The 288,358-nt window shown below is 38.5% G+C and overlaps 2 protein-coding genes across 2 annotated transcripts in view; both read left to right on the top strand.

The window, feature by feature from the left end:
* Positions 1 to 20,979: 20,979 nt before the first annotated feature.
* PDSS2 (decaprenyl diphosphate synthase subunit 2) lies at positions 20,980 to 236,616 on the top strand (the record flags this gene model as incomplete). Its single annotated transcript, XM_084228118.1, has 8 exons — positions 20,980 to 21,272; positions 104,993 to 105,127; positions 152,558 to 152,756; positions 174,155 to 174,229; positions 193,105 to 193,278; positions 194,205 to 194,336; positions 214,159 to 214,191; positions 236,458 to 236,616. The coding sequence occupies 8 exons, from the start codon at positions 20,980 to 20,982 to the stop codon at positions 236,614 to 236,616; spliced, it is 1,200 nt and encodes a 399-aa protein (XP_084084244.1).
* Positions 236,617 to 287,078: 50,462 nt separating this feature from the next.
* The window catches only part of BEND3 (BEN domain containing 3), a gene marked incomplete at both ends in the record, with an annotated part of 16,987 nt that continues 15,707 nt past the window's right edge, over positions 287,079 to 288,358 (top strand). Inside the window, 2 exons of the mRNA XM_084228043.1 lie at positions 287,079 to 287,115; positions 287,581 to 287,783. Coding sequence (XP_084084169.1) covers positions 287,079 to 287,115; positions 287,581 to 287,783 — 240 coding nt within the window. The remainder of the gene's footprint in view (positions 287,116 to 287,580; positions 287,784 to 288,358) is intronic.

Here is a 288,358-nt window from a genome sequence, read left to right on the forward strand (position 1 = left end):
CCAGGATGTGTTTTCACCTATGTTTCACTAACCAAACTTCTGATATGAGTTTGCCTTTTGTTTTTTCCGCTGCATAAAAATTGGCTCATGAGGAGGAAATTCATTCTGTCCACATAAACACGACTAAGGCAATGTGAATATAAACACAAATAATAAAGGTGGTCTTTTTACTCAGACCAGGAAAGATAGCATCATTTTTAATTTAGCTAAAACCACCAATTAGAATAGAGTTAAGGTAAGGGTGAATGAATGATTCAGTGTTCCTCAAGTACGAATAGAGTTAAGGTAAGGGTAAATGATTTTTGGTGTACCTGCAGTAAGTGTGTTAAAAGGGACTAGAAGTCACCACCTAGGAAGAATAGTACCAGCTGTCAATGGCCTCAAAAACCTAAAAGTGTGTGGACATTTTTCTGGGCATCCTAGGAAATCATTGAGTATTTTCAAATATGGATGTGATGAGACCATAAATGTAGTCTAGAAAGATTACCCTGACAACTGTTGAAAGTCAGAAGGAGAGACCAGAGGTAGAAAATGATACAGAAGTATTTGCAGTACTCCAAGAGCTAATAAATGATTGATTGGACTAGTGACTAGTGCAGTATTTGTTGGAGAAATTATTTCTCTCTGAAAAGTTACCTCTCTTTAAAGACAGGAAATGGTATCTAATTGAATGTAGTTGTGGATGTGTGTGAAGAAATGAGTATTTAGGTAATAGAGTTCATTGCATAGTAACTATCACCTTTTGCAAAGTCAACAACAATGATAATTATTGTTAGCTCATTGAATAGATAGAGCAGTGGTTTCAGTTTTGATTATCCTCTCCTCCTAGACCTATTGAAGTAGATTATCTGGAAATGAAGACCAGCAAATCACATGTATTTTTAAGTTCTACAAAGATAATTATCAGTCAGTTTGAGAAAACACTGCAGTTGAAGATGCGAAAAGAAAGTAACACCCATAACATTAGATTCAGCAAAGTCTAAAAGCCCTTTCTGCTCTTGAAAAATGTTATGAATCTCACAACTCTTCTGTATCTACTGCACCCATTCTAATCTTAGAAACATTTATTAATTGCCCAAACTAAGTAATTGCCACCTATCTGGGCCCTCTGCTCCCATGTTTGCCTCTATGCAATCTATTTTTCACAAAGCAATCAAACCAATTCTGTGAAAATGTAAAGAACCCTCTTGCTAGTACAAGAGTCCATGGTGAGGGTTCACAGATGTCTTGGTGGTGATAATTTTATGGGGACAACACCTGAGAGGAGAAATCAAACATTGTACAAAAATTAACAATTGTGTAAAAATATATAAATAAAATAAAATAAAATAAACTCTTGCTTAAAAAGTTCCAATGGCCTCCTATCATATTGTGATAGTTTTAAAATACACCCATAAAATCTTTGATCCCTCCCTCATGAAAAAATAAAGCCTGGTTCCCTTTCCCTTGATTATGGGCTACACTTAGTGATTCACTTCTAAGAAATAGCTTGTGGTAAAAGTGATGGTGTGTGATGTCCAAGATTAGAACATAAAAGACATTTTGGTTTCCTTCTTCTCTCTTTTCTTGGATAACTTTCTTGAGGAAGCCAGCTACCATGTCATGATGATATTTAAGCAGCTCTATGGAGAGGTCCATGTGGCAAAGAACTGAAGCCCCCAACCACCAGGTAGCAAAGAACGGAGGTCCTTTGCCAATATCTCTATGAATGAGCCATCTTTGAAGTAATCAGTGTAAACTTCAGATGACTATAACCCTAGTTAACATCTTAACTCCAGTATATGAGAAACTGAACCAGAACTCCCTCACTATTTGGCCCCAAATTCCTGACCCACAGAAGCTGAGATAATAAATGTTGGTTTTAAACATCTACCTTTGGGAAGATATCTGTAAAGCAACAATAGGTAACAAATATACACATTTACAACACAATCCAAATTCCTTACCATGGCTGGCCAGGTCCTATATACTTAAGATTCTGTCTGTATTTCTAACTTTATCTACCATTCACATTGTGGAGTACAAGTAGTTGTTTCCTAACAACTAATTGCCTCTTTTTTGTTTAGAAATAGTCACTGAAGTTTATTCAATTACCTGCATTCAAACAATTGCCAAAATTTCCTAGCTTCCCTCATAACTGGATATGGTCATATGGCAATTTTCTGGCAATTAGGATGTGTGTAGCTTCCCAGTTGTATCTTTAAATGGAAAGGATATGCTTTTGTTTTCTTTCCCATCATTCCTGCTGACTGGAGTATCAGTATGAAGGTGAAAGGGTGGAAACTGGACTAACCATTTGAAACCACAAAGATAGAAGTCACACAGTAAGCATGACAAGCAAGAAAGAGAAAGGGCCTGGATCTCCAATACCATTAAGCCAGGGCTATCTGTTTAGGTTTTCATGGAACAAGACTCTATCTTGTATTTGAATCACTGTATTTTTTGGTTTCCTTATTATAAGAAGACACCTATGTTTAACTAATACCCAGCCCTTGTTCACCATATTTGAGCCACATTGGTCTTCTTTCTCCTCTTTTGCTACCCTGAGATCTTTGTACCTATTATGCCTACTGCTTGGAATGATTTCTCTTGGGTCTTTCATGGTGGAATACTTGCTATTGGGTTTCACTGTTTTATGTAAAATACCTATTCCCCACCCCCACCCAGTTCTCTATAATATAATCAAGAGCTCTATTTTTTTATTACTTTCATGAACACCTGAAATGTTCTCATTTTTCTCCTTATTCTCTGTCACTCTGCACTGGAATATAATCTCCATAAGGTCAAGAATGTTGTCTGGCTTATTTTTGGTGTGTCCAGTACCAAGAAAGTGCCTGTATAGTATGTGGTCTATAAGTATCTGTTGTCTGAATGAATAGACAAATGGATTAACAATACATTATGCCAAGAACCTAGCTCTTGGGTCACTTATCCATAGTTCAGCCTCCTTTACCTGCTGAAATGAATATAAGTCAGATAGTAATCATGACAACTCAGGATTGACAAAAGAATGTCATCAGTCTCTTGTACCTCCACTATTAGTGTTCTCATTTAATGAAGAAAAAGAAACATGGAAACATTAAGTGAATTCTGCTTTTCACCTTTAAATACTTTGACCCACTAGAAAAAATAAACCCATAGAAGTGTTATGCTTAAAGAACAGTATTACGCCTAAAGATATACTACAGATTATTGTACTACACTGACTCTAAGATGCCAAACATTATGAGATACACTATTGTTTTATGTACCATAAGTAAAGGAAAAATGTCATTGTGATAGATTCTTTTATTATTCCTGATTTCTGTCCCCATCACCTCTTCCCAGCCTCATGGAAGATAGGAAATACTTCCCCAGGCCATTATCAGGGCTGGCCGTGCAACTTGCTTTGGCCATTTGAGTGTGAATGGACATGACAAAGAGCAGCTTTAAATATGCTTGTGAAGTTAAATTCAGCTTCTGCTCTTCCCTCAACATATATAGTGGTATAATACTTGTAGAGAGTAGTTACGCTTTCTACCTGAGTTCTAGAACATGTGTAGCTGTGCACAGGTAAGCGAAACCCAACAAAACCAAGCCCAGCAAGCATTGGTGGAGTCACAGCCAACCCACAGATCCACATAATGTGAACAAGAAATACATGTCATTGTCAGCCACTGAGATGTCGATGGTCACAACAAAGCCATGACAAACTTCCAATTGTGAGCTGCATCTTGATTTCAGAGATGTTACCACGTGAACAAGTGTGTGTCTTAGAATCAATAAAATGTGGTATTATTTTTTTTTATTTCAGCACAAGATAGATCGCAGGTACTCAATCAATACTTGTTGATTTGATTTTACAAACATGATGATGTGGAATTCGTACTTTTAGGGATAGACTTCTGGATAAATGCATTTTCTCTGTAACATATTGCATGTAACAGTATAACCTCAGGTATTTACTCTAATAAAAATTAAAATTTACACAGCAAGCAAAGTTCAAACTTAAAAAGAAAAGCATACTCAGATCTTTCATTATTTCTCATCTATCCACACTCCCTATACTTCATATACTTTCTTGACTTATATCCCGAAGAACTTCCCCCTTTACCTAGTCCCCTCTGTGGCCCATACAACTATTACATAATACTAAGCTTCTATTATTTGGGGGGTAACCAAAGAACAAAGGTAGCAAAAGTGGAATTCAGAAGTCACTGGCATAAACATAAGACAAAATATTTGGATGTATGCTTAATAAAAATGTTTTTCACACTCCAGGACCTAGATAAGAGGCTGAATAGGCTGAGGGAGGGAAGTGGTGAAAGTGCCTGAGCCACAAGAAGTTAGAGATGTCAGCATCTGCCAGATCAGACTCTCTTACCAGGAACTATAATACCAGTTTTGAGCATGGGTCAAGTATTATGTCCTAATACAATGTTACAAATTAATCACAATGTATAACTTGGATATTTTCATCCAGAAAATTTATAGTAACAATGCTGATGATGATAACAATAGTAACATTTATTGAGTAGAGCACTACTATGCCAGCACCAGGATAAGTGTTTTACCTAAATTAAAATTATCTCATTTGTTTCTCACGTTTGCTTGGGCAGCACATATAATATCTCATTTATTTCTCACAATAGTCATATATTAGCTGGCCATTGATGCAATAATATTTTGTCACAAACCACCCTAGAATTCAGCAACTTTCAGCAGCAGACATTTATTAACTTTCTCATCAGTCTGCAGATCAGCTGTGGTTTGGGTAATCTAGACTGAGCTCTGCCACAGTTTTGCTTCAGTCTGTGGGCAGGGAAGGCTTGGCTCCAGGGTGTGTCTTGGGTTTAGAGCTGCTCTTCTTGTGCTAAGAAGAGTTACCTGGGGCATGTTCTTCCCCTGGTGATAGCAGAAGTATAAGCAATCACATGAAACATGTGATGCCAGGCTTAGAACTGGCACAATGTCATTCCTATCCACATTCTATGACCACGACCAACATAGATATGGAGAAAAAAAGTATTCTACCCCAAAGGAAATGGGAATGAGGTTTGCTGACCTATAGATAAATATACTATATAATAAGTATGTAGGTATTTTACACCTTACATTTGGAGAAACCAAGGTACAGAAAAGTTAAGGACTTATCCAAAGACATACAGGTAAAAAGTAATGAAACAAGGATTTTATTCCAGCCTGTCTATTTCCAGAGCCTAGGATCTTTGCCGTAATTCTACAGGTTTTAACAAGCCAGTCTCTAGATAGCATTACAAAAAGAAATATAGAAGCAGTGCTCATTTTCCAGTAATAAATGGGACCCAAGGAAAAGAAGTAGGCAAGATAAAAGACTGACTATTTTGAGATCCTAATCAATAAAGATGATTTTTCTCATTAGCTTTCATAGCTGCAGGAGATTATATTGTAGGAATTCACAGGATGTGGGTTCATTTATTTTTAGAACTGTCCCTATACAAATATGTTAACATTTTAACTATTTAATACTACCTTTGATACTTATTTCCTACCTACCTGCTTTGAAAGGGAAATCTCATTTATTCTGATAATCATGACTAACCCTTTAAAAAAATAAAATAGTCTCTCCTTGTAAAAACATTTGGGGAGTCACTGGCAGTCATATTCAATTAACATCAAAATCAATAAAATTCAAGAAAAAAACATTAAGAGGCATGTAAATAGTCCTGCATAGAAGAAAAAAAAAACAACAACAGAAACATGACTGTAAAATATGAGCACCAGAGTACAAATGTCACAAGCAAATCCTTTGAATTACTTTTAAGGAAGAGAAGAGAGTCTGAGATGAATGAGAAGCAGGAAGGAGTTCTAAAGCCAGGGACTTCAGAGATTGAGATGCTGACCTGTTCAAACTGCTTCAGTCTTGGAATGCCCACAGACAATCTGTTTTGAACTCCATATGCTTCCTATGTAACAAGTACTTTAGAAGGATTATTTTTGTTCTGCTATAGAAGCAAAAGAATCTAATGTCGTGAAATAGAACCCTAGGTCAGTGTTCTGAATAAAATCCAAAGCAACCTACCCAGAGACTACCATTTCTCTCCCTAGCTTTCTCCATTATGATTTCAACTTCAAACCCATTCTTGGCTGGTCATCCATTTCCCTTTAAGAATAAACATAAAGCTCACACACCTTTCAAAGTATAAAGCCAAATAATTAGATCTTTAAACTACCCTTTCACCTTGTTTGGATCAAAACTTAAACAGATCAGCTACACAAAGAAAGTTTTGAGACAATCTGAACATTAAGAATTTTGGTCTAGGGCCTCCCCGGTGGCGCAGCGGTTGAGCGCTGGGTTGCAAAGCTGCCCGCCGCCTCTGCAGTTCCGGTTCGATCCCCGGCTGCTCCCCGGCCACCAGAGGAGGGTCCCACATGGCGCGCAGACCTCTCCTGCCGCCCGCTGCTCCCCTCAGCAGTGTACTTCGGTCCTTCTGCCTGCTCTGCTCCCCGCTCTGGCTCTGGTGAATTCTCTCACCCTCCCGCGCTTCTGACTATACCCAGTGCTTGTATAAATAAATAAATAAATAAATAAATAAAATCTTTAAAAAAAAAAAAAAGTAATATAATCTGTAAAAAAAATTTAAAAAAAAAAAAAAAGAATTTTGGTCTAAATGCCCAAAAATAGATGACTGGATCAAGAAGATGTGGTACATATATGCCATGGAATATTACTCAGCATTCAAAAAAAGATAAACTCATGCAATTTGCAGCAACATGGATGGCGCTGGAAGGGATCATGCTCAGCGAAATAAGCCAAAAAGAAAAAGAAAAATACCGGATGGTCTCACTCATAGCAGGAATCTATAAAACTTAAATAAGGGACCAGGAAAATGAATAACTATAAGAAAGTGAAAATCAAAATCAACAAAAATCTATGAACCAGAGACACTTTTTGGGGGGTGGGGGGCGGGAGGGGAGGGATTGGGGTCAGAATGGGGGGGTTGCAATTGTATGGGGAATATAAAAATAAAATTTATTATTTTAAAATAAAAGAATTTTGGTCTTTTGGTTAAGTGCAATTATATTAAGAATTACTTTTTTAGGGCCTCCCCGGTGGCACAGTGGGTTGAGCGTAGCGTTGTAAAGCTGTCCACAGCCTCTGCAGCGCAGGTTCAATTCCCGGCCAGTGAGATGCCCACATGGCGCTGCAGACCTCTCCTATCTCGCCCGCTGCTCCCCTTAGCAGTGTATTTCAGTCAGTCTGCCCGTTCTGTTCCCTGCTCTGTCTCTGGTGAATCCTCTCACCCTCCTGCACCTCTGGCCTATAACCCCAGCTCTTGTATAAATAAATAAAATCTTTAAAAAAAAGTTACTTTTTTTAATAGAAATATTTCTAATGAATAAACTCTGAAACTATTACAGACAAAATATTATCATATCTGGGGAAGGTAAGTTCTAAACCATATTATACCTTGCAACACGTTAAGGCTACATTACCATAACATTCACAAAACTATACCGCATTTCAATTGTCTTTTGTATGTATGTGCATGCTTATGCTATGTAGGAAAATTGTATGATTTGTTTTGGAATTTAAAATAGCTGCTCTTCTAGAAGTATTATAAGAAAACAAAAATACTTTGCATCCATAGCTTTCACTGATTTGAAGTTAGGAGGGTCTAAGTTTAAGTTAGGAGAGGGATCTATTGTTTAACAATGAAAGATGATGGGGATTTTGTGTCAGGTACTGATATAAGTATTTTATGTTTATGATCTTATGCCAATCCTCAAAATTACCCATTGTTAAATGTTGTCGTTTTTGGAGTCTGTGGGTTTGGAGTGTAGGGTCCTTGGGTTCTCTCTGGGAAAGGATTCACCAAGCTCCCTTTTCAGCGACACGTGGCAAGTTTCCCCCACGAGTTTCTCCACAGAGACAGACGGTAGTTATGTTTAAAGGGTAGGTTTATTAGGAAAAGGGACAGAAAAGTAAAGTACACTTGCATAGACACAAGCGGGCAGGAAGAGCTGCCCCAGAAGGGATAGATTTGCTAAGAGAGTCCTGCATGGTTGCAGGTAGGAGGCCTTGACAGGTCATGGGCAGGCAGGAAGCTGCTGCCCTGCATGCCCTGCATGGGGAGAGAGTTGGTGAAAGGAACCTGCACAGTCACAGGTGGGCAGAGGGATTGCTGCCCTGAGCCTGTGCAGAGACTGCACTGATATAGGCTTCTTCTGTTTGGGAGGAGTAATTCCTTGTGAGCTGGTCAGTTGGTTGCTAATTTTGGATAACTATGTAGAATTTGAAAGGGACCACAGATTCTACCATAGGCTCAATCTCCGTATCTTTAACTTTGGATGCGCCCTGGGATACCTGCTTGGATGTTATGCTTTGCAATGTAAGCGTCCGCGCCTAAGAATACTGCTCTGCGCCTAAGGATACTTATTTCTGCAACTGTTTTGTTGGTGCCTAAAGATCTTGGTTTCCAAAGCTGTGTCGTCTGTGCCTAATGATACTACTTTCCTCATCTGTGTGGTCTGTGCTTAAGGATTTTGATTTCCATAGCTGTGTCAATGGCTATGTTAATCTCTTCTACCCAAACCTCCCTATGAGCCAAGTTTCTGGTCTTGTAGTGCACCTCTGTTTCAATTTTTTTTTCTATTCTTGTCCTCCATCAGTTATAGGTATTGTTGTTCTTCCCACTCTATAAATAAGGAAACCACAGTACCAACAGTAAATCACAAAATTTACCCAATGCTTTGCTATTGGTTAGTTGCAAACCTGGTACTCAAATGCAGGTCATCTGGCTCCCACGTCTGATTCCTTAATCAGCAAGCTCTGTCAGTCGTCATGGAAAGAGTGTCTTTCCAAAGAGTTGCTTTTTGTTTAGACTTTGGGGATCCAGTCTCTTTTATTCTTCAAAAAAGAAAGCAACTCTTATTCCCTTTGACATCAGCATATTCTTTTTATTTTGTCATGCACTTCAAACCCATTATTCCCAACATAGTTCTACCAGCCCTATAATGTTCAAATATATTTATTACAGATGTTTGTTTATGGCATGATTTCAAAGGACAGAAAACATCAGAGCAAGCTCTTTCAATTGATTTAAACCAGGATAATTTTTGAGAAATAGTTCTGCCACTGTACTAGTTAACAATGACATCTTTCTTATGTGGGTGTCAGCTTCTGGGATTTTTCTTCCTAGTCACCTGATCTTCTCAGCTGGTCATTCACAAATTCTTTAGACCCCAGCAAGTTCATATCACTGCTTCCATATGACCAAGGTTAATAATGAAACTCTCTTTAGATATATAATCTTTAGTGGGAAAAACAGTTTTTTAAAAGTTCATTTATTTATGGGTTATATCATAGTAGTTTTTGAATACAGTGATGTGGGTGTGCTAAACTTAAGCAGCCTGTTTGATTGCCATTATGATTACCTGCAGTTCTGCATTTCTATACAAGGTCAGAACTGCCCTTCAGAACTGGTCATTCAGCCATAGGAGTCAAACCTTACAAGGTGCCTTTCATATCAATCAAGAGAAGAAATCTTGATCACTCTGGGAAGGATATGCCTCATGAGGTATGATTGGGAACCCCCTGGGGGCCGAGGACAGATGTATGACTAGGGACCCCAGAAGCCGATCAGTGGAATGCCTCGTTGATAAGATTAAGACCATGGCCGGGGGTCTGAGGTCCAGCTTCGATTACAATACTTGGTCATCAAGCTGATAACATGGTCAGCAGCCTCATGTCCCCCCAAGCCCTAGATGACATTCCTTAGTTTCACCCATCCTTTTCTCCTTGTCCTCCTAACACATGTAGCTGATGCTGTATGATTATTCTATCAACAAAAATGGCCAGGATCTTGCTCTCAATCAGCATCCTGCATTATGTAGCCTGCTCCACGACCCCCGTGTCTTTGTCAGTGTGGTGTTGCTCGATGCAACACAGTGACTATAATTTAGGAAACTTTAAAATCCATTTCTAGGGAAAGATCAATGTGTGTCTACATGGAATTTCTTTTTTTTTTTTTAAGATTTATTCATTTTTATACAAGAACCGGGGTATAGGCAAGATGTGCGGGAGGGTAAGAGGATTCACTGGAGACAGAGCGGAGAACAGGACAGGCAGACTGATGAAATACACTGCTAAGGGGAGCAGCGGGCGGGACAGGAGAGGTCTGTTTCTCCATGTGGGATTCTCGCCAGCCGGCAGGGATCAAACCAGTGCTGCAGAGGCTGCAGACAGAGTCACAGTGCAGTGCTCAACTGCCTGCGCCACCAGGGAGGCCCTACATGGAATTTCAAGTTGACTTATTTAATTGTTCATGAATTTATGAAAAGAATGGCTTGACTGAGATTTTTCAGTAAATTGGTGAAAAAATATTTCTTATAATTAACTGATCATCCTGCTTTGATTGTTCACCTATAAATATCTGTTCCCAAATGAAACATTTTCCAATTTTAGAAGAAAATTACATTTTAAGAAGAAACATTTTCAGGTATTTTAGGGTTCATATTTATGAGTATAAGGCATCAGTTTCTGGTAAGTTGGCTTGAGAACTCCTTAAAGTTGCCTATCTTTATACATTTAATAAATCCAGCGTGTCCTGACTCTCATTTGCCTAATACAGGCAAATGTATGAATTCTGTGTAGTATTATTTAAGTAGAAGCCTTCTCTGTATATAAAATTCAATCAGAATTTCTCTAGGATCCTAGGGGAATGGAGTCCGACTTATATATTTCTTTTTTAAAAGGAAAGAAATACACGAATTAAAAAATGAAAGAAGAAAGGAAGGGGGTGAGGAGAGAAAGAGTGAACCAACAAGAAAGAGCAATAAAAGACCTAGAATAGTTGTACTCAAACCATGGCTTCATATTAGAATCTCCTTGGGAATATTTGAAAACTACTGATACCTGGTCCTCAAACCAAGAGATTTGGTCTAGTTCATTGTGGGGACTCTTTGGTCTTCATGAGAAATGTTCATTTATTAATAATTTGTTTTCTTAAATCTTTGTCAATTTTTGGAGAGTATTTGATTTCTTCCCCCAGTATAGTCCCTTTGTTCTCCTACCACCATGAGCCCTAAAGTACTGTCCCTTATCCTCTTTTCTTCTCTGTTTTGACCCTTCTCCCTCTCTTTTCCCTACTGCTTAGCAGTAGCTAGCTAGCTGAACTCATAGTGATGGAAATATTCTTTACTGTGTGCTTCCTAATGTTATCATTAAAAAAAGAACAACAACAGGGCCTTCCTGGTGGTGCAAGGGGTTAAGTCAGTACTATGAAGCTATCCACAGTCTCTGCAGCATGAGTTAGATCCCCGGCGAGCCAGGGAGCTACCCACATGGCGCAGCAAACCTCTCTTGTCTCACCAGCTGCTCCCCTCAGAAATGTATTTCAGTCAATCTGCCTATTGTTCTGCTCCCCACTCTGTCTCTGGTGAATCCTCTCACCTCCCGCATCTCTGTCCTGTACCCCAGTTCTTGTATGCATAAATAAAGAAATCTTAAAAAACAAACAAACAGAGCTTTTGAATTTGAGTATAACAGTGAAGATGGGGATGGAGAATAAAGACTAGATTAGTCATTCGTTATCATTCAGCTGACCAACACATATCTATGTGCCGTCTGTTCTTCAGCAGAGACTATATCAAGTGTGGGAATACAGTGGCAAACAAAAGGAGTTAAAAAGAATGGCGTAGCCCACTCTGCAATCCTCCTTGTGGTCCTCAAGTTTCAACCTACATTAATGGCAAGATTAATAGGATTGATTAGATGAGGGGGAGACAGGGACAGAAAGAGAATGGCACGACTATGAGAACCAGATCAATCTGCTAGTTAATTTTTTCATGGAATAAGAATATGTTGGCATCCATTTTAATTTTATAGAGGAATTATTTTAAACTCAGAAGGGTTAGTGACTAGCTTATTATCATAGAGTTCTTTAGGATAGAACTATAGAACCCAGAATGGCTGGGCATTGAATAATAATGTCTATGTTCATGTACACACATCAGCAGATTTTTTTTTCATTCCAAGTTCCTAAAAGAAAATAGTCTCCTGGAAAGTATCCCTTAAAAAGAAAAGGACCAAATCCTTCCCCTGTTGAGCTAATTAATCCTAGTGTGAAATTAACTACCAGCACCACTAGTCAATTCCAAATTGCTGCCCTGTAAAGAGAGAACCTGTGTGAAAAGGAGAATTGGCCTTCATCCATTTCCTCTCTAACAATAGTTGTTCTAAGGTCAAACACTGGGAACATTAGAGAGAGATGGCAAGAATGGAAATGCAGGTGAGAATCTGAAAAAGAAGATCTGAAAATTAAGCCAAAAAGAAAAATCACAAATAAATCATATATACTTTCCCACATCACCTTTGAGGGCTAATCTGCAAGACATTCAGCACTCTATCCAGTGATGAGGGAAATGTAAAAAGATTCCACTTTATACTCATTTGTTGGAAATTTTTTCATGTCTGACATTATTCTGTAGAGTGAGTGTGATCATCAGGGCCTCTCATAAATGACTAATGAAAGTGTAAATTTATAAAGCCATTTTGGACAACTGTTTGGCATTATATATTAAATTTCAATATTTACATGTCCTTCAACCCAGTAATACCAATGCTAGCTATAAATTGTTAATATGTGAACCTGGAGGCATTTGTAAACCCATTCTTGGCAATGTTGTTGTAATAGGAGACAATCTGGAAACGACCCAAATGTCCAGTGATAGGAAAATGGATGAGGTATAGTATATTCACCCACTGGATATTGTAGAGCAGTCAAAATAAATGAATTGTTATCATGCACATCAATATGAGTGAAGCTTAGCAAAATAATGTTAAGTTTTTTAGAAAATGACAGAAAATTACATCTAGCATAGATGCTCCATTTTTAAGTTAAAAATAATTAAATAGTATAATTTTTAGGTCTCCCTAAAATACATTATTAAATTATATTTTTGAAAAATCATGGGAATGATAAAGCAAGAGAAATAACCAGGATAACCTTGAGTTGAGGAAGTAAGGAGAATAGGATGAAGGAAGGTCACACAGATAGAAGTAAGCTATCATCAATATTCTAGACCTCATGTGAGTGTATGTGTTACATTATTATAAAGATTAATAGATAGTTGTACTAGACATTAAGTGAAGCAAAACGTATTATCCCATAATTTTAAGTGATTAAATATTTATTTCACGGTGTTTCTAAGGTCAGGAATCTGGATGTATCTTTTTTTTTCTTGTGGGACCCTCTCCGGTCGCCGGGGATCGAGCTGGCACTGCAGAGGCTGCGGGCAGCCTCGCAACCCCCGCGCTCAACCCAGTGCTCAACCGCTGCGCCACCAGGGGACGCCCAAATGTGGGTGTATCTTAACCGGGAAGTTTTTGCTCAGGGTCTCCCGTGAAGTTATAGTAAAGCTGCAAGTCAGAACTGCAGTCTCTGAAGGAGCTGAATCTACTCTCAAGATGGATCATTTACATTGTTGTTGGCATGAAACTCAGTTCCTTTTCCTACGGCCTCTCCATAGGATCAGCCATGACATGGCTTCTCTTGATGCAAGTAATCAGATAGACAGACAGACAGACAGACAGACAGACAGAACCTAAGATGGAACCTGCAATGTCTTTTACAAAACTAATACTGGAAGTGGCCCACTATCACTTCTGCCAGATGTCATTGATCACACAGACCAACCCTAGAACAAGGTGAAAGGTAAATTACTTAGGGTGTGATTACTGGCAGGCAGGGCACTGTCATGAAGGCTGCCTACCTTCATTACAATACAAACAAAAAATTGCCTAAGCCAATGATAAAATGTGTCAGGAAAATATCTATGCACCTGAGGTTAGAAAATAAATGAATAAATAAATTCGTGCATTCACTTCTGAAGACAACAGGATGGGGGAGCTAGAGGGATTTGAGCTTTGACTCCACTACTTTTGAGATTTATGACTTTGGGTAAGTCCTTTGACTTCCTTCCATTTGTTTAAAAAAAAAAAAAAAAGAATGAGAACATCTACTTACTTCTTAAAAATTTTTTATTATGAAACTACTCAAGGGCCTCCCCTGGTGGCGCAGGTGGTTGAGCGCTGGGCTGTGAAGCTGTCCACAGCTTCCGCAGCACTGGTTTGATCCCCGGCCACCGGGCGAGGGTCCCACATGGCGCGCAGACCTCTCCTGCCACCCGCTGCTCCCCTCAGCAGTGTACTTCGGTCCTTCTGCCTGTTCTGCTTCCTGCTCTGGCTCTGGTGAATTCTCTCACCCTCCCGCGCTTCTGACTGTACCCAGTGCTTGTATAAATAAATAAATCTTAAAAAAAAAATACTCAAGTATTTACATAATTTGTATATATAATATATAAAATAGAATAATATAGAATGCCCTTTTCCCTTCCGTTCCTCCCCATAGCTCTGACTCATAATAGTGTGATATCTGCCCAGCACTCACCTGACAGCCTAGAAGTGTGAGGTTCTTAGGCCCCAAAGGGGAGGTTTAGACCCATGGGAGCTGGCAATGTCCATTTTATTCTCTTTTCTTGTTGAAGAAACCCAGTCAGTTGGTTTGTAGACTATCTGAAATACTAGATTGTTCTGTTTCCTTGTAAAGCTATTGCACTTTTTCAGTTCTCTCCTGTGGTTCTAGAATATTGAAAGTTAGTTCTAAAGTCTTGGTGAGATTTAGGTTCAGCTATTTCAGCAAATATATTTCATAGGTGGTACTGTGCACTTCATAGTATTCCACATCAGGGGACACGTGAATGGACTCCCTACTCCTAATGATGCTCGGATTGATTAGTGGCTGCAGGTGGTTTAGGCCAAAGGTCTCCATTAAAAGAAGCTCATTAGCCTCTCCATTGTTGCCTGAATCAATTATTTCATAAAGAATCACAAAATGCTGATGTCTTAATTCTCCTATTTTATAAAGAAGAACTTCCCTCATTGGTCCATGTTCTTTGGTTACTTCATTTAAAGTGTCCTGTTTCCTGTTTCACATCTTCTCAGCCTCTAACTAGAGCCATTGCTCAGGTGACATGCTTCCTAAAGGTGTAACCTAGCAGCACCTCTCCTCAGGTGCACTGCACACATCTCTCTGGCATATACTGCTTCCCTTACACCAAGCTGACAATTGTGAAATTGATTGTACCTATGGCTATATTATAGCCCAACACAAGAACTACCTGTTGATGGCTAAGTTAAGAATACCCTTGTTGACTTTGCCTGTTTCACTCTTCCTAGTTATCCACTGCTGTTTTCTGAGATTGTTGTCTAAAATATCCTAAAAGTAAACCCTTGTTTCAGTAAGGCAGGCTAAAACACCATTAAATCTAATTCATAAAGAAAAGGCAGGATAAATGTTCAAATCTTTCATGATATTGAAAATATTCATTGTATTGATTGAGTTATATCCAATAATGAACTCCGGGATTTATAGATAATCAAAGAATTTCAATCTGTTATTTTCTTACTCTTTACTGATGCTCAGATTCACTTCTTTTCAACCAGTGGGAGATCCTTTATGCTGATTCCTTTGTCCCTTTGACCTATTCCATTAGATTTTAGGTTTTAATATCTTCCTTGATTTACAGAGTGTCCCAGTTTCATCTTGACATTTCTTGTCCCAGACCTGATATCTACCATCCCTCCAAAGAACCTCATTCCTTTTTTTTTAAAAAAAATATATATATATGTATATATATATATAAATTTATGTATACAAGAACTAGGGTACAGGCCAGAGGTGTGGAGGGTGAGAGGATTCATCAGAGACAGAGTGGGGAACAGAACAGGTAGATTGACTGAAAACACTGCTGAAGGGAGAAGGGAGCAGAGGGCAAGTCAGGAGAGGTCTGCTGCACCATGTGCGTAGCTCCCTGGTCGGGGATCGAACTTGTGCTGCGGTGGCTGTGGATAGCTTCATAGGTTGTGTCTTAACCCCTTGAGCCACCAGGGAGGCCCCAAACCTCATTCCTTTTAATAAGAAATGATGTATTGAAAGTGTACTATGAATGCTAAAGGTGCTGAGAGTGTCATTATTGCTAGAACTTTTTAATGCACAAAGCAAGTAAATGCTTTTTTTCTTATTGTGATATAAGAAATACTTTTGAAAAGAAAAAAGCATGTTCATACTATTGCTATCCAACTTTAATATTACATGAATTAGACTTACCTTGAAAATCATTGTCCTAACAAATCTAATATTTGCTTTTACCTGTAAGAATAGTTACAAAATACTAATATCTATATTTCCATGAGCAGTACGACTATTGAATAAAATTTATAATTTATGTAGGTCTATTTACCCCGAGACTATATCCCATTGCGAATATAAAGTGAAAACATTATTTTCTAAAGTCATTTAATTGTTTACTGGATGTGCCATATAAAACTAAATTACTTGCCTCAATTTGCTTTAAATTTTGGGAATTACATTTTTCTTTGGGATTTAAAATAACTTTGAAAATTTAAAATATATACATGATTCTAAAATCAAAACTATACAGTCAAGGTCCATTCAGAGTAGTCTGCCTTCATGCCTGTCTCCTCTGCCTGTTTCCTCCCATTCCAAATATATGCATACTACTTTTGTAATTTGCCTCTCTTACAAAAATAGCATACTCTTCTGTTATGCACCTTGGTTAGTTTTTGGTTGTTTTTGAAGCTAACATACCCTGCAGATTGCTCCACATCAGTGCAGAGAGATGGCCCTCATTCTTTTTCACAGTCACGGTGTGTTTGACTGTATGTTTCTATCTTAGTTTGTTCAAGCAGTCACCTCTTTGTAGTTATTTGGGCTGTTTCCACTCTCACTATTATGAATAACACTGTGATGAATAACTTTGCACATAATTCATTTTTTATTTTGGGAAGGATTGAAATTTTTGGATCAAGGGATAAATACATTTGTAACTTTACTAGGGATTATCAAATCCTCTTCCATAGGTGGTCTGTACCGTTTTACATTCTTTTTTTTTTTAATATTTATTTATTTATTATTTATAAAAGCACTGGGTACAGTCAGAAGCGCAGGAGGGTGAGAGAATTCACCAGAGCCAGAGCGGGGAGCAGAGCAGGCAGAACGACCGAAGTACAATGCTGAGGGGAGCAGCGGGTGGCAGGAGAGGTCTGCGTGCCATGTGGGACCCTCCTCTGGTGGCCGGGGAGCAGCCGGGGATCGAGCTGTCGCTGCAGAGGCTGCCGGCAGCTTCGCAACCCAGCGCTAAACCGCTGCGCGCCACCGGGGAGGCCCCCGTTTTACATTCTTGCTGGCAAAATGTGCTGTCCCAGTCTTCACCTGCAAAACCAGTAGGTGGTCAAACTTCTGGATTTTTGCTAATCTTATTATGCCTCCTTTTCTCATTCTGCCCCAAGATATAGCATAATGCTTTCATCTACTTTTGGAAGAGCTCTCTTAGCATAAACAATAGGTGATTGTGTTCAGGGTGATAGAAGGAGGGTGACTACAGTGTCCCTATCTATTTCCACTCACCTAATCACAGAAAGGCTAAAGCCCAAAGCATCCATCATCCTTGTTAAGACTTTGTATTTCGAAAGACCAATTCAGGTTTCCAGCCAAAGAAAAAGACATCAAATATGATCTCACTTTTTTCTAAGGTCAGCAGAATACAGAAGTCAGTTAAGTCCACTGGTACTTTCATCATCTTCAGTGTATTGAAAAAGTCGGAGGAACTGTGACCCACTTTTGTCAGCTTGCTGTCTCTAGAACAACCCCAATGTGAAGGAGAAGCTCCTGTGTATGACTGGAGGTTCCCACAGATTGCGGAGTGGTCACTCTCCAGCCTGCAGGACTGCTTGTAACAAGGATCTTTTCTTTGCTGCTTTGTAGGAGTAAATGTTTTGGATGAACGTTGATTTTTTTTTTTTTCAGCATCTCCCATTTCTCACGGGAGATTCTGCTCCCAGGGGACGTTGGCAATGCCCTGAGACATAGCTGGTTGTCACAAATTGGAGAAGTACTGCTGGCATCTAGTGAGCAAAGGTCAAGGATATAGCTAAATATGCTACCATGCATAGGACAGTCCTCCCTCTCCCATAACAAATAATTATCTGGTCCAAAATGTTTAAAGCCAAGGTTGAGATATCGTGCTGTATTCTTTCTCTAGGCACACTTTCACAAACACACTTAAAATGACTATTATCAGTGGCAGAGGAAGGTCAGAATCACAGATAAGCCCCCATCTTTGCTCCTTCAAGAGTCGCTAGCAATTCAGAAATTTCCTTAGTCTGACAAACTCTAAGGAGTTTTGTATTTATCTGGAAGATTAAGAACAAATATAATTTTAACCTTCTAAAAACTGATGATCATTAGGTATAACGCAACCTTTTAACTGTAAATATAAAGGAAAGTGCTGATTATTTAAAGTAAATGGGAACCAAAGTCCCATGAATAATCAAAAACTTGGTTAATAGAGTATGACCAGAGAGAATAATGCACTGGCTTCTGTGAAGAAATTAAAGTACATGCTGTGAATTGGTATTAAGGAAACGGCATGAAAAGTTAGTCATAAGGTACCATGATTCTGAAGAAACAGACTGAAGTACATAATCTCTCTCTCTTTGTGTTTTCATGACTTCTTTCACCTTGGATGACCCGGAAGCTCAGGCTTTGGAACTTTTTCGGAATGGTAAAGTATCTCACTCTCCACATTTATTTTCATTTAGAGCAGATCTGAATTTTATTGCCAGGAGTTTATCTCTTTCAGAGGAATTGTTTTTGAACTTCAGTTTGCCTTTCTTACTTTGAGGACATACATTGTGTTTAATACTTATGAGCATAGTCATTCACTTTATCTAATATATAGCCCCTGAAAAGTTATGCCTAAATTGAATTTTTGGAAATAAAATCGAATTGTTAAATCACAAGGGAAACTTGCTGTTCAAAGGGAATCTAAGACTAAATATTTTGTAGGGAGAAACATCTTTTTTTGTAAATTGAGCAATTACTCTCTAATTTGCCCTTTTTAAATCTGATTTTTTAATTTATAGTCAGAGCCTAGTGCAGTATTATAAGTGATGCTAGTTTAAAAAATATCAACCATTATTTAAAAGGACTTTGAAAGTTGAGCTTTATAAGCTATTTTATTTTTTTAAAGATTTATTTATTTATGCATACAAATGGGGTACAGGCCAGAGATGTGGGGGTTGAGAGGATTCACCAGAGGCAGAGTGGGGAGCAGAACCCGCAGTTTGACTGAAATACACTGCTGAGGGGAGGGGCAGGGGAGTCAGGAGAGGTCTGCTGCGCCATATGGGTAGCTCCCTCGCCAGCCGGGGATCGAACTTGTGCTGCAGTGGCTGCAGATAGCTTCATAGGTTGAGTCTTAACCCTTGCGCCACCAGGGAGGCCCTTTATAAGCTATTTTAAAGAGTGTGAAACTAGAATACATCCTTTATCATTAACAAGGTTTTATTAACATTTGTTTTAGATCACGCAAAAGGGAGCAGCGTGCTAGACATACCTGATAATGGGTAGCATTATCAAAAACAGTAACTACACTGACAGCTTCTCCTGATAATGAGGAGAAAAGAGTGGATGGCAATGTATTACTTAGAGGGACAGTATAATGTGTTTTAAGAGCTTGAACTCAAGAAACAAGATTGCTTGGGTTCACATCTCTGCCTAGTGTCACCTCAGGGAAACTTACACTACCTAGCCGTGCCTTGGTTCCCGATAATAGCACATGGGATGTGAGGGCCATGTGGCTGTGCCGTCTGTCACCCCCTTGACTGGCAGGGTTCATTCGGCTGATCTGGCTGGCTAGGCAGGTGTCCCTCCCTCAATGCTCCCTGTGCGTCCATGGAATGACTTCCCTGAATGAAGACAGTTTTTCAGTTAAAGGTATATATATATATATCTGCTTTCCCATTAGAACCGCCAAAGAAGCTGTCAAGGTCCTAATATGACACATGGAAAATATCTATGTAGTGGGGTTGTTTTGAGGATTAAGTAAGTTAATAATACATGAGCTATAAGTGGAAAGCAATGGAGTTAGGGATAGTTTAAACCATGGAAGGTGAGTAGAAAGGCTGGTTGGGCCCAGGCAACGTTTCATTCCATGCTCTCTACATCCTTGTGGAGATACGCAGGTTCTGTCTGGGCTGTTCACAAGAGGAAATGGAAGCTCACCTAGAAGTGACTAAGGCAAGGACATGGATAAGGATCATGCATATTCTTGGGGAATAAAGGAACACTTTTGCTGGGCCACACCTCCTTTGGTCTGGTTGGGAGCTGAGGGCGTGAGAGTTCAGCACCAGGCCGGGACTTCGCCCCCACCTCTCCCATCCAGACTGCCGTACTGGGCTCAGAAACCTTGCAGCCCAGGAGCCGCCCCGCGCGGGTCCACGACCACTGCTGGGGACTGGGTGAGGGGGCCGCAGGATGGCTGCAGAGCGGGAGCCACGGCCTCACTCCTTTTCCTCCAGGGGGCCGCTAAGACTTGGTAGACACCGGCTTGGTAGACACCAGTGTTGGCGCCGGCAATGGTCAGAGCGGGTAGGGCTCCAGCACTCCTGCACACACTCTAGCGCCCACACCCTCTGCGCCGGGACCCAGGACCGTCGCAGGACCGCGGAGGGGGTAGGAGGAGCCGAAGGGCTTCCCTACCGCGAGCCTTCCGGGGTTCACCTCCGAGCCCCGCCCCTTGTGGGCGTCCCCGGCTGCGCCGTAAAGCGGCACACTTGCTTTGCTCCTGGACAGCCGGCCTCCGCCTTTACGGCAGGCCGCATTCCACGCCTCCAATATGGCGGCCCCCATTTAGGCAGCTCCGTGGTTTCTAACCCAGCAAGCCCCGGGCAATGCTGAGCAGGTTGTCATTCTAGCTTTAGCAGAAAGCTGCAGTTAAAGTTTGTTTCTGATCACGGCTCCAGGAAACCTCCCTCCTCTAAGGTTCAGGAGTCGTCGCTTCTTCTAGTTCCTGCAAGTTCCGCCTCTGTCGCTGGGTTGTTTCCCGGGCCACCTCCAGACATCCCGAGGTCCCAGAAACTCCCAGACCCAAACTATGAGCCTTCAGCAGTTGTTGCTGCGCTTGCCCCGTTATCTCGGAACCTCGGGTCCTCGACACCTCTGGTGGTCTGGGGCCCTCGACACAGTCTTTTCAGTGGGCTCCAGGCGTGGTCAGTCCTCCAGGTCCCCTACCCACTGGAACCAGGTGGTGTCAGAGGCGGAGAAGATCGTGGGTTATCCCACGTCCTTCATGAGCCTCCGCTGCCTGCTGAGCGACGAGCTCAGCAACATCGCTATGCAGGTGCGGAAGCTGGTGGGGACTCGGCATCCTCTGCTTACCACAGCCAGGTGAGCTACTTCCTCTCCCCCTGACACTCTTGCAGCCACTCCAATCTTTTTTCCTGACCGACACACCTTTCCTGGCTCCTGGCTGACCTCTTTCCACCGGTTCCTTTCCTTAGCCCCGTAGACAAACCCGATGTTGTCTCTTTTTTTTTTCTCACCTTAATATTCTTCTTCCATTTGTTCCACTGATCGGATAAGTGGTTTTCTTTAGAAAAAGTTAGGCACTTTTGCATAACTATTGATGCCTCAGTAATTTGTGGAGAAATCTGGTAGCAATCTGGGTTTATTGAGTCACTTTCTAAAAATGGCCTTTTAAAAGAGGAATGGATTCATTTTCAGTTCACACTATTCAAAAGGTCACCTCTAGAAAGAATGGGAAGGAGGAGATAGGCTGAAGGTAGACATTACTTTCCAATGAATATCCTAGTGGGTAATCATTATCCTTTTGGAATTTTTATCACTTATGCTGGACTACTGTGAAACCTGCGATTATAGTTTTAAGAACCACAGCTTTTGCTTCCACATAAAATAAACCTCCACCTTTTTATTTGCGATAAATTTCAAACATACTGAAAAGTTGGGAGAACAGAAATAATACAAGAACACACTTGTATACCCTTTAATCAGATTCACCTATATACACTGTTCACATGTATCAGATGTCTGTATTAAATAACACACACAAACACACACACACACATTTCTTTCCTGAATCAGTTGACAGTAGATTACATACATCGTGATTCTTTACTCCTAAGCTTAGGGATAGTTTTTACTTATCTACTTTGCAGTAGTCAACTTAGGCACATATAATAATGATACAATACTTTTATTTCACCTACCATTTATTCCAGTGTTGTTAATTGACACAAAATGTCCTTTATCTCATTCTTCCCTCTCTAATACAGGATCCAGCTTAGGTTCAGGTATTCCATTTGCATGTAAGTGGAAGAAATAAGGTACAGAGAGATCCTATGTACCCTTTATCCAGTTTCACCCAATGTTAACATCTTGCACAAGCAGCATATTGACAGCCAAAATGTGGAACATTTCCATCAAAAGGACCCATCAAGTTGCCCTTTTCTAGACACCCCACTTCCCTTGCCTCTCTCCTTGCTTTAATTATTTATGAGATACCTGTTATTTCTTTGTTATACAAAATTACCCAATAACAGTGGTAAGGTAATTTTATTTCTTGGCATCATTCTTGATTATCAGGAATATCATCTTATCAGTGAGCTAAACTTGACCTGTCATTGGAATGTTAGTTCTCTAGAAATTCTATAGAATACATACATACACATTTTAAAATTTAATAATGAAACCACTCAATTTAAAAACTGTACCAGTCCTTTTGAGCTAGCTGTGTACTCCTTGGTCCCTCTCCCTGACCCCCGGTATACTTGGTTTTGTGTTTACATTTTTCAAAAATTACACGAACGTTTCCCTAAATAGTAACATATTTAATTTTGCTTATTTTTGGAATTTATACATATGAATTTACTGCATATAATTTGCTATGACTTGCTTTTTATTCCTCATTTCTAAGGTTTATTCATGTTGAGTTTGACTATACCTTATTAGTTTTGCACTGATATATGAAGTTCTGTTGTATGAATATGCCAGTCTTCTTTCAGTCAGCATTTGGGTTGTTTGTAGTTTTGGGTGTTGTGAAAAATGCTGTTTTGAATATGCTTGCAATGACTCCTGGTTACTAATCTTGAGAGGATACAGGAATGTATGCACTTGTTCAGTGAATTGTTTTCCAAAGTGGTTGTACCAGTTTATCCTCTCATGGATAGTGTTTGAGTTCAGGTTATTCCATATTCTCACAGCACTGAACTATGAACTTTCTTAATTTTTGCTCACCAAATATTTGGTTTCTGCGTATGTGGTAGGAATGGTAGAATTAGTAGTGGGGGTTATAGTAGTATGTTGCATTTTGTAGTTTCTATAAAAAAAGCATTGAATTGAAAAGATCTTATTATCTGAGAATTGCAATTCATCTACTTAGTTACCAGAGCATCGATGTGGAGAACATCCCTTCTGAAGCTACTGAGATATATTAGATGAATGCTTTTATGACTAATGCTGTGCAACTTTCCTGATTGTAGCCTACCCTGTCTACCTAGTCCCATAGTATAGTGAAAGAATTGGAGAGGGACAAAATAATTAAGTTTTAAGAAAGTTGTGGTAACATATATGAATTGCTTTATTTGGTAAGAAAAGAAAGCTAGTCTGTGTGTAGTTTTATTATATTTACTTTGGTAGCATGTTGCAAATAGTTTAAATAATCTCAACTTTTGGATAGTCAATGAATAAAGAGAGTTTAGGGGAGGGGATCATGTATTTATCTGTTTTAGCAAAGTATCAGGTATTTGATGCCTAGAGTAGGCAGTTTGTGCTTATTGTAAACTATAGCAAAAAAAAAAATAGTTTAAGTAGCTATATGTGCTTTACAACCTACTTTGTTGACATTTTGCCAGCAAAACATTGATAATTAAGAGGAAGATGCTCTGAGTATGTTAGCCAAGGGAATTGTTAGGGCAATAGGAAATGGAACTTGGTAAATTCTTGTATAGTGCATTTCACATTTTAAGTTTCTATTATTGAATTGTTAGTATTCTAACCCCTTTGGTCATTTTGCTTTTTGTTTAAATCTTCACTGTATGTTAGGGAGAATCATATCTAGTAATCCTAACATTTAGATGATTTATAACATATTTCGCTAATAGGAGCAAAAACAAAAAGAGAAATCACCATAATTCATTATATTTTAATTTTCTCTTTCCTTACCTTAGCTGTCCCATTAAGTAAAGGGAAAAGAGCCCAGAAATATATTCTGTAACAGCTTAGCAAAAGTGAGATTAAATTTAAATTCTTGCGATTTGATGAGATAATGACTAGGAACCGTGTAGCAATTTAGCTTTTTTAAACCCTTGTTCTAGATTTTCTAGGATTTCTCTGTTATAAATTTCAATGAGATAAATTATCCTTGATTAATTAATTGCATGTTTATTGAAGCTTATGGAGGAATGTAAAGAAGTCTAAAATATGAATCTTGGTTTTGATGAATAGACATTCTGTTGGACACAAACGTATTTGCAAACATCTTAACAGAAGGAAAGAAATGATTTGTGGCTAATGAATAGTAGCGTTATAATAGCTCTTACATTTAGAGGTACTGAAGTGACCTGGTAGAGAAACTTTCATGAAGAAATAGGAATGTCATTAAAGGATGGATGTATGGAAATCACATGGATAATACTTTAGGTTGGTAATAGTATATTATTTTTTCCTTTCTGATTTTTTCCTACTTCCTTCCCCAGGCAGGCTTACCTTTACTAGTCATAGAGAGCACCTTAAAAGCAGGAATAAACAGTGCAGGAAAGTAAAGTGAGACACATAAATGGAGTCAGAATGGCTTTAACAGTGTTGGGGGGGAAATTGGGAGTAATCATTCTACTTAATGTTAAGTCTTATACATACTTCATTGATCAATACAGTGTAGTATTGGCAGAGTAAGACACAGATCGATGAAACAGAATAGAGAATCCAGAAATAGATTGACACAAATGTACCCAATTGATTTTTGGCAAAAACAATCCAATCAAAGGACAGTCTTTTTGACAGATGGTGCTGGAACAATTGAAAATCGTAGGGAGAAAGATAAAGCTTGACCTAAACCTCACACCATATTTTATTTTATTTTTAAAAGATTTATTTATTTATGCATATAAGAACTGGGGTACAGGCCATTTAAAAATGATTAAAATGGTAAATATAACATGCATTTTTACTACAATTAAAGAAAAAGCCAATCTCAAAAGTTTATATACTATATGATTTCACTGTTACATTCTCAAAATGACAGAAATAGATGGAGAACAGATTAGTGGTTGCTAGAATCAAGGACAGTGTAGGCAGCAGGGAGAAGTATAAATCAAAAAAGTGGTTTTTGGAAGTGGATTTTTGAACAGTTTGGTGTCTTTATTGTGATGGTGGTTACATGAACAAGGATAAAATTGCACAGAACTGTTTACACCCACACAAAATTAATGCAATCTTTAAAATTCTGAAAACAGTTGTCACTATTTTGTTATCACTAATGTTCAAATGTTAAATGTTTGATTTTGAGATGGTACTACCGCTGTATATATAGTGTCACCATTGAGGGGAAGCTTAGTCAGGTTACATAGAACTCTATATTATTTGTACCAATTTCCGTGAGTTTATAATTATTTTTGAAAGGTATAAAAAAATGAGAGAGAAAAAGAGAGGGGGGGAGGCGGGAAGAGACAGAGAGAGAGAAAACAAAAGAATAGTAGGCCTGGGAGACAGGAGCCCTGTGTGTTCTAGTTTCATCCTAAACAAATGATACCCTTTCTCTGGGCTTTACTTTCCTAAATAAGGGGTTTGATTAAATTATTTCAAAAAGTATTGCCAATTGTCGATTTGTCTAGAAATTAATCTTGTAACTGAATATGACAGGTAAGGAAACTAGGTAAGGAAAGGAAGTGAGTTGATTGAATGAAATGTGGTAATACAAATCTGTAGTCCTTTACCACTGTTTAAAAGTCGTAAAAGCTTAGAAAATAGTATTTTTTTCAGACACATAAATCTGACCTGAACTGATATTGAGATTTTTTTTTTTATGGTCTTTGTTGATCACACTAAGGTGAATATTCCTGCATTTTGCTGCAGAAGTATTAACATGTTTGATTACAGGGTGCTGCCCCACATCCTTCTGAAGTGCTGGGTAAAATGTATCTTCCTAATCAGAAAGATTTTGAATTCTGAAAGACATTTGATTTCAAGGTCTTTGGATGAGGAATTGTGGACCTCTCCAAACTGGAGTGATGTGTAGGATGGAGTGGAAGTCCAGGTATGTCCCATGGCTTGGTAGTATGGAAGAGGCTGAAGGTGGCAATAGTGTATTAAACCTTACTTCCTCCCAGTATAGTTTGTGCCCTGTGGTTCATTACCATCTTGCTAAGTGTAACTACCAGTTGTGCAAAATGTAATAAAAATTTGTAATCACTTAAATTTCTGTACAAATTAAATTTTTTTTAAAGTTTAGTACTTTTAGCTTTTACAAATTCACTTCATGTACTATACTGGCTAGAAGTTAAATGCTTTTAATCATGTGGAAGGCACATAATTGTTTCAAAGATGATGACTAATTTTTTCATACAGATTCAGTTACATTTTTGTTATTTAAACATAACTGATTTCATGAAGCAGTATGACTGCGCTTTCATGGATTACTCCTGACAGATTCGGCTTTCAAAGATTAAATTTTTGTCTAAATGTTCTATCTTTTTACTTTTGCCTTGAAAAATGCTGATCTCTATTTCAAATTTAGATAGATGGGATTAATTTACTATGCATTTATTAGAGACAAATTATGATATTTTGTCTCTCTCTTAGGAAATATTGATTTTCTAGTAGAGACTTTCTGTTTCTGACTAAATTCACGAGCATTACTTTGCCACCTAAAGAATCTTATTAGTCTTTTCTGCATGGTAAAAGTCTTCAGAGCTTTTAGATTTATTATTAGAAATTTAATTTTAGTCTCTTCCATGTTTATAAAAGAGCCTTTCTAGATTCAGTTCTGTAATTACCAACTGAAAACCTACATTACTTATGAAGGACTTTTTCTTGGATGACTAGGAGAAAATTATAAATTTTAATTCATTCCATAAATATTTGAGGTGCCTTGGGCATGGGGTGTACAAACAAGAATAAGACGTAGTTGCTGCCATTCAGGAATTCATGAAGACAGTGTAGTGAGCATGAGCTCTGTTTCAGTTCATATCCTGGCTCTGCCACCACTAAACTATGTGATCTCAGGCGACTTACTTAACTTCTCTGTGCTTCAGTTTCCTCATTGGAAAATGAGGATAATTATAGTACCTATCCCTTAGGATTTTATGAAATTAAATGAATAAATATAGGGTAAGTGCTTAGAATGTTACCTGATACATAGAAAGTATCCAAATGCCAACACTATTGTTAATGAAAAATTCATTTTAGTGGGGTGATGTATATAGTACATAGAGATAATGCTGTAGTGTCTGTGAACAATATGCTATCTTGCTAATTAAGCTGGGAAAGAGGGGAGAAATCTCTTTAGAGAAAGGTGGAAACTTTAAAAAGTGAGATGACTTAAGAGTTGAGTCATAGTGAATGAGAAAGAAACTAGGGGAAAGAAATTACGACACAAGGAATTGCTCAGCAGTGGAGGGAAATAATAGTTGAGTGCAGGATGAACATGGGATGGAATGAGGCAAATAGGATGAGTTAGAAACATCTATTTCTGCCACAATAGAGTAACTGATGCTAGTCTTGCCCTTCCACTATAAACAAGTTGAGCACTGGATGAAATATATGAAAAACAACATTGTCTGGCACTCAGGCAGCATGGGATTGGGAGCCCTATGGGAGGGCAATCATATGGGTAGAACTGTGCTCACTCTGGCTTTCTGTGGGTAGGTACTTTCCAAATAGCAGGCCAGAGAAGGGCACCTTAAGGAGAAGATTGTGGCTCTGCTGAGTTGAGAAGACAAACCAGATGTTTGGGAGACTGAGGCTGCTGGAAACTGTGGAACAGAATACAAGAGAGAAGAGAGTATGCAGACAGAGTCTCCAGAAGTCCAGGGAGCCCACTTGAGTCTGTCATTGAAAACTAAACAGTGCTGGAAACTGTGGAACAGAATACAAGAGAGAAGAGAGTATGCAGACAGAGTCTCCAGAAATTCAGGGAGCCCACTTGAGTCTGTCATTGAAAACTAAACAGTGTATGCATAGGATGGAGCTCCTATGACAAAACTACACAATTTTCAGGGTTCTCATAGAGCAAGGAGTGATTTGAATTCTTAAAAGACAGTGTGGAGAGATCTCAACAAATAGCTGGGCACTCAATAGAGATCCTAGAAATGCCTCAGTAATAGGGATAAACTAGCTTTAGAGTACAGCCTACTCTACAACCACAAAGGTAAACAACATGTCTCCAAAGGAGCAAGCTGACCCCCTAAAAATTCAACTGCCAGCCAAAGCATACCGAAACTTTAAAATCCAGATACTCAACAATAAAATATCACAAGATCCAACTCCTAATAAAATAAATAAAAAATTTCAGTGTATTTCAAGAAGAAAGAAAATATAACCCATACTCAGAAGAAAAATCAAATAGCAAGAATTTATAGAAAATTCCTCTACACTCCAGCACTATAGTCAGGAAATTTTCATTCTCGCTTGCCTTTCATTGCATTTTGATTCCTCGAGGCACAAATTCTTGTAAGAGAGGGTCTATTTGGCCTTTTTTTACATCTTATACTTAATGCAGATCAGTTCCATTACTGGCAAAACAGTGCTGTGATTGGCCCTGCCTTGGTCATCAGCTACTCCTTGGTCAGAGTGGGTGAGAGGTAAACTACTGTATTTCAGATCACTGAGATCTCACAGAATAAGGAAAAGAAATTTCCCTAAAGGAAAAGTGAAATGTTGTTATGACACAAAGGGGCAATTCTGGGAAGGGTATGCCTTGCTTGAATTTACTGCCCCCTACCCCATACTTTCTTATGGTATAGACATTTGAAAAGATACTCCTCTCCCCCAGTGAATAACTCATTCTAAAACATGCCACCTCTCCAAAAACAGCTCACTATCAAGCCTAGAGTTTGAATGATGTTGGGTTTTCTTCTGACTTTATTGTGATTAATTTTTTATTGGACTACATGGTAAATTTGCTCACTAACATAATTTTTCTATAGGCAGAGGAAACCTCCATTGCTATCAACACACCATGACAGAGACTGTTGGTTACCTTTCTCAATTTTCATGCTTTCTCTTTACTGTGGAAAATTGGTGTGGCTCTATGGCTAGTTTCTGGCCAAAAAGATATTGGTGGAAATAAATGAATTTCTGGGAAGTCTCCTAAATTCCTATTCTTCTTTGTTCTTTCTTTCAACCTGCTTCATTGAACACTGATATAATGCCTGGAGTCTACAAGCCAGTTTTGACCATGAGGGTGAGCACCACCCTCAGGATGAATGGTAGACTGGAGAGTCAGAAGGAACATATATCTTTGGAATTTCCACACAGTTTTGGATTACCCATCTGCAGATTTCTTTCACCTGAGAAAGAAAAGTACTTCTTATTGCTTATACTATTGTTTCATGTTATAATAACTAATACGTGATTCTAGCTAATCACAAGCCAATTAAGGAATTTAAGTTTTTCTGAAAATGGCTATAACCTTGACTGGTCAAGGTTACTTGTCTTCATGGATTGATTCATGCCTTCATCCTAAACAAGTAGTCACTGGCGACCCTGCCTATGTAGAAATGCAGTAGCTTTTCATTATATATTATTGTGAAAGCACTCCAGAACATTTTCTGCATGCCATCCTTACTCATTTTGGCTCCCACTGTATACCAGCTTCTATACGCCCTCTTAGTAGTGGATGTTTCACTCTATGTAAACTTATTTCTTGTCTTTGCTTGCATAATGAACCAGGTAGCAATCTTAGCTTTCAGACCAGAGGTACCATTAATGTGTCTGTTGGTGGGCACATTCTTTCCTTGGGCACAGTACCTGTTAGTAGCGCCCAGTCTTAGAGACAGGAAACAAAAATTTGAGAGGGTATTAATTGTATTTGTGGGAAGTGTCATATCTAATACTCAATTGGAAGATTCCACTCATAAGCTGCATTTTATAGCAACAGCCCAACCTCCCAACATGGATAACTCCCAGTTGGAGCCTTCTTGTCTGTGTTGTCATAGACTGTTTCACCAGGTGCTTCAGGAAGATGGAAAGGATACCTATGAAGCTTAGAGAAGCCCTTGGTCATAGTCACCTGACTTTCTTGGACTTGCTCTCATTCATTAGAGGTACTGTTAAGTAGGGTATGGTGCTAGCACACAAGGAAGTAGTGGTAGTGTTGGTAGCAGCATACAGGAAATCACATCCAAACATAGAATAAATGTCTCTTCTGAGTAGGACTAATTGCTGGCTTCTCCAGGATGAAAAGCATTGCTGGGGTCCCTCTCTTATGATGTATATGGTTCTTGCAAAGTAGTGTATCATGTGGGAACACAGAGGAGTGACAGCCTTCAGGTCAGTCTTGGCAGGAGGAAATCCCTGTTGTCATGTTCTTGTATATCCCCTATCAGCTGCCACCATTACTACTTTGTCAGGTGTTGAGTTGATTAGATAAAGGTGACTGTAAGTAACAGTCACCTTACTAAGAGCTTCTCGGTGGTGGTAGTTTTGTTGAGAAGTCACATGGAACACATAGTCTCAGCTGTTGGTCATTCCCTGATGTTTATCTAAATATTCCTTCCCAAACCACCTTATTGCTAATCATCTAAACATGTTCCTTCCTTGTCCTGATCATTTAACTAGTCTGTTAGATAGGCCAGAAATTGGCATGTGCAATCGAGAGACAGTAAGAGCAGTATGTTTAAAGAATACTGTTTTATATGAGTAAAAGTTTTATACAACTTGAATAGAGAAAAGTGATGAGAGAATAACATTTTCATAATAGCCTTCCCTATTCCAAAGAACTTACTGAAACAGAACCACTTTTATATTAAGAATCATAATTTAGGGCCTCCCCTGGTGGCGCAGCAGTTGAACGCTGGGCTGCGAAGCTGCCCACAGCCTCTGCAGCACCAGTGCGATCCCCGGCCACCGGGCGAGGGTCCCTCATGGTGCGACAGACCCCTCCTGCCACACCCGCTGCTCCCCTCAGCAGTGTATTTCATCAGTTTGTCTGTTCTGCTCCCCCTCTGGCTCTGGTGAATTCTCTCACCCTCCTGCGCTTCTGACTGTACCCAGTGATTGTATAAATAAATAAATAAATCTTAAAAAAAATCATAATTTAGTTTCAGTCAAGTACCATCACCTGTCATTGTAAATTAAAGCCACTTTGAATAAGTTTTGTATTCAATTTGTACTTTATTTATTTTAGTTGTAAAGAACTATAAGAGAGTACTAGATAACTGAATTTTTGCCCTTTAAAAATGTCCTATATGTTATTCAAGGGTTGAGGAATACAAATAGTCTGTGTTCTTAATTCTGCACCCAGTTAACAAGGATAAAGTGTAGATTTTTAAGTGTTCTTCTAAATTCTTTGTGCTTAGATTCAGAAGAATTAGGATTCAGATGCACACATCTCTTCTTATATTGCTCATTATTCCTGTGTTTTCTACTGCTTTCCATCAATACTGTTTTCTATAATTGCCCCTTCTTTATTCTGTCAGATTCTGTGTGTGTGTGCGCGCGCGCGCGCGTGTATGCATGTTTTAAAAATCTTGGAAGCCCTTTAGTTGCTTGCTTGTGGCTTGAATAGTTTAATGAATGTTTTTCCAAAAATAGCTACTAGAGTAGGTTTTAAAAATGGGTACTAGATGTTACCCATTCAGATGGCTGTTTCTGATTTAATACTTATTCAAAGTTCTAGATACAAATCTTCAGTTTATGGAGTGCAGCTGGATTTGCTTTTCTTCCTATGACTCACCAAAGTCTCCTCAGAGCCTTTCATTTTTTTTCTATTTTTGTGTACTGAAACTTTATTTTAACAAATTTTTAAAAATAGCTTTAAAAATTACTGTTCTCTTGGAATCTCCTTGGAAGGTTATTTCATTTGCTTCAAAGATTTTTTTTTTTTAGCAAACTGAATTGGTTTTACTTCTAGAATCGTGAGACTAGTGGTAGGTCTAGTGAACATTATATCATCCATACCTTAAAAACTTAGTAGTATTTTGAATTTCCTAAACATTAATAATTTACAACATCCTTTATGATGTTTAATAATTACAGGAAATTTTTGACAGGTGATTTCTTCTTTTCAATTGTTAAATACCATGTTGTTGTGATTTATAAGAAATATATATTCAACAATTCAGTCACTGGAATATATTTCTTGTATATATTTTCTATTCATCCACAGTTTCTGGCTCACAGCTCCCAAAACCCTTAGATTAAGTGTTTAGTGGTAAATGTCTTCTGTTATGTAAATGAGTTTTTAAAATTGAAGTAACATTGGTTTATAAAACTATGTATGATTTAGGGGAACAGGTTCACTCTCCTTAGATGTACGTTACCATACCACCCCAGCATCAGAGCACCATAGTCCTTTGTCCTAGGCGGTTGACTCCCATCCCCCTTTGTTCCCACTCCCATTTACCTCTCTCTAGCAGCCTTCATTCTGCAGTCATATTTCCAGAGTCCGCTTTGGTTTAGTTTTGCCAGTTCCTTTGTTTCTTCCCCCTCTGTATATGAAATTACAATATATGAAATTATCTGGTATTTGTCTTTCTCCTTCTGCCTTATTTCTCTTAGCATAATCCCCTCAGTTCTATCCATGTTGTTGCAAATGGCAAGACTTTATCCTTTTTTATAGCTGAGTAGTATCCCATTGTGTGTGTGTGTGTTTGTGTATACATATGTATATACCACAAATTCTTAATCCACTGCTCTGTCCATGGGTATTTAGGTTGTTTCCATAACTTGGCTATTATAAATGCTGCAATGAACATAGAAATGCATATATCCCTTCAAATTAGTGAATTTGTATTCTTTTTTTTTTTTTAAAGATTTGTTTATTTATTTATACATGCACTGGGTACAGTCAGAAGCGTGGGAGGGTGAGAGAATTCACCAGAGCCAGAGCGGGGAGCAGAGCAGGCAGAAGGACTGAAGTACACTGTTGAGGGGAGCAGCGGGCAGTAGTAGAGGTCTGCGTGCCATGCCATGCGGGACCCTCCTCCAGTGGCAGGAGAGCAGCCGGGGGGGGGGGGGGGTCGAGCTGTCGCTGCAGAGGCTGCGGGCAGCTTGGCAACTCAGCGCTCAACTGCTGCGCCACTGGGGAGGCCCAGTGATGTTGAACATTTTTTCATGTGCCTATTGGCCATCTGTATGTCTTCTTTGGAGAAGCCTATTTAGCTCTTTTGCACCCCCCCCTTTTTTTTTTTTGCACTGGGTTCTTCATTTTCTTTTTGTTGCTTTGTGTGAGTCTTTTGTAGATTTTTGGATATGAGCTTCTTATCAGATGTTTCATGTGCAAATATTTTTTTTCCCATTCAGTAGGGTTTCTGTACCCTACTGGGGTACAGGTCAGAGGCGTGGGAGGGTGAGAGAATTCACCAGAGACAGAGCGGGGAGCAGAACAGGCAGAATGACTGAAGTACACTGCTGAGGGGAGCAGCGGGCGAGGCAGGAGATGTCTGCTGCACCACGTGGATTGCTCACTGGCTGGCCGGGAATCGAACTCGTGCTGCAGTGGCTGTGGATAGCTTCATAGGTTGCATCTTAACCCTTGCACCACCAGGGCAGCCCGTTATTTTTTTTTTTTTTTAAAGATTTATATATGCATACAAGAGCTGGAGTATAGAGGTGCGGGAGGGTGAGAGGATTCATCAGAGACTGAGTGAAGAGCAGCACTGGTGGATAAACTGAAACACACTACTCAGGGGAGCAGTGGGTGGACAGGAGAGGTCTGCTGCTCCATGTGGGTCAGCACCATGGCTGGGTATTAAACTCGTGCTGCAGTGGCTGTGGATTGCTTCATAGTGCTGTGCCTTGTGCCACCAGGGAGGCCTGGGTTTCTTTGTTTTAATGAAAGTTTCTTTTGCTGTACAGAAACTTTTTAGCTTGTGTAGTTCCATTCATTTATTTTTGCTTTTGTTTTCCTTACTGTTGAGTCCCCAGAGACATCCCTAAAGCAAGTGATGTGTGGAGGTTTTTTTTGCCTGTTTTCATTTCTGTATTTTATGGTTTTTGGTCTTACCTCCAAGTCTTTAATTCATTTTGTGTTATTTTTGTGTTTGATGTGAAAGAACGGTCTGTTTTCATTAGACCTGTTTTCTTAGCACCATTTGTTGAAGAGACTTTCCTTTCTTTATTGTATATTCTTGGCTCCTGTGCCATAGATTAACTATCCATCTAAATGTAGGTTTATATTTCTGGGCTTTCATTTCTATTCCATTGGTCCATGTGTCTGTTTTTAGTCCATTACCATATTGTTTTGGTTACTATAACCTTGTAGTATAGTTTGAAGTCTGGGTGTCTGCCATGTCTTCTTTTTTGTTTGGATTGCTTAGCTATTCAGGATCTTTTGTGGTTCCATGAAAATTTCAATAATGTTTGCTCTATTTCTCTCACAAATTCCATCAAAATTTTGATAAGGATATCGTTGAATCTATATATTGCTTTGGGCAATTTCTCCAGTTCATGAGTATGAAATATCTTTCCATTTCCTTGCATCATCTTCTGTTGCTTTTAACAATGTCTTATAGTTTTCATTGAAGAGGACTTTAACGTCCTTTGTTAGATTTATTCCTAGGTATTTAATACTTTTGATGGTACTATAAATGGGACTGTTTTCTAGATTTTTTTCAATGAGATGACTTTGGGAAGCTCCTAAGCATGGGAGGTGGTTGAATGGAGAACCACTAACATGAGTAAAAGTTTGGAACTTTTATTTTTACCACCTGATCTCTGGGGAGGAGAGAGGGGGATGGCGATTAAATCCAATCCCTGAGGACCAATGATTTAATCAAGCTTGCATGAGTAATGAAGTCTCCATAAAAACCCAAGGGGAGGTGGTTTGGAGAGTTTCCAGGTTTGTGAACATGTGGAAATATGGGAGAGTGGCACACCTGGAGAGGGCACAGAAGCTCTGCACCCTTCCATATACCTTGCCCTGTGCATCTCTTCCAACTGGCTATTCCTGCGTAATATCTGTTATAATAATTTTTGTAATCTAATGAGTAAATAGGATTTCTGAGTTCTGTGGGCTTCTTTAATCAAACCTAAAGAGGGGATCCTGAAAACTTCTGATTTCCATAACCAGTAGATGATAAGCACAGGTAACAACCTGGGCTTGCAGCTGGCACCCAAAATTCTGAGGAGGTTGTGGGACCCTCTAGCCTGTGGCAGATTGGTCAGGAGTACAGGTTAACAGCCTGCAGTGGGGGTGAAGAGGAGTTATCTCGGGAGATGGAGCTCTTAACCTGATGCTGAATCTCATGCTGACTCTGGGTAGATAGTTTTTTTTAAAAAAGATTTATTTATTTATGCATACAAGAGCTGGGGTACAGGCGAGATGTGCGGGAGAGTGAGTGAGAAGACTCACTAGAGATAGAGCAGGGAAAAGAACAGGCAGACTGACTGAAATACACTGCTGAGGGGAGCAGCAGGTGAGACAGGAGAGGTCTGCTGCGCCATGTGGCTATCTCCCTGGCCGGCCGGGTTGGAACTCGCGCTGCAGAGGCTGCGGACAGCTTCACAGCACTGTGCTCAGTGTGCTGCGCCACTGGGGAGGCCCGGAGTAGATAGTTCTTAACTGATGTTTGAGAATTGCTTGCAAGTGTGGGAGAACCCCACATACATTCCCATTGGAATAGGGAATGTTTCCAGGAATTGTTTTCAGTAACCAAATAAATGAAATTTATTTGTTTTATCCTCAGGGTAAAAATGACTTTATATATCTTCTTCATCTGTATTTTTCCTTAACTTTAGATGGATTTCTTTTATATTGCTATGTATTTAAAGGGAATGTCATTTAGTTTCACAGGACTAATACTACAGGACATTGAAATCAGTTTTATGCAGTTTGATTATTTTTAATTATTAATTATTTTCTCATATACTTTTCATTCTGTAGTACCTATGATTAAAGACAAGTGTGACTGACCGTATGACAGTAAAGTATGCATATGCATTTCAATGAGTACATAGAAAGGACCTTCAGAAATGAACCTCTAGAAATTGGTAGTCCTTGTCCCAGCATCTAATTTTAAAAATACTTATGAATATACATGGCACTGGGATGGAGCTTTTCCACTCTAGATGGTTTTTACCTTTCATGGGATGATTTTAAAAAACAATGTCTTTGATTTTGAATGTATGTTAGAATAATGGGTTCATTTGTTAAATGGTCAGGATAATGTCTCTTGTCTCATAGAGGGCAATTTCTGGGAACTTGATGGTTTAATTTCCACTCCCAATTATACTGTGTTTCTGAGTATATGTATCAGTTATCCAGTGAGAACATCTTTTTTTTTTTTTTTTTTAATTCCTGCTACCTATTTGTTGCTATCACCACTTTCATTTAGTAGTGGGTTGGGAATGCAGACTGATGTTTATTTTAACTTGGAAACCTAGCTAATTTTAGTTTAATTACAGTGAAAGCTTTTTATTTTATAAAAAGCATTACAGTTTAGGGAGGCAGTACTATATGTGAAGTTGTAGCTAAGAGCCTGGGCTTACCAATATCTGCTTTTTTGAATTCCAAACCTGCCATTTCTTAAATTTCTGACCTAAAATTTTTTTCGAGGCTTATCTCCTCTGTAAGACACAAGATTGTTATTATTCCTTTCTCACAGGATTTTAATGAGGATTGCATGAGACAGCATAATGTAAAATGTTTAGTTTAAGTACCTAATAAACATAGCTACTGTTATTAGATATTATTTATGGCAATAATCATTTCTCCATGATCTTAGTATTTTTTCTCTTTGCCTAAGTTTGCTTGAGGAGTAGTTTTAAGAACCCACAGAAAATCATTTGAAAGATTACTGCACTTTATAAAGTGGAAATAGAGTATTTTGACTTGTAATGAGAAATAGTAACAGTTAAAGCTATGAGGTATAGTAGAAAGAACATAGTTCGGGAAGTAGACCAACTTGTGTTGAGACCTGGCTTTCATCATTTACTAGTGCTGTTTGGGCAATTTAACTATTGAGAGCTTCAGTTTTCTCATAAAACAAAAACCAAACAACAAATTTGACATCAGTAAAAATGGGAATAATAATACCTGTCTTTTTGAGTCATGAATGAAAGACTTAGGTAACAACATAGGTTTATTTCCCCTTCCTAATGGGGAACAGGAAATGTCTTTTTTGAATAATATAGATTAATTTTGATTCAGTTTAATATTTTTTCCTTAATGAATTGCAAGTAAAATAGGATTGACTAATGGATTAGGATTGTGAAGAAAGTAGGGGTAGCTAGTTAATATGTAGCCCTGAATGAGATTTTAGAGCTCTTGAAGTTAGTTTAGTATAAATACAGAGTTCAAAATATGAATATAATTGACTGTTGTAAATGTGTTGCAAACCCAAACAAAATAGAAAATAAAGAGCTGAGGGTCTCTGATGGCTCATTTTAACCATGAATAATGTGTCATTTTTTTCCCCAACCCTTACCAAGAGTAAAGGGGAAATATCTGGGGATAGTAGATGTCTCAAAGCTTTAATTCTGGATTTGATATATACTTTTCTGCATGGATAAATTGACTGCCTTCTGTCTTCTGCTGCTATTGGGACTAAATTCGATATTTAGGGGGGCAGACAAGTGTTTAGATATGGCAATGTCAATCTAGCTTTATGGATTATAGGCAAGGTGCCTGCCACATTTCAAATTTTGAAATCTCACTGAATGGCAGTTTCTTGCAGACAAATTCTACCCTTCTATGATGTGGTGTCATAGACTCTTCAGTAGCTTCCCATTTCTGTAAGGTATAGTTTGAGTTTATACAGGGCAAAACATCTCTTCCTTTCTTTCTAGGCATTTTTACTACTCCCTGTAGTGGCAGGAATGGGCACTGAGCAGGTTTTCTGATCCAGCAGACCAGGTAAAGGAGGAGTGAGTCCTGGAGCCCTCAGTGGCTTTTGCAGGCTTTTATTGGGATTTACTAGGCACACAGCAGGCAGGGGTGCTGGGGGTCCGGGAGGCTGGTAGACCTCCCAGCCCCCAGCAAGTCTTCACTCTGGGCTCTCCAGCGTTCTCTGGTGATCTCTGCTGCTCTGCTCTCTCGTGGTTCTGCTTCTGCTTCAGCGTGTCTCTCTGCTCTGCTTCTGCTGGCGTCCCCGTGACGCCGCCCTTAAAAGCCCAGTCTTAGCCCAGGTGAATCCCATCTACATATGCCCACACCCTGCTCTAGGTGCCCGCCATCAGGCATGCATTCGGGACCGCAGGGTTCCATCATCTATCCTAATGGCGGAAGGGCCGAAAAGCCTGATACTTTTTACCTTACCCTACACTCCTCCACTTTCCACCCTAAGTTTTCACCCTATAGTAAATTATCCATCTACAGTCATACCTGGTAAGCATTGCTTAACCTTCAGGATTCAGCTTAGGAGTTAGCACTTTTTTTAAAAAATAAGATTTATTTATTTATTTATACAAGCACTGGGTACAGTCAGAAGCGCGGGAGGGTGAGAGAATTCACCAGAGCCAGGGCGGGGAGCAGAACAGGCAGACTGACAAAGCACACTGCTGAGGGGAGCAGTGCGGCAGGAGAGGTCTGCGCACCATGTGGGACCCTTACCTGGCCAGGGATCAAACTGGCACTGCAGAGGCTGCGGGCAGCTTCGCTGCCCAGTGCTCCACCCCTGCACCACCAGGGAGGCCCATAGTTAGCACTTTTGCTAAGCATTTTCTGATGCTAAATTACTTGTTCTTAACAAATTTGTCTCTAAAAATATCAAAAACTGTGCACCCCTGAAATTGTATTTCCCTGTGGCTTTGATCTACCTGTGTGAAGTGGTGGCTGCTTCCTTTAGATTGGGCACATGTTGCACACTTTAAATAAATACAGTTATATTTGTTAATTATTCCTCAAAGCTGGGGGAAGAAAAGATCAAGCACATGATCTTCAGATCACCTTTTGAGATGCTTCAGTTACAGCTGGCCATTTCATGAGTTAATTTACCTTCCTGACCCTTTATGTTGGACCTGATTTAAGTATAAGTATTTTCAAGACTACACTCTTTGAAAGAAATGATTGTTTTCATATTCCTGCTGCCTAGTATATACCTGGAACATAGAAAGGACTTCAGTTAAGTACTCATAGAATTGAATTAAATGAAGTAAAACTTCCCAACCAGAGGATTTTACTTTAGTGCTGACCTTTGCCTTGTTGTTAATTAGATCATGGTACTTATCCTATGAATTATTTTTCATAACATAATATATCATGACTTAAGATTGTGATCAACTCTTCCTAAAGACAGAGTAAGACAAAAAATGCACTGAAGCTGTAGCAGGATTGATTAAAATTAGGAAGGGAAACTTTTTCCAGCTATAACATTTGTTAGAAATGGATTACTGTGAGATGCTGTTGCACCCTTTTATTTTAAACTTTATAGGATTGGCACACACCTTGAAAGCAGAGGGAAGAGTAGCACAAAATTCCTTATGATTCTGGACAGTGAGAGATGAGACTGTTTCAGAAAAATTAGACTATATCTAATATATAGTATGTAAATATGTTAGATTTAGCATTTGAGAGCAAATTCTAACCAGCAGGTGCACAACTTCTGCAAAAAATGTGGAATTTGTCATTCTATAATTTGCTTCTTTATGAAAAACAGCTGTCTCCAAATAGTGCTTCATACTGTTGGCAAATTCATTACAAATGCAGGAAGCAATTCCTGTTTCATATGATTGTGATTTGTAAAAATAATTTAGATGTAAGCTATCCACAAACCATTTTTTTTAGTAACAGTCTTATCTAAATCCTCATATTTTGGCATTACACATGAGTGTCATAAGTTTAAAATCTGGAATCTCCAAGCATAAATATAAGAAAGGACTCATTAAGGATGAAGGATGAAATGGCAAAAACATTTCTAATTGGAAGGGTCCCATTTTGATTTCTGCCCTCTTGCCATCCACCCCCCACCCCACAACCCTTACCCCTTAACCAAAAAAACAAAACATCTGGAGTTATTTAGACAGTATAATAATCTTAAAAGAATGGATCCCTAATCATAAAATTTTTCTGGCACTGAAAAATGAGCTTGGATAGATAGAATTCACATGATTGGTAAAAATATCTTTGAAGTCATGAAGATCCCCTTAAGTCATGAGTACAGAGTTTAGGAGTATTGGGAGCCAAGACTGAGGAAGTTGTACATATGCTTTTTTTACCTTTTTATTTAAAAATAATTATAAATTCACATGAAGTTTGAAGAATAGAACAGACATATGTTCCCTTTTTCCCTTTTTTTTTTTTTAAAGATTTATTTATGCATGCAAGAGCTGGGGTACAGGCCATAGATGAGTGGGGGATTCACCAGAGACGGAGTCGGGAACAGAACAGGCAGACTGACTGAAACACACTGCTGAGGGGAGCAGCGGGTGAGACAGGAGAGATCTGCTTTGCCATGTGGGTTTCTCTCTGGCAGGCCAGGGATCGAACTGGTGCTGCAGAGGCTGCAGATTGCTTCACAGTGTGGTGCTTAACCCCTTGCACCACCAGGGAGGCCCCCCTTTTTTCCTTTATCTAACTTTCCACAATGGTAACATCTTGCGTTCTAGAACAACCTAATATAGAACATTATTAAAACCAGCACACTGATATGGTACAGTGCTGTTAACTAAACCAAAGCTGTTACTTGGATTTCACCAGTTTTTACATGCATTCATTGTGTATGTTCTGTAAACTGGTCACATGTGTAGGTCTGTGTAACTGCCACCATCAAGATTTAGAACTGTTCTGTCACCATGAAGAAACTTCCCCTTTAACCTAATTGCTTTTCTAACCTTGTATATGCACTAATCTGTTCTCCATCTCTATATTTTGTCATTTTGTTATTTTATTTAAATAGAATCATATAATATTCAGTATTTTGAAATTATTTTTATCAGCATAATATCCTGTGATCCACCTAAGTGACTGTGTGTCAGTAGTTTGTTCCCTTTTATTGCTAATTGGTATGAATATACCATCTTATTCATCTGCTTACCATAAAGGCCATTTAGGTCCTCCCGCTCCCCACACTTTTGACTTTTACAAATAAACATGCCATGAATATTCATATATAGGTTTTTATGTGGACATAATTTTTTATTTCTCCAAGATAAATGCTCAGGAGTGGGTTGTTGGGTTATGTGGTAAATAGATGTCAAATTTTATAAGAAACTGCCAAATTGTTTTCCAGAATAGCTGTACTATTTTATATTCCCACCAGCAATGCATGAGAAATCAAGTTCTAGGTCCTTGTCAGTATTTGGTATATCAAGATTTTTTCCTTTTGGCTTTTGTATATAAAGTGTATAGTAATTTCTCATCCTGGTTTTAATTTTGTTTTTGTAATTATTAATGATATTGATTTTTTTCCTGTGCTAATGTGCCACCTTATATCTTAACTATTTAGTGAAGTATCTGTTGAAGTTTTTTTTTAAGATTTATTTATTTATGCATACAAGAGCTGGGGTACAGGCCAGAGGTGTGGGGGGTGAGAGGATTCACCAGAGACAGAGTGGGGAACAGAACAGGCAGACTGACCGAAGTACACTGCTGAGAGGAACAGTGGGCAAATCAGGTGAGGTCTGTTGAACCATGTGGATTGCTCCGTGGCTGGCCGGGGATCAAACTCATGCTGCAGAGGCTGTGGACAGCTTCACAGGATGTGTCTTATCCCCTTGAGCCACCAAGGAGGCCCTGTTGACGTTTTTTTCCCACTTTCAAATGAATTGTTTACTTCGTTACTATTGACTTTTAGAGAGTTCTTTATATATTCTGGATACAAGTCCTTTAGATTTGTGATTTGCATATATTTTCTCCCAGTTTGTGGCTCATTTCTTAATTTTGTTAATGGGGTCTTCCAAAAAGAAAAGGTTTATAATTTTAATTATGTCCAATTATTGATTTTCTTTGCTTTTATGGATTGTATTTTTTTAAGATTGATTTATTTATACAAGAACCGGGGTACAGGCCAGATGCGGGGGAGGGTAAGGGGATTTACCAGAGACAGAGCGGGGAACAGAACAGGCAGACTGACTGAAATACACTGCTGAGGGGAGCAGCGGGTGAGACAAGAGAGGTGTGCCGTGCCATGTGGGATTCTCACCAGCTGGCCGGAATCAAACCCATGCTGCAGAGGCTGTGGACAGCTTCACAGTGCGGCGCTCAACTGCCTGCGCCACCAGGGAGGCCCCAGATTGTATTTTTGATGTGATGTTTAGGAACTCTTCCTAGATCTTGGATCCAAAGATGTTTTTCTATGTTGTCACATCTAAAAATTTTAGAGTTTAATGTTTCACATTTAAATACATCATTATTTCACTTTGGTTTTGTATATAAATAAAGTTTTAAGTGAAGGTTCTTTTTTTTTGCCCATGGATGTCCAGTTGTTCCAGTTTATTGAAAAGTCCAGTCTATTGAAAAGACTATTCTCCCTCCATTGAACTGCTTTTACACCTTTGTCAAAAATCCATTAGTGTATTTATATTGATCCATTTCTAGGTTCTTTGTTCCATTGATCTGTGTTTATATTCTTCTGCCAGTATCACACTGTCTGGGATGTAATGGCTACATGGTAAGACTTAGCATCAGATAAAATGGTTCCTCCTACTTTATTCATCTTTTGCAAAATTGTTCTAGAATAAGCATATTTGTAACTGTCTTAGTTGTGGTGACAGCAAAACTTGGCATCTCTCCAGCTTGTCTGCCTGTGGGACTGGCTGTGACTGAGGATAGGAGAAAGTGATAGTACCCTGACAGGGCAAGTTTTTGAACATCCAGCTGAGCACAGGGTGGGAGGGAGAAAATTTTAGAGTATAGGAAGTGGTTCCTAATGTTAAACAGAAATATGACATCATTATATATTATTTTTCAGAAAATTTTCCTGTAGTAATATCAATGCAAGATTATTATACAATATGTAGAATTTCATTGTCCAGTTTGAAATCAAGGACTCTTCTGTTGTATTCCTCTTCTCCACTATTGTCAGGAATTTGAGTTTAGGTTTCTACATTAACCACAATTTGGACACAGTAATACCAACACTTTGTGTGCATGCAGTATTAACTGTGATGCTTCATACACTACATGTGGCAGAGTTACAGTTGCTATGGAGATCAATCTTTGCACATACTTGGTTGATAATGATGTCTCTCATATATGGATTTTGTTGGTGAAAGAATATGAATTGACCAAGAGATATATAAGACTTTGTCAGTAATTTCTCTCTAGCTGACAATGTCACATTTATAAACTTTAAGTTTTGTGTTTGCTCACAAACATACTGTAGTATGTGTGTGCGTTTTGCTTTGTTTTTTTTAATACATGAGCTTAATACCTGGAAAGCAGGGAAAATATGACTTTAAAGAACACATTGTCAGAAGAATTTGACAGGTCTTCTCTTGGCTAAGCTACATCATTTCTCAAACATACTATAAAAATTCAGACTAAATGAAATATCTTACATAATTTTAGTAGTCTTATAATAAAATCAATTGTCAAAAAAGTGAAAGAAACAGTGAATTGCTCTAACTTCATCATAGGGCCTGAGGGTAACAGCTAATAAGAACCTTATTTTTTTTTTGGAGCATTGTATCTCTGAAGAGTCCTTTGATCTCTACAAATGAGAATCATTGAGGAAGTAGAGTAAATGATTTTATTTCTTCTTTTCTCTCCTTTGATAGTGACAATTAGATTGCAGCACAGCTGGCCAGGGAGCAACCCACATGGCGCAGCAAACTTATCTGACTCGCCCACTGCTCCCCTCAGCGGTGTACTTCAGTCAATATGCCTGTTCTGTTCCCCACTTTGTTTCTGGTGATTCCTCTCACCCTCCACACCTCTGACCTGTACCCAGCACTTGTATGCATAAATAAATAAATATTTTAAAAAACAGAGTGTTTTATTTGCAGAATTCTTGAAAGAAATAGAGTTTTAGGTTGATATACATTCCTGCTTTGGATTAGGGAAACTTGTCAATTATGAGTTGATATACTAATCAAGGGGTTCTCAACCTTGGCTACACAATAGTGTGTGAGGCTTCAAAAAATTTTTTTTTGTTCTTTAGCCTAACAAATATTAAATGAGAATCTCTGGAATTAGGGAGAAAGCATAACATTGGTATTCTCTCTTTACTTAAAGCTAATTTCTTGATTTTAAATATAAACATTGCAGCAGGGAATGATTTCATCTAGAATCTAAGATTTTAGCTAAATTTGTATATTAGAACGCATCGATAGAAGTAATATATGAGCAATACAGGAAATTTAGAAAGGTTGATCTTTCCATCGATATTAATTTTCTATTGTAACAAATTACCATAAATTTAGAAGCATATAACAACATTAAGTTTATTATTTTACTTTTCTGGAGGTCAGAAATCCAAAATGGGTCTTATGGGAATGAAGTCAAGGTGTTGACAGAGCTGAGTTCCTTCTAGGGGCTCTAGGGAGAATCCATGCCTTGTCTTGTTCTTGACTTGTGGCCACAGCACTCTCACCTTGCTACTGATGTCACTTCTCCTTTTCTGACTCTGACCCTTCTGTCTTCCTCTTATAAGGACCCTTGTGATTGATTATATTGGTCCCATCTGGGTAACGTAGAATAATAATTTAATCACGTCTTCAAAGTCCCTTTTGTAGTTCATAGATTCCAGGGATTAAGTTACGTTATGTTCATAGATTCCAGGGATTAAGATGTGAAATCTTTAGGGAGACGGTAGTGGACAATTATTAAGCCTATCTTACCAGTTTACACAACGATCATCACCTTGTTTTTTTTCTCCCTTGTCTTCTTTAATTACATATTTTTATTTGAATGTAATCATCTTGCACATAGAGTTTTCTGTTCTTTTCTACTTAATCTTCATAACTTCATTTTAAATAGCTACATAATATTCCATCTATAGTTTTACCACATTTTATATTCCATGGCTATACCATGTTCTTTACGCTGTTGCTGGATATCTGTGTTGTTTCAGATTCTTACTATTGATTAATCATAATATATCTTTGGCAAATATTTTTGAATGTTAGGTATGTCTTGTGATGTGGGAATTCTTGCTAATAAACATTGTAAACATTTTTGTAGTATTTAATTCAAACTGCCAAATGGTATTTTGAAAAGTTCTAATAAATTTGCAACACTGTTGGCAATGTCTGAGAGCCTTGTGTCACTACATCTTTGCCTATGTTGGTTATTATAATTAAAGAACATACTTATTAATTAGGTAAAAAAAAAGTCATCCTGAGTTAAATTTAATTTACTTGAAATTCATATTCTATTTGTTAGTTCCTTTGTGTGTTTTATTCATTTTTTCCTCATAGTCTGTTTTGTTTCTTATTAATCCTTTTGAAATTTCTATGTAGTGATATTTTTGTCTTAAATTTTATAAATCACAAATTCCAAAATTTTAATACTTCATATGTTTTTTCCCTTTGTGTTTCTTTTATTTTTCCTACAGTTAAGTTTTTCCAGCTAACAAAGATTTATGGTAAATATTCAGTTCTTTTTTCTTTTCTTTCTTTGATGATTTAGCCACTGTTAGTAAATTATTAACAAGCTAAGTTTAGGGACTTATGAATCTGGACTTACTCTATGTCTTACTGTACCAAATTAATTTGGTTCTGTTTGCATAATTTATCAAAATTGGAAACAATTTTTTTAAAGGATAGAAAAGAAATCTAGCAATTTTGGTGTAATCCTAGGATGTTTATTGCCCTTTGCTGGAAGGTTTATTCACTATGCTATCTTGATGTGTGTTCATGCAGATAATTGAGAATTATAGTAAGCTATCTTAGTCCATGATAAACAGACAGAATGCACTTTAATTACATTCTAATTTATTATCTGGTGAAAGTACCTTGCTAACAAATCAACCCGGATATGACTTATTGGATAGCCTTTGCACTTAGAGGAATAATCAGTCTGTAATCATAAACAACATGAACCGTTCATCTTCTAGATTGCTATCATATTTATTGCCCTCAAATGCCTGTGCCGGGTTTCTTTCCTGTTTGTTTCCCTTTTCATGACTCATGTGTCCCCACCCTGCCTGTTGTAAATTGGTGGAATACTGTGCTCACCAAACACATGCCTGGGAAAAGAGTTCTATCATTTTACTATAAGAATAAAATGCATTTCCCCAAATAAACTTACCATAATATACTCATATTTGATTTATTCCCTGCTGCCCTGCTAAGAACCAGCGCAATTCTAATTCTACAAAGAAATAAAAACTTTGTCCCCTAGAATAGCTTCTGTATCTTTTAATGTCCTCTGTTACTTCCTTCTGGTTCCAAAAAGGAGGCATGGAAATTAAAGTGAAACAACAGCCAGTAAGGGTATGGAGGTGTGTGTGGGGGGGTGTTTCTTATGAGACAACCTTTCGCAGAGAATTGATACCAGGGAGTTGATAAAAATCAAATGAATGCAGCTCCAAAGCAGTACCTTCTTAAAATTCTACCACTTAAGACTGATGGCAGAATAAACAACCCATGGCACTGGTTCCACAGAATAATTTAGAAGTTTATAGCATTAGGTTTTCTCAGTTGAAACAACACCCAAATCTTTTTAGTGCTACTCTATTAGTAGGCATTGGATTGGGGCAAAAGTGTGTGTGTGTGTGTGTGTGTGTGTGTGTGTATACAGGTGAGGGTAGGGTGGAGGTACAAAATAGTATAGAATGTCTTAAAAAAATTTATAATCACCCTCTCCTCCATGGAGTTACAATAAATTGCCTTTTCTATTTCAGACACCCTTTTTCTCCCTTCTCTACTTCTATGTTAATAAGTTGAATCTTCTGATTCTACCTAGTATCTTTAGCAACCAAAGAGGATTATGTGTGTTCATGCAGATAATTGAGAATCCTGACCTGAGCTACCTTCTTTTTATGAATAAGGCTCTTCTTAGGCCTAGAAGAGACCTCACTAGTACATCTGGTATAAAGGTGTCACTAGAAATGTGGCTATAATTGTGCAGTTGGTTAAGTGGTAGAAGGGACCTAAAAATTCTGCATTTTAATGAGTGTGATGATTTTTTTATTTCCATTAAATTTGTATTAAAATGCAAGCGAAAGGATATTATCTATTTCACTACCTTGTTTTCCAAGGTGGACATTATTTTTTTTTTTTTTTAATGATATATTTTTTTTTTATTTTATTTATTTTTTTTTTTTAGATAATAAATTTTATTGTTATATTCCCCATACAATTGCAGCGCCCCCATTCTGACCCCAATCCCACCCCTCCCACCCCTGCCCCCCTAAAAGTGTCTCTGGTTCATAGTTTTTTGTTGATTTTGATTTTCACTTTCTTATAGTTATTCATTTTCCTGGTCCCTTATTTAAGTTTTCTAGATTCCTGCTATGAGTGAGACCATCCGGTATTTTTCTTTTTCTTTTTGGCTTATTTCGCTGAGCATGATCCCTTCCAGCGCCATCCATGTTGCTGCAAATTGCATGTGTTTATCTTTTTTGAATGCTGAGTAATATTCCATGGTATATATGTACCACATCTTCTTGATCCAGTCATCGACTTTTGGGCATTTGGGTTGTTTCCAAAGCTTAGCTATTGTAAACAGTGCTGCTATAAACATAGGGGTGCAGGTGTTCTTTGGAATTGATGTTTCTGTGTCCTTTGGGTAAATACCTAGGAGTGGAATTGCTGGATCATATGGAAGCTCTATGTTTAGTAGGTCCAGAAATCTCCACACAGCTTTCCACAGTGGTTGGACCAGTTTGCACTCGGTGGACATTATTTTTGACATACAAATCATCTTTGGTGGGCTTGGAAGTTCTTTCTGTTCTGAAGAATCTGCAGGAACTATCGTTTAATAATAATTCATTTGATTATTAGTTCATCAGTCCCATTTGAGAGTCTTAGTTTTATTTGACTCTAATATGAGTGATAAAATTGCAATGTGAAATCACCTTTCTTCTTTTTTTTTTCTTTTAGCATTCTCTAAGCCAGGCAACATGTAAGGTATCCTGTTAAGCTTCTCTGAGTATGTCTCTTGAATCCCTTTCCTCATTTTTCCATCCTCACAAAATCCAGGTTTCTGGAGTGTCCTGTGGGGTATCCTTAGGGCTTGTTCAGCCATTTGGATCTGACGAAGACATTTTATACTTAATTGAATCCTGTTTCCTGACCTCTCTTCCTGTCTCCTCAAAGCTAGATGCCTTATACTATCCTGTCTTAAATATTAGGAAAGAATTAGGAATTGTTTTTACCCACACTTTCCTGCCAGTACCCTACCTCCCTACCAGGAAGGTCCATATGCTTCTATTGGGACTAACCCAGAAGGGAGAAACCACAATTAGGATTTTGAGATCATGTTGAGGGAAGGAGAGAGTGGTATTTTAACAAAATGCAGAAAGAGATATTTCTGAGGAGCCAGGGGCTTCTTCTGGGCATCCTATTAAGCAGGCACCTATTTTCTGTGGCTCTCCGGCTGTGCTTGAGAATGTGTATATACTTGCAGGGGCTAATGCCAAGCCAAATCCTTTCTAAAACTATAGCCTAGTTTGCTTTGGAGAAAATTTACTTCGTGTTTGCCATCCCCTTCACTCTATAGCTGTTACTTCCTACTCTGGTTCCTGATATTTCCTTTTATTGGCAGTGTTTTCTGGATCTGTGCATTCTTTGCATGAATTATTCAAGAACCCTATCCTAGGACTATGTCTATGTTCCAGGAATAATAACTAAACAGTAATATTCTGAACTTAGTGGCATTTAACCTTCAGGAACATCCTTTTAGGATCAAATTAGAACAAAAGAGTTGTATTTGGTCATATCAAAATGTCAGTCCCACTTTGGCTTCCAGCCTTATAATTTTCTCAGAGACACATCTTATTAAAATCACTAATGACTTCCATATCACTAAATCTAATAAATTTATTTTAGCCTTTGTCTTAATTGTATTGTTTGTCATTTCTTTTTCTTGGAAAAACACTCTTTACTTGAATTTCTTCTAACTTTCTAGCCATTTCTTTTTCTCTGCAGTGGACTTAATATAGATGATTAAGTGGTATTCCCTCTTATTGCTCTGTTCTCTTTCCAGTTTATCCCATCCATATCCTTCAATTACCAGAAACAATCTGCACTAGTCCAACATTACCCACCTGGTCTCCTTCTCATCCACTCTCCATATTCCTGAAGAACACAAAAGTAGATATAAATGAATTGAAAAACATACCATGTTCTCAAACAGGAAATCTCAGGACCATGTCTTGCCAATTCTGCCATACTTAATTTATACATTAAAGTTGTCCCAATGATAATATAGAAAAACTTACTGTAAAGTGTATATTGAACCCTGCAAAACCTTGAAAAAGAAGAGCCCTGAGGGACAGGGGGTGGGGACTAGCCCATCTAGATATTAAAACATATTGTAATAATTATTTTTTTCTCCTTCAAAGGATATAAAGTTTCAATTAATGCAATGTAATACTGATGTATGAATTGACAGACTAATATAGCAGAATTAAAAATTCAAAAATAGACTAGAAAATTTAGCAACCAAGAATATGTATCTCATATCAGTGGGAGTAGAGAGAGACTGTAATAAATGGTATTAGTATAACTGTGTAGCCATCTGGAAATAGAATGTTAGAGTCATACTTGACATTGTGTACTTGGATAAACTCCATATGGATCAGGGATTTAAACAAAACGTGAAACTATTGGAGAATTTAATTATAACCTTAAGAGTTATAAAGGCTTTCTAAAGTTATGACTCATAGTCTCAAACTCAAGATTGGTAAATTTGCCTTAGGAAAAAAATCTATTCTACCATAACCCACTATAAGCAGAATCAAAAGAGAAATGAGTCAGTCAATCCCTATCAAAATTCTAGTGACATTTTTTACAGAAATAGAACAAACCGTCCTAAATTTTATATGGAATCACAAAAGACCTCAAAGAACCAAATCAATCTAGAGAAAGGAGAACTAAGCTGGAAGCATCACACTTCCCAATTTCAGACTATATTATAAAGCTATAGTAAGCAAAATAATATGGCATTAGCATTTAAAAATAGGCACACAGATCAATAGAAAATATTAGAGAACCTGGAAATAAACCCATACATATATGGTCAATTAATTTATGACAAGAATATACTTCAGTAAGTGGTATTGGGGAAACTGGACAGCCATAAGCAAAGGAATGAAACTTACCACTTATATGCTAGACACAGAATTAAACTAAAATGGGTTAAAGACTTTAATTTAAGACCTGAAACCATAACCCCCTAGAAGAAAACAATGGCAGTAAGTTCTTTGACATCAGTCTTGGATTTGATTCCAAATTGAAAAACTTCCATACAGCAAAGGAAATCATCAACAAAATAAAAAGGCAACTCATTGGGAGAAAATATCTTAACCAAGATATATAAAGAACGCATTAAACTCTAGCAAAAAATAAAATCTGATTTAAAAATGATCTGAATACACATTTTTCCAAAGAAGACATAACAGATGGCCAACAGGTACATGAAAAGGTCTCAACATCACTAATCATCAGGGAAATGTGAATCAAAACCACAGTGAGATATAACCTCACAACTGTTAGGATGACATTTATCAAAATGATAAGAAATAACAAGGGTTGATAAGGATGTAGAGAAAAGGGAACCTTTGTGCACTGTTGGTGGAAAGGTAAATTGTTGCAGTCACTGTGGGAAAATAGTATGGCACTTCCTCAAAAAAATTGTAAGCTGAATTACCATATGATCTAGCAATTCTACTTCTAAGAATCAAAGAAAACAAAAACAGTGACTGAAAATCAGATTTGCACTTCCATATTCATTGCAGTATTACTTACAATATCAGGCACATAGAAATAACCAAAGTGTCCATTATGGATGAATGGATAAAGAAATTGTGGTCTATATGTACAATGGACTGTTGCTCAGCCATTAAAGAATTAAATCTTACACTTTGTGACAATATGGATTAATCTTGAGGGCATTATGCTAAGTGAAATAAGTCATACAAAGAAAGATAAATACTATACATGTAGAATCTAAACAAATAACCAAAAAAACTCTGAGGTTAGAGAATAGATTGGTGGTTGCCAAAGGCAGGTGCTGGGGATGGATGAATCCCTTATCACATGAAGAGGGTCAGAAAGTATAGCTTCTATTTATGGAATAGTTAAGTTATGGGATGTAAGACATAGCATGGTGACTATAGTTACCTGAAAGTTGTTAATAGATCTTAGACGTCCTCATAATAAGAAAAAAAAAATTTCTAAGTATGGCGCATGTTAATGAGACTTATTATAGTGAGCATTTCATAATATCAATGTATATAAATGTCAAATCATTAAATTTTATACCTGATACTAATATAATGCTATAATCAATTATACCACAATAAAAAAAGTACCTATATAATAAGATAGTGAGAATTAAATGATAGCATACATGTTATGTACTTAGCACGATGCCTAGCACATAAGCACATAATGCTAGGTAGATGCTCCTATATATTCTTTTCTTTTTAGTAGAAGGAATTGATGCCATTTATGATTATTAACTGAGTAATGTTTAAAGAAGAATTCTGAATCTCCTTAGCCAGTGAAAAGATTACCTTTGGAGAGGAGTGCTCATATTTTAGTGAAGAGAGAGAGAGAAAATGGCTTTTATTCCTCCACTCTTCTTGCCTCTAAGTCAAACTACAAGAAAGTATCTTTTTGACAAACTATTTTTCCTCCTTTCCAGTTACATTTTTTTTCTTTTTTTGAAGTCAAATAGGCAGTTGAAAAAAAATACACAAAACAAATTTTTGATTAGAATCTGAGATTTAATATAAACACTTTTAGATCTATTATATGTCATATTAATCAAACTTGGAAAATCAAGACAGTGGCATCCAAGATGACAGAACAGACATTTCTTTTTGTGGCATAGGAAACATGCTTGTTGTGAGTCATTGAGGTCTAGTCCCTGTCATGTGATTCATGGGGTGTCTTTGAAGAGTTAAAAATTCTAACATTTTTTTCCAGTGTTTTCCATTTACCATGACCTCTTCTCAGTTCCTGACATTTTGAAAGTTGGTAGATTATTTTAACATAATACTTTTAGTGCCAAGTTTTTACTTCTCATATATTCAGTAGGTATTAAAGAAATTGCCTTTTCAGTTTACCTTTGGTTTCTTTATTTACATTTCTTGAATGTCACCTGCTGCCCTGCTCTTTGGGAATTGGAATCCTTAGATTCAAGGAGAGATAAGTACAGCTAGGAAGTATTGTTTTCCTGTCCCTTCCTTTCAGAACTTAAAGAAGCATGTGCATGGTGCAGGAAGCACAAACGGGGCGAGGAGTGGGGGGTGAAGGTGATTTACTCAGGGCTGTTTTGTAGAGTTTTGTAGAGTTCAGTTTATAGAGTAAGTTGAAAAATATGGATTTTTCAATTTCTTTTGAAAATTCCGAAGGCATGACAGTAGTTCCCATGTGGACAGCAATGATAAGTGCTTTGTAGATGTGGCAAAGTTACTTCAGGCTGCCATAGCTTCTATTCTCTGTCTCCCACTTCCCTCAGCTTTGTTCCACTTGCTTTGTGAATATACGTTCCTTGTCTGGCCTCTGACTTCTCTAGGCATTTGAGATTGTGACTTTCAGGAAAAAAGGGGTAGGACACTATTAGGTGTGGAATAAGGGAAGTTAAAATCAGTGGACTGCTGAGCAGATTCAGTTATACAGTTTCAGTTGTGTGGCATCCTGATCAAGGAAGACTCTTTCCTAATAAATGATTTTTTAAATGGCAGTAGATGCCTTGTAGAATGAATATAGGACGGTTAAATAACCATTGAACAAGAACTACAGTGCTACCCAATCAGGACTGTTTATACTGCCAGGACTATTTTCTGGAGTTTCCTGTAATTTCTCTAAGTTTGTCAAAATATGTTACTTTTGATTAAAAAAGTTTGAATTTATTATTTTTCAGGAAGAGTTTTCAGTTTTTAATGCCTAACAGGTTGACCAATTGGTAAACAGCATAGAAAACCAAAAATTCCTCTTACCTCCAAAACTAATTTAGAAAACATTTTGGTAAAATATACATAGTAGAGAATACACCATTTTAACATATTATGTAGATGGTAAGATCACATTGCTGTGCAGCCATTACCACCATCCATTTCTAGAATCCATTTCATTTTCCCAAACAGTAGCTCCTCATTCCCCCCTTTCCACAGGCCTGATAATTTCTATTCTGTTTTCTGTCTCTATGAATTTGCCTCTTCTAGGTATCTCATATAAATGGAACTATACAATATTTGACCTTTTGTGTCTGGTTTATTCATGTAGCATATTATTTAAAAGGTACGTTCATGATATGGCATGTACCAGAATTTCGTTCTTTTTTTTTTTTAAGATTTATTTATTCATGCATACAAGAACTGGGGTGCAGGCCAGATGTGTGGGAGGCACATCTGTTCTGCGGGGAGCAGAACAGGCAGACTGACGAAATACACTGCTGAGGGGAGCAGCGGGTGCGACAGGAGAGGTCTGCTGTGCCATGTGGGTTGCTCCATGGCCGGGGTGGGGGGGGTGGGGGGTTGGGGGGGGATTGAACCGGCGCTGCAGAGGCTGCGGACAGCTTCGCAGTGCTATATGCTCAACCGCCTATGCCTCCAGGGAGGCCCTGACTTTTTTTTTAAATAACACCTATTATTTATTTATTTTTATTACATTTATTACATTTTTTAGTACAGGTTACATTGGTTTACAACATTGTGTTCTAAAAGTATAGGATCTTCTCCCTTCAGGTGTTGTTATCACACCTAACCCACTACCAAAAACCCATAGTCCTCTATCACAGTCATTGTTCTCCCTCCCCACTGTTGCTGTCCCTCACCTTCCCCTCCTCCCTCTCAGGTACTAAGGGTCTATAGTCTGCTTTCTGGGGTTTGTTATTAGTTTATCTGACTTGTGGTTCTTCTCCTATGAATAAGACCTTCATATAGCTCCCTAGATATCAGAAAGACTTAGCTTTCTAGTCTCAACTGTGTCATTCACTAACTAATTATACTACATTGAGCTATACTAATCTTAATTATGATAAGAATTTGGAGCAGATATTTCAGATTTCTTTTGACTCATGTATTTTATCATTCAAAACATGCTAACTTGTTATCAGCTTGGTGGTAAAAGCAAAACTTGAATGAAATGCATCTAGGAGTTTTTAAATTAAATCTTCTCTATATATTTATATATAAATATATATACACACACGTATTTACACACACACATTTATATATATGAGAAAGGGCTTAGTAAAGGTGTTTTAAACATGAATAAAACTGTAAGATTTATGTATAAGCTGTTAGAAATAAATAACAATTTCTTACTGTATAGATAAATAGGGCTGTATAGTGAAGGGAATTAGTTTAGGAATAGCTTTTGGGTCTGAAAGCAGTGAAAAAGTATCTTTTTTGAGCACTTTGAAATTTCAGCTAATAAATTTGGAAACAGCTTCAATACATTTTATAACTCTTTGATATAGTTACAAACGTTACTAATGATCATTACTTTTGTTTGTGCATGTTTGGGCAGGGTACCTGACTTGATATGCCTGACTAGATCAGAAAAGAGGTGAGGAAGTCAAACACATATATTGATAAATTGATAAAGCTGGTATAGACTAGTAGTTTACTAGATTTTTGAATTACCTAATTCAGTAAAATTTCAAAACAAATTAGCCAAATAACGTTGAAAGTCATTACTGTGCTTTCAACTTTTAATTCACCTGCAAGACATAATTAACTTATTACTTATTATCACTATTTCATAAAAGGAAAAACAATCCAACAGTAAAATGTAGGACTTCTTTCAGAATTAAGGACAGATTTTTATTTTTTTATTTTAATTTTTATTATTTAAATATTTTATATAATTCTTACATCTTTTTTCATCTTTGCACAATGTATGCATTTTCATTTTGATTATATTTCCCATACAATTGTACCCCCCCCCCTTATTTTGACTATAATCCTTCCTTTCCCCACTCCTCCCTCCCCTACCCACCCCAGTGTGTCTCTGGTTTATAGTTAATTGTTGATTTTGATTTTTTTCTTTCTTATGGTTATTCTTTTTCCTGGTCCCTTATTTAGGTTTTCTAAATTCCTGCTATGAGTGAGACCATCCGGTATTTTTCTTTTTCTTTCTGACTTATTTCGCTGAGCATGATCCCTTCTAGCTCCATCCATTTGCTGCAAACTGCATGTGTTTATCTTTTTTGATTGCTGAGTAATATTCCATGGTGTATATGTACCACATCTTCTTGATCTAGTCATCTATTTTTGGGCATTTGGGTTGTTTCCAAAGCTTAGCTATTGTAAATAGTGCTGCTATAAACATAGGCATGCAGGTGCTCTTTGGAATTGATGTTTCTGTGTCCTTTGGGTAAATACCTAGGAGTGGAATTGCTGGATCATATGGAAGCTCTATGTTTAGTAGGTCAAGAAATCTCCACACAGCTCTCCATAGTGGTTGGACCAGTTTGCACTCCCACCAACAAGGCAGGAGAGTCCTTTTTCTCCACACCCTCGCCAGCATTTGTTGTTGCTAGTTTTTTTAATATGTGCCATTCTCACTGGTGTAAGATGGTATCTCATTGTAGTTTTGATTTGCATTTCCCTGATTACAAGTGATGTTGAACATTTTTTTCATATGCCTGTTGGCCATTTGCATTTCTTCAGAGAAGTTTCTTTTTAGTTCTTCTGCCCATTTTTATTTATTTATTTATTTATTTATTTATTTTTTATAATAAATTTTATTGTTATATTCCCCATACAATTGCAGCCCCCCCATTCTGACCCCAATCCCTCCCCTCCCGCCCCCGCCCCCCTAAAAGTGTCTCTGGTTCATAGTTTTTTGTTGATTTTGATTTTCACTTTCTTATAGTTATTCATTTTCCTGGTCCCTTATTTAAGTTTTCTAGATTCCTGCTATGAGTGAGACCATCGGTATTTTTCTTTTTCTTTTTGGCTTATTTCACTGAGCATGATCCCTTCCAGCGCCATCCATGTTGCTGCAAATTGCATGTGTTTATCTTTTTTGAATGCTGAGTAATATTCCATGGTGTATATGTACCACATCTTCTTGATCCAGTCATCTATTTTTGGGCATTTGGGTTGTTTCCAAAGCTTAGCTATTGTAAACAGTGCTGCTATAAACATAGGGGTGCAGGTGTTCTTTGGAATTGATGTTTCTGTGTCCTTTGGGTAAATACCTAGGAGTGGAATTGCTGGATCATATGGAAGCTCTATGTTTAGTAGGTCCAGAAATCTCCACACAGCTTTCCACAGTGGTTGGACCAGTTTGCACTCCCACCAACAGTGCAGAAGAGTTCCTTTTTCTCCACACCCTCGCCAGCATTTGTTGTTGCTAGTTTTTTTAATATGTGCCATTCTCACTGGTGTAAGATGGTATCTCATGGTAGTTTTGATTTGCATTTCCCTGATTACAAGTGATGTTGAACATTTTTTCATATGCCTGTTGGCCATTTGCATTTCCTCTTCAGAGAAGTTTCTTTTTAGCTCTTCTGCCCATTTTTTGGCTGGATTCTTTTCTTTGTTGTTGTTGAGTCTCATCAGCTCTTTGCAGATTTTTGTGATCAGTCCTTTATCATTAGTGTTGGGTGCAAAAATGTTCTCCCAGTTGGTGGGGTTTCTCTTTGTTTTTGTTATTGTCTCTTTTGCTGTGCAGAAGCTCTTTAATTTGATGTAGTCCCAGCTGTTTATCTTTGCCTTCACTATCACTGCTTTGGGTGATGTGTCTGTAAAGATGTCTTTGATGTGCAAATCACGTAGTGTTTCGCCTATATTTCCTTCTATATATTTTATGGTTTCAGGTCTTATGTCTAGTTCTTTAATCCATTTTGAGTTGATTTTTGTGTATGGTGTGAGGTAGTGGTCAAGCTTCATTCTTTTGCATGTAGCGACCCAGTTTTCCCAGCACCATTTATTGAACAAACTTTCTTTGCTCCAATGCATAGTCTTTGCTCCTTTGTCAAAGATTAGTTGACCATAAATCTGTGGGTTTATTTCTGGATTTTCTATTCGATTCCATTGGTCTGTATGTCTGTTCTTGTTCCAATACCATGCAGTTTTGATGATTATGGCTTTGTAGTATAGTTTGAAGTCTGGGAGTGTAATGCCTCCATTCCCTTCTTTTTTTTTCAGGAGAGCTTTGGCTATTCGGGGTTTTTTGTGATTCCATATGAATTTCATCAATAATTGTTCTATTTCTTTGAAGAATGACATTGAAATTTTGATTGGAATAGCATTGAATCTGTATATTGCTTTTGGAAGGATGGCCATTTTAATAATGTTTATTCTTCCAATCCACGAGCAGGGGGTGTCTCTCCATTTCTTTGTGTCTTCTTCTGTTTCTTTTAACAGTGTTTTATAGTTTTCTTTGTATAGGTCCTTTACCTCTTTTGTTAGATTTATTCCCAAATATTTGATTTTTTTTGTTTCAATAACAAAAGGGATGGTTTTTTTGATTTCTTCTTCTTCAGATTTATTGTTTGTGTATAGGAAGGCTACTGACTTTTGCGTGTTGATTTTGTATCCGGCCACTTTACTGAACTGATTGATGAGTTGAATTAGCTTTTCTGTGGAGTTTTTGGGGTTCTCTATGTATAATATCATATCGTCTGCAAATAGTGATAGTTTGACTTCTTCTTTTCCTATTTGGATTCCTTGGATGTCTTTCTCTTGTCTTATTGCCCTGGCTAGGACTTCCAGTATTATATTGAAAAGCAGTGGTGAGAGTGGACATCCTTGTCTTGTTCCAGATCTTAATGGAATTGCTTTCAGCTTTTCACCATTGAGAATGATACTGGCTGTTGGCTTGTCATAGATGGTCTTTATGATGTTGAGGTATGTTCCTTGTATTCCAAGAATTTCAAGGGCTTTTATCATGAATGGGTGTTGCACTTTGTCGAAAGCTTTCTCAGCATCTATTGATATTATCATATGGTTTTTATATTTCTTTTTGTTGATGTGTTGGATAACGTTGATTTTCAGATGTTAAACCATCCTTGTGCCCCTGGAATGAATCCTACTTGGTCGTGGTGAATTATCTTATGGATACATTGTTGGATTCTGATGGCTAAAATTTTATTGAGGATTTTTGCATCAGTGTTCATTAGGGAGATTGGCCTGTAGTTTTCCTTTTTTGTGTTGTCCTTGTTCGGTTTTGGTATTAGTGTAATGTTGGCTTCATAGAACGTGTTTGGTATTGTCCCTTCCTTCTCAATTTTTTGGAAGAGTTTGTGAAGGATAGGCACTAATTCGTCTCTGAATGTTTGGTAGAATTCATTTGTAAATCCATCAGGTCCTGGGCTTTTGTTTTTGGGGAGGTTTTTGATTACCATTTCAATTTCGCTGCTTGTAATTGGTCTGTTTAGGTGTTCTATTTCTTCTTTATCTAGCTTTGGGTGATTGTAGAGTTGAAGGAATTTGTCCATCTCCTCTAGATTGTTAAACTTGTTTCCATATAACTGTTCATAGTAGTTACTGATTATTCTTTTGATTTCTGCTGTGTCCGTTGTGATTTCTCCTCTTTCATTGATGATCCTGTTTATTTGTGCTTTCTCCCTTTTTTCCTTTGTGAGCCTGGCTAGGGGGTTGTCTATTTTATTGATTTTTTTCAAAGAACCAGCTCTTGGTTTCATTGATCTTTTGGATTGTTTTTTTAGTTTCAATTTCATTTATTTCTGCTTTGGTTTTTATTATTTCTTTTCTTCTACTGGTTTTGGGGTTTTTTTGTTGTTCTTTTTCTAGATCTTTGAGCTTCGAGATTAGGTTGTTTCTTTGAGTTCTTTCTTGTTTCTTGATGTGAGCTTCTATTGCTATATATTTTCCTCTTATTACTGCTTTTGCTGCATCCCATACATTTAGGATATTGGTGTCTTCCTTGTCGTTCAATTCAAAAAATTTTTTAATTTCTTCTTTGATCTCCTCATTAGTCCAGTGGTCTTCCAGTAGTGTGGTTTTTAATCTCCATGAGGTAGGAAAGTTCCTTGCCTTCTTTTTATGGTTTATTTCTAGTTTGATGCCTTCATGGTCAGAAAAGATGGTTGATATGATTTCAATCTTGGTGTATCTGTTGATGTTTGTCTTGTGCCCCAGTATGTGATCGATCCTGGAGAATGATCCGTGTGTGCTTGAGAAAAATGTGTACTCCGTTTTTTTGGGGTTTAGTGTTCTATAGATGTCTGTTAAGCCCAATTGCTCTAGGTCCTTATTTAGAGCTTTGGTTTCTTTACTTATTTTTTGTCTTGTTGATCTATCCATTGTTGATAGTGGTGTGTTGAAGTCTCCCACTACGTATGTGTTTTCTTTGATGTCTGTTTTCAGAGAGGACAACAGTTGTCTGATATATTTTGGTGCTCCTTCGTTTGGTGAGTATATGTTAATGAGTGTTATTTCTTCTTGAAGTATTGTCCCCTTGATCATAATGTAGTGACCATTGGGGTCTCTTTTTATCTTTTTGAGTTTGAAATCTGTTTTATCTGATATAAGTATAGCTGTTCCTGCTTTCTTTTTTGGTCCATTTGCTTGTAGGATTGTTTTCCATCCTTTAACTTTGAGCCTATTTTTATCTTTTGTAGCTAAATGTGTTTCCTGGAGACAGCAAAAGGTTGGGTTTTGTTTCTTAATCCAGGCTGCAACTCTGTGTCTTTTTATTGAAGAGTTTAGTCCATTTACATTTAGAGTTAATATTGATATGTTAACATCTGTATTTGCCATTGTGTTTGTCTTTCCTTTGATTTTATTTATTTATTCTTTTAATAACTTTTTTTTTTTTGGCCTTCTTTCATTGTTATTCGTCCCTCTGAGGTTCTGGCTTTAGGACTCCTTGTAGTATTTTTTGGAGTGGGGGTTTAGTTGCAATGAAATTCCGGAGTTTCTGTTTGTCTGGGAAGGTCCATATTCTTTCTTCAAAGAGGAAGGAGAGCTTTGCGGGATAGAGTATTCTTGGTTGGCATCTGTTTTCTTGGAGTCTGTTGACTATGACCCTCCACTCTCTCCTTGCCCGTAGTGTTTCTTCGGAGAAGTCTGATGTCAGCCTGATTGGCTTTCCTTTGAATGTTACCTGTTTCTTCCCTCTTGCCAGCTTCATTATTTTTTCCTTGTCCTGGATTCTAGGGAGCTTTACTATTATGTGTCTTGCTGTATTTTTTCTTTCGTCGTGGAAGTTTGGTGTTCTTCTTGCTTCTTGTATATCAATTTTCAGCTCCTTCACATTTGGGAAGTTCTCTTCAATTATCTCTTTGAATATTTTCTCTGTTCCTACTTCTCTCTCTTCTCCTTCTGGTATTCCTATAACTCTTATATTTCCTTTCCTCATGGAGTCAGATAGTTCCCGAAGTCTTTCTTCATTCTTTTTCCTTCGTACTTCTCTTTCCTTTTCTGTTTTGGTTCTTTTTATTTCTGTGTCTTCAAGAGCACTTATTCGTTCTTCCATTTCATCAATTCTGCTTTCATTGCTTTTCCCAGAATTCTTTAGTTCTTCCACTAATTCTTTGATCTCCTGCATTTCTTTTACTTCCTTCTTTAGGGACTCAATTTCATTCTTCTGATCGTTGATTATTTTTCCCTTATCATTGTTTTCCTTTATGACTTCTGTCAGTTTTTTAATCACGGTAATTTTAAATTCTCTTTCTGGAAGGCTCAGAAGTTCTTCCAAGTTACTGTCGTTGCAATCTGGGGGCTGGTTTTCTTTTTGTGGTGTGCTTTTTCTCTGGAGAGTTGCTAGGTTGCGTGTGGTTCTTCTCCTCCCTACAGTCTGTTTTCTAATTTGCCGTATGCGTTGGGACACTGTGTTGTTGGGACTGGCCGGCATCTTGGGTGAGCTTCTCTGCTCCCCTCTGGTTCCTCCAGGAGTCATCTGTCAGTTTCAAGCAGTCTTTATTGGAGAAAGGTCCCTGTCCTAAAATGTCGATGTGGGGACACACTCCCCTGTGCGCCTGGTCTGCCCCGGCGGTAGGTTCCTGCTCCCCCTCTGGGCTTGGACTGCAGGCCAGAGGGGGTCTGTCGTGGGTGAACTTCCCCCGCTCACCTCTGGCTCCTGAGGAAGCCTTCTGCAGGTAGTCTTTACTGAAGAAATGTCCCTGTTCTAAAATGGTGATGTGGGACACACTCCCTGCGCGTCTGGTCTCAGGCACACTCTTCTGCGCGCCTGGTCTGCCCCGGCTGTGAGTGCTCGCTCTCCCTGTGGGCTCAGACTACTTGTTCGGAAGGGGCCGGGTGTGGGCTAACTCCCCAGCTGGACACTAGCTCCTTCAGGAGCCTGTGCTGGCTTCAAGTCGCTAGGTGGCGCCAGAGATCTCTCCTAGAGCCCTTGGGAAGCTGATTTTCCACCCCGTGGGACAGGGAGCAGAGCGGGGATGGTAGGGTACACCTCAACGGCTTTGGGGTGCTGTGTCTGCCTTGTGCCCCACGGTCGTGGGGAAGCCACGCCCCTAATTTCGTGCCCCGGGTCTCAGTTCCAAAGCCCTCAGTTCCAGGATGCGGGCTGTAGCCTATTTCAGTGGCGCGGGAATGGCGCCTTTTGCACCGCTCCCGTGCCTGGGCGCCTGGTTCCTGCTTACTCAGGGAGGGACCTTCACCTCAGTGAGGACCTCAGCGCGTCTCCCCGCAAGCCTAGGTCGTCTCCCAAGCCTAGGTCGCAGGCGCGAGGACCTGGGCAGCCGCTATCCCGGTCTGCACTTGCTTTTCAAGCGCGCCGAGCGCGCCCTTTTCCGCGCAAGCTTACAGGCAGCCTGGGCTGTGTGCGCCTCTCCCGGGGTCTTTGTTCTTCTCTAATGGCGCCCGGAGCCGCCGCGGCGAATCCTGCAGGGTTCGCCTCAGCTCCCGTTCAAGGGGTGTGGTGGCTGCAATAGTTCCTTTCCACTCACAGTCCCGCTTGCTGCGTCGTTTGTTCTTGGTGGCCGTTTTTGGTTTGTTGTTTCCCTCCTCTCTGCCGGTCGGAGAGTGCCGCCTCTGTGGGCGGGGGAGGGGAGCAGGGTTCTGCGCTTCCCTCCCTTCTGGTCCTCTTTTATGGCAACTTTCTTCTTCGGGCAGTTTGCTGGCGTCGTCCGTTTATCTTCCGTGTCCCAGTTCTCACTGGGACCTGCCGCTTTTCCTCCCTATTAACTTTTTTTAATGGGAGATCTTACTCGCAGCGTCTCCTCGCCGCCATGTTGCTCCGCCCCCTCTGCCCATTTTTTGACTGGATCATTTTCTTTGTTTTTGTTGAGTCTCATTAGCTCTTTGTAGATTTTTGTCATCAGAAGGATAGATTTTTAAATAAAACAGCACATTATATTACTAGTTTTCTCATTACCATTGTAAATCTGGTTGTAAATCAATGTTTTGGAATTACTGATGTAAATATAACTGTTCTGAGATTTTGAGGAAGGGAAGATTATAATTGCCTGGATTGATCAAAAGTGGAAATGATAGAGGAAGAACTAGGACAAAAGAGCAGTGTTTGGGAAAGAAAGTGTTCAAGGGAGTAAAAAGTTGCATTGATTTTAGATATGCTGAATATCTGGGTTGAAGTTTAGCAAGCAGTTACATACACCTGGAAATAAAAATTCAGATATCTGTAACTTTGAGGTGGTAGCAGCAACCATCAAATTGAACTAAGTATCCTGAGGAGAAAAATACATGGTAGATCAAGCAAAAGTTAGCTTGTTGGAAGTTAAAGGCATGGGTTCTGAAACCATGCTGCCTTTATTTGAATCCTGGCCTCATGAATCACCAGGTATGTGACTTTAGTGAGGATACCTTACTATGTTGCCTTGAGAAGTAAATGAGTTAATATTACTGAAAACACCTAGAATATTGCTTGACAGGTAGCAAATGTTATAAAAAAGTAGTATTAACTATTGTTATTTGTTAGTGGATTATAAGGCCTTTGGGTAGTATGTTATAAGTAGTGACAGGGGGCCTCCCTGGTGGCGCAGGGCGTTGAACGCAGTGCTGTGAAGCTGTCCACAGCCTCTGGAGTGCAGGTTCAATCCCTGCCAGCCCTGGAGCAACCTACATGGCGCGGCAGACCTCTCCTGTCTCGCCCGTTGCTCCCGGAGCAGTGTATTTTGTCAGTCTGCCTGTTCTGTTCTCCTCTCTATCTCTGGTGAATCCCCTCACCCTCCCGCGCATACTGTACCCCGGCTCTTGTATAAATAAAAAAATAAAAAATAAGTAGTGACAGGCCATAGCTCCTGTGTAGAAAATGGAGAAATTCCAAATCTCTTATTTTTAAAGTTATAAAGAAAGCTGTGGAAGCAAAGAGGAGATAAACTCAAATTCTAGAGAGGGGAAAAAAATCTCTTCTCATATGAACTAATATGACTGTTGTTTTTTTTTTTTCCTGAGAGCAGTTGGCAAGTGTAGGCTTGTTCCTCGGATTGGATCCACAGGGTAAAAGAGACATCAAGAGCTTTTAACAAGTTGTGTGGACTAGTTTGACAGATGAAAATCTAGGTTAGGCCAGAATGCAAACCCCCTTCATACTGCTCCATCAGTAGACACTTGTCAAGTTCTGTGCCAGTGTGGGAAACTGGAGGCTAGCTTAGAAAAGCCAAGTAAAATTTCTTAGAGACTCTCATGGTTCTTATGAGACTCATTAGGTTCCCACTCTTCTTGATTTTAAAAATTCAATTTTAAAAATTGTTGAACACCTCAAGAAGATTTGCTTCAGTGGGTTACATTTGTATATATTACTATATCATAAATTCAGAAAATTAGTAGTAAGAAAAATATTGAATATTTATAAATTTTAAAATAATAGAAATAAACTCATTTCATTTTAACACTAATGAACAACCTTTTTGACAAAAAAATTTTATTTGAAAAATGGCTAAAGTATTTCTTGTAAAGTATTTATTGATATTCCTGGCAAAAAGAGGATTCTTTTTCACCAAACGATACATTTTGGGTAGTAGATTGTAGGGTGTTCTTTTCCTCCATTCATTTTTGTACTTGTTTGAATTGCTTGAATTTTAAAATAATGGGCATGTATCTTCTTTTTCAATACCTATGGAGTTACTAACAAAATGCTTAACATATTAAACAGAGTAAAAAATTTACTGAATAGGGCCTCCCTGGTGGCGCAGCGGTTGAGCACTGGGTTGCGAAGCTGCCCGCAGCCTCTGCAGTGCCAGTTCGATCCCCGTCCACCGGGTGAGGGTCCCACATGGCGTGCAGGCCTCTCCTGCTGCCCGCTGCTCCCCTCAGCAGTGTACCTCGGTCCCTCTGCCTGCTCTGCTCCCTGCTCTGGCTCTGGTGAATTCTCTCACCCTCCCGCGCTTCTGACTGTACCCAGTGCTTGTATAAATAAATAAATAAATAAATCTTTAAAAAAAAAAATTTACTGAATAAATGAATGAATAAAATGGAATTTATGAGAAAATTAGGGATAATATTTATTTACTATTATATTAGATTTAGATATTACATACATTTTGATGTATTGGACACACTGGAAAATCATTTTAGCAGAATTCTTAGCAGTAATTCAATACTTTGTTGTCTCCCACAAATAGAATATATGTGGATTTACACTCTTGTAGTTTTCTAGAAAATACTTCTAGCTTTCTAAAAGACCTACCCTCCTCATATAGCAATTGAAGGGGAAAAAACAAAGAAAAATATTTGTTTCTAAATTATTTCCTTACCCCTCTCTGTAGTTTTTTCCCCTGCTCTGAGTAGAATTTATTTCTGGTAGTAGTAGCTCTCTAAGGAAAGTGAAAGTCCTTTCCACAGCCCACAGAGTTGTTCAAAGAGTTAATTAAAAAATAAAGTCTGCTTGGTACCAGTTAGGATAGGAGGTGGATAGTCAGATTTCAATATCTTTCTTTACTCCTCCTTTATCTTAAATATGATTTTTTTTTTTACCTCTACCAATTTGTTTCTTTATTATCACTCTTTAACTATAGGTATAGTGTTGTGGGCTTCCCAGTTCACCACTGATCTTATAAGTAATGGGATTTCTTTTCCAGAAGCATGTTGCCATTATCTCATGCATAAGCCCTAAATATGAAACTTGAATGAAAAGGAAATTGTAAGTATTAAAAATTCTTTTCATCATAAGTCATTTTTTCTTCTGCATTCCTTTTCCTCCATCCCCTTGGCAATTCAAAGTGCCTTATTTGAAGTGTTGTTTTGTATTTTGTATAGCTAGGAATTACAAAAGAAAGTCAAAAAAAATTTTAGATGTGAAGAAATCCAATTAGATTTTCTATTGATTATTCAATAATAGCACAAGCTCATTTGTTATTCTTTAGATTTTCAACAAAGGATGTTAAGAGTGAAGGTAGAAAAGGACACAGAAACATCAATTCCAAAGAGTACCTGCACCCCTATGTTTATAGCAGCACTATTTATAATAGCTAAGCTTTGGAAACAACCCAAATGCCCAAAAATAGATGACTGGATCAAGAATATGTGGTATATATATATACAATGGAATATTACTCAGCATTCAAAAAAGATAAACACATGCAGTTTGCAGCAACATGGATGGAGCTGGAAGGGATCATGCTCAGCGAAATAAGCCAGAAAGAAAAAGAAAAATACCGGATGGTCTCACTCATAGCAGGAATCTAGAAAACTTAAATAAGGGACCAGGAAAAAGAATAACTATAAGAAAGAAAAAATCAAAATCACCAAACAACTATGAACCAGAGACACTCTATGGGGGGTGTGGGGCGGGGAAAGGAGGGTTTGGGGTCAAAATAAAGGGGTTGCAATTGTATGGGGAATATAAAAATAAAATTTAAAATAAATAAATAATAAAATTAAAGTAAAAAGAAAAGAGAAGAAGAAAAAAAAAAAGTGAAGGTAGAATTGGATCCTTCATCACATGAGCATAATATCATTTTTCCCAGGTCAGTTCTGGTTTTTATTTATTTTCTTGGTGTAATTTTTTTTACCCTGCAATGTTTAAGGAGTTTATTAACAGTAACAACAAAAATGACCAGAATTATTAGCAAGATTACTTTGGACAACTTAAAGAACTTCTCCTTATTGAATATACATTGCAGAGATGAGAACTCTCTCTGTAAAAGAATTCACCTCAAAACAATGCAGATATTAAAACAGTCCTTTTTAAAAAAAAGCTCATGTGTCCTCAGTATGAATTTTTAAAGCTTAATACAGTTGCAAGATGACACTATGTGAAGATTATGTGGACGAAACATTTGTTTTCTAAATACTGACCGTAATACTACAGTGACCCAGAGTAAAAATATCAAAGAAATGTTCAACCTTATATATATAAAAAACCAAATTCTCATTTACACATCTCCAGGTACTAAGATGGCAAAGTACCTTCTATCTTATAAAGAGTGTAACACTCATCCTTTCTGTGGTTGCAGTTTTTGATTATTTAAGAAACAAGTGTTTCTTAAAGCCACTTTCTGCACCCAAGGTAAATATACTGAAGAGAGGGAATACTTCATTTACACACATTTAAATCTCTGCCTACATATAAACCACCATTCTCGTATTAAGTTCTATAAAGATCTACTGGCTAGGAATCTTGGAGTAATGTATTTCACTCAAAAGTCTAATGAATGTGTATCATCTTGTGAGTGCAGAAAAAAGGAGAGAAAGTAGGGGTGAGCTCTACATCTCTACAGATAACTTAGTATCTGCCCCCCTATTCCCTATGAGCAAGACAATCTCAATTTTATTAAATGAAAATGAAAATTATAAGTTCTAAATGCCATCCTGCATAATTTTTAAAATATCCCTTTTATCTGGAATAATTTTAGATTTACAGGAAAGGTGCAAAGATATTATAAAAAGTTCCTGTGTACCTTTTACCCAAGTTCTCCTATTGTTAATGTCTTGGAAAACCCTGGTATGTTTGCGAAAACTAAAAATTTGATAGTGCATTACTATTAACTAAACTCTATACATCATTCAGTTTCACTAGTTTTTCCGCTAATGTCCTTCTGTTCCATGATCCAATTCAGGATACCATATTGCATGTAGATGTCATGTCTCCTTAGTCTCATCTGTTCTGTGAATCAGTCTTTTTTTTTTTTTATAAATTTTATTGTTATATTCCCCATACAATTGCAGCCCCCCCATTCTGACCCCAATCCCTCCCCTCCCGCCCCCGCCCCCCCGCCCCCCTAAAAGTGTCTCTGGTTCATAGTTTTTTGTTGATTTTGATTTTCACTTTCTTATATTCATTTTCCTGGTCCCTCATTTAAGTTTTCTAGATTCCTGCTATGAGTGAGACCATCCGGTATTTTTCTTTTTCTTTTTGAATCAGTCTTAATGAAACTTTAAAGGTATACTAAGAAAAAAAAATTTTTTTTAAAGATTTATTTATTTATTTATACAAGCACTGGGTACAGTCAGAAGCGCGGGAGGGTGAGAGAATTCACCAGGGCCAGAGCGGGGAGCAGAGCAGGCAGAAGGACCAAAGCACACTGCTGAGGGGACCTGCGGGTGGCAGGAGAGATCTGCACACCATGTGGGACCCTCCTCCGGTGGCCGGGGAGCAGCCGGGGATCGAACCAGCACCGCAGAGGCTGTGGGCAGCTTCGCAGCCCAGCGCCCAACCGCTGCGCCACCGGGGAGGCCCATACTAAGAAAATTTTTGAGGAGCTCATTCATATTATCTGCTCAGGGTCTCTAGAAACAATTTAAATGAAAACTGCTATCATATCTAGAATCTAGGCTACTACTTCATTTAGTCATGCAAGTGAGAATTCTCACACGTCAAAGACTGCAGGTGCATCTGCAGGCCTGTCATCTCATTTTCAGGGAATCAGTCAGGCTACCAATCAGATATCCAACCAATCCTTCTGGCCTTTTTCACATGTGGTGGGGAGAAATTAGGGAACAGTGCAATTTCCACATGTCAAGGTCTAACAGGGTCAAGTCAGATCCTCTCTGGGGATTTTTTAGTCCAATACCAAAGAATACCAAAGCTCAGGGTAGTGATTGACAGACACTTGACAGACCCATCAGACTTATTTGAGAGGGCAGTGACTTGTAGATTAACTTGTTTCACTAATGATCTTCCTTTCCTGAGATTAAATTTAAATGTAAGATTCTTGTGCATCTCTTGCTGTGGGTAAAAATAGCAAGGAGAGCCCAACCCTAACTTTGGACTTTCCTGGTTTATTTATTTATTTTTAAAGATTTATTTACTTATTTATGCAAGCATTGGGTACAGTCAGAAGTGCGGGAGGGTGAGAGAATTCACCAGAGCCAGGGCGGGGAGCAGAACTGGCAGACTGACAAAGCACACTGCTGAGGGGAACAGCAGGTGTGGCAGGAGAGGTCTGTCGGCCATGTGGGATCCCTGGGCTGGGGATCAAATTGGTGCTGCAGAGGCTGCAGGCAACTTCACAGCCCAGCGCTCAACCGCTGCACCACCAGGGGAGGCCCTTTCCTATTTGTTTAAAAGAAAAAAATTTTTGCACTCTGCTCTTGAGTTCCTTCCTTCTTCCCTCCCTTTCTTTTGCATTGGTTTATGATGTTGTTTGTGATTTGGAGGTGTAAGCTTTCCCCCTTTAGGTTTTGTCACTACACCCACAACCAGAACACCTATTATCCTCCACCATAGGCTATTGTGCTCCCTCCCCACCTTGTTTTTTTTCCTTCCATCCCTTCCCTTTACCAGTAGCCTTGGTTCTGCTGTCAGATTTCTAGAGTTTGTTTTTGGTTTAGCTTTGTCTGACCCTTTGTTTTGTTTCTCTGTATTTTATGGTTTCAGGTCTAAGAATCAAGTGTCTTACCCATTTTGAATTCATTTTTGTATATAGTATGAGATAGTATTCTAATTTAATTCTTTTGCATGTGGCTGTCCAGTTTTCTCAACACAATTTTTGGAAGAGACATCTTTTTCTCTAATATATATATTCTTGGCTTCTTTCTTTTAGATGAACTGTCCATATAGGTGCATGGGTTCTCAATTCTATTCCATTGGTCTGGTTGTCTTTGTTCTAGTATCATATTGGGGTTCCCCCCCCAAAGATTTATTTATTTATTTATTTATTTATTTATTTATTTATTTATTTATTTATTTATACAAGCACTGGGTACAGTCAGAAGCACGGGAGGGTGAGAGAATTCACCAGAGCCAGAGCGGGGAGCAGAGCAGGCAGAAGGACCGAAGTACACTGCTGAGGGGAGCAGCGGGTAGCAGGAGAGGTCTGTGCACCATGCGGGACCCTCCTCCAGTGGCTGGGGAGCAGCCGGGAATTGAACCAGCACCGCAGAGGCCACGGGCAGCCTCGCAACCCAGCTCTCAACCGCTGCGCCACCAGGGAGGCCCTCATATTGTTTTGATTGCTGTAGCTCTGTAATATAGTTTGATGTCTGGGCATGTGATGTGACCATTATTCTTCTTTGTTGTCTGAGTTGTGTTAGCTATTTATGTCCTTTGATGATTCCATTTGCGTTTTAGTGATGTTTCTCCTATTTCTCTGCAGAATGCCACTGAAACATTGATAAGGATTGCACTGAATATGTATCTTGCTTTGTAATTCACTCATTCTTTTTGGCCATGATTTTTTAAACAATCAATGTACAATAGCAAGAGAGAAACCAAGAGCCAGGGGAGAAAAGAAAACTGGTAGTTGCTGAAACTTTTGCCTGGACATCTTGCCTGCAACCCAGTTTGTTCACCACTTTCCTATAGAATATAGGAAGTCCATAACATCAAGAAATAATAGCTGGTTATTACTTTTTTCTTAATTGAGTCTTTTAAAAGAATAGAATTTCTAATGTTTTAAGTAGTTGTCGTAAGATACAAGAGATAAAATAAGAGTATAAGTTCTTGCTTTGAATTTTGCCTTGTTCCCACTGTAACAAAGTTATATAACTCTTCTGTAAGTCAGGAAAAATTGTCTGTCTGTCAGGGTTATTTTAATGATTATATCAAATGAAGTCAATTCCTGGCACATGCCTGCATCAGGATAAGAGTTCAACAGAGATTATGTCCTTCCCTTCTTGTTAGAGCCTTTGACAATTTAGTGGCTTTATAAATAGTTCCTTAAGGAACTAGCATCAAATATATCATAGACCCAAAGATGCTTTAAGACCCAGCTGACTATTTCGGTTTTGGAGTTGTCTGTCTTCCTTCATTCTTTTTAAGTCTTACTAATAATATGCTTACCAGTTTTCTGTTCCACAGGAATATTTTCACTCAAAAATAGCCTAAATCAACATTCTAGGGAACATTTAACATTTGCTTTGAGAAAGGAGCTATAATAATTATTTAGTAGATTATAAGGAAAACTGTCACTTGAAATAAATGAAAATATGGGAACATGTAATCTACAGATAATTTTTCTTTGCCACTTCAGATTGTCTGAATCTTACTATTTTCAATTTAACCTTAATATGGGAGTTAGAAAGAAAGTCTGAAATATTTTATTTCCTTTTCCATTGTACCTGAATTTAGAGTGCTCTAATCCTTTGTTAAAAATTGGTCCATTTATCCCAAGTTGAATAGCTGTGGTAACTTACAAATAGAGCTTTCTTGATGATTTTTCGTAGGGAAATATCATATTCACTATGGTTTTCTTTGACTTCTGGTAGTTGACATTTTCTTCAAGTATTAATTACATCTATATTTAAAGAGATAAAAAAGGAGAATTGTTCAGATTGTAAACTGGAGGTTTAGAGGTACCCAGATTTTCTTATCATCACACAGAACTGTCTTGTCTTCTGCCACTTGAGAGGAGGCAATCAGATACATTATTCTAGAGTTGTTATCTGTAGGTCTAGAATTGATGTTTGCTAAATGGGGAAAGAACAAAATTGATACTTGAATACCCTGCATTGTAACCGAAGAGGGAGAAATTAAAATTTTATTATTCTTTAATATGCACTTCCTTATCTTTGAAATACACTCCAGCTATACTTAGATGGCAGACTTAAAATTCAACGTTGTAAACTACACCATGCTATCTTTGGCGGTCTTTTAATTTTGCAGATGTTATTGAATGCAAAATTCCCAATGGAAACTGCAGATCAAGACTTTGTTTTCCTGATTAAATTCTTTGTGGAGATCAGTCTGCTGGTGTATTCATATCTTTGCCTGGTATTGTTTTTCTTCAAATTTTGAAGGTGATCTTCTGTAAATGATTCAGTGAAGAGTTGCTGATGCTTTTACTGAAACACATTCCACTAATCACTGGTGAGCAATCTCTGAATTGCTTAAGATCTTGCTAGTAATTTATACTAAAAGTATCTGGGCCTACCTCAGAATGATGATTCTGTAATGTTTTATAAACCTGCCATCACTCTTGAGCATAATTCAGAGCTAACTGTAATTACCAGATGTGAGGGGATGTTCTTAGAGGACTTTCTTGCTCCCTCATCACTCCACCTCTTTAATGGTTCTGCAAACCAGATGTTTAAAGCTGTGGTATATTTTTCAGAGTTGAGGAATGATTTTGCAATGTTGAAGGTTTTTTTGGGTTTCTTTCTGTACTTCATAATTGTTCATTAGCATTAATAAAGTGATTTTTTAAAAATCACCAAATAGTAATAAGTTTTGTAGGACTAGGTATGCTGTCTCTAACAATGGTTCCTTTTCTTCGTAGCTAAAAAAATCTACAAAAACAGTTGTTACTTTTCTCATAAATCAAAACAAATGTATGACATATTTATCTTATTAGCTTATCTTTTAGAAAATAAAATCCCCTACAATACCAAAATGATAATATAACATATCTATATTTTGGGGTAGCCTTCCAATATTTTTCCTTTCCAAATTTATTGATATTCAGGTTTTATATAGGTGTCATAAGGTCTATGTAGTTGTGTTCTACTTTTCATTTAGGCTAATGAACATTTTCCATGGTACTGAAATCATATTTTTTTAAATGGCTGCCTAAAATTCTGTCCAGTTGAATCTGACCATTTCCTTCATATTCAACTCTCCCCCCCCCAAGTTTTTTTTAATGATAAATATTCCCATCAATACCAGTCCCACTGCCATGCTTCTCTGTTAATGCTTTATGTGTGTATATATATACACTCTAAATATATCTTATGTGAAAATAAGAAATAAAGAAAAATCCTTAAGTATGCTGTGGTATATTAATGAAGAATCAGTACGATAACATTCAGTAAATCTATTATAGTTAAAGAAATAGCTAAGCTTGGCAACAAATTGAGTGCCCAAAGAAGAACATGTAGAAGCTGAATCAGAAAGTTAATTGATTAATTTTATAGTACCATGAGTAGTGTATGTTCTTTTTATTTCAAAGAAACACTAAATACTTGGTGAAATGTTTATTCTTTGTGTAAGAAGAATTGTGTAAGAGAACACTCTGAATGGGTTGGCAATGATTTACTCTGGCACTTTGAATTTAATGAAGCATAAAGAACATTAATGCAGACCTGAGTTCTTGGTTCAGTCAATTGACTCTGGTGCTCAGATTCAGTGAAAGCTGGTTGGGGGTGCTTACTTCTGGGTTGTTTCCTATAGTCTTAAAACCCTGTGACTAGATTTTATCTTGATTGTACTAATAAGCATATTGAAGCTCAGAGAACTTAAAATCTTGTGCTGAACCATCAGGTAGTAACTGGTCAAGCTGATGTCAAGCCCATATTGCTAGACTTAAAATCGCGTGCCCTATTTGTATTCTGCAACTACTGTTGGTATGTAAATGGTCATTTTTTGGTTTTATTGATTTTTCTCTATTGTCTTTCTATTTTTTATTTCATTGATAGTCACTCTAAACTTTATTATTTCCTTTTTTGTGTCTGTTGAACAAAATAACTTGTGGTGAGACTTGCTTGAGGTTAAGGCTGCTCTTTCTTATCTAACTTCTTTTTTTTTTTAAAGATTTATTTGTTTGTTTGTTTGTTTGTTTGTTTGTTTATTTATACAAGCCCTGGGTACAGTCAGAATCGCGGGAGGGTGAGAGAATTCACCAGAGCCAGAGCGGGGAGCAGAGCAGGCAGAAGGACCGAAGCATACTGCAGAGGGGAGCAGCGGGTGGCGGGAGAGGTCTGTGCACCATGTGGAACCCTCCTCCGGTGGCCGGGGAGCAGCTGGGGATCGAACTGGCGTTGCAGAGACTGCGGGCAGCTTCGCAACCCAGCTCTCAACCGCTGATCCACCAGGGAGGCCCTTATCTAACTTCTTAAGGTGGAAGCTTAGGTTATTATTTGAGACTTTTTCTGATTAGAAGGTATAAATTTCCTTCAAAGTACTTTTTTTGTTCCATCCTATAAAGTTTTATACATTGTGTTTTTGTTTTCATTCAGTTCAAAATATTTAAGTTTTTTTTTTTTCTTTGTGATTTCTTCTTCGACTACTAGGCTATTTAGAATTGTGCTGTTTAATTTGTAAATGTTGATTTTCCCAAATATATTTCCACTTGACATCTTTGATTTCATTCTTTTGTGATCAGAGAACATACCTTTAAAGATTTCTGTCTTCTTAAATTTATTGAGACTTATTTTGTGCCCAACATATGGAGAATGTGCCATGTGCGCTTGAGAAGAATGTGTGTTCTATGTGTGCAGTACTCTATTAAGGTCAGTCATACCATGTTGCTTGATAACATTATTAAAATCTTATATATACTTGTTGATTTTCTGTAAAATTGTTCTATCAATTATTGAAAGTGCAGTATTGAAATCAACTATTATTACTGATCCCTATTTCTTCTCTCAGTGCTTTTTTTTTAAATTTTGGATCTCTATTGTTAAGTGTATATACATTTATATTTGTTATATCTTCATGATGTGTTGCTTGCTACTTTTATGATTATGAAATGTCCTTTATTGTCTCCCAAAACATTTCTTGTCTAAAATTCTACTTTTTTCTGATAGTCTTCCAAATTTTCTGTGGTTACTCTTTGCATGTGTATTGTTTTCAATCCTATTACTTTTATAATCTCTTTATCTCTTTGGATACGGCATACAGTTTGGTCTTGGTTTTAAATCTAGTCTGACCATTCCTACCTTTTGAGTAGGTCAGTCCATTTTTATCTTATCTAATTATTGATATGTTTGGGTGTAAGTCTGTCATTTTGCTACTTCTATTTGTCTGTGTCATTTTTGCTCCTCTGTCCCTCTATTACTGCCTTCTTTTATGTTATATAAATAGATTTTCAGTTATTCTCTTAGTGGTTCTTCTAAGGACTGTAATATGCATTTTAATTTATCACAATCTGCTTCAGAATAATGCTAGCTTTAATTCCACCAAAATATAGAAACTTACTCTGCTATATGTCCTTTTCCCCGTTGTGTTGATGTTATATGTGTTATATCTGTATATGTTATAAACCTATCAATACAATATTACAATATTTTGCTTTATATAACCTATCTTTATGAGAGAAGAAATGAAGAAAAATGCATTTACAGAATCTTTGGCATTTACTTACATGTTTACCATTTCTTGTGCTCTTTAATATGAATTAATATTCATAGTAATATGAATACGAATTAATTTGATATGAATTAATTCTTTAATATGAATTAATTTGCTTAATATGAATTCAGATTACTGTATGATATAACTTCATTCAATCTGAAGGACTTCTTTTAGGTTTTTCTGTAAGTAAAGTGTGATAATTTTTTCCCATCTTTTATTTATCTCAGACTGTCTTTATTTTACTTATATTTTTAAGTGATAGTTACAGAATATAGACTTCTTAGTTGTGAAGTTTTTTACTCCCTGACTTTAATATCATTCCACTGTTTCTGGCCTCTGGCCTCTTGCCTCCTTCAGTTCTGGTGAGAAATCAGCTGTTGATTGTATTGTTATTCCTTGGCATTTGATGAGTCATTTTTCTCTTGCTATTTTCAGTATTTTCTCTTTGTCCTTCAACAGTTTGCCTATGATGTGTTTAGCGTTTCTTTTTTTAATTTTTTTTTTATAGAGGCATGTTTTATTTATTTGTTTGTTTGTTTGTTTGTTTGTTTTGTTTATACATGCACTGGGTACAGTCAGAAGCGCGGGAGGGTGAGAGAATTCACCAGAGCCAGAGCGGGGAGCAGAGCAGGCAGAAGGACCGAAGTACACTGCTGAGGGGAGCAGAGGGCGGCAGGAGAGGTCTGCGCGCCATGTGGGACCCTCCTCCGGTGGCCAGGGAGCAGCCGGGGATCGAACCGGCGCCGCAGAGGCCGCGGGCAGCTTCGCAACCCAGCGCTCAACCGCTGAGCCACCGGGGAGGCCCCTGTTTAGCGTTTTTGTGTTTGTTCGGTGTAGGATTTCATTTAGTTACTTGGCTCTATAATGTTTTTCATCAAATTTAGGAAGTTTTTGGCCAGTATTTCTTCAAATTTTTTTTCTGTGTGCCAGTATTTCTTCAAATTTTTTTTCTGTCCTTTGACAGAAAACATACATTAGTAAGCTTGAGGTCTCCTCAGTCTCTGAGATTCTGTTCATTTTTTTCTTTAGCCTTTTTTTAATCAGACTGAATAATTCCTATAATCTGCCTTAAATTCACCGATTCTTTTCTACTTTCTTAAATCTATAATTGAATCTCTCGTCAAATTTTTATTTCATTTCAATTATTTTACTTTTTAATCTCCATAATTTCCATTTGTCTCCTTTTAAAATAATCTTTAAACTATTACCAAGATTTCAGTCATTTAGTTTTATTAGATGTGGCTTTCTTGAGCATATTTACTTAGTTTGAAATCTTTGATAAATACAAAATCTAAAGATACACAAACATTTTCTATTGATTGCTTTTTTATGGATCTCATTTTCTTGTATCTTGCATGAGTCATAACTTTCTGTTAAACACTGAATATTTTAGGTTATATATATTATCGCAACTCTAATTTGTGACTTTCCCCTTTCATTGGTGATATTGATTGTTGCTGCTTGTTTTATAACTTGCCTGGTTTAAACCATTGAAACCTGTATCCCCCTGCAGTGTGCAGCTGTTGCTATCTCTGCTTACTATTTTTTCCCTTGTTTTTATTTGTAATCCTGGCTTCCTAGGGGTTGTTCCTGTATCTGTAAACTTAGTTAGCAGCCAAAGATTGGTCCAAAGTTAGGTGGAAATACTTTGAGCCAGGAAACCTTCTAATCTCCTGATAGATCTGTGCGTGAGCTGGGAAGCCTACTCAAACTTCAGGCTGCCCTGGTTTTTACTTTTTGTTGGGCCCTCATATGTCTCACCTGTGCATACTTCCATGCTCTGTCAGCCAAGAACTTAGGGATCATCTCTGATCAATCCCCAAATATGGGGTCAAATTCTCCTCTGGCTGTCTCACCTGCTGGAACTCCCCATTAAATCTCTGGCTAGTCTACTAGTCATCTACTTGCTCCAGTCAGGTTTGTCCTACTGAGATTTACAGAGCTACTGGCTATTTCTATTTGCTTGCCACAGAGATCACCACTGTAACTGACAGTACTCCAAGTAAGTGAGCTCCTTCTTACAGAGATAACAAAGCTGCTGATTTTTACAGCCTGTCTTGCCCTGACTGAACTACTGCACTGAAAAGCCAGAGTTGGAGTGGGAGTAGTGCCTGGCAAGGACTTTATATAGACTCACACTGTTCCTCCCTGATGTTTAGCAGTTTTCATGAGGTATATGCCTTTGGATTCCAGAGTGCTAGAAATATTGCTTTTGACTGTTGGTCCAGCTTTCTAGTTGCTTTTTGAGGGAAGATTTGTCAAGTGCCTTACTTCATCATGATGTAGTTGGAAGTCTAGTGATTTTAAAGCAGTAGTGATTTGTGTTGTATTACATGTGTGATCTTATATTTTATGTTGTATTACTTATAAATAATGTCTCATTGGCTAGTCTTTAGAAGTTGGGTTCATTTTTACTGTGCAGAAATAGAGATGATTTGTTACCCATATGAACTCATCTTTAGAGAAAAGAATTACATAGAGTCAAGCAGAAAATGTCAACCCTAAAAGTTTTCCTTGAAGCACAAATTGAAAAATGGAATGGGTCAGAGGGCATCAATTATTTCAGAGTCCTTTCCTCTTTAGTTGGTGGCAGCATGTTACCTATTATAACTAAAGACTCCTTTGTTAAATTAATCCTGTACTTGTGTGAAATGTCCACAATACTTAATATGCAGGATGCTAAATTTCTTTTATAAATTAAAAAGTGCAATAATGTAGATTTTTTTACCTTCAATGTTTAGAATTGTTTAAGGAATATCTAAGAAATCTGAAGTTATACTAATAGGTTTAATATCATTGTCAAATTGGTATATTTATTTTTTAATGAGAACATTCTTTAAAATGTGAGGCACCATTTTGTTAAAATTCTATTTTTTTCACAATGAAGGTTTTCCAAATAGGATTTGAGTATTTATCATGTGCCATGAATATTGTAATATATGTAAATTACAGCATTAAATGCAAAATACTTTGGCATTGCAGTCTTTTGCAACTAAAAATAAGTTGTCTTCTATCTAAATCAGATTTTTCTGTATCTCTAACATTTAAAATTACATTTTCATGCACCATAAAATGCTATTCCAATTAGATTTCATTAAATACTGCCCGGTATGTAAATTCCGGTATGTAGATTTAGCAGGATAAGTCCAGATTTCTGTTAGAGATATCAGCACACATAGAATCAAAACAAAACAGTATTAACAGAACTTTTCAGCCCTAGAAATACTTTTATGAAAACACAGGCCACTCTCTTTCACAGTGTTGAAGAAACAAGTTTGTTGAGTATGAGAAAAGGAGACTACTTGGTAACTTTTCAAGTGGAGGCAAAACCCAAAATGAGCAAATCTTGATGACTTTGATTCTCAAATTTGTCATTTGCCCATACTGTTTTTATTTGTTTTCAATGCGGAGCCTGTGGATTCCCAGAAGCAGAGGGGCCACTAAAGGCAAACCTGTCTAATGGACTGTGCCTGTGGTAGATCTAGTTCTTAAATTTGTGCTTTAGCCAACTCATGTTTGGCCATTGATTCTCAATTTTTTTAAAATAATATTTTAAAAGATTTATTTATTTATGCATATAAGAGCTGAGGTACAGGCCAGCGATGGGACTGGGGGTGGGGGCGGTGAGAGGATTCACCAGAGACAGAGTGGGGAGCAGAACAGGCAGACTGAAATACACTGCTAAGGGAAACAGCGGGTGAGACAGGAGAGGTCTGTTTCACCATGTGGGTTTCTCCTTGGCAGGGCAGGGATTGAACTCATGCTGCAAAGGCTTCGGGTTGCTTCATAGAGTGGTCCTTAACCCCTTGTGCCACCAGGGTGGCCCTCAAATTTTTTTTTAAATTCTCTTTTAGTGGTCTTCTTATACTTTCATATGTCCTATGTCCCAGATTTTTAATGAGTTGCTACCATTACCAAGCAGCTGTTCAGATCCTCATACTTCAGCAGGTATGAATGCTAGAGAAGAGAGAGCAAGGTGCATGAGTCAGAGAAGGTCAGTTTTTCCCCTTCATATATTACATAGACTTGACATTTACTTACCACCTCAATTATTTGGTTCTTGATCTAACATTTAAAAATCCCCAGTATAATAAGCTTTCACTGTTTTTGAGATCTTTGGAAGGTATGAAATTTGAAAATGGCTTTGCAATAATTTCTTGCTCCTGAACGCCAGCCTAGAATTGTACTTGATTGAAATTTGTGTTTTAATAAAAATGACAAGACCTATATCTAATTTGAGAAACTTAATATAATAAAAGATAGCCTATCTCATTAGGAACATGGTCCTATTCATATTTCTGTGGACTTATGGGCAGGTAGTGATAGAAAACCATAGACTTATGACTCAAGCTACACCTTAATACTGAATTTGTGGTTTTATTCCTCTACTCAGGCTTCATGCGTTAGAGCCAAAACTATCTTTAAAAGAAATCAAAAGCTCCAGATTTGCTTTGCCTCTAGGTGATATTTAGTATGTATCATTAACTTGAAAAGCAACATAAGGTATATTAGGCTGTCTTATCCAATGTTTTCTCAACCAGGATGATTTTGCTCCCCTGGGTACATTTGGCAGTGTCTGGAGATATTTTTGGTTGTTACAACTGGGGAGTGCTGGCATCCAGTGTTTAGAGGTTAGGGATGCCACTAAACAGCCTGTTGTGCACAAATCCTTACAGCAAAGAATCATCCAACTTAAAATGCCAGTAGTGTCGAGGTTGAAACACCCTCTGATCAAAGTATATCTATTTAAAATATCACTAGATTTTTTTATGACTCTGTATTTAACTTTCTAATCAGTCTCTCAGATTTTTCACCATTTCATTTCTACAGTGGCTTTTAGTAAATACTTGTGACTATAGATTAAGCTATACCGTCTTTGTTCTCCATAGAGAATGACACAAAAAGTATAATCACTTACTACTTCTTGAATAAGTGTACATAATATTACTACCAGAACATATGTAAATGATTATACCAAGTTATTTTTAAAAACCACATGCAGGTAAATCTAATAGCTTACATTAACTTAAAAAATAACAGCACATTGAATTTTCACATCTTTAGGCAATAGGTAGTATATTACTGCTTTTATGTATTATATATATTATGGCATTTTGGCAATTCCTATGGTACAAATATTGCTATTATGTTTACTTTAGGCAAATTACTTACCTTCACTATGGTATATTTTCTTGTTAAAAGTGTATTAAACTAGATTATCTCTGCAGCAATTCCAACTCTTAACATTTTAAATATTTTTTGTAAGATGTACAGATGATTCCTCAAAGGAATCAGTATTTATAAACAAGACAGTAAAAATTATCAAACAACAACCAACCATTGTCATTCATGTGTTTCAAAATAAGTAGTATAAAATGTGGTGAAATGTACTGAGTTTGGGGCCAGAAGTTGGTGCATTTGATTCCCATTTTTTAAAGATAGATATATGTTTATTTCAGTATTGCTTAAGTTTGAATAAAAATTTTGTCCCTAGTAAACAAAGCTTGTTTGATCTCGTCAGGTCAAGACAAAGGGCCTCTCATCAATTTTTTTACATTCAAATGAGCTTTAATGTGAAGGTCTTTGTTTTGGGACTTAGGAATTATCGAATATGAACTTCAGTATCCTCTGTAATTAGGACTATAGAAAAAAAAATACCTTTGTGTTAAACAAGACTCTGGAAAGCTAGGCATTGCTTTTACATGCTAATAGATGGAATTTAAATTTGTATTTATTTTTAATCAGTTGCTTAGTATTAAAATAAATTTGGATACCAGCAGCTCATAATAGTTAATAGCCTGTACAAATAGGTCCCAAGACACCTGTTCCTTTATTCTTAATGAAGCTCTATTTTATGTGCCGAAGACTAGAGTTCCTGTTGATTCTCTTTGCTAGCACATCTCCCTGTCTCCTGTGTGCATACTTAAATAACATTAAGAAATGTTGTTTCCTCTCATCTCTAGAATTCTGCCAGACACACTTCTTCTCTTTAATAGGTTGTTTCTTCCCAAATGCATTAGGGTGATATTTTTTCCTGTTTTGTGTGTTTTGAAATTTTTTTAGAATTAAACCTCAATCATATTATTTATGAGGACTTGATGTAAAATTATGAGTTAATTGTACCAGAAACACAAATAACCAAATAAAGCTTCTCAAGGAAAGAATAAGTGATTTGTGAATATTCTAGTAACCCATGTAAATGTAAAAAACAAACAAAAATGTAGAATTTCCAGACCCTAGTATCATTGTAGTTTAATCCTCTGAGATTATTTGACTGTATACTCTATTCTGTATTACTGAGAATTTACAGAATTTGTAATTATTTTATTTCTATTAGTTATTTCACGTCAAACAAATTGATTGCTCTTCTTGCAAATAACTTGAAAGCAAATAAAATTGTTACCACAGTTTTTCAGATGTTTGCATTCTTATTCAAAACAGAATTTGACTGAATATATGGCTCAAAATGACATTTTTGACCTACAGTATTCAGCTGTAATCTCTGTAGATTAGTAGGTTTTTAAAACAGTAGATTATTAGGTTTTTAAAAATTGTTATTATATATATGCTACAGAAGAAGATAGAAGATATTATCTCTGTAGCTTTTCCTTCTTCCAGTGTCTGAATTATGACTAATTTTGTGATAGTTTAAAGGTCATTCTCAAAAGAGGATATGATGTCTATGAAGTAATGAATGAAAATTATACTGTTGATTTTTTTTTAAAGATTTATTTGCATACAAGAACTGGGGTACAGCCCAGAGGTGCAGGGGGTGAGAGGATTCACCAGAGACAGAGTGGGTAACAGAACAGGCAGACTGACTGAAATACACTGCTGACGGCAGCAGCAGGTGAGACAGGTGAGGTCTGCTTAGCCATGTGGGTTTCTCCCTGGCCTGGCGGAATCAGAATCAAAAGAGGCTGTGGATTGCTTCAAAGTGCGGTGCTTAACCCTTGCACCACCAGGGAGGCCCACTGTTGATCATTTAATTCAGCTCTTTAGAATATCTGTTTAAGTGCACTGGAAACCCAGATAGCATTTATTTTTGTGAGACTTCAAGGTGAAGAATATGTTGTAACCAGCTCAAGCACTGAGTGTGTCACAAAAAGAGTGAAAATTAATTCACTATTCACAAGTCTTCCTGATAATGATAGTCTTTCTTAATAGGCAAACAAACATTACTATCTGGAATAGTTCACTGTGAAAGTTTTTTCACACATCAGTCTTGTTATTTTGTTGAGCTCCTTTACAATAAAATTTACTATACCAAGTAATTAAACACAACCACATCTTTTTCTTCAGTCTTATGCCTCTCTATAGTGAAAGGAAATCTAATGCTGACCTGTATATCCTGAAAAGATAAAAAGTAGTGATTTGAGATCTCTTCTTTATAAGGGGTAAAGAGAAACATGAATCACAGTATCTCAGTGTTTTTTAGCACTAACTGTACGTTAGACTCACACCCAAGGAGTATTTCTTTAAATTCTCAAACCTAGATCCCCTCCCTGGAGACTTGTGCAAATTGGCATTTGCTGGGATGTGCTTATTGTTATATTTTAAAATTTCAGATAATTTTTTTTTTTTTTTGGGTAGGACTGAGAACCACACTTAGAAGAAGTTAAGTTAAACTAGATATATCAGTTGATAGTTTCTTACACTACAAGTACTATGAAGAATACATACAGAAAATCCTCTGATTGTGTGATCCCTAGAAACAGGCAAGTTTTTAGAGGGTGGGTAAGGTTGACAACTTGATGGAGACTCTCCAGCCTCATCTGAAGAAGAAGGCACTTGTCTAGGTTCTCCGGGTTTAAATAATTTCTAAAAATCATATAATGGCAACAGTTTTTATTGGACTGTGGAGCTTGCCATAGTTTATCCAAGATGCATAATTTAGAAAAAATTTTCCCATTTTTTGAGTTATATAGATCTAGGACAGTATTTACCAGTCTTAAATATGTTCAATTGGAAAAATTTGTTTTTCATTTAAACCATAATAGACCTTCCTGTTACCCAGTTCACTCCTATCATAACCATGCTTACCCTTTTTTCATATTCCCATCATGGACTGGTCTGCAGTGAAATAGTTCGCTTCAACTGAAATTGCTTTGATGTGAGAAGCATAGAAAGAATTTATGGATGATTTAAACAATCAACAAATTTAGGGATTGATACATGAATGGGAAAATGCTGGACAGGTGGCCATTTACTGAATGGCTACCTGTATAATTGAAAATAATAATGTACCAAATGGTACAGTTTTTTTTTTTAAGCAGTCCTCAAGTAGCTTGGAAAATATGTCATGGCCTCTTAAGATGGGCCCATCAGGAAGGGTGCCAGTGTCTCTGTAGAGACATACTCAGGTACAGTCCCTTCTGACTGTTTGGCTTCCTTCTAGATTAAGGGTCACTGAATCTGGAACAGCAAGAATAGCTGGACAGCAAGAATCTGGAACAGCAAGAATAGCTATTCAAACTTTTACTGCCGGACTAATCACATCTGTAGGTTTTTGTCTTACTTTAGTTTTCTAATAAATAGTACCTAGCAAGTTATAAAGGTAAACCAGTGAAATTTAGAGCACAGGCCTTTCTGAAAATCTCTGTTATAAACATAGAATAAAATCTGATTTTAAACAAATTTTCCACTTGCTTTGAAACAATTTTTTTGTGATGAAATTCTTCATGCTTCTTAATTTCTCATTTTTCTTTAAGGAAAAAAAATGGCAAAAGAAGATATTTACAGGCATGGTCCCACTTTTATTATTTCAATCCATTATTTTCTCCTCATCAGATTCATATTTATAGTGATATGCCCTGCATGGCAAGTGCTGAGAAAACATTTGTACAAAGTCTTGCCAAGGAAGACTGTTGACTCTATGGAGTATAGTGACTTCACTGTTGAAGATCTTCATGTGTTTATTAAAAGAAAAAACAACCCAGATACTAGTTAATTATATTTGTCTAAATTACTAGATCTTGTGGTTAGTATATTAAATTTACTAAATAGTTCAAATGTATTCAATATAGTACTATAGCAGTTTTATTGATATACTGGCAAAGAAACAAACATGACCACTCTTTACCATCTGTTTATAATGCTATATAAAGAAGACCATGTTGGTTGCCATGGAAACTACATTTCCAAAACCACTGAGTGTTTGCTTAAATTCTCCAACCTTTTAAAGTCATAAGCTTTTTCCTCAGAAAAAAGAATAGAAAAAATACACTTAAAAATTTCCAGTGATTTTCGAAAAGACATTTCTCTGTAAAATTCATTTACTATTTCTAGATTGATATTTTGTCTCAGAATTTCATGAATTAAATTGAGGGACTCTTAATTTGAGAATCTTTGGCACTTTCAAGAACTGGGAAGAAATGTAACACAATTCTATTGAGGGGTGCTACCTATCTTTTTAAAAGTAAAGACTGCCTCAGAAAAACTTTTTTTTTATTGGTGTAAAAAAGTAGACTGAAGAGGTAACAAATATAATAATATGGTTTCTGGGGAGGAAAGGCAATTGTAATTACTGTGGCTAACCAGGTTTTAGTTAGTGCTGTCTTATTAGCTCATCTGAGAAAAATTACAGTAGGGGGGTACTCTGCTTTATACAGAATGATCTGACTCTCAAAGGTGTGTCTATTAAAGAACATTTTGTTATAATAAATTTGTAAATAAAATCAATTGATATTCCTGGGAATTCTGCCTAGAGAAGAACCAAGTAAAATGTATGTTTTGAACAATCTAGAACTAATTTTTCCTCATCCCAAATGATTGTATAAATCTACATTTTAGTTTATATAAACCTGGTATCTACATAGCTCAAAAAACTTTTTACCATATTCTCAAAAAGGATCTTTATTTTTCAATGTCTTAAAAATTATTCTCCATGTTTTTACGCTAGGACAAGTAAAATAGGATTGCATCTGTTCCAGTTTTTACTGAAGCCAAAAATCATTGACTATATGGATAAGAGTAGTAATACTGATAATAGTAACTAGTACATATTGAGCACATAATATGTGCCAGGGAGTATCTTAGCATTTTACGTGCTGTGTTTTTATTTAGTTTTCATAATAATCCTACGAGGTAAGTCCTATAAGTACAAGTACATTCTCCAAATCAGGGTTTTTCAACCATGGCACTATTCACATGTTGCTGGACTGCTGATTCTCTGTTTTGGGAGACTATCAGGCGTGTTGTAGTGTGTTTAGCAAAAACCTTGGCATCTAATAGCTAGATGCCAAAAGCACCCCCCCCCCCGAAGTTGTGACAATCAGAAATATATTTAGACATTGCCAAAGTCTCCTGGGATAGTAAAATCACCCCCCAGACTGCTCTAGATGAACCACAGTTTAATTTTTTTCTGGTCAAAATAGTTTGTAAATTACCGCCTGATGTTCATGTGCCTGCTACCACCCTTGTTTATAATATCAGCTACTCCAATTTTGTTCAGTCTTATAATTTAAGCAAAACCCGTGTCTTATGATAGCCCTTTTTAGCCGTGATTTTGAAAACTTGGCAGCAACACAAAGGAATTAATGTCGGTTGCACTAAAATGACATTTATGAAAAATAATTTTTGATAATAGAATTTTAGAATCTCTTACTGAGTTTAATATATTAAAAGTGACAGGACATCCTTATTATCCCCATATATTCCACTATAAATGCCAAACTTAGGTCATTTTCTTTGCTTCTTTTTCCTGTTAGTGATTTGTGTAGGAATGTTTAGTATGGTTAAGTTTGTGTGAGTCCTTCCTGTGATATTTAAAATTAGAGGATGGCCAGTTTTGACCCATCATCACAAAGCTAAAGAATCTTTTAAGATAAACTCATAATAGCAATACTAACTTAATGGTTATGGCTAATTTTCTGCTGTTTTTGAAAAGCATGACTTGGCTGCTTTTTCTTGTGAAGATTTACTTTAATACAAAACACATTTCTTTGTAATACTTTAAAATTGTGATATTATAAAATGAGACTTGGCAGGCCACTGAATTGATACAGTTAATCAGGTTTCTGTGATGCATTATTTCTTTACCAAAAAGTCTTAGTTTACTAGCTAATTTCCCTAATGTCATAAAATATGAGAGTATTTCTGTCATCTTAAACATTATTTCATAACTGTATGTCAATATATGCCTCTGAATAGCAGGTATATTAATAAATGATGGCTTGGTAGGAAATTACTGGATCTCACTATATTCAACTAAAAAACATTTTGGAAGAGAATAATAGCTTTTGGGAGGAGTATCGGAATATTAGACCTTTCAGATGTACTTAAATAATTGTGTAAGATAATTATACTGAGATTTTAACTGTAGTTTTTAATGTATGCAATAGCTTGTACAATATGGATTGTCAGTGATTATATATTATGAACTACTTTTCTGTTCTTGAATAATAGGCAACAGCTCAAGCCATTCACCAGGCATTTATATAAATGCAGAATATTTAAAAGCAAGGAAAATATGCCAGTCAAGTATTTTGAAAGGCCAAACTAATCTATTTATAAGTTGCTAGTTTCCACACATGAATGAATAACTGAGACAAAATAATATAAAATATATTGACCAAAGGATTTACCTGATCTTTAAATTTAGTATTTGTCTGCTTAATTTTGGAGAGAGATTTTTTATATCAGGTGATATAGATAATACAATTCTTGTTATCATAACTACACTGTGACTTTATCCCAAGGAAGATCATTACCTACATTTTGGGACCAAAATGTCTGTAATGTGTCAATGGAATTCACTAGGTTTTGATGGATGTGCTCAGAGAACAAAGGTTTCATAATTTATCATCACCAAATTTATAAGGTTTAGAACTACATTGATAGTGTGGAGAGAATACTTTTGTCCGATTTTATGAATTTTTTTTTACTTCTAATATGGTAGAAAAGATTTTTTTCCACTTAATTTTTGTCAGCCCTGCTTTTTTCCTCTCTTTGCTCAAGACCTTATTTAATTTGCATTGTCTTTCTTAAAGCTATCATGTAAAACAGAAACTGTATTTATGACCTTTTCCATTACCATTTTCATTAAATGTGGAATTTGTTTTCAGGGACAGCATGACTGTATCTCACTGTTTGTGTATCCCACTGATGGTATTTCACCGCTGAATCATTTGCATGTCAAATTAAACTTCATAATTTTAAATTTTTTATTCATTTAAGAAAACTTACTTGGTCTCTGCAGAAATACATTTTTATTTTACTAATTCAACTTTTTTTTTTAGTTTTTTGAGCTAATGAACATATTTGCTTAAGAGAGGCAGGGATTATAAAACCCACCAATGTTTAGCATGCTCTGGTATGTAAGGAATGTGATATTTTTATAATTTCATAGTACCTCTCTACAAAACATTTATTATTTACAAAGAGAAAAACTGTGTATTTACTGTGGAGGAGAAGCCTTAAATAGTCAAAGTGAAAAATCTGCTGTCAGGAAACAAACTGAAATTGAGGTGGGAAAGAACACAACTTCAGATCTGTGATATTCTTGCTAAAGATGCATAACCCAAATCTAATCACAGAAACATCTGACAAGCCCATTTTGAGGGAACTTCTGCAACATTACTGGCATGTGATCTTCAAAATTGTCTAGGCCATGAAAATCAAAGACAAAGAAACTGTTCCATCTTAAAGGAAACCAAAGAGACATGGTAACTAATTGCAATCTATAATTCTGAATTGGATCTTTTTAACCATAAAGAATATTATTAGGATAACTGGCAAAACTTGACTTGGTTTGAGAAATAGATGGTTAAGGAAGTGGTCAAGGAAAGTTTATTTTTGTTCTGAACTGGTACCTTTTAAGTTTAAGGTTGTTTAAAAAATGGGAGGAGGGAAGATGAAGAAAGATGTAGGTCCCAAAGGACCAATGCCAGGTATAGAATCCTAACCCATTATCCTGTATCTTACCTGTAATCCTAACCCAATATCATTATCCCCTCTGTAAAATTACAGTAAGAAATGGTATTTTACAACTTGATGTGATGTTTAAATGAGTAAACATATGTAAACTTTTAAGAGTAATGCCTGCAATAGATATGAGCTATCATTTGGGTTTTGACTTTCACCTTTCCAGGATAAAGTGACCAAGATTGCGTCCATAGTATATCAATCAGTAGTGTTTACAATCTTGGACTATTTTTTCTTTGTTGTGAGAATATGACCTTTGTACTGATAACAGCTTTTCAGTTTAAGAAATATGAAATAAGCACTGTGCTCAGGTCAGCACCTTGAAATGGTAGGAGGACAACAGGCAGCGCTTCCAGGGTGACCCACTGCCTCCTCCTCCCCAGGGCGGCTCTTCAGCCAAAGGCACAGCTCTGCGAGGCAGCTCGGACGCTGACCTGGTGCTATTCCTCAACTGCTTCAGCGCCTACACTGAGCAATCTTGTGTGAAGAAGCAAAGCCTAGTTTTAATTTTGTTTCTAAATTCCATCTGCCCTTTCACATTGGAGTCATATCCTTGCCTCAATATTATTGATCTCTAGGAACCAGAGAACTTCAATGAGTAACCAGTAACTAAAGTAGCAGCTTTGGACTCAAAACAGTTCCCATTTTGAATTCTGACTTTCCCACTTACTTTTGACCTTAGACAAGAAACTTAAGTTTTAACTTTCTTACCTATAAAATGGAGATAACTATAGTACCTACTTCATAGAGTTGTTGAATACAGGTAAAATGTATAGCCCATGGTATGGGCTGTAAAAATAGTACCTTGCTCCTTACCCTCCCATTCCAATTGCTTGTCTCCTAGCTACAAAAACATCAGCTAAAAGGATTTAAAAATAAAAAATAAAAGGTTAGATAGATGTCTATACATTCCATTGCGTTATTTGGGGTAAGAGAAGAATCTATGACATATCTCATTTATCTCATTTCCAGTGAAATACAGGCTTTCATTTTCAGCTCATGCCCTCTAATTTTTCAGGAAAGAAAACTGGGGGGAAGAAATAGCATCCCACTAAGGTGAAGTCTGCTGATGACCACAGTATTGTCAACATTTCTCAGTATTTTATATCTATTGTGCTGGGCTTTGCTCCTTTTTACTTTTTAAAAATGACCTATTTTAGTATGAATTACAAAAAAAACACATCTATTAAAATGGGAACAAAAAGTCTCCAAATATTAACTTTCTGTCATTTTGCTGTATTCCTAGAACTAAATACATAGAATGGATGTAAATTACGTATTTTAACTAAGAAGCCTGTCAATCAACTATGTCCATGGAGAAATTCACTTTCTGCCCAATTTCAAAGAAAGGATCCCAGGTGTTAAGGAAAGAATGATGCAAATAGGAGCTTCCGCTTCTTTCAAAGTTAGTTTGTGGATTATTTTAGAAAACCAACTGTCACAGACCATCTGAAGGCCATAGGATCATATGCCACAAGCTGGGCCTTTGCAGATCCTCATTTCAGTGTCAGAAACCTTGACTGTGGTGTAGACCCTGGCTACTCTTGCAGTCTGAAGTTTTGTTATTTTTTAGTTGTGGTTTTTAACCTGGACAGCACTTTTACTGCAGTGCAGACTTTTCTCTGCCTCTTGAGTGAATCAGGGCTATTCAGGGCTTCCCATGGCCCTGTGTTTAATGGACCACAAATCCTCTGGCTCTGTGCAAACTGGGAGTAATGTTGAACTTGCCTGCAAGGAGAAAGCTGCACTCAGCTGCTTGTCCAGCTCTCAGTACACCAGATCTATAATCAAGAGTAGTTTCAAGGAGGTGCTTAGGAGAAATGAACGTAAAAATTTTTTTTATACCTCTTATCTCCAAGGTATTTTTAAGTCTTGATTCTGAGCTCTTTCCTTTTTACTCCTTTTTTAAAATTTTTTTTAATTTATTTTTATTTATACAAGAACTGGGGTACAAGCCAGTGGCACAGCAGGCTGAGAGAATTCACCAGAGACAGAGCAGGGAGCAGAACAGGCAGATTGACTGAAATACACTGCTGAGGGGAGCAGCTGGAGCTACAGGAGAGGTCTGCCGCACCATGTGGCTATCTCCTTGGCTGGCTGGGAATCGAACCCGCGCTGCAGAGGCTGCGGACAGCTTCACAGCTCTGCACTCAACCTGCTGCACCACCGGGGAGGCCCTTTCCTTTTTACTCTGTATTTTAATGCCGCACTGATGATTCTTTCTTTAGGTTGGGTGAATATGGACTTTGGGGCTCCAGGTCTCTCACTTAATGGGTATATAATTTTGATCAAGTTACCTTATGAATTCATTCAACAAGCATTTATTGAATGTCTGTGTGAGCCACTATTTTAAAGCACTGGAGATAGAACTATATTGAAATACATATGCTGTAGCATAATTCATTCTAGTCAAAGAAGATAAATAATAACCAAAATAAATGATTGCCAATATGTGATAGATTAGTGATAATCATCGATATTAAGAATATTTACTATCCCCATGAGCCTCAGTTTTCTCATCAATAAAATGAGGAAAACAGGATGTTTATCCAGTTCCATGATCTGGCACCCGTGAAGTTGACATACCAGGGAGGATGAGACAGTCTGCCCCTAGGTATCTTGGTGACATTCTGGTAAATGAGAGATTTCTTTCCAGACCCCTTTGTATTCTGAGGCTTAAATTGACTAGAATAACCTATGTGAATTTATTCTAAACATTTCTTTATTCAGAAAATATCCTTCTTTTAAATAATGTATGTAAATAAACTTAAAAAATCCAGTCATGGGGCCTCCCCGGTGGCGCAGTGGTTGAGCGCTGCGTTGCGAAGCTGCCGGCACCCTCTGCAGCGCCGGTTCGATCCCCGGCTGCTCCCCAGCCACCGGAGGAGGGTCCCACATGGCGCGCAGACCTCTCCTGCCGCCCGCTGCTCCCCTCAGCAGTGTACTTCGGTCCCTCTGCCTGCTCTGCTCCCCGCTCTGGCTCTGGTGAATTCTCTCACCCTCCCGCGCTTCTGACTGTACCCAGTGCTTGTATAAATAAATAAATCTTTAAAAAAAAAAAAAATCCAGTCATGTTTTCCTGTTGACACAGAGTTGTCACTATCATACTATCTTTTCTTTTACTCTGTTGGTGACTGTTTAAATATGTATAAGGTCTTAGTGTTATTTGGGTGGTAATATTTGTGATTATGAGAGCTAACAAGTTTGAAACTAGATAGCCAATCAAGAGACACCTGTCTGTGTGCCACTACACCTCATATCCAATTCTCCCATGTCTTGGTCTCCTGTACATTGATTTCAATGATGATTTTGCAAAAATAAATGAGAAATTTTACAAGTTTTGCATTTGCGTTCTGGACCATCATGTTGCAATAATATAACTTCAGGTTTTGATTATTTTTTCATTCATTTTTTAAACATTCATTTCTCCTGCTAAAGCCCATTATGTATTGAGTTTGCTTTTGAAGTATTAGCTGTTTCTCTGTGTGAAGTATCTCATCTTTTTTCCCAGATTGCTTATTTTTGCTGATATCTCTCATCTGCTATTGTATCTTTTACTTTTGGCCTTAGCCTCTTAATAATAAATAAACGCTAATTGATAGATCTACTTTTTTGTCTTACCCACTTGTTCGAATGTAAATATTCTACATTTTGCACAATTGGACCACCTTTATTAACTAATAGAACTATTATGCCAGTGATAAATAAATAAATATTACTTACATTGGTACATACTTTTTTGAAGTTGATATAGTATAAGTTTTAAACAAAGACCATAAAAATTACAGATTAATCTGAGATCAGTTCTCTTGCTTTTGAGTGGCAGAGTCTATTGAAATCAGAACTGCAAGTTGAGAAAAGCACTCATTCACATTTGGTTGATTTATTCTCTGCACAGACGGATGTGGTAGTAGGATGTATAATTAACAGAGTGTTAGCTCTTAGCCAGTGTCGCTGCTTGAGTAGTGGTATGAGCCTCATGTCTGTGTAATATAATGATGTCTATTTCCCAACACTCAATTTTTCTACCCTAAATTGATTTTTTTTTAATGTGGACAAAAGTGGCCTGTATGTGAAAATTATTGTATGAGATCATTTTAAGATTTTGCAATGTGACCAAAATATCTTTAATTGGCCCTATTTTACTCCATTTGTATTTTTAAATCTTTATTATCATTTGAGTGGAAAATCTTTGGGGGGGAGTGTGTTTGTTTTCTAATGGTGTATTTAACTCCAAGATGGCCAGCCTGCATCTTGCTGTAAACTTAATTGATGATGACTTTTTTTTCAACTGTTTTATTTCAGTCATATTTCATTAAACTACTGGTTTTCAATAACCATTTCTAGGGGGGAAAACAACAACAACAAAACACCCCTGGCTTGATTTTCCCCATGCTTAACAACCCCTGGGGAATTGAATGGGGAGGCAGGGTGGGGTAGGGTGGCTGGGGATGTGGTGGGCATTGGAGGCTGGGAGGAATGTACTTATGGCCCTTGAACTATGTCGATGGCTGATACAGCTTCCAGATTCCAAAGGCTGGTCATCATAGGCCCTAAAGTTGTTTCAAGTGTAGGGCAATTTAGCCTCAGGATAGGTATGGTAGAAATAATACAAATTGGGTCATTTTGTCAATGGAAATTAATCTCCACTTCTGTTAATTTTACACAAAAATCTGTGATATGCAAACTATTTTTGGACTCCCTCAAATTATGGTTCTTTAAAACAATTTTCATAAGTGTTAATTTTTTCTTCTACAACAGAGTAATATAACTATCATTGAATTGCTAATTTTATATGCTTTTAACATTTCTTCTTTGAGACCATTTAAACTTTGGCCTTATGTCTAAAGCTTAGAGAAATTAAAGGTAAAAATATGATAACCCAGAGGCACTCAATGTTAGCACTCTGGGTTCATTGAATATAAATTCATTTTTTTAATGAAAAATACAACTATAATGTCGTAAGTCATCTGCCTTCTGAAAATTCTGTTTTTTAAATGTGAAACTTTTTCTTAAGACATAATAAGAGAGGTGTGTTCTCCCAAAAGTCAGTAGCCTTCCTATATACAAACAATAAATCTGAAGAAGAAGAAATAAAAAAAAAAATCCCTTTTATTATCGAAACAAAAAAAATCAAATGGGAATAAATCTAACAAAAGAGGTAAAGGACCTATACAAAGAAAACTGTTAAAAGCAGAAGACACAAAGAAATGGAAAGACATCCCCTGCCCATGGATTGGAAGAATAAACATTATTAAAATGGCCATCCTACCAAAAGCAATATACAGATTCAGTGCTATTCCAATCAAAATTTCTATGTCATTCTTCAAAGAAATAGAACAATTATTGATGAAATTCATATGGAATCACAAAAAACCCCGAATAGCCAAAGCTCTCCTGAAAAAAAAAAAAGAAGGGAATGTAGGCATCACACTCCCAGACTTCAAACTCTACTACAAAGCCATAATCATCAAAACTGCATGGTATTGGAACAAGAACAGACACACAGACCAATGGAATCGAATAGAAAATCCAGAAATAAACCCACAGATTTATGGTCAACTAATCTTTGACAAAGGAGCAAAGACTATGCATTGGAGCAAAGAAAGTTTGTTCAATAAATGGTGCTGGGAAAACTGGGTTGCTACATGCAAAAGAATGAAGCTTGACCACTACCTCACACCATACACAAAAATCAACTCAAAATGGATTAAAGAACTAGACATAAGACCTGAAACCATAAAATACATAGAAGGAAATATAGGCGAAACACTACGTGATATGCACATCAAAGACATCTTTACAGACACATCACCCAAAGCAGTGATAGTGAAGGCAAAGATAAACAGCTGGGACTACATCAAATTAAAGAGCTTCTGCACAGCAAAAGAGACTATAACAAAAACAAAGAGAAACCCCACCAACCGGGCGAACATTTTTGCACACAACACTAATGATAAAGGACTGATCACAAAAATCTGCAAAGAGCTGATGAGACTCAATAACAACAAAGAAAACAATCTAGTCAAAAAAATGGGCAGAAGAGCTAAAAAGAAACTTCTCTGAAGAGGAAATGCAAATGGCCAACAGGCATATGAAAAAATGTTCAACATCACTTGCAATCAGGGAAATGCAAATCAAAACTACCATGAGATACCATCTCACACCAGTGAGAATGGCACATATTAAAAAAACTAGCAACAACAAATGTTGGCGAGGGTGTGGAGAAACAGGAACTCTCCTGCACTGCTGGTGGGAGTGCAAACTGGTCCAACCACTATGGAGAGGGAGATACCCACATGGTGCAGCAGATCTCTCCTGTCACTCCCCCTGCTCCCTTTTACGCTCACATTTTCTGGATAGCTTTATTGGGATTGGATATATGAAAAGTGGGGTAATAAAATATTAAAACAAACTCTATCCCTATAGGTTTTAGCTTTGGAGGGAGTTCTTCCCATCATGGGGGGACTGGCAGTACTGATTTTTTCTGATTCAGTTTTACTTGAGGTGCTTGGAGTCATGGTCCCTTGTAGATGGTAAATTGTTTCCTTACTATTTGATTATAAATCCACCAAAAGATTGTTATTTGGATCACTGGCCAAAGTTAAAATCTGAAGTAGTCTTGAGCAAAAATCTCAAAAGTTTTCTCTCCAGTCTCAGTTCTGCCATCCTACCTCAACTGTCCATCTGGGACAACCCTTTCCTTCTGTTTAGAGTGAGGCCAGCCTTCTCTCATGGGCAGTGAATTTAGTTCTCCTAAATGAAGAAACAAGACAAATAAACAGGCTAATATATTAAGCTCTCTAAGCCTTAAGGATCTTAAGGAATTGATCCTTTGTTATGGCATAATTTTTATATATAGTTAACTTTTCAACATAGCATTTAAATAAATCTCAGCGTGTAGTTTTAGAGTATATTGGCGCTTTTCTCCTATGTGACTGTCATTTTTTAAGTATTCACTGTGATTTAGAAAAAGGAACTCCAGACTCGAGAGCTGAATGGTTGAATATAGCAAGTGGATAACAAAAGAGATGAGGAGAGTTGGAAAAAGTAATAGTTCTATTTGTGTGAGATACAAAAGATGGAGCGTCTGCTGCTCTACTTATTAAAGCTATTTATTCTCCTATCTTGCATTTTTTTGAGGCCTATTCTGTGTCAGGTACTCTGCTGATTGCAGGGCATCAAAGATGACAAGCCTGAGTGCCCTCAAGGGTCTCACAACCTTGTGAGAGAGTACCTGTCAACGAATAGTTGAGTAGCAAAACCATAAGGCATAAATGAACCTGAGCTTTGGAACCAATATATGTCTAAATGTTGGTACTTACATTATTTTTTTACTGGGATAACTAGTAATTATATTGTTTTTCAAAGCCTTCTCACTAATTTTTCTCATCTGTAAAGAGATATTATCAATTACTTTTCATGTTTTTTCTTTGTAAAAATTAGAATATGCATGTAAAACAGCTCATGCCTGGCATTATAATATATTATAGATACCGTTGTCTTTGTCATTGTTATCATTCTTATTATTCACCCATGAGAATGGCCCATATCAAAATGACCAAAAGCAAGTGCTGGTGAGAATTTGGAGAAAAAAGAACTCTCATGCATTATTGTGGGGATTTAGACTGGTCTAGCCCCTATGAAAAACAGTATGGAGGTTTCTGAAAGTATTAAAAAAAGATCTACTACATGATCTAGCAGTTCCATTCCTAGGTATCTCTTCAAAGAATATATAAAAACACTAATTTGAAGGGATAAATGTACTCCTATGTTCATTGCAACACTAGTCACAATTACTAAGCTGTGGAAACTACCTAAGTATCCAAGGATGAATGATTGGATAAAGAAAATGTGGTGTGTTTACACAGTGGAGTGCTACTCAACTATATATATATTTTTTAGAAAGATGAAAATTTGATATTGCTGCCACATGAGTGGAATTATGGGGTGGAGTTAGGCCAAGCAAAATAAATGAGATGGAGAAAGCTAAATCATGGATGATTTCACTCATTTGTGGAGTATGAAGAAACAAGGCAAAGGAACAGACAAAACTAAATTAAAACAAACCCTAGAAATCTGACTGCACAATTGAGACTACCAGAAGGGACAGTAATCCCTGCAAAGACAGGAGTGTTCCAAGGAGTATGGCAGACTATTTTGGTGCATTGGTGGTGGGTGTGGTGTGAAAGAATACATATGAAGAGTTGTGAACCTATATTCTTAAGACATATACATTGTTGTAAACAAACATAACCCAGTAAGCATAAAACAATTTAAAAAATAAGACTCCTTTAATCTGTATTCCTTTGTGTTATTTGTCATTCCTCAGTCTCCACAGTATAAGAGTTCTCTCAGATTCCTTTTCTATTCTCTTTCTCTTCCCTTCCCCACCCCCCAGGGGGAAAAAAAAAACCATCCATCAATTCCTACTGTTTCAGCCATCACCTCTATGATGATGCTTCCCAAGTCTATACCAACAGCATTTCCAGCTGCCTGCTGGGCACCTCCATCTGGAAATCCTTGCATTCAAAATTAACATGTCCAAAACTGAACCCATTAATTCCCCATTAACACTCTTTTTTTCTTTCTAGTCCCTGCTTATGTTAGCATCATCACCTCTAGCAAACAAATTTGAATCTTAAATTCAGTCTTCATCTTTCTTTTGCTTCCTGATCCCTTCCTGATATCTCCCTCATGCAGTCAGTTGGCCAGACTAGTTTGTTCCACCTCCATGATGCTGCCATCATTCAACTTTTCTTTTCCATCTCTGCTGCCACTTCCCTAATTTAGGCCCTCATTATCTTCCACCTGGGCTATTGGAAGAAGTTACTCCTAACTAATCTTCCCTCTCCTTTCCACTGCACCCAACATGTTACTGTCACAGTAACAATATTAAACCCAGAGTAATAGTTTTAGTATTTAGCTCTAATCTTATAACTCCCTTGCTGACAAATCATCCATGCCTTCAGATTGCCAGCAGAACAAAGTCCCAACTCCAAACCTCACTCAAGGCCCTTCATCCACCCCTTAAGCTGTTTATTTAATGGATTTGTTCATCTTTACACACTGAGCCCCTCAGCTCCTGAATCTACTCTCCATTCGTCCACCTTCTTATCACTACATATCCTGTTTATTTCCCCTCAATTCCTTTTTTTCCATTCCAATAGCACTATTCCTACTACCTCTATCATAGTTCTTTTATTACACCTCTTTTATCTTTTAAAATTTTTATTTATTTTTGTGTAGAACAACTGGAGTGTAGGCCAGAGGTATGGGGAGGAGGCTGAGAGGATTCACCAGACAGAGTGGGAAACAGAACAGGAGGATTTACTGAAATATGCTGCTAAGGGGAGCAGCGGGTGAGACAGGAGAGGTCTGCTGTGCTATATGTGGGTATTAGCTCCAAGACCGGGGATCGAACTCAGGCTGTAGCAGTGATAGTGCTGAGATTTAACCCCTAGGCCACCAGGGAGGCCCATACAACTATTTTTAGTTTGCTTACCTCTCATGCTTAGTTCATAGGCATTGAAGAAGTGGAATTTGAGACATTGTTTGGAGAGGTGCCAGAGCTGCGACTTGAGGATTTGAAATACTGGATTTGGGGCAGGAAATTAGTTAATAGTATGATGGTGCAGTGAGAACTAAAGTTAGCCATAGAAACCACAATGTGAGAAGAATATAGAGCTGGATTGTATGAAGTTTCACCTATTCAATCCTTATTTCCATGAAATTGAATAGCTACTAGAATATTACTGTTTACTGTTCATCTAATATTAGTATTTATTGTAGATCCAGGGCAGGTTTTTGGAGAAGTTGGGAGCTGAGTTTTTCCCATAAAATTCATCATATAGACTTTTCAGAATATTACTTAAAATTAATGATATTTTCATATCAGTTTTCCAGGACTGCATGGTGTCCAATCTGTTTAAATTGAATTGAAATATTATAATAGATTTTTTTTTAAAAAAAGGTTTATTTATTTATTTATACAAGAACCAGGGTACAGGCCAGATGTGCAGGAGGGTGAGAGGATTCACCAGAGACAGAGCAGGGAACAGAACAGGCAGACTACGAAATACACTGCTGACCCATCAGCATGGAAGACAGGAGAGGTCTGCTGTGCCATGTGGGTTTCTCCCCCAGCCGGGAGATCCCGCACTGCAGAGGCTGCAGAGCCCCCAGGGAGGCCCTGTAATAGACCTTAATAAATCTCTAGTTTATCCACCAAGCTGCTATTTCCATATTTCTCATCGACTACTGCAAAAACGCAATTGCTTGCCTCATACCCACTTTGTTTTCTTTCTCCCCTCCACCAAAGTTGTTTTCCATGCTATTGATAAAGGATTTTTTTGAAATGTGTGTGTTGCCTGCTCCTTTCGATTGCTTTATCCAAAGAGCAATCTTACCATGATCCTTTGACTTGTGTGGTCTGTTGCTGTCTGCCCCTGCCCCATTTCCTCCAGTGTTCTCAGCCTGGCATATGCTGCTCACAGACTCCTCCTATTTGTTCTTTCCCTGATCCCTTTGTATATACCTGTTTTCCTTTGGACAGCAACTGTCATCACTTCCTCAAGGAACACTCTGGTATTCCTGGCTACATTAATATGCCTATCAGACATGCTTACACACCATCTTTCTTTTCCTTTGTGGCATTTTTGACCATTATAATTTTACATTTTTGTGTGATTGTTACTAGTCTTCCACTAGATTGTAAGCTAGGCCCTGGTTTTGTTCACCATTGCATCTGTGCCTAGCACAGTGCATAATGAATGAAAGGTGTTGAGTTTGTTAGTTGAATGAACGAACAAATGATTTTATTTATTTTAACTAAAAGAAAAACAATTTTGTAAAACTTTAATGATAAAGATTATGGTATAATAAACCTTGCTCTCATATATAACATCATGATGACAAAGGATCTTCCAGTTTTTATAGCTGTTATAGTTTTGTAGGTATTAGATATTAAATGTAGTAAAAGTGAGATCATAAGGAGTCACAGAGTAAGAAACTCATATTTCAAGTAGCCCCAGCTTCTTTCTAATGTGTTGTATTAGAGGCTGTGCAGCCTCTTGTATGTCTCTGTTTATAAGGGGCTCAGCATCAACAGAAGCTGCTCTGTTTTTTAATTTCTTTATGCTGTGCCAAGATTGATCTGCTATATTTGCCATCCATTAGTGTCCATCTCTAAAGTAATACTAGGTCTGTCTCCTTCAAATGATAGACAGCTGTCATGTGCTTCTCTAACTTTACTTCTCCCAACTCTTCCTTCACACACTGTACTTCTGCCATGTTGGCTCTGGAGACAACTGTCTCCTCCAATCCTTTATACAGTGTGTCTACTTTGGAGCTCTTTTTCTTTTCATCTGCCCTCCCATTCCCCTATCCCCAACTTTAGCTCTCCTGGCTACTTCCTCCAAATATTAGGGTTTTAAGGAGGTCTCTTTCACTGTTGGACCCAGGCCCCTGGTTATGTTAGTTGCCCTTTCTCTTTGCTCTCACAGCCTTTGTTCATTCCCTGAATTATGTGCTTTCTAATCCAGGTTGTGTTATACTCAAGATAACACACGAGTGTTAGGAAAGGAGATAGACCTAGTGCTTACAAGTGCTCTTCATCACATCCTCTACCCTGTTAGCATTGGTGCCTGACATGCATTAAGCACTCACTATATTTTTGATTGAATAGATTTGAGAACACCAACTTTCCATTCTCCAAGCTAGCATAGTTTTGTTTTTAGCGATGTGACTGTATGTGATTTCATTATGTTCTGGTTGTGCTCCAGCTTGTCAGTGTGCCTCCTTAAAGGAGACACTGAGAATAAATCATAGTGTTTCAGGTAAAGTATGACCTGGACTCATGAACATATTATCTTTGTAAGTGTTACATGCTCAGGAGCAAAATTTCTTACTCTTTTTTGGTTATGAGTTCACTTTTGAGCTGTGGACATTATCAATTTATCTTAGTAGTTTTTGTTTTTAGGGTGTTAATGAAGTGAATTTAAAGAAGTGTTTTGAAAACAGTTATCTCATTTACTCAAGCTGTTAATCTGTTCTCTGGTTGTTAATTACTGTCTTACGTGAAAATTAATAGCCAGAAGGGGTGCTTTTCAGCCTACTCTTGATTTCTGTCAACTAGCTTGTTCTAGTTTATTTTCTAGACCTTTTTAATAATGTGTTTCAGTGATATATGATGCTTGGGGAGGTGGAGGGTGAGGAGAATAATTCCTTAACTTTATTTGTGGAGGTAGAAAAGGAAACAACATTTCTAGGATATTGTGTATGCTGATAGAGTGGAGAAGAAGACTTGGAAAGATAGAAGGAGAAAAGGAGTAGAAGAAAGAAAATATGAGTTGAGAGGAAAAGATGGCAAAATAATAAAGAAATCAAATATATTTAACTTTGACCTAATAGTGATTTATTGTATATTAATATTTCAAGACTATACTTTTGTGTTCAATAAACCACTGAAGAATTCAAAATAATGACCTATAAGCATGGCTTTGCTCCCTGCACCAGTCTATTAATGCATTACAGACCATGAATTCCATCACAGACTCTATGAGCCAGGGCTGTAGATCACACAGCACTCAGGACATTTTGGATATTTCAAGATAGTCTTTCCATATCTGGACAGCAGTAGTCTGAAACATTTAGAAAGTATCTTTAATATAGTGTATTTCAGGCAGTGGCTCTGCATGTCTGTCTTGAACTTAGACTTGTTGATTAAAAGACCTCTCAGAGACTTTTAGATAATCTTTTGGAAGGCTCATAACTATGGTCTCACATGGCTTGTGTTCTTTTTCAGTGTCTAGAGATGAAACTGAAAATGTAAAGAACATTTGCAAACCAGCTCTTTGCATTTTAACACGATGTCATTCAGACTTAAGAAAACTTCACATGAAAGGTCAAGAACGAGTTTCCTAGAAACCTGAGAAATTTCTTCTTAGTTGAAACATAGATACTGCTGGAGTGAGGTGCATAAAATTGATCTGTTGACTGGTGATAGTAATGAGGTTCATGGTGAGCATATACAATGTACTTTGAAGAATTTTAATAACTCCTTTCACAATAGGTTTGTTTTTTTTTTTTTAAAGATTTACTTTATTTATTTATTTATTTATTTATTTATACAAGCACTGGGTACAGTCAGAAGCACGAGAGGGTGAGAAATTCACCAGAGCCAGAGCGGGAGCAGAGCAGGCAGAAGGACCGAAGTACACTGCTGAGGGGAGCAGCGGGCGGCAGGAGAGGTCTGCGCGCCATGTGGGACTCTCCTCCGGTGGCCGGGGAGCAGCCGGGGATCGAACAGGCGCCGCAGAGGCCACGGGCAGCTTCGCAACCCAGCGCTCAACCGCTGCGCCACCGGGGAGGTCCACAATAGGTTTGTTCTTAAGGAAATGTGTAAATTCCATTCATACTCTCCTCAAAGTTCTGGGATATAAAACTTTATGATAGTTACTTGTGCAATGCTGTTTTCCATATGAGCATTATGCCTCGAGAACTCCCATTTCAATATCCTGGATGCAGCTAAAATACTTTTCTTCCCATGCTGTTGGAATGACAGGCCTCTCAGTTCTGAATTTCACAGTTGTTATGTTATACATAATACATGTGGACTCTTGTTGGAGCATAATATAAATATTCACTGGGAAATTTGGTGATTTTCACAAAATCTTGGGTCAAGTGAAAATCTCTTGGTGATAAAACCAAATATCCAGGGCCTCCCCCGTGGCGCAGTGGTTGAGCGCTGGGTTGCAAAGCTGCCGGCGACCTCTGCGGCACCGGTTCGATCCCCTGCCACCGGAGGAGGGTCCCACATGGCGCGCAGACCTCTCCTGCCGCCCGCTGCTCCCCTCAGCAGTGTACTTCGGTCCTTCTGCCTGCTCTGCTCCCTGCTCTGGCTCTGGTGAATTCTCTCACCCTCCCGCGCTTCTGACTGTACCCAGTGCATGTATAAACAAAAACAAACAAATAAATAAATAAAAACATGCCTCTATAAAAAACAAAAAACAAAAACCAAATATCCGGGCCTCCCCTGTGGCGCAGCGGTTGGGTGCTGGGTTGCGAAGCTGCCCGCGGCCTCTGCGGCACCGGTTCGATCCCCAGCTGCTCCCCGGCCACCAGAGGAGGGTCCCACATGGCGCGCAGACCTCTCCTGCCGCCCGCTGCTCCCCTCAGCAGTGTACTTCGGTCCTTCTGCCTGCTCTGCTCCCTGCTCTGGCTCTGGTGAATTCTCTCACCCTCCCGCGCTTCTGACTGTACCCAGTGCATGTATAAACAAACAAACAAACAAACAAATAAATAAATAAAACATGCCTCTATTAAAAATAAAAAAAAAAAAAAAAACCAAATATCCAACTGAGGTGGGGGGCACCCCTAATATGACAGCCAAAAGGAGAACAACCTGGCACGAGCCCCCCCCACTCTACCACTCAGGGGCCAAAATCTCCATTCACATACCCTCAAAATTTTAAAACATTTAGATTTGGTTTAATCCTTTAATTCTCTGAGCTTTCCCTATGAAGACAGAAATCATTTTTCATCGCTCTCTCTTAACTCAATCATCACCAAATAATATTACTTCATCGAAGGTAGACAATTTATATCTCAATAGCTATCAACTACCTCAAGTAAGCATTTTAAAACTATTGGTACCTCTTATTTTTAGAACAGACAGTTAAGACTGTGAGATAAGGCATAGACCGTGGGAAACCTAGAGAGAGGAGTAAGACTGATCATCAAGCTTCACAATTTAGGACTTCACTTTTTTTTAAATTTATTTATATTTATTTTACATCATTGTTCATTTTTATGTTTGCTTTCTCCTTTCTGGTGTAGTCCCTGTAAAATTCCCACCACCAATTCACCCATGTACCATCACCATAGTCCCTTGTGCTCTTCTCACCCCTGTTTTGATGGAACAAGGACAGTTTGTTCAAAAATGGTGCCAGGAAAACTGGACCATCACATGCAAAAGAATGCAATTAGTCTACTACCTCATACCATGTACAAAAACCAACTCCACATGAATAAAAATTGAACATAAGACCTGAAGCCATAAAATATATAGAAGAAAATATAGGTAAAACACTACATGACATACATCTTACTAATATCTCTTTTTTTGGTGGTTTTATACTTCTTTTTTTAATTTTTTTATTTATAATAAATTTTATTTTTATATTCCCCATACAATTGCAACCCCCCCATTCTGACCCCAATCCCTCCCTTCCCGCCCCCCACCCCCCAAAAAGTGTCTCTGGTTCATAGTTTTTTGTTGATTTTGATTTTCACTTCCTTATAGTTATTCATTTTCCTGGTCCCTTATTTAAGTTTTCTAGATTCCTGCTATGGGTGAGACCATCCGGTATTTTTCTTTTTCTTGTTGGCTTATTTCACTGAGGATGATCCCTTCCAGTGCCATCCATGTTGCTGCAAATTGCATGTGTTTATCTTTTTTGAATGCTGAGTAATATTCCATGGCATATATGTACCACATCTTCTTGATCCAGTCATCTATTTTTGGGCATTTGGGCTGTTTCTAAAGCTTAGCTATTGTAAACAGTGCTGCTATAAACATAGGTGTGCAGGTGCTCTTTGGAATTGATGTTTCTGTGTCCTTTGGGTAAATACCTAGGAGTGGAATTGCTGGATCAGGAGAGTTCCTTTTTCTCCACAACCTCGCCAACATTTGTTGTTGCTAGTTTTTTTAATATGTGCCATTCTCACTGGTGTAAGATGGTATCTCATGGTAGTTTTGATTTGCATTTCCCTGATTACAAGTGATGTTGAACATTTTTTCATATGCCTGTTGGCCATTTGCATTTCCTCTTCAGAGAAGTTTCTTTTTAGCTCTTCTGCCCATTTTTTGACTGGGTTATTTTCTTTGTTGTTGTTGAGTCTCATCAGCTCTTTGCAGATTTTTGTGATCAGTCCTTTATCATTAGTGTTGGGTGCAAAAATGTTCTCCCAGTCGGTGGGGTTTCTCTTTGTTTTTGTTATTGTCTGTTTTGCTGTGCAGAAGCTCTTTAATTTGATGTAGTCCCAGCTGTTTATCTTTGCCTTCACTATCACTGCTTTGGGTGATGTGTCTGTAAAGATGTCTTTGATGTGCAAATCACGTAGTGTTTCACCTATATTTCCTTCTATATATTTTATGGTTTCAGGTCTTATGTCTAGTTCTTTAATCCATTTTGAGTTGATTTTTGTGTATGGTGTGAGGTAGTGGTCAAGCTTCATTCTTTTGCATGTAGCAACCCAGTTTTCCCAGCACCATTTATTGAACAAACTTTCTTTGCTCCAATGCATAGTCTTTGCTCCTTTGTCAAAGATTAGTTGACCATAAATCTGTGGGTTTATTTCTGGATTTTCTATTCGATTCCATTGGTCTGTATGTCTGTTCTTGTTCCAATACCATGCAGTTTTGATGATTATGGCTTTGTAGTATAGCCTGAAATCTGGGAGTGTCATCTTACTAATATCTTTAAAGGCTCATGCCCCAAAGCAAAGCAAGTGAAGGGAAAGATAAACAACTGGAATTACATCAAGCTAAAAATCTTCTGTATAGCAAAAAAAAAAAAAAAAAACATTAACCAAAACACAGAGACACCCTACTGAGTGGGGGAAAATTTTTGCACTCCATGTAACTGATAAGGGACTGATCACAAAGATCTACAAAGAGCTGACATAACTCAACAAAAACAAAATAAACAATCCATCAAAAAATGGGCAGAAGAGCTAAAAAGACACTTCTCCAAAGAGGAAACGCAAGTGGCCAATAGGTATATGAGAAAATGTTCAACATCCCTCATAATCAGGAAAATGCAAATTAAAACCACAATGAGATACCACTTTACACCAGTGAGAATGGCACATATTAAAAAAACTAGCAACAACAAATGTTGGTAAGTATGTGGAAAAAAGGAATTCTCCTACATTGCTGGTGGGAATGCAAATTGGTCCAACCACTATGGAAAGATGTGTGGAGCTTCCTCAAATGACTAAAATGGAGCTACCATATGACCCAGCAATTCCACTCCTAGGAATCTACCCAAATGATACAAAAACATTAATTCAAAAGGATTCCAGCACCCCTATATTTATAGCAGCACTATTTACATTAGGTAAGATATAGAAACAACCCAAATGCCCAAAAATAGATGACTGGATCAAGAAGATGTGATAAATATACACCATGGAATACTATTCAGCAATCAATAAAGATAAACTCATACCATTCATAGCAACATGGATGGATCTGGAGAGATTATGCTCAGTGAAATAAGCCAGAAAGAAAAAGAAAAATATTTGATGGCTTCATTTATAGGAGGACTATAGGGGAACCAAATAAGGTATTAAGAAAAAAGATAATAATAAATAAAAAACCAAAATTAACAGGCAACTATAAATCAGAGGCATTCTGCAGGGGTGGGGGAGAGAGAGGAATAAAAATAGGATTTCACTTTTAAAACCAGCTGTTGGTTTCTCCAGTTGTTTCCTAAACTCATTGCTTCCTCCTATTAACCCTTTCTCTCCCCAATCCTGTTAAAAGAAATGGAATCTCATCTGGTTATGGAAGTATGGGTGTACTTGCAACAATTTTCTAACTTAATCTGACTCATCCTGTGATAGTATATTAATCCTCTTTTTTTCCTTTTTGACAGGGGACTTGTCTATGACAGCCGGAATAGCCTCCAGTTGAGAGGCTTGGTGGTGCTACTTATTTCTAAAGCAGCAGGGCCCAACAGTTTGAATGCTTCATGTCAGAACTATGACATGGTCAGTGGGATCTATTCATGGTAAGAGGAAATTAGTCCTTTGACTTTGCTCTCTAAATTGTGTTTTCTTTTACTGAATAGTAGTTAGTAGAAATAACTGTTTAGGGCCTCCCTGGTGGTGCAAGGGGTTAAGACGCAACCTATGAAGCTATCCGCAGCCACTGCAGCATGAGTTCAATCCCCAGCCAGGGAGCTACCCACATGGTGCAGCAGACCTCTCCTGTCTCACCTGCTGCTCCCCTCAGCAGTGTATTTCAGTAGATCTGCCTGTTCTGCTCCCCATTCTGTCTCCGGTGAATCCTTTCACCTCCCACACCTCTGGCCTGTATCCCAGTTCTTGTATGCATAAATAAATATATCTTTAAAAAAAAAAGAAAAAAATCACTCTTTAGTACTTTGTCATACTCTGGTTCAAAGGTAGATTAAAATATTTTGTTAGGTTAAAAAATGGATTTTTTATTATTCTCATCAAGTTTGATAATTTCAACTGCTCCATACTTAACTCTGATGGATTGCATATACATTAGTGTGGTACATTCATTTCTACCTTGGGCATTTGAAATTCTCATCACCATTCTTTTCCCTTCTCATAGTATCATTGTATCTCTTAGTATCACTTAGTCCAGGATTTATGATTTTTAAATCTACTCAAATAGTTTAAATAATGATGTATAAATACTTCATTGTATAAATAATGATGAGCTGCACTTTTGGAAGTAGTCTACTTCAGTGCTATATCATTTATTTAATTTTGCTTATTTTTATGGAAAAGAGGCTTTTACTCAAGTTATTGAAATAAGAAAATTTTACATCCCACACATTCTGATTAAGAAATAGATTTATGAGAAGGTATTAGTCATTTTTGCTGCATATAAAAAGCTTGCTGTAAAAAAAAAAAAATCACTGCATTTGTTAGTAACAGGATATCACCAGTAATTTTAATCTTAGCTTTGTGCTTGACACCTGTATTAAAGCCTATATAGAAGTAACAATCTTCAGGTGGACTCTGGCACATGAAACTAAAACCACCCTAAAAACATGAGTGATTAGAAAATTTCCTTCACAAAAAGCAGCATTTCTAGACACTTTGAATTATGGCTAATTGACTTTATTGATTTTAATTTAAAAATCAGTCCACATCTTAGATTTTTAAAAATTCCTAACAAGTAATCCATAAATGTTTTCTTCTGCTATAGTATTTAGGGATGACTGTTGCTTGCCAGCCATAAAGTCCAGTGATTCTTGCTCATTAACAAGTAAACAAAGATTATTACTTTGTAACTGCAAATGACTTTTCTTTCAGCCAGGATAATTTTGCAAAAATTTTTTTTTTTGCCTTGGAAGAAAATATATATTCAGTGGCATGTTAAATTCTTTCTATAAAATTCTGATAATGTGACTTATTGCCCCAATTTTTAAAATATTTTATTTTATATAATTCTTACATCTGTTTTCATCTTTGCACAATGAACTCAGCAATCAAAAAAGATAAACACATGCAGTTTGCAGCAACATGGATGGAGCTGGAAGGGATCATGCTCAGCGAAATAAGCCAGAAAGAGAAAGAAAAATACCGATGGTCTCACTCATAACAGGAATTTAGAAAACCTAAATGTAAGAGACCAGGAAAAAGACTAAACAATACAAAGTAAAAATCAAAATCAACCAAACTGAAAATAATTTTGCAAACTTTTAACCATTTATCCAAACCAGTATATTCAGTTGAAGGGATATCATAAATCAGACTTTAAAGGCAATATGGAATCAAGAAAAAAAAATCCTTGAAATTTGGGAGAAAGAGAACTACAGTTAGAGTCTCAACTCAAGTAAGTCTCTGTTACACTTGAAGATTAGACTATCCATCAAATTAGTGTAGCAAAAAAAGGTTATAATGTTGTATCTTGAAACACTGGAAAGCAACTTTGCAAGTCTTTGATACATCTATATCATTTTCAGTTCCTATTCACTCTGAAACAATTTATATTTATTTAATGCTTTCTAGGTTACTGATCATTTTATTGACAGTTATTCCACTTGATCCTTATAATAATACTGTAGGTAGAGATGTCATTATACTTACAGTTGACCCTTGACAACACAGGGGTTAGGGATGCTGACTCCCACACATTCAAAAATGGAAATTCATGTATAACTTTTTACTCCCCCCAAACTTAACTACTAATAGCCTACTGTTGACCAAAAGCTATACCAATAACAGTTGATGAACACATTCTTGTATGTTATAGGTATTATATGCAGTATTCTTACATATATGAGCTAAAAAAAAAAAAGGAAAATGGTATTAAGAAAATAATTAGGGGGCCTCCCCGGTGGTGCAGCGGTTGAGCGCTGGGTTGCGAAGCTGCCCGCAGCCTCTGCAGTGCTGGTTCGATTCCCGGCTGCTCCCCGGCCACCGGAGGAGGGTCCCACATGGCGCGCAGATCTCTCCTGCCGCCCGCTGCTCCCCTCAGCAGTGTCCTTCGGTCCTTCTGCCTGCTCTGTTCCCCGCTCTGGCTCTGGTGAATTCTCTCACCCTCCCGCGCTTCTGACTGTACCCAGTGCACGTATAAACAAAAACAAAACGAACAAACAAACAAATAAATAAATAAAACATGCCTCTATTAAAAAAAAAAGAAAATAATTAGGAAGAGAAAACACATTTGTACTACTATATTTATTGATACTATGGGTTTTGTCTGTTTACAAGAAAATATGGACCCATGCAGTTCAAACCCGTGTTACTCAAGGGTCAACTGTATTTTACTCGTAAGAAAACTAACATTGAAAAATCTTGACACTTTTTCAGGTGACATAACTAGCAAGCAAAGTTGAAGCTGTTATTCTCTTCCTTCCCTATCCCATGTGTTTTTTTTTTTTTGATTCCCTATTGCCTGTATTGTCTGATTCAAATAATTTATTTCCCTTGTATATTAGATTAGCCATTAAATTAGTATACCAAAAAGGGTCCTAGTATTCTAAGTATGTCTTGAAAAATAATATTAAGATGAAGACTTTTTTAAAAATTCTCTAGGAAGAAAGTAATAGAGTTAGTATTTAAGTCCTCGTTTTACTCCCGGTCATTTTCTGATTCAAAGCTGGATTAAAATATTTTGTATTATTTCCACTGTGCAGGTGCTATTACCTTGTATGTACACAGAGCGCTGTGTTACGACCTCATGTTTCAGATTTCTTATCAGTCTTCTAAGAAACAGCTGTATTCACTTCTAATCTTCATAGCATAATGAACTTGGTAGATGGTCTTTATAATACGAACAATTGTAAAAGAACCTTGCAAAAGTGTGTGTGGTACATTATGAATGTACAGACACTTTCTGACTTATGGTAGTTTCCCTTACTATTTTTTTTTTTGACTTTACAATGATGTGAAAGCAATATGCATTCAGTAGAAACCACAGTATAACACGCTCTCGTATTAACTGATTCTCAGCAGTTAGCCATAGCTCCCAGTCAGCATTTTCAGTTTAAAATATTTTAAATTTAGGATGGGTTTATCAGGATGTAACCCCATTGTAAGTCAAGGAATAGCTGTAAATTTTTTCCAAATAACATAATTGGGTTTCATACCCAAGTGTATAAAATCCACAATTATACTTAGGGAATACTCCTGGTGTGTGGTTCCAGGCTATTTTCTGTAATCAAACTTGATCTAGTAAATCATTGGTGATGCTTGAGTGTTTTACACACTTGTTAATGTGAAAATGTAATTTGGTATCGTACTCTAAGAAATCATTAATTTGTTTCTTTATCCCTGAAGTCATTTGTTTGGCTCCTGCTTCCTTAATTGTTCAAGTGTAGCTTTTGCTGGAGGCTTGTATCTATAATGCCACAGTGAATTATTTAACATTTGAGGGAAGTACTGATTTGGGAGCTTTTTAATTCACCTCCAAACTACTGGGATTTATATTGTTGGTTTATTTTCTCATTAACTTGACTTAGATGTCAGATAATGGGACCTGAGTAAATTACCTAAAGGACCAAAAGTGAGTTAGATGACCTCTTTTGTTTGGCCTAAGAATGTCACTGATGAGTATAAATTGTGGATGTATCTAGTGAACTTATCACTTAATGGCCAAGAGAGGCAGAATTTAGGCTAAAATGTGATAATTATATTTTGAAAAACAGGTAAGAGCCACATTTATAAAGATTCACCATAAACATCTACCATAACCTTTTTGCTAAAAGACCATGGACTTTAGGTTTATTCCACCAACCCTGACTTAGAATGTTGGGTACAAAGGTAATCATTCAAAAAGATTTTACTAAATTTACAAATATCCTTAGCTACAATGAGAAAATAAGTTTACAACTTCCCTTATTGATGAAAGGATATTTTAATTCTATGTAAAAAAGATCATCACGTTATGTAATACATGAAATTACAAAGTGTAGACTTCTTTAATGTGACTATTATATTAAAGAAACTCAGGTGAATTCTTTGACTAATGTTTCACCTTTCTCAGTTGCTGTAACAAGAATTAACTCAATTATTTCTCATCTAACTAGCAGTTATGAATAGAACACATATGCTCACTCTACTTTCATTCCCTAAAATTTTCCAACATCTCTTTAACTGTGGTAGAAGAGGTTGCCAAACACATTTTCTTCCTTCTATGCAGCCAGGCTACATTTCCCAGCCTCCCTGGCAGTTGGCTGGGCCATTAAACTGAGATCTAGCCAGTTGCGTCTGAGCAGAAGTGATATATTTGTTATTTCCTGACCATAAAAATCTCACATTTGTAATATTCCTAAGTAGGTGATCTTGGAAGTGACCTGTTCAAGATGAAAAATGACTATTTTCCTGAATCACTCTTGAAGGAGAGCCCCCTGCCCATCAGGAACATCATCTAGACTTGATGTATGAGGGGGAAAATCTTAATTGTTAAGCCACATACATTTTAGAATTTACTGTTACCAGCAGAATGTGCTTAACAAGCATTATTATTGTTCCAGACCCCTGTCATGCTGCTTTATGTCCTTATTAAATTTCCCAGTTCTTCAGGGCAGGGAATGAGGTTTGTGCACCTTTTTATCTCACCAGTGGATGCAGTATTTATTTAAATCGGTGTGGATGACTGAATCTTCAGTATAACATAAGTGTTCTACACCAAAGTAAATATTTGAATCACACATTTTATAGTATATGCCTTCTAACATAGTTTAACATGGACTTACACTGACTTCCTTATCATGTCCCTTGCAGCCTCTAATTCAGAGTGTAACTGTAATCAGAGTCTAGAACATTCTCCGTGGAACAGTCTTGATTTTTTAGTTTAGTTATATAAAGCAATAACTTTTTAAAAAGGACATTTTAAAAAGGAAAGTACTAGTGGAGTACCACCCAGAAACACAAAAAATAACCCACACAATGTTGCAGACTATCTAGTGAAATTTTTAATTTTCAATTTTAAGTACATCAAGTTGATTTTGTTCGTTTCCTTCATATTTTGACCTTTTTTTTCTTTTGGGCCTTTTGTTTACTCACCCTGTTATTTGCAGCTTCCATTCCAGTGTCTATAGACCTTGAAATTTTATTGGTAGGTTTTAGGCTCTTCAGAGTTTGTGTTGTTGCCCTTAACTCCAACTCTAAGCAGCTGGGAGAGAAGAATGGACTGCTACCGTGGGACAGGGGTGGTGTCCTCCGAATTGTAGCATAGTAGCCTGATTGGAGCTGCAAGGCACACCTGGCAGTGAGGCATAATCATGAAAATTAAATTGAAGGTCTGCTGTGTGCTGGGACATATTTTTTTTGTTTTTGTTTTTGTTTTAATTTTTTTTTAAAGATTTATTTGTTTGTTTGTTTGTTTGTTTGTTTATATAAGGGTGAGAGGATTCACCAGAGACAGAGTGGGGAACAGAACAGGCAGACTGACAAATATACTGCTGAGGGGAGCAGCAGTCGTGACAGGAGAGGCCTCTGCTCCATGTGGGACCCTCGCCTGCCGGCCGGGATCAAACCACCACCACTGCAGAGGCTGTGGACTGCTTCACAGGGCTGCTCTCAACCGCCTGCGCCACCAGGGGAGGCCCTGGGACATGTGTTTGTTAATAGACACGTTGTCATCTTCTTGCCTGTCTTGCTCTGTCTCCTATCTGCTAACCATAAATTTAGTGAAAAGTAGAACATGCAAGAATGAAAAAAACATTGAGTCAGAAGTAAAGTGATTGTTGATATTTCTGCCTTTTATATGTTCCTCCATTGGGCAGGACACATAATGGGTGCTGACAAATTTTAAAGCCTGCCAATTCTATTTGTAGAATAAGTACATCTGCTTTATTACTTATTAGACTTCTGGGTGGCAGGTGAGCTGATGAATAAGAATAAAATTATAGACTGATCATTTCTGTATTTATTTGTAAAGCTGATAAGAAAACACTGTGTGCTCTCAACCACATAGTTTAGATGATCAGTTTTTACCATTTCCCTAGCATTCAGCATGTTCATAACACATAGATGGCAGACAATGACTATTTGATCATGGCTGAATAATAATTTTTATTAATTTTTATATAAACTTGAAGCAAAGAAGATCTTCCTAAAAGGTCTCAAAGCTCTGAGTCTATATGCAAAAAAATTGACATGCTTGCCTACATCAATAAAATTCTTCAGTGAAAAAAAATTCCACTAAAATAAAAAATTAAATGCCAAAATTACAAAAATATTTGCAGCATACATTACCAAAGGTCAGGTTTTAATAAACAAATTAGAAGTTTTTAAAAATCTGGAAGGTAAGACAGAAACATGGACAAAGGACTTATTAAGTGAAGGCTTAAGTAACAGCCCTTAGCAAAGGTGTGAAGAAGAATCATAGGTAACTAGTAAACAAAAGGGGGAAAGACTTGACCTCAACATAAAGGGCAAATTACAACAAAGTTACTGTTTCCCCAATCAGACTGGCAAAGATTAAAAAGTTTGATACCCAGTGTATTTGAGTAAGTGAGTAAGTAGGTACTTCAATGCTTTGTTTGTTGGGATGTTATTTGGTATAGTTGCTTAGAGAGCAGTTTGTTAATAGCTGCAAATGTTATTTTAATCCCGCTAGCCTTTGAGTTAGCAAAGTTGTGTGCTGATGTATTAACATAAATGCTCAAAGATGTATTATAAAAATGCTCTTTGTATCATAGTTTACGGAAAAACAACAAAGAAGGAAATAACTGGTGTCCATCACTAGGATCCTTGTTACGTTATTGATGCAAGGAATAGCAAATCATTGTTTAAAAGAATTAAGGAGATGTGTGTGCTGCTTGGAAAGATTTCTAAGAATCATCTGAAAAAAATCAATGCAGAAACATGTAGTTTGACCCCATTAGAGTGGGTGGACAATAGACTTTTATATGCATAGAAAATGCTTCAAAGGAGACCCAAAGCTGTTAATAGGGGTCCTCTCTAGGAAGAGGAGACTGCTAGGGGGAAATGTGGTAAGACAGTATTCATTTTATGTCCTCTTCAGTGGTATCAGTTATTTTAAATTATGTACATGTTAACTCCTGCACTTCTTAAAACTGGCATAAACTTTTGCTGAATGAAAACAGTAAATTTAAAACTCCATTAAAATGAGGGCCTTAGGGGTCCCTGAGACCTGAACTTTTATCTTTTTCCCCTCTCTGACAGGATCAAATATCCTATGAAAATGCAAAATATCTTTATATTAGCTTTCCTAGGTTTACTCTCCATGTTAGAATGGGCACCATCCATTTCTTGACAAGTGGGCTAATTCTTCACTTAACTCAGTATATTATTCAGTTAATTAAGGTTAAATTAATGCTACACATGCTAAGGTAATTGTTTGGCTTCAAGACCTCAACACAAAAAAAGCCATTTTAAATGTAACTATAAGTGAAATCTAGAAAACATCTTAAAATCAAATTACTGATCTTAACATTACTTTTTCCTCTAAGTGAAAATCAGTGAAGTTTGTTGTGCTCTTAGAAGAAGTGGTGGTAGACTATTGGAGGCCTCAGTGAAATCATCTTTATTTAAGAGCAGTGGAAAATATAAAAAGCTTTGAAGGAAGCAAGCTTTTAAAATAAATCTTTAAATTTAGAGAATTCGTCTTGGTCTCAGCTGCAAATATTATGGTTCATAATTTATCATTTTAATGTGGTACTAATTAACTTCTGATGACTACTAATTATAGTAACAATAGACTGTGACTATCAATCCTCCCCTCCACACTACACATTAAAATTTGTCTAGCACTTAAAAATACCAAGTAAAATTATCAAGCCACATTTCCTTTGGGGATTGAACAAATCAAAAACACCCTAAGAAATGAGGCTTCACTAGAAACATGTTGATCCTATTATTTATTTAGGACTCTCTTCTAGTAACATGAAATAATTAATGTGGCATTTAAAATGTGTTTTTTTTTTTTTTTTAAAGATCATGTGTGTATATGCGTAGACAAGAATGTGGATGAAGCCTTACCCACCTGATGATAATAATAGTTGGAGGGAGTGGGAAGGGAAAGAGTTTGGGGACAGGCACAGGGGAATACTCAAAACATACTTCATTTGAAATATTTCAGTTTCTTAATAAAGAGAATCTATTCATATTTATGTAATTAAAATTCACTTGAAAATGAAATTTATATTCATACTTATAAAGTAATAAAAACCTATTTAAGAAATGTATCCTTTTTTGTACTACATGAACCTTGGAAGTGAGGAGTGCTTATTGACAGTGATTTAAAATGATTATGCCTAATAATTGAATTTAGAGTAGGCTTTTGAAGATAATTTCCTAAAGATATCTCAGCTCCTTTTCAGAGATCTTACGAGATGAAAGCATGTGCAGTTTGATTACATATTCCTATTGATTGTATTCCACTAACAACAATAAAAATAAACTCAAGATACAAATCTAGCAATATTACTAATTCATTACAACCAGTACTTATTTTCTTCATTAACTTTTTATTGTTATTTTCAACTTACACAGCATGCACAAATGCAGCAATTATATGTTGAGCAAGAAAGGGGAAGGCTCTTTATGTTCAACATACTGTACATCAGAAGTCATTACTTCACCAGAGCTGTTGGAAAAACACAAAATAAGAACAGCCTCTTAAAAAACAAGTATAATTAACCACAAAATGTAGGTGGGCTCAGCTACTAATCTGCTCAACTGAGAGTTAATTTGTCGTATATAAATATCTTGCTATAGATTACACCACCTGACTATATCACAGCAAAAAAGTAGTCATAATAAAACATAATGTGTTTTATTAATGGTGTAAAAGTTTAAATCTTTTCAGGAAAGGATTTTATGTTGACTAGTAAGAAACTATAGTCGAGCACAATGCCCTGTCTCCAATCCTGCGTTTTAAACAATGCTTAATTCTTGACATTCATCATAGTAAAATGTTAGTTCTGTGTGGTAGGAGACTGGCAGAGTTTGCTTAATAGCTTCATGACTTAATGTTGTACCATTGAACCCAAACTCAAGGACCCCACAGTAAATAGTGTGGTGTAATAGAAGCATGGGTATGGGCGGGAGATCTGGGTTCTTGTCTCAAATCTGTATCTAATTGTTTATTTGACCTTAAGCAAGTCACTTAATTACTCTGTAGTTACTTATCTATAAGATAGGGATAATAATGGATTTCAAGTGAGGTATCTTACCTAACAGGGTACATACCCTGGTAGGTTCAAGTAGCATGTAATGGTCCAGTGTAGTACCTTCTAACTACCTCTTCTTTGCAAGACAAAGGGGCAAGCATTGAAGAAAATGCTAATATCAATAGGAAATAGTCAACCTCAAGTGACAAAATAAGGAAGCAGTTTATGTACCTAATGCTTTTGATGCTTTGATGCAATTTCATATCTAGAACTTTGTTTCAGCAACTTAACTTTTAGAGCTGTCATAGATCTGTGTTTAACTAAATATGTATATGTGTATATATATTGTTTAACTAAAAATAGGTAGTCCTTATGTCCCTCACATAAGATACTAGATGAGAACCTGCAACTACAAGTGGCTCACTACACTTTTGGACTTTTCTTCAAGTCGTTGGGTCATATACCTGGGTAGCAGTAGTAATAGAGGTAAAAAGAGAAGATTCAAAAGTTGGTTATCTCTAACCCTGGCATCCTTCCTTCCTGTAGTTACTGGCATCTTGAGTCTCCATTTTCTAATTTTAAGATTCCCCTGTTTCAACGGCAGAAAAGTATCCTTAATCCTCCTTCCCTTCCTCTCTCCCCCACTTCCTCTGTCCCCTACAGGATTGAATCCAAATTCCTAGCATCCCTATCTCGAGTAGGAGTAAAGAAGATAGAAGTATGATTATAGTTTTTCTTTGCCCACCAAGAAAACCTTAATAGAATGGTTGACCTAATACAATTGTTTAAGCTTGATCAGGAAAGAACACCAAGGGAGAAAAATTAGGGAGAAAATAGTCATCAAGGACTGGAAGTCATGATTTTTGTTATAGTTGTAAAAAGTACTAATGCAGTGAGAGAACTTGAGAGATTGGGAGGTTGTAAATAAAAGTGGGATATTTGAATTGAAGCTTTTAGAGGTGGAACCATTTGCATGGTAAGTTCCAGTTATTCCTTTGAGTGGAGTCAAATATAGTAGATGTTGAACTGAGTAGATTGAGAAACAGCAGGGTGGGCAGTTGACATGATTTTAGTCAACTAGGAGACCAACAATACTGAGTGAGATGCCAAATACTAACAGTTGACAGAGGAGTGATGGAAGAAAACAGAGCTGACTTCAAAGAAACTGATTTTTCTCAAATTGGGGAGGAAATAATGGGAATGCTGGTCTCACCTCCTAATTCTAGTTTATAGATGTTGGAAGTTCAGTATGTCCAGCTATGTATGAAGTTAGAGGTATTTTGATACCTCAGGGAAAGCCATTACTCAATTAGAGCCAGAACCTAGAGTGAATGTTCTGTGAATTTTTAAAACACTTATCACAATGTTTTGTAATCACTGATTTATGTATACATTTTCCTTCTAGACAGTATCTTCTAGAGGTCAGAGCCTGTGTTTTAGTCATCTTCCAATCCAGAACCTCTCCTACTACCAAGCCTTCTATTACATTTAGTTCTTTTTTTTTTTTTTAAAGATTTACTTATTTTTATACAAGAACTGGGGTACAAGCTAGAGACACAGGAGAGTTAGAGGATTCCCCAGAGTGAGTAGGGAGCAGAACAGGCAGATTGACCGAAATAAACTGCTGAGGGGAGCAGTGGGCGAAACAGGAGAGGTCTGCTGTGCCATGTGGTGTCTCCCTGGCCGGCCTGGAATCCAACCTGTGCTGCAGAGCTGCGGATAGCTTTACCTCACTGCACTCAACCCCCCGCACCACCGGGGAGGCCCACATTTGGTTCTTTTGAAGCACTACTTGTTATCTTGTAGTGATTTGTATGCTTACATTATTTTTTGACCAAATTTATTCATTCATTTATTCAACAAACATTGGTTGAGTATCTGTTCTTTGCAAAACTGACTGTGATGAATGTAGAAAAATAATAGTTAATACTTATGCTAACATGCCAAGTTTCCTATGTATCTGGGTCTGTCTGTATGCTTTATATATAAATTCATCTAATCCTCACAACATTGATTAAGAAAATAATTGCTTTTCTTGGGAAACAGGCTTAGAGAAATTTAATAACTTGTTCAATTTTACAGTATAAGTAAATGGTAAAGTTGGGATTTTAACCCCAGTTGACCACAGAATCCATATTCCCTCCATTTCTGTAGATACTCTTTGAATTAGGTACCTTAAATATACTGTCTTACTCATCTTGACATCCTCAGCACTGAGTATGTATCTTTATGTTCTTTGTTTGGTGGTGTTGAATTGTGAATGGATAGAAACCAGTTTATAGGCCTTTTCTTTGGCCTCCAAAACCCTAGCACTGTGGTAGAGACTCACTGCATGGATTATTATGGATTTATTGAGATAAAATTTCCTTTTGTTTTGAGGTTGAAAGAGGATTATGGTATACTCAGTATGATATAAAATAAAAAAAATATATTTGTAAGCTCTCTTACTACACATTGCCTTTCACAGACTATTTTCTTTGTGTATTAGGAAATACAGACACATATTTTCTTTGAGGCAGGAGCCATTTATAAAAAAAAAAAAAGACTTGTATCCTAAGTAGATGTTCTAATAGGCTTCTCCTATAGACAAAGAACGAAGTATACTTTGTTGTTAGTCCTGAATTGCTCAATACTATGAATTTTGGTATTGAAAACCATTCGCATTCATACTCATTGGAAACATGGCTATCAGGAAATACTTGGATAATTATGTACCTATAAGATTTGCTGTTGTCCATGTGTAGTTTATATCCTGCAGTAATATGGCGCTTCCATTACTCTACCATGATTACTTACATATTCATTGCAAATAATGCAAATAATGATGTAACGGATTTTTAGAGACTGTGCATAAGAGAACCAACAAACTGAGACGCAAAACAAGTTTCCACCCCTGCTTTCCAAAGCTGTAGTTAATCACTTGAACACTATCCAATATAGTAGAAAGCTGGCAGACTTTCTTTGCAGCAGGCTATGTAAAAATGTTTGTAATTTACAGCTTATTATGCCATGCAAACGACTGTGTTCCCAGTGAAGGAGAGTGAGAAAATACGACTGTGAAATTATTTAACTCCCCTTTGTTAGTTGTTTTCTGGCAACAGTGGAAGGATACTTTTCACTTATAATGCATTTCGGTGTTACATTTTTGTATCATTCAATTTAGAATTTTAAAAAAACAGGAATTTACTTTTTATCTTTCTTTATAGATAGGCCAGAGCAATTTTAATTAGCAAAAACCCAATAAGCTGAAAAATCAGAATTGTCAAGGAATTTAAATGGAATTGCTAAATTATTAGGGTTTAATTCAATTTATGGCTTCAATTTTGCAAAACTTACTTCTTTCTGACACACCTGCAGTATTTGTTAGGCAGCTAGTTATTTCCAAATTTTGTTATGTACTGTTTATAGCCCATTGGGTGTTAATCTTTCTCAGAAACAATTAGAGGGGTAGTAGGCAAGGTAACTTGGACCTTTCTGTAATCCACTGACTAAATGCACCCATTTTGGTTCTGTCCTTAGCATTTTCTATTTTTATTGCTTTCCCTTTTAGGATTCATAAGGCTCATACAATCAGGCAACACATATTCTTTTGGTTTGCTATCCTTTCTGTGTCTAATACACTACTGTAAGTTTGTATTCAATAAATATCTTGACCACCATTTTGGTGAGAAAGTAGCTCCTGTCCATGACTAACTCTGTCTGCTTTTAGGTGCTGTATCTCATAGGTGGGCCTGCAGTGTAAGAACTTCCTAAGAGAAATTAGTAAAAACACAGGATGTGATATTTAAATGTCTGTAACCTTTTTCTTCCAATTCTTTAGCTCTAAATGGGGGAGCAAAATGAGGATTTAAATCCTAACTCTATTGCTTTCTTCCTAGAGAATTTTTAAAAAAAAGTCTTAATATAAAATGGATGGAGCTGGAAGGGATCATGCTCAGCAAAATAAACCAGAAAGAAAAAGAAAAATATTGGATGGGCTCACTCATAGCAGGAACTAGAAAACCTAAGTAAGGGACCAGGAAAAAGAATAACTATAAGAAAGAAAAAATCAAAATCAACAAACAACTATAAACCAGAGATACACTATAGGGGGCCTGGGAAAAGGAGGGATTGGGATCAAAATAAGGGGGGTGCAATTGTATGGGGAATATAAAAATAAAAAAAAGTCTTAATATTATTTACATTTAAATATTTAAAACCTTCAAATGCATGTTTAATTTTCCTATTTGTTTTGGAATTAATTTAGAAGCTAGGGACCTTGATCAGTTTTTATTAATCATAAATGATCAGATATTGAGTATTTTAAGCCAGAATTGTTGTGTACCTACAGCTTATGTTTTTGAAAAGTAATGGATGAGAAAATAGAACTGTTATGTCAATATCAAAGCATTCTCATTTTTATTGTCTTATTGAATTGTCTTATGATAAGTTATATTTTACAGCCAGACAGGAGAATTTCTGTGTTTTCTATTCTTTTTGTTTTTTTAAAGTGAAACATTGGAACAAACCGAAACCCATCTCTGATGTGTCAAAGTAAAAAAAAAAAAACTTGAATGTAATGATTTGTTCTGTTTCTTGGCTTCTTCCTTTTGGGTAAACAGTGACCTGAGACGTGCTGGAGCCCAGCTCTGTGGGTGGGAGCATGGGGTGCCTAACACTGCTCTCCACTGACCTCTTCTGGCCTCCTTTTAGATGCGTTGTTGAAGTGGCCTGCTGCTCCCTCTTAGAAAGTAAGGGGGTAGCTAAGAAAAGCAGAGGGAAATTATCTAGGTAGGCTTTTTGATCATAGCCTCCCAACCTCTTTAACACCTAAAACTCCTTTTGCTGATCTCCCAGCCTTCTGTGAAAAAGTCATTTACCTCATACTTTATTAGTAAAATAATAATTATTTGATTTTATTACATATATTTATAACTGACCACTTGTTAAGCATGAGATAACCACTACGATCACATGTTATTAATGAATACAAAACTAAAGAAAATTAAAACCTCTGGTAGATAAATGACTTTCCTTAGGTATTTTAAAGATTTATTTTATTTTTATGCATACAAGAACTGGGGTACAGGCCAGAGGTGTGAGGGTGTGAGAGGATTCACCAGAGACAGAATGGGGAGCAGAAGAAGTAGATTGACTGAAATACATTGCTGAGGGGAGCAGTGGGCGAGTCAGGAGAGGTCTGCTGCACCATATGGGTTGCTCCCTGGCGGGGGATCCAACTCGTGCTGCAGTGGCTGTGATTAGCCTCAGAGGTTGCATCTTAACCCCTTGTACCACCAGGGAAGCCCTCCTTAGACATTTTTAAAGGGAAAAATAACTCACTTCTGTGAAGAATCCTTTACCTACTTGAAGAATTCTTAAATACCTAGCAACTCCAGGCAGGGAACCACTGAGCTAGACTTAATATTGTACAATAAGTGCTCAAATATTTTTGCTGTAGAGTTGGTGGCTATTGCTAATTTAGTGCCATTTTCAAATGGTTATTGTTGCAGATGAGAAATACTGTATCAGGCGGAAGTTTTTCTCTTTACCCCTAGAATAAGGATTTGGAGAGGTAAGCCAAAGCCCTGATGGTTTCCAAGACGGAGTTCTCCCTCTGTCCTGAGATTGTAGAGGAGGTGGTCATGCAAAGTTTTAATATACATGCTCTCTCTGGAAATTGCATGCTCATAAAACCTAAAACTCAGACATTTGTACATACTAAAATTAGGTTTGTCACATGCAGTCTGCTCTTGTCCCCTTGGATTCTACAAAACCAATTCAGATCCTTTAGGGACGAGAAGAATCTATAAATGTCTGAAATACATGCCACCACTGGAGGCCTAGCCACATAGTCCTTAAACTTCACAGTATAACAACTATTTACATAGTTCTTACATTGTATTAGGTGGCATAAGTCATCTACACATGAATTGGACCCTGTGTGTGCCAGGTTATGTGCAAATACAATGCCGTCTTATACGAGAGACTTGAACATCTGCAGATTTTGGTATCCAAGAGAATGACTGTACATAGAAAAATAATTTATTTTGGAAAGTCTATAATTGAAAGTCTATAAATGAAAGTCTGTAATTCAGTCTATTAACTTAATGCTGTGAACTCCTCCACTCTTCCATTTTGTGCCTGTTCCTCCTATTCATCATACTTTATCTCTTACCACACTCTGGCCTCAGGTTTCCCCACATCTACTAGTTGTGCTTTTTGTCTGCTATTGAACATCATCTAGTAACACTTAAACTATCTTAAACTCTCTAGAATAAGGCAGAGTTAACAGCAGATGAATAAATTTTAGTCCATAGAGTGGTTGGAAGAAAAGACACATTGACAAAATGACCAGTTCTGAAAGGACTCTGGTTGCCCTTTGAGGGTGCTGCTCATCCTCTTCAGCAGTCTTGTTCTTGTTGTGTTTCTTAAAATCTTAATACACATAGTAATGAAATGAACTAAGAGCAATAAATTATTAGTTTGGGACCCTGTACCTTCTTTCTCTCCTGTAGTTCAACAATGTAACTTCCTATTGTTGTATTATGACTGCAATGTCATGATGCACTATATTTTGTGTGACTTATACTGATTTTTAGCAGGGCTTTCCCTGAGGAAATTTAGCCAAGAAAAATGTAAAGTCAAGCATGATGCTTTTTTTAAACAAAGCTGTATGTACACAGTTGTAGGTGTAGTTTTATGTATAGTTTTGAAAAATCTATGGGACCTATATTATTTGTTCAATAGATGAAAATTTTGGAAAATCAAATACTGCTGAAATAAAATACTGCTTAGGAAGGGAGGTTGGTAGTCATGTAAAAAGCAAAATCTGCACAGATTTGTAGGACCTAATTTTAGAAAGAACATATTCACAAAAAGAGGAAATCTGTATACTCTGGAAGAAATGAAGTGTTACTATCATGATCCTGAAACCCACTGTATCAAGTCCATAGTTATATGAAGTTATTCTACTAGAACATAAGGCCCTTTGCATTAGGGGAGAACAAGTTTTTGTAGATATCTGATTATCCCTGAACTGCACTGGATACCAGACTAAAGGAATTAAGTAAATCTATTCTTTGTCCTCCAAAAGTTTATTATCTCTTACATGTATTTTGAGAATAGACACACATATGAGATGTAAATTATCAGTGTAAGGGTAAAGAGACAAAAATACTTATCTCTTTTGAGAGGTAAATATCAATTAGAATAACTAATGAAATTCAAAATTTGGCTATGGCAGATTATTGACAATGAAGAGTTAACATTAAAAATGGACACTACATTTATCCACTCTACTAGTTTGATTGATAATACATGGGCCTGACGAGGGAATGGTTTCCTTAAAGATACTGTTTTTCAAATTTAAAATGTGATCATTTGATCTGTTCTAGAACTTCTATGCTGACTTTATTTCATTAAGTTAATTTTTCTAACTTCAAAATATTTTCTTCTAATTTAGACCAGCTTTCAAAAGAGATGCCTTAAAATTTTCTATTCTGATAATCTGAGACAAATGATTGACTTCCATCCCTTCGCTCTCCAATTTTCCACTATCTGGGGGTATTTCGCCCCCACAGTCTCGCATAGGTAAATCCTCCTTTACATCATTAGTTCCTTTGCGAATCCCTCTCTTAGTCTATCAAGATTTGAGTTAGCTCACCTTCCTCTGGCCTTCTATGTCACCCTGTGTTTATATCCATGATAACAATTATTGCCCAGGGTTGAAATTCTTTGATTTCCTGTCTAAATCTTTCCCTGATCTGGCATGAGCTTCTCAAGGATAAAACTGTTTTCTTCTTCGTTTTCAGGTGAATTCTCAGAGCTTATCCCAGGGTTTGACATTTAGTAGGCACTCAGTAAATGTTCATTAAATGAAAGCAAGAGATCCTTGAATGCTCACTACAATTGCAGTCTATTAATAACAAAGTATGGGAAAAGTATACTTGAAATATTATCCCTCTAATTATAATGATTTTCACATTTTATTAAATTGGATTTCAATAAAAATTTTTAAATAAAATCCTTTCTTAAGAAAACTTTGAAAATATCTTCAAAAGATTTGAAAATTGCTACATTTCTTTACCCTTGTCAGTAACTCAGATACTGTTATTTCATAATTTGACAAAGTCCATTATATAGCTATTATTTAGAAATGTGTTTTAATTTGGAAACTTACTCCAAGATAAGCTTTGTTGACCAGATCTTTCTAATTATAATTCTTATATCTGAAAATTCCAATTTATTAAATATCAGTAAATACAGGTTTGCCACAGAGATTTGAGAAATGAGATGATCTTTTTAAGAAAATAAGTATTTATAGCAGTAAGTGAATTTATAACCAAATTGTGCACAAAGACAGTGTAAAAAATGTTTTAAAATAAGATGATGTAAATGAGGCATTTGAAAGTATAGGTTGGTGCTTCATCATTAACTTTAATTTTGTGACTTTTGTCAGTTGATGTCACAACCTTAGTGTTATTTTTAAATAGTTTTTTTTTAGGGGTATTTAATTAAGTAATGTGATGTTTGCTTATTTCAAACAGTCTGTCTTTGTTCCTGTCAAAGCGGCGCTGGCAGGGCATTGCTTTCCCCTTCCCTCTTGTTAATATTCTGTGTTAGATAATGGTTTCGCAAATAATAGATTCCGAGAACCTTTGATCCACCATTACTGTAAAATAAAATGCAACTTAATTTTTTTCTGGGCATAATGGTTTTAACCTTGTATACTAATTTGACTGTGCTTGTGGGGGCAGATCTTTAAATGAGACGCAAATGAAGGAAAAATTGCTAATGCTGCCACTGTATATCTAATGAGCACTGTGTAATAAACCATAACCTCTTCGACATTTCTCTGGAAAGCAGCATGATTATTTTGGATGGCTGGCCCTTTGTGGATGGCTCATTACCGTCTGGCATAATATGTATTGATAGAGACTGTAATTGTCAACTCCTATTTGACATGCTGCATCTAATAAATATGGCTTGCATTGCTGGAACCCACTAATGGTTATATAGGAAACTGTAATTAAAGAAAAATTTATATATATTTAGTTAAAAAAAAACCAACAGATAGGTATGTGTATAAAACATCTCTATAGAGAATTGTCTGCTCCCCTTCCTTTTTGCAGTATCTTGTCTTGAAGTATTTGAAGTGTCCCCTGAGGATTGGTGCTCTTTTATCAGTTTAGGGCCAACATGTGACAAGACCTGTGTGTGTGTGTGTGTGTGTGTGTGTGTGTGTGTGTGTGACATGGGGGTGGAGAGAGAGACAGAGAGACACACACATAGACATTCTTGGATTTTCCTTCATGTTTAAAGAACATTTCCATTGGCAAAGAGGTAACAATATGAAATGCTCCCTCTGTGTGTGCAGGAGATCCATAAGGCTATAGTTTGTATTTCTAGATTCAGCTCATGAAATTAATGCTCTGCAGCCAAACAGTCTCATGTTATTCACTTTTCCCATGGTTTTCTTTACTTTTTTCCTAATTTTATTCTCATTTTATTATAAGAATTTTATCCTGTTTGGTAGGAAAAAGGATACCTAAGAAGTCACATTACTGTGAAATATGTATCACAAGGATATTGGAAACCCAGAAAATAACCTTACACATTATTTAGACTCCAAAAACTGTAAAATATAGAATTGGGCCTAACTCTTGTTACAAAGCAAATGAAGGCCTGGTCAGTTTATGTCTGAAAATGTAGAGTTAGAGTTCTAGAGGTAATATTTTTGTTATCCACTGTGTAATTGTAATATACTCTAAACTTCTGGACAATGAAATGCACTCTTTTTTTTTTTTTAAATAGTTTTTTTTTTTTATAGAGGCATGTTTTTTTATTTATTTATTTATTATATTTGTTTGTTTGTTTTGTTTATACATGCACTGGGTATAGTCAGAAGCGCGGGAGGGTGAGAGAATTCACCAGAGCCAGAGTGGGGAGCAGAGCAGGCAGAAGGACCGAAGTACACTGCTGAGGGGAGCAGCGGGCGGCAGGAGAGGTCTGCGCACCATGTGGGACCCTCCTCCGGTGGCCCGGGAGCAGCCGGGGATCGAACCGGCGCCGCAGAGGCCGCAGGCAGCTTCGCAACACAGCGCTCAACCGCTGCGCCACCGGGGAGGCCCTGAAATGCACTCTTGATTTACACATTATAGTTTCTGCTTTTTATGAAATGGAGTCCTCAGTATAGCACCTGAAATCAGAACATGAACAGATGCTTATTTATTGTCCTAGGCCTAGAAAAATCATGTGAAACTTAGATAGCTTATAGGTGTCCTCTTAATAATGTGAAGTTTGGTATCATAATTTTCAAGCCAAGAAAATGGAGTCCATTTTCACCAATCTGGTGAAGAGAAGTATCTTTTGGGAGCTCATAGGTCTGTATTCATCCATTCATGGTTTTGAATCATGGTTTTTAGTTTGTTGTTGGTTTTAATCATGACAAAAACAAAAACACCAGCCTTCATTAGACTCTCTTCACCCTACTCCATCCCCCACCTTGTTCCTCTCTGGTAACCAAAATCTTTTGTCTAGGCAGATTCCTTTACCTTTCTGAGGACCAGCATACTCAAGTCTAAAAACAGGGACATCACCACCTACCTTGCACAGCTGTTAGAGGGATCATTTGAAAAAACAGATGAAACACTTAGTGCAGTACTTTAGGCACCTAGTAGGTACTCAATAGAACTGTACTTCTTTTTGCTCATTTATTCGCCCACAGATGACCTCATTTCTACTCTTACTGCATTCTCTACTTGCTGGACATCCTTTCCATGAAACATGGAATTTTAATTTTGTTAGGTTATTAGAACTAATAAGAGCATTCAGATCTTAAATATATTTACTTAATATATATTCTTAAATATATTAACTCATTGAATCCTCATAGCAAACCTAAGAGCTTGTTATCCCCATTTAGCAGGTAGATAAAACTGAAGCAAACAGAGGTGAAGCAACTTGCCAAAGTGACAAAGTAATGGAAGGATTTGAACTCAGGTCATTTAACTTCAGAAACTAGACTCCTCACTACTCAGCAGTTTCCCTCTTGTCATGTGCTAAGACAGAGGGAAAGAGCAGGTTCTGGTAGGATTCTAGGGCTGAGTTATTCTTAGAGAACAAGACCAGCATGACTGTAAGGGAATGGATGGTAAACCATGAGGAGGGAGAGGCAGCTATGCAGCAGGATGCTGCATTTTTGCTAAATGTGCTTGAATTTTTAATGTGTTCTATAATGAGCAATTTCATGTAATTTCTTTTAACAATGTATTATCAGGCTGTAAAAACGATATACTGATATGGCTAGGTAAGTTATTTTAGATGTTTTTGCTTTAGGATTTAAATAAAATATTATATGAAGAAGAATTTGTAATTGATAATTTGTAACATGGTAACATATAACATGATAATTTGTAACATGTAGTGTCCTATCATAACTAGAGATATGCCATTAGTAACATAAGTAGAATAATTATGTAAGGTTTTAGTGGGAATGCCAAGAATTGAACTGCTAGTGATGTCAGGGATTCAGAATACAACTTTCTATCCACCAAGCTGCTCCCTCTTAGTAGTCCTGACTCAGTCCTTTTCTTTATATGGAAAAGCTTATGGTCAGACAAAATCTTACAGTGTTTGCAGCACTATTTACAATAGCTCAGCTATGGAAACAACCCAAATGCCCAAAAATAGATGACTGGATCAAGAAGATGTGGCATACATACACCATGGAATATTACTCAGCAATCAAAAAAGATAAGCTCATGCAATTTGCAGCAACATGGATGGAGGGGAGGTGATCATGCTCAGTGAAAGAAGCCAGAAATAAAAAGAAAAATACCAGATGGTCTCACTCATAGCAGGAATTTAGAAAACCTAAATAAGGGACCAGGAAAAAGACTAATTATAATAAAGTAAAAATCAAAATCAACAGGCAGCTATAAACCAGAGGCACACTACAGATGGGGGAGAAGGGAATAGGATCAAAACAAGGGGCGTGGGAATTTTACAGGGAGGATAACCAAAATGAAAATGCATACATTGTACAAAAATGAAAAGTGATGTAAAAACATATATATGTGTGTGTGTGTGTGTGTGTATATATATATATATATATATATATATAAAGGTCTTACAGTGAAAGGTAGTTTAATTAGGAATGGTTTAAATAGGTGCCGTAATTCAAGACCCAGGGAGAATTTGGTACATTTCTCTTCTAAAAGCGCTCGCTAAATGGGCCAGCCAGAGTCTTCTTCCTTGGTATTCTAAAAATTCAGCGAATTCATTTTCAGCAAATGAAGACAAGGAGCTAAGTTAGCTTCATTCGTTTTTCCACTTTCTTTAAACGGAGTTAACTCTATCAGGCCACTTTGATTGATATCAAGGCCTCTGTTTTAGGCCACAGTCAGGTAGTTATGTCCAGATAAAATTATGCTAGTGAATTAGGTAGTATAATGATTTGACATTTTGATAATTAACTGGTAGTGAATGTTTTTCTGTGGTATCTAAAGACCCATCTGTTAACTCACGTTTCTTTGGTGTAGGTAATTTCACTTAAGTATGATGTAAATAAGTAACACATTAATTTTCTTTTGTCTTTGTGTGAAAATGACTTTTTGGCAAATAGTAGCAATTCATTCACTTGTTCTTAATTTATCCAAATCACCTGGGGCTGTGGCCAGAAGATTCGGGTTATTCCTGGACTTTTATCCTCCTTTCTCGTGTTGTCCTCAGTTCCTTTTCTCTCCATCCCTGTCTGAGAGGAGACACCCAAGTCTTTGTCCGAAACCTGTGCTCCGCCCATACTCCTGTTTCTGTCTGCTGGCTACAGCCATTCTCAAACCAGTCCATGGCAGCTGTCGACTCTATTCATTGTCTGGCAGGGGCAGTGAGCCCTGTTGGGACCATCAGCAGCAACGACAGTAATCCGACTGGAGAGAGCCCACCCCTCACCCCACCCCCAGCACTGCTGTGGCAGCCATGCATGCCACCAGAGGGGAAGAGCAGCAGCAGCCTTGCTTTCGTTTATCTCTGTGCTCCCCTTCCAAGAGAAGACCAGGTCTCCAGTCACCTCTTTCATCGAGTCTGCCCATCCCTCCCCTCAAATCCTCTGTGATCATAATTGTGTATCCCAGCATAATTGTGGATAACAGCAATTACAGACCATGGCATTCATTTGCACTTATTATATACTGTCTGGTTTTCTTATTAAGTCTTTTTTGTATCATTGTACTGTGCCTCTAACTAAACTATGAGCCCTCAGGGCACAGGCTATGTCATCAACTAAGAGAAATAATACGTAAACACATACTTTGATTCATACTCATTACAGGAAAAAAAAATTTCATTTACATTTTATATTTCCAGAGTCTAATTTCTAGGGTATAATAACTACCTAGCTTTATTATATTAGTTTTATTGATGATAATGATAATTAGATAATCTGAATTAATAGTTTTTTCAATTTTCACATGTCCTGACTCTTTCAGGTTACAAATAATCAAAATATTTATTTTGTAAAAGACTTTTCCCCCATAAACTAGCTTAGGAGTGGGCTGTTTCATGTGATCATGAAATACAGATGCTATAGTGGACATATTTTAGTTTGTTACAGTGCCAACATACAAAATCTAAATTGAGCGAATGCTTATTAAATGATTCTCCTGTTTTATTATATTCTGCTCATCTTTGACTTCCAAATTGACTTGTGAGCCATTTGGCATTATAACCCATCCAGGAAGGCTTTTAAATATAAAAAGTTGGGACTTATATTCAGTTATGGCAGGTTTATCTTATTCCTTACAACCTTCCCATTTTAAAGCATACTTAACACATTCATTTTTAAATAGAGCAGTCATCAATGTTTGCAAAATAATTACTCTAAGCTTAGATTACTCTTTAAGTGATTGGACTTAGAGAAAGGCTAAGAATGCAGATTGATGAAAGGAAGATGATTGTCTTTAAAGAAGCCATACTGTGGACAGAACTAACTAGACTAGTACATAAGGAAAACAATAATGGTAGAAGTGTGTCAAGATAACTTAAATGTGGAAATGTATAAAGTCATGAAAGGCAATGTAAAACCCACAAGAAGTGGAAAATTGGGTCTCCCTTGGTAGTGCAGCGGTTGAGCGCTTGGCTGCAAAGCTGCCCACAGCCTCTGCAGCGCCAGTTCGATCCCTGGCCACCAGCAAGGGTCCCACATGGTGCGCAGACCTCTCCTGCCACGCCCGCTGCTCCCCTCAGCAGTGTATTTCATCAGTCTGCCTGTTCTGTTCCCCGTTCTGGCTCTGGTGAATTCTCTCACCCTCCCATGCTTCTGACTGTACCCAGTGCTTATATAAATAAATAAATAAATCTTTAAAAAAAGTGGAAAATTATCAGATTATTTGAAAAATTAGACATCATACAGTTTACTCAGAATATACATCATAACATAGGCAGTTGCACTTAAAAATGTCTGTTTGCAAAGCCTTAAGTAGTAAGATTAGTGTCTGCCTGTGAGTTAGGAGTATGTTAGATGAGCTTCAAGTTCTCTGGGAAATTCTTTAAGTCCAGACTTTTAGGATGTTGCCTGGTATTTCAGTTGAAAGAAGGGGTAAAATGTTTGCTATTTGGAATGTGTTTTGTTCCTTTGCAAAGTTAATGTATTTTCTGAGGTGAACAGTGGGCATTTTCATATGTCACTATTTCCATTCATTATCTTTGTCCCTGCCAGACTTTAAGCTCTTCTGATGTGTTTGTGGTGGAAAGCGGCACCAAGCACAGTGCCTCACACATCACAGGAGCTCACAAAATATAGATTGTGAGAAATATGTGCATATTGGCCTTCCTTTGAAAGCATATTTTATTAGCTATTTGTTTGTTAAAAATGTGTTCTTGAAATGTGCGTTTATTTTAATAAGCCATATTACCTTCCTTTTACAGAAGTAGGAAGGAGTACAGTGGACCTAGAACTTGAGGATGAGCAGTCACGGTTAGACCTAAGAAAAGAGAAAGATGACTGTGGGAGAAGGGCAACAAAACTACCGTGGTCTTAGTGGCCTTTATAAAAATCAGATCCTTATAACTCTTTGGGACTTGAAACTAAAATTTGCAAACTATTAACATTTTACAAAGTTCACATATTTTCTGAGATGAACAGAGACCATTTTCAGATATCTCTATTTTGGTTTATTATATAGAAAAAGATAAATCTCACAAATTGGATTATAAAAGTCATCTCTGTGATCATAGATTGTCAGATAATAGTTTAATTTTTTTAATATTTCTGTGTAATGAAGTATCTGCATACTATTTGCATATGTGAAGGACTAATAATAAGTTACCATTTCTGGAACATACACATTACAACATAATAAAAGAATGATTATTCTATGCTACCTGATTTTGTTTTCTCAGTAAACACATTTTTTTATATTTTATTTTATATATTTTTACATCATTTTTCATTTTTGCACAATGTATGCTTTTACATCTTGGTTACAGTCCCCGTACAATTCCCACCCCCCTTATTTTGACCATAATCCCTTCTCCCCCCCTCAACCCCCCCCCCTCAGTGTGTCTCTGGCCCATTAGTTGCTTGTTGATTTTGATTTTTACTTTATTATAATTAGTCTTTCTCCTGTTCCCTTAACAGGAGTAAACACATTTTTTGAGAAAAAGTAAAAAAAAAAAAGTAAACACATTTTTTGAGAAACTTCCATCTAGAAAATTTAACTCTTAAATTGTCTTATCTGCTTCTTGGGGCAGCGTTATATATAGAAAAAATCAGGCAATAAGGGTTGTACTTTTAGCTACTGTATGGAAAACTACCTGTGTGACCTTGAATGAAGTATTTAGAATCTCTGGTTCTTGATTTCTACATCTGCAACTAACTTAGAAGAATGGGATGGCGTACATCCAAGGTCCTTGTTTGTCTTTTGTTCTGAAGAGTTCCAGGTTTGGTGTTTAGCTTAGTAAGGTCTACATTAATGTCAAGCAACCCTTCCCCACTATGCTATAGGCTTCTGGAACCATGTCTTCTCTGTATTCTACTCTGTATTCCCAGTAACCTAGGTAGTACCTGCTATTTGACAGGTACTTAATAAAAGAGAACTAGACCCATGTTATAAAAAAAAAGAAAGAACGAAAAGAAAAAGGGTGGGGGAGGACAAAAAAGGCATTTGTTAATTATCTGCCCCTCTAAACAATCAGTATAATTAGGAAAAGACTTTGACTGCTAGTCAAAGTAGTTAGTATTCCGTAAGTCTTTGTTGCTTGCTCAATGAATTAGTTTTATTTCCTCTTTATAGGAGTCCATTGAAAATCTGTTTAGCCCAATTTCAAATGAGAGGAAACCAAGACTTGGGGTGGAAAGTAGGTGCATGAAATAACTTGTAAGGTTTTGCAGCTCAGAGGAAATGAAGCCAGAATTTATCTAAACTCACTGTTTAGATAAACTTAATTCACCCTGAAATTTAAATGACTCATGATTTTTCCCAAAGGTCTGATGTAGAGGTGAGATACTTGCTTTATAAGAGATAGAAGATGATCAAGAGCTGTAGGGAGATAGTGACTCAGAAATTAATCTTAGCCATCTTTCTAGAGTTAGTAATATGGAAATGTCCAGCAGTTTTACTTTCTTTGCTCGTAAAGTCTTTGTCTATAGACAAAACAAAACAAAACAAAAAAAAAAAAACACTGGATAGGAGTTTGGGCAACTGGGTTTTAGTTCTTATACCTACAACCCATGGAACCTTAAGTAATTCAGTAGACCTTTCCAATATACCAGTTCCTCACTTTAAAAATAGGTGTTAGTTTAGATAAGCAGTTTTTAAGATTCATGGAAGAATTTTAAGGACTGATAAAAGATATGGAGTAGAGATGGAAAGGATTCCTTGTCACCAGAATTCCAGGGGAATTTGTGGTCTACACCAAGCCCAGGACACCCACATAAGAATTCCTGTGGTAGTGTAGTGGATAGACGACCTGTCACCACAAGTTCAGATCTTGCTGCTCTTTTAGAAACTCACACTGTAGTAATCAGATAGTTGGGATATAAAGTTTTCCTCTAAAGATTTGTTTAAACGGAAAGTGAATTGACTTACAAGCAGTTAATAGTTAACATTTATTGAACACTTACTATGTGAAGTTATTTTAAGAACTATATTTAACCCCCACAATACTGACGTATGTACCATTGTTTCTTCTTTCTGATGAGAACAGTAAACGCTGAGGGTGGTTGAGCAAATTGTTCAAGATCACACAACTAATAGGTGACAAAGCCGTGATATGAACTAGGTAGTCTGGCTCCAGAATCTTAACTCCTTATGCTACTGGTGTCTCTAGATAAAACTCCTGAATGAGGACTTAAAGGTAAGATTTAAAGAAAAACTTAAGTATTTTGGAGTACATGTGGCACAAGCAGAAATGACAAAAGTGTTATGTGAATAGCTTTTGGATGTGAATAGCTGCCTTTAGTAACTTCCAGATAACCCTGAGCTTTAGATTAAAACCCTGGAGAAAGAATCTGATTGCCCTTGGTTAGGCCAGGTGTTCATCTCCGGCTCATTGAGTGAGCCAGGGTAGGGAGAACAGGGCCACGCAGAACAGATACTTCTACCCACCTTCTGATCTCAGTGGGAGATGGGGTAGTGCGTCTGTAAAGAAAAGAAATCATTGTGAGGGCAATCACCCCAAAGATGCCCACCATAGTAATCAACTGTCAAAGACTAGGCTGATTTAGAACATAGGTAAGAATTGTTTTTCTTCACTGAATCCCTGACATGAAACTAATGTCTTTGTCATTTAAAGAAGAAATTATAGACTGTCACAAACTAGGTCATTTATCTTTTTGTTTTGAAAATAGACTAAACTGTTTAATAGTATCTAACACAATTTAAAGTAATTTCACTTCTATGGGTATATCCTACAGAAATATCACCACAAATGCTCATAGGAGTGTGTGTATATGTATATATAGATATATATGTGGCATTATCTATAATAGTAGAAAATAAGAAATAACCTAAACATTTATTAGTGGGGGCTTGAAAACATTATGGTATATCCATATTGTAGATAAATAACCATCATTAAAATAATTAATAGCCTCATGTATATAAGAAGAAAATTCCTCAAACTATATATTAAGTGAATAAAGCAAGTTACAGTATAGCATGTGTAGTTTGAACTTATTTTATGGGAAGATGTATAGCATTTGCTATTTGTTTATAAACATATGTTAAAAACATATAGCAAAATTCTAAAAGAAAATATGCTAGACTATACCAGAGATAACTTCTGGGGATGGAAGAAGGATAGAAGGATGGAGAACCTGGTGGGACCCCATAGAAATATAATTTACAATTGCTAGTTGCCACATTAAAAATGTAAAAGGTAATGAGTGAATTAATGTCAATAATATATTTTATTTAAACCAAGATATCTAAAATACTATTTCATCATGTCATAGTGTAAAATACTCACTGAGATTTTTAAGAATTTTGTACTGTCACGTTTATAGCACATCTGAATTCAGACCAAAGACTTTCCTAGTGCTTAATAGCTACATGACATTAGTGTCTACATATTAAACAACTTAGCTCTATGTTCTTACGTAGTTTTGAATTTTTTACAGTAAGAATATGCTCTCATCTAACATGTATGATTTATCTTTATAAGTAGACCATTTAATAGTTGTGGTGTTTTTAAAAGGTGAGTTTTAATCTCACCTTTTAATCTTCCTATACTACTTTTCTATGAAAAGGAAATTTGAATGGCACATTTGTTTCTCTTGAAATCAGTAGTCATGGATTTTCATCCCAGTGAATGCATAAATAAAGTGATACAATTTGAAAGAATGAATGGGACAGCTTTTTATAGTGTCTAAATTGTGATTCACAGACTTTTTCATTTCTTTGTATTTATGTATTACCCCTTCCGTTATAAGGCTGTAGCAGCCTTTGAAATATTTCAGTCATTTCTATGGACATTAAGAAAAAAAATCACACTAAAGGAGAAATGTAAAACTTAAGGATTGCCTGGGATATGAGTTGTGATTATAAAATAATGAGCTTTTTGGTGAATAATAAGCTGTATACACCTGCCTTTCAATGTAATTTGCTTTGAAGTTAACTGTACACTCTTTGTTGCATCCATCCTTTGAAAAACTTTATAATCAGTTTTTGAAAAATAAGCTTTACTATCAGATATCTAACAGACCTGCCATATGTGGGAAATATACGTGGGGAACACATATTTTCTATAGGATACTTTATTATTTGTCACATGTAATATTTTTTCAGTAAAAGGAATTGACATTTCTATTTTATATTGTTGCTCTTTATAATAAATTTCGTTAAAAATTCCAAATACTTGAAAAATTAAAATGAAAGTGAGGACAAATAACCTAAATAGGGTATTAAATCATAAGGTTTCTTTTGAGGAGTAATGGGATGGTCAAAATTAGATTGTAGTGATGGTTGTATGACTGTAAATACTAAAATCCATTGAAGTGTACACTTAAAAACAAATTATTTTATATCAATGAAGCTTTTTTTAAAGATAAAATAGCTTTCAGTGACCCTATTAAGAATTTTTATAGCCCTGTCTGTAGTTTGGAAATAATTTTAATGCATGGTAATGAGTATTTTGCAGGATCTGATTATTTAAAGAAGTATTCGGAAATGTCATTTGATTTTAAATCTTCCTTTCATTTAATGTTCAGAGTGTATGTCATTCCCTCTCTTGGGTAATATTTCTTTTTTAAAAAAAAAAAAGATTTATTTATTTATGCATACAAGAGTTGGGGTCCAGGCCAGAGATTTGGGTGGTGAGAGGATTCATCAGAGACAGAATGGGGAACAGAACAGGCAGACTGACTGAAATACACTGCTGAGGGGAGCAGGTGGGCGAGTCTGGAGAGGTCTGTTGTGCCATGTGGGTTGCTCCCTGGCCAGCCAGGGATCGAACTCGTACTGCAGAGGCTGCGGATTGCTTCATAATGTGTTGCTTAATCCTTTGCGCCACCAGGGAGGCCCCTTGGGTAATATTTCTGTAAAGGCTTCCTGGCATTTCATTTCCTTGTTGTAATCCATTTTTCTCATCTATAAGATCAGGATAATACCTAAACTTGGTGAGGATTAAATGAGATGCTATATTAAGAAACATAACATCTGGGACATGTTAGGTTATGAACTATGCATTAACCTGCATAAGGAGTACCTGCCCATGATTTTATTGCCTATGGTTTAAGCATGATGGTGAACCACTCTGCTTTTATATATGAAAACACAGTAAAATATTTGGGAGAACATTTAGCATTTGTTCTTGTGACTCTAAATACCTAGATTGATTAGAAAGCAGGGTACATAGTCTTAATTTAAAACATACGGTCTAAGCCTATGCCCAGACATCTTTTTTCATACGAAACAAATCTTTGTCCCTTTATTCTCACCTCATGTTCACATTTCCCATCTCAGACACATTGCATGGTCTAAATGAAACCTGCCAAGGTTTCCCTTTTAGTCCATCACTGCCTCTTGTTATTTAGTTGGAGAGGTCTTTGCAGTATGACATTTCCCTCCTGCAGTGCTTCCTGTGCCCCATTTAACATGCAGCCCTCACATTGCTCCTGTCCCCTACTTGCTTTCCAAATGAGAGAAAATTCAAACCTCAGCTTCTCATGAAGCAATTCAGAGCCCACAGAGCCCTGGCAATAGGCAGTGGGCCCAGCACTAAACTTCAGTAATGATTCAGGTTCCCCTTATTTTTAGGCAGCCACCAAGATTCACAGGTAAAAATCTGCTTGTCTTCTTTATTTGCCATAATGCATCTTTGCTTTTATCCCTCCTAAAACCAGAATATGTATGCCAACTCCAATTCACCGAGTATTTTTAGCTTTCTCATATTCTAATTTAGCTCAGAAGCATTTTCTGGTGTACTATCTGGGTTGTCACTGGACTGTCATTTCTCCCAGTCTTGGTTGTGCCTGAAGCAGTTTTCATAGCTAAATTATGAGTCCTCGAAGAAAGAGGTTTGTAATGAAAATGGAAACACCAGCGTGATCTTTATAATCATTTCTTTAATCCTGCACCTGCCATATTGTGGAGACGACTCATAATTATCAGAGCAGGCAACTAAACTCCTGTACTGCATCAGGAAGAATGAACACTGTGGAATGGCGAGTGACAGGATCTACTTGCCATTGGGAGGGGAGAAGATATTTGGAAACTTTGACACAGAATCTGATGTATTTGTCTAACCTTCTCATGTAGAACTGTATTGCAGTCAGAGAGGGGGTTTTGGTTTTCTTCATTAAAAGCTTATTAAATGAAGAAATAGGACAGTCGTTTTGCTTCGGTAGATGGGGGTCAGAGAGGCGGGTCTGATCTCCTCAGGATATTAATGTCTGCCTTCAGCCGGGGGAAATGAGCCATCACTTGAGTTAGAGGCAGCTTTATGTGCTCATCACTAGGGATTCCCATATGTCCAGGGAGCTGCAACAGTAAAAAATGGCAGAGCTCAGTGGTAGAGTGCAGAGGGCTCTCATTGGAATTCATGTCAGGAAGCTCAGCTCTGTCTGCCCAGAGCAAGTCTGTTTAATGTTGATCAGCTGTCCATCTGATAAACCGAATTGATATGGGCATTCCCTCCAAGCGCTGCCCTGACAGTGACAGCCGCAGCACCCAGATGTCTTGTTAGGCTTTTTTGGTAGTCTCAAGTATTTTTAACCCTTTTTGTGATAGCCAAACCAGAAAGTCCGTTTACAGACCTAGATAAGGATGCCTTGCTAGGCTCTCCTTTACTTCTTTGGCAGAAATCAGCTCAGGTTAAACCATTTCCAGAAACAAAGTACTGTTAGTGCCACCTCCTCATGAGGAGCATCTAGTTGACCTACAGGGTAATTATGTGATAGTATTATATTTGTTTCTGAGTTACTCAAAATAATGTTTCTTAAATGCTCTTAAATGTTTCTTAAACACAGCCAGTTACTTGGCTTTGGGTATGCTTTATTAGTTTCATGGGTGTGTTAGTTGATCACAAAGCAAACTTCATGCTCCTGCATAAAGAGAAAATGTATTAGCAATGGTGACTCCTTGCTAAGTCCCAACATCTTCTGCTTTCTTGAATATGACTACCACCACTGAAGGCAGTCACCTCTATGTAGATATGTTGGCAGGTATGGAAGGAACTAATTGCAGAGCTTTCAACCCTGAGCTTTCTTGAAAGATAAAAGTGACTATGTCAGGAGGTGAGTCTATTAATCAGATTGACTCTACTAGTCATTTCACCATCCATGTTTATTAAAACAACATGTTGTATACTGTAAATATGTTTTGCTTTTATTACAAATGTTTAAAATACAGAGCTTTCTTTTCTGGAAATAATGAATAATAAGTCTTTGTGTCAAGGTGTGATTATTTTTAAATTGTGTTTCTATAAAACAATCACTACTTCTAAACTATAGGACTGAATATGGGAGACTTTCATTTGCTTCTTTTAACAGTTTTAATTGAAGTACTATTTCAGGGTTTTTGTCTTTTTTTATTTTTAACCTTACATCTAGATCTAGTGTTTTTGTGGTAAAATTCTAACATAACTCAGATATCTTAAGCTCTTTGAATGAGACAAGCTGCAAAGACATTTTATATTCTCCCTCTTTTCTATATACTCTAACTTAGAATATCAGGTGAGTTTTCCTAAAAGAGAAACAGAGCCCTCAGTACCTTCAGTGATTTCTTTATGTATATACTAAGAGCTAAAATTAAGGCCTCATCCTTCTCTCTAGCCCTTGAACATGTGATATCATCTCTATTTGAGGTCATCATTAACTTTGGCTTATAGCTGAAGCATTTTTCCTTTAATGGTTAAGATTTTTGGCTTTAAGGAAGTGCAAATGGCCAACAGGCATATGAAAAGATGTTCAACATCCCTTATAATCAGGGAAATGCAAATCAAAACTACAGTAAGATACCACCTTGCAACAGTAAGAATGGTACATATCAAAAAAACAAGAAACAACAAATTTTGGCGAGGATGTGGTGAAAAAGGAATTCTGCTACATTGCTGGTGGGAGTGCCAACTGTTCCAACCACTATGGAAAGCTGTGTGGCGGTTCCTCAGTCTACTAAAAATGGAGCTACCATATGACCCAGCAATTCCATTCCTAGGGATCTACCCAAAGGACACAAAAACATTGATTCAAAAGAACACCTGTACTCCTATGTTTATTGCAGCACTATTTACAATAAGTAAAATCTGGAAACAACCAAATGCCCAAAAATAGATGACTGGATCAAGAAGATGGGATATATATACACAATGGAATATTATTCAGCAATCAAAAAAGATAACTCATGCCATTCACAGCAATGCGGATGGAGCTAGAAGGAATTATGTTCAGTGAAATAAGCCAGAAGGAAAAAGAAAAATATCGGATGGTTTCACTTATAGCAGGAATATATGGAAACCAAATAAGACATCAGTGTAAAAAATTAATAACAGTACAAAGCACAACAAAACAAAAACAGACAATTATAAATCAGAGACATCCTGCAGGGGAGGGGGAGGAGAGAGAGGGATCGGAGGGAGGAGCATGGGACTGAGGTGATGGTACACGGGTGCCTTGGTGAAGGAAATTCTATGGGGACTACACCTGAGGAGGTGGGGGGAAGCAAATAGTGTTTATTTTTTTTATTTTTTTAAATAAATTTTATTTTTATATTCCCCATACAATTGCAACCCCCTTATTTTGACCCTAATCCTCCCCTCCCTGTCCCCCCCCCCCCCAGAGTGTCTCTGGTTCATAGTTGTTTGTTGATTTTGATTTTCACTTTCTTATAGTTATTCATTATTCTGGTCCCTTATTTAAGTTTTCTAGATTCCTGCTATGAGTGAGACCATCCGGTATTTTTCTTTTTCTTTCTGGCTTATTTCGCTGAGCATGAGCCCTTCCAGCGCCATCCATGTTGCTGCAAACTGCATGTGTTTATCTTTTTTGAATGCTGAGTAATATTCCATGGTGTATATGTACCACATCTTCTTGATCCAGTCATCTATTTTTGGGCGTTTGGGTTGTTTCCAAAGCTTAGCTATTGTAAACAGTGCTGCTATAAACATAGGGGTGCAGGTGCTCTTTGGAATTGGACAAAGGACGCAAATAGTGTTTAAAAATGAAAAATGGGGCCTCCCCGGTGGCGCAGTGGTTGAGCACTGAGTTGCGAAGCTGCCCGCAGCTTCTGCAGCGCCGGTTCAATCCCCAGCTGCTCCCCAGCCACCAGTGGAGGGTCCCACATGGCGCGCAGACCTCTCCTGCCGCCCGCTGCTCCCCTCAGCATGTACTTCCGTCCTTCTGCCTGCTCTGCTCCCCACTCTGGCTCTGGTGAATTCTCTCACCCTCCCACGCTTCTGACTGTACCCAGTACTTGTATGTATGTATGTATGTATGTATGTATGTATGTATGTACATATAAATAAATAAATAAATAAAGATGGAATTTCAAAATACTTTAAAAAATAATAAAAATGAACAATGATGTAAAAAATTAAAAAAATAATTAATTAAAAATATTTTTGGCTTTACTGCAGTTTTTTAAAATCAGAATTCTTACTTCATTTCCATATGTAGGAAGGAAACAAGATTAGTTTTGAATGCTGTGATTGTAACAAATCTAAAACTCAAAGTTCCAGCATCACTTAGATTATCAACATAAGTAAATGACAAATAGGAAAATCAGTGTGTTTCTGCAATTATTGCAATGAATTGAGAATGAATCCCTTGAGACTTTGGGGCTGGTGTACTTATTACACATTGATATTTGACACTTATAATTAAAGGTTATCACCATGAAAGATTCCTTTACCTTGCATAAAAAGCATGTGCAGTTGACCCTTGAACAAGATAGAGACACTGATCCCTATACCGGAGAAAAACTGCATATAACTTGACTCCCCCAAAATTTTACCAGCCTTCTGTTGACTGGAAGCCTTACCGATAAAATAAACAGATTAATACATAATAATACATATTCTGTATGGTATATGTATTACATTATCTATTCTTGAAGTAAGCTAGGGAAAATAAATTCATAAGAAAAAATGCATTTACAGTACCATGCTGTACTCATCAATACTGTAAGTTTACTCCCAACACTTGAACTCACAGCAATAGTGATTGGAGTCACTAAGAAATCATTGTAATACAGTATACATGACGGTGAATTGTATGTAGATATGATTTAATATGGCATCTTTACATTTGTTTACATTTCTCTAGACTGGGAATGGTGCCATGTCTGTGTTTGTGTTTGTATACATAAATTTTGATAACTTTAAACTTTCTGTATTAGATTTATGTATATTTTACAATAGTAAATAGTAAAATGGACTAGCATCTACATAAGTTTTATTCATTCATGACATACCTACCTTTTTCTTAATTGTTGTGATATTTTTAAGCTACACAGTTCATCTGCAAGTTTTTCAAATTGTCACAGATCTCCAAGATTTTTCCAATTTATTTATTGGGGAAAAAATCTTCATATAAAGGAACTCTTCCAGTTCAGACCCAATCATTCAAAGGTCAGTTGTACTTTTCCTTTTTTCTATAGTTCATATGCCTTGATATTTTGGTAGTTTTAGGAGTTCTTTTCCTCTTACCTGTTTCTCCCCCTCTCCACTCTATCTTTGCCCTTATGGAGTTTTCTTTCCATGGAATTGTGGGGAAAGAAAAAAAACAAACACAATAGTATCTCCAATGACAATAAGTCCTATGGAGAAAAAGATCAGGAAGTAAGAGTAAGGGAATGCTGATGGTATGAGGGTTGCTTTTGTAAAATGGAGTAATCGGGGAAGGTATTACTGATCAGGTGCCCTTTGCAGGGACCTGAAGGAAGCCAATGACTAAGCTTTGCAGATGCATAAGGGAAAATGGGTCCAGACCGAAGAAAGGGCAAGTACCCTAATTAATGCAAGAGTGGACTTGGCACTCTCAAGGAATACCAAGGAAGCTAATGTAGCTGGAGAAGAGTGTGCAACAGGAGAAGAAAATAGCAAATGAAGGTCAGAGTGTAGAGGAACTGAGACAGACTGTGTAAGACTTTGGAGTCCAAGGTAGGGACTTTGGTTTTTAGCCTGAGTGAGATGGAAGCCACTGGAATGTTCTGACCACATGGTTTCTTCGTCTTCCTGCTTGCCTCATCCTGCTACTATTTTACTCAACACTTCAACCCCACATCTATAAAATATCTTTTATTCATCCTTCCCATTCAGTCACACAGCAATACCGGCATTCTTCAATCAATTATATCATTCTCTGTCTATGTCTCTTGCCGCCTTAGAATTCACATTATAATTCTGTCACTATTAAATTACTAGAGAAGTAGAAACAACTTTGTCACAATTACAGGTTGGCAAATTGTGGTGTAAAAACCTGGAATAAACTTTTTACAAAGCTGTTTGAACACAATAGACTTCTTCATGCAGTCATTAGCAGCTTGTCACTGAAAGTATTCAGACAGAAGTTGGATTACTGTCCTGAGTGGAGCTTGTACTAATTGGTCCCTTGGGCCCTTTATCACAGGGCTCTCTCTGAAATCATCCTGTGGTAGCCTGGTCTTGACAATCATCTCTCCCCACTGCACATCCCAGATTATACTGGCATCACCCATGTCTTTAAATACTGTTTTCATTAGAGTATCTTCACATTGTCCATCATCTCCTTTGTGGCACCACACTATGAAAAATCTGCACTTTTCAAGATTTTCTCCAGCCCATGAGTCCAACTTTACCTGTGCTCATCTCTGTGTCAGATGGATATGCCTGTGCTATGAACATCCATTCTTACCTCCGGGTCTAAATCTTTGCTACCAACCTATCATAGACAACTTTCCAAGTTAGTAGATGTAGATTTTCCACATTCTTTTAGATCACTACTTAGTATTGTACTGCACCAGTGAACATTGTACTGTATCAGTGAACATTGTTTCCAAACTTTTTACTTTTGCTAAACTATATAAAGTATGTGTTTAAAATATGTAAAGTATGTGTTTAAAATCACTATTTCAGTAGCATATCATGGGCCAAAAGATGCATACATATTTTAATAGATACCCTACTTACCTAAAGGTCTATCAATATTCAATAGTGTATCAGGAAAAACTTTTCCTATAAGTAGCTGCCTCCAAGGGTCAGACTGTTCAAGTGAATGGGTATAGAGTACAGGAAGTAGTGGGATTCCTTCTCGGCCTTTTGGCTAAGATCAAGTGTGGGAAGTAGTGAAAACTTTGATAAGCTGTATAGCTCCCAAAGCCTTTCATATTTGATTTCTTTTTTAAAATACTGTGTTTGCTAAACAATATGCATTGATTCTTGGGATATCACCCTCACTGAAACTGGATCTTGATCTTTTTCATTTTTGCAAAACTAATTGACTGAAAATATTGTGTCATTATTATAATACTCCTTTTTCAAGTGTTTAGTGAAATTGAGCACATTTTACATGATTTTCAGCCATCTATGTTTCTTCTGGAGTTACCTCTTCATATCCTTTCCATTTTTCTTCTCAGTGTCCTTTTTCCTATTAATTTGTTAATTCAGTTTGGACAAACTCCATACATATTTTGAATTTTTGTTGCAAATGCTTTATTTGAAATCTGAATTTACCTCATATTGGGAGGTTGAGTTACTGTATAATCATTTTTGTATATTTTAACTACTCAAATTATGTGTTATTTTCCTTATGACTGCCTGATTTCCCATTTTATTTTGCAAGACTTTTTCACCACAAGCTCATAAGAATGTTTTCCTAAATTTACAGGTTTGTTTTTCTCATTTAGATGTTTATTCATCTAAATATATTTGTATCCATGGTGTAAGGTAGGGATGTAACTTTTTTACATTTTCCCTGGCTAGCCAGTGCCTGATCATTTTTTGTAAGAATAATCTATCTTTTCTCTAACAATATGGATTTTTATTATTACCATATATAATTAATGTTCCAGATTTATTTGAATCTCTTCCTAGATTCCATTCCACTAATCTAATAGTTGGTTCTCATGATATTACAATACTTTTAAAAAATTGCAGTAGTTTCATGTATAAGTTTTAAAATCTAGAATGACCAGCCTCTTATTTTCTTTTCCAGTTTTCTTTGTGATTTCTAAATTTGTTTTTCCCACATGAACATAAAAATGAGTATTCATTTCTTTAAAAACTATTTCAAGGGGCCTCCCCTGGTGGCACAGCTGTTGAGCGCTGGGCTGTGAAGCTGCCCGCAACCTCTGCAGCACCGGTTCGATCCCCAGCCACCGGCAAGGGTCCCTCATGGTGCGACAGACCTCTCCTGCTGTGCCCGCTGCGCCCCTCAGCAGTGTACTTTGTCAGTCTGCCTGTTCTGTTCCCCACTCTGGCTCTGGTGAATTCTCTTGCCCTCCCGCGCTTCTGACTGTACCCAGTGCTTGTATAAATAAATAAATCTTTTTAAAAAAAAAACTATTTCAAGATTCAAATAAAATGATTTTAACTAAACAGCTTTTTTCTACCATTTTAATGCTTTCAGAAACACGCTGAATTTTATATATTTTGTGTTTGGGATATTTATTATTCTTCTGTTGATATGCAAAGAGCCTGGACTTCAGGCAGAGCACTGGGCTTGAGTCCAGCTCTGCAGTCTACTCGCTCTGTGGGCACGGGCAAGTGTCTTAGCCTGCCAGCCCAGCTCCTCTCTGTATAGTAGAGATTTTGTGCGCTCAGAGAGCTGTTGCGAACTTTACATCGCTGTATTTATTAATCTGTTAATTGAGTTATTGTGCTTGCAAAATTATTTTATATAAAGTATTAGCATGCAATAATTAGCTGACTCAAAGTAATTAATGTAGTAAGTGGGAGCCACAGTCTTAAGAATTTTTAAAAATAAGATATTTGAAATATTTTCAGATGAAATGATATATCTTGACATTTACTTCAAAATAATCTAAAAAGAGAGTGAAGGGAATAGCTGAGATAAGAGTAGGGTACACAGAGGTTCTTTATCATGTATTTTCCACTCTTGTATATTTGAGCATTTATAAAACAAAAAGGGGCTTTAAAAATGCATCTTTAAAAACTGTTAAAATTGACAAAGTAGAAACATTTGTTATTTCTATTTGGAATATTATATATTTGTTATATTATTCTCTGTACTTTTCTCTATTTTTTTAAACCTCTCAAAAAGAAAGAAAGTGAAGGGTGTTTAGTTTTATCTTTAGTTAACCACCACCACACCGTGGTGTATTCATTTATGCCATCTAATATGACATGCTTCTGTAGTGTGTATAACTTTGTGATCTTTAGTTCCCTTTTAAGTATCTAAATAAATTGCTGTATTGTGCTTTAACAAAAAATGTAAAGCAAAGAGGGAAGTTGAAAGAAAAAGGACAAAATAGAATGGGAAAGATAAAAGATTCAATGCTTTGTCTCCCTTGCTTGTGTGATAGAACACAATTGACCCTTCTATTTTAACAACAAATTAAATGTGTAAAACATTTTAAGTATTTCTAGTTAATATAAGAAACACTTTCTAATAATTAAAACTATTCATCAGCAGACCTGACTCGTGAGGTAGTTATCACTCATCCCTGGAAGCAGCTAATTAAGGTTAATTAACCTCTGGGGTCACTTCTCACTCTGATTCTATAAACCTAACTTTTTGGTTTATGTCATTCGTTTCCTTTTGAAACCAATAATTATAACAATTCTCAAACCTTTATAAAGCTGATTACTAAGTAAAGAGTTAGTCATTTAACAAATATTTGTAGGCAAACTAGTGAAGTTAGGATTGTATATTTATAGTGTAGTGAGGGAGAATGGTGGCAGGAAGATAGATGGTGATAAAAATAACAGTATAGTATAATAAATGACTGAGCTATGTGCAAAGACTGTAAAGCACAGAGGAGTTAACTCTGGAAAAGTGAGAGAAAACTTCACATAAGTGGCACATGGATTGATCTTTCCAAATCCTTTAAAAAATATATATTTATCTCTCATCCTATAGTGAAAGTGGTATGGTGCATAACTACAATGAGCCTCTGTAGAGATGATAATAAGTAGAACAAAAAGATTCTCTATTTTTATGTGCCTCCCTGGTGGAGCAAGGGGTTAAACACTGTACTATGAAGCATGAAGCAATCTGCATCCCCGGCCAGCCAGGGAACCCACATGGAGAAGCAGACCTCTCCTGCCTCGCCTGCTGCTCCCCTCAGCAGTGTGTTTCAGTCAGTCTGGCTGTTCTGCTCCCCACTCTGTTTCTGGTGAATCCTCTCCCCCGCTCTGGCATCTCTGGCCTGTACCCCAGATCTTGTCTGCATAAATAAATCTTTAAAAAAAATTCTCTGTTTATAAATAATGCAGAACTCTCGCTAAGAGATAATGAATAAATCCAGAACACACAAATAATATAAATGTCTTTATCATTTTTATGGTATAATTTTTAGTGACCATATCTTTCAGGAATTTATTAGGCTACATGTCACAGGACTCTAACAAACAGCAGTTTTGAAGAATACAGTGTTTATTTATCTTTGATAATAAGTCTAGTGATGAGCATAGCAGAGGTGGTGCAGCCCTCAAAGAAGCAAGTCATCAGGGGCCCAGGCTTCTCCTTTCTAACTGCTCTACCATCCTTAGATTGGGGCCTTTTTAAGATCTTTAAGTCTATTTTTCCTCAAGTAGCTGAGCCATAGACAGGAAGAAGGGTAAGTCAAAATGCCAAAGTTGCATACCACTGAATATGTTACCTTATATCAGGAACTCAATATCCTGTTTCTCAGAAACTACATCTAGTAAATTCCATCTTTTATTTCATTGGTCAGACTGTGATCACCTCTAGCCTCAGGGGATATTGGAGAGGTAGAGTACTTTTAAGTGTGTACATTGTCACTCCAAATATAACCAAAGTCTTGTTTGTCATGAGGAAGGAAAGAATGAATAAGTAACTAGTAATGCCTGCCATCCTTGCTTCTGAAACTTAGGTTGCTAAAATATTTGGAGGGATGTTGGAAGAAAATGGGTCAAAGCAGATGAACTTGTTTAACATATAATGGAGAGGAAAGTGATTTGGTGAAAATTCTTATAAAAACATCCATTAATCCTCAGAGTTTTATTCTATGTGGTAATTAATTACCTCCTTACTCAGGCTACTTGAATGGTATTAATTTGTTGCTTTTTCAGTCAAGATTTAGTATGAAATATACCCAGATGTACTAAAATATATTCATAAAATGGCATGAAGACTTTTCTTTAAGATAATTTTTGAAATCCAGTAGATTGAAAATTTACAGATTGCTTTGTGTGGCTAAAATAGGAATAAAATAATGAGGAGGAAAATTCCCCACATTCTTTCATACTGTCACTGCTTCTCTGCCATGTACTAAATTAGACTCTTGCCTAATGTGATCTGGAATTGTTTATCTGGATCTTAGAAGTTGAGAGCACAGTAGATAATGGAATTGCAGGACAGATTTAAAGATGACTGTTCATTTTTTATTTCTTATAGAAAGGTATAAATAAGAGCAGTATTTTGTCTCTTCTTAACTAATAACTGCCAGTCTAGATAAGTACTATTTTTTAAAGTCCTGGATCTTAGAATTTGGGAACTGGAAAGGTCTTCTTTCAGCAATGAGAAGACGAAGGGCCTGAAAATTTAAGGGACTTGCCCACTGACTTTGTGGAACTGTTATAAGCAAAAGTAAAACTATTATTCAGATTCCTGATTGGGCTGAGTCATTTGATTTAGTTTTGATCAAATAATTTGGAGACAACTTGATTACTTTCCCAAGTTACCATGAATAAAAAGAGTTAACTCTGTTCATATATGTACTTTCTCTTAGAAAGTTCTCTTCTGTTGTGCATAGAACTAGGGATGAAAACTGGAGAAGACTGAGGTGGGCCTATGCCAGTGTTGGTAACTTTGCACTTGATCACTATGACGAGGTAACTCTGAATTCCAGTTTTGTCCTTTACAGAGTATTCTTGACCAAGTATTTAACCTCCCCATAACTGATTAATAAGAATCACAAGTAGATGATGTTAATGAAAGTTCTTTGTAAATGGTGGGTACTGTACAAATGATGGTTTTTCACTTGTATTATTAATACAAGTATTAATAATACTTGTATTATTTTCACTTGTATTATTAATATTCACAGCATTATTACTTTGATTTTGTTTTCCTGACCATGTGGAATTTAAAGATTGCTATTTATTTTTTTTATTTTTATTTTTTTTAAATAGAGGCATTTTTTATTTATTTATTTGTTTTGTTTATACATGCACTGGGTACAGTCAGAAGTGCGGGAGGGTGAGAGAATTCACCAGAGCCCGAGCTGGGAGCAGAGCAGGCAGAAGGACCGAAGTACACTGCTGAGGGGAGCAGCGGGCGGCAGGAGAGGTCTGCGTGCCATGTGGGCCCCTCCTCCGGTGGCCGGGGAGCAGCTGGGGATCGAACCGGCACTGCAGAGGCTGCGGGCAGCTTCGCAACCCAGCGCTCAACCGCTGAGCCACGGGGGAGGCCCAAGATTGCTATTTATTTAATGAATGCTGTTTTGTGATTACAGCTATCTTTATTAAAAGCTCATAACTCATTTTCATCTGTAGGGTAATTCAGAGCACCCAGAACTTCTGACTTGCCTGGTTATTGCTTTCTTCCTAAGCTGATTTGCATGAGAGATTTATCCAGTACTTAACCCTTCTCGAATTTTATAATTGCCCATAATCTCATATGTGATTTTTGTGAACTGTGACTACATGGATCTTTACGGTGAAATGTTTCATAAACTAGAAAACAGGATACTAATCAAATATATTTTTACTCCTTTCTTTTAGTCACTTTTTCAAAGGAAAATTTTAAATATTAGCTCCATTTCTTTTCTTGTTTTGTGTTTTCTATTAACTTCTCAATTAGTAGCCTTCATGCTTAGTGATTTTCTTTGAGATGTATTGAGGTTTTGATTTAGACAGTTTATTTACTCTCAGAAACTGTTCAACTCATTGGCTCATCTTTTTCTCCCATTTTCCCAATTAGCAATGAAGTACAATATGTCCACTGGATCATTTTTTTAATATTTTTTAACAAAAGAAATAAAAGTAGAAATGTGATTGTTGGCACCTTTATTTTGATGTATGTTTATGTAATTACTGTGTTAAAATTATTAAACTAGTTCTTTTTTTTTGACAGAAGAATCTCATATTATTTCATTATTTTATATTTATTTGTCTCCATGTATAGGATCTTATCCTAGGTCAAATACTTAAATTTGACTTTTGGTTCAAGCCCTGTGTTTCATTTTCCTTGGACTTTTGTAATAGCTTTCTCCACTAATCTCTCTACCTTCGCTACCTTCTTTTTCAGATATTTCTACATATCACCTTCAGTACATTCTTCCTAAATCATTTTAAAAAAATATATTATCCCCCTTCTTGCCTTCTCTAACCTTTGATTCCTGGTTTCCTTAATGTAGGATTCCTAATCCCAACTATTGTGTCTACCCTTTCTCTCCAGCTATGGAAATCCTTCTTATCTTTGAAGATTTTTTTTTCAAGATTGATTTATTTATGCATACAAAAACGGGGGTGCAGGCCAGAGGTGCGAGGGGTGAGAGGATTCACCAGAGACAGAGGGGAACAGAACAGGTAGATTGACTAAAATACACTGCTGAAGGTAGCAGCGGGTGAGCCAGGAGAGGTCTGCTCTGCCATGTGGGTTGCTCCCTGCCCGGGGATCGAATTCGTGCTACAGTGGCTGCAGTAAGCTTCATAGGTTGCGTCTCAACCCCTTGTGCCACCAGGGAGGCCCTTATCTTTGGATTTAACTTAAATTTTCCTTCTTCAGGGAAATTTTTAAAAAATCTGCAACTGGTATATCTAGGAGACAGCCTTGTATAGAAGAAAATAGATTGGGTTTTAAAGTCTCTTAGTTACATATTGTCGCATAACAAATCACCTCAAACTTGGTGTCCTGAAACAGCAACCCATTTATTTCTCTAGTTCTATGAGTAGGCGGGGCTGTTCTGCTGGTTCCTCTTGGAATTATTTGTGTGATTTCATTTACCTGATAAGTCAGCTGGGAACTGAGTTTTTCTTGGAGATCTGGGCTTCTCTCTATGCAGTCTTTAATTCTCTAGGAAGCTAGACTGGATTTCTTCACATTTACTTGCAGGAAAACAATCAAAGAGGATAAATCCCATTGTAAAAACACCAAGCTTATTTGATTAAACAAGACACATAGCTAAGCTAAGTTCGGGATATCAGGAGGTGTGATTCATTGGTGGACATTAGTATACAATCTGTCACATCCCAGTGATTCACACTCCTTCCTTATGCAGAATATACTTACCACCTCCCAAGACCCAAAGTTCCATCTGTTTCATGGTGTCATGATCCTGTAATTTATGTAGGTCTGTTTGTGGATATGACTCCAGGAGTATAACCACTCTTACTCCAGGAAACTGGGAATTAAATAGGCCAATTTATCTTTCTATCCATAACTCCTCCCCTACTATACATCTAGCATACAATTTGTCAGTTAAGAACAAGATACCCACAGTAGTCAATTCCATTAAAAAGAAGGAGGAATGGGAGGAACATTGCAGCCACTGGCCCATAGTAATTCAGAAATCCATAGTAATTCAGAAATCCAGAAATTTAAGGCCTACTTCTGTTTACTGGAAGTGGTTCCCTAGTCCACTGTTCTTCATGGCTTTTGCTGTGCCCTCTGAGTTATTTTCAATTTTCAATAAGAAATTATTCTTACTTGTAGTTGAGTAGCTGTCTCAACTTGATTTCTTATCCATAGAAAGGAATTTGGGTCATAATCCCAAAAGACAAAATCCTGAATGCCATAATCCTGAATGTTGAAATCCCCAAAGATCAAAATTCCTTAATTCTAAAATCCCCAAAATCACAATGCTTAAAGATCAAAACTCTAAAATATAAATCTGGGAAAATATAATTTAAAAGGAAACCTTTAAAAACTTTTTTATGTTTTAAACCTTTAAAAACATTTATTTGAATATTGAGAAACATTTATAAAAACATGGCAGAAAACTTCATAAGTCACTTTATACAATAAAACACCTACTGGGAGAAATTTTGTCTTGCACAAATGCAGGTGCCTAAGAAGGACATCTCTTCATTCATTGAGGAAGTTTCAAGGGTTTTATGTACACACGCAATGCTTACACAAAGTCATTGCTGTGATAATGTACTTTATCAAAGTCAAATTTGAAAAAAAAATACATAAAAAATCAGAACTCTAAAATACTTTACATAATTTATACCTTCAGTATTGGAAATGATGTTTAGATGAAATGCATAGCAATAACAAATTTTAAAAAAACTATAAAGAAAATTTGACACATGAATAGTATATTGCAGGGATAGATTATGGGTAGTGGAACAGAGGAACATGAGAGCTGAACTTACTTTGATGATCATTCTCTAGATTTTGAAATTTGGCATAGTGTAGAATAGCTGCTTTTTTTCTTTTAGGGTATAATTTCCTTCTGAGAATATGTTCACATTCTTTTTCTATGTGATGCTGCACATTTTCAAATCCTTCTAAAATTCAGGGGCCTCCCTGGTGGCACAAGGGGTTAAGCACAGCACTGTGAAGCTATCCACAGCCTCTGCAGCACAAGTTCTGTCCCCGGCCAGCCAGGGACATGGCACATGCACATGGTACCCACATGGCACAGCAGACCTCTCCTGTCTCGTCCACGGCTCCCCTCAGCAGTGTATTTCAGTCATTCTGCCTGTTCTGCTCCCCACTCTTTTTTTTGGTGAATCCTCTCACACCCCCACACCTCTGACCTGCACCCCAGCACTTGTATGCATAAATAAATAAATCTTTTTTAAAAATCCTATAATTCAATACATGCAAATGTAAGCCTTCCCTGTTAAATGTTCCCATCTTCTGTGCCATGCTTCTGTGTTGGTTTGGGTATGAAGAAATCCATTCTGCATGTGCTCATATATAGACCACAAGTTTGGCAGAAACGATACTGGGTGATGAAACAGCAACACCGTTGTGTGTCTTCTTATCCTATGGTGTAAGTAATTATTTTTGAACTAGTCAGTAAATTCCTGGCTTCTTGAGGCAAATGCAGCTTTAATTCATTAAAAGCTCCTGGAATTTCATCAACTGGAAGGAATACTAATGCAGACAAATGACGCATTTTAAAACTGAATTTTTTGTCATTGCCTTATCATGCGCAGCTAAAGAACCCAGTTGACAATTTTAGCATTCTGCCTGGAAATGTCCTTATGCAGATCTGTAAGTTTATTAGGTATATTTTCTATCTTTCAGGTTACCACAAGCAACAGTTCTGCCAGTTGTTTCATCGCCTTGTTGTGTATTTTGTCCTTTCTTAATTTTCCAATTACAATTTTCTCCTTTTCCAGCTTCCACTGGGTTAGTCCCCACCACTCTAACTTAAAGCCATTGGCACATATTTTAAGCTTTTCTTGCAGCACCAATCCACTCCTAAATATACAGTTTCTGTGTCATATAGCTATTGCCAAATAGCAAACTACCCTAAAATTTAATGACTTGAAACAGCCATTTTACTTCTTACCATTCTGTGGTTTGACTGGGTGGTTCTTCTGCCTGGCAGTCACTCATGTGATTGATTTACTGGACAGATCTCATTGCATAAGCACTTATCAAATTTTGTTTGTATTGTGTTTGCCAATATGTTATTGTCTAATGCAAGTCACATTGTCAAACCTAGTGTTAGTGTGGAGGAGACCATACAGGAACAAGGAACCAAGAGGCACGACTCCCATGGCACCACTGGTACAGATACCAGCAGATTTCCCACTCTTTGTTACTGTGCGCTTTTGGCAGGTTATTGAATGCACGGAACAATTTTCTCCCCTATATAGAAGAAGTTATTAATACCCACCATAGGGTGTTTATGAGGTTTGAATTCTTTAGTAAGGGCCTCCCTGGTGGCACAACGGATTAAGTCACAGCAATATGAAGCTATCGGCAGCCACTGCAGCACAAGTTCCATTCCTGGCCAGGGAGGTAACCCACATGGTGCATCAGACTCTCCTGTCTCCCCTGCTGCTCCCCTCAGCAGTATATTTCAGTAGATCAGCCTATTCTGCTCCCTACTCTCTGGTGAATCCTTTCACCCCCCGCATCTCTGGCCTGCACCCCCAGCTCTTGTATGCATAAATAAATAAATCTTTAAAAAAATAAATTCTTTAGTAAATGTTGATGATTTATGAATATAAAATTAATAATTTTGTCATTGTAGAAAATGTACAAACTATAGAAAAGGAAACATCTCATGAAATCCCACCTGATACAGTACTGTGTTATAATCTCTTCAAGAACCTTCTTTATCTTATTTAATATTGGTTCGTATTCTGAAAAGTAAGGTTCTTGAAGAAAGAGGCCACATTTTACTCATCTCTATAAATGCTATTGCTTTGCATTTAGGATCAAAAAGATAATGCATAAAATTACTGAGCAAAATGTTGTACACAGGTTATGTTCCACTTAATTTGTAGTTGTATTAGGGACTAGAAAAAATTCTTAGAAATCCTAAAGTTATAGAAGTGGGAAAGGTATACTGAGAGCAAAGTAACTAAGAAGATCTGTAGAGGGGGCTAGCTTCTTTCTGGGGAATCCTGGTGACTCATGGAGAAGAGAGTGAGAATGTTATAAAGAAGGGAAGTGTCAAGATCTGCTTACAGATCCTAAACTACTCAGTAGAGAGGCCTCTATTACAAACACCATTAATGGGAATAATTTAAAAATAGAGAGACCAATCTATAAAGTATCTTATTGTTGAAAGCTGAAGTCTCACCATAGTGATCTGGTGCTATTCTTCACACTCAGACTAGTCTTACTTTTTGTTTTAGTCAAAGAAGTTTGGCAGAAATCACAGAACTTATCCATACAGCTCTCCTCGTACATCGTGGGATAGTAAACTTAAGTGAATTGCAATCTTCTGATGGACCACTGAAAGACATGCAATTTGGAAATAAAATAGCTATCTTAAGTGGAGACTTTCTTCTAGCAAATGCCTGCAATGGACTAGCTCTGCTACAGAACACCAAGGTAAACCCGGGCATAGTTTGCTTATTTCTGGGTGACTTTTAGGTGCTGTCTGTGGATTGCTGGAGCCAGTACAGTAAATTGTGATGATGATGATGAAGACAGTGTCAACACCTGGTAAAACTGGTAAATCCCAGGAAAGTCTTTAAAATGACTTTTTTTTCTGATAATAGGATAAATTATTTGTTAATTATAGGGTAGAGTTACATATTGATATAAAGATATGAGTAAATATGTATTCTTACTATCCAGAAATAACTACTATTAGTTAATATTTTGATGTATTTGGGTTTAGTCTTTTTTGTTCTTTTTTTTAATACTTACACATATGTGGATTTTTTGGTAGCATCGATGAAAAATATAAGGTTTTTTTTAATCCTGCTAGTTTTTCCTACTTCATATTACGATATAGCCTTTTCCCCATGTTATTAACACTTTTCATAAGCTTTTCTGTGTTTATGTAATACTTGATCATTTAGATGTTAATATCATTTACTTAAATAAATGGCTCTTTTGGAATTTAGGTTGCCTCTAAATTTTTATAATCATAAATCTGTAGTAAATATCCATACACATCAATTTTCCTCTCTCTAGATTATTTCTTTAAGATAAATACCTAAAAATTCAAAGGCTCTAAACACTTTTAGTATTCTTCATACATACTGTCAAGCTGCTTTCTAGAAAGATTCTAGAGACATTCTTGATGTTTTGGTTAGAATTCAGTTTGACTATAAAATATTGGTGGCAGGAGTATCTTTTGTGTGTGTGTACAGGCATTCAGGACTAGGCAGTTCAAGGTTGGTATGATAATTTTACAATACCAGGAACCTAGTCTCCTGTCTACTGCTCTGACATTCCTATCTTAACACTTTGCAGCCCAAGATAGTTGCCATCATGTCCTCACCCCTTCAACAGAAAGGAAGGAGGCAGAAGGGCAGCAAAGAGCAGATTTCCTTCTCTTGAAGATCAGTGAGTGTATATCCTGGTTTGCTAATAACAATTTCAGTGTAAGTCTGCTATCCCAGAATCCCATCTGACTTATCATTTGTCCTGGAGTTTTCACTTTCTAATAGAGGATGTTTGGTAATAATTACATTAGAGTAAAACAGGATGGATTTTATAGATCTCCCATTTATACTTGCAATCTCTGCCTCATTTTTTGTGTACTGTAGGCTAATTGTACATGAGAAACATGTACAATGGGGATAGTTCTTATGTTATTAAATCTGAAAGACAAGCAATAAATCATCTCTTCTTCAACCTTTTGGGACACCCTCCAGTCAAGGACAGAATCCAGGGCAATTCCTGATACAACAAAGTGTGCTGAGTGTCTTGGGACAGTAAATTCCTGTTTCAGGTGGTGAGAGAAGTTTATACTCCTGCCCCAGCCAGCCACTTAGACTATCAACACATTGTTGTGTGGTCCCTGCCTGACCTTCAAAAGAATTACAAAGTCACCAGGTATTAATCGAAAAGTTCACTGGGAAACCAAGTAAATTGAAGGGTCAATGTCTTTGAAATATGGGAAATAAGTACATGCTTATATAATGAAACCTTTAACTATGTTATTGTTTGGCAACACTTTTTCTGGCAATAAAACTTTTGCAACAGTATGCTAAAAAAAAAAGTATATATAAAAACAGCATATATTTTGTTTTTTAAGTACTGAATTTTTGTTTCTTGAGAAAATGATAGGGATTATATAACTTTTATATAATACTGACATTTACTGACTTCACTGTGGAGACCACATTAGTATCATTGAGCACAGGAAAAAATTTAAATCTGCTGGAGAAGTGTCAGAATCTACTTCCAAAGTAAGTAGTTTCTTTTAAGAAACTGCCTGAATATGATGATTTAACATACAAAGCTTCTGAATTGTATATACGTAACCACCTTGAGTAGCTTAACTTTTATTTAGATAAATGACTGTTATTCTAAATTAATTTCACTCATTTTTTACTACAAATTTCTATGTGCACATAGGAAAAGAGAAGCAATAGCTTTATGGTTTTTTTTTTTTTTTTTTGGCTCCATTGGCAGAATAACTTTGCAAACAGTTAAATAATACCAGTTTTTAGTGAGTGCCATCAGCTACTTCAGGTAATTAAACCACTCTAGTTGAGTCTAAAAATGTTTTATTTTTCCCATCCATTCATAGAATCGAGTTAAAGCTTTGGATGTGTAGTCCATCAGAGAAAAGCCACAATGAGTGAGGTTGGAGGTTCAGTTTAAAAGTTCAACATTGAAGATAAAATTCTTAGAATAATAAAACAAGTACAGTTTTGATGATGTACACAAAGTTGTGATAAAAACAATATTCTAACTACATTAAGAAACCTATAGAATAGTTGGAATTAGTTGTGGCACATCCATAATACATAATTGCATCAAACAATCATCAACATTCTACTAATTGAAATAGAAGCTCTGCTTATAAAAATTTACAAGTATCTTTATAGTCAGAATCACTGAACTACAAGATTTGGGGGATACAGCTGATGTTGAGTATAAAAATATGTTTTAGTAGGACAGTGTGTTCATTTTCTTTTGGTTGCCTGTCTTCAATGAGATTTTAGAAATCTTTATATCCAAAAATGTTACTGAACTTTATTATACATGGGCCATCAGAATGTTGGTGACATTTTGTTCAAAGTCAACTGGAAATCTTAAATCAAGTTTTCATCAAATGAAACTTTTAGGGAATTACAACTGATGAAAACAAAGCTTCCATTGCAGTTTTTCCCTACAAAAACAAGGAAGGAAATGAATAAAATAAATAATAAAAACTCAAATGCTATACAAGATTAAAATTTGCGATTCTATATTTATGACTTGGAATAGCTCACCTTACAGGAAGACTCTTGTGGTGATGTTCCTGTGTTGAATAAATTATGTATGTATGCAAACCAAATGAAATTGAGAAGGCCTAGATTTTGTAACATCTGATTTTGGCTAAACATTCAAAAGAATCGTAGAATGATTTATTAGACAAATTTTGTGTTTCAAAAATATTGTCCAAAAAAAGGTCCTTTCTGAAGGAAGCAAAAAAGACAGTATCTTGAAAGTATTTGGGCTGGAATAGTTATACTTTTCACTATGAAAAAAATTAGAATTCAAAATCTGCTCCATGTAGCAAATTTGCTCTGAACTTAGGACCTTAGAACCTTTATAAGGAGCATTTTCTCAATTAAAACTATTATGGTCTCCCAGTAAAAATCAAATTGAAGGTTACAATAACATCAAATTAATCATGAAATACAACTGAAGAAAATTATGGGCAGTTTTTTTTAAATGCCATATTTTTAAAAATACATTCTTCATAAATATGCCAGTAACAGTATTAGAAACAAATATGGCTAAGAAACTAATTAAAGTCTGTGAATACATAGTAAGTGTAATTATTCTGCTGGTTATTTTTTTAATGCTCAAATAGTAAAGGTAAAGAAGTTCTTTTTTATTTCAGTGTACATAGACATTATCTTATTTTTCATTTTTGAATAGTTTTTGACTATAATTACTAGAATCCAACAACATATAAAATCAGTTGTTAATAAAATACGTGTTGCACAAAATATAAAATCTAAATTATTTTAGCACTTCCTTTTCTCTCAAGTGTTCCAGTTTGGATGATAAATTATATAATGTTATCATTTTAAAGACATTTCTCAGAAGTAATTTGAGATCCTTATGCTTATATCCTATTTGTCAGAATTTAGTGATATAACCAAACTTATCTATCTACCTGTAAGGGAAGCCATGGCCCAACCAAAAATCTGGAAGATGCAGAACATAGATAATGGGGAGACAAGTAGCATTGTGCTTCCCATCACACTTTTGACCAGCACATATTTTAATGGAACAGCCAAACTGATTTCTAGGGAGAAAATAGTATGGTACTTTTAATATGTAGCTTACACACATGTGAAAGGGAAGCTAAAATAAAAAATGACTTGGCTATATAAAATGGAATAATAGTCTCAAATCTCCCTCCAGTGATTTATTATCATCTAGGCATTCTTTTTATTTTTATTCGCCCTCAAATTGTTGTATTTTCTAAGTATAAATTTTACTCCGATGGGTTCCACTAAATTCTCTTCTTTATTGAAATTTGCGTGTTAGTGGATGAATGAGTAATTCATCACCACTCTCTGACTGTATTGTACACCTTCCCTCTTCACTATACCTGCTGTGGTCTGTGATGAAGTTTGGGCCTTAGAGAAGGGAGTCTCAGAAAGCTTAAGAAGTTTAAGTCTTGTCTGGTGCCTTGTGTTGCACATGACTAGTTCTAGCCAACAACTGGCCACTCAGGAATTATACCCACATATCTGAGTGGAGGATGTTATGGGCATTATTATTAAATGCACTCTTAAATAATTAGCCATCAGCATGACCCCTATGTTAAAAAAAAAAAAAAAAAACAAGGCTTACTGCCTTTAGACAAAGGCAATAATGATCAATTTTAACTTACTTTAAGGTAGTCTGTAAAATCTTACATAAGTTTAAGTGGTGGTATTAAGCACAAATATAATCATGCTATAATGACAGACAAGTATTCATTTGCTTTAACTACTTCACTTCATGTGAATATTTAATGTTCTTTTTTCTTAGTTGGTTTGTATCATTCACACATTCTTTCTTTTAGTATTGTTCAAGTTCAGTGAAAATTGAGGCTTTACTCCCATCAAAATCAAATAAGATTCACAGTCTGTGAAATCCACTCTTGGTGTTTTGCATTCAGAAGCTTCACTATAAATGTTCCAATGTCTAAGACCTTCACCATCTGCTCCATTAGGCATCGGATTTCAGTAGCACTACTTGATTTACAAAAGGGGGGGAAACAAACCACCTTAGCGTATCCAGGCAGCAGTTCAGCCTGAAACAACTTCTTGAAATAAGAATGATCAGGCATTTCCTTACCCTTCATTGAACCCTATAACTTTGTGGTCTCAGCACAGCTTTCCACCTTTAGATTTGCATTTTCTCAACATTTGTCTGATAAGGAATTGTTTTTCCTTTTAGGCTTTTGTATTTTTTCCCCCTAAATTTGAGAGTTATGTGCTGAGTTGAACCTCTTCCTCTGTGCAACCCTCTTGTTCATCCAAAACATAGATATTTTGCACCCTGTTCTTCAAAGGGTCTTGGATGACTCTACAAAGTCAATTTCAGAAGGTATTTCACTGACTTGCCTTTTATGGAGGGCCTTGAGCACCATGGGCAGTGGTCTGTAATTGATCTACAAATCTAGGCTTTTAAAAGCCCTTTTTTAAACATAATAGATGATTTCTAAATCATGTAGACACATATTTTAAACTGAGGAGACTGTCAGGGATAACTAAAGGACTTGAAAGTCAAATTCTCTGTGATGAAGCAGATCTCCCTTAGAATAAGCTCCTTCCATTTGAACACTTGGAAATAGTCCCATCAGGGTATTTTTTTGAGGAAATTCACTTTTATTTTAGAAGAGGACTAATTTTGTTAAATGACTTCCCAGAAATTTAAGTTGATTAAGTATAATACTAATCATGAATGGGTTTTTTTGGGAGAAGGAGGTGGATATAAGTATTTCTTTGCAACAGTATTAAGTTTTCTCAAGTCTATACATAAGGATAATGTCTTGGGAAAGTTAGATTTCTAGTTAATGATGTTTTAATTTTCTGTTATGAGAAAGAAAAATTGCTACCAATAGTAATAATGTAAGTAGAGATCACAGCAGTGAAGGAGCAAGCAGAACTTAATACAGAATTTCTGTATATAGTGTGTCACTGTGCTTTTACAATGACAGCCTGCTTTTTCTTTAAGGGTGTATATTTAACTTGGTAATTAAAGTTAGCATATTTGCAGCAACTTTAATTTTTTATGACTTATTCATTCTACCACTTTCCATTTTCTTGTGCTAGTATATCCTTGTCTGAATTTTTATATTGTGTGTTTATCTCTGTACTTCTCCTGGGACAGACCATTAGATGAAGGGCTCTACAGTCCTATGAAATTCAAAGCTGTTTTATAATTACCAAGGGTAAAATTAGCAAAGTCAATTATTCTCCCTTTGGCTTTTCCCTGAAGATATTAGGGGTCTTCATGGTAATTGCTTTAGGTAACACTTAGATTTTTAAATATCTATGAGTATAGAAATTGGTATATTAATCCTCTGGTAATTGTCTTCTTACTATTATAGCTATAGTCACATAAGTGTGAATTAACAAGATTTTGAATTCAAGAGTAAGTTTAAAAATTAATGCTTGGGTTTTCATTCATTTTCAATTATGGAACCTAGGGCAACTTTTAATTTTAGCACTTCATTGTGTTAAGATTCTGGACTAAGAATTTAGAATGCCTCTTTTTAAGTCATAAATTTTTAGACTCCTTTGAGATAAATTGTTCTTTGTTTTGTTCATGTATAACATCACTGAATGATGAAATGATGGTTATGCCAGAATTTAGAATTTTAGTATTTGACCATTAAGCTGTCAATGAGATGTGCTGAATAATTGGTGGGGGGAGGAGCATGAAATGGAAATTAGTAATTTAGAAATCTGGACCAGGTTTTCCCTTGTCCCTGTATTTATAGCAGGGATCTGTAGTCAGGATTAATCCACAGTACAAATAAGACTGTGGGTTACTACTTGTCATTTCACTTTAAAAAAACCAAACTTTCATTTTACATGTATTAGTGAGACCTGTAGTATTTAAAGAATTGAATGCAACCTGTTATTTTCTTTAATCTTTGTAGTCATTTTCATTAAATGGACCTATCACTAAACATCAGATGGGAGGCTGTGAGTTAGCCGTGGTCTTGTCTAACACCCCAGAACACTGTCATGATGTCACTCTTGGGGGCTGTCTATTAAGCATTAGTGATTTATATTTCTAAATAACCAGTAGCACAGATGTATTCCTTACATAACTGATGTATTTCCTTATGTTAACTTTGTTTTCCTACAGGCGTAAATATGTTGTTTGCAAGGAAGAATTTTGTTTATATAAATATGCTTAATTTATGCATATAAATCTCCTTTTATAGCATCTATATATTTTATAAAAAGGCTGCTGTTGGTTACTTGATGTTTGTCTATCTGCTGTATTAATTTTACTTTCAAATAATATTGAAAGTGAAACCTGAAAACATTCTACATCATTTGAAATTTAGGCTTTTCTCTATCATATTCATCTAAAATAGGCATTAATGTAATTTTATGTGTTTATAGTATTGTCAGCACTATTTTACTTGTGGAAATTATGGAACTAATGTCTATTAGCCTCTTTAGTTTGACACCCAGTTTCAATGTTCTTTTTTTTTTAAGGTTTTTTTTTTTTTTAAGATTTATTTATTTATTTGTTTGTTTGTTTGTTTGTTTTAAGATTTATTTATTCATGCATACAAGAACTGGGGCACAGGCCAGAAGTGCGGGGGGTGAGAGGATTCTCCGGGGGGTGAGAGGATTCACCAGCAACAGAGTGGGGCACAGAATAGGCAAATTGACCGAAATACACTGCTGAGGGGAGCAGTGGGTGAATCAGGAGAGGTCTGCTGTGCCATGTGGCCATCTCCCTGGCCGGGGATCGAACTCATGATGCAGTGGCTGCGGACAGCCTCATAGGTTGTGTCTCAACCCCTTGCGCCACCAGGGAGGCCAGATTTAGTTATTTATTCATACAAGCACTGGGTACAGTCAGAAGTGCAGGAGGGTGAGAGAATTCACCTGAGCCAGAGCAGGGAACAGAGCAGGCAGACAGACAAAGCACACTGCTGAGGGGAGCAGCAGGTGGCAGGAGACCACCACGTGGGACCCTCGCCGGCAGCTGGGGATCGAACCTGCGCTGCAGAGGCTGTGGGCAGCCTCACAGCCCAGCGCTCAATCGCTGCACCACCAGGGGAGGCCCTCAATGTTCTTTTTCACATCTAACTCACTCAAGTGTAGATTTTCATAACTAGAGTAAATCTGTGCAGTAGGTAAGTGGGGTGTCATATATTGTAGTAATAATAAAGAAAACTCCCTATCAGTTACAGTGATCATAAAATTAATATTTCAAAAATCCCTAAGTAAACTAAGTAAATCCCAAAGTAATCCCTTAGTAAATTTCCAGTTTCTTAACACTTGCCAATATAGTCACATATTAAACTGATACCATAGCCATTTTCTGAACTTGCATTTTTGATCTTTAAAATATATATGAGGGGCCTCCCTGGTGGCAAAGGGGTTAAAGTCAGTGCTATCAAGCTATTAGCAGCAACTGGGGCATGAGTTTGATCCCCAGCCAGGGAGCTACCTACATAGTGCATCAGACCTCTCCTCTCTCACCAGCTGCTCCTCTCAGCAGTGTATTTCAGTAGATCTGCCTGTTCTGCTCCCCACTTTGTCTCTGGTGAATCTTCTCCCCCCATCCCCGCACCTCTGGCCTATGCCCTATGTAAGGGCAGAACAGGACACAGTGCAGGTTTTCTGATCCCATGCAGACTGGGTAAAGGAAGAGTCAGAGTCCTCAGTAGTTTTGCAGGTTTTTTTATTGGGGTTCACCAGGCATATGGCAGGCAGGGGTGCTGGCTGGGGGGCTGGGAGGCTGGCGGGGCTGGGAGGCTGGCAGGCCTTCCAGCCCCCAGCAAGTCTTCACTCTATCTGGGCTCTCTAGCGTTCGTTCTGCTGCTTCTCGGCTTCTCTTTCGGCTTCTGCTTCGGCTTCTACTGCTGCTTTCTCTGCTTTGGCTTCTACTGCTGCTTTCTCTGCTTCGGCTTCTGCTGGTGTCCCCATGACGCCGCCCTTAAAAGCAGTCTTAGCGCAGGTGTATCCCATCTACCTATGCCCACACCCTATTCCAGGTGCCCGCCATCAGGCATGCATTCAGGACAAGGATCCATCATCTATCCTGATGGCGGAAGGGCAGAAAAGCCTGACATTTTCCTTACCCTACACCCTATTTCTTGTATGCATAAATAAAAATAAATCTTTAAAAAATATATATATAAGCATAAAGTTTATTATCTCATTTTAACTTTGTTGTTTAAGTGGAATGAAGTTTCTTTTTGGCATAGGCATGCAAAATAGATACTTCTCTAAGCATCTATGTCAAACCAGAAACCAAGAGAGAATTTTTCCCATATACCTGGTCTTCAAAGAAACCCATTAAAAACAAAGTTTATGTGGTCTGTGTTGCAAAAACTCTATCCTCTGAATGCAAGAATTGAAGCCCCACCCTATGGTTGGCCAGGAGGGAGAGAAATATATTGATTATGGCAGTCTTATAATGCACCTTACAAGCCTCAGTGTTCGTAAATCCCCTTTTCTGCTTTCCAGAAGTAAAATTAATTAAGCCAGCTTTTCTTCCTCCATGTTCATGACATAAATTACTATTTCTCAAAGCCTGAGGGAGAAGGAAAAAAAATGTTTTCCAACTTGCATTATTCAGTTTGTTGGGTTTTTTTTTTTTTGCCTTTCTTATGATTTTATTCACAAAGTTCCCTGAGTTAGGAATTTATGAAACTACTGGACAGATAAATAGCTGGCTCCTTCCTCTGTATCCTCAGCCACCTGACTTCATGTCTGCTCCACCTATATATTCTTCACTCCAGTAGACTCTCCACAGTGTCCCTTTCTTTGTCTCTTACAGTTCACAACTCAGTTCATTTCACCTCACACAACCCCCAAAGTGAATACACATACTCTCCATCCCTTTCCCCCAGCCCCCACCAATTTTTTCATTCTTTCTTGCCTTATCTGATATTTCAGGAAAATTGCCACCTACCCTTTGCTTTCAAGAGGAAAAATGACACAAGAAACTTTACCTGGAGTTAAAAATCCAGAATATCAGAATAAAGTTTGGTATACTCTTGTATAAAGAAAATGCAAATTTATATATGTAGAAATGAAATAAGCATAAGAAAGAACTAGTGTCTTTCCCCTTATCCTCTTATTCAAATTTTCCTGTAACTTTCAAAGATGATTTTTTTAAAGATTTATTTATTTATGCATACAAGAGCTGGGGTGTAGGCAAGAGGTGGGGGGAGGGTGAGAGGATTCACCAGAGAGAGAGTGGGGTGAACAGGCAGATCTACTGAAATACACTGCTGAGGGAGGGGAGCAGTGGGCAAGAGGGGAGGTCTGCTGCACCATGTGGATCAGCAGCCTGGCCTGGGATGGAACTCATGCTGCAGAGGCTATGGATTACTTCATAGTGCTGAGACTTAACCCCTTGTGCCACCCTCAAAGATGATTTGTAAGATAGTTCTTATTTAATTTTGTTTTTCAATTTTGTTTAATTGCAGTGCTATAAGATTATGGTTTTCTATTGTACTTTTAACTACAAGTGTATGGTATTTTAAACATGTGGGCTAACCAAGCTATCGAGGGTTGTCCTGAGACTTTAGCTTTCATTGGGAAAATGTGAGCTCTAAACGACGCAGTTATATAGTTGAAATTTCAGTTATGTAGTTGAAATTTCAAAATGCAGTGCATTTGTAATCTGCTGCCTGCTGTACTAAATTTGTTTTTTTTTTTAAAGATTTATTTTATTTGTTTATGCATACAAGAGCTGAGATGCAGGCCAGAGGTATGGGAGGTGAGAGAATTCACCAGAGACAGAGTAGGGAGTAGAACAGGAAGATATACTGAAATACACAGCTGAGGGGAGCAGCAGGTGAGACAGGAGAGGTCTTCACCCCCTTGAGCCACCAGGGAGGCCCTGCTATACTAAATTTGAATACCATAAGTAGAACTTTTAAGAGCATCCAAAAGGATCCATGTAAATATTTTTCATTTGTGCTGCATATAGCGCAGTTATATTGATATAATTTTGGATTTAGCATTTCTAATTTTTTTTAATCCTTAGAATTGTAAAAACTCAACAAAAAATGTACTCTAAGCCAAAATTGGCTTATGGGGGGGGCCTTAACCCAGGAGCAGATTTTATTTATTTAGCTATAGTGATTGGGGAAGAGCCCTTTCTGGCAGCTAATGACCTACTGGAGGACTTGTGTGCCCACGGCAAAGCTGAAGGCCATTAGCCCAACAGGTCATTAGCTGGCAAATGCCTGACCCTGAGGTCATTTCTGATATTGTAATTTGTGAAAACATTAAAGTGGCTTAGTTGGGAACTATGGCCATACTAAGAAAGTTTCTTTATAAGGATTTTGGAAAATGCATTAAGTTGTTGTTGTTAGTCATGTGTCTTAATTGTCTTTCTTCTGGAGCCATTTCCAATGTTTATAACAAGTCAGTCAGACACTGGTAAACACCTGAACTACATTGTATGTCCAGTTTTGGTTTTTAAATGTCAGTTTCCCTGTTTAGGTTATCAGATTAACTGTTTCTTGCTAAGATTATCAGTTTCTTACTAAGCAGCTTCAGCTGCAGTCCTCTTGTGGCTCACTTGTGGGTCATGTTTTCGTAATACATTGAGCTATATAACATTTACCTATTTTATACTCCTCAGAGATGAGATATAAAACTACAAAGTAAAAAGAACCCTGAAGTAGAAGTCTATGGATGTCATTCCTGGCTTTCTTTTTTAATTAGCCAGTTAACATTGGATAGATAGCTCATTTTGCCTGTCAGAATTCTAGGTTCAGATCTTTTTCTCCAGACATTTATCTAATGTCTTAATTACCCTATTTTACAAATGAAATTAGAAATTTTATAATTTAGATTAATATTTATTAAAACTACTACCAAACATTTCAAAATGGTATTAACTTATTTTTTGAGTGCTTACTGCATAGTGTAGGTATTGGTGTAAGGGCTTTTGTATATTAACCCACTTAAATCTCTCCTGAGGCACAGGAAAAGGTTAAATTATTTCCTTGCAGTAACACTGCTAATAAATGGTATAACTGCAGTTTAAATCCAGGTAATCTGGCTCCAAAATCCTCATATTTAACTAAAGTAGAAAACTAACAAACCAACAAGGAGTCTTGATACCCTTTTTGCCAGCAATTTTGCAGTTACTGAACCTGGAATTTATATCTTAAACAACTATAGTTTTAAAATATTGGAATAAGTATTTCAGTACAAACATCAATAGGAGCTTTATGAGACATTTTAGAGATATAACTAGTAAGCATGAGCAACTTGTTTTCTTAGTTTCCTCTCCTGTAAAATAAAGGCAGCAATATCTTCATCCTCTACGTCCTTGCTAACTTCCAAATTTTGTAATTCTGAGTATTTGTAGGAGTCTAAGCTGACAGTGTATAACCACATCCTGAAAACTCCACAAAATGTGAAGAAAAACAAAGGAACCAAGAAAAATTGTTAATAAAATCACAGATAAAGAATCCAAGATCTTTTATAAATGTCAGTGATCTGAACACTTCCATGCATATTTCAGCAGTCTGAAGCAATACCCAAAATTAGTGAACTCATCTTTATGGCACATTTATGATGATGAACCTTATATGGTCTCATTTGTACTTTAAAAAGTCAAATTTAAATTCTTAAAATAGAGGTTGAACAAAGTAATAACTGTGTAAATTTATTTTCAAGAAGTTATGATTTATGCAACTAATTCACATATTAGAAGAGTGTTGGTGATTTTTGTGTACATTGTGCTAAGCATTGGAAATGTCAGTTTAAAAGCCAATTGTTTATCTATAGTAGATTCAAAAAGTTCTAATCCAAGAGTATCCATTATTAGATTCAAGGATACAATAAAACAGTCTCAAGTTTCTACTACCTGATTTTTTTAAGGAGAAAAGTATTTTCCTAGTTTTCTAGAATGCAGTACAAGGAGGGCCATTTTTGTTTAGAATTTCATTGAATCACAGATTTTGAAGAGCTGTGAAGGTATTGGAAGAAGTACAATTATAGTTTTAGACAGGATGCATGGATTTTAATGCATATTGAGTCATTATTTCTGTGACTGCCTTTGATGTGCAAACCTTGGGATGTCTCTAAATTACAAACATCTGCCTTTTAGTGTGGCCCAATTTGAAGAGGAACTGATTGAAGAGTGAACTGTGTTACCCAAAAGACATGGTATCCCAGGAATTTGTAAGATGCATGTCTGACTTCCAGAAAAATACTGAAAATTTTAACTCTTTGGCCAAGTGTGCTCTACGCTAAGTTGTTTTCATGAAACGAATAGGATCAAGCTAAGACTTAACATAAGGGATATCAACCAACAAAATTAAAATACATCCTGACAATATACCCCACAATACCCAAGAATAGATTTATTTATTTTATATTCAGTTAACTCACACGTTTTGGGCATAATGTAACAAATAAATTAACACCATTAAGAATATATTCCAGGGCCTCCCCGGTGGCACAGCAGTTGAGCGCTGGGTTGCGAAGCTGCCCGCGGCCTCTGCGGCGCCGGTTCGATCCCCGGCTGCTCCCCGGCCACCGGAGGAGGGTTCCACATGGCGCGCAGACCTCTCCTGCCGTCCGCTGCTCCCCTCAGCAGTGTACTTCAGTCCTTCTGCCTGCTCTGCTCCCCGCTCTGGCTCTGGTGAATTCTCTCACCCTCCCACACTTCTGACTGTACCCAGTGCATGTATAAACAAAACAAACAAACAAATAAAATAAATAAATAAATAAATAAAAACATGCCTCTATTAAAAAAAAAACTATAAAAAAAAAAGAATATATTCCAGAATTAGTGTTTAAACTGCATGTCAAAAACTTGGGGACTTTGTATACAATTAAGATAACTAACCAAGCTATGATCTATCCATGACATATATCAGTATAATGTAAGATAATGTTTTAAACCAGATCACTTCCTATTTATTAGTGGTTTGTGAAATCAATTTAGCAAATCATTATCAATATTTTTAATGGAATATTATTGAAAATAGAGGATAATGAAGTTTTATGAAACCTTTTTCGTTTACTTTCACACATATACATGTGTGCATGTTCTATGTCATGATGTAAAATATAGTTCTTACTGTAGGTTGTAATTAAAATTTTTTTAAGCTGATACTATTAGGCAGTGTTCTAGCCAACAACATAATTTCATTTGAACTAATCAAATGGCGTTCTGAAGTTTCCTGTCATGAATTTGTTTTCCTCAAAGGTAGTATTAACTTTAAGTAAAATTACACTTGGAAAGCATTATTTAACATCACTGAGAGGACCCCCAAATGAAAGAACCAATGAAAGCAAGATGGAAGTTTTTAGCCACATAGGGGAAAATGGCAGATCACTGAAGTAATGGACGTAGCTCTCTCTGACAAAATATTATTCAAAACAAGGAACAACAGTGCTTCTAAGAAGGAATGTACTGGTGAGGCGCATCCTGAGCAAAACAGACTTCATGTGTAGTAAGAGAAATGGAGGAGGTGGAAAATAAAGCAACTAGCCATTGCATGGTAAAGTCAGAATTACTTTGTTTCATGACTAAGCAAGCATTCAGTGCTAAAAAGCTGTTTGCAATTTTTATAGTAATGTAAGATATTTCGATGCAACCAACTTTTTTTTTAACCTCGATGGAAAGCTTCTTCTTCATTTCTTAGGAAAAAATTCATCTCAATATAAGCATTTTAAATTATCTGCCACTTTTTTGGGAACATAATCATTGTTTAAATCAAGAAATGATTATTTGTCACTACTCAGTGACAAACAGTAGGCCAAGAACCATATACCTTTATTAAATTAAAAAGTGAACTTTTGGGATTATTTTGTTATTATTATTACAAGAAATCCGTATTTTTGCCTAGTTAACAAATGACTGTTCCTCACAATTATTTTGAATAAGAAATGCATAATGCTGCTTACTGATATTTCTGGTTATGGGCTTACTGTTGATTAAGTGCAGACATCTGGATAAGCAAGATGAGACCCCAAGTCATCTGAGTATTAACCTTCTAAGTGAGCAAAGATGTGTTAGTGGCTTATATCTTTATAAGGTCATAACTAGTTTCAATCGCACAATGGCAGACACATAGTAGGCTATCCTCAACTGTTTATGGAATAATGTACTAGTCAATAGAATATTAAATTTCAACACATCATTTTCAAGCACTTTTCCTGGACTTGTGGGCTATTTTAAGTGTCATCAGTTGTGATTTTACACTTTTCTTTAGTTCACTGAATTTTTCTGAACCCTTTTTGACAAATGTTACCAGTAGTTAGAGTTGATAAACCAATGTATCAGCTGTTCTAAATTAAAAATTAAGATTATCAATTTGCTTAGTTTTTGCTGCACCTGTCCTGCTGGTAGTGCCATTTCTCTCTCTGCTGTTCCCCCTTAGCCAGAAAGAACTTCCAGCTCACTAGAACAGATTGTCATCCCTCCCACAAATAAGCATGGCCTTACACTTTTGGCAGCATTGAAAAGGCTCCTTTCAAAAAGCTAAGTTAGAAGCTTCCTCCAGAACTCCTGTGAGTTAGTGGTGTTTTTTGCAGCAGACCTTTCATCATTATCTTCATTAAACCTGGTCTTTGTCTGAGAGAAAGGAGTGGAGAGAGCCATTCTTTCTTAGACTTCATCAATGGCTTTATTAAAGCCACTCATTTATATTAATCAGCATGCAGATTAGGGCTCATCTGGATTGTTTGTGCCCAGGTGGTGGGTGAGTCGATTCACCCTTTTTTTGGCCAATGCTGCTGCTCCCTGTTTTCTTCAGAGGTCGCATCTCCACTGAAGCTGCCAGCCTGGAAGCTCTGAGTACTGGAGACCGAATCCACCTGGAACGAGATAGTTTGATTAAACCCAGTTTGTAAATGATAAAGTGCTTTACAAATGTTAGATGTTATTATTGGTCTCTGTGGGAGTGCGCTATTCCTTAACCATTCCTTTCCTACCTTACCTTGGTAATGTAAATCTTTCCATATTTAAATGAGTCTCAGATAATTTGTGCATCATTTGTGTGAAGAGTGACATTAACTGCTCTGGTTACCATTAGCAATCTATTCAGCGTCCTTTATGTATAAAAGTATTTTTCTGTTAGACATTTTCAATGGCAATATAGTTTTTGTGACTTAAAAATTCTTGACAATATCCTTTCAAATGCCAGAGCTCTTTGAAAAGGACATATTTACCCTAAATCTATCTTTTGTTCCTCCCAAGATGTATAGGAGAATTAATTCTTCCCCAAGGGCATTTTACCTTTGCTACTGCTTCATGCATTGCTGTTTTGTTCCTGAGGGTGGGGAGGGAAGTGTAATAAATTTGTGTGTAATTAATGCCATCAGCACTGCAGATGCGTGCACACTCATGACTGTTTCCTTTGCTAGCAGCTGTTAAAAAGTAGTAAAGGTTGAGGGGCTGTGTGTTCATTTGCCTCCTAAATAGAGTGATGGATCACACATTGTCTTGTCATTCCACACTGTAGTAAAAACCGTCATTAAAATAACCTTTCCAGTGCAAGTTTTTGAAAGAAAATTACAAGTTGGAATAATCTCCATAGTTTTTATATGCCAAGCAAATTAAATACGTAGCAGTCTTTTCAAAATGAATTAAAATGCAACTATACTACCACATCACATCAACTCAGATAGCTTATGCTTGCTGGTGGTTCAATTGAGCCACATAAGTTTGTAGTTGACATTTTTCTAGATTTAATTGTAATTTACTTTTTTTTTGAAGATTTATTTATTTATACAAGCACTGGGTACAGTCAGAAGTCGGGAGGGTGAGAGAATTCACCAGAGCCAGAGCAGAGAGCAGAACAGGCAGACAGACGAAGTACACTGCTGAGGGGAGCAGTGGGCGGCAGGAGAGCTCTGTGTGCCATGTGGGACCCTCGCCCAGTGACGGGGGATCGAACCGGCGCTGCAAAGGCTGCGGGCAGCTTGGCAACCCAGCGCTCAACCGCTGCGCCACCTGGGAGGCCCAATTGTAACTTACTTTTAATTTAGGATGTGTACTCTTTTACTTAAACATCTACAACTCTGTTGAGTCTATTCCATCTATCAAATGTTAACTGACGGTACTCCTGAACTACATTTATTGAGAAAGGCACAACTTGTCTACACAGAATATTTAACCCACTTACAGATCTTATTTGTGCTAATCCAGGACTGTTGATTGATATATTCCATAAACCAATTCGTGGGTATGGCTTGGCTTGAATCATCTCTGAGACTAAAAACTTGATATGCGCCTTCCCAACTGACTCTACCCTCTAAAAATAAGTTTATTGTTTTATCTAATTGTAAAAGCAGTAAAACAAAAGGGTGGAAAAAATGTAATATATTATAAATTTAAGCAATTATAAATTCAGCAATTATAAAATTAAGCAATTCAAAAAAATTAAATAAGAAAAATTATAACTAAGAATCTTGCCACTTACAAATTACCATTATTAATATTTTATTGTCTCCTTTGAGATATTTTTCTCTGCATATATGAACCCATAAATGACCTCATTTTTATTTTTGAAATATTTGCCATGATATTTTGTTTTGTAACCAAGTTTTTTCCCCGTAAGAATATGTTACACGGCCTCCCCTGGTGGCGCAGTGGTTGAGCACTGGGCTGCGAAGCTGCCCGCAGCCTCTGCAGCGCCCGTTAGATCCCCGGGTGCCGGTGAGGGTCCCACGTGGTGCGACAGACCTCTCCTGCCAAGTCTGCTGCTCCCCTCAGCAGTGTATTTCGTTAGTCTGCATGTTCTGTTCCCCGCTCTGGTGAATTCTCTCACCCTCCCGCACTTCTGACTGTACCCAGCGCTTGTATAAATAAATAAATAAATCTTAAGGAAAACAAAACAAGAATATGTTACAGATCGCTTTGTATAGTGAAGATAGGATACTGTAAGGGAGGATAGTTTTTAGTCAATTTTGTTCTCTTATAACTTCCTTCCACCCCACCTCACCCACATAGACACACTGCCCTCAATTTTTATTTTTTATGATGTGAATTTTATTATTGGTTCAGGGCATAATCATTATAGCACCATTTGTGAGGGGATGTATCATTTTAGTTTTTCAATTTAAAAAAATGGTTGAATGGTAGTTAACCCTTGCCAAAAAGATAAGGAATGAGGCAATTACATACATATTCCCCTGAGCTTGGTGAGATTTGCCCTGAAAATTAACCGTTTAAGAAATTTATTCCAAAGGTCAATTAGATCAGATCTGTAATAGTGCTAAGGTTCAGATGTATCTGGATATTACCTATTCCTTATCTTGTGAGGCGGTAGTGATTGAAGTAGGAGAGATCAACAGTTTGCTTGAAAATAGCAGTTAGATGTTCACTGTCCACTTAATTTCCTATGCAGCCTTCCTCCTGGTACCCCAAATGAGGGGAGAAGTGAACTTATAATGCTGATATTGTGAATAGTTACCGCTTTTGGCTCACTGAAATTTATGATGTTGCTCAGAAAATGAGGTTAGTGGATGGTGTTGCCAGAGAGTCAGATTTAAACATGTGACTAATTAAAGAGAAAGGTAATTTTTCATTTGCATGTACAAGTAAGCAGTTCCAGTCTTGCAACCTCTAGAAATGAAGAAACATCTCCTGTTTGATTATTCTCTAGATAACTAAAGTAAACTGTAACATTGATGGTGACAGTCATAATCTGAAATAGGATAACACAAGTCAGTGTTGAAGAGATCTCTAATTTTTCTTGAAATAGTCTTTGTACATGATCTGTTGTTGAATTAAAACCCGCCTTCTTCCAAAATATTTGGACACAATTTAAAAAACAGTGCTTTGCATACTCTGCCCTTTGTCCAAAATTTGCATTGAATATAGAATAGTGATATGGAAATATAGAAGAGTAAGTTAACACACACTGAGTCTTACTCTGTTGCAGGTTCTTTTGTAAGTACTCTGCACATTTACTCATTACAGAAGGAAATGACATGGCAAACTAGTGCCCTTTTTTGTTTGATGCAACCTTGCCTGTAAACCTGTTCATTCTGAACAGATATGTATGAATTATTCCTGAACATTAGAGCCTTTCAAGACCTAGAACTCAGCAGCTGTCCTTTAATGAACCCAATAAGGACTTCTTTGGCAGCTGGTGGGTGGGCTACTAGTCATATGATTTAAAAACTGAAAGTAGTTTAAAATCATTTAAAAAGGGAAATAGTTTCATTATGATTCTAGGTTGTAGAACCAAGAAGATTTGGGCACAAAATGTTTCACAAAAAAAAGTGGAGTAGAGGTCAGAGGGAAGGGTCCATGTGAAGAATGGCTACTCTTGTCTAGCTAGAGCAGCAAGAAGTCTAGAGCTTAGACTCAGCCTCAAGAGGTTTGGCAATTAGGTTTCTGAAGTCTCTATTACCTACTATTGTCTTTACTACCATTTTGGGGGGCTTTCTTATATTTAAGTACAATGATGATCCAAACAGGTGAATACCTCTAGTAGTAAGCCAGGTAATGAAAAAAGATTAAATCATTAAAAGGGTCTGTTAATATATGTGTGACTTATAGCTCTGTGTTCCTTCTAGAAATATTGCAATTTCATGGATGGATAATACTTAAATACTTTGGTATACTTTTTAAATAAATATTTTAGGTCATGAAATGAAATTTATATGTGCACTGGGAAAATCACCATTGCCAAAGATATTCAGTATCCCTAAATTATTCCTATTTTTCATAATCCACCTACTTGTTAAACCCAAGGAAGTCCATAGTTTTTTCCTTAATAGTTGACACTGGCTATGGAGATATAATCTGCTCAAGTAAGTGTGGGCCATTTGGAAGTACAGGTCATTTATAAATTATGAACTTGTCTGACTATATTTTCTAGTTACATTAAGAGAAGAAGATCAGAGAATAAAATGTATTTGTTGCCTCTGCGTGGTCTGGAATTTTAGGGGAGTAGAGGAACACTCTGGTTATCAAGATCCAGATTCATTGTTAAAAAGCTCGTGCCATCATTCTGACATTCAGTGTCAGATTTTCTTTTGTAAATCCCTCTTCACTTTACCAGTGCTGGCCTCAGAGCTCAAACTGTTTCAAAACCATAACATTTCTTAGTGAGTGATTGATCTGTATTATGTGTCCAGCCATCAGGGGGATCTTGGGATGTTGCTTGTATAAACTGTAATCCAATCTGATGCTGTGCGTTTAGTTACAGTCTTTCATAGACCTATTGGTGATACTCTATCCTCCTGGATTTGGGAATAGAGCTTATCTGATACCTTCAGGGGGAAAAAATCCATTCATTTTTCTCTCTTCCCCACTTAAATAACTCAACACATCTGGTAACACTGTAGGATCATTGTCCTTCCAGTTCCTCTACAGCTCATATTGCTACAATATTTCTTAAGTATTTGGTTACCGAAAGGGCAATGTGATTTAAAAAAAAAAATAAAAAGACTGTATAAGTCTTACAAATTAACCCATCTGTAGAGCTAAAAGGAAAAAAAAAAAATGCTTTAATCAGCAAAATTTCCCTATCAGCAGCCTTGTGTATGTTATACAGTATGAATGTAAATATAAATTTGGAGATAAATGGTCATGTGTTAAAATTTTAAAGCAAGTCTTTCTACAAATTAATGTAATTTGCCTCTAAAATAATGTTTATTAAATCCAGGGTACCTGGATTAAAGTATCTTGTTGTTTAGGTCTGTATCCTTTGGCTTAATAATGTCTTCAATTACTGGAATGATAAAAGCTGAAACCAAATCCTTTAATTCAATCAAAACTGAGCTGAATTTTAGGAAGCAAAGAGTGGGAATCAGATATAGGACTGCATAATATAGGAAGCTAAATACACAAGATATTCAGACTTTGTAAGCAGCAAATGGGGGTTGCCTTGAGGAATTCGTGTTTGAAATGGCAGCATTGGACATTATAGTAGATACCACTGTTTTTGCCTCTTAAATTAAGATGATTTATGCAAACTACTCTAAATTGTACAGTAACTCCAAAGAGACCATTAACTGTTTGTACTTGTTTTACATTCTGGAGCAAGTTCAAAGCTTTTGATTTTGCTGGATTTTTTTTAAGTAGCCTAAGTCTTAAAAATAATACAGATTTGACAAATGCTATTTCAATGCTGTGGTTCCGTCAAAATTTTCGCTGTTTATGATACATGTGACCCAGGGACCCTACACTAAATATACCTACAGAATATTTTAATCACAACAGAATTAACACATTTGAAAGGTTAACCATTCTTTTGCTTTTCTTATCTGTATTAAATATGAAAATTAACTCTCAGAATGAGGATTTTGGAAACATATCCCCCTGACAGAAATAAGTATACAGAAAATAAAGACTTCATTAGTTATCTGACATTAAAGCTTATGTTCAAAATGGCTATTTGTGGATTTTCATGTATATCAGTTGTATATTGTGCTTATAAGATTTTTTTTTTTTTGCTTAAATTGTGCCTGAAAAAAATAGGATTGTAGTTGAATATCCAGGTGGGCAATTCCGTTTGCCAGGATCTTTACAGATAACCCAGTTTTTTTTATCAAACACAAATACTGCCTTGCTGCTAAGCTTTCTGATGAATTCTGAAGTAAAAATGAGAAAAAAAATTTTTTCTTTTCTTTTAGGTTGTGGAACTTATAGCAAGTGCTCTTATGGACTTGGTGCAAGGAGTATATCATGAAAATTCTACTTCAGCAAAGGTAAGGATTCAGTAGTCATTATAAAATGCTAGGTTAAAAATCCTCATGGTAAAACTAGAATTGACAGCGAAAATGTCATTTGTGTTTTGTATTTAAATTGTACATGACATTTTTTTTAGATTAGTGTTTTGGCTACAAATTCATGGCCATACGCTTAGTACATAGTGGATTTAGCCAATTAAAACAACCTCTTATCCTCTGGCTGGATTCACAGTCTGTTCAATCTGCAGCAGCCCAGCAGACGCCAGTGTGCTGCTGGCTGGCTAGTAGGGCTGTCACCACGCAGGCAGGCTGGTGGAGCGGCCGGAGAAGCAGCTTGTGTTGAGGTGCCGGGACCCAGACTTTCTCCAGAGGAAGGGAACCATGTCCCAAAACAGTGGACATAATCTCAAGAGGTTACTCTTAGGGCATGAGGGAGGATGTCTTCTATATCCAAGATCCAGAATTTACTGCATTATTAAATTCTCGATGATACGAACCAGGATGAATGCACAGTTGGGTTACTTTGATTAATTTTATAGATCTAGAATTAAGGTTTTATGACTCATTTAGCAGAACATCTCAAGAAGGGTTAGGTTTTATTTCCTTAAAATGCAGTTATTTCATTCACTAGGATATTGAATGTGAAGCAGCTGCTTCATTGCCCACCACCATCATTTCACATGGTATGTACTATTATAAAGGCTCCTATTTAAGTGTTTCATTATTCTAACTTCTTTAGCTTCTGTAGTAGCAAGATCTCACTCACTGCAAATTAGAACAAATTTGCATGTATCCACATCTTAAGATTTTCGACATTTCCATTTGAAAAAAAGACAGACAAATTTTGCTGGAAGTGAACCACAGAGCATGAGCAACATGGATAAAATATTTTAAAGTATAACCCAGGGACTGTAGATAGTTCAGAGTGGTAGTGAAATATGAAGAATACCTTGGATGTCTGCTAACATTTGGTTCAGGGAACCACAGCTCCCAGGAGACATACCTACCTTCACCTAAGCAGCATATTGGTTTGTGGGCACCTGGCAGTATATATGACCACAGTGCACCACTTTGCTGTGTTTTTCAAAAACATACCATAGCTCGCTACCATGGCTAAGGGTTAATAGATTACCAAAGAACTGACTCCTGGTAAAGTTCCACTCGTAGAAAACCAACTTTATATATTGTGATAAAGATGGTAGCTAAGTAAATAACACTGTTGGATAGTCTATGCTTCTTTATTTCATCTTTACAAAAATCCTGCTGGCAAAAGCTATTAATCTCCCCATTTTACATATGTGAAAACTGAGGTTTAGAAGAGATTAATTTGCCTACAGTCAAACAACTTATCAGTTGAGATTTTTAACTCCAGAGTGCAAAATCTTACCCTCTCATTCTCCTGCCTCTGCCTGACAAGACCTGATTTGCTGGCATCTGTCTGCCGTACCTGAGTTCCTGCAATATGCGATGATTACAGTGACCTCTTCTGGCAATGGTGGCATTGTTTCCCCTTGGGATATTTCCAAGGTGTTCGACTTAGTTCCACATAAGTTACTAATTCTTCATAGTTAAGTATCTGTTCATTTTCAAGTGAAAATATTGTTGATTATAAGGTTCCTGTTTTAGGTAAGGTTCTGTTCTTACCATTTGTTTCCTATCATTAGACCAGTTCATTAACAGTTTTGTAAGCATTTAAGTACTTTCTATGTGCCTGGCAGACTTGATAGCATCAATAGTAATAACTGCTTAAATAGCACTTTACAGGTATTTCTTTACAAAGGGTATGACATTTGTTGTTACATAAACTTTATAGAGAAAACCCCTAAAATTCAGAAATGACAAGTGGCTGGAAAGTATAGTGCCTGGAAGTTGTTTATGCATGTCATGACAGTAACATGATCGGAACCCAGGTTTTTCTATTATAAGTCCCATATAATCTGTTTCTTCCTGGGAAAGAGAATAAAGGAAGCAAAAAATCTTTGAAGGACTGTTGCTCATACATGAACAGCCACTTAGCAAGTACTAGTTGCTGACTTTGATTAGCTAATAAGTTTTACTCAAAATAGATCTGTAGCAATGCATTATTCATCTGCCCTCTTTCCCCCACCAATTCAAATCAGTCCTTTAAAGAATTTGAGATCTTTTATAAGCAATTACATTTCTGAATATACCCAAATGATTTAAAGGGCTGTTCTTTTCTTATAATGGACACAAAAATGCAAAGTTGAACTGAAGCAACTATGGTTCTTCTTGGTGCCTTCATTTGTGCCCCAAGTCCAATTTAGGTTAACCTTATTTCCCTTCCTAACCAGAAAAATGCTGGCTTCCCCATCCGCCCCCCCACCCCTCCCCCTAAGTGAGCTTGCTTTGCAATGGCTTTTCAGATTTTGGTTTTTCTAATTTGGCTCAGGAATTACTTCAGAGGCAGAGAGAGCACTGCCCCACATGGTGTGCCTTCAAGGTTTTTGTGTTCTGGCACGTTTGAGAAGCAGCCACAAGTAGAGGTCTTGTGGGAAGTGAGTTGCACAACCTCCATAGCCTTGGGCCAGTTTGGTGTACAAAAGAATTGCTTTGTGATTTAAAATAAGCTGCAAACCATTTCATTTCTCTAGGGACAAAAAGATACAATAGAGGTCTGTTTTCTTTATGGCGATTTAATGCAGTGATGGAGAATCTGGGTAGTACGTATACAGCTTTCTGTAGAGTAGTGTCTATGTGATTAGAGCAGATGTATTAAATAAAGCAAATGGTGAGGAACCGTTACTAAGTATGTTCTCCAGGAGAAGTTCATACAGTAAGTGCATAATCTTCCTTAAAACTATGAAAATGTATATGATTAATATTAGTAACACTTAACAGATTGTAGGTAAACTGTGATCATATAAATCATTCATAGCAATTTATGAAATTCATCCTTTCTTCCAGTCATTGAAAAATAGTATTTGTATATTTGCTAGTTTGTGAACCATTTCTTCCTTACAATAAAAATAAGTCATTTTGTTAAACCTCCATGGAAAACAGTATGGAGGTTCCTCAAAATATTAAAAATAGACCTACCATATGACCCAGCAATTCCACCCCTAGGTATCTGCCCAAAGAAATGAAGACACTAATTCAAAGAACTCTATGTACTCTTACATTCATTGCAGCCCTACTTACAATAGCAGAGTTATGGAAATAGCTTAAGTGCCCAAGGATAGAGGAGAGAATCAGAAAATTGTGGTATACACACACACACACACAAATACAAACACACACACAAATACAAACACACACACAGAAATACTACTTAGCTATAGAAAAGGATGAACTATTGCCATTTGTGACAACATGGATGAAATTGGAAAGGATAATTCTAAGCAAAATAAGTCAGAAGAAGGAGAAAAACAAATACCAAATAGTTCACTTATATGTGGAATATACAAAAATATAACTTAGGATTGGTCAAAGCCAAACCAATAATAAACTCTTAACATCTGACTGCAAAATTGAGGCAGCCAGAGTGGGAGGGTAGCAAGGTGGAGGTAAGGAAGGAAAGGGGCCCAAAGAGCATGATGGAGTATTACTGGGGCTCTGGTGGTAGGCATGGTGTGAAAACATACTTTTGTAAAGGTTTAAACCTATAACCCCCAAAGATACAGAAATGTAAATCAACTTTACCTCAATAAACCTAATTTGAAGGAAAAGATGAAACAAGGTGTTTCATCTCCCCTCTCCCTTTCCATACCTGTTTTTTACTGTTAGCTAATTGAAGAAGTATATTACATTAAAAAAAAAATAACATTTTAAGTGGTCATTTACCACTTTAAATTTCCACTTAAAAATTTACCACTTAAGGGGCCTCCCTGGTGCCTCAAGGGGTTAAGATGCAACCTATGTGGTTGTGCGCAGCCACTGCAGCATGAGTTCAATTCCCCGGCTAGCCGGGGAGGTGACCTGCATGGCACAGCAGACCTCTCCTGACTTGCCCGCTGCTCCTCTCAGCAGTGTGTTTTGGTTAGTCTGCCTGTTCTGCTGCCCACTCTGTCTCTGGTGGATCCTCTCATCCCCTGCATCTCTGGCCTGTATCCCAGTTCTTGTATGCATAAATAAATAAATCTTTTAAAAAATATATTTACCCCTTTAAAGTGGTCATTTACCACTTAAAATTTTCCTTGTCAAGCTATGCCTTATGCACTGTACTCATGTTACTCCTGTATACACTAAATATTTTACATTTTAATAGAATTGGCTTTGAATCCACAAACTTTCATATCCAAAATCTTTTTAACATAATTGTTATGCAGCACTCAGATTGGTAAAGAGGCGGGGAACAGTATACCATTTCCCTGTCTTCAGAGATTCCATTCCTAAAAGGTTGGTTGTTTTTTTGTTGTTTTTTTTTAACATTTTTACAGTACCTACCTGCTGGTAATTAATTCCTTGAGCTCTTGTGTGCCTGAAAAAATGTTTTTTTTTCAATCTTGTTTTTGAAAGCTATATTCAGTGGATATAGAATTTAAGATTGCCAGTTATTTTTCTGTCTGTGTTTTAAAGATGGTGCTCCTTATTTCTCATGTATAATGTTTCCAACAAGAAAGCTATTTGTCCATATTCTTCTGTGCATACATTTCTAAACTTCTCTGGCTTTTTTTTTTTTTTTGTATTCTTTTACCTTTTGTTCAATGATTTTGAACAATTTCATTATGATGTGCTTTGGTATCTTTTTTTTTTTTTCTTTTACTCTTTCTTGCACTTGGGGGTCCATTGAACTTCTTAGATCTGTTTATTGTTTTTATCAAATTCAGGAAAATTTGGTCATTATTTCTTCAAATATTTCTTGCTTCTTTTTTCCTCTCTCAAAGGGACTCCAATTACATATGGAATAGGCTGCTTAAAGCATCAGAAACCTCTGATGCTGTTTTCACTTCTTTCTGTATTTTTCTCTTTGCATTTCATTTGGATAATTTCTATTGGTGTGCTTTCAGATTCACCAATTTACATCTTCTATATTTCTATTTTCTTCTAGCTCCTTAACCAAATGAGGCTTCTTGGTCATCCTTTTAAGTTGAATCTTTTTTTTATAGAGGCATGTTTAATTTATTTATTTGTTTGTTTGTTTGTTTTGTTTTGTTTTTTGTTTATACATGCACTGGGTACAGTCAGAAGCGCAGGAGGGTGAGAGAATTCACCAGAGCCAGAGCAGGGAGCAGAGCAGGCAGAAGGACCGAAGTACACTGCTGAGGGGAGCAGCGGGCGGCAGGAGAGGTCTGCGCGCCATGTGGGACCCTCCTCTGGTGGCCGGGGAGCAGCCGGGGATCAAACCGGCGCTGCAGAGGCCACGGGCAGGTTCGCAACCCAGCGCTCAACCGCTGCGCCACCGGGGAGGCCCATTAAGTTGAATCTTATGGAGGAAATTAATTAAGAGAAATTGATGAGGTTTGTTTCAGGAAACTGACTTTGAGCTTTGGTTAGGAAGTCAGCTCTGTTAGTTCATTCATTCATTTAACATTTCTTTTACTGCCATGTAGCAGACACTAGTGATACACTACTAAGTGAACAAGACATTTTTGCTCTCCTGGAGTTTACATCTCCTGGAGTTTATATTGGAAAGGCCAATATAAATAATTAAATATATAAATAGATGAATGGGAAAAATAACTGATAGTAATATTGCACAACAAAGAACTAAATAGGAAAAAAGTGACAGTAAATGATCAAGGAAGTTCATAGATGTTCATGGAGGTCCTTTCTGAGGAAAATAACTTGTAAAACTGAGATCCTAATGACAAAAAACAGCTAGCTTTATGAAAACAAAAACAGGGAAAAGGCTTTTAGGAAGAGCAAGCTACTCAAAGGCCTGAGGAAGCAACCAGCTTAATGTATGCAAGGAATATAAAGAAAGTTTGCCCAGATGGGATGTGGTGGATGAATAGAAAAATGGTTGGAAGGAAGTAAATTCACAAAAACAGACAGGGACATGTATTATGGAAATATTTGTGATGCAAGTATGAAGGTGCTTTGGACACAAATTCAACTAAAACTAAGAACAGAAATTTATAACTGTTTTAGGATTACTTAGTTATTCCTGTAGGCCTGCTTATTCAACAAATGTTACTGAACACCTTTTATGTATTAGCAGCTGTGCTAGACAGATCAGGTACATATATATTCAGAGCTGAGATGGAGACAAAGTTGTAGTCAGACCTGGAACAAAGGGTCCTTGATAGAGAAGGGTGATCATTTAAAAGGGGATAAATGAACCAGTTGGTATAGATCTACCAGTTGGTAGGCTTTTATATTGGAGAGATTGGATTTAAAATAGTAAGCAAGAGGAAATCACCATAGAATTATATGCAATGTGAAGATCTCTGATAAAGATTATTATAGAAGCTATGAATATTATTAATTGAAAGCCAAAGAAATTAAAAGCAAAGAGACCAGTGGAAGAGTGTGGAAATAACACAGGTGTGAAGCAACAAACAAGATTGCTGGCAGTGGAAACAAGTGTAGGGCAAGGACCCAGGAGTTCAGCAGGTATCCTGTCTCTCATCTTGTTAAGTGATTTACAGTTTCTGTCTCATGTTTTCTTACTCTTTTATTGAGTATTTTGTGGAATTGAGTCAACGTTCACTGTCTTTTAACCAGTTCTTTACATATCACAGTCTTACTTTGGTGTTAAGCACCATACCTTCAAACAGCATTTTCCCATAAAATTTATTGCTTTGTGCAAAAATATATTTTAAAAACTAACAGACAATTAGAAATGTAGAGAATTGTACCCATACCAGTCTCCTTGTCTTCAGAACATAGCCTCTTTAATCTTCCATGAAAGACCCTAAGCTAGAACTGCCCAATTGAGGCATTGCTGAATTTCTGACCCACAGGAATTATAAGACATAATAAATGTCTGTTGTTACTTTAAGTCACTAAGTCTGGGTAATTTACTATGCAGCACAATCATGTCATTTGCCATGCAGCTGTGATCTTTTCCCATTATCGGCAGATTGTACTTCTATACCCCCTAACTGTGGGCCCAGCCATTTGACTTTCTTTAGCCAATAGGAGGCTCTCTTGGACCTCTGTCATCTCCATGCTACAAACATGCCCTAGTTAGACTGTTGGTCCAAGAAGAACAGCATCTCCAGCCAACCAAGGGGCATGTAATGGGAAGCAGAGCCTCCAGTCTAGATTAACTGAATCCCAGCTGATTCGCAGACAACATGAGAATAATAAATGATTATTTTTTGAAGCCATTGAGTTTGGGGGTAGCTTTTCCAACAGTGAACTGGAGTCAGATGGAGTCACAGAACCTGTCGGGACCTGGAAGTCTACACCAAACCTGCCTTTAGGGTTCTGATTTGAGGAATTGACTAGAGTCTTCAAGTTTGAGGACTCAAGACCTGCCTTCCAGGGCAACGAATCACAAACTAGCTGGAATGCCAATCCTCCCCAGACTGAAAAGAGCAGAGGTTTGGTACTTAGAATTTCAGGAGAGTCATGTTAGGAGTTTAATGAAGTACAAATAGTGATGTTTTTGTGCTTTTCTTAAGGTTTATTAATCCTCATGAAACATCTGCACAATTACCACAGATAAAATTCTGGTAGAGATTGAGCCTTCTTTTGGCTAGCACTAACAGTGACCTTAGCGATCCCCCTAAATGTATTTATTCTCTTCTTATATTCCTTTTAATGCTTTCTTGAGGTCTTTTCTTCTCATACAAACCATGTCATGCAAGACTGGTTCATGAATCACGAAACCACTTGTCTTGCTACCACCAAACTGGGTTTTGATTCCAAATACAAACATGGCATCCAGTGTGGTCTTACACATATTAGCAGTTTTCCCCAAATTCCTATCTTGGGTACTGTTTCCTTTCTAGAACCTCAGTGACCATTTGTTTCCATTGAAGTAGCCAGTTGGTCATGAACTTGCTGGTTGGAATACTTACTGTGTTGTTTATGATGATAGTCAATCCTCAGGCAGCCAGCAAGGACTATACTATTTTATATGTAGACATCGTCATGCAACCTGTTGCCATAAAAAGAGATGAAAGAGGGTAGGAAAGGTTGACTAGAGAGAATCAATGAGTTATCAAAATGGAAGAAAGTTCATATTGAAAATTGTTATTAATAAATTAAAAATAGAAAAACTTTATTTTCCTTTCTTTGCAGTTAAAAATACCCCAAGTATATATACAAGTAAAAACTATATTTAAATAACGTATATTTTAAGAGGTTTAAAAGTGAAACAGTAAGTACTGTGTAAAAGTATTAAGATACTCTGGAGTATATTTCATTGGTACATTTTCTTACAACTTGTCCCTCACATTGTACCCAAGGCATGTATTAACGAGCTAATAAAACATGCCATACCGTGCTTTATTGTTTGCTGGGCATCTGTTCAAGCTTACATTACTTATGTAGCCAAGACTTTGAAGATGTTGGTAGTTGTGACAATAAATACCTATAATTTTACTAACATCCTTTTTTCATAATGTAGAGCCAGTCTTAAATCACTCATTGTAAATAAAAATGTTGCATTTATTCAGATTTAAAGGTTATTCAGTGTGGTTTAAGATTTTTTATTATGAAATATATCAAGCACAGAAGAATATGTATGACAGATAAAAGCAGTTTAAATAATAATAAAATATTTTGGTGCCTGCCACCACATTTAAGAAATAGTACTGTATATATTTTTTAATATGTAAAATGTTTTTATTTAAAGGAAAATGCAAGCACCTTTATTGTAAAATAAAAGTGTTAGAAGCTAAATATAGGAGTATTTTTTTAGCTATGCAAAGGTGGTAAAAGGAAGGTTGACACTAATATTGGGAAGGCAGAAAAGCTATTTTTTGATGACTGAAAAAGCTTAACATATATAATGACTGTTTTGATTATATAGACCCTCAAGTTTAGAGTGGGTCTGGTTGGTGAATGTTTTTGTTTGTTAGATGTTTAAATTGGATTTGTACACCATGTAGAGGTACTCTAGGTCACTTACTGACAGCTATCACAGCAAACCATCCTAAAAGGCAATTTATTTGCCTGAGAGATGAAACGTTACTGTTAAACATGTAAATTGTTTAATAGACTACCATTCTGATCATAGTACAAGAATAGACATTCAGAAAATGAAGCCCAAGCCTTCAATTACCATCTGTCTGTATGCAGTGAGTTCCAATTTATATCTCCATCTCAGATCACCTCTGAGCTCAAGAGCTAAGTATTTAAGTATTTATATTCAATATTTCCACTTGGCGGTCTCTTGGGCATCCCAGACTCAGTTAATATAAGTCCAGATATATGATCTTTCCCTCTAAACCACTCCATTTCTCTGTCTTCACAGAGCATCACCATATATCCAGATACTCAGGTTAAAAACTTAAGGGTCCTCTTGAATATTTATACCCCTCACCAGGCTTACACCCTTGGCTCTCTTACTTTATATAAAATATTGTAGAAAGGTGGTATAAATGTGCTTTCAAAAGCCACTAATTGAAACCCAAGATTTATAAAGATATTAATCAGCTTGGGCTACAATAACAAATTACCATGGACTTGAGGGCTTAAACAATAAAAATTTATTTTCTCAAATTTCTGGAGGTTAGAATTCCAGAGTACAGGTTCTGGCCAATGCAGTTTCTGGTGGGAGCTTTATTTTTGGTTTCTCACTGTGCCCTCACATGGCAGGAAGAGAACTGAGCAAGCTCTATGGAGTCTCTCTAATATAAGAACAGTAATCCTGGGCCTCCCCTGTGGCGCAGCGGTTGAGTGCTGGGTTACGAAGCTGCCCCCAGCCTCTGCAGCACCCATTCGATCCCTGGCTGCTGGGTGAGGGTCCCATGTGGCGCTCAGACCTCTCCTGCCGCCTGCTGCTCCCCTCAGCAGTGTGTTTCGTCAGTCTGCCTGCTCTGGCTCTGGTGAATTCTCTCACCCTCCCGCGCCTCTGACTGTATCCACTGCTTGTTAAATAATAAATAAATAAATCTTTAAAAATAAATAAATTAATTAATTTTAAAAAAAGGTCATGGATTTTTTTTTTAAAAAAAGAACACTAATCCTATCAAATAACGGCCCCACCCTCATGACCTCATATAAGCTTAATCACCCCCTTCCTCAAAATACAGCCACACTGGGAGGGTAGGGCTTCAACAAAGTGGGTTTTATATGGACATATACATTCAATCGTAATAGCAATTGAGAGCAGTACCTTGTTTATCCCCTTAAGCCCCACCATCAATGGCACAGGCTCTGCCGCTTGGCTTTTATAACAGGCCTACTCACCTTGGTGTTAGAACCTGGCTGTCCCTTTTGCACCATCCATAATATTATCTTGTGCCTGAGCTACTGTAGTAACCTACTCCTTTCCCTCCCTGTATACAAACTTTCTCTTTTTTCTCCATACTACCAGGGATCTTAAAGTACTAATCAGATGTGTTTTGCCTCCATTTCTACCCCCAGTGACATCCCATCACTCTTGAGATAAAAACCAAAATCTTGAAGGTGATTCAAAAGGCCATGCATAGATTTCACCCCATTCCGTCCATCTGATCTCACCTGGTACCATTCTCGCTCTTGCTATCTACACATTAGCCCCAGTTGCTTTCTCTGATTTCGCAGAGATATCATTCTCCATTGTATATGCAGTCCTTGCAGCCTAGAACATACTACTTCATCTTCTTTACTACTTGCCCCCTTTCCATTCTTTCTATGTCAGCTTGAGTGTTATTTCCTCCTGGACGCCATCCCCAAAAGTCCCAGTCTCAGCCAGTTGCTTTTGTTATATGCTGCCATAGAAGTATTTTCATTCCCGCCATTGGAAGTATCTCGGTCTGTAGTTATGTATTGATTTGTGTGGCTATCTGATTCTCTGGCTTCCCTGCTAGACTTTTAAGAACTGGGAGTACAAGGACTCACTGAAATGGTTCACTGGCACGAGCACCAGGACAAAGTCTTGTACATAGAAGATACTCAGTAAATTTTTTAACAAATAAATAAATGGAGGAAATACAATTGTCTAATCAATTTCCCATATTTAAATGAGATGTCACTTTTTACCTGTTGAATTCACAATGCAGTAATCCTACACAGTTGCAAGACAACCTCAAACTTGGCTGGTCAGTTTACACATCAGAAGAACCTCTCTATAAAACAACTTGGCAGAGTATTTTAAGAGACTTTTAAATATTTAGACCTATTAGCCCAGTAGTTCTAATCATTAATGTTGTCTGTGGTTACCAGCCTCCAAGATGGCACCTGTGAGCCCCATCTGGTAGTATTCTTTGTGTAATCACTTCCCATATTGGACTAGGTTGGTCTGTGTGCATACAGTGGAAGTAATAGTGTCATTTCCAAGATTAGTTAGATTGTGAAGCTTCCTTTTGGGTGTGCTCTTTCTCTCTCACTCTATTAGAGCAGTTGCTCTGGGGGAAGCCAGCAGCCATGTCATGTGCACAGCCCTATGGAGTGACCATGTGGCAAGGAACTAATAACACCTGCTGTGGACAGTCACCCAAATGAGTTTGGGAGCAGATTCTCCAGCCCCTTAAGTGACGATAGCCCCAGCTAGCAACTTGACTTCAACCTCATGAGAAACCCTCAGTCAGACCCAGCTGGCCTAGTCATTCCTGTATTCCTGACTTCTAAAAACTATGGATAACAATGTTTGTTGTGTTTAAGATGTTAAGTTTCGGGGTAATGTGTTATGCAGTGATAGATATCTAATATACCATGCTAAGTAAATTCTTCCTAAATATTTTAATGGATCATTAATGTTGCCATGTACAGTCTTCATATACTGTAAATATTTTTCATTTTAAGGAATGCTTCCAATTGCAAAAAAAAAAAAACACAGAAAATCCAATTAAATTGATATAAAAGTAAGGTAACATTTTTTTCTAGCCCAATTTGCAGTAGTCAGGCATCACGGACAGTTAAGATGGCAACTACATGATATAAAGGTTTTCCCTGTCTCTCTTCTCTGATTCCTAGTGGCCTATTTACTACTAAGCCAGTGGCAATTTGACCGTAATTGTCCTGGATGATGTTCTCACCAAAACAGAGCAACATCCAGAAGAAACATTTTCCATTTCTACCCGGGTCTTTTTCCTAGGCGCTTTCTGGTGGATTTCCCTCATGTCTCATTGCCTATAATTGGGCCATATACCCATTCCTAAATTAGTCAGTGGCAAGAGCATGAATACCTAGACAAAATTAGGGTTTGTTAGTAAGAAGAGAGTAGTGGGTGGATTCTGGGTGGGCGACTGTCATTCCACACTCGGGAGTTATCGCCTTTCACTTTTTGAGCAGTTCATATTGTTCTTGCCTCTCAGTCCCCACTGGCCACCACTTTACCTCATCCTCCGCAGCTAGAATGTAGCATTTCACCCCTCAGGGGATCTTCTAGCTCTTGCCACTCCAATCCTAACTGTCTCTGGGCAACATCTAGTTCTTAAATCAACCATGCCTGGCATATAATAAGCAAATACATAACTCTGTTAAACTGCATCTCCTGCACATTTATATGGTTTGTCAAGTACCAGCATACACTGCATTTCAAGAAAAGCCAAGTTTCCACTCGGTGCTGTCCAATGTGTTTCTCTGAAAGATTTCAGTATTCCCTGCTGCCCCTTTTATGCAACCCTTATGAAGACTCTCTGCTGCCCTCTAGCTGGTCAGAGCTTCCCCCCACCCCAAGGATACCTCCTGCTGAAGGATTGGTTCTCTATAGCATTCATCCCTTCTCACCCTGACCCTCCTTCAGCGTGGTCATTGCCATATATCTCAGCAAGAACTTTCTAGTGAGAAGAGCAGAAAGGGGATGACTGGCCCTACAGCAAAGAATTCCTGATTTTTTTTTTTATATCCTAGAAGCCCTTTTCTCTAATTTATGAGTAAACTTTTAGTAGTTTTACTTACTGTATAGAGGCATTTTTTCAGACAGACTTTACACATTTGTCAAATCTTATCAATTTCTCTTCCATGTTTTACTTAAATGTACAGCTTCTTCTGGAAACCTATTTTACTTTCTCCCATGTGACTGTATTTTAAATCAAAGCAAAGTATTTCATCCTATCAGATAGTGTTTTTTCCCCTCCCACAGGATTTTTGAAAAAATTCATATACCTACTATCTCTAATTTTGTTACTTGTTTGCTTTGGACTCTTAGATCTCTTCAATGAATATTATTAAGACTTACTTATCTCCAGTGTTTTTCTGATACATCAATGGAATGTGTCATATACTCTTAAATACAACCTATGTTTAAAACTATGAAGTATTATGCATGTATGTTATTATATAATAAGCAAAATAGTTGCTATACTTCTGAGACCCATAATGAATGCCTGGTCAAAATACAGTCTTTAGGGGACCTTCCTGGTGGCACAAAGTGTTAAGATGCCGCATTATGAAGCTATCCGCAGCCACTGCAGCATGAGTTCAATTCCCTGCCAGAGAGGTGACCCACGTGGCGCAGCAAACCTCTCCTGTCTCGCCCGTATTTCAGTCTGCCTGTTCTGTTCCCAACTCTGTCTCTGGTGGATCCTCTCACCCCCTGCATCTCTAGCCTGTACCCCAGCTCTTGTATGCATAAATAAATAAATCTTTAAAAAAATAGTCTTTAAAGCTTTATACCAATTAAATGGGAATGACAATTAAAGTGTTTGAGAGCTGATACAATAATGAATGTGAAAGATATAAAAATGAACTTCACATAGTTAGTTCCCAAGAGATACTAGATTCCATTGTCCTCTTTGCTTCCTTCTTGTCCTAACTTTAGAGTCTCTATTGAAAAATTGTTGAACTTGGGCCTCCCCGGTGGCGCAGCGGTTGAGCGCTGGGTTGCAAAGCTGCCCGCAGCCTCAGCAGCACCGTTTCGATCCCCGGCTGCTCCCCGGCCACCGGAGGAGGGTCCCACATGGCGCGCAGATCTCTCCTGCCGCCCGCTGCTCCCCTCAGCAGTGTACTTCGTCAGTCGGCTTGCTCTGCTCTCCACTCTGACTCTGGTGAATTCTCTCACCCTCTGGCGCTTCTGACTGTACCCAGTGCTTGCATAAATAAATAAATAAATAAATAAATAAATAAATAAATAAATAATTGTTGAACTTGACTTTAAAAAAAAAAAGGCTGGTAAACTGTTTTGGCTCTTGTTTAGCCTCTTAAAATAACTGAAAAGGGCAATTATAGGCAAACATTTACAATGGTGAAATGCAGCATTAGAGAGCTCTGGTCTCTGATCAAACCTAAATTTATGCTGCATTTATAAAGATAGCTCAGAATAGGAATCTAAAGTTAGAAGCAGGAAAGCAGGAAATAATTGCATGCTTTTTAAAAGTACTTTTAGCTCAACAGGTAACCAGTTCCTTCTTTTCCCACACCCTTCTTTTCCGATGATGTGAAGTTTGTCTTGCTTGGTAAGTTCTTATTGGGACTTTCACAACTTCCTGGATCAGTTAGCTTGCTTTTGTTCTGTAGCCCTGGAGAGATCCTGACCAACTACTTCACAAATACACTTTGGTTTCATGTGAATAGATATGTACACATGTGTTACTACCGTTAAGAGAGCCATTCAAAGTCCATGTCCCCAGACAACTCACTAACAGAACAGCATATTATATCTGACCTATCCATGAGTGCCACTGTCTCAGGCAAACATCATCTTGCAAGCTATAGCATTTTTTCCTGTGTTACTTGAGCCAGTCAAAAAGTTCATGTGACTATGAATAAGAGGCCTATGTTTTTTAAATTAATATACTCTGTCTGAGAGTCATTTGATAGGCGTGCTGGCATATATTACTTTGCTGAAAAAAAAGGAAATTCCATCAAAAGTAAATATTCACTGAATGTATCTTTCTTTTATATGTAATAAGCCTACAGTAAAAGCTGCATGTGTGTAAATTGATGCTGTAAGTGTATCTAAATCTCATTTTCTCTGACTACATTCATTTACATCACACTAATTCTATGTATTGACTTCTGAAGATACCAATTGGGATGTGGTTGTCAAATCAGTTTCTTAGTTCTTTATAATTGTACATTTACTTTTCCTTTGGAATAAAGTATGCTCTTATTCCTTTGTAGCAAAACATGGCAAGCTGATGGAAAGGAATAGAGAAATTTAATTTAATTTGTAATTAGGTTCACAATAGGTAATAACTTAATGTTCAAAGAATAAATTTTCTGATTATTGGTTTGGCCTGATTAACTGCTAGATTTCAGGGGCTTCTAAACTAATTGTTTCTTGGTTATCTGAACTTTCTAGGGTGTGTTTTTTTTTCCAGTATATGTGTATTACCTGCATAATTTTAAATGTAGCAATGATAAATAATAAAATGTCTTAATAATAAGAAAATATAATGAACAAAACTGAATCTTATTGATAATAGTAGAGAGAGATCCCATAGTAATTATTATGAAGTAGAACTTGATTTACCTCTGTTTACATACATACATATATATACACACATGCACATGCATACATATACATATATACATATATATGCCATCTCTAAATTGTAACTTCTCTAGGAGACAGGCTGTTTATTCATCTTCATATCGCTTCACAGAGAACCTGACCCACAATAGAATCTAAATAAATATATGTTCTATGAATAAATAAGAATGGTTTACTAACCATAAAAAAGTTGATTTTGTGAATCATGTATATTTTTTAAATGTTTTTTAAGCATTTTATATTTAAACCTTTGAGAATTAGAAATGTAAAATATACTCATTACCTTTTTATTTTTTAACAACTTTATTGAGATGTATTTCTTTTTTTTTTTAAATAATAAATTTTATTTTTATATTCCCCATACAATTGCAACCCCCTCATTCTGACCCCAATCCCTCCCCTCCCGCCACCCACCCCCCCAAAATTGTCTCTAGTTCATAGTTTTTTGTTGATTTTGATTTTCACTTTCTTACAGTTATTCATTTTCCTGGTCCCTTATTTAAGTATTCTAGATTCCTGCTATGAGTGAGACCATCCGGTATTTTTCTTTTTCTTTCTGGCTTATTTCGCTGAGCATGATCCCTTCCAGCGCCATCCATGTTGCTGCATATTACATATGTTTATCTTTTTTGAATGCTGAGTAATATTCCATGGTATATATGTACCACATCTTCTTGATCCAGTCATCTATTTTTGGGCATTTGGGCTGTTTCCAAAGCTTAGCTATTGTAAATAGTGCTGCTATAAACATAGGGGTGCAGGTATTCTTTGGAATTGATGTTTCTGTGTCCTTTGGGTAAATACCTAGGAGTGGAATTGCTGGATCATATGGAAGCTCTATGTTTAGTAGGTCGAGAAATCTCCACACAGCTCTCCATAGTGGTTGGACCAGTTTGCACTCCCACCAACAGTGCAGAAGAGTTCCTTTTTCTCCACACCCTCGCCAGCATTTGTTGTTGCTAGTTTTTTTAATATGTGCCATTCTCACTGGTGTAAGATGGTATATTGAGATATATTTCACATGTTTGTACATTTCTAAGTTTATCCCCAGTTTTTAAATCTTTCTTCTCATAGTTATAATGGGAGAAAAGGCCCTATGTGTATTTTCTGATTAGTTCTTATGTATGAAAGCTCTGGTTAATATAGCTATTATAGTCATTTTCTTGTTTGTAGTGTTTTCTTAGTTGAGTCTGTTCATTATATTATTATCAAATAGTCATTTACCTTTGTCTTTCTCTCCAGTCTTCCATTACATTAAATAGCAATGGTGTTGTGTGCATCTCTGTCTTATTCTAGATTTTAGAATAAATCTAGAAAGGAAGGCTCACGTATTTCCCATAAAGTATTTGCTAACTTTTGGTGAGCACACCTGTCCTATTAAAGAATTACACATCTGTTCCTGTTTTACCCCTCAAGAATAGTTGATTTTTGTTAAGTGCCTCTTTAGTATAAATGAAGAGAATATGATTTTTGTCTATATTTCATTAATAGAATATTGTGACTTTGCACATTTAAAAATGCATTCTCAGCTTTATAAAGTTAATGTTATTGTTTATACCTAATGTTTCATAAAGCATTATGCACTGTTTTTTGCTGTGTGACTTTTTTGATCATTACACAATTCCATCGCTTATTTGCAAATATTACCACAAATGGAACTCTCTTTTTGTTTAAAAGCTTAATAAAGTTAAGCTGCTAATTTTATCTGACCAGTGGGCTGAAAAGTCCTGTCAGCGTGGTTAAAGAGGTGGAACTGAAATTGAGCCAGCCTTTTAATGGGCCCTGTTTAAGTTTTCTTATTATTTTTTATTTTGACCGCAAATAATAGTAGAAGAAGGATTACAGTGTAGGTACAGGATGTAAAGTGTTTGGGTTAATTAAACCTACTGGAAAGACTCTAGTTGGAGATTTCAAAGAAATACCGTTAATTGAACATTGTCTTATATATTTGCTTCATTCTTGTCCTCAGAGAACTCACTGCCTCAAGCAAAATTTCCAGTAGGCCAGTCACTCCCTGTACCTGCTGCTCCTTGAACCTATTGAGTACTTGAAATGTGGCCAGTAAATGTGCTGTAAATATAAAATACACTGACTTTGAAAACTTGGTATTGAAAACATAAAATAACTCATTAGTAATTTTGTATTGAATATATGCTGAAATAATATTATGGATCTATTGGGACAGATAAAATGTGTCAAGATTAATTTCACCTGTTTCTTTTTACTTTTTTAATATAGTTACTAAGCACATTTAAAATTACATATGTCACTAATACATTAAGCATCACTGGTCACTAATATATTAGCCATCACCCACAGACAATAGATGGTATGTATAACATAAAGACACCACATTGATTTTCATAACTTAAAAAGGTGAAGTTAAATAAACTACAGTTATAGCTTCTCTTACCACCTGTTTCTTCCAGTGGGAATAAACACTGATAAATAATGTGATCTTATCATACTCCATTATAAGTTTATCTTCTCTATGATGTTTCTGTTTAACTGTTTATTTTAAAAAAAGAAAAAATGCAATGCCTTCAGTATGCTCTTAACATTTTCACCTAAGTTAAAAACAATAGGATTCTTGTGTTTTGAAATACTAGCTCTCTCCAAGAACTGAATATATTTTTTTAATTAATTAATTAATTAGTTTGTTTGTTTGTTTATACATACAAGACTGGGCACAGTCAGAAGTGCGGGAGGGTGAGAGAATTCACCAGAGCAGAGAGCAGAACAGGCAGAGTGATGAAATACACTGCTAAGGGGAGCAGTGGGCGGCAGGAGAGGTCTGCGCGCCATATGGGACCCTCACACGGAGGCCGCGGATCGAACCGGTGTGCAGAGGCTGCGGGCAGCTTCGCAACCTAGTGCTCAACTGCTGCGCCACCGGGGAGGCCCCAAGAACTGAATATATTTTAATAGAAATTCCCTACCTCAAAATAAATTTTGCTTGAGCATGTCTTTCATTTTTTTCCCCCATTATCCTAAAAAGGCAGTCCCTGTGCTCAGTTCTTTAGGTAGAGCTTTTAGTTTTGTCTTGTGGCAATAACGTAAATATTTTTGAATAGTTCATCTCTCTCTTTTTTAAAGATTTATTTATTTATGCATACAAGAGCTGGGGTACAGGCCAGAGATGCAGGGGTTGAGAGAATTCACCAGAGACAGAGTGGAGAACAGAACAGGCAGACTGACTGAAATATACTGCTGAGGGGAGCAGCGGGTGCGACAGAAGAGGTCTGCTGTGCCATGTGGGTTGCCCCCTGGCAGGCTGGGAGATCAAACTCATGCCACTGTGGCTGCAGTTAGCTTCATAGGTTGCATCTCAACCCCTTGCACCACCAGGGAGGCCCTGAGTAGTTCATCTCTTAACTTTTTACTCTTCAAAAATAAAAACAATTAAATTTCTCCTAAAGCCTTTTTTTATCTTGGCTTTTGTTGCATTTTTTAGGATGATTATATCACAGATGATATTGGAATATCGACTTGGAAGGAGCAGACTTTTCTCTCCCATGGAGCCTTATTAGCAAAGAGCTGCCAAGCTGCAATGGAATTAGCAAAGCATGATGCTGAGGTTCAGGATATGGCATTTCAGTATGGGAAGCACATGGCCTTGAGTCATAAGGTATTTGCATATCTTTTCTCTTTTTCCAGTACTTAAATAACTAAAGTGATACACAAGAAACCTTTTGCCATTTAATAAGCTGCTTTTATATCTTAAAAAAATGTTCATTGTGTGCTTAAAATCTGTCATAGATGTTAATTGTTATGTAATATAAACAGTATGATTGGTTAGTACATGTCATTTTGATAGAAAGTTACAGCTTACTTAAACTATATTTGTGATGTTTGTCTTTTCTTACCACCTGAAAAGATCCTTGAAAAAACTTTGCAAGTTATTGAATAGCATGTAATACTGCGCTTCACAAAATGGAACGATATTTTCATTTTTGTTACAGTTCTCTTAGTTCTTCATGTAAAACAAATTGTGGGAAATTAATGACATTTACAAATATACTGATTAAAATTGAAAGCTTTAATTCTAATAACTGATTCTTTTGAATGCACACAATGCAATATAAAATGTCCTGAAAGTATATTTTTTGCTTCTATGTATATGTAATTTTTAAAATATATACATATATATGCACATGTATCTTAGATGTTAGTTAAATAGCTCATAAGAGCAAGGGAAATATATGCACATATATATATCTCCAGATGATTTTTTTACATATTTATTAAATCATGGATTAGTTTATTAAGCAATTATATCTGTTAAATCTTTTTTTAGATCCTTATCTTGAATTTAAAAAGAAAATAAAGGCTGCTGCCAAATTAAAAAAAGGAATGTGTTAGGGAAAAATTATTTTAAATGATATTAAAGATTATTGTTATCACATGGACTGTTCTTTTGGTTACTGAAGTGCATCTAAAAATTACATTCCTTAAACTTCATTTTGTACTGTATTAATTAGTGCTTTCTGAATGATACAGCATACAACTGTACATGCATTTTACTGATTCAATTCTTTTGATTACTCCCTCTAGATAAATTCTGATCTCCAGCCTTTTATTAAAGAAAAGACCAGTGACTCCATGACTTTTAGTCTAAACTCAGCTCCTGTAGTCTTACATCAGGAATTTCTTGGAAGAGATATCTGGATTAAGCAAATCAAAGAGGTAAAATGAAATTATTTGTATTTTAGGGACCAATACTATGTAGATTTTAGAACATAATTCATGACTTCATAATTCATGAAGATCTGAGACTACGGATCTGCCATATAAAGAGCATACCCACATACAGGTGCAATTCTTACTTTATAATTTTAGAGAGATATTAGATAAAAGTTAGAGACATCAATACTATGTTTTTGTATTATCTGAGTACTTAGAATACTGCAACAGAAAATTAGTGCCTGTGGTGAATGTTAATTAACTCAGATGATTTTTTTTTCTCTAAAGGCTCTCAAAAATTGGGCTATGGTAATAGCACCACCCTTTAACTGACAGTAATTTCCCATCTGTAGACTCTAGCACACGCTGCAGAATTCCAGGAGCTCCGTCTGTCGACTCATTGAGTTATTTTAAAACAAACTTGGACCCTGAATACTCAAATTCTGAGGCATTATCAAAGAAAAAAAACATGGTGAAGTGGGAGGGATAAAAGATTTTGAACTAGATAAGTTTCCTATTTGGGGGGAGGTTGTAGGAGGAAGGTGAGGAAAATGAAATGGAATTTTCTTGGTTTTCTTTTAATCAAAAAGTTCTTGTCCTTTTATCCAAAACTTCGTGGACTTTATTTAACTCCATGGTTTCTGACTGACTGGATTAACCTGAGACTGTGCACATGGGGAGCCGGGCACAACTGAAGATGGGTAGTGGCCATAGTTAAAGCTGAGAAAACCTGGGAGATATCTGCATTCGAAAGAGAGTATTTTCCCTTTCCTGGTGCTCTTCCCTGTGGACTTCCAAGATACTAGCAGACAGCTTAAAATCTTCCAGAAAGAGGATCCCTTTCTGGAGAAACTGAAACTCGGGAGAAAAGACCTGCAGATGTGAATGTTTGGTACTCCCTCAGTAAACGTGCCATATCCCTGACCAGCCCTCCTGCAATGAAGCCCACCAGCTGACAAGCCGCAGCCCATCCAACTGAAGTAGAATAGGTAATAGAGGACTGCTAGGCATGTGGGAAAAGCCTCTACTGTGAAAGGATGAGTCAAAAGCAAACTGACTAGAAAGAAAGACATTTCAAAAGCACTATAATCAGGGCCTCCCCGGTGGTGCAGCGGTTGAGCGCTGGGTTGCGAAGCTGCCCGCGGCCTCTGTGGCGCTGGTTCGATCCCCGGCTGCTCCCCGGCCACCGGAGGAGGGTCCCACGTGGCACGCAGACCTCTCCTGCCGCCCGCTGCTCCCCTCAGCAGTGTACTTCGGTCCTTCTGCCTGCTCTGCTCCCCGCTCTGGCTCTGGTGAATTCTCTCACCCTCCCACACTTCTGACTGTACCCAGTGCATGTATAAATAAAAACAAACAAACAAACAAATAAATAAATAAAACATGCCTCTGTTAAAAAAAAAAAGCACTATAATCAATATCCTCATTGAGATAAGACAGTAAATTCATGAGATAAGAACAGGTGAGATACATATATACATATTTATATACATATAGAGAGAGATAGTGAGTCCAAGAATAAGAAATCAGAATAATAAAGTATAAAAACATGAAAGCAGAATTTTTTGATCTAGATGATTGAGCTTTCTAGGAAAAATATTTCAAAGAAAAAAGATGGCGCTGATGTACTTGACCATATTGAAAATTTAGGGACAAATTAATGATAGGAACATAAAAAACTAAGTGTCCCAGTAACTACTGCTGCATAGTAAATTACCCCAAACCTTAGCTCTTAAAATAAACCTTGTGTGTATATGTGTGAAGGACTTTGTGGATCAGGAATTTGAACAGTGCGCAGAGGGATGACTGAGGCATCCAACTGGAAAGATCCAGAGTCTGGAGGTTACTTAACGATGCTGAATATTGGAATCATCTGCATACTCCTTCACTTACACCTGGTACCTGGACTGGGATATCTAGAAGACCAGCCTGCTGATGAACCTGAGTGTTCATATGTGACTTCTACACTGAATTTGGCTTCCTCACAGCATGACAGCTTCAGCATAATCAGACTTTTTACTTGCTGGCTCAGAACTCCAAACACATGTGTACCAGTGAACAAGACAGAGGCTGCATCTTCTTTTATGACCATCCTCAGAAGTCATTTCTCTATCACTTGCATGTCATGATTTCTTATAAAAGTAGACACAGAAGGACCTCCCTGGTGGCACAGCGGTTGAGTGCTGGGTTGCAAAGCTGCCTGCAGCTTCTGCAATGCCAGTTCAATACCCGGTTGCTCCCCAGCCACCGGAGGAGGATCCCACATAGCGCGCAGACCTCTCCTGCCGCCCACCGCTCCCCTCAGCAGTGTACTTCGGTCCTTCTGCCTGCTCTGCTCCCCGCTCTGGCTCTGGTGAATTCTCTCACCCTCCCGCGCTTCTGACTGTACCCAGTGCTTGTATAAATAAATAAATAAATCTTTTTAAAAAAATAATTAAAAAAAAAAAGTAGTCACAGAAATCTGAAAAATGAGGTCTATGGTCCCACCAAAATCAAGAGGAGGGACTGTAGACTTTACTTATCAGTGGGAAGTGGGAAGAGTGTTAAAGAATTCTGGGATCTGATTCTTATACAGCCACACTAAACACACGGAGCAAAGTGAGGTCATTATTATCTATAATCAAAAACATAAAAACATAAATTAATCACACTCTATATTACTTAAAGAATAATACTTATATAGCATAAAAATGTAAATATCAATTTCAACCCAATAGGGAAAAGTGTGTTTGAGGAAGTGTGTTTCCTCAGAGGAGCAGCTAATGGTGAGGTCTTCAGTCCAGACTGTCTGCCACCTCTTGGTCAACCAAGGCCATTGCATGTGATAGAAAATACCAGTCTGTGACATTGATAACCTATCAGGCTGGGGTCCCTTTGCAGTTCCCGAGCAGCTTCAGGATGTGCCCAACCAGTCATTCAGCAAAGGAGGTTTGACTAGCAAAGGCAGCAGACTAGACAGGTGCCACATATCAAAATAAGAAGTACTCAGACAAGTACTACTCTCAGTGTGGATTATTGCCATGAGGAGAATGAAACTATTTTCTAATTGGTGGACATAACACACAGAAGACTGCCTATGGCAAAACTGGATGCAGTTTGAATAGAGAATGTCCGCAGAGACACAGATCAAGGGATCATGTTGTAATTCACCCTGCAGACCTTGCCAAAGAGTGACAAGTAGAAAGAAAGAGAACTCACAACTACAGAAAAATTCCAGAAATAATTTGGAGTGAGGCAAAAACGGTACCAAAAAAATCACAGAAACCCTGAGACTCATAGTAACTAGGAGGTGAGACAGGAAATAGGCTTTCCTAAGTTTTCGAAGTTGTACTACTTGAAAGTATCAGAGTCACAGGATATGGAGTGTGGTGGGACCCTAGATTATTATGATAAAGCTTTTGACTACATTATCGTGAGACATGAGAAACCACTGTGGAGCATCTTCCATTCTGTCACCAACAACAACCATGACATCTGAACGCTGACAGAAACTCAGAGAAATGTGTTTGCTACTGATGTAATTCTAGCCACACTGATGAACAGTAACGGCTCTGTGTATTCCTGAAACAATATGGTCCAGAATGTTGGGTCCGAGCTTTTGTTTGACAAGAGAGACAACTCTGATATTGACCTCCTGACAAAGAGTGAGTCAGCCAACAAGCTTCCTCAAGATGAAAGTAATTCTTTCAACTCACCCCATATCATGTCCATGGAAGCAAACTACAACAACTACAACTTCTCCTGCAGTGCTTGAGAATGGGAAGGAAAAGTACAATTTCCCCAGCCCAAACCTGTTGGTAGAGGAGAACATGGATAAGAATGAAGTCACCTCTGGTGCATACTACTATTACAGTAGAAGCTTGGAGATAACATTGACCTTAGTATCCATTGTGAACATGACAGCTTCATAACTGGAGCCAGTGGAGAAGTGTCCTTTATCAACATCAAAATCCTCTGTGAGTGGGATTCTAGTTATTGTAATGGTGTTGACTGGCATCAGAAACTGAACTTTCAGTAAGGGGCTGTCTTTGCCACCAAGCTGAAGAACAACAGCTGCAAGGTGGCCTGATGGACCTGCTGTGCTTTGCCAGCCAGGTCCAAATACCTCAAGTGTGGCAGTGTGTCCCATTACCATGCCACATCATCCTGTGTACCCAGCAGCTTTAGCCGCACTGTGAAGCTGTCCATAGCCTCTGCAGCGTGGGTTTGATCCCAGCCAGCCAGGGAGAAACCCACATGGGACAGCAGACCTCTACTGTCTCACCCACTCCTCTCCTCAGCAGTGTATTTCATCAGTCTGTCTGTTCTGTTCCCCGCTCCGTCTCTGGTGAATCCTCTCACCCTCCCACACATCTGACCTGTACCCCGGTTCTTGTATAAATAAATAAATCTTTAAAAAAAAAAGAATAAGTTTATTTAGTCTCCTTAAAAAAGGAGCGATCCGGGGCCTCCCTGGTGTCACAAGGAGTTAGTCTCAGCACTATGAAGCTATCAACAGCCATTGCAGCACGACCTAACCCACATGGCACAGCAGACCTCTCCTGTTTCACCCACTGCTCCCCTCAGCAGTGTATTTCAGTAGATCTGCCTGTTCTACTCCCCACTCTGTCTCTGGTGAATCCTCTTACCCCTACCCCCACACCTCTGGCCTACACCTTGGTTCTTGTATGTATAAATTTTTTTTAAAGGGTCAATTACAAAATTTACGTTTAAAAAGAACAAAGAAGTCCTGTATTACTTTAATTTTTAAATACTACATATATATTTTATCTAGAAACATTTAAAGATTTATGTACTTCAGTATTTACATTTCTATGACTCTATCAAAGAAAAATACCAGTCTTGGACAAAGACAAATTCAAATATGTACTAATTCTAAAAGGAAGATGAAAATTGGTCCATTTTAAAATGGAAGAATTGTAAATCTCTGGTAAATCAATAAAATTTTATTTAAAGAATATAGAAAGGTTAATGAAGTATAGTACAATAAATATCACACAACTATTGAATATTGTATTACTGGCATATATTTGTGTGTTTTTTGACAGCTGAATCGAAAATATATATACAGATGGTGTTATAACTCTAATTGGGTTACATTGGAATACATTGCAGATTTACATTTTGCTTGAAAAGATCCAGCTAAATGTGTTAAATGAAAGCTACCAACTCTCCCTTGACTATTCTCATGTATACATCTTACATATAAGAGTAGCATGGATATGAATTTTAAAGATGCTTCACAGAAAAGAGACATATTTAACTCTTAGTTCCTTTGCAAGCTTTGAGTTGTAAATGTAGACAAGATGAGCAGTCTAGGATTTCCTAAACAATTGGTAAAGTATTCCCAAAAATTATCCCCAACTTGAGTTAGGGATAGCCTTTCCAAATAGCCTAGATCCTATGTAGTAACTCAAGTAAATCAATTAGCTCTTGTCTAGAGATCAATAATCCCTGCCAAGATGATATCAGTGAGCAGGTGATGGCCTGCCCTCCAGCCTAGGTCCCTGTGATCTCTAAATCCTCATCCTTCAGAAAAGACTGGCAGCTTATTGCCCACCTCAGGGTCCTACCAGGCTGCTGGGCACACAGGCCCTTCTTACATCTGCATGTCTGAGTCTTGAACCTGATCACTGATGAAGTGAAAATATATTCACCTGAGGCAAATAAAAAGTTAATTTCTGCTATAAGGTGGCAACATTCTCCAAATTAAAGACTCTTTACATGAATTTATTTTAATCTTCTACATTGTAGTATACATGGTTATATAAAACTATAAGAAAATGATTCTATTCAGTGAACACCCTCAGAGATAGAGGACACAATTTGCACCAAACCTGAGAAGGACAGCCTATACCAAAATTCAAGGAGGTGTGTTTGTTAGCCATAGAATTAGTTCCATGCTCTCTTTCTAGTTGTTTTTACTTTTTACCACCTCTGCATTTTTGCAATCCTTTCTTTCCTTGGGTTTTGAATTTTATTGCAAGATCCTTAAGCAAATGGTAAATTCACCTTTGAAGTAAGCATAGTACCTGGCATAGTGATTTACCTGGAGTAGTCATCCAGCTAATATTGTCAAAAGTATGTGTGGGCTGGTCTTTGCAGGCTGAGGCTGTTTGATGATAGACCTGTTTTGTTAATGGAAAGAATCATAGAGGAACAGGATTTGGAAGGCCTGCCTTCCAGTTTGGATGCTGCTCACAAATGTACAAGCCTTAATCACATTCTTTCATATCCTTATTACTATTTTCTGTAAAATGATAGCATTGACTAGATTATTTCTAAGAGCTCTTTCAGCTCTCAAATAAATCTAAGAAACGTGTCTCTTAAGCAAGAACTGCATTATAAGAAAAATATTAGAAGCTTAATACTAGTTTTGACACAGAGAAATAGAAAAGTCTTGTTCTCAATGATGGAAGTCACCTATGATTTATGTAAAATTACTTCCATGGTCTGCTTTTGAATTCCAGCTATCCTTTTGATTTCCCACTTGGAGAGAGTGAGAATTAATGACTACACAAGAAGGGAGGAGGAGATCACATACCTTTGGTGCCTGTTCATTATCATTGTGAAACTAGGAAAAAGAGTACTTCATATCAGGCCCTGTTACCTCCTTTCCAACTTTTCCTCTCCCTCCACAAAAAAGAGTAGATGCCCCCTTCCACCACACCTGTAGGCACACACACACCATACCCTCTCACAAGAGGCATATAAGAGCACCAGAGCAGACCTGAAATAGCTGAAAAACATTTGTTGAAACCATCTCCACACAAAATTCTACAAATGCCTACATTAATTTAAAATTTAAACTTGTTGAAACATAATGATCAGGTTAAAATAGTGATAGTGAGTGGGTAATTTACCTTAGTAGCTAACATCATTACTTAATTATTTTGATTCCTAATAAAAGAAAGTAGAATCCTTCAGAGAACCACAGAGCTCTGACTCTTTCACAGGCCAGGGGCTGTTACAGGTCAGCAAGCTTTTTTTATAACGGTCTTTCTTATTTTCTGTTGCCATTATAAGTCACTTGAAGAAATAAGAATTATGATTATATTTTCGTGGCTATTTCTGAAAGTATTGGAATGTCACTTAGACTTGTGACATTCTGACAGTCATAGCCAGCCATAAAATACCTTAAGTGAACTGCATGTAACTGATTCTAAGCTATAACTCACCTGTCCCCAGATACTCTACTTTTACCTCATCCAAAAAGTAAACAGAGGTTGCTAGGTAAATCTGGTGTGCATGAACAGAACACATGTATATTCTTTTTTTTTTAAGATTTATTTTATTTTTATGCATACAAGAGCTGGGGCACAGGCCAGAGGTGCGGGATGTGGGGCGGGGGTGAGAGGATTCACCAGAGACAGAATGGGGGAAAGAACAGGCAGATTGACTGAAATACACTGCTGAGGAGAGCAGCGGATGAGTCAGGAGAAGTCTGCTGTGCCATGTGGGTTGGCCCCTGGCCGGCCAGGAGATCAAACTCATGCTGCAGTAGCTGCAGTTAGCTTCATAGGTTGCGTCTCAACCCCTTGCACCACCAGGGAGGCCCAACATATGTACATTCTTAAACAAAAGCAAAAATTCACATTCAGAGAGACCTCATTAATGCCATTCTTTTAATTCTTAAAGTTATTTTGAACTTTTTCAAAATAAATAATTTTAAAATATTTTTATTTATTTATGCATACAAGAACTGGGATATAGGCCAGAGGTATGTGGGGGGGGGGGTGTGGGGGTGAGAAGATTCACCAGAGACAGAGTAGGGAGCAGAACAGGCAGATTGACTGAAATACACTGCCGAGGGGAGCAGCGGGCGAGACAGGAGAGGTCTGCTGCGCCATGTGGGTTAGCTCCCTGGCCTGGGATCAGATTCATGTTACAGTGACTGTCAATAGCTTGATAACACTAAGACTTTAACCCCTGAGCGGTAGGAAGGCCTAAGAAATATTTTTTTTTAATTAATGGGTTTGTTAATATTTTGACAATAGAAGATTTCTCCCTTTAGGTATGGCCGTTGCCACTCTCCCACCTCCAAAGCATCCATAGTCATCCTCCATAGTCCATTATGCTCTGCCTCACTCTCCCCATTCTCATTCCTCCTCATCTTCCTTCCTCTCCCTATCCTCTCTTTGATGCCTCAGATCTTTGGTCACTTTTCAAGGATTGGTTTTAAAGTTTGTCTTTGTTTGACCCTCTCTTTGGTTTCTCTATATTTCACATAAATATGACACTATCTGGTATTTATTTTTTTCCTTCTGGCTTATTTCACTTAGCATAATCCTTTCCAGCTCTATTATGTTGCCACAAATGGCATGAGTTTATCTTTTTTATCACAGTATAATATTCCATTGTGTATATATATCACATCTTCTTGATGCAGTCATCTGTTCTTCAGCATTTAGGTTGTTTCTACATCTTAGCTATTGCAAATAGTATTTCAGTAAACACAGGAGTGCAGGTTTCCTTTCAAATTAGTGCTTTTGTGTTCTTTGGGTGGATGCCTAGGAGTGGAATTGCTGTATCATATGTCATATCCATATTTAGTCTTTTGATCCTCCACATTGCTTTCCAAAGTGCTGGACCAGTTTACATTCCCACCAACAGTGTTAACAGGATCCTAAAAGGAATAATATTGAAAATGTCTTTTACCATGAAGGGTTACAGTGTGGGCATTTAACAAAAGTTGCATACGAGACCATTAAGAGTATGAACTGACTCTAGTTACCTCCTAAAGCAAAATGTTTGTTAAGATGTTCTGTTGCACTTAAGGAAACAAAATATTTGATTAAGGTGATCAAGCAGCAAGCAAATTGCCTAAAAGTTGTCAGTCATCTCATTAAGAGATGATGAGGGAAACACAAATATAAAAAATAATGTAATTGATGCCATTTGGGGTGCTCAGACGAAAGAGAGTTTGTATTTCATCTAAAAAGTCAAGAAAAGGTTTATGAAGTAGTGGTATCTGAGATAGTCCTTGAAGAAGATCTTCACAGCAGAGAGGGGCAGAGAAAGCCATGGGAGAAAAAAAAAAAAAAGTGGATGCACCTGGGTCAGCATGCAGTGTATTCAGAGGAAAAAAGCATTATAAGTTGGAGTGAATGTGAAAAACATGGGGCAGCACAAGGTTCTGTAATGGTACATAATGACTACTTAAGGACTTTGGTTCAAACAAAAACATGTGCATGAATGTTCAAATCAGCTATAGTTGCAACAGCCAAAAGTAGAAACAAACCAATGTCCATTAAATGATAATGGATAAACAAAATATGGTATGTCTGCACAATGGAACATTATCTGGTCATAAAAAGGAGCGAGTTTGATATATGTTACCATGTGACAAAAATGTTCTAGCACTAATGATGCTAATTTAGTACACTGTGAATGTACTAAAAGTCACTTTAAAATGGTGAAAATGATGAATTTTATGTTATGTGAATTTTACCTCAATTTTAAAAAAAGACTTTCTTCCTCTTTTCCCAGTGAACCCAAAGGAATCCAAGTAAACTAATTCCATAGACAGTCAAACTTGCCTTCTCATGATTCGATCTAGGTTAAAATATTACTGGCAAGCCGACTACATAAAGGATACCTAGCTTTCCCAGGTAAAAGGGATGGTGAAGTCAGGAATTCAAGTAGTTCCTCTCTGAGTAGTGGTGACTGCCTTGTAGATGCTTCTGGAGCTCTCATCAGTAGGCAGAAATGGTCAAGATAGCAAAGAAATGGCATGCCCTGTCCCTTTATATTCCAATACCTTTCCAGCTCTGAAACTGAAGACCCAGCAATATAAGGCCTGCTTCTCCTACCAAACCAAAGCTTAGCAGGCTAATTCACTTTAGGGGATAGCATATGTAGTATTTGTGATTTGTGACCTTCAAAAATCCTCATATACTATACCCAAACCATTCTGGGATGAGTCCTCAGCAAACTTCCTTTTATATATAAACTTAGCCTAACTTCTTAATACAAGTGCAAATGCACAGAGCTTATTTTCCATAAAACCTGTTTTCTCTAAAGGAATCAATGTTATTTCTGCTAGTACCAAGGCAAAATACCCTTAAAATGTCATTATTTTTGCAGTCACTAAATGTACTATTTTATTCAAACAAGAATCATTAGTGGATGGAAGGTTAAAACACCAGCATGGATGGTAAGTAGGGAACCGGATACTCACAAGAATTCAAAGAAACTACAGAGAGCTTAACACAAAGGAAAGGGATGAGCAAGTTTAGTTTCACCAATAATGACACCGATGGATATTGTGTGGCTCCTGATGTTATAGGGAAAAATACAGCATCTTTTATATAGTTAGCTTGCCAGTAATATTTTAACCTGAATCTAATCATAAGAAGGCAAGCAGACAAATTTGGAATAAGGGACACCTGACCTGGACTCTTAAAAAATGCCAATATTGTGAAAGAAAGATAGATAGTATTGTGGGGATTATTATAGATTAGAAGAGTTTAAAAAACTCTGACATCCAAAGGGAATGTATAGTTTTTAATCTTGAATTGGGATTAAAAACAGCTCTAAAGAATGCTTGTTCTTAGGAGGTAAATGTTGAACTCTTTAGAGATAAGTCCTCACGGTGCCTATAACTTACTACCACATAGTCAGCAAGTGGTTATCTAGCGAGAAAGCAAGATGGCAAAATATTAGCAATTGGTTAATCTCGGTGGAGGACAAATGGGTGTTCATTATATTCTATCGACTAAAAAGTTTGAGGGGAAAGGTAGTTTTCCTTGAAGATTTAAAAAATGAATCTTAAAAAAAATGAGTGGTGTTCTAAAATATGGCTGGTAACATTTGGGAAGAATAACATGATAAGTAGAGATGATCAGTCTCTAGCAATTTCTGAACTCCCTGCTGTGGAATATTAGTTTTCTGCTTTTAGAAAAAGGTTTTCCCATATCCAGCTTTCAGGTTCAGATAACAGTAGTTGGAAATTGGAAACAGTTCATTTATGTCATCCAATCCTTCTTTGTTACCTGACTTATAAAAAAGCATTTGTTTCTTAAAGTAAAAGACCACATTGTACATCCATTACTTACCAACAGGGAATCTATCTGCCTTTGGTCTGCAGAGACTGGTATATAAACCTTTGGAATTAATCCCTCTGTACATCCTCTCAATCAGAGTGCTGGCCTTTTTTTTTTTTTTCTTTTGTACAGAATATTGTTTTACAGTGTTCACTGTAGCTGTCTGAGGAGGCCTGCAGTGTCATGAGCACTGGCACACTATCTTGTCTATTTTCACATTCTTTAAAAGATAAAACAAGTTTAAAACCACACATTGTCTGTGAACAGCTAAAGACTGGGAGAAATTACTTTCTTTTCTCATGACCCGGATTGACAAGAAGCATACCTATAGGAGGCGAAAAAGATGAGTGAATGCCTTTTAAAGACCCTAGTAATGAAGCCCTTAGGGAATTGGCATGTACGGTAGAATTTACAGTGGCTTCTGGAGATGAACATTGTGGCAGGAAGAGGTTCAGGACGCTGGCTGTTGAAATATAGTCTGCACTTATTTCATATCAGCCTATTTTGGGCCCCAGTGAGAAAGTTATTTTAATAATATCTTGCTTCACTGGAAATGTACATGATAAGTGGCAGATGTCAGAAAAATGGGGGAAAGTTACAGCACTTCATTCTCCTTGAGACATCGGAGTTTATATAGTTGTTCTCTTTTAGCCTTTGAAGTAAACACTGATGCATATGGAAACACAAATTTAAAAGAACATTAGACACAGACAGTGATTGGCATCTCAGGGCTCGGCGGTTGAGGATCTGTATTTACTACCAGTACAGCATTTAGAATGTCTGATCCAGTGTAGTCTTATTTTACAGATAAGAAAATGAAGGTCCACATAATAAAATTTTTTTTAAAAAATCCACATCTGAGAAGTGCTACTCCAGTAAAAAGATATTTAAAAATATATTTGATGTACTTAGCCTATTGTGGGCTAGAAACCATATTGTCTGGCTCCCGGCATAACCACCTTCCCAGGAGGTCACATTGCCTCTTGGAGTGGTCACAATTAAGATTTTGGGTCACTTGCTTTCTTCCATAGACAAGACCCAGTTAACACCTGAGGCTTGGAAGTGTGCATTTGACATCTCCTGAGTGCTCCTGATTACCATTCCTGGATCTTTTCACTTCAGTACACTGCTGTCAGCATTGAAGCCCTTAGTTATACCAAACCACTGCATCTGGCTACTAGGTCATTCTTTTCTTCTCTGTTCTATCCTATTTTTGTTTGATTTTCACCAATTATTTGAATTTAATTTCTGTAGAGTCCCTTCCTTAGTCTACTTATAAATCATGGTGGATAATACAGTGAAAATATGGTGGTTCAGTATGGGGAAAGATTATTTGGAAGGTACCACTTAATGGCTCCACATTAACTACATACTGACTCTGAATCTAAATACCCCGTTTTTCCAGAACTAGGAGTAAAATAAATCTTGCTTGGAAGCCTCCTGAATAGGTAATATATAACCAACATATAAAAAGAAAAAGCTTTCATGCATCTATTTTGTCACTCATCAGATATTACTGATGTCAGTACTTCATACTGATCTAGATATGTGATATGGTTGTGAGCAGGAGAAAAAAATTCCCTGCCTTCATGGAGCTTTCATTCCACAGAACTGTATGTGAAGCCTACCTAACAAGACTCTGCCACCACCTAGAGCATAAATTCCTGCAGGACAGAGATTTCTCTCTGTTCTATCCATGGGTAAGCTCATGGTAGGTGCTCAGTGGATTGTGTGAGTGAGCAACCATCTGGTGAAACAGAGCCTGTGGTCCCTCCCAAATTAACTATTTTACAAAAAAAGAAATAAAATAGGTAATATTTAATGAGGGATATTATTTATATAGGCGATTAAATCATTTCTGTTTGTTTTCTCAATTGCTATATTTTTATGAGCTCCAAAAGCTTTTTATGAAAAAGAAAATGTATTTCTGAATGCGTACTCTCAGGTGTCTGTATGACATATGAGCTATTAATCCACTTAGCTGCTGAAAATATATATTTAAAGATTTAAATATTTACAGTATTTTATAAAGTAAATGATACTTTTATGTGCAAGCTGAAGCAGTCAAGGATAAAATGCTTCCACAGAACGAGAATGTTTGTTGTGATAAATAAAAAAAGACAGGTAAGCAACATATCAATAGTTATAGTCAGTTCAGGTTGTAATGGCTGTGATAATGATGCTGTCATTTTATGTAGTCATCTAATCTCTCAGCTTTAAAAACATCTAAGAGCTGATGTTGAACAGATATGGATTACATGCATACTTGGTGTTTCTCTTTCATCATCCGCAACAAAATGTCTCTCTGCTGAGTGACAGGCCTGTTGGGAGCTTGCTACCCTAAGGGGAGCTGGAGTTTTGGAGAGTACTTGTTTACTCTGCATATGGAGTTCCAGGACGTTAGAAGTTCTGCAAACAGAACTTCTTCCCAGAATTGACTCCTGTTCTCTGAGGACGTGCTGGCTTCTGCTCATGTTCCTTACTAACCAGGAAAACTTGTTTTCAGCAGAAACTTATTAATCTGTATAAGCAAAAACACGATTTGTGCTATTTTCTTGTTCCTTTGTTCATATCTTTAATAAAAGCTTGGTTTGGAAGAGTGAAAGGCAGAGCTGCTCTGGATGGCACTCTCCCCAGCGTCCCCCAACTGCAAATTCATTTAGACTGAATCTTCGTTAATGGCACAGAACTTCATCGGCTGTCCTGTCCGCAACAGTGGCCAAACTAAGAATACAAAATAAAGTGAGAGAGCTTGCGGTTTGAAATAGCTTCTAATTGATTAAGCCTAAGTACTTCAAAATCATAAAATTCTCTAGATGGTAAGTTTACAAAGTATGATGGAAAAAGTGGTTTTAGAAAAAAAATGCATGGACTGCTGAGATGTCCTTACCTGCAAACCACATATTCACTCTCCCTATCTGAAGAAACTGCTGCTGAGGTCTGTTTGTTTGTTTTAATGAGACAAACTGAGAGATGGCTCGCTACCTCCAAAAGAGAAAGCCACCGTAAGTCATGGTAAATTATTTAGCTTCTCCACATTTCACCTTCCAATCTCCAGATACAAAAGCTCAGCTTCTTGACGTTGAACAAATACCACTTTCAACATATCCTTTGTGTTAAGCACTGAAAATGAGAATATTGCAAGAGCTGTAATGAAGAAGAGCTGGTTAGAATGGGGAAAAAATTGATAGTGAGGAAAGTAGTGTGTTTTGGGAATGAGTTGTTTAACAGTAGGAAATTCTGTAGGGCTCCCAGTTGGTTCCTGTGTCATTTGAAAAGTGCTGTGCCTGAGCAGTCTGCACTAATCAGCAAGAGATAAGGAAAGGGTGAACAATTGAAAAGGTGGAAAACTTGTGACCATAGGATCAGCGTCAATGTCACATATCTCCTAACCTAAAATGAATTCAAGTGACAGCAGGGAGGTAGAGAACTTAAAGACCAAGCATATTATGAAACGCTGCTGCTGAAATTTTGGTCACAAGCCATGGATTATTCATAGGATCAAGGCCAGTTTATATTTACACAATATCAAAGTGAGTAGCTAGGTCATGAGAGCACTATACAGACACGCTCAAGGACTCCCTACCACTCCTGTAGAATTTACAGTGAGAGGAGAGGGATTTCAGTGTAGATAAATCTACTTTGTTTTGGGGAAAGATGTTCACAAGCAGGCAACCAAGTAAATATAAAACATCTGTGTAAAGAAAGGAGTAAGTCTTCTTTACTTATTTATAAGTAAGTAAACCTCTCTATTTATAAATAAATTTCTGCAAGAACTGACTTATATTTCTATTGGTCTCATGCATCTCAGGACTAAGTTCAAAGTCTTCTTAGTATATTGAAAATTCTGGATCCCTAAAAAAAATTTTAAAGAGCAGATTGAGGACCTCTTATTTTTTTTTGTAATAAATACATTTTTCTTCCATTTTTAAAAATTGGTCAATCCTAGTGATATTTATTTTATTTTTCCCCACCAGTAGCCCTTATATCCCCTTTGACCCTTTCTTCCTACCCCACCCCTAGCCTCAGAAACCTCACTTCATTTATTAATGTCTGCTAATTTCTCTAAGTATTTTGCTTTGTCAAATTGCCTGCTATGTATGTCAATGGCCAGTATTTGTCTTTGTCATGCTGACTTTACTACCCATAATTCCCTTGAACTCCCTCCATTTGCTATAAATGGCAACATTTCATCTTTCCTTAGATGAATTGCATTCTATGGTGTGGATGTACCATGTCTTCCTGATCCAGTTGTCCATTGATGGGCATTTAATTGCTTCCATGTCCTAGCTAATGTATATAATGCTGCATAAACATTGTAAAGTGTGTAGTTTTTTGAGTTGATGTTTTCATGTTCTTTGGAGAGATGCCTAAAATTGGGATTGCTGGGTCATAGGTATTTCCATTAATAGTTTATTGAGCTTTTTTTTAATTATGAAAAATTTTATATAGTGAATTAGCCAGCTGGACTCAGTTTATATGATCCCAATTTTGTTGGCAACATCCAAAGCATCATATTCAGCAACTATTCAAACACATACCTCTCTCCATCAGGTCTGATCAGGGTGTTGACCTTGACCAGATCAGTGTCATAGAGTTTCTTCATAGCCTGTTTGATCTGCTACTTGTTGGCCTTGATGACGACAGTGAACACAAGTGCTTTGTTGTCTTCTATCTTGTGTTGTTTTCTATTTGTCCCTGACTTGGTGGTCAGGGGTGAACTTGATGATGGCACATTGGTCAAGCTTGTTTTTCCTGGAGGTGCTCTTCTGAGGATAATTGGTTTGCCTTCAGAGCTACATTTTCTTGGGCTGCCAGAGGGCTTATGATGTGCCTTTCTTTACCTTCAAAGCTTTTGTTTGGCTTCAACTTTGTGACAGGAAGTAACTTCCTTCTTTACTTTTGGCACCATCTTCATGAAAAGGCCATGATTCTTTTTGTTTTTTTTAGGGTAAATACAGATCACTTTCCAAAATGTCTGCATCAGGGCCTCCCCTGGTGGTGCAGTGGTTGAGCACTGGGTTGCGAGGCTGCCCGCAGCCTCTGCAGCGCCAGTTCGATCCCCAGCCACCGGCAAGGGTCCCACAAAATGTCTGCATCAGTTAACCTCTTCACCATCAGTGCAGTCAGGTTCCTTCCTCCACATCCTCTCCAGTACTTGTTGTTGGAGGTATTTTTATTATGTGTCATTCTCATGGGTGTGAGATGATATCAATGGCTTTAACCTACATCTCCTTTATTAGAAGCAATGATGAACAATTTAACATGCAGGGATGAAAGGATTCACCAGAAACAAGAGTAGGAGAGCAGAACAGGCAGATCTACTGAAATACACTGCTGAGGGGGGCAGTGGGTGAAAACAGGAGAGGTCTGCTGTGCCATGTGGGTAACCTCCCTGGCCAGGGATCAAACTCATGTCTCAGTGGCTGGTGATAGTTTGATAGCACTGAGACTTGAACCCCTGCACCACCAGGGAGGCCCTAAGTTATATAATTTCTTTATATATCTTAGGCATTAACACCTTGTCAGTTGTGTAATGTATATTTTCTCCCATTCAGTGGGATGTCCTTTTATTTTATTTTATTTTATTTTTAAGATTTACTTATTTATTTATACAGCACTGGGTACAGTCAGAAGTGCGGGAGGGTGAGAGAATTCACCAGAACCAGAGCGGGGAACAGAACAGGCAGACTGACGAAATACACTGCTGAGGGGAGCAGCAGGGGTGGCAGGAGAGGTCTGTGCACCATGTGGGACCCTTGCTGGTGGCCGGGGATCGAACTGGCCCTGCAGAGGCTGTGGGCACCTTTGCAGCCCAGTGCTCAACCACTGCGCCACCAGAGGAGGCCCAGGAATGTCCTTTTAATCTACTTATGTTTTCTAGGTAATTATAGAAAAACTCTTTGAGTAATCCCAATTGTTTATTTTTGCTTTTATTTCTCTTGCCATAGGGTCAGTTCTCCAAAAACATCTTTATTATTGATATCCTGGAACATATCTGGTGATATTTTCTTCTATGTGTTTTATTGTTACAGGTTGTATATTAAATCTCTAGTCTATTTGGAATTTATTTTTATTCTCAGAATTAAAGTGTGCTCCCACTTCATTCTTTTATGTATGGCAGCGGCTTTCTCAGCACCATTTATTAAAGAGGCTCTCGTTTCCCCATTGTATGATCATGGTTGCTTCATCATAAATTAAGGATTGATATGTATGTGGATTTCTTTCTTGGCTCTTGGTGCTGTTCCATTTATTCATGTATCTATTTTTATGCCAATGCCATAGGGTCTCGGTACTGTGGCTATATAATATAGTTTAAAGTCAGGTAACACAATACCCCCATTTCTCCCCTTTTTTTTCCCAGAATTTCTTTTACTATTTGAGACCTTCTTACAGTTCCCTATAATTTTCAGTATTTTTTGTTCAATTTTTTTGAACAATATTATTGATATTTTGATGGGGGTTGCATTAAATTTTTGTATTACTTTAAATAGAATAATCATTTTGTTTATATTGATTTTCCCCACCCACAAGCATCAAATGTCTTTCCATCTCCGTATGTCACAATCTAAATCATTTGACAATGTCTTGTAGTTCTTGTTGTATAGGTCCTTCACTTCATTGGTTATCTTAATTTCAAGGTATTTAATTGTTTTTAAAGTAACTGCATGAAACTATTGTCTTAATTTCTTTTCTCTTGTTTTTACATAAGTTTTTATATGTTGATTTTTAACCTGCTTCTTTGCTGTGTTCATTTATTATTTCTAATAGCTTTTTGGTGGAGTCTTTAGCTCTTTCTATATATATCATCTTCAAATAATGATAGTTACTTGGGTTCCTTTTATTTCCTGTTATCTGATTGCTTTGCCTAAAAACCTCTAGTAGTGAAATAAACAGGAGTGGTGACATTGGGCACTCAAATTCTCTATTATATTACATTGGTTGCAGAAGTCATTTTATCATTGAAAATGTTCAAGTCATAGTTTTAACTTAGTGTGATTTGTGATGGTGCCAACCACGATACATGAGAAGTATCTTATTATAAGTTGTTTGTTATGAAAATAAGAAGAATAAAATGCAGCCATCTTTGGATGAATTTTTAAAGGATTGTAAAGAAGCCAGAAAAGTCAAAACAAATGTTAAGAAAATCTTATTTTTCTCATGAGAGTACTCTGCCCATGTTTGTTATCAGTATAGAGGATTTTAGACTGAGGAACAAATTGACTCGAGACCTTACTATTTCATAAGTTGAAGGACTCTTGTTCTCTGCAGGGGTGACTGGAGAAACTTTAATCTGAAGTCTACCAAAAAATGGGTTGACCTACCCACAAATATGAATACATATTGGTTGTATCTATTATATGAAAATTTGTTATATAAATGTTTTGAGTATATGTTTGTAATTTTTTAATAACTAAATTTTAAAGAAGCGAATAAATTTCTCTTTTCAAAAATATTTATTTATTTATGCATATAAGAACTGGGGTGTGCGCTAGAGGTGCAAGGGGTGAGAGGATTCACCAGAGAGAGTGGGGAGCAGAACAGGCCGATCTACTGAACTACACTACTAAGGGGAGCAGCAGGCAAGGCAGGAGAGGTCTGCTGTGTCATGTGGGTAGCTCCCAGGCTTCCCGAGGATTGAACTTGTGCCATAATGGCTGGCGATAGCTTGATAGTGCTGTCTTTAACCCCTGCACCACTAGGGAGGCCCAGAAGTGAATAAATTTCTAAATAAAATCTGCCCTCTTATAGGATCTTTCTTTCACCTCCACCTTTCTCTCCTATCCTCATTCCCAGTGGGAGTCTTTCAACATAATACAACATAATAAAAATTATACCAAGGGAAGTAAAAAAGAAATTGAACCCACAGATCACCTACTAATTGTAAAGGGGGAAATAGATCATTAGAGTGGACCATCTGTAATCATTACCTTAACCAAGTGATAATCGTTACCTTAACCAAGTGATCAAATTTATAGCACTAAGAATGGAACAGGCTGATATTTTGTGCCTCCTGAATTGATGCAGTATGAAGCATATAATCCACATGAAGTTGCCAAAAAGATTTGACCTAAATATAAGTAACCTAAATCTAAATCTACAGACAAGCTTAGAGTTTGCAAACAAAACAGGGATGAGTTAAATGAGGAATGAGGAAATATGAAACAAATCCAAAAGGAGACACATTTTATAAGATTGCTGCCCTGTTCTCAAAAAATAAATAAATGATTATTATGAAAAAAAGTTAATAGCTTTTGTTTTCCTTTCATGAAAAATAGGGAAGGGCTATTTAGATTCAAAAGGCTAAACAGACAAAAGAACTAAATACAGTGGGTGAATATTGGCTGATTTGGGAAAAAAACAATAAAAGATATTGTTGAGATAATTGGGAAAATGATGTCCATTTAGTTGTTTATTAGTTATGTGATTAGTAAGTAATCTGTGGGTTCAATACATGTGGATTCTATGTAGGTGAATGCCACATTGTTAGTTTTTAATATTTGATAGTGGTCATGTGTATATATATAGATGTCCTATGTTTATAAAATATGCTGAAGTCTGAAGAGTTATGATGTCTTCTATTGGCAACTTTAGATAGGGAGTATTTGTGTGTTCATTGTACTGTATTTCAACTTTTCTATTTGTTTGAAAATTATATATAGAGAGAGATATATACATATAGAGAGGGAGAAAATAGGTTTTTATTCCTTGAGAAGCAAAAGTTATGGAGGTGTTAATTTTTTTTAAAGAATTAACTAATTTCCCCCTCTTTTCTATTTTAGGCTCAAGAAAGGGGAAGATTGGACTATGCTAAGGTAGGTAGATTTTATACCTACAACACAGCTTTAGACATTACAGTTTATTTTTTGTTTATATTTGAAAGGTCAAAAGAGTATCATCACATTCAAAATTGAGGGACATTCCCCATTAAATAACAGGCAATCTCAAGTAAAATAACATTCAGGCAACAATAAGTTTATTTGTTAAGTATCTACTTCATTCCAGACACTTTGTTAGGTGTTGGGAATACAACAGTGAACCAGATGGAGTCTGTCCTTTCAGGAATATACAGTCTAGTGGGTGGAAAAGATAACTAATAAACAACCAAATGAACGTACCATATGATGTCAGGTGGTTGTAAGAAAGATAAAGATAAAGCAGGTAAGATCTCTAACCACTGCCTTTGGTTTTCCTTCAAGGGATGGAAAACAACTTTTAGCACCATCAGATAATGCCTAAGAAGCACCATGCAGGTGCTTGTAGTCCAAGCTTGTAGTCTTCACATCACTGTGAGCTTCTGAAAATGCATATGCCTAGGTTACCCCTGCTTCATGCCCTCTTCCACCAGATCAAGACCCCCTGGTGGGGAAAGCAGGGCAGAGTAAGGATGGAAAGGTTTGAAAAAGTCTTCACAGACAATTCTGACTCACTGCTTTGGTTAAAAGCCTCCATGGGCACTCAGATTTCAGTGCACCAATGCAGTCCCATGGGCATGTGTGGGTTATCTCTTTTCCCCTTAGGGACAGGTGGAACATTTTAGCAGGGGTGTGGGATACGTAGATCCCTCATAGTGCACAGATCGATAAAACTGTTGGGCTAAAGGAACACCTAACTATCCAGTTTATGCAACAGTCAGGAATATCCAGGATGTGAGCACACCTGCACTACCAAGAGAGGAGGTAGAAATACCAGAAGGGCTCTGCTTGCAGTGAGACAGCTGAAACTCATGATCTCTTCAGGGCTGATCTGGAAGCGTCCTCTCCTGGCAGCCCTGAGGTGCACACCTGTGGCTCCGTGCCTTTACCCTAACTTTTCTCCTTTCCTGAAATGCATTCCCTTCCTTATTTGCCAAACTTTCACCTCCTTCAAGAAAAGCTAGATAGGGCCTCCCTGGTGGTGCAAGGGTTAAGATGCAACCTATGAAGCTATTCACAGGCATTGCAGCACGAGTTTGATCCCCGGAGCAGCAGACTTCTCATGACTCGCCCACTGCTCCCCTCAGCAATGTACTTCAGTCAGTAAATCCATCTGTTCTGCTCCCCACTCTGTCTCTGGTGTATCCTCTCACCCCCCACACCTCTGGCCCGTACCCAGTTCTTGTATGCATAAATAAGTAAATCTTTAAAAAAAAAAAAGCTAGATAATAGGAGCACCTCTACACTGAGGACCTCCATATCTGTAACCCTGCCTTAGATGTCTGCTTGAGCCTTATCATATACCCAAATGGGCACTGTGGACGTTTCCTCTTGGGTGTCCCATAGGTGCAGACTCAGTGCATCTTAAACTGAAAACAGCTCTTCCCTGACATTTCTGCCTTTTTTTTAAGACTGTTTTTTTTTTAACTTTTTGAGTTTTAGATTCACAGAAAAATTCAGCAAAAAGTATAAAAAGTTCCCTGATCCCCACATAACACACTACTTCCCCCACTATCAATACTCTATACCAGTTGGTACATTTATTATAATCAATAAATCTACTTGACTCATCATTATCATCCAGCAGCCACAGTTTACATTAGGGTTCACTCTTAATGTTGTATTTCTGGTCCTCTTTACTTATTCTCTCTTGTTGGTGCTGTCAACCCAGTGGTCAGTCACACGCAAAACATAGGACAGCTTCTACTCCCTCACTCCTATATTCCATGACCAAGTGTAAAGGGCAGGAATGGACGCAGTACAAGTTTTCTAGGATCCAGCAGACTGGGTGAAGGAGGAGTCAGAGTCCTCAGTGGTTTTTTGCAGGTCTTTTATTGGGATTTACCCGGTACACAGCAGGCAGGGGTGCTGGGGGGGCCGGGAGGCTGGCAGGCCTTCCAGCCCCCAGCAAGTCTTCATTCTATCTGGGCTCTCCGACGTTCTCTCAGCTTCTGCTTCTCTTGCTTCTCTCTCGGCTTCTGCTGGTGTTCCCGTGATGCTGCCCTTAAAAGCACAGTCTTAGCCCAGGTGAATCCCATCTACCTATGCCCACACCCCACTATAGGTCCCCGCCATCAGGCATGCATTCAGGACCTCAAGGATCCATCATCTATCCTGATAGCAGGAGGGCAGAAAAGCCTGACATTTTCTTCACCCTACACCAAGTCATGCCAGTTTCCTATCCTACAATTTCTTCACTCCAGCCTCTCCTCTTGATCTCTCTTCCATTGCTTATGTTGAGTCTTTATTTGGACCAGACAGCCTACTGACTGGTCTTCCAGCCTCTCTTTTGTTCCCATAGATCCATTACCAGTGAGAATATCTGTCTAAATCACAAATCTGACAGCTTTACACTCCAGCTTAAAACCCCTCATTGGCTCCATGTGTCTAAAAGGCAAATTCAAAGCTAGTTAGACTGGCATATAAAGTACTGTGTGATCTCACCCCCTAGAGGGATTATTAGCTTTATGCCCTCCCATCCTTTGCTCCAACAGCACAAAATTACATGAAATGTACTATTTCTATTCTTCAGTCCTTAACTCATACTGTCCCTTCTGCTTGAAATGTCCTTCCCTCTTTATCTGGTTACCCCTGCTCCTCCAATAAGACTTACTTTAGAATTGTCTCCTATAGGAAGTCCTCCCTGGTCCCCAAGGCTGGATTAGGCACTTTCCTAACTAGGTTTACCCTAAAATACATTGTCTATAAGGTAACACTATGCAACAATGATCAAAAGTCAATCTATTGCCAAATAATGACTTTTTCCTTATTTTTTTTTTTAGTCATGTTAGGTGTAATACACTGTGTATCTCTCAGTGTACTTACTCTGTTATATTATAATGATTCATTTGTAAGACAGACCTATACTGTGAGCTCTTTGTAGGCAGTGACAATGTCTTGTTTGTCTTTGTATAGTTGGTGTGTAACACTGTTTAGCATTGGGTAAATGGGGATGGAGTAAGGCTGTGAGTAAGAAAATAGCACCATATAAAGTTAGTTGCAGGAGAAAACCTGGTATGGGTTGTTTTGGGTTTTTTTTCAATTTCAATCAGAGAGGAAAGGAAAGCTTTTGACACAGGTTACAAGTATCAGGAGGGTTAAGAAGATGCTTTGGAAGCTTGTAATAAACTAGCTTGGAGATAAATGGTGGAATTGCACTGTTATAATTAAAGAAACCTAACATATGACTAAAAATAAATATAAGGGAAAAGTCATCATTACTTGGCAATAGAGTGAATTTTGATCATTGTTGCTTATTTATGATTAAGAGAAGTCCTTTAGGGTTTCTTATTGCAGAAGCACAATGGAAGAGACTCAGAAGAATGTGGTACACAAGGGCCTCGGTGGCGCAAGCGGTTGAGCGCAGTGCTGCAAAGCTGTCCACAGCCTCTGCAGCACCAGTTCGATCTATGCCGGCCTCGGCGCAACCCACATGATGAGCAGACCTCTCCTGTCTCGCCCGCTGCTCCCCTCAGCAGTGTATTTCAGTCAGTCCATCTGTTCTGTTCCCCGCTCTGTCTCTGGTGAATCCTCTCACCCTCCTGCACATCTGGCCTGTACCTTGGTTCTTGTATAAACAAATAAAAAAAAAATCTTTAAAAAAAATAATAATGTGGTACACAAATAGAACACCTCTGAACCTGCCACCAGCTAACTATGAAATCTGTTATTAGTCACTTATCCTCAAAATGAGTAGTTCAGATTAGTACCATCTACTCTGAGGTCCAGATTCAGTTCTTTATCCACCCAGCCACTACTGATTTGAAATTTAATATGTGCCAGGCACTGTACTAGTGGTGACTGCCACCTTGAGCAAGACTGACTGAGTCCTGGCCCTCACACATATACCTCCCTATCTAAAAGAGCCACTCCCTTTGCTATAAGTTTTTCTTCTCAATATTTATCATAATGTAAAATTATCATTTTTATTTAGTCATTGTTTCTTTCTTCTTCCACAAGTATGTAAGAGTCCCGAAGGCAGAGGCTTCAATGGCCTTGTTCATGGTTGCATCACCTGTACCCAGTGTAGACTTACACGTAGGAGTACTTGCTAAGTGCGTGTGGATGAGTGTTCCGGTAGTGCTCTGCTGGGGGAAATGCATGAGTCCATGAGAGCTCTGGAATCAAGGACTGTAAATTCAGATTAGCCCATTTTAAGAGTATATTGACTACATAACAGTCCATCCCAATGTTCAGTAGCCCTAAGATTGCCTTCTAAAGTGTGTAGTGAAATTCTCTTCATACCAATAAATGGAAACCCAGCTCCCTGGAATATGTGGTGCTTTTCTGATATTGACGGGCATAACTTGATCTAGGTAATTATTCAGACCCATCCTCCTTACACAGACCTTAACCCAAGTAACATAGGAAAGAAAAATTATATCCATCCCTATCAAGTACTGTCTCAGTCTGCAGGGCACAGCTGCGGTATCCTGTCCTTTGCAGTATGTCATGGGGCCTTAGTAATACATATCTCTGCTTTCCATGGTCCTGGTGCTTGTGCTGACTGATGTAGGTTAGTGGCTTAGGGCCCCCCACGTGGGTTTCTCTGCAAAACTATCTTTGAAAAACCCAAACCGCCGTGAAATTTCTTTGTTGCTGGAAATTTCTTCAGCTCCAAGTGGTGAACATTTACTCAAAAGTCAAAATTTATCTGAAACATCCGATTTCTAGAACCATAGAAAATTTTATTTTGGCCACATGCTCTGTGGCTTGATGTGCCATCTCACGAATTTTGTCAGTCTCAGAATGGCAAGGAAGTAAGGCAGAGAGTGAAAGAGGTAAGCATTTCAAAATCAGTCTTAGCTGGATCTTGAAAATGTCTGTCACATTCAGCAAAACAGTGGTCTACACTCAAACACTGAGATAAGAAACTGAATTGCTTTTAAATTGAGTTCCTGTTGCTATCGAACCTGGATACGATGCCTTACACTAAGGCAGAGCCTTTCATCTTAAGATTTTGAAGCACTCAACAACTATTAATTCACTAAGTCTCCCCAGCCTCTGTAAGATGGTTAACACAGCACAGGAGCCTTCTCCCCACTACTAAATTCATCCACCTGGGGGCTGGACAAGAATGGAAGCTGTTTAACTGTAAGGCAATTCTACCCAATAGCTTTTAAAATGGAAAAACAAGGAACCTAGTTAAGACTGCAGGAGAAGTTTTATTAAGCATAATGTCATTGCCAGAAGTGAATTGTGGCCAAAAAACTGGTGCTAACAGTTTTGCTCTTCCACATAGTGCTGTGGAGATCTTAATTGTTGCGATTGGTCTGCAGCTCTGGCTGTGTGAATTTCAGACTGTTCCCCACTCCTTAGGCTCGGGCTGCAAGGTTAAACACACCTGATTGAGTTCAGTGCTAGAGGGAAGAGTGCCACCTATTGAATTGTAGGAATTCATGGGCATGTGTTGGGACTGGTGGAGAAGCTTCTCCGACCACGTTCATGCTTGGTTTGCTATGGTAACTAATATATATGTCTGAAAGAAAACGAATATGTTGACTACTCTTGCTTAGAAAAACATCTACAAACGTCTGTGTATTTTCCCCAGCTGGAGCTGAGCGTATGCCTGTAGTTTAGCCTACTGCTACTTGAAATAAGCATGCTGCTAAAAGATTGAGGCAGATGGTATTTTTACCACTTTAGGCAAAACATGGCACCTATAGTTCGGCTTCTACAATTTTAATTTTTTAACACTTTCAAGATGACTTGTTTAAATATCTCCATCACAGAGACTAAGACTTTACCAATTTCTTTGTAATAATTGCTTCTAACATCTTGGTCAAAACCATACTGTTTGGCACTGTGGATATGACACCTGGTCATTTTTTTCAAAAGTACCTAGGCTGTACCTTAAGTGGGCTTTAATATGCGTGATAACTGTGACACCAAGACTCTAAAAATGGTTTCCTGGAGCTCCAGTCTTCACTGTGCAGTTTATGTAATTTCCCCCATGACTCAGTACAGAAAAGAGGATTGTTTTTTAATGTCTTCTCACTGAAGTTCTCTCTAAATACAGAATTGCTCAAGGTTAAACACTTGATGAAGATAAGGCTTGCAGGTTGTAGTTCATTAGCATCCAGTTCACCTCAAATGTGATTTTTTCTTAAAGGATTCAGTTTTGACCTAACCTCTCCTGGAATTTGTTGGGGTTCCAAAGTGGCATGTTCTCCTGACTCTGTCCTCTCATGCCCCTCAGGCAGTTTCTAGAGCCCTGCTCTCCTCTTCCCTCCCCGCCCACAGAAGGCCTTGCACATTTTGTTTTATCATGAAATGCATTTGCATAGGGAACACATTAAAATTCTCTTCCTACCAGCGAACAGTGCTGTCCACAGACATTTGCATTTGCATGATCACATATCATCATGTCCCCTTAAAGAGGAAAAAATAAGTCTTTCCTCTCCGTCATGGATCATTCCAAGATTTGCCCTTTCAGCTGTGTCTTCTCTCTCATTTTACGTGGATTGCTTCAACCAAAAGTCTATTTTTTGAATCTAGACTACAAGAAATTTTCTGTAAATATTATCATCCTTCCTTCACTGACAAAGCCAGTCTCTTTTTTTTTTTTTTTTTTTTCTGGCAGACAGGTTTTGTATGCTTGGTCTTTCCCATAACCCTGGCTCTCTGGCTCTGAGAATTTTTCACATTGGCACATTCAGAGACCAGATGTTGCTGTGTTTTCTCTTCCCTATACTCTTCTCCTGGGCAGATGCTGCTACTTCCACCTTGAGACTTTACATTAGCTCCTTTGGTAAAATATTCTATTCAACAACACTATATACACTAAATCTCACATTTCCTTTAACCTCTTGAATTTGTCTTAACATTTAGGACTTCTGTGTCAGTGATAATTATGGAGACTATATAGAAGCATTGATATTCTTCTGTCTTTTTCCATAAAGGACTTGTACAATTAGATGTTAATAATAAAATTTAAAGGGAAAAATGCAAATACCTTTATAGTGTTGGTACAACTGTGTAAAATTTTATATACTAAGTCTGAAAGACAACATGTAAAAATGCAAATAAGGTCATTAAAGTGGTAACATTTATGCATGTTTTTAAAAAAGAAATATATATTGTATTTTTAAAAGTATTTGTTTTAAAAGTGTAAGGTGATTTGAATTGAGGTGTTTTATTTTTTCATATTATGCCCAGAGATACTAAAAATTGAAAACTAACATCCCTGAAATCATGTTTTTTTTTAAAGATTGATTTATTTATTTATACAAGAAACGGGGTACAGGCCAGATTCGCAGGAAGGTGAGAGGATTCCCCAGAGACAGAGCAGGGAACAAAACAGGCAGACTGAGGAAATACACTGCTGAGGGGAGCAGCAGGCATGACAAGAGAGGTCTGCTGTGCCATGTGGGACCCTCGCTAGCCGGCCGGGATCGAACCGGTGCTGCAGAGGCTGCAGATAGCACCACAGTGCAGCGCTCAACCACCTGTGCCACCAGGGGAGGCCCTGAAATCATGTTTTGGTGACATAATCAGAATTAAATTCTAGACTCTTAGAGAAAGTGCTTCCTTCTATGTCAGTAGGCAGAAATACATGAGAGAAAATGTAATTGTTTCACACTACATTTCTGCGCTGGGCCTCAAGAAGGGGTTGAGGTGCTAGAAGACAATTGAGAAGGAGGCCTGGTGTGGGTCTGGCTACCTAACCACAGCACAAGAGTATGTACTGGAGGATACCACCAGCACTGCCATCTGATCATTTTATTTTATTTTATTTTATTTTATTAAGATTTATTTATTTTTATACAAGAATTGGGGTACAGGCCAGAGATGCACGGGAGGGTGAGAGTATTCACCAGAGACAGAGTGGGGAATAGAACAGGCAGATGGACCGAAGTACACTGCTGAGGGGAGCAGCAGGCGAGACAGGAGAGATCTGTCCCACCATGTGGGTTTCTCCCTGGCCAGCCGGGAATCGAACTTATGCTACAGTGGCTGCGGATTTCTTCATAGGTTGCGTCTTAACCCCTGCGCCACCAGAGAGGCCCCATCTGAACATTTTAAATTCCCCTCTGCTTGTTTCCTTAAAAACCAAATCTTTTTTTTTGGCAATCATATTTCAGACAAGAAGTGTTTTTCCTTGAGGCAATAACGAATAGATTCTGTTTGGTTTTTTTTTTTCAAAACAATTAATTTACTAACGTTGGTTTTTGCAACTCCTGTTTTGATTCCAAATCACCTTCAAAATAGAATTATTAATGATGGAAAAATAACCATTGATCCATTTCTGTCCAAAATAAAAAGCAGAAGCTTTTGTATCATGTGAAACTTTAAATCAAAAATAAATTCTAATAACACATACCATGAATGGTTTATACCTGAAACCTGAGCTCTGCCCTTTTATGAGCCCTCAAGTCTTTTAGCAAAATAATTGCCCTCTGGACGTTCATTCATTCCCCATCATCAGGCCAGTTTTCTCCTCCACAAGTCTCTGAGTATATTATTTTGCATTTGTCTCCAGTGACTATCATCTTGCTTTGATGATCTATTCCTCTAATTTCTTAATGTTATTTTAAAATTAGATTCTTGTTCTCTGAGGTGCTAGCAATCCCACACACTTCAATGGCATCAACAGATTGAATAATTATAATCTCTATTCCCTTGTAGATCATGAATAAAATTATTAAATGATATCAATGATAAACCTCTTTATGTCATTATAAAATATGCCACCTTCTCAGTTGTTAGCCCAAATACTGTTGATAGTATTATAATTCAATCTTCTAGGCGGTTGTAAATCTTTTTTATTTTTCTTCAAATCATATATTCCTAACTGTTAATCTTTGGTTTCTAATTATATGAGTGCTACAATATTTAGTTCACAATAATAATATTTGATAGGGCAATCTCTTTTATTGTTAAATTTACCATTTTGATACTGGACCCTAAAATAATTACATCTCTACATAATATCTAACACCAGGAAGCTAAGGCAGATTTAGATTGTTGATGAAGACCAGTTGTTAGTTATAAGCCTGGAATCATGTTTGGTTTGCTCGCATTTATACCCTGAGAACCAAGCACAGCCCCGACACGTACTAGATACCCGAAAATGTTTGTTGAATTCCTGAATCAATGAATAAGGAACCAAATGTTTGTGCTTGTATTCTGTTCTTTTAATTCATAAGGCATACTTGACTTACCTTTGTGCCTCTATTTCCTTCCCCAAGTATATTTTCAATCATATGGTTGCATTTTCAATGATCTCTTCCCACCTCCTAGGTTGAAACAACGATTCATTTGGGGTAACCTTTTGAATCATAGTCTAGAAAACTAAAAAATGTTCTCCAGGCTGGGTTGTGGGTAAATGATCTGCACTGTGGGGTATCTGGCTTCAATGATTGCTCCCAGTTTGTGGTATCGGGAGCCACCTGTGCACAGGGAAAGCCAGTGTGTCTTTAGTGGAGGACAGTTCCCAGTCCCCAGAGAGGAGCCTGTTTAGTCCATTGAATTTAAGTAGACCTGAAGGGAATAATATCCTTGTTATTAAAAAAAAAAAAAAAAAAAAAAAGGCAAAGAGGCAGGGGTTTTCCAAAATTATTTTTGGAGGGAAAACAAAAGGATAGCACCTCTGTATTATGCTCAATGTGATTTTAGTACGTTATAAGTGTCTGTAATTACCTGCAGTCTTTAAGAATTAAGGATTTTGTGAGTTCAGGATATTTGTTCTGTCGCAGTGGTAATCTGTTTAGTCAGGACATCTGAAGACATTCTTCCATGTTTCTGGGCAGTGTCTGCAAGTGCTACTCAGCTCCCCACTTATCACATCAGACAAAGTATTGATCCTGGATGTGCTTAACCACCTTCCTGAAATAGCAAGCTGGCTGTGTCACCTCACTTTTCAAATAGAATTACCAACATAACAGCAGAGATGACAAGACCTGCAACATGGGGTAGTGGTTTGTAAAATGCTACTAAAGATGACTAGTGAGTGGATCCTATCCCTTTGTTCCCAGTCCTTGACTTTCTAGCTTGATCTTACCTATTTACCAGATAAAGCCAAAGGTGTACCACCAAAGATTGATTGAGGTGTGGTGCAATAGTGCCCCCTGGGGAAGGTGTCCCTGCTCTAGAGCTAAGGAAATTATGCTAACCTCTATATTTGATTTATTCCTGACCCATCTGTTAGGATAGGTTGTAGGCCTTTCTGTGTGTTGTTAGCACTTTGTGATGCATGCTATTGTGTAGTTGATTTTCAATGTGTACTCTGCTCAAAACATACATTAAAGCAAAGGGTTCCATCAGATTCTGTAGCTGATTACCTTTGTTTTGTGGAAAGGAAATCAAAATAACCTAACAGTTACTTTTTCACAGTCATGATTCCAACTAGATCTTCAGACTCCATAGTGTGTATTCTTTACCACCTTACTGCTTGTCAAGTTGCTTTAGACATACTACGAAATAATAATTTTTTGTTTTTCCAAGCAAATTTTATAGATATAGCCATTTAACTCAAGTTCTCATCACCATTTTCATGAGGGAAGCAAGGTTCTCTGTTTACAAATATACCTTCCATAACACCGTAACAGAGTCCTCTCACATCTGGAAGAGGTGGTAATCCTGCAGATGTTTGCAGGCACTTACATGGCACCAACAGTAACCGCTTCACCTCAAACATTGATTCCTGCATTTGCCCCTAATCTGATGCAATCTGCCTGGGAGACATGGTTAAGGTATACATTTATTTCATTGTTATTACTCTCCCTAGATACATTTTTTCTATAGTTTGAAGTGCTTTCTAGTGATAGAAGTCATAAATGTGTTTTAATTTCATCTTGGATGAAGATGCATATTAGGGTATTAGAAGTCTAGGGTCATGGGGATATTAGTGTTTATGGTAGTTTTTAGGCAAGTAATCCCAGATATTAGCATCCAAATGCTAAAGAGATGAAATATCGGAATATGAGAAGTATTTTAAGAAAGGTATAAGTAAGATGTGGACTTGAATAAAATAATAGAAACCCAAATTCACTCACTCTTGGTTTATGTATTCCTCAAATAATCCCAGGACTATTTGCTACCTACATAATGTTAGTGCTTTCTTCCCACAGTGTTCTTTTTAATGAAATAACCAGCATACTATTTGTCATGAGATTACAGACCTTGCTATTTACTGATTCACTGCTAAAAAAGCTACAGGCAACAGTGGCTCGTTACTAAAGTCTACAGCCTATGTTTTTGCTTGTTGAATTCCATTATAGTTTGTTTCATGTTCCCTGTTTTGCTTTTTGAATTTCAGTGTGTAGAATAAAGGTCCTTTTTGGAATATGATAACTAAAATTAAAAACTAACTTTGACTAAATGTATTGAAACATCTGTCACTGTTTATAAATCATAAATTTTCCTTCAGAAGACATAACCAAAAAAACTGATTGCTTCTCTATGGAATTAAGCATCAATTTAATATAACTCCATATTATATAATGGCCAACCTATCAAATGCTGATGAAAGTTTATAAACTAAGATTTAAATTGTATGTTTTTTCCCATGTCATTGTATTTTGAAATCAGGCACAACTGCTCATACCCTCAACTACAAATTGATCTCTGTTCTTTAAGTAGCAAATACTACTTTGCCTAAATTATGTGCCATGGAGCCAGCAATTTTGAGTGCACCAGTGAAATTTTATTAACTGCATGAGAATTTCCCTAATCCATATACATATGTGTATAGGGGTTTTTATACACATACATATGTGCACTGATACACATATATATGTGGTATAAATACTATAATTCTAATTATGTTTTTTATCAGTTAAGGATTTAAATAAAAATGTATGCCAGTTTTGTTTTGTGACTCAGTAGTAGATATAATAATACCTGAGCCTTATTCAGTATCTTTGTAAGTATAATCAGAAGAATATAACCAATTGAGATATTTATGGTTATTTTCTTAGAAGAAAATGTGGAAATTTTCCACCTCCAATCCCTACTGAAATTTGTTCTGTAGCCATATGGCATTTTTAATTGTGATTTTAAAATGTGTATGTTATAACACAGGTACATAATCCAATGATGACTTTGATTTTCTATCTTCTCTGTATGTTTTTACCCAGAGTTATTTGACTTGATGCATTTTTTTATCTACTAAAAAAATTGCCCTTGTGATTAGGCATTCAAAGAACATTGTTGATATAGGTATGTGGTCACTTCTCAAATTAAATTGTAATGCTTTCCAGTTTGTAATGGAGTAGAGGAAAAAGCATCAAGAATGTTGGTTAAGAGCAAGAACTCTTTGAATCTTGACTTTAGCATTTATTTGACTTCTGTGTTACCTGAGGCAACATATTCTTGCCCTAATTTATTCATTGGTAAAACGATAATAATGGTAGCACAACTTTATAGGACTGTTCTGAGGATTACTCGGTTCACATAAGCACTATATATGGAATTGTCTCTGCTGTTATTGCTAGTGGTAGCTGTGTAAGTGGTGGGGTTCAGATGATAGGGTTTGGTGTATGGGGTGCTTGAGTCCATCAGAGAAAGAATTAAGCAGTTGTTCCTACTCATCACCACGTGGCAAGTTTATTAAGGGAAGGGAAAAAGGAAAGAGGAATCCCTGCACAGACACAGACGGGCAGCCCAAAAAGACAAGAACTGTATTTTTGAAAGGTATAGGTTTAAGAAAATAAACACCTAGCATAGACACAGGTGGGCAGGAGAGCTACATTTTGCCAGGGGTGTTCTTACATAGTGTTCTTTGACAGAATCATTGTGGAAACTGCTGTCTTGGAATGAGGTTGGGTCAGTCTTCTATGACTGATAATCCTCTCTGTCCCCCTCTCTGACTGATAATATTTTCTGACTCTCCCTCATTCCTGGAGACTTCCATAGTCGTTTTAGTTTAAGACTCATTAGTCATCTGTACCCCCACCTCTTGGCTTGTGTCCTTGTGAGACCTAAATTTTTCTACTCTCAGCTTCTATCCATAATATTGATATTTTAATATTGGGGAACACGTCCATTCTTCCGTGTTTTTGCATGTGAATTCATATGATTGAGGAAATAACTAAAAATTATCTTATTTTCATATTCCATTTTTGCTTAAGAATTAGGATCAGTACCTTTTTTACTTTTAAACTCTTGCAGATAATTTGTTATTCTAAGTAAAAAGGAATGCTGTCTTTGTTGTTTGTAATACATGTCACAGTTTATCATATTGAAGAGAGGTTTTAATTGACATTTCCTTTTGCACCAAGTATTGACACTCAAAAGTTGGCAAGACCTTTCAATGAAGCAGTCAGCTAGAAACTTGGAGTTGAATGGGACCTTGGCAGCTGACTTGTTCCACCACCCACATCAGCTAAGAGTTACATTCAGACTTTCTCTGATGTGGTCATCCAGCTACTGAGAACTTCCAATAATAAGGAGTTCACAGCTTGTCAAAAGTACTCTGTTGTTAGACATTTGAAAGCTCTTTATTTCTTGTAATTGAAATCTGCTTCCCAGATTTGAAAGCTCTTTACTATTGGTAATTGAAATCTGCTTCTTAGAAACTTCAACTAGTTGCTTTATTCTGTCTGCTGAAGCATATACATTGGGACTACTCCTTCCTTTCAGTTACTTTTACTTTTTTTTTTAGAAAGTTCTATGGAAACTCACTAATTTAATTTTTTTTTTTTAAAGATTTACTTATTGGGCCTCCCTGGTGGTGCAAGAGGTTAAGCACCGCACTATGAAGCGATCCGCGTCCTCTGCAGCACGAGTTCGATCCCCAGCCAGCCAGGGAGCAACCCACATGGCGCAGCAGACCTCTTCTGTTTCCCACTCTGTCTCTGGTGCATCCTCTCACCCCCCTCTACATCTCTGGCCTGTACCCCAGCTTTTGTATGCATAAATAAATAAATATTTATGAAAAAAAAAATTACTTACTTATGCATACAAGAACTGGGGTATAGGCCAGAGGTGCAGGAGGTAAGAAGATTCATCAGAGTGGGTAGCAGAACAGGCAGATCAACTGAAATACACTGCTGAGGGGAGCAGTGGGTGAGACAGGAGAGGTCTGCTGCACCATGTGAGTCAGCTCTCTTCCCGGGGATCAAACTCATGCTGCAGTGGCTGCAAATAGCTCCATAGTGCTGTGACGCAACCCCTTGTGCCGCCAGGGAGGCACCTCAGTTACTTTAGATATTTGAAGATGACTCTTTTAGTCCTTTCCTTTAGGTAAATATTCCTTCCATATTATGTTTCCAGATATTTCTTCATCTTAGTACTAGTCCCAGTCTTCTTGTCAGTGCCCTTTTTGGCACCATAAGTTTACCATCAAAGAGTGAGGTGACCATTTCCAGACCATTTCCAGAACCTATGTTTTGGACATGCCTCTGAAAAGTATTTGGTCAAGCCAATGTTTGCAGGGGGTTTTATTTGTGTGTTTGTTTGTTTGTTTATGTATCTACATCACAATCTTGACATATAAAAAATGTGGCTATCAAAGATTCTCAGGGCCTCCCCTGGTGGCGCAGCGGTTGAGCACTGGTCTGCGAAGCTGCGCGCAGCCTCTGCAGCGCCAGTTTGATCCCCGGCCGCCGGCAAGGGTCCCACATGGTACACAGACCTCTCCTGCTGCACCCGCTGCTCCCCTCAGTAGTGTATTTTGTCAGTCTGCCTGTTCTGTTCCCTGCTCTGGCTCTGGTGAATTCTCTCACTCTCCCGCACTTCTGACTATACCCAGTGCTTGTATAAATAAATAAATAAAATCTTAAAAAAAAAAAAAAAAGATTCTCAGCATATATGAGTCACTGCCAAACTGAGACTTCCACTTTTAACCTTTTCTAGAATTTTGCCATGCCCATAAATTCTCTGGTCTGTGTTCCAGAATGCCCCTTTGTCTTCATCTCATTGGTTTTTGTTTTATCTTTTGAAGACATCAGTCATTTGAATTTCCAGTCTCTGAGATTTCTCAGCCATTTAGTAGCCAGAAAGGATATTTATGTGCACGCAGGGTAACATGCCCTAGCAGGTCAGGATCTGGTGGATCTCTCTCTCTGAAGATTTAAACTGGAAACCAGGTCTCCAGAATGAGGAGGAAGACAGAGAGGGAAAGTGCTAGGAGATGAAGGCCCAACAGAACATAAGACACAATGAGTGAAAAAGCTGCCCGTAGGGCGGGAACTTGGTGGGTGCCACAATGTTATTTGTCTTGAGGATAACATTATGTTATGGAATGGGAGTTGGGTAGTCTTGGAAAGGGAAAGACACCAGAAGCCAGATGAAAGCCAGAATGCTAACTGAACAAAGGCCTCTCTGGCAACATGGCATAGGCTATTTGAATGCACTTTTTGCCCTGAAAAACCCCTCTTCATGAACTTAACTTTAGTCTTTACAAATTTTAACTCATTCAGCAGTTGTTCTATTCCCTCTTTATCTTGTGTAAATAGTGTATTACTGGGCTTCCCCAGTGGCGCTGCGGTTGAGCACTGGGTTGCGAAGCTGCCCGTGGCCTCTGCGACGCCCGTTCGATCCCCGGCTGCTCCCCGGCCACCGGAGGAGGGTCCCACATGGCGCACAGACCCCTCCTGCAGCTCGCTGCTCCCCTCAGCAGTGTACTTCGGTCCTTCTGCCTGCTCTGCTCCCCGCTCTGGTTCTGGTGAATTCTCTCATCCTCCTGCGCTTCTGACTGTACCCAGTGCTTGTATAAATAAATAAATAAATAAATAAATCTTTTTTAAAAAATAAATTAAAAAAAATATAGTGTATTACCTTTTACAGGTATTTGAGCGTATTTATTCTTCTCATTCAACATACATCCATCACATTTTGAAGCCCCTTGTATTTGTCATTATCTTTCTCCCCCACCCACCCCCATTGGTCTTTAGCCAATTCTGACAAAGTTGTTTGTTTCTGAACATTTTCCTGTGAGGCACCGCACTTTAAAAACACTTGTGACAAGTATCCTGGTGATCATACAGATTTATGAGTGGATTCCCACTCGGTTTTCACAGTTTTGTCCTCTCCTTTGTCAGTGCCTCTTACTCAGGGGTTGCATGCATTCTATACACTGGTGCCTTGTGCAGGGCTGGGGTCCACCAGGGCCCAGGCTGGGATGCTCCTCCTTTTACACCTGGGCCTTTTAAAATCTAAGGCCTTGGAGAGTTTACTCTGTAACCATGCTATATCACAAATGTGCTGGGGACTTTTGTCCACCTCATTAGCTCCTCTCACAAATCTACGAAACAAGATGAGGAGATTGTACTTGGGGTTCTCCTAGGTCTTTTTTTTTTTTTAAGATTTATTTATTTATCTATACAAGCACTGGGTACAGTCAGAAGCGCGGGAGGGTGAGAGAATTCACCAGAGCCAGAGCGGGGAACAGAGCAGGCAGAAGGACCGAAGGACACTGCTGAGGGGAGCAGCGGGCGGCAGGAGAGGTCTGCGCGCCATGTGGGACCCTCCTCCGGTGGCCGGGGAGCAGCGGGGGATTGAACCGGTGCTACAGAGGCTGTGGGAAGCCTCGCAACCCAGCGCCCAACCCCTGCGTCACCGGGGAAGCCCTCTCCTAGGTCTTAACGTCTTTCTCTGGCTTCTTTGGAGAGATGTGACTGCTGCTTCCACTTTTCCCAAAGCTACTTAGACCCCCAGCAAGGCCTGTTTTAAGAGGACTTTTGATCCAAATACTTTTCAGAGGCATACAGTGAGTTACTCAAAAGTATCACATAAAAGCAACATTTATCACTGAAAAGGTGTTTAATAACATCTTTTAATAAATGTTAAATAATAATGCACTTAACTTTAAGTACTTTGCATCCTCTTTTCTCTGCGTTAATATCTTTAATTGGATCCTCTAACAGGGGATTTGGACTTAATTTATTTCAGGTGATGCTGCACTTACACAATTATTCAGCTGACTTAATTAGAGATTTAATTATATTAGTGCTCTAAAGTGCTATATCAGGGAAATAAAACACAGATAATTCACCACTTCTCTGTGTGTGCGTGTGTGTGTGTGTTCTTCATCCTACAGCTAGTGTTTTTCAAGCCATGAGGGCCAAAGTGGGCATTCTAGCACATCCTAATATGGAAAAGTCTACCTGTACTTCAATTTGGGATTTGTCCAGTCAAAATATAAGTGAAGGCAAAGTGGAAAGAATTTTGTTTAATTGTGGTTTTTTTCTCTGGCGACTATTAGAACAAAGTCATAGGTCCAGTTCTTCAGTGTTCTCTTCAACCATATCTGATTCTGCAGTCCTGTGACAGCCCCTCCAACAGGTCGTCCTAAGAAGCAACAACTGTCTTTCTCTATGTATCTCCTGCCCTACTAGAGACCTAAGCCATATAGGTGCTCAGTAAATGCTTATTGAATTGAATGTGATCAGTGTAAAGTATAGCTAAAAGGGTGTAAACCCAACACAACATTTTTAAAATACAGTAGCTCAAAATTTGTGCTCCAGTGAGTGAAGATACTCCCAAATCTGGCTAGTTATTGTAATGACCCGAGAAGCACTTTTCAGAAGTTAGAAAAGCCATCTCTGGGAACGAGGCCCAGGCATCTACGTTTTCAAGTTCCCCAGGTGACTCTGTTGTTAGCAAAGTTTAGAAACTCCTGTTTAATGTGTCTTGTCACATTTATTTACCAAGGATGCCATTTTTCAGAATAGACACATTGCCAATTCTAATTTATAGTGAAAATGAGTTTCACTGTTGCCTATTAGTTATATCTAAAAGATTTCCTTTGAGCCAACACCTTATGTTTAGCTGGTGGAAGTATATAAAGATTTCTATGAGGAATAATACTTTCCATGAAGGATTAGATTACTGGTGAGTCATAAAATGGGCATTTCACACATCAAAGCTATCATGATGGTCCCTCGGTGTACAAAGCCTTGTGACCCAATTTTGTGGAGAGTAGATTTGAGTATTAACTGAGAATCTAGTATTAACTGAGAATCTTTGGGTAAGAGAAATTCGCTCTTTTAGACTTGAGTAACTTTCAAAAGTGTCCTCTGTTTTGCCCAAATATGATTACCCTTCATTAAAGGGTTAAATGTAATTAATGTAAGCCATCATCAAATATTCAGTTGGACCTAGCTAAATAAAGTTATAGAGTAACAATATAAATGAAGTAATCAGAGAGATTCAGAATGTAGAACATTGTTCAACATAAACTGATCCTTTCAAAATGGCAATATCATAGGGGGAAAAAGAGTAAAGTAGCCCAACGAATAAATGCAGTGTGGCAAAAGGATTGATCATGGTTTGAGGAAAAATAAAAAGGCTAAAGAGGACATTCTGGAACCATTTGGGGAAGTTTACACATGGACTATATAGTAGGTGAATATTGGTGGATTATTATTAGCTCATAATAGCATTCTGGTTATGTAAGAGAACCTTCTTAAGAGACACATGTCAAAACAAATCTCAACCATCCTGTAGCTTATGGTGTACACAAACCAAGTCCTACCAACTCAGAGCCTATTGCTAAATGTTCAAGAATTTTGTGATTCCATAACCCTCTATTACTTGAAATCTGCTATGATGGGAGTATTTATACCATAAAACTCTGCAAATGCTACAAATAGGGCTTTTTTTCCCCTCCCCTGGAGAGCTAATTTACCTGCATATACTGCCAACAGCTTACTTACAAATGGTTCGGAAAACACCCACAATATTAATAACTGTTGAATCTAGGTAAAGGATATGTGGTGACTCATTATACTAGTCCAGGAATCAGCAGACTTTTTCTATACAGGTCAAAGGGTAAATATTTTAGGTTTTGCAGTTCATAAAATCTCTGTGGCAGCTGCTTGCTCTTCAGCACTGCCATTAGAACACAAAGGCAGCCACAGACAATACTGAAATGAATGGACATGGTTATGTTCCAGCAGAACTTTATTTATAAATGGCTGGGTGGGGAGGGTAGTTTTGCAGATCTGGCTCAGGGCCATAATGTGCCCACTCTTGTGCTAGTCTTTCAACTTTTCTATAATTTAAAAATATTTTATTATAAAGAAATTCTTTTAATAAAGTTCAAATTTCTTGACCTGGTTTTCAGAGCCCTACTGGATTCCCTACCTCTTATTCCTGAAAGCTGTAGCTCACTCATCTGTTTCTAGTCTCAGGACAATGCACTCTGGTCTCCTTTGTGCTTTTGCTCAAGCTATCCCCTCTCCCTACAATTCCCTTGCTACCCCCAGCCCCATAACTACTTATTGGCATTCTCAAGACATGCCTCAGATACTCTATAAAGCCTTCCTAAAATTCTTCTAATTAAAGTTGACTTCTCATTTCTTTGATCGTCTGTAGTCCTACATCTGCACCTTAGTTGTGCTGCCTTTTACTATATACCTTTAATTACTTTCTGATCTGTAAAGCAGAGAAGGACTGTTATACTTTTTACACGTCATATTAATACCTGTTGCAGTTAATTATAATATTTGTAAATTGAAATCCAGTTACACATATATCCACATGCCTGCAAGTACCAATCTAGAAGTCTAAAATAAGAGTGTTAGCCTGGGCCTCCATGGTGGCGCAGCGGTTGAGCGCTGGGTTGCGAAGCTGCCCGCGGCCTCTGCGGCGCCGGTTCGATCCCCGGCTGCTCCCCGGCCACCAGAGGAGGGTCCCGCATGGCGCGCAGACCTCTCCTGCCGCCCGCTGCTCCCCTCAGCAGTGTACTTCGGTCCTTCTGCCTGCTCTGCTCCCCGCTCTGGCTCTGGTGAATTCTCGCACCCTCCCGCGCTTCTGACTGTACCCAGTGCTTGTATAAATAAATAAATAAATAAATAATAAATGAATAAATAAAAAAAAAAAAGAGTGTTAGCCTGTCTAATTTGTATTTGAGGGGATTAAGGACAACAATCGTGGGCAGGCAGGTTCTTTTTTTTTTTTTTTTTTTTTAAGTTTTTAAGACTGGCCTGACCCAAATCCAGCCACATTTGAGGTTGTTGTGTATTAAGTTAAAATAGACTTAATTGTGCTTGCTTCAGTAGCACATATACTAAAATTGGAACCATGCAGAGAAGGTTAGTATGGCTTCTGTGCAGGGTTGATGTGCAAATCTGTGAAATGTTCCATATTTTTTAAAAAATCTTAAAAAATCAAGTCTATAGTGTTTTAGACACCATAAAGCCTTCTGTGCTATCTCAGGGAGTCGCACAAACAATTCTACAAGGGAATGATGTTATCCCCATTTAGAACTGAGAGAGTTAATAACATTGCTTCCCTGAGCTTATAAAGCTAGAACAGGGTTTGAATCTGGCTGCCTCTAAGATCCAGCACCGTTTTAGGCCTTCATACATTCAGTGACGGGCAGTAGACCGGAGAACCCTAGACTGAAATATTCCCAAGTTCATTTGTTGTGTGGTGACATTGGGAGTGCTGATATTTGGTGGAGTCTAATTTTAAATTTCACTGGACTGGAAACCTGGTGTCTGATCTCGGCTTTACCATACTATCCATCTGTGATCTTGGGTGAGCAGCTGAGCTTCTCTGGACTTCAGTTCTCTCACCCATATACTTAGATGAACAGGTTCTTTCTTTTATCCCTTTATGTTTCATGCATTATGCAGCAATTTGAAGTCTAGTGGAGAGGTAGACAAGTGAATGGAGAATTGAAATACACCACTGTATAATAATGCTATGCTCCAGATATGCACAGGCTGCTCCAGGAGCCCTGAAGAATTTTCCTAGCTGTAAGCGCTATCATCCTAGCTGAGTACATTCCACCCAAATGAACTTTGGGGAGCTTAGTGGGAGTAGGGGATAGCGACAGTCTCAGAGCAGATAGCAAGTAGTTTCCCTAAATACATGGTAGAGGAAAAGAAGAGAAAAAGCAGACTTGGCAAGAAGTAGGTGAGGAAGGGACTTCTATGCCCCATGAAAGAAATTGTTTTTTTCTTAAGGCTATTGGAAAGCAGTGAAGGGTTTTAAGCAAGATCTTATTTGCATTTTATAAAGACCTCCTTGGTAGCGTGACGGATGGAGTTCAGGGGCACAAAACTGGTGGTGGGAGGACTCTCTAAGAAGTGATTGCAAAAATAAGCCAGGCGAGGGATGAATAGCCTGAACTAATGTTGTGGCAATGGAAATGAAAAACAGAGGATAAATTTGAGAGCTCTGAAAGAGATAGAATGTTTGGGACCTAGTGATTGTATCAGTCAAAATTGCTACACCCATACAATCTCTGTTACTCCAAACTGTATCAAAACCACAAGATGGGGTTATGCTCACACACGTCCAAGGCAGGTTGGAGAGGGACCGTGCTACTCACTGTGGTCACTTGGATCTAGACCGAGGAGCTTCTCTAACATGGCCAGTGGATGTGCCAGAAGGATGCCCTGAGAGAGACTCACATGCCGGTTAAGTGCCACTGCCCAAAAGTGACATGCATCATTCACAACTCATGGATTAGAACTTGTCACTTGACCCCACCCCATCTCTGGGGACCAGAAAGCTCATTTATGGGTGAGCATAACAAGTACTGCCTTGTACCTGACTGGCTCTGAAGGAAGACTCCCAGTTTTCTGAAGAAGAAATTAGGCAGACATTTGAATCATTCACTGAGGAAGAGAAGATGGAATCAGGCAGGAGAAAGTGGATGGACCAAATCATTCAAAATCTTTTTCAGCTCTGAAGTGTAACTATTTTATGGGTTCTTTCCTGTCATCAAAGAAAGGGACTGGAAATCAACTCCATTTCTAGCTCATTCTTTCTAGTCAAATGAAATCTTTTCATTTTAAAAGGTAGCTTTCAGATCTAATACTCTGCATCTTTCTTGAATTTTCATGTGGACTCTTATGTCAACATAGAGTGTAAAAAAAATATAGTTATTAACCATGATGTTAATAAAGGCGTCCTCAAATAAGAATACCAGGCTGCTGAATTCAAAATGCCAGAGATGTAAATGCCCTCTGCCTTCATTACCGCCAGCCCCCAGCAGGGCACTTTTCAAGATACCAAAGGGTGGGAGTCGGGAGGAGGTGTAATTAGGCTGATTGGAGCCTATTGTGCTCCTTTGGAGTGCAGACACTGAGCTGCTTTAGGGAATGTTAGTGTCTCAAAACCATTGGGAATGATGTCCTCTTTACCTCAAAAGAACATAGCAGAAACAGTGAATCTATACTGTTTCTCCTCTCCTTTGTTTCCCACATCCTCTCCCCAGTTTAATTGTGGTACCTTAAAAACTGACTTTCATTTGTTTCTTAACAGTTGCGAGAAACAATCAAAGCTGGCAAAGGTGTGACTTCAGCTATTGACCTGTGTCGTTACCATGGAAACAAGGCACTGGAAGCCCTGGAGAGCTTTCCTCCCTCGGAGGCCAGATCTGCTTTAGAAAACATTGTGTTTGCTGTGACCAGATTTTCGTGACACCAAATTAAAAAGACACTATTGTTGGCTGAAAAAACTGGGGAATAAGGTGATCGGGAGAGCCTTCATGATGAAATATCTAAACATGTTAATGACTTTAAAAACATACATTTTCACCCTGCCTTTTATCACATTGCTAAATGAATACTGCTTTCTTTTTGGAACTGCTGCAAACAAAATTAGAAGGAAAAAGGTCAAGCAGTTTTCACTTGTCACGCCAGAAGCACACTTGAGGATGCAGTAGCAGAAATAATTAATGAGATTCACTCCTGTGACCTCAGCAAATGGGCAGGAAATAAGTCCTTATTGATTGGACCAAGCTAGGGATGGCGCCAGGGCGGTGGCCTGTGGTTTTCCTTCTAGAGAGGACAGAGCAAGCTGGAAGCTGCAGGTGTCAAGAGAAACACTATCTCTGCCAGCCAATAGGACTGTCAAATCAGAAACTGGCGACTAATTTGTCATCACAGGGAGCAGTTCAATGATTAAGAAAATGCTTTGTCTTTTTGCAGTTATCTCTGTATTCATAGATACAGTGTGAATATGCTTTGCACCTCATAATTTTTGAGAGATTGGGAAAGGGGGAAATGTCAATATTTGAAGTAGGAGATTAAAATGTTATCAGATCTTAACTTGGTTGTAGTAGGAATTGCCTGTTTTTCCTTCTTAATGACAAAGTCTTTTCAAACACACTTCACAGAACCAAAGTTTTTTTTTTTTTTTTTTACCTGAGCAGGATGCTTTTTTCAAGTAAAATGTATTCGTTTGTAATACCACGGAGTAGAGAATACCTTTAATTTTTATAAGTTTCAGATATATAATGGTTGTATATTGTTTTTTTTTTTTTTTACCTCAGAATGTCAAATTTTGGTCTTGAACCACAGACATCCAATTACAGAAAGAATATAAGCCTGCAATCGGACACTGTCTCTATGTGGTTCATAAGAGATGATTTTTGTGGTTTGCATGCATGCAATATGAGAACTTCGTTGACAAGAAGGCTGAGTTTACATAAATGATCTAGATTGAGACTCAGCTACCTTTCTTCCTTATGTAGTGTAATTACAATCCTATCTGGAGACAGCGAACACAGCAAACAGATTTTATTACCTCATTCTACTTCAACACTAAATGAAGTTATTTTAAAATGTTAAATTTTCCCTCCCCAAAAGTTACAAAACTGTCTTTCTCAGGGCCCAGTATGTGGGATGCAATTAAGAAAAGAGAAAATACAAAGCTGCAGAGGTTAATGTATGATGAAATATTTTTAAAAATACTCAATAGTAATTGTACAGTTTATGATACAGCAATGCGAAAGCCTAGATTTATCTTAAGAGAACTCCACTTTTCTGTTTGAAGTGTCTTTTCTCACAGAAATTGGCTTAATTAGTAACTCTAGTTAGAGACTTTAGATCAGAGTAGGTTTTAATCATTAACTTCCACCAAGGAGGAGTCATGCTTTGTGTTCTCTGCATATGCAGGAACTTGGAGGTGTAGGTTTTATTAAGCAGATGGTCTAGTTCTGCAGGGCACAGAACAGGATCCTAGGCCTCTTCTAATTCTGGCTTACCAGCTGGTTTGCTGTATGACCGTAAGCAAGTCACTTTCCCTCAGCCTCAATTTCCTCATATATAAAATATGATTAAACAAGAAGAATGTATGACATTCCTTCCTGATTTGTTTAATTTTCTAAAAGCTTGCCATTTCTGACTGTTCAGATAGCAGAGATGCCATGTGAGATTCAGGGAGAAAGAAAGCTCTGAAGAAATGCAGAAGACATATAGCACTTTCCCAGGTGACCTAACGTGTTTCCAGCCCGCTCTCCTTTGGTTAACACGTAATCCTGGGCTCTTCTGTTTCAACACCCACCTTGCTGCTTTCTTTGGGAGCCTTTCCTACTTACCTCTCATCTTCCCAGCTCCCTTTATTTACTATACCGACCTTTCCCCACACCTTGTGCCTGCTGCCTTGCTTCCTGGGCTCAGCGGCCCACGCTACCATTGAGTAGTTCCTGGCCTCTCCCCTCCAGTCAGGTCTTCCCTAGCAGAGTACTCATTTCCTTAGCATCTTGGCAAGCTTTTGTTAAAACCCACCTGTTGGCCAGTTCATGCCAAAGTATTAAATGTTACTTGCCTTCCTCAGGCCCCTAGAGAGAATTTAGGGGCTTCAAGCCATCTCAGTCATACGTCAAACTACTGTCTGGGTGCACGCAAATAAGGTACTGACAAATGAGAGTTATTAGTCTTAGGTGATATCCGTCACCCCTCTTTGTCCACCTCTTTGTCCGCCATCCCAAGTTTCGTACTGGAGGGAAAATTTCAACCATTAACCATTGTCCTGCTTCCCTCTACTTGGTCCAAACTTGCAAGTTTGTTCTTCCAAACTTCACTCACTTAAGGTCCCTGAACCCACCTTCTTCTCCTCCCTATCAGTTTTCTCTTTGTTGAGTATAAAGGCTTATTACATGTATACCAGTCAACAGAGAGGACTACCTGTGACTGACTGGCTTGTCTTCATGTTAGAGGACAAGCAGAATGAGGGGCACCCCAGGACCCCCAAACCTGCCTGCTCTGAATTGGTTCTGCCATATGCCTCATAAAAGCAAACTCTTAGTGTATAAGACCTTCAATAGAAAAAAATGAATAGACATGCTATGCAATGAAGAGAAGAGAAAGAATAAAGGTTTCCTATGAAACACCCAAAGTTACCCATCCCCTCATGGGTAAATACCCAGCCAAACAGGGTTGGCCCCAAGCTGGGCAGCCAAGGCCCAAAAGTTTGCCATAAGCCTGATGATGTACCTTCTGGTGGGAACTTATAGGAAAGGGGCAGAAGAGGCCAGGCAAGTCTGGAAGGAAAAGTGCAAAACCAAAATACAAGTCAAGATAAAACCTGCTGTTGTCAGTTTCCCTATGGGTCTCACCCACGCCTGTCTCTTTCAAATGTCTCCTTCCATGTCCCCTAAGTCTCTTGTACAAGTCCAAGGCCGAGACACAAGTGTGGCTTCTTCACATGTCTTTCTGCTTTATTTGCCTCCTCCAAGACTTCTTCCCAGTCTTTCTAGCTTCACCTCCCTATTCAGCTCCACTTCCCTAGTGGGCTCTTGGCCTTCTCCCTCCAGGAAGTTGTGAGATAATAATCATTAATCAGGATCTAATGCTTTTTGTCTCTCATGGTGCTTCCTGGTCAGCGTGGTGGGCCAAAATGTTTGGACAGGGCTCCCCAGTACATGATAGCGTTCACCTATTCAAATAGGACTAGGCAACTCATCCTACTGCCCATCAAGTTTTTTTACCAAGGCTGTCTCACCAGTGGACCTGTGGTTTTCCCTTCTTTATTTCCCTTCCTTCCTGTCTGATATGCTTTGTTCTTACTCTCATCCCTAAATAAATTCTTTTCTAAATATTTAAATTATATTTCCCCAGAAACTACAAAGCAATATGCTGCCCCAAGTCTTTTAAATTCCCCAACTTAGACAAGCTCTTTTCTGCCATTAAAAAAAGCAACATCAGGGCCTCCCTGATGGCACAAGGGGTTAAGCACAGCGCTATGAAGCAATCCGCAGCCTCTGCAGCACAAGAGTTCAATCCCCGGCCCGCCAGGGAGCAACCCACATGGTGCAGCAGACCTCTCCTGACTCGCCTGCTGCTCCCCTCAGCAGTGTATTTTGTCAATCTGCCTGTTCTGCTCCCCACTCTGTCTCTGGTGAATCCTCTCACCCCCCGCATCTCTGGCCTGTACCCCAGCACTTGTATGCATAAATAAATAAATCTTTAAAAAAAAAAAAAAACCAACATCAATTTGATATTGATTAGATAGTGAGCTATTTGCCATCAAATTTAGTTTGAAAGCTAAGGATTGTGACTATCATCAAACTTTGTAGTGAGCTTTTACTTGATAATACTACTAAATCCTCTTCTTTTTTTTTTTTTTTAATATATTGCTCATGTAATGTGGTTATCCATTCATACCTAAAAATAAATCACCACTGATTTTGTGTGGTCCAGGTCTCATTCTCCAATGTTTGAGACTTCATCTTGTCCCTGGCAATGTTGTTGCTATGGCCCAGGATGCAGATGATACTTACAAATGTGTAGTAAAAGACATTTACGTTAGTGCAACGTGCTCCAAAAAGATGTAGACCTTTTTTAGGACCAGTATATATAGCACATTAAATCCAGATAACCAGAAACTAATCTGAATAATTTGTGATCGCCTTTTAAAACCTGACAAATTGCTATAACAAATGTCTTTGGGCAAGTAGAGTCTTTTTTTTTTTTTTTTAAAGACTAATCAGCAAGTTCATCACTGATAAGGGAAACCTTGATTTTCAGAAAACCCTTTTCAAGCATTCTTAACTTCAGGACGATCCTTTCCTGCCTCTTTATTCATCTTTCTACTTTGAAATCCTGTTATTAGTATCTTCTTTTTGACCAGTGGAAGCCCCCAGATTTCTCTCTAGAATGTATTGTGACTACCTCTCAGTCTGGAGGTTTGCCACACTATTGCTAAAATGCCAAAAGGGGCAGAACTGGAACAAGTTTTTTATTTCCTTTTAAGTATGAGGACACAGTTGCCATTCTATTATTATTAATAGTTTCCATTATTGTTAATCATATTTAGCAAGTTATTTTGTTCTCTCTTAAAAAACTCAAGGCAATCTAAAAGATTACCTCTCCTTTCCTGCCTTTAGTCGTGATCCCTTCTCAAATTAACTGTTACATCATTTCAACATGGGCCCTGCCTTTCTTTCAAGGAGATAATATATTTCTAAAGTATGTAACGTACTTCTAAATGTGACTGAAAAAGAAGGTCCACCTAAAAAGAATCCAGAGGTTTTTCTGGATATCAGCCACTATCCAAGCTGATAGTGGAATCCACCCCTCCCTTTAGTTTACCCCATCTGCCCCTAGAGCTCTGAAGAGCTATTTTTTAGGACTCCTCTGGTAGAGGATTGTTCCTCCTGGAGATACAGTCTAGCACATAGAAGGTCACTTAACATCCTGAGACCTGTGTCCTTAGGCAATTTCATGGTTGTGCAAACTTCACAGAAAAGCAGTTATACAAACCTAGATGGTATGGCTAGTTCACACCTAGGCTGTGTGTGGCAGCCCATAGGCATGTCACATATGCAGTCCATTGCTGACGAAGATGTCACTAAGGGACACAGGACTGTATACTTTCTCTTCCAGTGAAAGAGAAAGTTTCTCAAGCTTTTCTTCTTTCTTTTTGGAGATGCTGATGCCTCTTCACAGAGAAGCTACGACAATTTGCTTTCAATTTGATTTGCTCACTTCTGAGACAGTTCATCATCACTGCAAACAATGGACTCTTCACTGCCTTCACTGTTGGAATAGCTTAAATTCCACCTTCTAAAAACATTTAAAGAAATTTTGGAAAAATAGAAACAAAGAATTATTCAGTCTCCTGTACTGACATAATCAGTCACCATTTCATTTGTATTTCCTCCAGCCTTTTCTCTCATGCATATTTTTTGCATGGTTAGAATTATAGTATAAATCCAGCTTTGGGTCCTGCTGGTTTTCACATAATCAGAGTTTTCCTATGTTGATGCATTCTGGTAAGTAGTTTAGATTCTAAGCAAGCTTCTAATTTCTGTTACAGGATGGGTCCTCTAGTGGAGATGGGTGTATGGTAAATATTTCATAAGTCAACCTCCTCACTTGCTACTAAGAAAGTTTCTGACTTGGAAAAATAGTGCCCCTGCAGGTTCTCCATAGAGCAGGTTAAAACTATGGAGCAAATTCCCTTAAATTTCTTCAACTTGAAGGATTAATCTCCGTTGGTGGTTCCCATTTCCTGCAAGATGGACTCACACCTCTATGTATTTTTCTCTTCCTTCACTATAACTTCTCAGTCAGCCACACTGCAATATGACTTGTTCCTTCCCACTGGAGTTCACAGTCTCCTAGGGCAGGAAAGGTCATTCAGTTAATTGGCATAGCTTTTGCTTTTGGCCAGGTCCACAGGGAAACCATTTTGTAAGAGATGAGAAACCATCTTTGCTTTTTCAAAGGCTTGGAAAAGGAAACGCCTAGGGGTCAAAAGGAAACAAAATAATCTTTACTTGACTTAAATCTTTTATTCTATAACACTGAACTTGCTTTTTTTTGTTATAGTCTTGTTTAGATTTTATATTTTAAGGCTTCAAATGAACTAGAAAACATCATCCTCCTCAAAGAATTAAGTGACACTTGGATCCTTTCCTTCCTAAAATAATCATTGTAAGTTTACTGTTAACATTGCTTCTCATTTTCCAGGCATTTTTGTGATGTCACCGTCTGCTCTCCTTCCATAAGTCATGAATTGCACAGTAACTTACACCCACTTTGTATATAAAATAAAACCAATTTATTGTGAGCATCCTAATTGTTGCCAATTTATAGTTCTATGGCACATTTCTCTGTCCTTTTATCCATCTTTTTTGTAGAATACCTGTAATAACATTTTTTAAAAGCAACTATTTCAAAGTATAATTTATAGACCTTAAAATTTTAAGTGTATAATTCAATGAGTTTTAGTAAATTTACAAAGTTGTGCAGGCATCACCACAAGTCAGTTTTAAAGATCCCTGTGCCCCTTTGTAGTCAACCCCTACTTCCATCCATTCTAAGCAGCCACTGCTCTGTCTCTCTAGATTTGCCTTCTGTTGACATTTTATATAAATGTAATTGTACAACACCTAGTCTTTTGCATCTGGTTTCTATCAATTAACAAAATGCTTTGAGCTTTATTCATGTTGTAAACCTAATCATTATTGTTCCTTTTAATTGCTAAATAGTATTCTACTATAGGGATTTACCACATTTGTTTATTCATTTACCTGTCAGTTGGCATTTGGGTTGTTTCTACTTTTTACCTAGTGTGAATAATACTGCTTTGAGTAGTCAAGTATAAGTCTTTGTGTGGACATTGGTTTTCATTTTTCTTGAGTAGATAGATTCTCAGGAGTAAAATTGTTGAGTCACAAGGTAAATTTATGTTTAACTTTATTGAAATTTAGAAACTGTTTTACAAAGTAACTATCAATTTCTATGCCCATCAACAACAGATGGTAAGTTCCAGTCTCTTCACATCCTTACCAACCCTTCTTGTTCTCTTTTTTATTATAGCTATTCTAATAGAAATGAGACAGTATCTCAATGTGATTTTTATTTGCATTCTCCTAATAATGCTATGCATCTTTTCATAAACATATAAGCCATTAATAGATCTGATGTGGTGAAATGTTATTCAGATTTTTTGCTTATTTACTGAGTTGTTTGTCTTACTGATTTATAAACACTTTTTATATATTCTGGATACAAGTCCTTTATTAATGTATGATGTGCAAATATTTGCTCCCAGTCTTGTGGCTTAACTTTTCTTCTTAAAGTACAAGTTTGATTTAGTCAAACTTATCAATATTTTTTCTTATAGATCATGCTTTCAGTGTCATAACTAAAGAATATTTGCCAAATCCAATGTCACAAAGATTTGCTCATGTTGTTTTCTAAAAGTTTTATAGTTTCAGCTCTTAAATGTTGGTCTCTGATCCATTTTGAGTTAATTTTTTAATATGGTGAGAAGTAGTTAATTTTATTTTTTTAAGATTTATTTATTTATGCATACGAGAACTGGAGTGTAGGCCAAAGGTGTGGGGGCTGAGACGATTCACCAGAGATAGAGTGGGGAGTAGATCTACTGAAGACAGATCTACTGAAATAGATCTACTGAAAGGCAGATCTACTGAAATACACTGCTGAGGGTAACAGCAGCTGAGACATGAGAGGTCTGCTGTGCCATGTGGGTTGGCTCCCTGGCCAGGGATTGAACTCATGTTGCAGTGGCTGTTGATAGTTTGATAGCTCTATGTCTTTAACACCTGTGCCACCAGGGAGGCCCATTAATTTTTTTTATATCATGATACAAACATCTTTTTTTTTTCCTTTGGTACTAACATGCCATTATTTTACATCCTTCCTAGTGTTTTGACAGTGTAAGATTTTCCCCTTCAGTGTAGTCACTATAGCACTCCCACCAACAAAACACCCATAGTCCTTCACCATAGTCCATTGTAGTCTCACCCCAACTTCCACCCCCACCAAAGCCAAAGATCTATGGTCAGTTTTCAGGGATTGGTTTTAAAGCCTGCCTTAATATGACCCTTTGTTTTTCTATATTCCACATATAAGTGACACCGTCCAGTATTTATCTTTCTTCTTCTAACTTATTTCACTTAGTATAATCCCTTCCAGCTCCATCCACGTTGCTACAAATGGCATGAGTTTGTCTTTTTTGATTACTGAGTAGTAATTTAATTTTAAGATTTATTTATGCATACAAGAACTGAGATACAGGCCAGAGGTGTGGGGGGTTGAGAGGATTCACCAGAGATAGAGCAGAGAGCAGAACAGGTGGATTGACTAAAATACACTGCTGAGAGGAGCAACAGGCGAGACAGGAGAGGTCTGCTGCACCATGTGGGTCACCTGCCTGGCCGGAGATCAAACTCGTGTTGCAGTGGCTGCGGATAGCTTTATAGTGCTGCTTCTAAACACCTTGCGCCACCAGGGAGCCTCCTGAGTAGTATTCCATTGTGTATATATCTCACAACTTCTTGATCCATCCATCTTTTTTTTTTTTTATCCATCCATCTTATGGGGGGTACTTAGGTTGTCTCCAAATCTTGGCTATTGTAAATAGTGCTGCTATAAACATGGGGGTTTGGGTTCCCTTTCAAATTAGTGTTTTTGTAATTTGGGGGTAGATACCTAGCAATGGGATTGTTGGATTTTATGGCAGATCCATTCTTAGTCTTTTGAGAAACCTGTGGGAAGTCAAGTTTAAAGCATGATACAAGCATCTGTTTTTCCTTTGGTTCTAAAGTACCATTATGGGCATGAGGGTTTCTCATATCCACCACTAGTCACATGATTATCTGGATCTTTCTGTGATATGGTGGTCTGCCCTACACAGTGTTGGATGTTTAGCAGCTGCTCCGGCCTCTATCCGCTAAATGTCAGTAGCTTCCCTGCCCCCTGTTATAACAACCAGCATTATCTCCAGACATTGCCAAGTGTTAGGGGAGAGGGTGGCAAAATCGTCTCCATTAAAAACCACTGGACTAAATTAATCTTTTTGTATGTGGATATCTAATTGTTCTAGAATCAATTCTTGAAAGGACTATTCTTTCTGCCTTTGCATTGCCTTAATAACGTTGTAGAAAATTAATTGACCATAAATATAAGGGTTTCTTTCTGGGTGCTCAATTCTATTCCTTTGATCTTTATGTCTGTCCTTATGCCAGTACCACATGGCCTTGGTTGCTATAGCTTTATAAATATTTTAATCAGGGGTGTAAGTCCTCCAACTTAATTATCTTTTTTAATTATTTTTTTATTTTGAGATAATTATAGATTCACAAATAGTTGCAAGAAATAATACAGAAAGAACCAATGCACCCTTTGCAGTACCTCCTCCCAACCCTCCACCCCCTTCACCCCACCACTCCATGGTTACATTCTGTAAAACTATGATACAATATCACAATAAGGATATTGGCATTGATACGATCCATTAGTTTTATTTACATTTCCCTACTTATACGTGCTGCTCTTTTTGAAGATTGTTCTGTCTGCTCTGAGTCCTTTGCATTTCCATGAAAATTTTAGCATCAGTTTGTCAATTTCTACAAAAGATCCTGCTGGGATTTTGATAGGGATTGCACTGAATATGTAGATCAAATTTTGTAGATCACCATCTTAACAATACATTAATCTCACTATCGATATAGTGTGATCTTTTTTTTTTTAGTTTTGGTAATATGTATGTAGCATAACATGCCACATTAGTCATTTTAAGAGTACAATTCAAATAACATTAATTATATTCACACTGTTTTGCAATCATCATCATTTTTACAACTCTTCTATCATCCCAAATAGAAACCATGCTTTACTTTTTTTAATATATTATTTTGTTTAATTATTATTATTTTTTAAATTTTTGTGTAGAACTGGGGTATAGACCAGAGGTGCAGGGGGTGAGAGGATTCAACAGAGACAGAGTGAGGAGCAGGACAGGTGGATTTACTGAAATACACTGCTAAGGGGAACAGCGGGCAAGACAGGAGAAGTCTGCTGCACCTTATGTTGGTTAGCTCCCTGGCCAGGGAAGGAACTCAGGCCGTAGAGGTGATTGTGCTAAGACTTAACTACTAGGCCACCAGGGAGGCCTGACCATGCTTTACTTTTTTAACAGTATTACTGAAATTGCCAACTTAATACATATGTGGGTATCATCTTCTATGGCCCCCAAAGTCTTTTTTCCAGATCAATAATTTCGTAACAAATTCTGAATCCTGAAACTTATCTTTGGAGGACTATACACAGTCTTTATTAAGAAATTGGACTTTGGAGTCTTCAAATCTCAGCTCTACGAATGATAAATAATCACTTAACTTCTCTGAATCTTCCATTATCTTGCACAGATTTAAGCACTTTTATTTTTATCAACCTTCTAGCTGTGGGGCTTCACATCATGGGGTCCAGACTCTCAAGGATACCCAGTAGCCTTCTGGGTGCTTTGAGAAACCACAGGGTTAATATTCATGTTGTCTAAGAGTGTATTTTTCCCCCACATGATTAGTTAGGTGATTTAACTACAAATGATTTTTTACACTTTTATGGTATTCCATATATTTATGTGTGTATATAAGTGTTTATGTGTGTATGTTAAATGAAACATTTGCATTCATTTTAATATAAAACAAATTTAAAGTTTATATTGGTACTTGGGCTTAGCCTCATTTCCTTCTACACCCACTTAACAAGTCTTTTACCCTCTAATCCCTGTCTCAGACCCAGGAGACATTTGCTCCTCATTCACAGACAACCCTTAGAATCCTGAACACACAACTCCAGGCAATCACAGTTAAGTATCAGAGCCAGCATACATCATTTTATTTGCCATCTCTTTAGAACTATTAACAACTATGTGCTTTAACCTGTATCTTACCACTTGGGGCTATTTAAAATAAAATCAACAGTCCTGAAAATGAAGGTGATTTCATTTACTCCTAACTTTCCAAATGTTATGTTCTTCCTTTCAGATTTTACTTTCTCTACTTTACATAAAAACTATTATGATAAAGATAGTAAAAGTCATCATATGGTGTGTTGACTTTAAAAATGTCATGGTAGTATCCATCATGTAACCATGCCTGCTGGTCCAAAGTTATTTCTATTTTGTGTAATTTTGTCCTCCTAATAGCTGTCAATTTCAACAGAAATAGGATGTACAAAAAAATCCTTTTGAAATGTCTTTGCACCATTGAGATCTAGTTCCTGATTAAGAAAGGTTAAAATGTTTTCTTCCCTATTTAAGAAATTTTTTGTTTTATTTCATCAGTTATAACCCTAGGGTTATTTGGGGTTTTTAAAAATTCTCACCTCTTCATGGAGTTGTATATTTATACACACATATTTACACAGACATATATATTATGAATACACAAGGCAATTAGTAGAGAGAGCAAGTTATTTTTTTATTAGATCACTAAATATCTAAATATCTGTATTTTTCTCCTCATGCCCTACCTACCAAATTTTTATGATCAGAGCCTGGTATGACAGATTACCTTAATTTGTATCTAGCTGTTGCTAAGCTATCACCATGGTATCAAGGCACTCAAGCAAATATAGATGCCTAAAAACAAATGTGTAGGAAGAAAATGTTGGCCCTAACCCCTTCACCTCTGTTGTCATCTGGAAGAGTTTTCAGTGTTAAAATTCTGGTTGTTTTACAGCCATAACAAAACAAAACTCTTGAAAACCAAATTATTGCAAGCATAAGATATGGTGATATTCACAAATGTTCTATTTGTCAAATAACAAAAGCCTTCACTAGTCTTTTATCTACATCTTGCAATGATTGAAACATCCTGCATATTAGCATTTATGTATTTTTACTCTCTAGCACTACAGAACACCACGAAACTATTGCCTTATTAATGATAATTTTTGTAGTCATACAATCAAAATAAATGGATCTTTTTTATTTGGTCTCATTAGCTGAAGTTTTTCAAATGGTGTTAAAATTTTCAAATTCTAGTGGTAATTTCAGCAAAATGATCTAGTGTAAGCATTATATTCAAGAGTAGAATAAATATAAACTGTAGTCTTTAATTTTATATCTTTGTCCTATATACACAGTAAGAGTTTATTTGATCCAAGGGGAACATCCTAATTTAAGTACACATCAAAATTTTTTTTAAGATTATTTATTTATGCATACAAGAGCTGGGATATAAGCCAGAGGTGTGGGGTGGGGTGGGGGGCAGTGAGAAGATTCACCAGAGACAGAGTGGGGAACAGAACAGGTGGATCTACTGAGATACACTGCTGAGGGGAGCAGCAGGTGAGACAGGGTAGGTCTGCCTTGCCATGTGGGTTTCTCCCTGGCTGGCTGGGGATCGAACTCATGCTGCAGAGGCTGCGGACTGCCCCATAGTGCAGTGCTTAACCCCTTGCGCCACCAGGGAGACCCTAAAATAAATCTTTTAAAAAGAAAATAAACTTGAGTAAAATGAAAATAGCTCTATCTTATGATAGATATTTTCATATAATGCAATTTTGATGACCTGTTATAGTAGCTCTGGGGAGAAAGAAACTCACTGGGTGACTTTCCCTTTCTATTTTGGCTCTTTCTAATTTGTCTCCAAATGTGTGCTTTCCCAAACAGTCCTTTCTGATTCTTTCTTTCACCAGGTTATGATTCCCCTAGCTTGAAAACCATCAACAGAGGAAACAGTAAGAAACTAGAACAAATCATGCTTTATTTTCCCTGACATCTATTTTTACTATGTGCAAAGCATTGTCTTGTACACAGAGATGATCATGGAGTAAGACTGTCTTTCTTCCCCTGCTGCATTGGGGGCTTCTTGGGATCACATTCTCTTTTAAAGACATTGGGGTATAACAAATAGTAATAGATCTGGATTCAAACCCTAGCTTCTCCACTGAATGTACTAGTAGGCAAAATTCTCTAAGTTTCATCGTGTCTTCTTATAGAAATGCTTACTTATTAAGTGATTCTTGTTAACTAACAGCAACTATTATATAGGATGATAGTGAAATACTGTTAAAGAAAATGTGTTTTGGGGCCTCCCTGGTGGCTCAAGGGGTTAAGACTCAACCTATGAAGCTATGCGCAGCCACTGCAGCACGAGTTCAATTTCCGGCCAGGGAGGTGACCCACGTTGCACAGCAGACCTCTCCTGCCTCACCTGCTGCTCCCCTCAAGTGTGTTTCAGTCAATCTGCCTGTTCTGTTCTGCACTCTGTCTCTGGTGTATCCTCTCACCCACCGCACCTCTGGACTGTACCGTAGTTCGTGAATGCATAAATAACTAAATCTTTAAAAAAAAAAAAAACTAAAAAAAAAGAAAATGTGCTTTGATGATGATTATGCAAACAAGAAAAATAGAATACAGCAGGTCTTTAAATAGAGTGATTTTATTCAATGTTTTATTGTAATGTTGATGAGAAGGGAGAAAAAAAACAATCCCAGCACATGTTACATGAAATGAGATTATTGAAGACCCTGGTTTTCTTACATGTCATTTCACTTAAAAATCAGTTTTTAGAAACTTATTGGTGATGTTAAGTAAGGACTTACTGTTGTAGTAAAGGACAAACACTGATTAGAACAAATAGATTGTGAAAGCTTACATTTCTCAGCTTCCAAGCAGTTCTCACATACTCTCATTTTAGATCCACTGGGGTAGATGACTTTCAGGACCTTGGCCTCCATTTCATGGCCCCCAACCCCACATCCAGCATAGAACCCCCACCTCTGAGCCCTATCCCTACCCTGTTTTCAAAGAGGGGATCAGCACGGGATGAGAGCAAGTTGCCAATTTCTTAGAACATATAGGAAAAAACATCATGAAAAAAGACTGAAAAAGGAATGATTAGAGTCCATTTAGGGGTGTTTCTTCTTAAAAAACAATTATTAGGGCCTCCCCTGGTGGCACAGCAGTTGAGCACTGGGCTGCGGGGCTGCCTGCAGCCTCTGCAGCGCGGTTCCTTCCCCGGTCGCCTGCGAGGGTCCCACAAAAATTAATTAATTAATTAATTAATTAATTTTAAAAATATAAAAAATAAAAAACAATTATTAAAGGGCAAAAACAAATGTAAATCTTACCATCTTGAAGTTGGGGATTTGGATGAGAACAGTATTCACACAATGTGGTCTGTGAGCCACCTGCATCCAAAATCAGGGGCTTGCATTGGAATTAGGACTTTCTCCAGACCTCCTGAGCCAGAATCTCTGAAGGTGAGGTCCAAGAATCTACATTTTTCATAAGTTTCCAAGTAGTGCTCACACACTCCAGTTTTAGATCCTCTGGGATAGAAGACAAATTTCTAAGGTTCCGTTGACATCTAGTTCTTGATGTGGTACAACAGATAGAATATGAGATTTGAGTTAGACAGATTCCAGGCAGACTTTAATGCTCAACGTTTAAGCCAGCAAAAAAGAAATCTAACAGTTGAAAGGGGAAAAGAAGGATACAATGTAAATTTTTAAAAAATAGAATAGTGGTTAAAATAAGTACTTACATTAGAGTGAATTATAATAAATATAAATTAAGTGCACCGATTAAGAAACAGACTTGTAGACTGGGTTAGTCAGCAGTCCATTAATAAGTTGTCTACAAGAAAACTTATATGAAAAAGCACAGAAAGAGTGAAAATGAAAGCTAGGGGAAATGAACCAATATAAAAAGGGAAAACCCTCCAAGAAAAAAGCAAAAGGAGGAAGAATTTTACTGTCAATATAGAATATTAGGCAAAAAAATAAAAAAATAGAAGAGGGTGTAATAAGCTGATAAAAAGGAACGATAGAACAAGAAGATCTAGCCATCAAAAATATATATGCACCTAACAACACAGAATCAAACTACCAAAGGAACAACTAAAAAAATGCAGGGAGAAATGGGCAAATCAAGTTATAGTTAAAAGTTTTTTTACTACATCTTTCAAAATTAATATCTAAAGCAGACATTCTGAATAGCTAAAGCAGGCATGCACATTGACATTCTGAATTAAAATAAGTGTAAGTTATAAGTTGTGTATACCACTCAGTATCCAATGAACAGTTAAATAAGTATTGAACTATAATAGCTAGATTGAACTATGAAAGAGTGAAGAGTTGACCGATTTGATCTATAAAAAAGATAGCTTCATATTATTCAACTTGTAACTCAGGTTGTTGAAAAGGGTAAATTGAAGGCCTCCCGGGTGGTGCAGCGGTTGAGCACTGGGTTGCGAAGCTGCCCGCAGCCTCTGCAGTGCCGGTTCGATCCCCGGCTGCTCCCCTCAGCAGTGTACTTCAGTCCTTCTGCCTGCTCTGCTCCCTGCTCTGGCTCTGGTGAATTCTCTCACCCTCCCGCGCTTCTGACTGTACCCAGTGCTTGTATAAATAAATAAATAAATAAATAAATCTTTTTTAAAAAATCTAGTACAAATTATCAAAGTAATTAAGATGAATGAATTAAGAAGCAAGCTGTCAATACCTTAAAAAAAAGAGTAAATTAAATAATACTGTAAAACAACTTGCTGTGTCTAGTCTTTGATCTTTAGGGGTTTTTTAAAAAGATTTTATTTTTATTTATTTATGCATACAAGAACTAAAGGTGTAGGCCAGAGGTACAGGGGCATGAGCGGATTCACCAGAGACAGAGCGGGGAGCAGAACAGATGGATCTACTGAAATACACTGCTGAGGGGAGCAGCAGGCTAGACAGGAGAGATCTGCTGCTCATGTGGGTTGGCTCCGTGGCCGAGGATCAAACTCATGCTGCAGTGGCTGAAGATAGCTTCATAGAACAGACACTAAACCTTTTGCCACCAGGGAGGCCCTTTGATCTTTAGTTTACTAAGAAAGTACTTCCCTCAATTATTGTTTATCATAAATTAATATAGTAAGATCCTACTGTAATTGGATAAGTGAGATCCAAAACATTCAGTCATATGGAACATAAGGTCACATTTTTTAAATAAGATTAACAACAAAATAACCAGTGTGGTGGTCCTGTAGCTAGCTGGTGAGGAATTCTGGGAGTCCAGGTCCTATCTAAATTCATTCCTTAGTCAGCTGTGATTTGGTGCCACCTGGTGGCAATGGTTGTCTCCAACTTAAGTATTGTTGGGGACAATTCAGAGCCCAGTCACACTGGATAACATCATTAATTCCACAACATCAAAGTCTGTTGGCCAGATTCTGAGATTCTTTTGAGAGAAAACTGAGTAACATAAACTTAACTTTTGCCTTCTCCATTTCTGAAACAAGGCTACCACGGGGCATTTTTTAAAAAATATTTAAAGGGCAAAGAACAAATTTAAAGCTTACTATTTGGAAAGTTATGGTTTTGGGTGGGAACACTATTAACACATAGTCTGTGAACCACCACCTATATCAAATAATCAGGGTTTGCGTTCTGAATCAGAATCTCTGAGGGTGAGGTCCAACAATCTGTATTTCTCATAAGCTCCCTAATAATTCTCACATACACTCATTATGCATACAAGAACTAGGGTGTAGGCCAGAGGTGCAGGGGGTAAGAGGATTCACCAGAGTCAGAGTGGGGATCAGAACAGATGGATTTACTAAAATACACTGCTAAGGGTGAAACAGGTGCTGCACTATGTGTGAGTTGGCTCCCTGGCCAGGGATCAAATTCAGGCTGCAGCAGTGTCAGTAAGATAGTGTTGGGACTTTATCTCTATGCCTCCAGGGAGGCCCTCACATACACTCATTGGAGTATATGATCCACTGGAGTATATGACCTTCATGAACTTGCACTCCATTCCATAATGCCCATCCCCACATCCAGCATAGAACTTTAACTCCCACCTCTGAGCCCTAGCCCTGCTCTGTTTTCAAATAGAGGATAGGCAAGGAATTAGAGCCAGTTGCCAATTTTGCATTATTGTATTGTGATGAATGTATTATCAAGGGGTTTTATAGTACTTCTCAAGGATCCCTTGACTGTTTACAACACAGTAGCATTATATTTTTATTTTAGAGCCTTTGATTACTGCAGGTGTTTCTGGTTGGCTAGTAAAAACCTTGACTAGACTGAGACTAATTGAAATTCAAGCAGGAAAAAAAGAGGGAGGCCTGCAAAGGTGGAAAATTCCATCCAGAGAAAACCAACCCTATTGTTGCATTGACGCCATGAAATTTTAAATTTACAGTGGACAGTTAACTTTTATGGATGATTTGTTGATTATTTCTTGGTTAAATTTGTTGGCAAGCTGGGAAATCAACACTGCTGAGCTGCAAAGATGGAGTTTTGGGGTCAGGGTTTTCTTGACTTGTGGCCACCCGAGGCCATGTTGATCTTCACTGACATAATCAACCATCACCATAAGGAAGATTTATGGCAGAAAGAAGGCCTTAATTGGTCTACCACCTGTCTCTCTGCCCTTACCTGTTACCTCTGCCTTCCCAATGACTTTAGGGCTTTGTTTTTTCACTCAAAAGAGCTATTTATAGTTTTCCAAATATGGCCTGCAGTTTCCTGCCTCTGCAGCTGCCTGTACTTTCCTACTCAGAATGCCCTTCACCCAACCTTTTGGGGTCAGAATTCACTCAGCATTCCAGCAGACTCCCAGGACAGCCCTTCTCCATGGAAACTTCTGGATATATTCTGGCTCTTTGCTCAGCCCCACTTTGGGCCTCTCCTCTGATGCCTCCCTCTGCTTCATACTGTTATTTCAAGGTTCATAATTGACCCTTCATGTAGATTGCAAACTGTGAGAACAAGGGCCTTGTTAATCCATTTCTTAATTTCCCCCAAAGACTCAAAGATTTTCAGTCATAGGGTTTCAGTAGATATTTGTTTAATTTTGAAAACTTTTGTCATATTAAAGGGCATCTTAGGGCCACCCTGGTGGCGCAGCAGTTGAGCACTCGGTTGCGAAGCTGCCCGCAGCCTCTGTAGTGCCAGTTCGATCCCCGGCTGCTCCCCCGCCACCGGAGGAGGGTCCCAAATGGCGCACAGACCTCTCCTGCCACCCGCTGCTCCCCTCAGCAGTGAACTTCGGTCCTTCTGCCTGCTCTGCTCCCCGCTCTGGCTCTGGTGAATTCTCTCACCCTCCCGCGCTTCTGACTGTACCCAGTGCTTGTATAAATAATAAATAAATAAATCTTGGGGGGGGGGGGAAAAGGGCATCTTAGGGGCCTCCCTGGTGGTGCAAGGGGTTAAGATGCAACCGATGAAGCTATCACCAGCCACTGCAGCATGAGTTCGATCCCCAGCCAGAGAGCTACCACATGGCATAGCAGACCTCTCCTGTCTCGCCTGCTGCTCCCCTCAGCACTGTATTTCTGCCAATCTGCCTGTTGTGCTCCCCACTCTATCTCTGGTGAATCCTCTCACCCACCACACCTCTGGCCTGTACCCCAGTTCTTGTATCCATAAATAAATAAATCTTTTTTTTTTTTAAAAAGGGCATCTTAAAAAAGGTCTTACCTTGTCCTGTCACCTGCGTGAGTGCTCAATCCTATATTTAAGTACTAAATAGTTTCCCCCAACTCTCTATTCTTGATATGAGCCAAATTCTGTTACTGCAGAAACTCTCTGGGAAAACATGTCCACTAACTCCTGCCTCGTCTGGAGATCCCTTTGGCACTGAAATAATTTTCATACTTACCTAGTGCCACGGCTGAATAAATGCAGTCCACAAGTACAAAGTTTTCTTACTAAAAGCTAAGATTGCAAAAAACATCTCATAAAGAATTTACTTGGCTATAGAAGCTGCACCTTTTGTGTCTTAATTTTTTAATATTTAAATATCAAATCATTGGACACTAACTTAGTGGTAATGTATTTTCTTGTATAAACCATTTGAGAATGTCAGTATCTCCTAGAAAGAGGATTCAAGAAACAGCAAATGTTTCATTCTCAGAGAATCACAACATAAGCACCCTTATGAGTCTCCCTCCAGCATGCCACTTATTTGTGCAGTCTAATACTTTGCTTTAAAATATTTTTAAACTTTTATTGGGGTAAAGTAGCTCTAACCTTCTTTAGTTTCTAATGTAAAATATCCAGAGAGAAGAAACAGGAAACGTGGATTGTTGAACTCCTCTGCACCCTTTCCCCTCATACTCACATACTTGGCACAAAGGGCAATTATTCCTCTTTGCTCCATGCTGATTATATAGGTCAGAAGGGTAATAAGGTCATTTATTTGAAGGATTTTCATCTGGTGTATTTCTAATATTCTTGCCCCACTCCTGGTTACTCAAATCAGTATCACACTGAGTCCAGCATCTCTCTCCCACCACTAAAGAAAATGATGAAACAAAGTAATTTGAGTCTGAACTTTCTGCTCCCAAATTTATCATCTTCCCAGAGCACAAGGGTTATATTGCTTTAGTTATTTAAACCAGTAATGGCTCAGTAATAACATTAGTCCTTTAAACCAGTGACGGCTCAGTAATAACTAGTATCATGTGTTTACTATTAACTCAATGGATAAACCTTTGAGGTATTGCATATTTTTTAAAAACCTTATTATTGAATTCAGAAATTGCTCTTGGCAGAATCTAGAAAATAAGGTACTATACCAATAAAAGTGACTGTTACAACATAATATATTATCAAGTTTCTTCTATATTAGATACAATATTAACCACAAAAAAATGAAATCTTTGACTGGGATTTCCTTCCAAAAATATTTTCCTAGTACTTCCTTAGAGTCTCCATCACAGAGAAATGTTGAAGCTATTTTATAGATCAAGTGTGTTCAGTAAGTGTGCATGGCAAGGTAATATTTTTTAAATATAATGTATATTTTTATTCCCCTGGTATTTTCTCATTTCTGTTCTTTTGCTCCAAGCTAACACTTCCTTCTGGGTTTTTTTGTCTTGGTAAAGGCATGAGATGGAACAGGAAGCTGAAATTACTCTCAAGCTTGAGTTTCTAGAATCTTAAGCCCCAGCAGGGAGATTTGAGCCATAGGCAAAACGTCCTGGGCAGAGGCAGGAGGATGGGGGGTTGGGGACAAGTTGGGGGTGCTGTGTGAGTTTTCCAGGAGTGGATGCGGTGGCATGACTGACCGAAGAGGACTCAACTATGGCCTGCGGCCACAAGCCAGAGCATATGGGCTAGCGTTGACTTTGTCCATGTGAATTTCAGTCATTCAGCATTAAAAACCTCGGCAATTTCACACAAAAATCTGAGGTTGGCTTCCTCTTGGTAATTAGCAGATTCGGTCAGACTGGGTTCAGTCTTTTCATTGAACCAAGTGGCTGCCTACTGTGGCTATGGATTGGAGGCCCTAGTTTGTCAGAGTCCCCACCCGTTCCTGTGTTACTCCAACACTGAAGCCAAGGTGTTGCCAATCATCAACAGCACTGGTACTGCTGTTTTCCAGATGATAGAGGATGTACCTCTTTACCCAAGATTTTTTTCCATAAATCGGGAAAGAAAAGGTGAACTGAAAATGGTTTGTGTTGAAAGAAACGCTTTCTTTGTGGAAGTGAAGAATGTTCTCTTATGTGTTTAAGAAGCAAACCATCTGCTTCACTCATGACCTCTCCTTGTCTGCTCCCTGTAGGCATTTGCAGCACATCCTTCTGTTCTAGGCAGCCTTGCAAAGAGATAACCATGTCCCTGGTTGGGCATGGCAGAGCCACTGCCCCCAGGGCATGGTGAGCAGAATGATGGACAGCTCAGCAAGAATCCATGTGGGCAGATGCCCGGAGGACAGGGGCCCTGGAAACCCACCGGGGGTGGAGAGAGCTCCCAAAATATGGGGCTCAAAATTAGAAAGTAAATTATAAAAATGATTATTTTGTGCTGCACACACGAATGTATGAACTGAGATTTGCTTATACTACCTATGCTTGTGCACTGTCCTGGTTATTAAACTTGGGGCTCTAATGGCAGCAATGTACATACACATGCAACAGAGGCTGCTGGAACCCGTCCTGGAGAAAGCCAGCCAGACACACCTTTACTTTCTGAACGTTAGGACTGTGGTTTAGGAATCATCACTGTTTTTAGAATTGTATGCTGGGAATTCCCCACCTCACCCCACCCCCACACCTCTCTGGGTGGTATTTGAACTTCAAGTAGTGTTCTATGTGTCTTCCACACAGCAGCGAGGCTGCTCGTATGAATCTTGTGCTTTTGCTGCAAAATTAGAAATTTTTTTCAAAACCATAACTGTTATGTGTCTGGGTTAGTTAGTTCAACAATTTGCCCATCTTGTTAATAATCAATAAAAATAGGGACTTCCCTGGTGGCACAAGCGGTTAAGTCACAGCATTATGAAACTGTCCGCAGCCACTGCAGCACGAGTTTGATCCCCAGCAGGCCAGGGAGCTACCTACATGGCACAGCAGACCTCTCCTGACGTGCCCACTGCTCCCCTCAGCAGTTTATTTCAGTCAATCTGCCTGTTCTGCTTCCAACTCTGTCTATGGTGAATCCTCTTACCTCCTGCACCTCTAGCCTACACCCCAGCTCTTGTATGCATAAGTAAATAAATCTTTTTTAAACAATCATTAAAAATAACAGCTATCCTTTCTTGAACTAACTGTATGCCAAGCCACTGTGACAGTGCTACACATAACTGCCTCCTCTGTAACCACCCTGTAGGGTAGGGTTGCCCTTTGCTGTGCGTAAGGAAATGAAAGTTACAGCTGCCTAAGATCTCAGTTTTATTTTATTTTATTATTATTTTTTGTTTTTGTGTGGGTTAGCTCCCTGGCTAGGGATTGAACTCAGGCCATAATGGTGATGGTGCTGAGACTTAACCCCATAGTGGTGATGGTGCTGAGACTAGGCCACCAGGGAGGTCCCTAAGTTAGGTGATCTTTAGAATGAAAAAGGAAACAGACTCTTGAAATGACAAAGGTTTTTGCAGGTATCCTTGGACTTATGCTGTACCACTGGAAGCCACCTTATCAGGTGAAAATTCATGTGGAACTCACTGCTTCCAGAATACCAGGACTGAGTCCAAGTTATCATGCTACTCTTTTTCTTACCTATGGTGATTTTAATTAAGTCCCCCCAAAGATGATGAAGTTCACACCTCCAAGTGCCTGTGAATGTGAACTTTTTTGGAAATAGGATCTTTGCAAATGGTCAAGGTGAGGTCATTAGAGTGAATCCTAATCCAGTCTGACAGGTGTCCTTATAAAGAGGAGAAATCTGGAGACAAAACCAGAGACACAGAGAGAACACACAGCAAGAACACCATCTACACGCTGAGGAATGCCTGAGGCTACCAAAAGCTGAGGGAGAGTCTGGGAGTAGATCTTCTCAGCCCCTTCAAAAGGAACCAGCCCAAACAACATCTTGATTTTGAACACCTACCCTCCAGAACTTTGCGACCAGAAATTCCTGAAGTTTTTTTTTTTTTTAAAGATTTTATTTATTTATTTATACAAGTACTGAGTACAGTCAGAAGCGTGGGAGGGTGGGGTGAGAGAATTCACCAGAGCCAGAGCAGAACAGAACAGGCAGACCGACGGAAATACACTGCTGAGGAGAGCAGTGGCCGTGACAGGAGAGGTCTGTCACATCATGTGGGACCCTCACTGGCAGCCGGGGGTCGAACCGGTGCTACAGAGGCTGCAGGCAGCTTCGCGGCCCAGCACTCAACCGCTGAGCCACCAGGGGAGGCCCCAGAAATTCCTGAAGTTTTAAGACTTTCAGTTATTAGTACTTTGTACAGCAACCCTAGGAAAGGAAAATACCACTCAGCATGTAGAGTTTTTCAAAGAGGCGAGTCAGTTGTATGGGGTTGTCATGGTTCACTTCAGAGTCCTTCTACTGAGCAGGGCTGGCCCCAAGCCACTCAGGAAAGGCTGGTCTTGTCCCTGTGCAGCCGCCAGTGACCACCCACCGCTCCCGTCTCAGCCCCCAGTGCAGTGGGCTGGACTGCTAATTTAAATGAAGACAACTATGTGAACCCCAAACTTGGTGTGTTTTATTCTTTGTTGGACTTTGATTTTTTTTTTAACCTCTTTGACCCTTGGTAGTAATAATCTAGAAAGAGAACTCTGATACTGATCCAGAGGCCAGTACGCCTTGGGCAAAACACCCTTGTTTTTTTACCTCAATTTCCTTATTAGTGAATCAGGCAGTTGGAATCTACTATGTCTCAGGTCATGATTCTAAGGAAAGCCTTAAACATATACAGATAGTAGGTTGACATTCTGAAGATTGAATGAATTCGGTAGTCAAGTGCTGTATTTACTTTGGGGCACTGTCTGAATTTCCTCTATTTTCTGTTTAAGCCTGTTTAAGTCCTATATGACTTCTAGCCACTTCTGGCAACTTTAGGTCATTAGGCCATAGTGATGGCTCTGTATTTCATCTCATCTGTAGCAGGGTAAAGGAACACTCAGTGTCGGAAAATATCTCACATTAACTAAAATTCTTTTTTTTAAAGGTTTATTTATTTATGCATACAAGAACTAGGGTACAGGCCAGAGGTGTAGGGGGTGAGAGGATTCACCAGAGACAGAATGGGGAACAAAACAGATTGACTGAAATACATTATTGAGGAGAGCAGCGGGCAAGTCAGGAGAGTGTCTGCTGCACCATGTGGGTTGCTCCCTGGCCGGCCTGGGATCAAACTTGTGCTGCAGAAGCTGCGGAGAGCTTCATAGATTGTCTTAACCTCTTGTGCCACCAGGGAGGCCCCAACTAAAATTCTTAACCTTTAGAAACTTTAATTTCTAGTGAAAACTAAGAAGAAAGCAATTGGGAGCACTCATTTTATGGATTGGAAGATGTACAAATATATGTTGTAACTATTAGAAACATATTTTCTTGGGGCCTCCCTAGTGGTGCAGGGGCTAAAGTCTCCGCACTATCAAGCTATTACCAGCCACTACAACATGAGCTCGATCCCCTGCCAGGGAGCTAACCTACTTGGCTCAGCACACGCCTCCTGTCTCGCCCACTGCTCCCCTCAGCAGTGTGTGTTAGTAGATCTGCCTGTTTTGCTCCCCGTTTTGTCTCTGTTGAATCCTCTCTCCCCCCACACCTCTGGCCTATATCCCAGTTCTTGGGGTAAATGTGTAAATAAAAATAAATCTTTAAAATAAAAAAATGGAAGCATATATTTTCTTATAAACAGTTTTTCTTTTTCTTTTTAAAGATTTATTTATTTATGCATACAAGGGCTGGGGTACAGGCCAAAGGTGTGGGGGGGTGGTGAGAGGATTCACCAGAGACAGAGCGGGAAACAGAACAGGGAGATGGACTGAAATACACTGCTGAGGGGAACAGCGGGTGAGACAGGAGAGGTCTGCTGCGCCATGTGGGTAGCTCCCTGGCCGGCCGGGATCAAACTCTTGCTGCAATGGCTGTGGACAGCTTCATAGGTTGCGTCTCAACCCCTGCATTACCAGGGAGTCCTTCATAGCACAGTTTTTCAATGAGGCACAAGATATGTTCATTTATAGATCCCAAATACTAATTATTCTCTATAATAATAAGAATCCAGGGGCCTTCCTTGGTAGCATAGGGGTTAAGTCTCAGCGATATCACCACTAGGACCTGAGTTTGATCCCCCTTCAGGGAGCTAACCCACACATGGTGCAGCAGACCTCTCCTGTCTGGTCTGCTGCTCCCCTCAGCAGTGTATTTCAGCAAAATCTGCCTGCTCTGCTCCCCATTCTGTCTCTGGTGAGTCCTTTCACCCCCCGCACCCCTGGCCTACACCCCAGTTCTCCTATGTAAAAAAAAAAAAAAAGAATCCAGAAATCAAACTAATTTGGAAATAATCTAGATATTCAATGAATTGTCATCTTTTAACTTAGCAGAGCTTTAAGGGAGACTTGGGAAACTATTTAACAAGTGTTAAAAAGAAAGAACAGGTCCAAGTTGGGAGTCATCTATGTTAAGCTCCACCAAGACTTAATATCTAACAGATTACACTTTCAGCTCCTCCCAGAAATGGAATAATCCCAATTGAGTCAGTCTAGGATTTTCCAATCAGCATTAGTAAAGTTATCTGGCCTGAAACAATCCTTCCCATTCTTTTGCTAATAATTTTGTTCTGCTCTCTTCTTTGTTACAGAGCAATGTCAGGGGAAAACAGGGGTGATCTGTGTTGTGAGTTATTACCTGCATATTTTGGATGCTTAAAAACTGGGGACAAAACCCAAAAGCAAACATACAGAGAGAAATAAAGAAAATTTTATTTACAAGGGGAATGTGAAGAGGGAGAAGAGAAAGACAGAGATAGACAGAAAGAGAGGTTAATTGGCCTACTCTTCCTCCCAATAATGTTGTCTGAGCTGAGATACCAGGGTACAAGGCAAAGCAAGAGTAAGCTAAGCATGGCTGCTTGACTTGGCTCCTGGGTCCCAATGCCCTCTCCCCATCCAGGAAGTCAGGTTTTTAGCATGCTGAGAGTTATAATCTTCAGTGCCTGTGATCTCATTGGTGGAGCAATATCACTACCGCTTGGGGGGTGGAGTTTTTTCAGGATGTCATTCACTGGCTCAAAGTTTGCTCCTTACTGTTCCTCTTACATCTAGACTATAAAAACCTTCCAAATATAACTATTGCTAAACATTCACTTAAGAATTCATATCCTATTTACATCTAGTTCTAAATATGTGCCCATTTTAATTCAAACAACAAACCTAATTTTTATTGCCCACGATTTTCTTATATCAGATAAGCTTGAAAAACATTTTGATTTAGTTTCTATTATATTTCTGAGCTTGTAAATAACTTATATAAGCACTTACTATAAGCCAATTAAAGATGTTACAGGGCAGGATAAGGGGCCCTCTGGGGCCCCCAAACCTGCCTGCTCTAAATGGGTTCTACTATCTGCTGCATCAAGATAAAACATGCTCTAGTGCATATGACCTTCAAAGGAAAGGAACTTTAATAAAATTAGTGTGTGATAGAGAGAAGAGAAAGAATATAGTTAAAATAGTTTCCAATTAAACACCCAAAATTACCCATTCCTTTGCGGGTAAATGCCCAGCTAAATAGGGTTGGCCCAAGTCAGGACTGCTGAGACCCTAAAACTTGCCACAAGCCTAAGGCACCTTCTGATGGGGATCCATTGGAAAGAGACAGAAGAAGGTCTGGAAGGAAAAGAGCAAATTCAAAATACAAGTCAAGATAAATAAAGGCTGCCATTGTCAGCCTCCCCAGAGACAGAACAACATAACATATATGGGGAGACAGACACAGAGATCTTGCAGCTGTCATTTAAAATTGTAGCCACAAGTCAGATACAACATAAGACACACTGGTTTATGAAGCAACAGTTGCATCTGAAATTTTTCTTGTAAATGGAAAAAGTTGTTTATTTGCTCAGATGGCTAAATTCTTTTAGAAATATTTGTGAAGACACAAAAATTTTCATTAGTCTAATTCCCAAATAGGTCTATAACAGGGTGGCCCCCTGGGATAAGGGGAGGTTCCGTGTTCCCTGCACCACCCAAGGAAGGGGGAAGCTGGGCAGGGAGGAAGAGAAGCTGGAGAGGAGATTGGGAGAAGATGGAGAATAAAAAGGAGACCTAGAGGAGGCACATGGAGCACATGTGAAGAAGCTACGCTTGCTTCTCAGCCTTGGACTTTTACCAGGGACATGAGTGACATGGAAGGAAACACTTGGGACAGAGACATGAGTGAGAGACCTGTGGGGAGGTTAACAATGGCAACTTTTTATCTTGATTTTGATTTTGCTCTTTTTCTTCCAGAATTGTCTGCCCACTTCTGTCCCTTTCTTGTGGGTCCCCATCAGGAGATGCCTTAGACTTGTGGAAAGGTTTCAGGCCTCTTTGGGTCTGCTTTGGGTCAACATTGTTTGGCTGGGCATTTATTCACAAGAGGATGGGTAGCTTGGGGTGTTTCATGTGAAAACTATTTTATCTATTCTTCCCCTTCTCTTTATTGAACACTAATTGTATTAAAGTCCCTTTGCATTGAAGGTCATATGCACTAGAATATGTTTTGTCTTGATGCAGCAGATGGCAGAACCCATTTAGAGTGGACAGGTTTGGTGTCCTAGGGTATACCCCACTCTGCTAGATAACAGTTCCTCCCCCCCCTTTCTGATAAGAAATGTCTTAAATTTGCATTTCAAAAAATGACTCTAAGGTCCTAAGATTGGGGTAGAATTTTGCACTAAAAAGACAAACTATTTTTTCCTGGGGCCCGAATTTTAAAAATATCTGGGATGAATAGGGAGGTTTTAGGATGATAAAGATGGGTAGACTTTGAATTGTTCTAGAGCACACTTGTAAAGACTTGCTTGCTAAGACAAGGACAAAGAATTTGACTTGCAGACTGAATATGAGTCTGATCTGCCCACCTAACTATTTTTCCTTAAATATACTTTCATATTTGGGAGATTTCCAATTTAAGACTGGGGAAAAAAAAAAAAAAGACTCTTTCTTCTAGAGACGACTCTAGAACTTCAGGGTTTTAGGCAGTGTCTCTTTAAAAATCTCTATAAACCAGGGCCTCCCCTGGTGGTGCAGCGGTTGAACGCTGGGTTGCGAGGCTGCCCCGTAGCCTCTGCAGCGCCAGTTCTATCCTCTGCCACCAGCGAGGGTCCCACCCCCAAAAAAAAATCTCTATAAAACATTCAACCGTGGTCCTTTTCAGTCTGATCTTTCTATGGGTACCAACAGACATTCAGATTAGGAGCTCTCCAAAATTTTCTATTTTAGAAGTTTTTCCAATTGAAATAGTCATTCAGCTGACCATAAGATCTTAATAATCCAAATAATGTCTCAAACCAATAAAAAAAGAGTGCAGATATCCAGAAAAATCACCCCCCTCCCCCAAAAAAAGAGATGGTAACTATGAGGGGCCCAGCTTTTTTTTTTTTTTAAAAAAAAAAAACCAAACAGCTGTTCCAAAGCAGGGAATAAGGTGCCCCTCACCCCCTACCCATTTGAACAGAATGGGTTCACCTATTTATATTCCCTAAACTAGGATCTATGGCCTGTTCTGCAGCCTATCTAATGTGTCCAGGTACATGCATCTTCTGGTTACAAGATCAGAGAGACTGATGGTAAAAACCTGAAATTGAAAAAAGTAAAAATGCTCCACAGAGTAGACACAAAAGGTGGTTTTGGGAACACAGGATTCAGATTCCCATCAATTTTTGACTGGCAGCTATGATGCATCACATCACATTCCTGAATGGTGGAAACCAAAGAGGTCACCTAAAAGTCAAGCTGCTAAGGCACAAAACAAGACAAAGGGAAAAAACTTAATGTACATTAATAGCTTTAGATCTTGGGGTCAGGGCCTCCCCTGGTGGCTCAGCGGTTGAGGGCTGGGTTGCGAAGCTGCCCACAGCCTCTACAGCGCCGGTTTGATCCCTGCCTGCTGGTGAGGGTCCCACATGGCGCAGACCTCTCCTGCCGCCCGCTGCTCCCCTCAGCAGTGTACTTCTGTCCTTCTACCTGTTCTGCTCCCCGCTCTGGCTCTGGTAAATTCTCTCACCCTCCCACGCTTCTGACTGTACCCAGTGCTTGTATAAATAAATATATCTTTAAAAAAAGAAAAAACAAAACAAAACAAAAACAAAGATCTTGGGGTCAGTCTGATAACTAAGAGGGATGTGCCTCAAGATTGGGTGTTGTGTTTTGTGATAGTACACCTGTTACACAAAACTTTAAGGATGTCAAGTGGGCCTAATGCCAATCTAATCCATCCTATGCCTAACTGTTCCTGTCATTAAGAGACTTCTTTGAGATGGTAAGTACTCTAACAGCTTTTGAGTACTTTGAAGAGCTTTGACTCATCTACACTAAACTCAGGAGATTCTGTCCTCCAGGATTTCCTTAGCAAGTCTTTATCCATGTTTCCCCCTCCATTATGACAGTGGCAAGGAAAACACAGAACTTCTCTGGGAGGAAAATATCAACCCAGTGTATCTATACTAAGGTTAAAAAGCCCTGAAAAACCAAAAATACACAGAACCAAGAGTCATTATGCTCCAAGAACTATTTTAACCAATAATTTTTGCTTGCCGATCTTAAATTTATTAGAGAGAAAATGTCACCACTTCTTATTTCCACTAAACACTGAAGATAGAGAACAAGGAAGTTGACATGGTTAACAATTTTTTGCCTTCTTTTGTCATGTCATCAGATTTTGTCCATGGTGGCCTTCAGAAGGGGACACTATCCACCAATGTCATCCCACCTTTGTAACCAAATTGTGGGGGGTAATTTCCCTCTTCCCTCTGGTTCTTCTAGGCTAGCAAATGATCAGATCAGCAGATTGACAAGAGGAAAAGAACAAAATAAAGTTTAATAACACATATGCTTCTTACAGACATTAGAGAGACCCGTTAACACCAGTACAACTGAATAACTCACCAAAATGGCTTGCGTCACTTCTTCAAATAACTTCAACTAAAGCAAAGGATGTTGGGATAGGGGAGGTCAGTTATGGAGATTGCCAGGAAAGGCACAGTAAACAAAGGTGTGACTATTAAACAGATTTAGGTTGATGATTTCTCTAGATTAGGTCTTTCAGGTACAGCAGGGATAAATCTTTGCAAATTAAGATTTTTCCCTTATATATGTAAATATTTCTTACAAAAGTGCAACCTCCACCCAGGTTTCTGAGCACCTTTTATTAAATGATCCTTATGCTAAAAAGACATTTTAGAGTGGCAAATGTTATTTTTCAAAAAGCTTATACTTCCAATTCAGGTCCATGGTCCACCCTGCCCTTTGGTCAAAGAGGGGTGTTTTAGTCCTTTGGCAGGAGTCAGAACTGTCATGGCTGTAATTCCCTTGCACAATCTCCCCCCCCCCCCCCCCAGCCACAATGCTAATTAGGGGCAGCTATCTGCCAGGATGATTTTAAACCGTTTTTGGTTTTTGTTGTTGTTAAGATTTATTATTTATACAATAGCTGGGGTACAGCCCAGAGGCGCCAGAGGGCGAGGGAATTCACCAGAGACAGAGCTGGGAGCCAAATGACCGAAAACACTGCTGAGGGGAACAGCAGGCGAGACAGGAGAGGACTGCCACGCCATGTGGGTAACTTCCTGGCCGGCGGGAGTGGAACTGTTATAGGACAGGGAGAGGGGCAGCCCAAACCCCGCAAACCTGCCTATTCTACATGGGTTCTGCCATCCGCCGCATCAACACAAAACATAGGAGACTTTAATGGGAAGGAACTTTAATAAAACTAGGAAACAATACAGGTAAGGCAAAGAGTCTAGTTTCTAAATGAAGCATCCAGAGTTACCCGTCCCCTCGTGGGTAAAAGTCCATCCAAATGGGATTGGCCCAGAACAAGGCCCCAAAGCCTGCCACAAGTCTAAAGCATCTTCCAGTGGGGACCCACAGCAAAGGGTCAGAAATAACCAGACAAGCCCGGAAGGAAAAGAGCAAAATCAACATCAAGATAAAAACTGCCATTGTTACCTCCCCACGGGTCTCACCCACATTTGTGTCACCCAGTCCACGACCAAAAGACAAGCACACTTTCTTTACGTGTCTCTAGGCTCCATGCGCCTCCTCCAGGTCTCCTAGCTCCATCCAGCTTCTTTCCTCAGTCCCTTCTTCAGCTTCTCCTCTCCCTGCTCAGCTCCACCCTTCCTTGGGTGGGGCAGGGAACCTGGAACCTCCCCCTTTCCTGGGGACCACCCTGTTACAGAACCAGCATTGCAGAGGCTGAGGACAGCTTCACAGAGCTGCACTCAGCCTGCTGTGCCACTGGAGAGGCCCTGTTTTCTCCTCTCAATTATCTAACTACCTAACACTTTTGTATTCATAAAAAGTGTATCTTCTCTCTTTCTAAAGCCTACATAGTATTTCTTAACACTTTCCAAGTTCTCCCCAACTTTTTTACTGACATGAACAATTCTACAGTGAACATACTTATTGATGTAGTCTGGTTGAGTATTTCTCCAGGATGGAATCCTAGATGTGAAATCACTGTATCTCAAGTTCATTTCTATGAAATGTTTCATTTAACAGAAAACATTTTAGGCAAGTCAAACAGGACTAAACATATTATGTGTCTCATATATAATAATTAATTATATATAATTAGTTAATATAAGACTAATAAATATATACCATATATGCTAATATATAATATACACTAATATTACAGTATATACTAAAATAGTTATTTATACTATCATTTCAAGTCTTCTGATCCACAATTTAAAATAATTTCTTAAAATCCTGTCAATTACCAGAGCAGTATATGTCTTCCTTTTCTTTTTCAAAAATGATGGGACTGCCCTTGCTCCTTGTTTCCTGCCTGTCACTGCAGCTATGTGATCAGTGTGGGGACTCCTGATTACAGGCCCTTGGGCGCCCCTCTGGGTGTGGGGACGCTAGTGGCTGCAATGCCTCCAGCCAGCACTCGGGGCTCAAGAATGAGCTGCAGTTCAGATTGGCATTTGTTTTCTCAAGGGTTTGAAACTGAGTGGGAGGCAGCAATTTCACTCGCCCTAATATTTTTTTTTTCTTTGCAGAATCCTGTTGTGCAAGCCAGATACTCAGCTAAAATCAGATCCTAATGACTGTGTTGGGTGCTTAAAATCTCAAGCTGCTATAAATTATTAAACAGTTCTACACATAAGAAAAACTGCCCAACACACATGCTCTACAGCTTTTCCAAACTTTTTTTTTCACATTGGGTCATGGTGTGTCATTTTCCTATTCCTGATTCTAAAAGTTGGTACCCAGCCCCTCCTACCACCCAACACACAAGGGGTTAAACTAAAGCATGAGATCCCAGTTTCCCCAAACAAAAGTCAGTTTTACAATTTCTTTAGCAAGGTGTGTCTCTCTGTGGGTTCTATTTAATAAAGTCAATATCTGCTCCTCTCTCTTTCCCCTTTTTCTGTTATGAGTATTCACAGAATCTGGATCTGCCAGCTACTTCTGTTTGAAGTTGAAGTCTTGGCAAAATTATATATCCAGCAGGCAAGAAGTAAAGTGGAAATGTCTCACAAGTAACAGTGAAATCTGTTGTGTTGTTTTAAGATTTAACTACTGAAAAAAAAGTCCTACTAAATATTGTCTTGGCAACTATAGATATATTTTAGCCACGATAAAAACCTTTAAATTTAACAATTAAAAGACATCTGAAACCTAATATCTGTCTGCCTGCCACCCTTAGTTATATACATAGACATTGTGTGTATCCACTATATATGTGCTGTATACCTTATTCTATTAAATGTAGTGCAATTTTCCATTTGAGTATTTACAGTTAGTGTTTCATGTGAGTCCTTTTTCTGGCCAACTAGCTAATATCCCATCCCTGCTCTGCTTTTTACTCTGGTAGATTCGAAAATGAGTCTAGATCAGTTGCAGCAGCTCTAATTTGAAATATTGAAAAACGTACTTCAAATTAAGCGATTTCCAATCAAATAGACCTCTAAAACATATGTTGTTATTTTATTCAGGTCTTTGTATACATCCTTATGAACCATGAACAGTGACTCCTACTGACTTACAGCTGTATTGGGCAGGAATTGTGTTTCTCGTAACTTGTTCTTCTCTCCATCTGTTTATTCATATTTTCTCATAAAGCATTATTTTTATCCAAAACACCTTCAGAACTATTTTTTTTAAAAGACTCCAAAATACAACTAAAATACAACTATCCCCAATGCATTTTTCATCTTCCCCTTCCTCATTAAAAAATACAAGAAACTCATTTAAAGGTACAAAATCACTTGAATACAGGGAGTTTCCTTTCATAGATAACAATGGCTTCCATTTATATCAGATAATAACTTATTTGGAATGGCTTACATTTTTTCTGTAGATCCCATTGTGCAAGTTAAGACACATAATTGACAATCATACACAAGGTCAGTTTGTAATTTCCTAAGAGAAATGTTTTGAAAATCAGCTTTGTCAGTTAAGCATGCTGCTTGCCTCAGGTGCCATTTATTATTATATTTGACAAAATGTTTGGTTTTTAAACATGAAAATAGACATGTTAATTTCTATTGTTTCATTTCATTTCTTCTTAAATACTCGAATTGTTACAGTGAGCCTTGGACTAAAGATATATCCCTTTACAATAAACATTTCAACCAGTCCTCTTTGTAAAAATTTAACAAGGTCATTTTACATTTTTAAATCACTTCAGCAAAGTGCTTTTAAAATGCAAAGTGAGTTGAACTGCTCTTAACTCTTCCTAACTTTTCTACTGGGAAATCCTAGAAAACTGAGCTAATGAAACACAATTTATACTTTTAAAATTCTAATTATAACTGTCACATTAAATTGAAGGCTAAAACTTGCTGTATCTGTTAACTAAGGCAAGTGATGTACAGTATCTTACGTGTTATTTAATGTGCAAGAGTAAAAGTCAAGTTCCCGGTAGAAATCGAAAAGCCTCCATTCTGTCTTCTGGGAATGTATAAATTAACCATTTTCCCCCCAAGCGATCCTCCTCCTTTCCTCCCTCCGCCCTATTTTAAATGTAGATAGAGTGACTCAAGTCTTTTGAATTTGAAGGGCTGCTATCTCGGCAGCCATTCTTTTCATCATCCTGTTTTGAATGACACTGAGCACGTATGGATTCTTTTATTAAAGCACAACCCCCCCCCCCTCCTGGATGCGAGGCTGGATTCTCCCGGAGGCTGGCAATTTTTGCATAGCAATTAGTACTGACTTCTTAAAATCAGCTTTCCAAATACAGTTCGAGAACGTTCCAAGTAGTGCTTCCAAGGTCCTAGATAGCCCTGTGCCTTTTGGTTTTAAACTCGAAAAGGGAAGGACGCTGCAAAACTGCTAAAATCCCGAATTGGAGTAGTTTGTAGGAAGCTATGGCAATCTAAAACTATACGTTAATTCAAACCCTCCCGGCGCCTGGGCAGCGAGGAGCCAGCATATGCCTCCTTTTTAAAATCTATTCTACCTATTCACTGACCGCGCGGGGCTGGGCCACATGGTCCGCCCTGGCAGCCAGTCAGCTGTGAGCAGCAGATGGGATCATTTGCATTTTTCTTTTTATACTTTCTTAAGATCGGCAAAGTAAAGAATTTTAAAAAGATTGCATTCCCATTATTTGCCTGAAACGCAGGAGAGTTTTAACTGTTGGCTCTCCTGACCCCACACACACCACCTCCTTAAGCCCCTGGGACTTGAGAAAAACACCCCTGGGGCAGGTTTCATATTTTATCAACTTGTAGTCTACAGTGACGAGTTAGGAGAGGGAATCGACCTTTATTGAGTTGGTGACTCGAGTTTTCCCTATTTTAAGCGCTGCGCGCAAATATCCCGTGGGTTTCTCTCGGGCATGTGGGTCAGCGAGCGCGCGCGCTTCCGAATGTCGAGCTTCTGCAGCCTCAAACCTCCAAACTTCGAGTTGCAAGTAGAAGGCAGATTTCAGCCCAGGCGCACAACAGAGGGCGGCCACCCCGCCGGGGGAGTGGCCAGCGCCAGCGTTTCCCAGCGCCCGGGTCGCTCTCCCGCGGCCCGCCCGGCTCCATGGCCGGGCCGGAGGGGCCACCCCGGCCCCGCGCGCCCCCATGTCTTTGTACCGAGCTCGCCTCCGAGCGGCCGCCCGCGGCGGGGAGGGGGGTGGCCAGGGTCACGGCCGAGGCGGCCAAAATGCGGGCGCCGGGGGAGGAGACGCCCGCGCGCCGCCGTCCCTCGCAGAAAAAAGTAGAAAAAGAGGCTTTTCAGGTCCAACTCCTCGGCCCTGCAAAAGCACGTTTCCGAGAAATGCCTCGCTCGAGGAGCGCACGCCGGGGCCGGGGGGCTCCGCGGGCCGGCGCTGCCCCGCGCGCCGTGGGTGCGCGGCCGCCGCCCCCCGCCCGGCCAGCGGCGCGGGCCCACGTGGAGCGGCGCGGCGCCGGGGGAGCGCGCCGGGCCGCCCGGGTCCCCGGAGCGCGCGCCCCAGCTCCCCGGCGCGGCCGTTCACGCCCGAGCGCCGCTGCCGGTCCCGCGTGTGCCCCGCTGAGGGGGAGGGGCGGGCGGGGGTGGGGGCGGAGGGGTTGTGGTTCCACTGCAGCGGGGGCTCTTGTGTCCTTGTGCGGAAATGACACACGGAGTCCCGTCACGTCACGCGAGAGCGCAGCGCACGGACACACACAAAGAGAGGGGAAAATACACGGCGCCCGCCCGCCGCCCCCAGCCACTCCCCGGGCCGCCCCGGCCAGGCCCTCCGCGCGCGGCCCCCACTCCCCGGCCCCGCGCCGCCCCCCCTCCCCACGTGGCGCCCAAACTCGGCGCGGGCCCGCTCTGCAAAGTACAGAACTCGTGTCCCAGGTAAGTGCGGGGCGGATCCAGCCGGCCGCGCGGTGGCGGCGGCGCCGGCGGCTCCGGGGCAGACAGACGGACGGGAGAGAGGCTGCAACATCCATGCCGGGGTGGGGGCGGGCGCAGGGGAGGGGACGCGGAGGGGGGCTGCTTCGAGCGCACCCGCCGGGAGGAGCGCCCACCTCCGCGCAGGGCCGGGCCGCCGGAGCGGGCGCCCGGCGCCCACGGGCTCGCCGCGCCCATTGTGCCGCGCGCCCCTTTGTGCCCGCTCGGAACGCCGCGGCTCCATGGCGTTCCGGGGAGCACGCGCGCCGCGCGGGGGCGGGGGGGACGCGGAGTGGAACGGTCCGCGCCGCCGCCTCCGCTCGCCCCACTCGCGCGGCGCGCCGGCCCCGCACCCCCGCCGGGTGCCGCGATGGAGCGGTCGGGGCCGCCGGAAGGCTCCGCGGAGCCCGCGGGGGGCTCGGAGCTCGCGGCTCGCGCTCGGCCGGGCCGCGGCGGGGGACGGAGGGGCGAGTGGAAGGGGGTGTCGGGGCAGGGGCAGGGGGCGGGGACTGGAGGGAGATGCCGAGCGCCGGGGCGCCGGAGGCCCGAGGCACCTCCGCTCGGGGGACGCTGCCTCCCGAGGCTGCAAATGGGGCGAGGAAGGCCCGCGGCGCTGGCGGCCCCGGCCGGGAGCGGGCAGGGACGGGCCCCGCCGCCAGGGGGAGCAGCGCCGCCGCCTCGGCCGTCCACGGCGCGGTTCGCGGTGCTCGCTGCCCGGGAGCTGGAGGCGGGCCCGGCGCCCTGGGTGTGCACCCGAGCTGGCGCGAGGCCTTCCTGGCCGCCGCGGGGCCGCAGCCTGGGGCGCTCGCCGCGCCTCGTGACCGCCCCTGGCCGCGCGCTGTGGCCAACGTGATTTCCCACGCGGCCTTGGCCCTCGGCGTGGCGGGGAGGCGGGCGGCGGCGCGTGGGCGCGCCTCGTGTGTGTGCCGAGAGGGATTGTCCTGAGCGGGGTGATTTTTCTGAGGGAAAAGTTGGATGGCGCAGGTGGCCTGACTGGGTGAATTTGAAAACTCCCCGGGGCTACCCGGGCAAGCATTGGCGGGACAGTCGGGATAAGCACTTCAGAGTCGGAAAGGCTGGACTTCGCCTTCTAGAAGTAACTTGTGAATGTTGAATGCGCTGTCGGGCTACACCTGAGCGGGCCAGAAACTGGCTGCTGGAAACTGAGGCAAGGGAATGAACTCGGCCTCAGCTACCGGAGTTTAAGGGGGGCGGGGGGGGGTGTGGAAGAGATTCGTTTGTTTTCCACACCCCCCCCCCAGTCCTCACTCTCAATTTTTCTGTTGTTTTACTTTTTAAGCACGCACCCCTGGTTTCGCGTTTCATAACGCCAAACATTTCCTTCACCCTCAGTACTGACTTTTGTCAAGATTTTGTATCTTCAGCTTTTTGTTGTGTTTTATTTTTAAGATTTATTTATTTATACAAGCACTGGGTACAGTCAGAAGCGCGGGAGGGTGAGAGAATTCACCAGAGCCAGAGCAGGGAGCAGAGCAGGCAGAAGGACCGAGGTACACTGCTGAGGGGAGCAGCGGGCCCGGCAGGAGAGGTCTGCGCGCCATGTGGGACCCTCGCGGGTGGCCAGGGATTGAACCGGCGCTGCAGAGGCCGCGGGCAGCTTCGCAACCCAGCACTCGACCGCTGCGCCACCGGGGAGGCCCCTGTATCTTCAGTTTTAATCCCCAGCCACTAACCCAGTGTCTGATAACTTAGTAGGTGCTCGATAAATGCTTGCTAAATGAATGGCGAACTCTTGGATTCCTGAAGAAAGGTGGGGTGAGCGCAGCCTCTTGCTGCTAGTGGTGTGCATGGCCCTTGAAACGTAATTCCTGGATAAAACCGGAGCCCTTAAAATCGCGCATAAAAATTACTGCCGTGGAGTGTGGGTTTTATCAGAGAGTCCATCTTCTCATTTAAATAATTTAGCAGAACAGTTTTATAAATCCTTCCCTACCCGCAGACCAAGCGTGGGTAACACTAGATCAATCAGAACTTAGCGGAAAAGAAATTAGTATTCCAAAATATGCAACATCGACACATCTTTCCCCCTTGATCACCTCTTGATTCATAAACATCCTTTATGTGAGCAAAGGAAAAGCAGGATGCCTAATTAGGAAGAGGAAAATTGGAATCAGCTCTCACAGGGGTTTGATTGGAAATTTCATCTCCTTGCAGGGATGTCCCTTTTTAAAACATGTCTAGAAAGCTGAAGCAAGGAGAGAACAGCCTGCCTTTTCTTTTTTTTTTTCCCATTTATTTATTTATTTTTTGTGTGGGACCCTCGCCGGTGGCCGGGGATGGAACTGGTGCTGCAGAGGCTGCGGGCAGCCTGGCAACCCAGCGCTCAATCGCTGCGCCACCAGGGGAGGCCCAAACAGCCTACTTTTATGAATTGTATTGATGCTGTGATAAAACATTTTGGGGGAATGCATGCCTCATTTTTTTACAGGGCAGGGAGAGGTGGACTACCCTGTTACAATTTTATAATGTAGAAACACATGAAGTTTGCTAGCCAACCAGCGGAAATAATTTGGAGATTGGGTGTGGCTTTTTTCCCCCGACACTTATGATGACAAATGGTGGGTTATGTTTGTTACCCTTATTCATTGTGTCCGTATCAGTCAAGGTCAATGTTGAAAAATTATTTCTAGAATTAATCTTTGGGGTGTTGCAACCTCTCTATATGCTCCTTTTGATGGTAGTGACAGCCGTATATACAGGAATTATCTTTCATTGAACTGTGTAACACTCCCAGAAAGTAAATTTTACTGTGATAGCTTTAAAAAGTCATTAAGTTACAAAAACTCACATGCCCCTCAAAGGGGTATTTGATAAGCCTTGTGAGCATCCCCTTCATGTCCCTATTTCTTGCTCCCTCCAGAGTGGGCAGTTGTGCTTCTCCTCCTCTGATGCTCCACTCCCTCTTGCAAATCGTTATTTCAGCCCAGCACCCTAGTGGCTTATGGAACTAGCTGCCACATGTGACCTGCTCACTCCAAGCTGAGGGTGCTCCAGACCGGTGTCAGGCCTTCATCGAGTTAAATAGGAGAAGGGGCTGTTGCACCCACTGGTGGTGAATGCCCGATCTGGTAGTGTCTGAATGATTGGACTTTATAAGCTGTTGTTTTAGAGCTAAGTTTTTCTCACCTGGTAAGGGCCTTCCCCCACTGTTGTGTTGTGTTGTTGTTTGTTTTTTTTTTTTTTTAAGATTTAATTTATTTATGCATGCAAGAGCTGGGGTGTGAGCGAGGGGTGGGGAGAGGGCTCACCAGAGACAGAGTGGGGAGCAGAAGAGGCAGATTGACTGAAAAACACCTCTGAGGGGAGCAGCAGGCAGGACTGGAGAGGTCTGCTGTGCCACTTGGGTTAGCTCCCTGGCGGCCTCCGCCTCTTCCCCCCCCCCCATCAAACTCTGCCTTTAGCTTCATAGTGCTGAGTCTTAACCCCTTGCGCCACCAGGGAGACCCTCCCTTCCCCAACCCTTAAATCACCTTGAAACATGTCTATTTGAAGTCAGACCTCTTAATTTTTTGTTTTCTAATAACAGCCACCTTCTTGTATGATTTTTGGCTATTACTGACCGAAGGGCATTGATCGCTCAATCGAGTAAATCACTTACTGGTCTTTTATTGTATCCAGGGTGCCATTGGTTGAGTGAGAAGCTAGCTAGTAAAGCCAAGGATCAGGTTGGGGGACGAGGAGGGTAAGTTACACCAGGCAATGCCCAGCTCCAGCTAGCCAATGTGGTCACAAGACAGTACAATTGAAAAAATGGAACATACAGAGGAAATTCCGCCTAGGAAAATCAGTTACGATTGTCTAGCTCTGTGGGTGCTGCTGGGATGTGCTGTCCCTCCTTTCCCCGGTGACCTCAGTTTCTGGATGCCAATTTAAAGTTATACTCAGTCTACTATTGCTGCCTGAGGAGGTGGCCCTGTAGGGAGTGCTAGGGAGTGCTTAGTAACTAGGGAGTGCTTAGTAACAGAGTGAGCCCCTTAGTTGAGGAAGACACCACATTCAGGAAACAGTGTCCAGAGGGGAAGCTGCCAGGTCGCGCGCAGGCCAGGGGTGCATGGTTGTGCTTTGCTACATGCCGAAGACGAGGTTGTGCTCTGACTGAATAAGGAAGCAGCGACAATTACAGCTTTGGAAACTCTGGGGAAAATTGCCCTGGTTTTGTCAGGACTGGAATTTTTCGAAACGTATTTGCAGATGTGCCTAAAAATAAAAACAAATTGCAAACATGTCCTGCAAGTCCCACGGGCAGGATGCCACTGCCAAGAGGGCTGAGTTCCGAGAGCCCTGAGGCTCCTGGTCCTTCTGGTAGAGGCGGACCCCGCAAGAAGGATGGCATGGGAACATTCTTCCTGTCCTTAGGGAGAGCTTTTCATTTGATTTCACCCACTTCCAGTTTGTTTCTTTCATTTGAAAGAAAATTTACTAAGCGGTTTTTAAAAAATATTCTCTATTAAAATGCACTTTAAAAATCTTTGAAGAAAATTTTTGGGCCTCCCCGGTGGCTCAGGCCATTGAGCGCAGCGTTGTGAAGCTGTCCGCAGCCTCTGCAGTGCTGGGTTCCATCCCCGCCGGCCGTGGAGCAACCCCTGTCTCACCCACTGCTCCCCTCAGCAGTGTATTTTATAATAGGTTAACATTTATGGAGTGCTACGTGCCAGGCAGTTTCTGTGTAGATTTCACAAAACTCTTGAGTTGAGGTGGTGTGTTCATCTCTGTTACAGAATCAAGGCTTGGATGGGTGAGCAGCTTGCCCTGTATTAGAAGCCAAACCTAGGTGGAGCCAGGGGTTTTACCCTGTTCTACCCAATTCTGAAGCTTAGTGGGAATTACAATTCTTCGAGATCTGCTACATCAGATCAGCTTCATTAGTTATCCCTCCTTGGTTGTTAGGGGACCCACTTGGCCTACTGACTTGGTGCAAGTGATTTGTTCCTCACCTGCAGTGGGTGCTACTGGGAAAAGAAAAGCAAAGCTGGACATGGCCATGTCCTACCATATCCCACTTGGTTGCAGCTCTTCTTGGAAGACTGGAGTGAGGCCATTACTCAGAATCCATCACGCTCTTTTTTTTTTTTTTTTTTTTTTTTAAGATTTACTTATTTATGCGTACAAAAGCTGGAGTACAGGCCAGAGGTGTGGGGGTGAGAGGATTCACCAGAGACAGAGTGGGGAACAGAACAGGCAGACTGACTGAAATACACTGCTGAGGGGAGCAGTGGGCGAGTCAGGAGAGGCCTGCGGCGCCATGTTAGCTCCCGGAGAGCTTCATAGGCTGCATCTTAACCCTTCTCGTCACCAGGGAGGCCCCATCCCACTCCTTTCTCCTGCCTCTCCAGCTCCCACTAACTCTCCCCCCCAACCCTCTCTCCCACCTTCCCAAGAGAAGTACCAACTGCTGGCAACCCTGGCACTTTCTTTCTGCAAAATAGAGGGCTCTTGTGAGGATTGTGTGTGTTAACATGTTAAAAAAAAAAAAAAACAATCAGGAAACCAGCACTACATGAATGTTAGCTACTGACCTTTTTGTTTTATTTTGAAAATCAATGTGACTAGCACTGAGGTATCACAAAATTAAATCATGTGGCATGGCAGTTGTGAAAAGGATGAAGTAAGGTTTCGGTCTTAAACTTTTTAAATCCTGGAGTATGTCTTATTCACACCATCTTTAAAATGGTCTAAGCTCAGTTGCTCTCCTTACCTTTGTGGGTGGTGGTTCTGCCCAGCCATCCTACCCAGGGGGTGTCAGTCACATTCCTACTGTGGGGCTCACGATCTCTGGGAGACTTTCTGGTAGTGAGAGTTGCCTCACTTCATACATCTGTGAGCAGGACTTGAAAGGCGGGGAGGATTTGCCCGCAAGTGGTCCGAGGGGCCTGGCCTCCCTGACCTGCATCTCAGCCCAGTGGCCAGTTTTAAGTTAGTAGATGTTTCCGATTTAGTAGCTGCAGAACCCTGAGTCAGCTGACTGGGATTTGAACCTCGAGGTTTCAGGAAGCCCGAGTACTTCCCATTTCGGGGCCTACTGCTTGTCCTGTGTTAGTGTGGGCCAGCCACAAAACTGGCTCCTCTGATTAGCCTGCACTGCTCTCGGATGAGTCTGGCCTGGCTTCACTCAGGAGCTGCTGATTCCGTTGCAAGAACTTGATAGAGAGGCACCCGGGGTTACTCCTAGCCACTGTGGGCAGCACTGAAGAACTTTTCCTTTGGAAACCCATGGGACCCTCAGGGAAGAGTCCAGACCCCATGAGGGCCAGGGACTTTGCCCAGGAATCTCCATAGCAGGTGCGCTTCTCTCCCCCCCCCCCCACATTGCTGTGTCATCTTGCATCTCATCCCTTTAGTGAGAATTTCCTTTATTACTGCCTTTTAACCAGTCACCACACTCCCTTTTCCTGTGGCCTGACCTCTTCTCAGCTCCCTAGATTGCCTTACCCACTCTTCCCTCACTGCTTCCTGCTGCTTCGCTCTGGAGCCAGGGCCATGGGAGCCGGCCTCCATGTGCCCAGTTTGGCTCAGTTTGGTCCAGTTGAGAGGAGTCAGAGAAGGAGGGCTTCAGGTCAGACAGATCCTCAGACACAAGCAAACATGAAGAAGGGACTACAAGCAGCAGGCATGTCATCCACGGGACCCAGAGCCAGTGAGGGGGCGTCTGCTCTAGTGAATTGCTCATCTTTCTCACCAGCTCATTACTTCCCCCAGCCAGCCACAAAACCTGCTAAGTCACCGGGCCTTAGTGCTCAGCATGGATCCAGAAATCTTGCTCTGGGGTTGTGTGTTTTTTCTCCCGTCGAATTTGATTCCTTTTGAAAAACATTTCAAGTGTCAGGCAAATAAATGGATAGATTCTCTGATGTACCCACTGGAAAATGACATTTCCTTAGTGTTCAAAGTCGATCACATGTAGTTTTGTAAGCTGAAATTTTTTTATGGCCTCCCCCTCTGGGAGGTTTTTTTTAATCCTTTCAGAGTCAGTAATTCAGGGATAGTGATGAAATGAAAGATCTTTATTAGTGTGTCAGTTGTTACATTGTTTTTTGAAGTATTGGAATTTTAAATATTTAAAAGTTAAATGATTTGATTTTTCATTCTTAGCTTATATTATGTACAGATATAATTTAGAACATGACTGGACAGTAGAGATTACTATGCTTCTTATTTCTTATTATCAAAGAATTACATCCTCATCTTGTAATATTTGGAAAGTAGGGGAAAATGTAAAGAAAAAAATCCAGAATTGTCTTGACTGGAGATAATTAACACCTTACATATTTCCTTTCAGCTGCTATATGGTATTTTTTAATTACATAGTTGTGATATCCCCAGTGAACTTTGAAGTATGTTGTTATTGACTGGGTAGTGCTGTAATGAACAACTGATTTGGAATATTTGCACATAATTTATTGTTCAACTCTTTCTATCAATAGAGGGTTTAAAAAAAATTTTATTTATTTTTGCGTAGAAGAACTGGGGTACAAGCCAGAGGTGCGAGGGCTGAGAGGATTCACTAGAGACAGAGTGGGGAGCAGAACAGGTGGATTTATTGAAACACACTGCTAGGAGGAGCAGGGGCAAGATAGGAAAGGTCTGTTGCACCATATGTGGGTTAGCTCCCTGGCCAGGGATCGAACTCAGATCATAGTGGTGACAGTGCTGAGACTTATCCCTTGGGCCCCAGTAGAGTTTTTGAAGTCATGTGTTGAGCAAATGTGGAGAACTTGACTTCCCAGCTTTGTATAATGGAAATAATAGCCATCAAAGATAATCTGAATCCAGTCGGTTTTCTCTGCAGCTTTTTGTGGGATTTATCAGTAATTAATTACAACTAATAGTTATGGACGGCTTACTCTGCACCAGTATTTCCATTGCAGTCTGACCCCAGAGTTCCTGCTTGTGCTTAACTTAGGACCAGCTGCCAAGTGGAAAGCCTCTGGCCTGGGATCTTTGCCCTTCTGGCCTTTGCTCATTGCTGTGACTGCAGATGAGTTAAACTCCATAAGTGACAGGTTTTCAGATGAATTAAACTCTTTAAGCGACAGGCTTGGTTTAAGTCTTTATAAGCTGAAAATGATAGGGAACTTCAAGATCTGCCCATTTAAAGATTGACAAAGTTGTTTATTGAATAAAACTTTTCTCCTTAGAATTTACTTTCATATCTCTCCTCCTCCCCCATGCAAAAAGCTTGTAGGTAAATGTTAGAGTTTAAATTTACTTGTGTCCACATCACACAGTTCCACCATTGGCGCTCTCCTGCACAGCTGTGGCATGCAGCCTGGGGTTCCTAGATGTGAGTTATAGCTGTAATAGAAACCCTAATGAAATGACTTTAACCCGGGGTCTGACTGCTTTTTCTGACCTGTTGCTTTTATCTCCGTGTTCACCCATCTGCCCCTCCAATAGAAGTTCCCAGGATTTCATCTTTATTCCCTTCTCTGCCTCTGTGTTGGTTTCCATCCTTGTACATCAGTTCTACGGTCCGTTGAAGCCTGCAGAGGACAATTTCCTTTCAGGCACCAACAGCTATATCACATAGCCGGGTGTGTGGACCCAAAGCACAGGGCAGGGAGTCAGGGCCGCTCTGCCCAAGAGGATTCCAGCCTGCTCCTAACCTTCCTGAGCCCTGATCCAACCCATAAAGGCTTTAATGTTATGCCTCAGTCTCCTCACTTGTAGAAGGGGAAGAACGTAGGATTGTTGGGTTAGTGTAGGCGGTTGTTTTCAGCCAGTCCCTTGAGGGTGCACCACATGTGTGGTCACTTGGCTGAGCATGGGGAGGAGTCAGAAGGGAATGCTGCTGCGGGCTCCTGCCGCTCAGGAGCTGCTCCTACATGCTGGGCAGCCCCTCTGCACCCCCACGCCCACTGGACACCTCCACTAGCCCCTCAGCACTGCTTGCCAGGTGACACTGTTCTAGGACAGGGAGAAAGAGGCAGCCCAAACCCCGCAAACCTGCCTATTCTAAATGGGTTCTGCCATCCGCCGCATCAACACAAAACATATGAAACAAACACACTAGAGAAACCACAGTGCCATAGGGAAGCCCAATTTCCCCATGGGGCTGACTAACCACGGATGGCTCTGTCCTAAATCACATTGGACGCCAAATCTGTTATAGGACAGGGAGAGGGGCAGCCCAAACCCCGCAAACCTGCCTATTCTACATGGGTTCTGCCATCCGCCGCATCAACACAAAACATAGGAGACTTTAATGAGAAGGAACTTTAATAAAACTAGGAAACAATACAGGTAAGGCAAAGAGTCTAGTTTCTAAATCAAGAACCCAAAGTTACCCGTCCCCTCGTGGGTAAAACTCCATCCAAATGGGACTGGCCCAGAGCAAGGCCCCAAAGCCTGCCACAAGTCTAAAGCATCTTCCAGTGGGGACCCACAGAAAAGGGCCAGAAACAACCAGACAAGCCCGGAAGGAAAAGAGCAAAATCAACATCAAGATAAAAACTGCCATGGTCACCTCCCCACGGGTCTCACCCACATCTGTGTCACCCAGTCCACGACCAAAAGACAAGCGCAGTTTCTTCACGTGTCTCTAGGCTCCATGCGCCTCCTCCAGGTCTCCTGGCTCCATCCTGCTTCCTTCCTCAGTCTCTTCTGCAGCTTCTCCTCTTCCTACTCAGCTCCACCCTCCCTTGGGTGGGGCAGGGAACCTCGAACTTCCCCCTTTCCTGGGGACCACCCTGTTACAACACTTTCCCCTCCAGAAGCCCTTTAACACGCTTATGTTTTCAGTCCCTTTCACCTCCCAATCCTTGACTCAAGATTTTGTTTTTGGGGAATGCAAACTATAAAAAGAGAGAACTTTCCATGATACATTAAGTGAGAAAACAAGGGAACTGGAATCTTAAACTTTTTTAGTCTCAGGATCCCTTTATATGCTCAAAAATTATTGAGGACCCCAGCTTTTGTTTCATGGGTTTTATCTGTCAGTATTTACTGCATGAAGAATTAAGTTGGAAAAAATGCTGAAATAGTTTAATTCATTTTAAAATAACCATAATCAATTACAGGTTAATGTCGTTATTTTTCATCAAAAATTTTCCAAAAAGAATTTTATTTTTACCACCCTCTTCAGTACCTGACTTAATGGAAGACAACTGAACTTTCCCGTCAGCCAGGGTATTCAGTCTTTTGTGAGATGGCATCTCTGTAGCTCTCCTCCGCACCTGTGAGGGACGCAAGGGGCAAGAACATCTGGTGGTATTATGAAAGCAGTTCATGGGCCCCCTGGGAGGGTCTTGGTACACTGATTCCATAAAGAAAAAAAAAGTACTCTTTGTAAAAGTATCGTTTACTGTGGTGTGAATACTTCAGGGCCACTTCTAAGAGTTGGAGAGACACAGTCCATTCAAGCCCCTCGACTCCACCGCGGCTCACCACTGTGTGGGGAATCACACTGTGAGAACCGCTGACACAGAATCTCTCATACACAAGAGTAACACACTTGCCTTTATTTAAGAGAGGAACATGGAGGGCAGTGGGCTCTTAACCAAATATCCTTTTATGCCTTTTGAATTTTGTTTCATGTGTATGCATTACCTAGTCAAGAGAAAATAAAACATTTTCACGTCTTCCCAAATTATAAACTGACCTGTAATTTGTTAAGCTCTGCAGCCTTTTTATGTCTGTGTGCCGTCTCTTAGCATTGGCTCTTTCTAAGCCCGGGTGGATGGTTCCCCCTGCACTGCCTGCCTTTTGTCTTCCTTCACAGACTCTTCAGCATCTCCTCCCGCCTGAGCCAGGTGCAGCCCTGCTTCAGCATGTGGCAGAGAGGTAGCCCCCAGCTCTGCTGCTCTTTGCATTTATGAAGCCAATTTAAGAAACACATCCTTTGTAACATGGTATCTGAGGGGCTGAAGCACCTTGTTATTTCTGAAAGTTTGCAGTTGTCCTCCTTTCTGTGCATTTTGCAAACTGAAGGCTTTTTGGATGACATTCTGATCTTCCTTCACCCATGTGCCAAGCATGCAAAACTGAACAATGCCCATCTCCCTCTAGGCAGAAGAATAGAGACTAGTAGGCATTTAAATAAAATTACATATACTCCTGCAAGCTCTGCAACATTTAAAACCTTTCTATACCTGTGACAGTCACTTTGCCTGAGGCATCCTAGGCTATTTGGTTAAAAAAAAAAAAAAAAAAAGAACATTCTCACTATTAGGGAGCCACTGGAGATTGGTCCTGTCTGAGAGTTACCCTGCGGTATTTTCATTGCACACACCACAGGTCTGCTTGACAGACACCCCTTAATTCGTTTAAGTCTTCTTTTGGGTTTGTGGGGGTTTGGGAGATCTGAGAGACCTGGAAGGACCACCCCTGAGACAGCTGATTTTTTTAGGGACTCATGGAAGTCCAATTTGAGATAAGTAGCAAGAGAAATAAGTGGGGTTTTAAAGGGGGAGAAGATTAAAATGAGAAATTGTACATATACCACCAGGCAAAGGAGATTGTAATCCTCTCAGCCTAGAGGAGGGTGCAGGCAGGAGCTCTTCCAGAACCTGTCGTTAAGTAAGTGAAAGGAATTTCTGTGGCATGCACAGCATCCCGGTACTCAGTGTCCACCAGGTCGGAACCCTGTGATCTTCATGTGGGCAAAGGACCAGGAAGTGGAGATAGCAACATGATGCCCATCCCCCCGCTACCTCGGGGGTACTAGGGAGTGACCCAGTCATCTCTCTCCTAGAAACTTCTGTACTGTGGGTGGAGTCTATTTATGAGCAGAAAGCAGACTGGTTTTCCAGGTAACTGCATTGAGATGAAAGGAGATTTGGCTGTTCCAGCGGCTGTTGGACAGGGAGATCCAAGGCTGGAAACTGGCACCTGTATCTTGAGAGAACTAACCGGAGAATGTTGTTTCTCCTCTTTGGTGGCTGATGGGAGCCACACACAGACTGTTTGAATCCTAGATCTGCTATTTAATAGCTCTGTGACATGGGCAAGTAACCTGCCCTCCGTTCCCTCCTTTTTCCCTTCTAATAGTCAGCTATTTTATTTCCATAATCAAAATATTAGAAAAAAAACTTTTCCAGCATCATTTGAAGTATAGTTGACAAAATTGCACAAATTAAGGTGTATACCGTGCTTTCTTCTGGTAAATTTGGGGTTAAAATAGCTCAAGATAAGAGGGAGGGGAGCGTGAAGTGGCCAGCCTGGCACCTGGCACACATGCAGGGACTCCAGATGTAAACGAGGACCCTCATCTCACTCTGCACCATTAAGTCAGATGCAGTTGTGGGTTTTCCAGGCTTCGCTAATGGGAAATTCCCCACCTTCTCAGTGAGTGAGCCTGCTGGCTGGGAAGGAAGGGGCTCACCGTACTGTGTTCTGGGTTTCTTCTGTGCTAATCTAGCATCTGTCACGAGTCTATAAATGAATTCAGAAATGTTTTCCAAAGCAGATGCACTCTGGGCATCTTCAGTGCCCGGGAAATTGGTGGCCCGGCCCTCCCACCTCACTCCAGGGAGCCTGCCCAGCCGCCCCTCTGCCTTTCCTCCCACCTGCAGGTGGCTCAGGTGTGTGTTTGTCATCCTTTTTTGACATGAGAATCATGGGGGTGTTCAGAATTCAGGTGCAAAATTGCCTGCTGTGGTGTTACATGGTGGCAGTTCAGAAAATATGCTTCCTGCTCACCAAGTGACATTCCCAGCTGCGACTACGCCCAGCACTTGACGGCAGGCCCTGGCTATCAGCCTTGGTGGATTCAGCGCCTGCCTTCTGCGCTCCATGCTGCTCATTATATGACGGCCCCGCCAGAGAAATATGGTGGGGTGGATAATGTTAGATAACCATCCAGTCCTTGCTCAGCGCTTGTGGTCTGTCTGCTGTTTTTTATCAACTCCTGTTTTCTTCTTCCTGTTTTCTTTCAAAGGATATTTGGATTTTCTTTTTCTATCATGGCGCTTTTTTCCTTCAAATAAACCATCCATTGTCTCCTCCCTTCCCCACCTTTTCTCTCCAGTATGTATTTGTCTGTGTAACCCCCCCCACACACACACACACACACAGGCCCTTATTCATTTCTTCCCTTCTGGGCTGCTGCATCTCACCTTTGTTCTTGATTTAAGGGACTGGACTATGTGTGGCAGGGTCTCCAAGGGCAGTTGGCAAGCTGTGGACATCCAGGGGAAGCCCGAGGAGGCTTGAGAGGCCCCTGACTAAACCAGGAATTGGGGTTCAGGAAGGCCAACCTTCCTGTCAGAAAGGAAAGTGTGCTGAAGCCCCCAGGTGCCCACGCCTCTCCCCAGATCATCCTGGTCAGATGATGGTAGCAAATGCAAGGTTTGTGTCCTTGGAATACAATAGAACTTACTTTTGCTAAAATTTGCCTCTGGTAAAATAGTTCCATTTGTCCCTTGAAGTTGTCTTCTACGTTTTCCCTCAGTATCACCGTGTGTGCTTTGTCTTTCAGATAGGGGATAGTTTGGTAGGTAGGAATTATTTTCAATGCAGTCTCAGTTTCAAACCTTACTCACGCTGAAAATTAGTAATTCAGGAATGAAAAAGAATTGTTTCTGTCATTGTTATTGTGATGCACTGAAAATAGTGCTTCACATCACCAATGTCATGTAAGTGTGGCTAGTAGTGAATTGTTTTTTTAAAGATTTATTTATTTATGCATACAAAAACTGGAGTACAGGCCAGAGGTGTGGGGGATGAGAACATTCACCAGAGACAGAGTGGGGAACAGAGCAGGCAGACTGACTGAAATACACTGCTGAGGGGAGCAGTGGGCGAGACAGGAGAGGTCTGCTGTTCCATGTGGGTAGCTCCTTGGCTGGCCAGGGGTCGAACTCAGCTGCAGAGGCTGTGGACAGCTCCACAGTGCTGTGCTTAACCCCTTGCGCCACCAGGGAGGCCTGAATTTTGAACTTTTTATCATGTGCACAGGTCACCTCAACACCAGTTCTAACTGCCTCCTCCCCCACTACTATTCACCTGTCTAAATCTGGGACCATACCTATTGATATTCCATGGCTATTTGGTGAATGATTTGTAGGTGGCTTCCCTCTTCCTTATAAACATTTTCAAAGAGATAATCCTGGTTCTCATGTCCTCTAATCCTTAAAGTGGGGGCTCAGCAATTGCGTGCGGTTCAGTCAGTTGTGGGAACAGTGTCAGCAGTGAGACTGTCATGGGTATTCTTTTCCAGTTGTTACCACCCCATTTATACCTGATACACTGCATGGACACATCATGTCAGTTCCATTCTGGGAGTGGTGGGAGTTGTGGGGGCCTAGGTCTCCCCCCTCACAGGCTCTACCCCTTCTCCATTGATTTCTTTGTCACAGAAAAGAAGTCTTTGGACCAGATCTTGTGGAGCTTGAGAGCTTAAAAAACCCACCATACCTCTTTCTCCTTGTGGCTTTTGAAAGAGGAACTAAACCAGTCCCATCCAACAAAAATATGATGCAAACCACATATGTAATTAAAAATTTTCTAGTAGCCATATTTTTTTAAAGATGAAATTAATTTTAATATTTTACTTGGCCCTATACATCTATACAATTTCTGTATGTAAGCAGTTTAAAAATTAGTGAGATACTTTACGTTCTTTTTGCTATCTCAGACCAGTGTAATTTACCGTTAGAGCATGTCTGCCTTTGGAGTAGCCACATTGCAAGTCCTCAGGATCCACTTGTTAGGAGTAGCTATCAACAAGGAAAGCATGTTTCTTGCTGGTCCACCTGGAATCCTAAAGATCCACAGCTTTCATCCTTAGCTGGCCTTTTCATTTTGTGACTGAAGTTTATAAAGCATGGACAAACAGGACATTGCCCATACTAGGGTTTTTGTAAAACTTGATTTTCTCAAATAACATTCCCCTTGCTCAGTAAGTGGCTTTCTCAATCAGCGCTTTAAGATGCGATCTGCCCACATAAAGTCTTGGAAAACTGTACCCAGCAGGTGCACCGGAGGCCTGGCTGTTTCTGAGCAACTGCAAACAAGAATAAGAGGATGTGATTTTCCATGATGTTGCAGAGCAGTGTCGATTTAACCTTCTATTACCCAGAGCCAGGGTGGGGAGGGTGAAGGAATTTCTTATGGGTAGAGAAATTTAAGAAGTAAATCAAGACTATCTTTGTCTTTTCATTTAGTGAAACAGAAGATGAACTCAACTGATTTCAGTGAAGATATAGAAGAAGGTAAAGAAAAAAAATCTTTAAAAATATTTTTAGAATGTATGACCTGATACAATCACTTGGTTCAAAAATATAAAAGGAAATATAATGGAAAGTAATCTCTTTCACCCCTGGTTCCCATCCCCCTCCAACCACATAACTCTTATAAGTATTGTCTGTATCTTTCCAGATTTATTTTTTAAAAGTATCTTTTAAAAGATAAAGTATTTGTTTCTTTCCCTTCATCTCCTCTCCCTCCACACCCCTTATAAAAGACTTTTACCACTTTTGAAAAAAGTGTTCTTGGGACATGGTTTTATTGTATGCCACTACTGTGGTAAGATAAAAATTGCTTTGGAAAGCCCAGTTTTATTGTGACTAGACATTATTATCTTACTACTGTCAGAGTGTCCCATAATCAGCCTGTTGCTCAGGGAATCCTGCTAATCTGTGAGCGGCTCAGTGAACCCTACTTCTTCTCTGCCACAGTTCTAAAAACCAACATTGTGAAAGTGGAGACAGAGGTTGAAGATGCTGCCCTGGATTGCTCGGTGAATTCCAGGTCTTCTGAGAAGCACCCTCTGGACACTGTGTTCACTGCCCTCCATGACTCCAGCAAGCGAAAGCAGCCAGGCAACGACAGCCAGGCTGACTTCGTCCCCAGCGTGAAGCGGAGGCGGCTGATTCCTGAGGTGAGGCCCTGCCTCTTCTGCTATTTGCATGGGTTCTGAGCCTCTGGTGTAGAGGCTGAGTCTCTGTTCATGGGTATTGGGCAGATGCTAAACCCGTGGGCATGAGAAGGTTTTTATAACAGCTGTCCCATCTCTGGTTTAAGCTGCTTGGTGTCATTAACTGGAATTCTGGTCCAGGGTGGATTCATTATGAGGTAAGGGGATTGTTCCCCATGCAAGTGGCTAGCAAGCCTACCACATGTCCATGGTACAGTTTATATAGATCTTTGTAAAAGTTGAGGGTTCACAGGTCTTTCCCTAAATCAAATTCATCTTTTTATAAAAATTTTTATTGAAGATTGGTTTAAAACCTTATAGTTTTCGGGGCCTCTCCGGTAGCGCAGCGGTTGAGCGCTGGGTTGCGAAGCTGCCCGTGGCCTCTGCGGCGCCGGTTCAATCCCCGGCTGCTCCCCTGCCACGGGAGGAGGGTCCCACATGGCGCACAGACCTCTCCTGCCGCCTGCTGCTCCCCTCAGCAGTGTACTTCGGTCCTTCTGCCTGCTCTGCTCCCTGCTCTGGCTCTGGTGAATTCTCTC

This window comes from Talpa europaea (genome assembly GCF_964194135.1).
Source record: "Talpa europaea genome assembly, chromosome: 2".
NCBI lineage: Eukaryota > Metazoa > Chordata > Mammalia > Eulipotyphla > Talpidae > Talpa > Talpa europaea.